The 245,568-nt window shown below is 48.8% G+C and overlaps 1 protein-coding gene across 1 annotated transcript; it reads left to right on the forward strand.

Moving 5' to 3' along the window:
- Nucleotides 1-13,448: 13,448 nt before the first annotated feature.
- Nucleotides 13,449-165,955, forward strand: ADAMTS16 (ADAM metallopeptidase with thrombospondin type 1 motif 16). Its single transcript, XM_047730242.1, is given in 24 exon segments — nucleotides 13,449-14,189; nucleotides 14,274-14,376; nucleotides 20,930-21,255; nucleotides 57,068-57,326; nucleotides 60,094-60,293; nucleotides 61,102-61,185; nucleotides 63,287-63,446; nucleotides 64,891-64,996; nucleotides 72,407-72,544; nucleotides 81,307-81,460; nucleotides 90,828-90,923; nucleotides 95,818-95,966; nucleotides 97,302-97,474; nucleotides 99,248-99,378; nucleotides 101,303-101,426; nucleotides 101,839-102,083; nucleotides 103,915-104,053; nucleotides 122,824-122,950; nucleotides 155,650-155,692; nucleotides 155,694-155,852; nucleotides 156,013-156,210; nucleotides 157,573-157,797; nucleotides 164,131-164,278; nucleotides 164,658-165,955. Coding segments are annotated over 24 exon segments (4,344 nt in total). The 3' UTR covers nucleotides 164,774-165,955.
- The last annotated feature ends 79,613 nt before the right edge of the window (nucleotides 165,956-245,568 follow it).

Raw genomic sequence — 245,568 nt, forward strand, 5'->3', positions numbered from 1 at the left:
GCAGGGGCCACCCCTTGCCACCGACCAGCAACACCACAGGGCTCCCTAGGGAGCAGGTGTCAAGACTTTGGGGGTGCACCCAACCCTCCCTAGCTGGCCACCTCCTTTCCCAACCTCTTGCCTCTCAGATCCCTCCCTCACTGCACACTACTGAGGGCAGCCCTGCTTTCCTGCAGCAGAAGGAACGTCCATCCATGGGGCCCCCACCTGCCTCCATATCCTCTCATCCCCGGCAAGCAGGGGTGGCCTGAGTGCTGTTGGGGTACAGGGAGCAAACTGGGCTTCTCTGTGCACCCTGTGGAGCTCCCTTTTCTATAGAGTGCACGAGTCCTCTGTTTCTGTGAGAGGTGGGCTCTGTCCCTGTCAGGGAGACCCGCAGTTTGCAGTTTTCCAGACAATCTATGAGACTGGGTGTGAGTGTATAAAGTCAGTCCTTCCAGAAAAGGATGAGTAAAACCTGATTGTGGCCCCCCATTGGCGCCCACCCAGGCACTGCTTGAATAAAACTAACTTCTGATCTCTTTCATCTGGTGCTTTCTAAGACCTGAGCTTGGGTGGAGAAGGAAGATCTGGGGGATGTTCTGCGGAAACTCCAGGTTCTGTGCACAGCCTGGCAACACTCATAGGGATGGGCTTTGGGGAGCAGCAGTGTTTGGGGTCACAGATCTTAGTGGGCACAGCCCAGCAGGCTAGTGACCTCGTGGGAGCTGTGTGGAGAGATGTCTCCAGGGGGCACTGGCTTCACAGTGATGCCCTTGGCTTAAAACCAATGTGGGTCCCATGTAGTCACATCAGAGGGCCACACGGGCAGCTGACCTTGGCCTGAGTGAGGCAGGCACGCTACACCTACGGAGACAGGTGCTGGGACAGGAATGACATCATTTGAAAACTATTTGTGTCCCAGCAGAAGCTCTCCTGGACACGGGAAATATTCAGATCACTCTTCAAGATTTACTGTGGGTGCACTTTGCTCTCCCAGCCAGGAAAGACAGGTAATACGAAGAACAGGGAACACACATTCAGCACCTACTGTTTGTGATAACCATATAATGGCCTTGGAGACATCAGGTCCTGTCTCCTAGATCTCGTGACTGTTACCTTCTATGGAAAGGAGGTCTCTGCAGATGTGCTTCAGCGAAGGACCCTGGCCTGGGAAGACTCGCCGGGATGGTTCAGATGGGTCTGCATGCAAACACGGCTATATGTAGAGGTGGGGCTTTGACCAAACCGGGAGAGGGAAGGACGTGACCACAGAGGCAGAGAAGGGATGGATCTCGGTCCATCGACACTGACTTCGGCCCCTGGCCTCCAGCGCTGTGAGAGTGAATGTGTGTTAAGTGCAGTGGGTGGTTGTCGCTGTGACAACAGGGAAGGATTGTCCCACTCCGAATGTCTACACATTGAAACCCAGGTAATCACTGCAAGTTACAGGCTGGTCCCGTGATCATGTCTGGCTGCTCCTTGGGGAAGACACTGAGGCACAGAGGCACCAGCTGCTTCCATGTAGCCCCAGGTCTAAGGGAGCGCAGCATCAGGACAGTGCCCTGGCTATCTGGTCCTCGAGCTTCACGTGGCCCAGGGTTTGGCGCAGGCATCAGGAAGGCATAGGCTGGTGGCCCCAGTGCTGCTCTGAAGGGCACTCGGGGTTCCAGGAGCAAACTGGGTTGGTGGCAGCCTCTTGTGGGGCCATGACCTGTCTGTGGGCTCCAGAGACAGGCACGCTGCTCCCCCAAGCCTGGTCTCCCCCAGGCACTGGATTCAATTATTGCTTCTGCACGGAGAAAGCTTGGTACACACTAGGTGCTCAGGAGACGTTTGGTGAATGAATTACCTACAAATGAAGTGATCCATTATGGCTTCGGTTTGCAGAGCCCCCGAGGGTGGCTTCGCCGATGGGAGATTTTGTGGATCCACAGGACAGAGGAGCCCATGCAGTTGCAGGGGGAGAGCTGTGACCCGGGCGACAGAGCCAACTCCCTGCTTCCCAGGGGCTGAAACGCTCCCCCACAGAGGCAGGAACCCCAGCCTTGGGGGACCCTTCCATGTTGGGTCCTCGGTGGCAGGCTCCAGCCCTGCTGCTCCCGGTCACAGCTCCATCAGTCCTGACACTACACCGCCCTGCTCAGCTAACCGCGTGGCCTCTTGCCTCCTGACCAGGTGTCGACAAACAAGGAGGGGACTTAGCTAATGGGCGGGTCTGACAGGTGCCACAGCCCCTGAGGGCAGCGGTCTCCCTCTGCCGGGGGCCTGAGTGAGACAGGAAGGCCAGTGGCCCTTCCTGCAGTGGATGCAGAAGCAGAAATGGTCATCCAGGACGGAAACATCCTGGGGACCACAAACCTTCACAGCAAGGAACGGAGAAAGGGGAACCGTGCTGAGCTAGCCCACGCGTAAACACAGCAGCCTGACTGCTAGTCTTCTCCCCGAAGAGGGTGCGCGCAAACACTCCGGCTTGTCTCCATTCTGTCTCCTCTCATCCCAGGGAGGAGGATCGGCTCATCTGAACCGTGGCCTTGGGAGGAAGGGCTGGCACGGTGGACCCGGCTGCCCCAGGCTCTGCCCTGGGAAGCTGCTTTTCGGCTCCTCCTGCCACCGGCTTGCTACCGGAGGCCTTTCAGGCTGGGTCGTGTCCCAGCCGATTCCTGAACTTGGCCTGTGGCTGCGTCCACAGCCTCTGACCCACTCCCAGTATCTGCCTCCCACAAGATCCCAGAGACAAGGCAGCTCTCCCACCTCCAAGGCATGGGAAGGTTCAAGGTCGTGCTTCCTGAGGCCCACAGGCAGGTCAGTGGAAGAACAGAAATCTGCCCCCAGGAAGGCTGGGCCATGCACGGACGCAGCACAATGCCAGGGCTGATGAGGGCTGGATGATACAGGTCTGGAGCGAGTTCCAGGCCTGGGACTGGGCTGGGCCTTCCAGGCTGGGGTTCATCCAAGAGGCATGCCCGCAGATCCTGCTGGGCCACCTGCTACCACTGCAGAGGGCGGCAGAAGCCTGGCCACACTTACCCCAAGAAAGTGGCCGGGATGAAACCACTGCGACTTGCTACGTTCTCTGTGGACTTCGGCGAAGTCCCCGAGAAGCAGGTGTTGCCGCTGTCCAGAGTGCGTATGAAGATGGCACGTCCTGCAAGGCTCTCCCTGAGACCCTCCCGGAATCCAGGCTGAGCCGTCTACTCTGCTGGGGGGCCAGGCAGCTGCCTGCCGTGCTCGCTCCTGCCCGGCTCAAGTGAGCCGAACCAGACCACCAGACAGGCAGCGGGTGGGAGAGCGCGGGCCCACCCCAGGACGGAAACAGGTGCCCAGGGCACAGGGCAGGCCTCCACATATGGGCTGCGCCACATAACCAGGGAGGTCTGTTCAGGGGGCTAGAGAGGACAAGCAGGGGATGAAGAGGGCCAAGGCCAGTGCCCTGGGAGGCCAGGTCCGATGCTGTCAGATGGGTCCCTGGGTCAGGGACAACGGGAACTGACCGAGGCTGAGGCGTGCTGAGAAAAGACCTAAAGCAGTTGGCATTTAGTATACGAACTTGACTTTCAACTGAAGAAGTAATCAAAAAGAAACATCAAGGAATGCAGAGAAAAAGAAGCACATTAAAGAAAAAAAAACTATTGTGAATATGTAAATATTATTACTCTATGAAATGAAGCAGTTTTCTTTTTCGGTAGGTTCCTCCCCAGTGAAGACTAGCTCCTCTATTTTACTGCCTCTCTCTTAACCCCAAGCTCATGGCCCACACATTTCTTTCTTCTTATTTTTTTTAAGATTTTATTTATATGAGAGAGAGAGAGAGAGCAGGGGCAGGGGCACAGGGAGAGGGAGAAGCAGTCTCCCCGCTGAGCAGGGAGCCTCATGTGGGACTGGATCCCAGAACCCTGAGATCATGACCTGAGCCGAAGGCAGAGGCTTCACCCACTGAGCCCCTCAGGTGCCCAATTTCTTTCACTTTAGAGCAGAGTCCAGGATGCACGGAGGCCCCCACCAGATTCTTCATCCCACGCATCCATGAGGAAGCAGGTGACTGCGTGGCGGCCGAGAAAGCTCTCCCATCAACACTCAGACCCTTACAAACACCATTCTGTGGAGCTGGGCAGGGTTTGCGTTGCCTGCATCGGTGCTGTTCTGGCTCTGATTTGGATCTGCGTCTACAGACCCATCCAGTAGGAAGCTTTTGTTAGCACAGATCTACAAACCCACCCTATGGCAGGACTCAGAGCCCCACGCATGTTGGCACTAGACGAGACACCCACAGAGTGGGAAGCTGACAAGAGGACGGGTTGCTGAGGTGCGGGAGCAGCTCATACGCCCGGTCCTCCAAATCAAGCAGCATCTCGAAGGGCAGACTCCTCCTTCCGACAGGGACATCTGCAAGGCTGCCGGACTCTCCTCTGTTAAATCTGCCCCAGGTCTGTTGGGCCTTTGCTCTTAGCATTTGCCTCTATGCCAGAGGGCAGCGCCCCAGCCCTGGAGCCACTCCGTCTTCCTCCTCCGCGGGGCCACTCTGCCCCAGCTCTGCACACTGGCCTCCCTCCCTGGTTTGGACCTTTTCCTGGACCTGAGCCACCTTTCCTCCTTTGTATCCTGACTCTGCCCTGAAGCAGGGCAAAGGAGAAGCCTACATCATTTCAAATGTGTGGGCAGACCTTGAAAGCCTAGAACCTGCTTTGTGTTCTGAAGTACAAACTTTCAAACTGTCTTCTCTGTGTAAGGGGCCCAGGATCTGGACAGGAAGAAGGACCCAGAGATTGAATGTCAAAATTCTGCTAACTGTCTAAAAAGACATGCTGAAGGGTCGGAGTGCGAGGTTTTTCAGGACAGGCTGGAAGATACAAGCTCCTCCGTTACCGCTCAGGACAGTGCGAGAAGCAAGGACTTCTTCGAGCCTCCTGAACGGTGTAAGACGGCTGAAGGGAGACCTGCTCGATCCTGGGGGCAGCTAGCAGGGATGCGGGGCTGCCCCGTGCTGGGCCGCTGAGAGGGAGAGACCAGAGCAAGCAGATGTCACGGGGCGAACAAGCAATGAGCCAGGCACTCTGGGGAACAGAAGCTGCAAGGCCAGGTGACAGGGAGGGAGAGAAGAAAGCTGGGTCAGTGGATAGGACAGGATCATCTGCTCTAGAAAGGGGCATGTGATGAGTCTTAAGACGTGAAAAGATGGAGAAAATCATGGTGTTGCCAAGACTGTCTGATCAGCTGTGCTTTCTTCTGCAAATCGACTCCTTACGTGTGCGTTGACCTCCAGGGAGTGTCTCTCCCTGCTAAGAGGGGCCGGCCCAACGTCTGAGGCAGCTAGAGTTCAAAGATTTAATTTGTCTTACTTATTATACATTCAGTTTAATTTCAAATTCCACATTGTGCTGAAGGATGCGATCCCGTCTGTACACTCTCCAAGTTTCAGAAACACCAGCCAAACCCACTGGTTCTTTGGAGGGAACAGGCGGAGAACACAGGAGACGGAGACGCTGCTACTTGCGCTCTGCAGCAGAAATCGTGAATTCAGATTCCCCCAAAAATGAGGACTCGCTTATCGGGAGTCAACGGGATCATTTGTATCCTGGGGATTTCACACACCCACAGCTAGTTTTGCCCATAAAAGCAATACTAACTACACCAAAAACTAATGAGGGACTCTATGTTGGTGAATTAAATTTAAATTAAAAACAAAAAAGTCGCATTACAAAGGTGGTGATAAATGCTCTCTGGTCCTAGTCTGTAAAATAGTTATCATGTGGTTACCGATTTGGAATTTCATAATCTGGGAACTTGGATTTTTTTTCTCATGAAGATAGAAGGAGACAGCTGAACAGAAATTGCTCAATAATGGAGTCATGAAATTAATTAGTTGTACATGGCAGGGTTTTCCACTTGAATCTGTCCCAGGGCATTAAGCACAGTACAAACTGGTGTTTATAACAGTGTAGACGAGATGCTTTATCTCTGGAAATTATCCAGACTTTTCCCAGATTCTTTTGCAAAGAGCAAGACTGGGTTCTCCTCTCCCATGAGCTTTTCGAGGCTGATGAGCAGTTTTTCTGGTTATTCAAGGTACTTACAAATGAGATGCGATATGGGAAAAAGGAATCAGATTGGTCACAACAGATTTACTGTGCAGTTTTTGGCCTTCAGTCTGCAGAAATGCTAAATTCTGTTCAAGAGATGCAATCTTTCTTCTGGAAGGATCACTAGAATAATTTCCCATGCAAATCGACTGGATTTGGAAGCAAACTTTGGAGCAAGGGAAACACTGATGTTCATGCTGGATTTGGTCTTTACTGACCTGATACTGCCAACTCCACTTTTCCATTTTTTTTTTTCATTTAATATGTATTATTTTTCATTTAAATGCATTAAATTCCATTCATATTGAAAATTTCCTAAACTTACAGAGCAATCTCTACATCCTGGGCATTGTTCTAGGTCCTTAATAAATAGTAACTTCTCTCATCCTCCTATCCACCTGGAGTAGGTTTTTACCTTTATCGTGTCCACTAGAATGACGGGAAAATGAAGTCTCCTTCAAGTTAGGAGACATGCCCAGGGTCCTATCCTGGCATTCTCCACCTTACATTTACCTGACAAAGATTTTAATTTAATTCAATGTTGATCAAATGGTTAATTTAATATTTAAGTTTTCTTTTGAAGTATATGTGTACTTTTAAGTGCATATTGTTGAATTTTACTTCCATAACAGAATTTAAGACTTTGGTTTTTGGTATTTTTCCTTTATGTATACTTGACACTTAGTTTCAAGGGTTAAGATTTTGTTTCGTAATAAACAAATTTTATCTATTTGAGGGATTTATATTTTTTATGTCTTCTCTCGTCACTCCTGTGCCTTCTCATTTTCATTTTTCTGTTGTTATCCTCTGTTTTTTTTCTATATATTCAAAATCTCATTATTTTTCTCTCCTCATATATTCTTCTTATCTTTGCCACTAGTATTATAAAAGGATTTTAGCTTCATTCTCTGATATTCAAAGTTACGAATAAAGGAGTACATATGTATAAAGCAGATCCTTTCATCCGTAGGATAGAATTTCAAAAGAATTTCATTTTGCTTTTTTCTGCCCCTTCTTCCCTTTTCCTTGAAAATATTATGTGGAATATGAAACCCAGTACTTTTATTAGCCTCATTTAGTTATACATACATAGGCATATATGCTGACTTTTTCCATAATTGCCTTTGTAGTTCTGTAATGTCAAAAGTTATCCAAACTCCATTTACCTATTTTAAACACTCCTCATGTAATACCATATCTTCCGAATAATAAACACATTAGTATCTAGATCTCTCCAAAGCTGGAAGAACAAAACAAACAAAACATACCTACGATATTCCAGGCAAACGTATCAACAAAATGCAAGACAGACCCATCCTGAGAAAATGCCAAGACGCGGGTTACTCCTAAGAGGATCCAGGCTGAAGAGCAAAACAGGTTACCGTGAACATAAAACCAAACTAGCTTGCAGACTTGCTCTCCTCTGCAAAAGCAAATACCAGATCACAACAGTGATACGTTTGAAAGAAAAAAAAAAAAAGTGCTGTGGTTTGGGCATTTAATTCCAAGTCCCCCTTGTCATGACTCAGGGAACAGAGACACATTGTACGGTTTGTTGCTGTCCCTCCCCAGTGACAGTCACACTTGCTCCAACCCTTCCATCCTCTTCTTCGAGGACACTCTGCTCCACAGTGACCTCCAGTCCTGTGGTTGCAGGGGGAGGAAGGGAGGTGCAGCCCAGAGAGATCGGTTTAGCTGGAAAGGTCCTGATGGCCTGGCTGGACACAACAGAAAGGACACCAGGTGACCTTAAGTATAGAAGCTGGAGTTGTCATTCAGGAATTCACTGAAGGATTCTCTGTGTGGTTAAATTTGGGGGGAAAAAAAAGGAACTGGGCGGAAAGGAAGGAAGGAAAATGGAAAAGAAGAAAACTGATGATTATAAAAGGGAAACAAGGGAAACAGTAGGGGTGGTGGATGCGCTCTGGAGGGCCCCAGGCCAGCCCCAGGTGGCAGGTGCCAGCCCATAGGTGGACCTCAGACTCCCTGCCCGGCGGGACTACACCGGCTTCCCAGACCAGGCAGCAGAGGTGGACGGACGCTCACTGCTATGTGCCGGGGAAAATGCAGAGAGCAGCAGCTAGAAGCTGTCCAAGGAATTTGACCGTCACTTAATATCACTTGAATCCATTAATTTAAAAAATGAGGACCATGTATTATATGTCTCCTTCATTTCCTTGTTCTAGTAATTCATTCCTAATTCATTAAAAAATGTGTCTCCTCCAGTTGGGGAAGAAGAGCATGGCTCTTCCCCACGTGCTGTCTGAAAAGCAACGTTCTGGGTATTTTCTTCTCTGATGGTGCCTTCTCCAGACTCGCACTGTTCCTGTTTTTCCTTAAATTTACCAGGAACAGCTTCCCTGTTCCTACACGAGTGACAGCCCCGAGCGATGTTTTCTGTCTCTGCCCCGCTGTTGTCATGACACGGTCCATGAATGTGCTGGGACAGGATGCATTCCAGGAAAGGGACATGTTGAACAAGAAACTCCTTCCAATAAGAGTGTTTTTGAACTTTTTTCCATACTGTTAAAGGACATGCTCCCTCCTCTCTCTCTTCTCTGAGGGGAGCTCTGGGAAGTGGACTTCTGGGGCTCATCTTCATCCCCTCTGCCACTCAGTGTCCCCAGGAAGGAGGTCACTCATTCAGCTGGGGAGTTTGGAAGAAGAAACCGGGCCTGATGACCCCTACTAGCCCCCTTCCCTCTTGGGAGCTTGTGTCCCTCATTTGGTGGGTCCCTGTGGTAGTGCCTAGATGGGGGCCTTCAAAACTGGAGGTGGGGGGGACTGGAAAGCCTGAGGTTTGGGGGAGGAGTACACTGAAAGTCCAGGAACCTTGATATCATCAAGGGCAGCAATAAGTACATGTGGAGAACGTCTGGGGTGGGCTTTGGGGTGTTTGTTGTAGTATTGGAGGCCTCACAGGCTATGCAAATGTTTGGTTTGGCCAAACATTTCCTTCAGGGGGAGCAGGTCCCAGAGAGCACGACCAGGCCCACAAGCAGCTCCTCTGCGTCTTTATCAATGATTTCTCTTCCAACCGCTCTCCCCGCTTGCTTCCCAGATCCTCCCTGAGGCCTATGGCTTCCATCAGGTCAAGACACTGTGGAGAGGCAAGCTGAGTACTCACTGCTCATCGTGAATTCATTTTTCTGTTTATAGACGCGGCGTGTTTAGTGGTGAATAAGGACAATAAGGGCAACACAAGGAGTGTTTCATTAAGTTAAAAGCATTCAACGCAAAAAGCCTTCTTAATTTCAAGTTAATGCATTTACCATATTTTTCTTACCTTAGGAAAGTGGAAGCCTGGACACTGGAGATTGGTTTTCTTCACGAGTTTTCCTTTGAGAATTTTACGAGGCTGTAAAACCTGGAACTCTGCTCCACATTCACTGCTGTCTGTCTTGGCAGTGTGTTGGTACTTTAAATATCTTGATTATTCTTAAATTGTTCTCATTTGTGCAATCATCTACTTTGCAACTTCTGCAAATTCTATCTCTTAAATAAACTTAGTGTTGTTCATTTGTCCACAAAGCCATCGTCACATGCTGTCCAAGCCACTATCATTTCTCACCTGTTTTCTGAACAATTGTCCACATTGGTTGCCCATCTCTAGCCTGACCATGTAGAGTCCCTTCCCTACTCTGATTCTACAACCCCCCCCCCCAAGGAAACCCTGGCCATCCTGTGCCATGATGTTCCTGGTCCATTCAGGAAAATCGGATGAGCGTCCCACAGGAGGCAGAGGCAAAGAAGGAGCTGGCCGTGAATAAGGTGTGTATGAGTTGAGATCCTTCAAATCCGTTGGCAAAACCAAAGGCAGAAATGGGAGAAACACTGGCAGCTGTGGCCACAGAGAATGACAATTTTTATGTTCTAGAGAGATACAGAGACCACAAGAGAGCAGACGGTTGCTTGGCAAAGGCATGTTGGAGAGGGACCTGACCCAGAAGAAGCAAGTGAGGCCCCAGGAACCGGATCACGCCCGCCATGCTGGCTGCTCCAAGAGAATGCACAGGGTCCACTGAGGCAGGCTGCAGACAGCCGTCAGTGTGGACAGCTCCTGCCTGAGATCCCAGGGCAGTCAAGCCTCCTGAGTCAGAAGGATGGGGCAGTGGGGGGGGTTCCTGAAACAAAAGGCTAGGAAGGGAGGAGAGGAGGGCTGGGAAGAGAGGAAATAGGTTACTTAGTTTGAAATCCTCTTCCCTGAAACATTCCTGCAGCCATTTTGATTTTGGGGCAACTTTAAGGTTTTGAGCTGTTTCAACGTGGCCTTCTTCAGGAGGCGGAGTTAAGCTTCTTGAAACTGCTGGTACTTCCTGTCTAGAAAAGGACTTGCCTTCCATGAAACAAGAACATGGAATCCTGCAGTAGAGGAGACAGAATGGGAGGCAAACACACAGAGAGTAATTTACTCACTTTCAAATACTCGCCACACTGGATTTCCGACTCTTGATTTCAGGTCATGTCATGCTCTCAGGATCGTGAGTTCGAGCCCTGCACTGGGCTCACACACTGGGCATGGAGCCGACCTCAGATTCTCTCTCCCTCTGCTCTTCTCTGTCTATAAAATAAAAAACAAAAGAGAAAAAAATCTATGTATAATAATGACTATAAACCTATCATAAATAATAACACTAAATAATTATATTTTATATAAAATCTAAACTAATATTTGAGCTAAATTTCTAAGTGTTCAATGATAAAGGGAAAGGGGCTTATTAAAGCCACGCTTTGCGCGTAGGAATCTGACCTTGTCTGTTGCATTGCTTGCCAGTTTCCCGTTGGCTTCTTGCTAAGAGTCAAGTCTCAAAGTAAGGAGGAGACCAGCTTCTGGAGTGTAGCCAGTAGCAGACTCAGCCTCGGAATGTGACACTGAGGCTCTGGGGCTTTTGACGGATCCTTGGGCTCACAGACCAAAGCTGTGATAGCCTCTTAGCCTTAGGAGGCGGCTCGGATCCAGCCCGGACTCCCGTGGGTCTCCAGAGGAAACACAGGGCCTGCATCCCACCTGTGGCCCGCTCTGGAAAAGTGGTTTTTCTGGCAGCTCCTGATTTCCTAAATTGTACTAAGTCAGACTTCAAGGTCAGCTCTAAATGTCAGATCATCCACAAGACACAGGGTCTGCCCTCATCTTTCACTTCGGGAATTTAAGTCTTCTGACATCAAACACGGCCTTTTCTTGTTTCTGAATATGCTATTGTCTCACACTGTGGAGATACTCTTTCCACTTTTAAGCCTATAAAGCCTCTTTTAGAAAAGGACTGTGGGGCCAGACCCTGCTGACCCCACCGCAAGTCAGGTCAGAGAGCAGAGATCTCAACCCACCCCCACTTCTGATGCCAATTTCAAATCTGGTTGTCACCTGTCAAATGGCTGTGGATTGGAAGGGCCCACTCTGCAGGTTCAACTAATTTGCTAGAGTGGCTCACAGAACTTAGAGAAACATTTTACTCCCCAGGTCACTGGTTTATTATAATAGAATGCAAGTCAGAAAGAGCCAGATGGAAGAAAGGCATTGGGCAAGGTCGCAGGGAAGGTCACGGGGCGTCTGTCCACACTCTTCGACGCTCTCTGTTCCTGCTTCTCTACCTATTCACCCTGGGAAGCTCTCTGAACCCTGTTCCTTGGGGGTTTTCATGGACCTTCATTATATAGTCAGGATTGATGAAATCACTGGCCATTGGTGATGGAACTAAGCCCCAGACAGAGTCTTCCCCTTCCGGGAGAGAGAGGGGGTCAGGAAGGGGGACTGAAAGTTCCACCCTTCTACACACAAGGCTGGCACTCCAGGCCACCAGCCCCCTGAGCCAATGTGAAGTCACCTTGTTAGGATAACAAAAAGCCCCTTTGGGGGTCTCTCTTCTTAGCAAATTCCAAGGATTTTAGGAGCTTCATGGCAGAAATGGAAACACCAACTATATGTATTTTATTGGAAATCACAACTCCCATCCCCTCCACCTTGTTTCAAGGCCTTTCTCATACCCAGGTCAGCAGGCTCCCTCTGCTCAGGTCCCTGCCTGGCCCCAGGCTGGAGTTTGCTCAGTGTCATAGAAGACACATCCCTGGTCTGGGATGAGCACAGAATTCAGTGAACGGCTAAAAGAACTGGAAAACACTCGTCACTGTAAGGGATACGGTTTCTTCCAATGGAAAGAGACTCATTGGGTATTATTCAAGAAGGAAAAAAAAAGTCCTAAAACTGAATCCTTTTACACCAGCCATTCTTCTTTCATTCCATCTTTTTAAACACATAAAAAAGAACCCCTGGGTCTCTTCATGTGATCTTAGCTAGACTTGGAAAACCTGATCCCTGTGCAAGTTACATTCAACATAATTAGCAGTAGTTCGAGATCTGTATTTCTCAAGCACGTGAGGCCCTGGACTAGGGACAGAAGGAACAGCAGCCACCTGCCTAACCCAAGCCAGACCCTGAGGCTCTGCCCAGCCACACCAGCCTCTGGTTCCCCTCGGGTGAGCTCCTTGTCTGGAGCTGCAGGAGGGGGAGGTGATAGGTGTTTTGAAGACCGCCCCCAATGCAGCCCTTTTCATAAAACTGTTTTCATTTAAGGAGCGTTTTCAAATAAATGAATATGAGAGAAAGGGAGAGAGCCTGCGAGCCAGTCACTGCTCAGCCTGGGGGTTCATCTATCCAAGCCCCAGATATCTGGCACTTCCAGACTGCCAGAGGTAAGAAACCCCCAACAGGCTCAAAGCTGGCTGGGCAACGGAAACCAGAGACGCCAGTCACTCTTTCCCTCTCCACTTTCCTCTCCAAAATGTGCAAAATCCACAAATCGGGGATAAAGTGAATGTGAGGGACACTGGAACCACAGAAATAGGAGCCCAGCCCTCCGGGACCTGCAGGAGGTATGTGGTCAGGGAGGAAAGGGGCAATCAGTGGAGCACAGCGGCCACAGGCAATGCATGTGGGGAGAACACGCACTGGCACAGATGTGCATGCACGCACACACACATGTGCATGCACAGGTACTGGGGCACATCCGCACTCACATTCAAACACACACACATGCGTTCACACACACCATCACAGGACACTGGGCTTACTGCCAGATCAGGGCTCAAGCCCCTGGGGCTCCCTGGGCCCTTGCAGCCCTGCCCCCCAGCGAGGCCCACAGCCCAACCCCAAGGCCTCCTAATGGATTGGCTACACTCGGATTCTCAGCAGCGGGGGCACACAGGCTCTCCAGGGCAGGTGGCCCGGGGCCCGGAGCGCCTGGACATCCCAGGACTGACCAGGAGACAGACATGGCTTCTTCGACCTCCCTGCCCTCCCATCACCCCAGGAGCCCAGAGCTACACACGTTTGTGCATACCCAGAAGACACACCAAGCTCTGGGCGCCGCCGCTGTCCCGCACTTGATCTCCCACATGGAGCGGGAGGGACAGACCAGTGGGGCCCAGGCGCCGCCCGGCCCGCTCAGCCGCGGCAGGTGTCTGGCCCTGGGGGTGCGGGCCAGGCAGCTCCCTGCGCCATGCAGCGCGACTGCAGGTTCGCGGGCACCTGGAGGGTGGCTTCTGCCGCTCACATTCCGAGCCTCGGGGCCACCGCCCAGCCGCAGGGATCCTCCCCAGGCCCCCTCCCGTCGGTCTCACCCCGCCGCCCGCTTTCCTCGGCCTCTTCCCTCCCCTTTCGGTCTCCCCTCCTGCCCTCTTCCTCCCGCTCCACACCCCACCGCCCCCGCCGACTCCTCCTGCTCCCTCCTCTCCTCCCCTTGCCGATCCTCTCCGCCTCCCCTGCGCTCCCCTCCTCCGCCCGCCGCTCTCCCACGGTGCGGGCTGGGGCTCCGCCACCGCCCCCGCCGCCGTGGCCGCCCCTCCGCCCCCCGCGCCGCCCCGAGCCTCAGTGATAACCCCGCGCGGGCGGCGGAGGCGCCGCGGGGAAGCTGCTGCGCGCCGGCCGGCCCGGGTCCTCGGTGCCCACTTGCAGCCGCCGGGCCGGGGCCATCCCGCGGCCCCCGCCACCTGGAGCGCCCCTGGATGGAGCGACGCGTTCTCCTCGCCGGGACGCCGCGCGGGCGCAGGGCGTGGGGCGCGAGGGGCGGCCCGTCCCTGCGGGTGCCCGGCTGCGGGGCGCTGTGCGTGCTGCTGCTGGCGCAGGTGGCGGTGCAGGTGAGTCCCCGACGGCGGGGGCGGGGTGCCGCGGCTCCCCGGCTGCAGTCGGTCTCACCGAGGGTGGCCGCTGTTTTCCGGCAGGCACCTGCGTGCTCCGTGGGACCCGCGCTGACCTCGCCGGGGAGCCCGAGCGTCTGGCGCCCTCCAGGCTCCGCGGCGCGGCCGGACTGGATGGAAAAAGGCGGTAAGTCTGCGGGGAAGGGGGGGTTCCAAGTCCTCCGCAGGTAGCGCTGGCTTACAAGGTGCAGCGTGTGTCCCTAACTCCGGAACCGCCCCGGGACGCTGCCTCGCTTTCCCGCCTTCCAGCGAGCTCCTGCGAGTCGACTCCCACCTAGGCGGGTGTGGTATTCCCTTGTGAATCACTACCGCGCACCGGCGTTACTGCCGCGAGCCTACGCGAAAAAGCCAGGAATACACGCTTAGTAAGAACATTCAAACAGCCAGGGAGACCTCCAGGGGTTTTGCTAATTCATGCATTCTGGAAATTAGAAAGCTCCGACTCCTCCTCTCCCCACCCCTCCGCCCCCTCCTGATCCTCCTCGGGCTTTTATATTTTATTTTAAGATCATTTATGTTTTTATTTACTTGACTCAGAGAGACAGAGATCACAAGCAGGCAGAGAGGCTGCAGAGAGAGGAGGAAGCAGGCTCCGTGCTGAGCAGAGAGCCTGATGCGGGCTCGATCCCAGCCCCCAGCCGAAGGCAGAGGCTCAGCACACTGAGCCACCCAGGCGCCCCCTCCTCAGGCTTTTTAAATCAAGGGTCTGTATACCCTTGACCACAGAGCAGGAGATGGGAGAAAGCCGTTTTTGCTCAGTACTGACGGTGTTAGCATGAAAGTGGGTATTCTTGGGGAGTTGGGACATAATTGAAATATAGTGCATAGGACAGGTCATTAGCGTTTGGGGACATGCTAGGCAATCCCCATACCTTCCGCTGTGATTTGTCACGCAAGTCTGATCCGTTTGCAATGTGTGGTTGGACTCGTGCTGTTGGCAGGCGGCATTTGCCAATTGCACTTGTCCTGGGGATGGTTGTCTCTGCCCTCAGCCGCCTTAGGTGAAAGGGAAGGCAGGTGTGGGATGTCAGCTGCTGAGCTCAGTCGTTGCAGTTGTTTCATATGAGCACTTTGCAACATTTCCAACAAGTGTTAGTATTTTAGAGGAAGAACAAGATTTGATTATCCTAATGTATTTTCAGAAAATCTAGAAAAATGAATAACGCAAAGTTTTTAATATAGTTGTATAAAGACAGGAATCTGACACATGCGTTAGCTGTTTGAATAAAGTCGGGCTGTAGGAGGGCGTGGAGGGCTGTAAACACCGCGGGAGGCGGTGGTCGCGGAGCAGAACACCTCAGGGACCAGCAGAGGGCGCTGGCTGTAAGTGATAGGAAACACTTAGAACTCACTTCTGCTCTGTAACTGCTGGAGGAAGGTAATTACCAGTCTATGTAAGGGTCATCTTCTTGGGCTTGCCCTTGTCTTCTTTCATGTTTCCCTCAGGGTGCATTCCACAATATAATTATCCATATTGGATTTGTCCCTCTACACGCACTTCTGAAAGAAGACATTTTTTGTAAGAATTCTAGTTCTCTAAAATCATGAAAATTCCTGAAGTTCTCAGGAGATTTCTCAGAGGACTGTGCGGCATTTTATAGAAAATACGTTTTCTTTAAGGTAGAAGCAATATAGACAGAGAACCTTTTCCAGAAGGAGAAGGCAGAGCCTTCCTGCCCAAGTGAGCTTCCCCTGCTCCTCGCCAGGACAGACTCCTGTGAGCTGGACTCCAGCCTGGCTGGCATGGTGCTCAGATCACCTGGCATCTAGGCTGCTGTCACACGCCAAGTGTTGCCATGACAACTACAATCCTCACTTGGTCAGAAATTGGAGGGGAAGGTGTGAGCCATCATCAGTGAAGTCCTAGCTTAGTGGACACACCCCAGCCCCCTACCCACCTTCTGTGTGATGGAGGGCTTTATTTATTTATTTTTTTATTTTTTAAAGATTTTATTTTTTCAGTGTTCTAAGATGCATTGTCTATGGACCACACCCAGTGCTCCATGCAATACATGCCCTCCTTAATACCCACCACAGGCTCACCCAACCCCCCACCCCTGCCCCTCCAAAACCCTCAGTTTGTTTCTCAGAGTCCACAGTCTCTCATGGTTTGTCTCCCCCTCCAATTTCCCCCAATTCACTTTTCCTTTCCTTCTCCTAATGTCCTCCATGGTATTCCTTATGTTCCACAAGTGAGTGAAACCATATGATAACTGACTCTCTCGCTTGACTTACTTCACTCAGCATGATCTCCTCCAGTCCTGTCCATGTTGATACAAAAATTGGGTATTCATCCTTTCTGATGGAGGCGATTGGAGGTCTTTAATGATAAATGGCCAAGTGGAGAAAGTGGGTTTCACTAAAGGGCTTTCATCGATCTTACCGGGAGAAGAGAGTCAGCTCAGTAGGTTCCTTGTCTCCCTGTAGAACAGTAGAGCCCAGGTGCACTTTATGTGACTGCTGGATATCTAGGTATCTTTCAAATGGACTTTGGAATTGCTCTTTTTGGCCAGAAGGTTATTTCACGCATAATTCGGACTGTGATCGCCAGTTTTCCTGTGTCTGAAGCAGCTCAGCAGCGGGAAAGAGAATGCCCTCTATTCCTTTTCTTTTTTTCTTTTTCTTTTCTGCCCTCTATGCTTGATGCCACAACAGATAACTAAACTGTTTTCAGACATGAAGTACGCCCATTTCATTTTGGCTGATTCAGAATTGTTTTTCCTTAGTGGGAGATTTTAATGCCTTTCTTCCAGATTTGCCTTTAAAAAGAAAAATAGTGGCTCTTGTTGAGAGCCAAGAGATATCACATATTCATTAGCTTTCGATTCTAGACTAAGTTACACTTCCAAGGCAAGGTTTAGAAGTTCTCTAGGAAGGAGTTTCGTCGTACATAATAGACCTGTTGTTTCTGTGTGTGCATTGGAAAATTGTATTGATTTGCTCTCAGACATTCGGGGAATGTGAGACAGGGTCATGTCTCTCAGGTTCACCCGTGGGGTGCTTGTCAATCTTTAATGACAGGCTTTTTGGAGCCGGGATTGAGGACTTTCCTGGTTCCCATGGGGTAAACACTCACAAGGTGGCTGCTTCCAAGCTATGGATGTGATGTCACTGAGTGCTGGGGTAGGAGGCAAGGTGCAGATCCGCTCTCTGCAGCTGCTGTGAACCAGCCCTGCATGCTCAGGTGGTCTACACCTCATGCATTCCCTGTGAAACCAGAGTATTCTTGGACTTGAGGCTATGGTCAGAAAACCTCTTGAAATCAAGGAGTTTGGACCACCGACTGGAGCAGCCATATGTGAAGTTTTCCTCCTTAACCAAGGGTGTAAAGGCCATAGGTCTTACCTAAAGGATTCTCAAACAGGAGTGCCTGGGAGGCTCAGTCCCTTAGGCGTCCAACTCTTGACTTCAGCTCAGCTCATGATCTCAGGGTCCTGGGATTGAGCCCTGCACCTGAGGCCATGCTCATCAGGGAGCTGGCTTGAGATTGATCCTCCTTTCCTCCCTCCCTCTGCCCTTCCCTCCTTCCCTCTACCCCTCCCCCAGCTCATTCTTTGGAGCATGCTCCCTCTAGTTTTCTCTCTTCAAAATAAGTAAATAAAACCTTTAAGAAAAAGGTTAAAAAAATAAAGGATTCTCAAAGATTAGGACTCACACTATTTTTTTCTTGAAATCACAAGCCAATTTTTGTGGGGATTATAATATGAAAATATAAGCTCAAAAATTAATGTTTTCAGTCTATTACAGTTATGTATTGATTTATTTCCAGATAGCAACAGGAGTATGATGAAATGTTATGCTTATTTTGTTCATTCATTGAATTCTTCAGTGATGACCTTTTTCACATTCATTTATACATAACTAAGAATACACATTTGATAGAAAGGACTGTTGTGGGACTAAATCCAGACCCTCTCGCCTTGGCGGTATTACCGTTTTTGTCCCTGGAGTCTGTCCCGTGCACTGAAGACTCTTTAGCAGCATCTCTGGATGGGGTCCGTAGATCCCAAGAACACCACTGTCCCCCTCCCACTCCGTGGCAGAGGGAGATGTCTCTAGACATTTGTCTCTCTGGGTGTGGGAGGGGAATCACTCTGGTTGAGAATCAGTAGACTAAATTGAAAAAACGGGTCTTCTTCCATCACACGTTCGCTTCCTCATTCTTCAGAACCAATTGTCATTGGTCACAAAGTGTGGCTTTGCTGTTTATGGAGCTGGTGGCCCAGGGCCAGCCTCTACCAGTCCTCCGGAGCTGATTGTTACTTTCCTTTAAGTTTGGCAGAGCTGGTCACTGAAAAATGAGGTATATAAAGTTACAGGGAAACAAGTCCTTTTAAAAACAAAATTAAAACATGCAAATCTCATCCCTTACATTTTTTGGCTCTTATCTGTGCAGTTAAGGTTCTTTGCATGCATTCTGTCTGGTGAGGGAGACGCTGCATATGTCCAGGTGTGCTACTGGGCAGCTCTTCCACACTCCGTGTTGAGTGATGTCACGTTGGTGCTGGAGATCAGCCACGGTGAGGAATGGGCAAATGCGGGAAAGCAGGCCCTTTATTTTTTTCCCCTGAGATAACAGGTCGTCTAGCGTTTATCAGCAGGACCCTGTATGTGTTTATGTAAAAGAGCCTTATCAGTCACTATTTTGAGAGTAGATACTCTATGTCCCCTCCAGATAAAGGATGCATGTTATATGTTTTGCAAAACAAGGTCCTAAGAATATGGCTTATATCATCTGGAAACAATTTGATTTTTTTAAGTGGTAATCATCTTTTTATGTTTTAATTTGCTGATTAGCCAGTATTTGGAAGACTCCACAGCCCCTGTTGGAATGGACACAGACTTGGAGTGAGGGGAGAGGTTTCCCCTTAGAACCCTGGGCGGCATGGTGACTGGGCAACATGGCCACGTGTACCGGCCTCCCCCTCGGCCCAGGAAGCTGGGGACAGAGAAGGCAATGGGAGGGTCCATCCCAAGGTGGAAAGGCACGCATGCTTCCCCCGTCCCTCAGCGCGGCCCAGGACAGGCTGCAATCCTAGGCTTACCCCAGACGAGCAAATCCCGACTTGCTTCCCCCTTTCTCCTGTTGCTGCACACAGCTTAAGCAGGTGTGTTTCATTTTCTTGGTTTCCCAAGTAAAACAGGAAAGAGGTCCAATGCATTTTGTCCTCTGGGACACAAATGCCCTGCTTCGCTGTAGATTTTGATGGTTGGCTGTCAAGTGGTCTGTCCCAACATGCTGCCCGTGGCCCTTAGAGTACCTGTTGATCCCTGCATGGCAGGACCAGGCCCCTGGGGTCGGAAGTCGAAGCTCTTGCCCAGAGGACACAGCCTCCCTGGAAGTGCCGAGGCCAAAGCTGAGCCTTTGGTTATCCTGCCACTGGACTGGTTTTGCTGCTGGGCCTGGACAGCACCCACCACCGGCTTCAGCGTGGGGGGCTCCAGACAGGACCTCACCACCCGAGGCCTGCTCTGCCTCTCCCAACCCACCACGGCCATTTCTGACTGGCACTGGCTGCCCGCTCTGTTCCAGCGTGAACTTTCCCTGTCCCTGACGGCACAAGGACCTATGGACAGACACTGCACTGAAATAGATTGGTTGTAGAGAAAACCTCATTTCTCCAGAAAAAAATAATTACCCAAATACTGCTTATTTCTGACCAAAAGTCATCTCTGTGTTTTATCTTATGACTCCCAGAATAATGTACAACTCGCCCTGACGCAGGAAAGGGCCCCTGTTATGAGCCTCTCACAGGCTCCTGACCACACAGTTTGTAATGAAAGGAGCTGTAAAGCATCCTTCTGTGCTTTCCACAAAGAGGGAGACAACGTGGATGTGTGCCAATGCCACACTGGGACATCATCAGCCCCTGATGCCCTGCAAGCCTGTGGGTGCCCTGATCAGACAGCCCCTTATTGACGTTTGAAAAAAAATATATGCATTTGAATGTGTTTTGGGCTAGCATACTATGAACTGGAGTGGGCAGGAGACCATGGTGCACAGTGAGGAAGACCTTGAGTGGTGAACTCCAATGACGTGCCGGAAACTCCGGCCAGGAAGAGGGTGGGCAGTGGTGTTCAGTGGGAGCAGACTGTGTAGGAAGCATTAGCATCTGGAATATGTCTGCATACGGTTTGTAGGATTCCTTGATTTAACAATTAACTATTAAAATATTAAACATCAAGGAATGCCCATCATAGTTGTCTTTTTAACTGCTTTCTGAGAAATGGTTGGTATTTTGAAGCTAAAATTTCTTGTCAGCACAATGAAGATTTTTGTAAAAAACCCAAAAAACGACTAAAAGAGTATCTAGAACCATCAATGATTTCATGTTATCATGAGTACAAAGTAAAATTTATGAGATATAATCCTAAAGGTCTGTTTCCAGTTTTCTTTGGCCTATGATCCAGTTTTCTTTTGGAGTGCCTAGATATTGCCGGATTGGAAATAACACATTCTGAGTCAGTGAGACTTCCCTAAAGGCCACTTGGAAGATTTTCACTCCTGACTCTGGTTGTTTTCATCCTACAGTGTGGATCTGAGGTCAGCTTGAAGCTTAAATTTCCTACCATCTTTCTTACCAGGCGGAAGTGTCATCTGGCAGTAAATTACATTCCATGACTCCCTGAGTCTTTCCAGAACCCCACACTTACTCAGCCTTACTCTCTTTGTCTTTCAGAATATGACCTGGTGTCTCCCTATGAGGTTGACCACAATGGAGACTATGTGTCCCATGAAATCACGCACTCTCGGAGGAGGAAGAGGGGGCTGGCCCCGCTCAGGGTGGAGTCTCTCCACCTTCGGCTGAAGGGCTTCAGGCACGACTTCCACGTGGACCTGAAAGCTTCCAGCAACCTGGTGGCTCCCGGATTTATCGTGCAGACACTGGGAAAGGGAGGCACTAAGTCCGTGCACACCTTCCCACCTGAGGATTTCTGTTTCTATCAAGGCTCCTTACGATCCCACAAAAACTCCTCGGTGGCTCTCTCAACGTGCAGAGGTTTGGTGAGTACGGCTTGGGTGCCCATGGTGTGTGAAAGGGGAGGGGTGCAGTTTCCCTTGAGGGATTGTAGCTGGTTCTGTTATTATGGCAGGACAAATCTCTTTGGTCTGTAAAAGCAGGAGGAAATCGCCAAATAATACTGTCTAAAATACCGTCAGTCTGCCTCTTTTGGTGCATTTGGCGGCAGCGCACACGCCCAGACTTAACGTTGTTGTTTGTACAAGAACCTGGGAAGAGCCCAGCGTGAAGACTGCTCTTCGAACTCATGGCCAGGTCTGATGTCACGAACTCCCCAGGGGACGGTTCCACCATAACTTACCGGCCCATTGCTAGTGCTGCAGGGATGTCTTCATTCCAAATGGAACAACACTGGGAAACTGACTGGCCAGATGGATTATTTGATCAGGTGTTTGGAAGCACTTTGGAAGGATGTGTTGAGGATCACATACTTACAGATCAGGGTGTTTGCCCAAATGCGGTGATGAATCCATAGCCGGGCAGTCCAAATCTTGTGGGACCAATGATTCTTTGGTACTTCCCCATTTTCTTAGTATCTGATGTAGACACTGAACATCACTTGAATGCTTCCAGTGATCCCATTTGTTGGGACCATATAGTGAGCAGTATCTGGCCCCATTGAGAAGATGCCTGCATTCCTCAGGCTACCCCAAGCCAAAATCTCAATGCCTTGTCTTTTAATTTTCTTAAAATATTTCCATATTTTTAGGGAAGAAAACCTTAGTGGACACTTAGAGTCTTGAGTACATAAATCGGTCATACACAGATGAGTGAGGCATGATTTAGTTAGCTAAGCAAATGTGTGTGGCCAAAATCCTTTAAGGTCTTGACCATAGTAAAGTTTTGGCAAATAAGTTTTTGAACATTTATTACATTTCTAGAAGATGCTTTCAGTCTGTCTTAAGTGTCTTTCTCTCTTTGGAAAGAGGGAATTCAGACTCTGCATCTTAGAAGGATTTTGTGCACAGGTGTGTGGATTTTGGATGCTGAAGAGGCATTCATAACCAGACCCTTCAAATACTATGTATGTGCAAATGCTAAATCTCATTAAAATTTTTCAAGAAAATATTAACACCTGCTTTTCAAGGGAATTTGGAGTGGGTTGATTCCACATCTACTCTAATTTGTAAAGGGCTTTTGATTGGAGAATGGTTATAACAGGGTTTTGCCAATGACACGGTGGTGGTTATTTGGCATAAATTTTAGGATTGAAGACAATGTGGCTGATTTCTTCCATGTTCTCCCAAGAAAAACAGATCTTCCTTAATGAAAGAGCTAGAACTCTTCATATAATGCACTAAAGGAAGCGATCTCTTCCTTGGCTTTCTTTCATAAAGGCTCGGACTGGAAATGGAAGCCATCTGTGCTGTAGGGAGGTGTGCCATGCCTTCAGAGCTCATAGACTTGGATTTATTTGTGAGATTGGGCGAGGTGCTTCCCGTTAACCCAGCAGGGGTCCAGGCTTACTGAAGCTGGGGTCTCTGTGAGCCAAGGCTCTCCCTCCCGATGGCTGAGCCCTGCCCTGAACTCTGTCCCATGAGCAGCAGCTTGAGATTTCTGGTTCTCTTTGATCTCCATGGGAGTTAATGGCACAAGTCATACATGACAACTACACGTGAGATAAAGAAGTGAAAAAGAACAGAAAAAAAAAAAACTTCTCTGGATAATGAACCCTGGAATTTAATATTCTGGTCACTGGACTAGAAATCTGTATGCTTTCCCCGTTAATCTTCCAAAGGCATTTAATCCGCTTTCACTGATGCTTTGTCTGTAGACGACACAACAGAAATGACTGCAACCAGACTTATGACTGTGGGGTTCAGGGGCATTTGCTATATGATAGGACAAATCAGAGGCATTTTAAAGGAGAAAAAGGGAGGATGAGAAGTCCCCTTTCATTAGCCAGATAATAAAAAATATTGAATGGGATCGTCCTTCAAGTAGCTGTCAGGTCCTTTATTTCTTTCTTGATTGATGGCTCCCCAGTTGCTCATCTATCAAATCTCTTAAGGTATGAAGAGAAATGACATGTTTTTACATTAGAGGATGGCTCCATCTTTGTTCTTGTTGTTCTTGGGTTTTTCTGTTTTTTGTTTTTTTTGTTTTTGCTTTTGGGTTTTATTTATTTATTTTTTTGGTTCTAATTAAAGTCCCAGGTTCATCTCAATTAAGCTTTTTTCTTCTCCTCCTCCTCCTCCCCCTCTCCCTTCCCCTCCCTCTCCTTCTCCCTCTGCTTTCCCTCCCCCTCCCCTTCCCTCCACCTCCTCCTCCTCCTTCTTCTTCTCTCCCTCTCAATGTTTCTGGTTGACCCAGCTATTTGCTGGAAGTCAGGTGCCCATAGAATTCTCTTTGGTTTGACCTGTTGTCTCTCACACACCTTTGTAGATCCTAGCAGAGAAAGCATTTGGAATACAAGATCCTTGGGAGGGGAGAAAAATAAAAATAGATATCCTAGTCTCCTGGTTTTATCTGCAGTATGGAAGTCGTAAGCTAAACTATATTGCTTAACTACGAGTTTAATACCTTCAGGTAGAGAACATGGCTGACTGTTGTGAGACAATGTGATTTCTGATGGACAGATAGGTACTAATTTTTAAAAATATTTTCTGATGGACAGTTTTCTCCCATGGTTCTCAGCTTTTGCATTTGGAAGCACTTTGCTGTAGTTCTTTAAAAATGAATATGAGGAACACCATCAAAGTTAAGAGCTGATGGCTTTATTTATAGTAAACAAATATTCTTGAAAACTAAAATGAGTGCTTCCCTAAGGGTCTTGCGAATAATGAACGTGCTTCAGACCTGTGTTGTCTGATGAGAGAGGCAGGGAATGGGCAGTGTCACTACAGGGATGAAATAGGACACATCTGGATGCCACGAGGGACAGAGAGAGTTGGCACGCTGCCTTGCTGGGAGTGGGCAGCATCTCTGTAAGGTTCTGGAGTAGTTTTGTCCAAGCTGAACCCTCACAGTAGAATCAGGGTGTGACGCCTGGCGGAGGAGGCATAGACAGTCCCAGGAAAGCCTGCTAATATCTGTCAAGGTCATGGACTTCTCCACTGTACCATCCGTAAACCCTAGAAAGACCTCTAACATCATCCTGATAATTGCCACCAAGTACCTTGACTCAAAGTATTTCATATTTCACTAAATAAGATTATTTTTAAAAGAAGGCAGTAGGTATAATTCTTATGTCTTTACCTAATTGACATCACAGGTCTGTTGTGATCACTAGGCACAGGCACGTGAAGTGTGACACACGGCAGGTGCCTTTCCGAAATGACTGCATTAGTGACAGCGCAGGAAACAGCGATGCCCGGGACAGTAGCAGAAGGTGCGACCTTAATTCACTGAGGACTTTGTGCCACGTGTTTGGCTAACCGCCTCACATTTGTTATGTCACTTAGCCTAATGACGTGCCAACAAATAGGTTCTATTTTTTAAAAAGACAGTGTTTTTGATATGTAATTCATAGATCATAGAGAATCCCCCCGCCCTTTGGAAATGTGTAATTCAGTGGTTTGTGGTCTATTTGTACAGAATTCTAGAAGCCTCACCACACCTAATCTGAGACTCTGCATCACCCCAGAAAGAAACCCCTGACAGTCCCCATCCCCTCAACCCCCATCAGTCCTAGACCCCACTAATCTCACTTTCTATCTCTATAGATTTGCCCAATATGGTAATTTCTCATAAAAGGAAGCGTACAACATGTGGTCTTTTGTGACTGTCTTCATTCACTTAGTATAATGTGTTCATGTTTCATCCACATTGTAATACGTATCAAAACTTCATTATTTTGGGGCTCCTGGTGGCTCAGTGGGTTAAGCCTCTGCCTTCTGCTCGGGTCATGGTCCCAGGGTCTTGGGATCGAGCCCCACATCGGGCTCTCTGCTCAGCAGGGAGCCTGCTTCCCTCTCTCTCTGCCTGCCTCTCTGCCTGCTTGTGATCTCTCTCTGTCAAATAAATAAATAAATCTTTTATTTTTATTTTTTTATTTTTTTTATTTTTTTTAAAGATTTTATTTATTTATTTGACAGAGAGATAGATCACAAGTAGGCAGAGAGGCAGGCAGAGAGAGAGGAGGAAGCAGACTCCCTGCTGAGCAGAGAGCCCAATGCGGGCCTCGATCCCAGGACTCTGGGACCATGACCTGAGCCGAAGGCAGAGGCTTTAACCCACTGAGCCACCCAGGCGCCCCTAAATAAATCTTTTTTAAAAATTCATTATTTTTAATGCTTCATAACAACCTGTTACACATATATAGCACATTTTTTATTTATCTTTGTGGCAGTTGACGGATATTATCATTCGTGCTCTTTTTGTTTGTTGTGACTCGTGCTGCTGCTTGTGCACAGGTTCTCTTGGAGACACGCGTTTCCTTGCTCCCGTGTTTATACCTAGGAATGTAATTGCTGGGTCCTCTGGAAATCCTGTGTTTAACATTTAGAGGAATTTCTAGACTGTTCCACTTAGCTTTCCCATTCTGTATCCTCCCAGCAATGTATGCGGATTCCAACTTCTCATCCTGGCCAGCTCTTGTCCCCTCTTTCTATCCCAGCTGTCCCGGTGAAGTGAACGCAAATACATATGAAGCGGCAGCTCGTTGTGGCTCTGAGTGGTGGATGCAGCTCATTGGGAGGCAGCTTGGAGATACTCATTCTTGGTATTGTTTAGTTGCTGGTTTTTCCTTGCAGCACTTTGACGATGCCCTCCTACTGCATCTTCACCTGTTGTTCCTCAGGAGAAGTCCGCTGTTAATCGCACTGCAGTTCTGTCGCACATAGGAGTTAGGTGTTTTTGTTTTTGTTTTACGATTGTTTCAGGATTTTATTTTTGTCTTTGTCTTTCTACATTTTTACCGTGGTGTGTACGCGTGTGGGTATCTTTGTGTTCATCCTGCGGTAATCCCGTTATTCATACATCAGTATGCTTAATGCTGTACTCATTTCCCTTCATTTGTTTTTCCCTCTGTGAGCTTCAAATTACAATATCTTTGGTAATTTATCTTCAGATTCACTGTTCTCTGCTGGCAGTTCGAACCTATTATGTTTCTGTAGTAACATCATTTGGGATGTTGTACTTTTTGACTCCAGAATTCCCATTTGGTTATTTTTTATAATTTTGCTTATTCTGTAATCCTTTAGGTGCAGTTCCCTTTGGCTCTGTGGACACATTTATAATAGTTGCTTTGACGTATTTGTCTGCTAAGCCCCACATCCGCGTCCTCTCAAAAGCAGTTACGGTGCTTGTCTGTTTTCATGTGGAAGGGTCACACTTTTCTGTTTCTGTGCATGTTTCATAATTTTCTGCTTAAAAAAAATATATATAATATATAATATAATAAAATAAATATATATAATTTATATATTATATTATATAAATAAAAATAAAACATGTTCTCTGCTAGAGAACATGTTACAGGAACTCTGGAGATACTAGCCACACTCTGCCCCTCCAGGGCTTGCCTTTCCCTATCGGTGGCGCTCTGGATGAAGATGTTGGTGCCTGGTCTTCTCTGCCCCGCTTCCCGGCCTGCAGCCTGTATGTCACAGGAGAGCTGGTGCAGGGCTGTTAGGGCTTCATTATTCTCAGCCTGCTGGGCTTCCATCCTAAGGGTAGGGCCTGCCTGTAGAAGACAGACTGGTTCTCATGGCCATGCCTGCCTCATACAGCGCTTCTACAATATAGACCTAAGGAGAGGAGAGATGCTGGTGGCTTGTTCCTGTTTATATGAAAACGTAGTTCTAGAATGAACGTTCGCAGAGCAGGGAGCCTTTGTCTTCTTGGTGGCACAGGCCTGGCATAGAACTCTGTCACACTGACTGGGGGCAGGGTGAGTATGTGACTAGACTGTGGCTGAGATGTCACCAAATATCACCATTCTTTCTGAGATTAAATTAAATTCAGTAGCTGATTCTCCACTCTTTATGCCTATAAGAAAATTTACAGAGACTTTAAGTGGCTTCGCTGTGTGGGGCGTGTGTGTGTGTGTGTGTGTGTGTGTGTGTGTGTGTGATTTTCAGGAATTAAATGATCATTTCACTAGAGAGCAGATGACCTCACCCCTCACACTTCCATCCAGGAAGTCAGTCTCTACTGGATGCTATTGTTAACACATTTTACAGTTATTGCCCAAGACCACTTTATTTTCCCCATTTTACAGATGACTCCCAAGATAAGTCTTTGAAGAGTGGGTTTGAGCCTAGGTAGCCTGAGTCAAGAACCAGCACTGCAAACCACAGAATTCTTGGGCTTTCCAGCATCACCAGGCTATTGCTGCCATACAGGGACCTGCAAGGTCATTTACATGAATTTTCATGGCATCACCTTTGAACACTCCCCTAAGCGGTCATGATTTTCTCCTTCAGTTTCCATCTCAGGGCTACCTTCCTCAGCATGTAGTCCTCTCAGAGCTTAGGATCCCCATTTATACTGTAGCAGGGGCTTCTCTTAAATATATGTGGATTCATTCCATAATTATTTATTTACAGGTTTGTTTGTGAGCTCTTCTAAAAACCTTGTTTCATTTGTCTTTGTATCCCCAAGTTCTTGTTAACATAAACTGATTTTTTTTTTGCTTGCAGTGAACCCTTACATTTCAAATTTACAAAAACATATTATATTTTCTCAACCTCTGTTTCTAGGTACAAATAACTACGCAATTAATTTTAGAATTCATTTCATCTGATTTGTTTCCATGGCTATTTCCAAACACCTTGAATTTTCTGTTGAAGCTCATACTTTACTCAGAATTTTTTTTAAAGATTTATTTATGTATTTGTGAGAGAGAGAAAGAGTAGGGGACAGGGGCAGAGAGGGAGAGAGACAGAAGCAGACTCCCTGTTGGGCAGAGAGGCTAATGTGGGACTCGATTCCAGGGCCTAGAAATCATGATCTGAGCTGAAAGCAGATGTTTGCTTCACCGACTGAGCCACCCAGGTGCCCCTGGGTGAGAAATGGTTTCCTCAGTAAGGTTTCTGAGGAACTATTTTTAAAAACTCCCATTAGTCAGTACCGTTAATGAGTCTCCTTTAGATAAGTATGCTGCTGCATATGAGAGGATTAGATTTTCTTAAAGGATTTTATGCAAGTTCCATACTTGGATTTTCACTTTAGCTCCCCCCTCCATAGAGTATCAAGTCTGTCAATTACCCTTGGCCCAAAATCTGTGTGAAATTTTGCTCCTCCTACTTACAGCATCATATCTGTTAAAGCTTAATGCACAGGCTATATATCACTTCTCCTAAAATCTAATTATTCTCTTGTTTTCAACAATGTTGGAAAACTTGTAAATGCCACAGTTCTCACGTGTGTTTAAGAATTCCCTGCCTTGGTTGGGGACTTACTCAGGGCCCTGGTTTCAACTGTCCTAGGTTTGATTCCCAACCTCAGACTCCAGGGAGTCTCTGGAAACTCCAGTCATTGAGAGTTTTTCTACAGCACCCAATAAATCCTAGGAAACTGTCTGAAATATTGCCAGACTTTTAACTGACTTTGAAAAATGTCCTGGAACCAGGGAAATAAAGCAGGAGCAGAAGCGGGAAACCAACACAGGAATGGTTAGAAGAGATCATAGGAGTTTTTAAGAGCAGCGTCCTCATCCGGGAAGCCTGGTGATGGCATAACCAGGTTGAAGATATGTCGGTCTGCGGAGGTATGTAATACAATTATAGAAAAGCTAAGGTTTTAGAGGAAGCAGGGCTAGAGTTGGTAGTTATTAGGAAATTGAAACGTGAGTGTGGGGAACCAAAAGAAAGCTCTGGATAATTACATATGTTTCTGCTAGTTCCTTAATAAGTACAGTAAGAGGCACCTGAGTGGCTCAGTTGGTTCAGCATCCGATTTCAGCTCAGGTCGTGATCTCAGGATCGTGAGATCGAACCCCGTGTTGTGCTCTGCACCTAGTGAGGAGTCTGGTCAAGGCAACATTTAGATAATCTTTCACACTCGAGGTGACCACAGATTTTTTTTCTCTTAGCTTGCCATACATTGTAAGCTAAAATGAGATGATTAAAAGATTTTAATTATAAGATCCATCATTTTGTTCCACTTCCCTTTTTTCCAGGTGTCAACCCTGGGCTTCAGGGCTGTGCAACTGATGTGGCCAGTGTTCAAAACCAGGTGGATTTTTTTTTTTTTTTAAGATTTTTTTGGACCCTTTACCGTGACTTCATGCCAAACACAGATAATGATCCTAATATGGATCAAGGAGCCAAATGGAATACTTCAAACAGTGAAACTTCTAGAATAAATCATAAAAGAAGATATTTGTGACCCCCCCCCGATAGGCAACGTTTTCTTAAATAAGACTTTATTTATTTATTTGACAGAGAGAGTGTGCAAACACAAGCTCCCTGTGAGCAGGGAGCCTGCTGCAGGGCTCAGTCCCAGAACTCTGGGATCGTGACCTGAGCCAAAGGCAGATGCTTCACCGACTGAGCCCCCCAGGCACCCCAAGGCCAGGCGGATTGAGAGGTGTAGGACCCATGTGTTCAGATTCTCCATCTGATGATGTTTTCACTAAACACACTGGATGTCATTACTTGTTCACATACTGAAGAACCAGTTGAAGGAGTGTGAATGTTGGAATCTGTGCCAGAGATTTTACGGATATAGTAACTGTGTCTTTGGTCTGCGATCTGGGCCAGGTAGCGGTGGGGAGAGGACAGATGGCAGCCTTCCCTTGTGACTAGAGTTCAGTACTCCAGATGTCCCTAATCAGGAGGTGGGTGCTTCCCCGTCACCCCAAGAACAGCCCTGATACAGCACTCATGGTCAGTAGAATATTTGCTGAAAGGATCAGCAGAAGGTGGTCATGTCCACAACCACCGGAGCAGGATTTTCTTCATGGGCAAGATCTCCCGAGCCAACCAGATGGTTCTCTCTGGAGAAGAAGGAACGTGATCCCTGTGGTCATTTCCTCTGGGGGATGCTCCAAGTCTGGCATTTTCTGGAGAACAGGGATATCCAAAGTCTGCTTTTGCAGGGGATGACTATTCAAGAGAAAGCCCAGCCCCGTCTGGAGAATAAAAGAGGAGGCCAGATGAAATCATGCTCTTTAAAGTAAGATCCTGCTGCCTGAGGTTCAGCCAGAGCTGGAGGGTCTTTTTCTCCTTAAATGTCATTTTCCCTGACCCACACCTCTAAAATTGCCCACTCTTCCCCCTCCCATATCCTTCCTATCCTCTTCCCTGCTGTGTTTTTCTTCGTATTTATTGTTATCTGTATCATTGTCGAGCTAGCACACAGACACCACACAACTTGAAAAGAGAGAATTAAGGCAATGCATTAAGTAGATATTAACTGAAAAATTACAAAGAGAACAGGAAAGCTTTGCAAGATAACAAAGGTAAGAAGCAGCTACTGCTCCTGGGGCTGAGGAAACTGAGCAAAGAAGTTATGGTTATTACAGTTCTTCAGCGAGGCCCAAACTCCTGAGCAGGAGCGGGCCGGCTGGTGCCGGACTCTTGGGGGGTGTGCTCGGCCTTCAAGTAAACTGGAAACTGGAGCGGCTACTGCCTGGTGAGCGGGCTGACAGACTCAGGAAGCACTGTGGAGGTCCCCATGGGGCAGGCAGGAAGTCCACGGGGCGGGTGGGGGGTCAGGCAGGACGTCCACGGGGAGAGGCAGCAGGCAGGAAGTCCATGGTGGGGGGCAGGCAGGAGGTCAGATAGGAGGTCCACAGGGTACAGGTAGAAATCCCATGGGGGACAGACAGGAGGTCCACCACAGGGCAGGCAGGAAGTCCATGGAGGGAGGCAGGAAGTCCATGGGGGAGCAGGGAGGAAGTCCATAGGGTGGCAGACAGGAGGAAGTCCATGGCGGGGGAAGCAGGAAGTCCATGGGGGACAGGCAGGAGGTCCAGTGGGAGACAGACAGGAAATCCATAGGGAGGAAGACAGGAGGAAGTCCATGGAGGGGGGCAGGGAGGAAGTCCATGGGGGACAGGCAGGAGGTCCAGTGGGAGAAAGATAGGAAGTCCATAGGGGGGCAGACAGGAGTTCCACCGCGGGACAGACAGGAGGTCCGTAGGGAGCAGGCAGGAAGTCCACGGGGTGGGGGGACAGGCAGGAAGTCCATGAGTAGGGGCAGACAGGCGGTCCATGGGGATGGTGGGCAGAAAGGAGGTCCACAGGGGCCGGACAGAAGGAACAAGTTTTTCCACCTTGTTTGGTCTGTCTGGTCCTTCTCTGTATGGTCTATGATCCGAGGTGAAGAGTGAGCAGGTGGCGAAGCAGAAGTGGGGTTTATAGAGCTCCATCCTCAATGTCACAAAGCAGAGTTTAGGAGGGGAGCTGGAGCCAAGGATGATTTCTACAAACTATCGAGCTACTGTGCCAATGTTGAGCATGTAGCAGGAGTTTATGTCTCTTTCTTGCTTTATCCCCAGCATTGTCAGAATGCATGGCACACAGTAAAGCCCTCAAAATTTTATTTGATGAATGAGAGATTTGGGGGGGACAAAATAGTTCTGGTGTTTTACAGAAATCATTGCATAGCCACTGGTCTGGGGGAGAGAAAAATGGAGACTCAGAAGTAGAACGGTAGAGACACATGGCAGCCCTGTCTAGGGAAAGACTGGACCTTAAGAGCTCGACGTCCCCGGGCCTGGGAGCAGGCTTGTTGCTGGGCGGGAAGGGGGAGATGTGTGGCCCAGTGCATGCACACGTTCCCTCCCTGCACTGGCCTGTGCTAGCCTGGCTCACCGATGTGACGAAAGTGAAGTCTCTTGTGCTGTTTGCCTGGTGGCTGAAGAAGCACATCTCCTCGGTAGGTTTGACGCTTGTCTTTCAGGACTTCTTACACAGGGGTAAGCGGGTACTCAGGGGCTTGTGTGTGCACGTGGGGGCTTGTGTTTCTGGCGTCCATGTAAATTACTCTGGAAGGGGAGATTAAATATCCTCACTAAGGGCTGAGGCCAGACTCTGTAGCAAAGTGAGTTTATACACTGTGGAGTCCTGTCCTTGCTTACCTGGGACAGTAGCTATCCTCAGGATCCTGACCCCACTCTCAGGTTCCTTGAGTCTCAGAACCCCACTGAAAGCCACTGGAAACATTTGCTGTTCTGTTGATACTCCATTCTCCTCTTCTTCCAGGATGTATCATTTTTGCTGATTTGGATTCCTCTGTCTAATGACAGTGATCATCCTTTGTCCTTTTTTTTTTTTTAAGATTTTATTTATTTATTTGACAGAGATCACAAGTAGGCAGAGAGGCAGGCAGAGAGAGAGGGGAAAGTAGGCTCCCTGCTGAGCAGAGAGCCTGATGCGGGGCTCGATCCAAGGACCCTGAGATCATGACCTAAGTCGAAAGCAGAGGCTCAACCCACTAAGCCACCCAGGTGCTCCTAAAAGTTACCAGTTTTAAAACAAAAATTAAATTAAACTAGGACAAAAGTAAAAAAAGGATCCATATGCTGTTACTCACCAGATTTACAGTAATGCTAAAATGGTTGGCTGCCTTTAGTTTAAGAATGGTATTAAAATGATAGAGAACTTCAATATGCAATGATGTGATATCAACCATCCCGATTTTCTGTCATTGAGTAATTGTATCTTCAACCCTTAAGACATTAGAAATTTGGAGCGAAACAAAACATGTAAAATAAAATGTAGTGTAAGCCATTGGTGATTTATTTTAGTATGCAAAGTCTGGGAAAAATATTTGCCTTGAAGATCTTATGGTCATTTCATTCTATCATATGTTACATTTCCATTTGAGTATGTTGTACATTGCATCTTTTTTCCCTGAGAGAAAAAATAAGCGCCTCTTTCTTTCCTTCTTTCTTTCTTCTTCTTCTTCTTTTTTCCTGTGATAAGCCACATTTAAGTTCACGGTTGTTGGGCATTCTTTCAGGACCTCCAGCACCCAGGAGTGTCCTTGGCCCATGGAAGGAGTTGGATGGATGGGCAGAGGGATGGGTGGACGGGTGGATGTATGAAAATGATGGATGGACGAATGGATGATGGACAGATGGATTGATGGATAGATGGATGGATGCTGGATGATGGACGGTAGATGAACAGATGGATGGAGAAATGGATGGATATTTGGATGGATGGGTGGACAGACAGATGATGGATGGACAGATGGATGAAAAGACCTTAAATAGACTCTTAGATAGTAGTTCCATCTGTGCTGGCAAGAGTTCCTGTATCCAGAGAGAGGGTGCAGTCACTGTGAAAAGCTCTATCTGCCAATGGTTCTAAGTTGAGTTTGGAAGACATATGTTTCCTGTACAATCACCACATGGACCCACTCCTGTCTCTTGGGTTCCTGGGAACATGCTTCCACAGAAAGGAAGAGTAATGCCAGTGCTGTTCACATTCACATAGTCTCGGGAAAGACCCCCTGTCAGAGAGCACTTTTCCAGGTCTACCCATAGAGTAACTTCTCTCGTGACAGAGAGGATTTCTAAACAAATTTTAAATGTGAAACATTGCAGTACATTTGGGTGATGGGATATGATATAACTTATATAAAGTACAATTTGGAAAACAGTGGGTTTGTCCCCCTCTTCACTTTTTTTTTTTTTTACCTTTTGCTTGAACATAGGGAGATAATTCTGTCTCTGTGTCTTGGACACACGTCTGCGTTAGTTTTCAGGTGTAGGACGAGTGGGGCTGCCATTGCACCTGAGGATTTCTGAGGAACGGTGTTCTTCCACCACCTTGAATCCTTCACAAAAACGGAGGCAGTGAATTTATTCTGTATGAACTTTTAGGGATGAAAACCTGGCACTTACCGTAAAATAAGGGGGAAAAAAGTTTCCATTTCTACTCCGTTAAGTGAGTCAAAGTAAATTAAATATTAAACATTTAAATATTAAGCATTCAAACCATTAAAGCCCTGGACAAAGCTAGTGAGCTCGCACCGGGGCTCCCACAGTTTCAGGCGGGGGGGAATTACCCTGGGAAACAAATGGGCGTAAAACACAAACTCTACATGTGAGGCAAAATCTCTGCTTAGACAGACATTCAGGAAAGAAGCAGAATAACATGATTGCTGAGGAGAACCAGATGGGAAACGTAGTGAACAGACATAGCCATTGGAGTCACACAAGAGCTGCTCGCTCGGAATTCCTCCCATTTACAAGACTAAGGCTCAGGACTGTGCCCTTCTTTAATCAGTGACTAACACTGTGTCACCAGGTTGCAGGAAGATGGGGTAAGATGCCCTATGGGTGAGAGTCCACAGCCTGCAGCTCGGAGCGTGGTGCGCAGTAGGAGCTGAGGGATCTTTCCTCCTCAGCCTCCCCTGTGACTCAGCGGGGAAATGTGGTTACAAAACGAACCAGCAACTACCTGCCCACATTGCTGTGTACGCAGGTTCAAGTCCAGTTGAGGAACTAGGAGGTGGAATCACACTGACGCTCAGCAAAGCCCCACAGATGAGACTTGAATAGAATCAGAATAGATTTCATTTATGCAGAACCTTGTGAGTGATTTATTGAAAGCACTTGATAGAATCAAAGGACACATCATTTGAGAAATGATTTAAAATGCAACAGTGTTGTTTATGCCATTTTTCAGAAGCGTGGGTTATGCGCATGCATTTCATTGTCCTTTCTCAATACCTGCGAGTTGCTTTGTGCTTAATAAGGTCTCATAAATGAGATAGCTGACATTTTGACTCTGCATTCCCCGTGCAGCAGCCAAAGGAGCCGTAAACCTCGTTTTATTTGTAGAGATTCTCTCTAGCTGAAGCAGGGCGAGTTTTTATACTCCCATTGCTGGTCCTCATTCGGTAATAAAACGGAGAGGCATGGATTGCTGCATAAGAAGCCAGAAGAGAAGCTAGGTGACTTTACAGGCCAGTGCTGTGACCAGCTGAGATGTGCACGTGTGTGTGCAAGATTTGGGAGAGTAAGTAGCCAGTACTTAAATATGTAAGTGCTGTCCCGGGTAACTGAGCCATATGCAGAAACGGAGGTCATCCTGTGTTCCTTCCAAGGGTCAATAATGTACGTCAGCCTGTCCTTCACCGTTCAGTATCATTCTGAATTTCGAATATCGCTTTGGTACATAACATAATTACGTTTGCTACACAGAAACTTTTCTGGGTCTAATGTCAATCATAGTTTCCTGCCTCTGCCTCCCATAGTCCAGTCTGTTATCCCCTGGGAAGCAGTTCACGGGCTTACTCATTCAGATACAATTGAACCTACCGATCCCCAACACTTTCAAATTCCCTGTTTTCAACCCTTGGAAAGGAGAGTGATGTGGGTGTCACATCTTTCTCTACCAGAGGAACTAGAGTTGCTAGGTTTATGAGATTTTTCAGAAGATAGCTAGTGCCCACAAATTTGAAATGGGTCCCAGTCTAGAGTCTTGGAAGAACTGAATCCCCAAGTTATGGGGGTTGCAGGGGCTTCATGCGGCAACAGTTTTCTCTGCGTGTTAGTTCTAAGTAAGGGCACATCATGCAGAAGTTTACCTTTCTATAGACTGATGAAAGCACTTCTTACGTTTATGTAAAATTTCAAAAACTTAAAACCCAGCTTCACCGCAGGCTGGAGTCCTATATGTGCACCTGAGGCTGAGAACTGAAGTCCGCTTCAGCCTCGCAGGAAGGCTCCACGTCCCTGGGATGTCTGTGCTTCTAGGTGTATAGGGAACACACGGGGTGATGTGGGCACTAATGTCTTAAAGTGTGAAGCGTATTAGTAGGAATAATTGGACGATGTCCCAGACTGCAATTTATAAATGTAAGTTTCTTAAAGGCCCATAACCTAAAATCAAGTTGCTGAGTGGCAGTCCTCGGCTACATGTAAACTGTGAATTACATTCGAGTTGTATACGTTCACTGTAAAGAAAGTGCTGTTTATGCAGTAACAAGATCAGGAGGGAATATTCATTTGATCCAACATCGATATCAAACCGGGATGGCAAAACATAGGGCATTCTGAGACAGTACCACGCTCCGTTGTACCAGGATGGTGAAACATGGGGCATTCTGAGACGGTACCTCGTTCCATTGTATCCTTTGCAAATGAATCCTCCCATCTGGCAATTACTCACAGCTCAGATTTCATTGTCAGCCCGGGTGCTGTGAAGTGGATTCGATTCAGTGACTTGCAAGAGGTCATTTTGGTTTCGTCTTGGTTTCAAAGTCAACGCCAACCAACTTCTGCTTTCTCTGGCTTTGGCCCTGTTATCTGTCCTTTGTCAAAGCTGTGGTCTTCAGGTTCTTCCAGGCGGTGGCTTGGCCCAGACTCTCCTGTTGTGAACACAGGGGACACGTGGGGAGCCTTGTAGAGTCCCTCGGCGTAACCCACAGTTTATTCTTACATGGGGGAAGACAGAGAGACATAGAAGTATCAGAAGAGTCTGGCTGCCATGGCCATCATGTTCCTGCTGTGATGAGCACAGTTACCCAGTGCGTATGGTGCCGTAATTCACCTTCCTCCACACCTTCTTCCCACTCGTTGTCAAGTTAGTCATCTTCTTACAGCCCAGATCTTCAGCTCGCGCCAACAGTGGCCTCTGGTAATATTTTTTGCACATAGAGGAAGCAGACACATCCTTAGGCTTTGACTTGCTTGGTGGTTCTTAGGATACGGTGGTTCCTTGATTCCTGGTGAGTGGAGAGCATGGGCCCTCAGATGCTCTCATGCAAACATGGTTGATCGCTGTTTTTTTCTTCTGGCCCACCCATCGCTTTTCTCCAACTCCTAGCCAGAGCTTAGGGAAAAATTGGAACCTGTCTTTCCTCTAAAACTCTGTGTACCCTGGTGCCAATATGTCATCATTTTGAAAAGGCCTGCTTGCAACCTCTGTTCCGTGTTGTTATGGAGCAAACCCGCGGCAAATTCTGCTTTCCCATAGGAACATGTAGGTTAAAGTACGTGCCAGTGATGTAATTTCATGGTTTTATGTGAAACGTGAAAATGGACCCATTATAGATAGGGAAGGTAGCGGATAAGCGCAGACTGTACGCCAGGAATTTTTGCACACAGATTCACTGCATGCAGTACTACTGCATTTCACCGTGTTAGCATCTTGGGAAGAGCTTTTATTCTCGTTTTGTGTAAGGGGAGACTGAGGATCCGCAAGGGTCAGAGCCTGGATTCTGAGACAAGCTCGTTGGAGGGCACAATGGATGAGGGCCTTCCACCGCACCCGTGTTGCCACCCAGAGCCTTACCTTTCTGTCCTCTGAGGTTAATTAATTGGGCAGCACTGGATCTTGTCAGGGCAAGAAGACCTTAGATATACAGCACTTAGGTTTAATCACTTGGGTTCCTGCGTCGGGGGCAGCTTACAGTTCTCCACATCCTCGCTCAGAAGGTCATGATTCCTTCTAAGGGTTCTGGAGGGCTTGTGTGTCTGTTACAGCTCGTGGTTATTAGCTCCCAAGACTATATAATTTAGCAGTAAAAAAACAGAAAGACAGACAGACAGAGAGATGTAGAACATATGTCAGAAACATTTTTTAATCCAAAATTAGTCAAGGAAGGCTACAGAAGTCACAGATCATATGTCGTGTCTGGCCCCTTTCATGCAGCCCAGTTCAAAGCTGTTGGGCCCCATGCATTCCTTGTGGACACGACAACAGTATCTCTGACAGCATCATTTCCGTTCATTGTGTTTGAGCCAAAGCTGCACATGGAGAATTGATAGGAAGGCAACGTCAGGAGCATTGTAATAATTTTTCTTCTCCAAGCAAGAGAAGTGATGACTTACCTGGAAGGAACTTAGAGAACTGGTCCTGGGACATTCTCTTCTTACAGTTCCTTTTGTGAAGAAAAAATATGTCTTGTCTTTGCCAATGAAACACACACATAAACACACATTCACATATACTGATCAAAACAAAACAAAACAAAACAAAAAACCTGGGACACCTGGGTGGCTCAGTCGGTTAAATGTCTTCCTTAGGCACAGGTCATGATCCCAGGACCTGGGATCGAGTCCCCTATTGGGCTTCTTCTCCCTCTGCTCCTCTCCCCGACTTGCACATGTCCTCTCTCTCTCCGTCAAATATAAAAATCTTAAAAAAAAAAAAAAAAAAACCTCCTTTTAGAAATGTTTCAATCTGCTAGATTTTTAGGGGGAGGGAGGTGGTAAGCCGAACATGGAGTAACTGTGGAGTAACTCCACAGGCCCAGGAGCTGCTTCTAATGACTAGGTCTGTGATCTGAGCAGGGATTTCGAGAGTTTATTTTTTAGGCTGATTTTTTAATGTTTATTAATTAATTTATTTATATAAATAAATTTATTTGAGAGAGGGAAAACTCAAACAGGGGGAGGGCCAGGGGGAGAAAATCTCCAGCACACTCACTGCTGCGTGGGGAGCCCAACACCTTGCTCGATGCCACCACCCTGAGATCGTGACCTGAGCTGAAATCAAGAGTCAGTCGCTTAGCCGCCTGAGGCACCCAGGCACCCCAAGGAGATCTAGTGTATTGACCTACTGTGTTTTCAGTTATTATCTGTATTTTAATCATATTGAAGCAATAGCATACATTTATGCATGTGGAGTTTGGCTGTTGGCATGGAAACCATGCCCACAAGCTTCGGCACCTGGATGGATGCCCGTTGGGTCGGGGATGTGCAGGGGGGTCATGCGGTCTTCAGCCGTCATTGCTTTAAGTGTACGAGTTATGGTGAAAGTGGCCGGGGTAAATGAGTCGGCTCTTGTCATGGGGATCCCGGATGACTCAGATTATTTCCTGTGTAGGGCAGTGGCACCGCCCCGTCCTCTATTACCTGAAGCTCAGTTTCCTTGTCCCGAGTAGTAATTCATCTGTTTGAGAAATTCTTTGGGCAGAAACCTATTTCTAAAAGTATAACTTCCAAGTATGTGAAGGTCAAACTGAATCATGATATGTCGCTGCTGAGTTTTCGGAAGGCATTGGCCCTGCAACATTAGCATCAAGGTTATGTGAAGGTCAGACTGAACCATGGTACATCTCTAATGCGTTTATGGAAGGCGTTGGCCCTGCAACATTACCCTCAAGGTCACAGGTCCTTGTGAGCACAGTTATGGAAGCGATAACATAGGTGAGCTTCCCTGTCTCTGGGGATATTTGGTGCAGAGAACGGAAGTGAATCAAAGCAATGGAGGAGGCTAGATTAAAAGTAACATCCACTCAGTTCACAAGAACGTAAGGTGTGATTCAGAATTGCTGGGTGACCGGCATTAAGGAGGGCACATGAGGTGATGAGTGTTCCGCCCAACTGATAAATTCTTTTTTTTTTTTAATGATTTTTTTAAAATATTTTATTTGTTTATTTGACAGAGATCACAAGTAGGCAGAGAGGCAGGCAGAGAGAGAGAGAAACAGGCTCCCCGCTGAGCAGAGAACCCAATGCGGGGCTCGATCCCAGGACCCCGAGATCATGACCTGAGCTAAAGGCAGAGGCTTAACCCCCTAAGCCACCCAGGCGCCCCCTGATGAATTCTTGAACTCAACCTCTGAGACTAATGATGTACTACTATATGTTGGCTAATTGAATTTAAATTAAAAAAAAAAAAAAAAAAAAGCTGGGTGCCACTCCCAGGGTCCCACGCTTAGCCAGTTGCTTGGGCTATTTCCGTGGCCACAGGAGAGGAGGGGAGAGATCTGCCTGAGCCCACGTGGACTTGCTGTCCCTGAGCCACAGTGGAGAGCGACTCCTCTGCTCCCTGGTTGGCAAAGGTGACAGCGGGCCGCCGGGTGAGTTTGAGAGAAGCCCACTGTGGTCCCGTGAAGGAACAGACCTGGGCCTGGTCTCTACATAATTTGTTGCTTTCTGTTTGCTTTGTTCCATTCTGTTCCCCTGGAAGTGATGGATCCTCCTGAGTTTTCTGGGAGTGGGTTCCTTGCGATCGTGTGATCGTGTGATGATGCTGTTGGAAGACCCTTAGAGCAGTTTCCTCCATTTTCATGACCGCTTTTGCCATGGTGTTGCCAATGCTTTCGTACTAAAAAAGAAAAGAAAAAAAAGATGGTATTTGTTTCCTAATAAGTTCTTGATGACCGCGTAATAAGAAGGCATCTAAAAAAGACCATCGGAATATGCAGTGCACATTCTGTGATGATTATCTAGAGTTTGAGCCTGGAACGGGATCGGCCACAACCTAGTGGTCCCCTCGCGGCTCTGACATGTACAAGAGTATGCATTTTGGCCGTGTTACAGCGACAGTCTGAATGCTCAGATCTGGACTCTGCTGTCATGGGCGTTTACAGGAACTGCCCGGAATGTCATGTGTCTGGTAGAGGTGGTGTCAAACGTTCAACATGGGCACAGGGGACTGCCTCAAGCCCTGCGTCAGGACAGCTGTTTCCTACACTGGGGAACTCGATGGACATGGTCGTACTCGGGATTCCTTTGGATGTTACCATTTTGCCACCAGAAAATACGGTTATCAAAGGCAAACTGACTTGAAAATGAGGAAATTCAGGTACAACAAATTCTACACAAAATCCAAAGGATCCTGGGGTGCCTGGGTGCCTCAGTAGGTTAAAGCCTCTGCCTTCGGCTCAGGTCATGATCACAGGGTCCTGGGATCGAGCCCCGCATCAGGCTCTCTGCTCAGTGGGGAGCCTGCTTCCCCCTCTCTCTGCCGGCTTCTTCCCTCCTTGGGATCTCTCTGTCAAATAAATAAATAAAATCTTAAAAAAAATTAAAAAAAGAAAGAAAGAAAAGGATCCTAGCAAATGGTTTCTTGTACGGCAGACTTCCCGCCACCTCATTATCCCGCAGTGACAAGTGTGTTCGGCTCCCCGAGAACAGGGCTGCAAGTCGGAGATGACGGACGAGCACGGGGCATCCTAGCTCCCGGCACAAGCCGTGTGTGTGAATCTTCTTAAACACATGAAGCCCCTCCCTGAGACCTGCTGACTCAGAGCTTGGCGAGGGGGCAAGGGTTTCAGGGAATCACTCAGATGATTCTCAGTGACAGAAGGTTTTGAGGATCATGGCTGGATATGTGGATAAACGACTCCCCAGCCTGTAGACCGTGTTGTCAGGGGGAGTCGGGTCTGGTTCTGTCGTGGGCCCGCAGGTGGACGGCTCCCAGTCCCTCCCTTGCAGATGCCCTCCTGGCGGTAGTGGGGAGGAGACAGGTGAACCGCTGGTTTCATCTCTGCCTCCTTTCTGAGTGGTCTTGGTGAGATGTGGTCCCTGGCCTCATCCCTTGCTCCGTGTTCTGGGTTTCAGAGCCGTGCTGCCCTGCCTATGGGGTCAGGGCTCCCCAAGGCCTCGTTCCCCCAGAGCTGACCCCCCCAGAGCCTCACCCTCATGGCTGGGAAGAACTAGGGAGTGGCCTGGCCACCTACTCCCACAGCCTGGTGTCCCATCCCATTCCTCGCTCAAGACAGGCTCGTGGAGCTCAGTTTGTGGTATTTCTAAAAACTCTCCTGAGGTCCAGTTTGCATAACAAACATGGCCATGGTGGGTGTGCAGGTCAGCCACTGTTTAGCAGATGGACAGTGGTGCAGCCCTTCCACAGCATGACCCGGCTGTGAGTGCTGCCACTGCCCCCTGGGGACGCAGGGGCCACCTGCAGCCCCTCCTGTGCCCACCCCACCCGCAGCCTGACTGACTTCCCAAATCACATCTGTGCCCATCCTGCATGTTCTCAGAAAAGGACTCACACAACATGGGGCGTTTGCTTGTGCCCCACGTGATGTGTGTAGAGCCACCGTGTGTATCAGCACCCCGGCCCTGCGGTGAGCCCGCACTGCACTCTCTTTCTCCGTTTGCCCATAGACGGACACTCTGGGTGTTCAAGTTCTATTTCTTTATCTCCCAAACCCCTTCTTACAAATCCGTTCTGAGGGTTATTGGCAATGAGATGGCATCTGGTTCTTGGAACAAAAGCAGGGCCATGGTGGGTGATCAATAATTAATAGAACCGATTTTATTGTGATTTAACAGAAATAAGATGTGACTAGCCTGGAATCTGGAGCTGCAGGGGCACCATCAAGAGGGACTAGATGTCCGTTTGGAGAGAAAGATCCTTCCAGAGGCAGAGTGAAACAGGGAAACAGCTGATGCATAGGCTCAGGGTCCGCTTGATAAGCTCCTATCAGGATTTGCCCCCGAGCCGGCAGCCCATTGGAGGGGGAGCACCATCGCCTTGGGCACTGGGAGGGACTGAATGTGTGCAGAAAGTGTGGCTTTTAGACCCAGGTGATGACATCCCAGGTCCCATGGTGTTTAATGAGAAACACGTTGCCCACCCCACGCCATGACTGTGACCCACTTCTCTGCCCTGACGACCCCAGCAGTGGCTGTCCAGCTCTGCTCTGACTTCCCCTCCTTGCTCTTGACCTATTGCTCTTTCCTTCCCAGGGAGCACAGAGGTCTGCACACTGCCTCCTCACTTCTGCAGCGTCCCACACGCTCCCCCATTCTTTAGAAGTACGTACTGCCATCTTGGTTGACGGCGCTAAAATCTCTCTCTCTCCCTTTCTCTCTCTCTCTCTTTTTTTTTTCCCTCGTTCATGGATCATGTCTTTGGTGTCATACCTAAAAAGTTATTGCATACCCAAGGTCATCTAGATTTTCTCCTGGGTCAACTTCTAGCAGTTTTACAGTTTTGCATTTTATAGTAAGGTCTGTAATCCATTCTGAGTTAATTTTTACGAGAGGTTTATAGTCTGTGTCTTTGCATGGGGCTGTCCAGTGTTCCAGCACCATTTGTTGAAAGAACGAGAATGGTCTTTGTTCCATTGTGTTTCCTTTGCTTCTTTGCCAGATGAGTTAACTGCACTCGCGTGGGTCTGTTTCTGGGCTCTCTAGGCTGTTCCACGGATGTGTCTGTCTCTGCTTCCTCTAGGGCCTGGCTTGATTAGTGCAGCTTTACAGGAAGCTGTGGGTCAGGCCCAAGGTGTCATGCGTCCCCCTCAATACTGACTCAGGTGGTCTGGGACTTTTGCCATTCTAGATAAACTAAACACTTGGTTTGTTGATATTTGCAAAATAATTTGCCGGAATTTTTATTGAAATTGCATTAAATTGATAGGAGTTGGACAGAATTGACACATGGCATTTTAACTCCTTATGATTTTGTGTGTCTACATTTATGTCTCCCCGCATCCCTACACTAGGGTTTAAGCTCCAAGGAGGCCATTGTATCTGTCTGTCTTGTTCTTAGTTGTATCTATATTATCCAGAAGAGTTTCTGGTTCCTAAGAGGCAATCGACAGATACTCTTTGAATTAATGAAATGAGTGGCTGAGTGAACAAACCTGCTACACACACTTGGATGAGAAAGACTACAAGCTTCTCCCCCTGTGAGATTTAATTCATGTCTAAATGTCACACAGCTCTGTAGGGGAATCTAGTACAATGTTTAACCCGTGGTATTTTGGTCATATTGAGTAGCAGCAATATATTAATGCCTCGACTTGATGATTTTGCTTAACTATTCCTTTGTGTCTTGGGAATGTACAGAAACAGAACCTGAGAATTTTCATTGGAGTTGTTCTTAGCTCAGATATTTTTGTATCAACCAAAAGTAAGCTTACTAAGCAATCAATCTAACATAATGTGTTTTGAATATTACAGCTGGGACAGTTTTATAAAGATGTTACTGGATGTGATTTCTAAGATTGTTCCTAACTGCATGTTATACACTACGATAGAGAAATGTTGTAGCAACCTCTCATGTATCCGGCAAACTTGTCATAAAAAGTAAGCTCATGAAGATTTGCTTATTTCCAGCTGTCATAGAGTAGTTCTTTCCAATCTTTGTGCCATGGTAGAAATATGTGTAGTCACATGTGTCTACTGAGTAATTGCAAGACTAAAATTTTAACTTTTTTGAATTTATATTTGAATACCTATGTGTGGCTGTTGAGCAATCAGAGAAGTGAATTTTAAATTTTATTCCATTTTAATCAAAATTTAGGGGCCACCATTTTAGACAGTGTGTGTATCGTTTAACCCCTCTAATAGAAACTTAAATTCTTGTACTATATTTTTTTCTTTTTGTTTTATTTTATTTCAATTTTTTATTATGTTCCATTAGCCGATTTATGATACATCATTTGTTTTTGATGTAGCATTCAACGATTCATTAGTTGCTTGTAATAGATTAATCTGAAATATCTCATAAAATTGAAAAACACACAAAAAACAGTAACAACAAATTCAATAATGAAATCTGAGGATACATACTCCAGTGACATTTAATCTCCAAAAGAAGTTTGATCCCCTACTATAAATATGTGCTATGCCCTGTACTGTTATGTACGTTCCTGACCTTTAGCATCCTCATTGCATTTTCATGAGATGTTCTCGTTTTGTTCTAAAACCCAGGTTTTGGATTTACTAGACTTCTTTGGTTTAATAATCACATTGTTCTACTGTTTACAATGCATACATTCTGGGTTTATTTATTTGCTTTTAGTTAGCTTTCTAGTTTCTAGTTGGTCATTCATGGTTTTTAAAAACCTTTTGAGGGAGTCCTTAGTTTGCTCATCTTCTTTATTTCTTTTAAAGATTTTATATAGTTATTTACTTGAGAGAAAGAGCACATGTGAGCTGGGGGAGACATCCTCAAGCAGACTATGCTGAGTGTGGAACCCGACTCAGGGCTCAAACCCACAAACCTGAGATCATGACCTGAGCCAAAAAAGAGTTGGAAGCTTAACCAGCTGGGCCACCCAGGCTCCCTTCATTGTCTTTGTTTTTAAATAGGAAAGCATTCAGGACTTAGAATTTCTCTAAGTGCAGCATGATTGTATCTCACCATTTCTAAAAGAACCAGGCTTGGGTTTGATTGATATTCTCTATAGATTTCCAGTTTTTAATTTCATTGATTTCTGCTCTAATTCTTATTACTTCTTTTCTTCTAATTACTTTGGGTTTAATTTTATTTTATTTTTCTTGTTTCCTAAAGTCACATTTTAGATTATTGACTTTAGATCTTTCTTCTTTTCTAATATACACACTCAGTGTTATAAATTTCCTGCTAAGCCCTGCTTCCATTGTATCACACAAATTTGGATCGGTTGTGTTTCATTTTAGTGTAGTTCAGAACTTTTTTTAACTTCTCTTGAATTTCTTCTTTGATTCATGTATTATTTAGAAGTGTGTTGTTTGATCTTCACATACTCTGAGTTTTCTAATTATCTTTTTGTTATTGATTTCTACTTTGATTCTACTGTGGTCTGAGAGTGGACATAGTATGATTTCTAATCTTTTAAGTATTTTAAAGTATGTTTTATGGCTCAGAATGTGGTCTGTCTTGGTGAATGTTCCATGGGAGCTTGAGAAAATACGTTCTGCTGCTGTTGAAGTCATGACAAAGGTCTTATATGCAGGTGCTAGATGGTGTTGCAGAGTTCACGGCTTCCTTACTGATTTTCTGCCAGCCGGATCTCATCATTTCTGGAAGTGGGGTGCTGAATTCCCAACCATGAGAGTGGATTCATGTCTTTCTCTCTGCAGTCCTGTCAGTTTCTGCCACACATAGTTTGATGCTCTGTTGTTAGGGGCCTGCATGTTGAGAATTGCTATCTTCCCAGAGAGCTGACCCTTTTATCATTACGTATTGTCCCTCTTTATCCCTGATCCATTTCTTTACTTTGAAGTCTGCTCTGTCCGAAATTCATGTAGCTATTCCTGCTTTTCTTGATTACTGCTAGGATGGTATATTTTTCCCATCCATTAATTTTAACTCTATGTGCCTTTCTAGGTAAAGGGGATTCCTTGTAGGCAACACGTAGTCGGATCTTGTGTTTTGATACATCCTGACAGTCTCTGTCTTTTAATTAATGCACTCAGACCATTGACACTCAAAGTAATTATTGATGTAGTTGGATTAGTACTGACTGGATTAGTGACTGTTTTCTATTTGTTGCCCTTCTCCTTTGTTCCTATTCTTGTTTTCTCTTCCTTTTCTGCCTTTTCTGGATTTAAATGGGCATAATATAGGATTCCATTTTCGTCTTTTTTAGCATAACTTGTGTTTCTTTTTTTTTTTTTTTTTACATTGTTAGTTGTTGTGCTAGAGTTTACAGTATACATTTACAACGACTCCAAGTTTACTCTCAACTACCACCATCACTAATGTTATTCTCTGAGGGCCATACTATGCCCTCTGGAGAATATAGTGGTAGAGAGGACACACTGATGTGTTGGCTAGGGTATATATATATGTATGTGTATATATATATATATATATATATATATATAGAGAGAGAGAGAGAGAGAGAGAGGACTCATTCAGACTGAATATTAATCTTAGCCAGCCCATTTACTATATCTACAGTGTTGAGCTATTTTTTTTAATTGGATGCCCTTTCCTTTAAATGGGAATATTAATTTCCATTTTATATGTTTGTTACTACAACAGGAATAAAAAATACAGCAAAACACATAGCACATTACCTGCCACATAGGTGAAGCTCAAGACAAAGTAACTATTACTTTATATCCATTTATGTACATAAGAGTATACACAATAGTGTTCTGCTAATTAATGAGCCACCTGAGAGCAAATAAAGTATACTGGGTTTTGAGGTGATCCAATAAGTAATTCTCTATTTCCTTACCTCTTACTCTCCCTTTTCCCTTTTCCATACATTCTAGTGAATGTATTATATGGAATCCATACATTCCATATAATTCTAGTGAATTATAAAATACGAACAAAAAGAGAAACTCAAATGGTAACACCTATGTATCCTTTTTTAAAAAATTACCAATAAAATCATTTTTGGAGAAAGTGGAATATTTGTTCAGGTGAGTGGAATTCCTAAAAGTGGGCCCCAGCATAGACCCATACACTGAGTTGCTAGAGATGCTGGGCTCCTGACCGCCAACCGCCGGGGGGCAGGCAGCTCAGCTTCCCCTATGACCAAGACCTAAGAGGATACCTGATTCCAGTGGGGGGTGGTGTCCTGAGTAGAAAGGGCTGTACCACACATGCCCCGTTTTGAGTCCAGATTCACGGACAGTTATTCCCTCCCTGGAGTGGAACAAGTGAGGGGCAAGGAGCTCCATGCTCCTGAGTACCGCTGTGCTGATGAAACCATAAGAAGTGGGTGAGGAACCATATGATAATTGACTCTCTCTGCTTGACTTATTTCACTCAGCATAATCTCTTCCAGTCCCGTCCATGTTGCTACAAAACTTGGGGATTCATCCTTTCTTTCTTTTTCTTTTTTTTTTTTTTTTACAGCTTTATAAACATATATTTTTATCCCCAGGGGTACAGGTCTGCGAATCGCCAGGTTTACACACTTCACAACACTCACCATAGCACATACCCTCCCCAAGATGGAGAGGAGAAGGGAGTTGAGGGAAATTGGAAGGGGAGGTGAACCATGAGAGACTATGGACTCTGAAAAACGATCTGAGAATTTTGAAGGGGTGGGGGGTGGGAGGTTGGGGGCACCAGGTGGTGGGTATTGTAGAGGGCACGGATTGCATGGAGCACTGGGTGTGGTGCAAAAATAATGAATACTGTTATGCTGAAAAAAATAAAAAAATTTAAAAAAAAAAAAAAAGAAGTGGGTGAGGAGCACTTATCCACCGACACTTCCGGGTCAGTCTGTGAGCAGGGGTGCTACTGGGGGAAAGAACATCATTTCCGTCTGAGCTCTAATCGTCAGTTATGTCACCACTAAGATTCTGTTGTATAGGAAGCAGGAAATATTGATAATTTAATGTTGGGGTGAATTAAAATTAGTGTAAAACACAAAAATATGAGCATTCTTCACATTTCTAAGATAAGGGCTGATAGGTGGGCATTTGTATTATTGAACCCTTAAAACTTCTGTGATAAGGTTTCAAAACAAAAAGATCTTCTGATTCTATAGTGGACAAGAAGCATAAAGACTCAGAAATGGTCTTAAATAAACCCATTGTCATCGATCATTTGGAATAGCCAGGGATAATCACAGTGCATTCTTAAATTGCCCTCTGAAAGCATACCCCTGCTTCCTCCTGCTATAAAATTCACCCAAAGCTAGGGCCACCTGGGTTGCTCAGTCAGTTAAGCACCTGCCTTCAGCTCAGGTCATGATCCCAGTGCCCTGGGATTGAGCCCCATGTGGAGCTCCCTACTCAGCGGGGGTGTCTGCTTCTCCCTCTGCTGGCAGCTCCCCCTTGCTTGCGCTCTCTCTCTCTTTCTGTGTCAAATAAATACACAGATAGATAGACCTTTAAAAATTAATTAATTAAAAAATTAATTAGCCCAAAGCCTGATTGGCTCAAGGCACAGGTGTGCACAGTGGTGCTCACCCTTCCTGTGAGGGGTGAGATGTGTCGGCAGTGTAGGTGGTTGGCACTTTACCAAGTAGCACTTGCCCTGCTCTGCTAGTTGTCACACTGGCCCAGTTTCTCCAGGTCACAAGATCCAGAGAGAAGTCAACCAAGGATGTGTTTGTTCGCATCATGCAACTGGGGAAAGACAGAAGAGTTCTCCTCCTTGGAAGACCACCCTACTGTGTTTAATCTAGTCAGCCTCCACCAGCCTCCATCAGCCTCCAGTGAGCCTCCATCAGCCCCCACCATCCTCTAGTCAGCCTCCATCAACCTCCAGTCAGCCTCCATCAACCTCCAGTCAGCCTCCAGTCAGCCTCCACAGCCTCCATCGCCCTCCATTAGCCTCCACCGTCCTCTAATCAGCCTCCACCAGCCTCTAGTCCACCTCCATCAGCCCCCACCATCCTCTAGTCAGCCTCCATCAACCTCCAGTTAGCCTCCAGTGAGCCTCCATCAGCCTCCACCATCCTCTAATCAGCCTCCAGTCAGCCTCCATCAGCCTCCACCAGCCTCCAGTCAGCCTCCAGTGAGCCTCCATCAGCCTCCACCATCCTCTAATCAGCCTCCAGTCAGCCTCCATCAGCCTCCACCAGTCTCCAGTCAGCCTCCAGTCAGCCTCCATCAGCCTCCACCAGTCTCCAATCAGCCTCTAGTCTGCCTCCGTTAGCTTGCATCAGTTTCCTTCAGCCTCCAGTCAGTGCCCAGTCTGCTCCACTCAGCTTCCAGCTGATGACGTCGGCAGTCTTTCCTTTCCTCCCACCCACAGACAGCAAGAGCTCAGGGGACAGGGATGTGATCTGACAGCACTGTGGTAGGAATTGGGGTTTGGGAGAAACCTGGGCTCAGTCCTCTTGGTGGATTGTGATGACTGGGACCAATAGCATAACTAATAAGACTAGTGGTATGTAGCTTTAACGTTAGCAAAGTGCCAAGTGTCGAAATGTTAGTCTTCTGAAATGACAGATGAGCAAACAGAAGGTGACCAGGGACCAGTTTTATGGCTGAGTGAGTAGCTACATTTTGAAGCCTGGACCTATGTGCGTTTAGGATGATGGGTGATTCCTGTGATCAGTGCATCAGACGCCTTGTCCCTGCAGGCAAGCAGATTGAAGAAGCCCGGGGCCCAAGCCTGGTGTATCAGGCATAGGGATAAGAAGACACAGGTATAACATCTCATGGAGAAAGAGCCTCCTGGTTTGTTTAGGTTTTCAGAAGATTTGGGGTGAATTTCAGTTTTTAGAACATCACAAGTAATCATGCAGCAAGACTTCCTGTGGTCTTGGGCACATGACAGTAGACTGACCTGGTGAGAGTTCATGTTTGATCTCGGGGCTAAAAGGAAATAAAAAGCAGAGTTTGGCATCTATAAAAGTTGCAACTGACTTGTGTGTCTGAAACATCACTAAGAAAACTAAGATGTATAGAGTAGTTCCCCCAAACAAATGCCGTTTTTGGAAAAAAAAAAAAAAAACACGGAGGAGAGTAAGTTAAATTAGTTGGGAAATGAAATGCCTTTTCTCCTATATGCACTGACTCACGTTCTTACCAGTTGGTTGGTAGCTAGCTCTCTTGCAAAGGGCTCATAGAGTCACCTGGGGTACTTTTAGAGCTAGTTCAATCGGGATCTGTCACATTGGAGGAGAAACAGTCTCTGTGCCCGGACATTTATGGATCTCTTCTTAATTTCCATTTTTTTTTAAGATTTTATTTATTTGACAGACAGAGATCACAAGTAGGCAGAGAGGCAGGCAGAGAGAGAGAGAGAGATAGGGAAGCAGGTTCCCTGCTGAGCAGAGAGCCTGATGCGGGGCTCCATCCCAGGACCCTGAGATCATGACCTGAGCTGAAGGCAGAGGCTTTAACCCACTGAGCAAGCCAGGCGCCCCTTCTTAATTTCCATTTGATTTTTTTTTTAATTCAAGCAACTTTTATGGACAGCTCCTACTTTTATTTTAATATTTATTTATTTATTTATTTATTTATTTATTTATTTATAGAAATGGAGATGGGTGGAGGGGCAGAGGGAGAGGGAGAGAGAGAATCCTAGGCAGGCTCTGCACTGGGCAGACATGGGGCTCCATCTCACAACCCCAAGATCATGACCTGAGCAGAAGCTTAATGCACTGAGCTACAGGTGCCCTTAATCTTTATGTATTGAAGTATGGTTGGCACACAATGATACATTAGTATCAGGTGTACAACATAGTGATTCTACATTTCAGTAATTTACTGGGTGCTCACCACAAGTATAGCCAGCACTTGTCACCATACAACACTGTTACAATGTGACCAGATTCTGTAAGCTGTGCCTTTCATCCTTGTGACTCACTCATTCCATATCTGGAAACCTGGATCTCCCACTCCCCTTCACCCATTTGCCCATCACCCCATATGCTGTCTCTCTCAAAACCATCAGTGTGTTCTCTGTATTTATGGGTCTGTCTGTACTTTTTATTTGTTCTTTTTGTTTGTTTGTTTCTTAGAGTCCACATGAGTGAAATCATATGATCTTTGTCTTTCTTTCCTGGCTAACTTCATTCATCATGATACCCTCTAGGTTCATCCATGTTGCAAATGGCAAGATTTAATTCTCTTTTATAGTTGACTAATATTCCATATTATGGACAGCTTTTATAAATAGATACATATTGATATAAACCTACCAACTGTTGTTTTCTTTTTTTACAGAAAGCATTGATGAATATCACTATAGTTCTGCACTTTATTTTTCTCACTATATAAATGTGGATATAATTCTAGATCAGTAACTGTGTGTTTTCAAATGTTGACATTGATTTCCAATACATACAGTTTCATTTAGTAAACCTGTCTTTCTTCAGGGGCATTTTAAGTATTTCTAATTTGGAGGGTTATTTTATTTATTTTTACTATGATAAATATCTTTTTCCATATCTTTGGTGTCTATGTTTTAGAATTTTCTTGGGGCATCTTCCTCGCTTCAGAATTATTAGGTCAAAAGCACATGTATTTACCATTTTGAGAGACACTGCCAATTCTTCCCAAACGCACTTCACTGACTTACTAATTTCCTCACATCTTTGTTGTAGCTGGTACGCACTGCTTTTTCGGCAACCCAGTCAGATGGAGGAGACACTGCATCTCATTATGGTTTTCTGGAAAAATTGGAAGTAAAATCAAACACTGTTTTTATAAACCTCTCCCCACCTGTGATTTGCCTTTTTTTTTTCTTTTTTTTTTCTTTTTTTGTCCTATTTTGAAATCAGGTAACGTGATGCCGCCAGTTTTATTTTTGTTTTTCAATATTTCCTTAGTGATTCAGGGTCTCTTCTGATTCCATGCAAATTTTAAGATTATTTGCCCCAGCTCTTTGAAAAATACCAGTGGAATTTTGATCAGAATGGCATTAAAAGCATAGATTGCTCCAAGCAGTATAGACATTTTAACAATGTTTATTCTTCCGATCCGAGAGCATGGAATGGTCTTCCATCTTTTGTGTCTTCTTCAATCTCTTTCATGAGTGTTCTGTAGTTCCTCGAGTACAGATCCTTTACCTCCTTGGTTAGGTTTATTCCCAGGTATCTTGTGGTTCTTGGTGCTATAGTAAATGGAATCGATTCTCTAATTTCCCTTTCTGTATTTTCATTGTTAGTGTATAAGAAAGCCACTGATTTCTGTACATTGACTTTGTATCCTGCCACGTTACTGAATTGCTGTATGAGTTCTAGTAGTTTGGGGGTGGAGTCTTTTGGGTTTTCCATATAAAGAATCATGTCATCTGCGAAGAGAGAGAGTTTGACTTCTTCATTGCCAATTTGGATACCTTTTATTTCTCTTTGTTGTCTGACTGCTGTTGCTAGGACTTCTAGTACTATGTTGAAGAAGAGTGGTGAGAGTGGGCATCCTTGTCGTGTTCCTGATCTCAACGGGAAGGCTGCAAGCTTTTCCCCATTGAGGATGATATTTGCTGTGGGTCTTTCATAGATAGATTTTCCCTCTATCCCTATACTTTGAAGAGTTTTAATCAGGAACGGATGCTGGATTTTGTCAAATGCTTTTTCTGCATCAATTGAGAGGACCATGTGTTTCTTCTCTCTTCTCTTATTGATTTGCTCTATCACATTGATTGATTTGCAAATGTTGAACCATCCTTGTAGCCCAGGAATGAATCCCACCTGGTCATGGTGGATAATCTTTTTAATGTGCCTATATTGTTTCTTTTCCTCTCCTTTTTTTTTTTTTAAGTTGAATTACTTCCTCATTTTTTGTTAGCATTTATGGATCGTTTTTAAGGATCCTAATTTTTGTCATTTGCATTCAAGAATTTCCCCTAACTTATCATTTGACTCCATGGTACTTTTCACCATACTCAATGTTGAATTTAACCAACATTATCCATCTATTTCTTCACAGGTTCCTGATTTTGTTCTCTGTTTGCATGTGTCTACTCTACACCAAAATTACAAAAACATATTTTATTGAATCGTTTCATTTTTTGTGATTCTTTGCTGCTTTTGGCCATTATTTTGGTGAATGGAATGAAGAGGAAATCTAGATTTGTTTTTTCCCAAAGAGCTGACCAGTTTTCTCAAGATCATTCATTGGATGATTCCTTTTCTTCCTCCTAACAGAAGAAACCTCCTCAGTGTCGATTACATTTTCATACAGTTGTAGGCTTGATTCTGTTTGATTTGTCTGTGGAAGTCCACCAAGTCGGAATTGTGAATAAAATGATCTAGAGCCTCAACGTTTCCTTCACATACCTCGTTGAGCGAGAAACAGCGTTTTCTCAGCCGTAGCCTAGCACGTGTTCTTTCCTCCCTTGCAAATGCAATACAAGTGTTAGATGAATTTCCCAATGCACAATGATTTACAGAGCTGGCTAGCAGAGTTCCAGGCCCCAGGAGAGCTCCTTTGCAAAGTTTGGAGGACACTGGCCTTTTCTAAAAGCCTGGTTAATCATCCACCCAGCTGACACCCCTGTGGTTACTGTGGGCAGGTGCACCGGACATTTGATGAGTGTCCAAATAAATATTCTTGGTTCAATAAAGGGCAGCTTTAATAAGCAGACAACATTAATCTTCCATGATTTAGCCAACCTTTTAAGTAAGCTTACAAACTAATGATGCAGCAAGATGATAGTTACTTTTTCTGTATTTTTGAGTATCTGTTGAATGTAAGGGAAATCAAAACATCAGTCTTAATAAGTTCTTATAGTCTCTGCATTTAATGAAATTGGGGATTGACTATTTTGTTAATGGAGACTAGGAAGCCCTCCAGCCGCAGCAGGTCTCTTACCCGAAGATCCGGTCCTCTCAGCCCCAGACACCCACAATGGAGGCTTGACCTGGGTGGGGGTGGGGGTGGGGGGATGGAGGATTCACTTTCGGGATTGGAACAGCTGTCAGAGGTCACAAGTGTTTTCGGTGCAGCAAATCTTTTCTGCATATCTTCTATGGGTCATGCATTTAAAATACATTCATTGTTAAGTGCTATAAACTCAAGACAAGCAGCGAGCCTTATCTCCACTTCCTCCAGCACAGCACAGCCCAGAGAGGCTGAATAAAGGTCACACAGGTAGCCTTGCTGGGGTTGGATGTGCCTGCCAGGGCATCAGCTGCTCTCTGAGTCAGAGGGGGCTCCCTGAGCTGAATGACACCGACTCTGCGTTCTCAAGGAGCTGATGGTCTTCCCAGGGGTGATTAGAAAGCCAAGGAGTAGTATATATATCAGGAAAGGAAAGGTGTTTTTTTTTGTTTTTTTTTTTAAGGTGAAATGAATTCTTTTTTTTTTTTTTTTTTTTTTTTTTTTTTTAATTTACTACTTGAACTGCTTACTTTCAAAGGTGTGGAAAACCTCTTGGGTCATGTTACTTCCTGAGGGTGAGTGTATCCGTGACCACTCATGCTACTCCAGGGTTAGTTTACATGCAGGAAGGATGAGACCTCCGTGGATGTAGCCGTTACGTCCTTCCACACTTGTCTGTTCCTTGATAGAACTGTGAAGTTTCAAGCGAGGTCCTATAGGAGTTTATAGGGGACACGGAGATTCCTAGGCTGCCCTGGGAGGCAGGTGCCTCCTACCCCTCCATGATGCCGGGTGTAAAGCCCAGGTACTCAGCCTGCCCACTGCCAGGTGGTATTGGGCCTTGGGAGGTCTATCTCCCAGGGTGCTGATGGCTTCCTTGATAGCTGGCCGTGTTTACCTCCTGCCCCCCCAGCAGGAACTCCAGGGCCAATGCTTAGTCTCTGAATGTCTGAAAAACTTCTCTCCCACCCCAACCTTCCTGTTCCTGAGAGTTGTGTTTTTCTGTGTTGCGAGATCTAAGAAGTGTTTTCCCAAGCCTGTCATGCCCCTGCATGCAGACATTCAGACTCACACGGGGTGACCCAGCCCAATAAGGAGCTTCATCTGGTGGGCAGGGACACACAGCACTCCCCGAGCGAGAGTCAGACTCAGGCTCTGAAATCAGAGGCACACTTAGAACAGGGTCTCATGGATCAGCCTCTGCGAGTCACTAAGTGTCTCGCTCATTGTCGTCAACTATCAAAGTGACTTTGGGGAAAATCAGCAGGACGGTAAGACTAGTATTTCAGTACCAGAGAGTTCTAAGCGGCCACTGGACAGCTGTGCAGAAGCAACTAATTATATTCCCCAATTATGCCAATATGGAGTAACATTTACAAAAAGTTTTAAAAGTCTGTAATCCCATGATCCAGCGATGCCCTGACATTACTGATGTGAGAGCATGAAGGAGTCTGAAAGTCTGAGAAGGATGCAAGCTCGTCCCTCGTGCAGCCTTTGCCCCAAAGACCGCTGCCACCACCATCAGCGACTTCTCTCACTTACCGCAGGAAAGTTCTCTAAGGGCGCACAGATCATGCTTTCTAAAATGGGAACAGTTGAGCTCACACTATTACACACTTTAAAAAATAATCCCTTTTGGAAACTCTTACAATAAAAATGGTCAATGTGCAGATTCTGAGCCTATCCTGATTGTGCTGCAATCCCTATGCTCCACTCCTGAGCCAGGTTTCCTTGGAAACAGAAGTGGATCCTTGCATCTCTCTATTTCCTCATCCTTGGGAGGAGTGTGAGTGGGTACCCACCTCACAGAGTTGCAGTCCCTGATTTCAGTCTTTCTCCAGAAGATGTTGGTCTCAGTCACAGGAAATTGAGGCAAAATATTTAATTATGGTTATCAGGAGCACATAATTATCTGATCTCATTAAATGTTTTGTACTCTTCAAATACATATGGATACTTTAAAAACAAACATTACCCTGAATGAATTGGTAAACATTAATTTTTATTACTTTGTTTTGTTTGTACGTCTATGCTGCCACACACTACGCTGCAGTGCACAGTCAGACGCACTGCTCAGTGCTGGAGAAGTGCCTAAAAGAAGCACCTGGTAAGATTCCAGGAGGCTCATCCTGAGAACTCATCACACTTTTAGAGTCGTGGACCTGGCGGGAGCCGTGGTGGCCCCTATCCTGGCTCTGCCCCAGGGCACACTTTTCCAGAGTGTCACACTGGAATAACCAACAGTGGTTATTACTGAGTCTTAAAAAAATATTTGTTGGAGGGTGCCTGGGTGGCTCAGTGGGTTAAGCCTCTGCCTTCGGCTCAGGTCATGATCTCAGGGTCCTGGGATCAAGGCCCGCATCGGGCTCTCTGCTCAGCAGGGAGCCTGCTTTCTCCTCTCTCTCTCTGTGCCTGCCTCTCTGCATACTTGTGATCTCTCTCTCTGTTTCAAATAAATAAATAAAATCTTTAAAAAAAAAATATTTGTTGGGGTGTCTGGGTGACTCAGTGGGTTAAGCCTCTGCCTTCAGCTCCGGTTATGATCCCAGGGTCCTGGGATCGAGCCCCACATTGGGCTCTCTGCTCAGCAGGGAGCCTGCTTCCTCCTCTCTCTGCCTGCCTCTCTGCCTGCTCATGATCTCTGTCAAATAAATAAAATCTTAAAAAATAAATAAAAATAAAAAAATATTTGTCACTCTAAAAGGTAAAAAGCAGTCCCTTAATGTTGCCTCTTTTAAGACTTTTTTTAAAGTGTTCTTTATGCCACATTTGCTTTGCAGGCATTTTTAGTGTTTTTATGTGTTAGTTTTTTCCTGTTTCCATGATACCTTGCTGAGAAAGACTTTCCTGATATCCTCAGTGAATTCTCTTGTGCTTTCTTCTGGATTAATCTTAAATTACACTTTCATATCAAGCATCACAAACTATTCAAGTTTGAAAGGGGTTACATAAATGACTCTGTTAGGATTGAGATCTTCTCTCCCTGTGTGGGACCTCCTGTGCACCCCTGCTAACATCAGAGCCTGTGTATGTGAGCTTTCTCCTCCATCACGTGGTCTGAGTCCCCCCATTAGGAGCCACCCTGCTCCTGGCGTCACATCCTGGAACGTCTGCACGCTGGTCTCCCTGAGCGGGGGAAGATGGGAAGGCTCAGTGATGGGTCTTCCCGTTCCTCATCCTCAGCGCAGGTGTTGGAGGGAACAGCACGCTTGTGGAGGGGTCATAAAGAGGGATGCTGGGAGAAGGGTGTCCTCTGGCCAGAAGGCATAACCGCACTTTCTCTCTTCCTCTGTTTCCAGTCTGGCATGATAAGAACACAAGAAGCAGATTACTTCCTAAAACCACTTCCTTCCCACCTGGCGGGGAGACTGCAGGACCCTGCCCAGGCTGGGTCTCCCTCCCACATACTGTACAAGAGATCGGCAGACGTGCGGACTCCAGGGGCTGCCCAGGCCATCGTGACTGAGAGGGATCGGGAGCTGGGGAATCCGGCCCTGCATGGCAGCTCCGACCTCCGGCACCCACCAAAGCAGCATTTCTGTGGAAGGCGCAAGAAATGTACGTAAGAGCGATTCCTGTGCACATTTACCCCCGGGACCGTCGTGTCCACGTGTGGAATGTTTCAAATGCCCTTTGGAGCAGTGTCTCCACAAGGTGGAATGAACAGACCGTCTTTGCTACGTCTGCGTGATGATTCTGTGGTCTGCATGTTCACTGTGCACCATCTTTCACGGTGGATGGACAGATCATGGGAGGTTTTTTGTTTAAAAGAACCATTCCCTGGGCAGATGAAATGACATACTGCCCAGAAATGCAGAATCCACTGGTTGTCTTCAAAGGAACCTGGCAGGTCTGCTCAGTAATTCTATCGTTTTGAGGTCTAGATTTATGGAAGCCCACATAGTTTTCTGCGAGGTAATTTATCTCCATACATATTTCTGTTCTCTACTTCACCACATCAAAAGGACAGGCTAGGCATGACCTAATTTACCCACAATTTATCACCAGCACTTTGTGGCAGTCCTTTGTTGTGTGAACACTCAGGAGGCGATGTGATAGTCCCATCTTACGTGGGAGCCTCTCACAGCTCAGGAATGGGAGTTCAGGCTTTTTTTTGCAATTTTTCTCATGTCCCTCAGCTTCCCCTCCAGCACCACTGTAAGGGCTAAACTTACCCTCTGCCCTGTGAGCCCACCTTCTGCCAGCCCTTCCTTCCCTGCTGGTTTTGTTGGCCGCTGGACCCAGCACCCTAGAACAGAGGTGGTCGTGTTGCAGGCGGACTGGGGTGAATGACGGTGATCACTCTGCACTTAGAGCGGAGCAGTGAGCGCCACAGCCGTCAGCACCTGGGTGTCGACTGACTCGCACACCTGTAAACAAAATCCAGGAGCTACGCTCACGGGAGAAGCTCAAACCCAGATCGACTAAGTCAGGGGCTCAGTCAGCTGCCGGAAGAACGGGGTGGGAACAAAGGGAGGAGGAGACTTAGAGTCCGAGAAAGTCAGGGAGACTGAGGCGGAAGGGTATCAGAAGAGGGTGTCAGCCTCGGCGGCCTGGGGCTGCCTGGACAGGGAGCAGGAGAGGGATGGCTGCAGGGGCTGGCCAGTCGTAATCAGACGTCAGAAGGAAAGGGCCATGTAGTGCTTCTGGGAGGACATTAGTGACCCACACGGTGCAGTTTGGTTTGCCAGAGGTTTCTGTCCCTTCCCTGCTGGGCGCACGGCCATCCCGTGCATGCTCGGGGGCCATCACACTGGCAGAAGTGATGGCCGATGCTTCCAGGCTGAAGCCTGTCTTTCCTGAGACCACCGCTCTCTGGGCAAGGACGTTTCCATGTTATTTATGGGGCTTGGCACTTCCCTGCAGGACGGCCTGCCTTCTGGTTCGTGGGGCTCACACATACGAGGAACCTTCCCACTGGAGTCTCTGGTTCAGAAAATGGGCATTTTTTGGTGTATGTTTTGGCACCTGTGTGAAGGGGCCGTTGAAAGCAGAATGATTTGCTTGAAGTCAAGGGTGAAGATGACCAGACAGCTCCGAGACCGTTCAGTCAGCTGGGGCCCCCATTTCTGACCCTTTCTAGGGAGGGGCTGTGAGCAAATGACCTTCCCTCCCTGTGCCTCGGTGGCCCCAACTGTACCCGGAGTGGGCATAGAGACAGCTCTTAGAGTGCAGTCGTGTCTCTGCAGCAGCATCGACGTCCTTGGCATAGGATGCGTGCTGTGATGACGTGGCCAGAGTCATTACTGTCCTCCACAGGGTTCATTCAGGTTTGAGAGCATTTTAGCAAAGAGACAAAATGCACCAGTGGTGGGTACCTGTGAAATAAAATAGCGACTTTGAGCAGCGCAGTCCGTGAATAGAGCTGGCGTCGCTCTGAATGAGTGCCACCCAGATGTGTGGGTGATCTGAAGTCTACTTTCACTTGAAAAGCTTTTCAGAAACACCTTAACCCGATTGCCGGTGGTGCTGTGTTAACATACCAATTGTAAATGCCCAGACTTTGTTGTTGTTGTTTTTAATATTTTATTTATTTATTTGACAGAGAGGGAGAGAGATCACAAGTAAGCAGAAAGGCAGACAGAGAGAGAGGGGGAAGCAGGCTCCCCACTGAGCAGAGAGCCCGATGTGGGGCTCGATCGCAGGACCCTGAGATCATGACCTGAGCTGAAGGCAGAGGCTTAACCCACTGAGCCACCCAGGCGCCCGCCCAGACAGTTTATAAATGGCTCTAAGAGGACGGAGTATGTTTTTTCTTGTGATTAAATGAGGTAAATATTTAGGGCACTTCCTAGGAAATTCAGCCCTGCCGTGAAGTGGCACACAGTTTGTAACCCATTTGAAGTACGATAGACAAACTGGTTATGTGTCCAGACGTGGGCATCAGCTTTAAGAAGAATCAGACCACTAAAATCGTTCAAATAAGCAAATGAGGCAAGATGGTGCCATCGTAACTGTTGGTTCTACTGCTTTGTTAGTTGGTGTTCCTCAGAGGCCTGGCCCACAGATCCTTATGCCGGTTGTCACTGGGCTTTGTGCTTCTGTGGCTAGAACACGAGACCCCAGCGGTCCCCACTCCTTGCTTTAAACCAGGACAGAACTACACAGAGGGAGACGCAGTGATGGCTTCCATCCCATCGAGGTTGCGTGAGCTTGAATTGCATTTCAAGCTCCACTTTGGTGCGAGTTCTGAATCAGAGTCTCAAGGGGTCTATGGTTCACACATGAACGTTCATTTTGAAAAGCCGGTTTCTACATAACGAGTTCCACCGCTGGTTTGGTGATGACTTTGCTTTCGTTTGTTCTCGGAACACCCGCTGCACAGACATGCCCAGGCCTCCCAGGGGGGACCTCTTCATCCTGCCGGATGAGTACACGCCTCGCTGGCGGCACAAGCGCTCGCTCCTGAAGTCCCACAGGAACGAAGAGCTGAACGTGGAGACGCTGGTGGTGGTCGACAGGAAGATGATGCAGAACCACGGGCATGAGAACGTCACCACCTACGTGCTGACCATACTCAACATGGTAGGCGAGTCCTTCTTGTTGAAGCCACGTGTGGGATCCCTGGATGGGGTGCGCGTCTTCACGACTCGCTCGCAAGAAGTATCTTATCTGTGGGGACTCCTTCACTCTTACTGTGCCCCGGCCAAAAGGGCCGTGTTCACAACTTCAGAGAACACCATAAGGAGGGGGGAGCCGTCCGGCCCGCTCCATGAGCCGGGGGCACAGTTTGGGTGGCTCAGTGTCTTCATTTACCAGAAATCTGTGAGAGGATGCTGAGATGCCTTAGTCAGCAAATCTGCTTATGTGTGACCTTAGATGGCTATACAGAAATGCCCACCTCTTCAGGAATGCTAAGGTTTAAATACTGAATATGCGTTATTTTATCTACAAAATCAGAAAAGCCTACAACCCTGTAGGCTGCCATCTCGGGTAAAACATCCTGTGTCCCAGATCGGCAGTTGCTATGATGAGGAGGAGTGATGAGAAACGTGATATGTGATATGTAGTGATATGTAGGTAACGGAAGACAAGATCCCAGGTCATATAAGTGTGGTTTAAGAGCAAGTTGGGATGACGATGTTGTGAACGCACTTTGCATTCTATCCCCTGAATGTGGTTGGCTGGCATCCCGTCTGGTTGCCTGCCCAGTGATAAGGACTCAACACTTACTCCACCCGGACTGTCGACGTCTGTGCCTGTCCATCTAGCAGTGTAAGAAAGGCAGCACTGCCGTGTCACGAGAGCAAGAGACCCGCCGTCACTGGCAGGATGTGGGGAACAGGGAAATGGCACCACGTGTGGGGCTGACATGACTGCCTGTCTTTTTCAGGTATCTGCTTTGTTCAAGGACGGAACGATAGGAGGAAACATTAACATTGCAATTGTAGGTCTGATCCTTCTGGAGGAAGAACAGGTAATCTGTCTTTGAAACAGACAGCTGCTTTTCCCCAGAAAAATACAGGCAAAGTGAGGCTTTTTTTTTTTTTTCTCTTAGTGTGATTGGCTGTGGATTCTTGACTTTTCCCTCCTTGGGAGCAAAAAGTGTGTAATATTTTCTTTCTAATGCCAGGAGTCTTTTATCAGTTCCTTTAATGATGACTTGAATTGTGTGTGTGTGCTTGTGTACGTGTGTGCATGTGTGCGTGCAAATGGGCAGAGGTGGGGAGGAATTCTCTCTTAGGAGGCGTAGGAGAAGGTAGAATGGAAGACCTGCCTTAACCATATGGATGGGAGCCTGTTGAAAATAGAGATGCACAGTGTGTCTTCAGCCCCCTCCCCACCATGAGCTTTTAGGCTCCCAGGCGGAAAGGAGCCGTTTTTGCTCTTTGCAAGTAGACAAAAATGATATTGGAATCATACTGTGTGGCACTGTTGTTTTCCTCTGTCACTTCCTAACTCCTAAGATGGACCGCACCAACCCCTGCCACCTCCACTCACAGTGCTATGTTTTGATAGAGATTCTGGAATGTCAAGTCTATGTCTCTCATTGCTTCCAAACCCCCCATCATGCCAGATCTTGGTCACAGTGGATAAAAACATCCCCTTGCCTCCATCCCAGCGTCCCTGCATAAATGCCGGGGCGTGCACTCAGTTCACAGGGAGGCTGTAGACGCACATTCTGCAGCACAGGTAACGGGGGCATCTCCGCCATGAAGGACTCTCGCTTCTGCTTGGCCCCACACTCATCGCTGGCTCTGCACTGGGGACAGAGCCGCCCTTGCTGATATCTTAGCAAGGTCTTTCATTCGCCACGGTTCTCTTGTTTATAAAACAGAGCATTTTTTAAAATGAAACCCGAGATCCCTCAGAACGTCTAAGATGTGTCCAGTTGGGGAGCTTCTGTGATGTTGGTCTTTTTCTGGGCAGGGTGAGGGCCTGCGGGGGCAAGCCTGTTTCTAGCCCCAATGGTCCGGAAGATACAGCTTCGTTGCCTTTGTGTGAGTGAGCGTCTGGGCAGGGGGTGCCCCACTGGCAGGGCATCTCAGGTGACAGGTTAATTATTCCTTGTATTAAATCGTTTTCACCTTGGAATTCATCCAAGCTGCAAAGAATAAGCAAGGTTATCTTTTGATCGTACACCTGTGTTAACTTTGATTAATGCGGTGTTCCTGGAAGTCACCTGCTCAGGAATGTGAGGCACGCCCCGGAGTGGAGGCCCGGCATTAGGCTGAGGTGCATTTGACTTTGTGCAAAGACGAAATCAGCCCTGGAGGAGAAAACCTCGCCAGGGAGCCAGAAACGCACATTTCAACCCGACATCTAGTCGTGAGGGCTACACTCAAGTCGTCCTGGAATCGAGTCGTTCGACCTGGCTTTCTCGGATGGAGCCACAGTAAGAAAGAGCAGCAAAGTTCAAATAACTCATTGCAGCCGGTGCTGGGGGTGTTCCTGACCCCCCACTTCTGAATGCCCCAGGCGTGCGGGCGGCCTTCACGCTGACATTTCGCTGTTGCTCTGTTAGAACGCAGTCTATAGGCATCTGGTGGGATGTGTCCTGCATAGTTGCCTGCTGGCTCCAGTCTGTTTTCTAGAAAAAGAGCTTTCCCGGTTGACCTGCCCCTTCTCATAACCGTGTTGCTTCTAGAGGAAAGTGACTTAGTCTAACACTGTCATGATAAATGGTTAGACTTATAAATCGGAAATCCCACTTGCCCAGCTTGGTTATGAAATCAACCATCTAGGTGTGTTTTCGTGCACGCGTGGAATCCCGTAGCAAGGGTCCTGTTGCCCAACATAAGTTCACAAAGTGTTTTACAAAGATGTCGATGGCAGCCCACACATGCACAAGGACTCGATCTTCTGGGGGCATTGAAAATGCCTTCAGGGTCAGCTAACGGCATCCCAGCTGTCTTCATACAGAACCACAGAAACGAAAGGAAGTGCCCACCCTGAATCTGTACCCGTTTTTGGATTTTAGTCCGTGAAATGGGTAGCTCCGCTTGTAGACCATTGGGACCCCTCTGTGTAGTGGAGACCGGACTTGCTGACGTGTTTTCTCTGTTGGTCTCGCACAGCCGGGACTCGTGATAAGCCATCACGCCGACCACACCTTAAGCAGCTTCTGCCAGTGGCAGTCTGGGTTGATGGGCAGAGACGGCACGCGCCACGACCATGCCATCTTGCTGACGGGTCTGGACATATGTTCCTGGAAGAATGAGCCATGTGACACCTTGGGTAAGACCCTCCCTCGGAGTTTTGAGGATGGTGTTTGGGCTGTGTGCCCTTGGGGACCCAGGACATTGAGAAACTGCCCCCCAGGGCAGATCCATGGTGGTGGACGCTGCTGAACAGGGCTGCCAGCAGAGATGGGCTTCCCTGGACGGACTTAGGCCAAACATAGACGTGTGTTTATTCACCCAAAGTGACGACTTCCCGGGGAACAGTCCCTCGCTCAAGACGCACATTCAAAGCAATTTTTTAAAGATTCTTACTTATTTATTTAAGAGGGTGCAAGTGAAGGGGAAGAGCAGAGAAAGAGGGAGAAGCAGGCTCCCCATGGAACAGGGAGCCCAACTCAGAGTTGGATCCCAGGACCAATCAAGGACCCCGGAATCAAGACCTAAGCTGAAGGCAGATACCTAACTGACTGAGCCACCCAGTTGCCCCAACCCTAGCAAGTTTTTTAACATATTTATGAGGCTGGATTTATCTTGGAGGCAGTACTCTGATATTTTTTTCCAAATCGTGTGAAGCACAGTATGCAAATAGCAGGGCTCTCTTGGACATTTTTCCTGACTCTGCATTTCTTTCTGGGATCTTAGACAGCTGAGTCGAATAGAGGTTAATCGTAGCTGCTTGTTCCTGGAAAGTCCTGCTTCCAAGGTGGGCCCTGGCCGGCCTCTGAGACCCAGACTCCAGGGGGCTTCCCAGCACCCTGCTTGACGAGCTGGCTCATTGTGCCTACGCCGTTTGCTTGTACAGATAGTAGGGCTTCCACAGGACGCCTGCTTCCCTTCTGGGAGTCTAGAATTTGGGTCCACACTAGGCAGGGCTGCTAAGGGATTAGCTCTGGATAAAACTCCTGGGTCCTGAGTGCCTGAGGTTCCTCCTTTGTGGGCCCACTGGGAGAGAGTTCTAGAAACTCCTGCATGGTTTCCTCCAGATCTCTCCCTGTGCTTGTGTTCCTGTTGCTGATTTTGTCCTGCCTCCTCTGTATGTGTATGGAACTATACGTGGGAGTATAACAAAGGCTAAGTCCCATGAATCCCTCTGGTGAATCCTTGGACTGGGCTAGTCTTGGGGACCTCCTGATGCACACATTCACCACAGTACTCTCCTATTCAGGCTTCTGAGAACATATATTTTTATATCTAAAGGTAGAGAATCTTTTCCATGCACAGGGAATTCCCTTTTCTACACTGCCCCAATTATAAATGTAACATGAATGCCACGCAGAGCCATGAATCATTTTCCAGGTGGAGAGCAGATCCCCTCCACGAACCTTGCAAAGAGCCTTTATGTGCTTGTCCGAGAGTTTCCCATTCAGATTTCCCCCGTGGAGATGAGAAACACACTTCTCCGAAGGACAGAGGATAAAGATGCTTGTGTAGTACACCTTCTTTCTCTATTTTATCACAACAACACTGCTCTATAATCTTTTGATCTCTGCACCCTGTAGGATTTGCGCCCATAAGTGGAATGTGCAGTAAATACCGCAGCTGCACAGTTAATGAAGACACAGGTCTTGGACTGGCCTTCACCATCGCCCACGAGTCTGGACACAAGTGAGTGATTTCGTGGAAGGGTGGATCCTGGGGTGCTCTCCCTGCTGGGTGATTCCCACAGAGACACTGGTTCATTAGGTCAGGTCTGTAAGGGGCATCACATGTGTCCAAGGAGAACGTCATGGACAAGGAGAATGTCACGGACAAGGAGGCTGTGGATCCCTTAGGTCCTTATGGTTTTTCTTTGTTTGTTTTTATTTTTTTTAGCAGGCTCCACGTGCAGCATGGAACCCAACATGGGGCTTGAACTCACAACCCTGAGATCAAGAGTCAGATGCTTAACCTACTGAGCCACACAGGCATCCCTTCTTACGTTTTTATTTTAGTGCCGAGCCGTGCACAGTCTAAAGCCGTGGTGATTTCCACATTCACGCTTTCCTTCCTCTGCTCGTCCTTCCGTCCCGGCTCGGGCATGACTGTGTGATTGCACAGTTGTCTCAGCCTCCACTCCTTCCTTCTGTTCTGAACGTGGGTCCTGTGCGCCGATCTCGCTCCATGGTTAGTTCCCATCGGGGATGAGAGAGAGAAGGCCTCCTCTTGTCCACTAGTTACTCTGGAGTTTGACCTTCTTGTATCACTTTTGTAATTTGTAGAGATGTCTTTTGATTGGTGTGTCAAGCTGTTCAGGGAGTGCAGATTAGACTAGGGGTGGGAGCTGGTAGGAGCTGGTCTGCAGCCCACGTGTCCAGATGTGCAGCGTAACAGGGCAGCATCAGGGTAGGTGGCGAGCCTGGGGTTGGCACAGACAGATGTCCGTGCTGGATGGGCAGCACTCAGCCAGCAGCTGGTCTCTGGTGGCATCTTTTTACATGAAAGTTTTCCATTTGTTTCTGTAGAATGAACACTGTCTATCAATTACCAGGCACTATCAGTCTTAAATAAGGTTTCCTGGGCTAATCATTCTATAAGCTGCCTTAGGTCAAGCATTTTCCTTGCTGTGCCCGCCTGCTGGCTGCTGGCTTCCTGGACTTGGCCAGGTCAGTGGGAGCTGGAGCAGTGGGAGTACAGCTGTCTTCTTGCTACACAGCAGCTTGGACTGGGGTTTCTCCCAGAAAATGCACAACTGGGAATTACCATTTTTCTGTTTTTTGTTTTTTGTTTGTTTGTTTTGTTTTGTTTTGTTTTGTTTTTTACTTTCACCCTGAATTTACTTGCAAATCACAAAACCTGCAAAACGCAATGTTTGCCATTCCTGTTTTGCAGAGTTGACTTCTCCATCCCCTGGTAGAAATGGAATGAGGCCATGTGTGTGCTCTCATCCCGTTCACAGCATCTGTGTGTGTGTGTGTGTGTGTGTGTGTGTGTGCATGCATATGCGTGTGTCCCCACATGTCTGAGTGTGTGTTGTGTACGTGCACCTGCCTGTAGCGCGGCCCCGTGAGCCCTTGCAGACTTGGCTGTATGAACCGATGACCTGACAATGAAGCTTATACTCAGCTTCTGACCCCATCATCGTTATAGCTAATGATTGACTCTCTCGGTGCCTAGAACATTGTCCTACCCTTCATGAAACTTCCAGCTAAATCATAATTGTATTTCTAAAAGGCCGCCACAGCTAAAACTTCAAAAACTCTCATTATGTTAATGACATGAGGCTCTGGCTGTCCCCTGACCCATACCTGAATTTAATTAAACAATCCAGGTAAGAAATGTTCAAGGCACCGAGGACTGAGCAGCTCAGTATTAAGAGAACGGATGATGGCCAGGACTGGCAGTGTGCACAGCTGCAGCCGGCTGGTCTACCTGGAGTTAAACCGGCCGCGTCAGACACAGGTCATCAGTGTCAGCGGGGATCAGTGCCTCCTTTTACTTTGTCCTAGGCCATCAATTAATATTCTTTCATCACCAGGGCTGGGTCTAGATGGAAAGAGCATTTTCCAAAGAAGATAAGACTGTTATTCCAAGTGGGACAGTGGATGGGAGGAAGGAAATGGGCTGTAGGCTTGGATGAAGGGGCATCCCTCTCCTCATGGACTTCATCTCCAGAAAATTACCAGCTCCTTCTTGAGCACCCAGGAACAGGACATTATGCAATGGTCAGGAACTGGGAGCTCTGAACACACCCCGTCGCCGGTGAGGTCACTTCCTGTCCTGTTGAGGAAACAGGAAGTACGCGGGGGCAATGGGCCAATGAGTTGCATGAGTCCAACGGCAAACTGAGCGACCGTAGTACTTACTGATAGTAGCAATGGCCATTGTCATATATCACCTGCGCTTTGTCGAGCGCTTTGCGGGATTTGCAGGACGATTTCACACGCACCTCCAGCCGGGGAGACCTCCGGGGATGCCCCTCTCCCTGCTCCACCAGGCTGGAGGGTAGACAGTGCTGAGTGTTCGGTGAGTGTGAACGAATGGAACAGACAGAGTGAGTCAGGGACAAGCAGGCAGATGAGCCAAGAGTGTTTCAAGTGAGTCGTTTGCTGTGGCAACTACATCAGATGAGAAAAGTGTGCAAGGCTCGGGGACCGAACCCATGGATTTTTGTTGAATTGAAAATGAACACACTTATTCGGTTCACTGATTTAGTAACTGTCACTTCTTGGAGGAGAGCTGTCCTTGTGCATGGATCAGACGTCGTAATGTCAACAGCGTGCCTGGCAATGAACTCCAGGTGGGGCCAATTTCTCGAGTTCTGTGAACGAATCAGAAAGTAATCCCACATCTGTTAGGGCTTTGTGAAACATCCCGTTTTAGGGGTCCGTTTTCCTTTCTCAGGTTTGTTTACATTCAGAGGGTATCTCTGAGGTCAGAGGCATGCTTTTCTCCAGGCCTTTCAGCCAGAGATTTTCTGACCTTTACCTCTGAGAGGATCTTCCTGAACGTGCGGCCTGTTTCTCCTAATGAGTCAAGTTATTTTCGCGTCAGGACATCTGTGGTTTCTGTGGAGAAATCAGACCTGCGCACAGAAATCGCTAAGAACAGGGGTTTGGATTTGTGTTGGAGAGGGAGGGAGATGGGACTAGACGTGAGGATGTGTATTGCCCTGTAGGAAGTGGGATCCAGTTAGGCTGGTTCTTAAGTCAGTGGTGTAGGGTAACCTTCCTAGTTGCATTTGATCACTTGGCGTGGGACGTGTGGTTTGCTAGAGGCAGTTCTAGAGAACTGACGCAGACATACTGAGCGCTGAACTACAGGTTTTGGGGACTCTGTCCCCTAAAAGGCATGAATCCATTTGAAAAATCCCCATGTACTAAGGAAGTCATGCCATTTGGGCAGTAGGACCATAGGCCTGGGGTCCCGGATGCATGCAGTTCCCGCAGCCTGGCAGCCATCTGCCTGTGTTGCCTTTTCTTCTCTTACCTAGGCTCCCATCTGCCAAACCAAGGGAGCCCGAGACCCTCGGCGTGAGTGTGCAGGGACAATGGAAGGTGCACGAGGTAAGCTGAGGGTGCCAGCGTACGACACAGGATTATGTGCTGAACTTGCATTATCATTTCAGACCATCAAGACAATATTAAAGCATATTTGCTGTGCTTAGAAGTACTCATGACCCATCGTTCTGCCACTTGTCTTCTCCCGGACGTATCGACCCGTGCACTGGGTGCAATTTCTATTCTCCCAGCAAAGCATTGTGCGGGGTTCTATGAAGAGACTAGGGATTCACCCCCTCCAAGAGCGTTCACGGAAGGACAAGATAGATAGCGCGTGCACCGATCAGGCTGTGTGGGCTGTGGGCGTTGCAAGGGACTTTATCACAGATGTCCCAGAAAGTCTCAAAAGAAGCAGAAGTGACTTGCTAATATACTTAGCTCCAGCGGGTTTGGCTGGTGAGGTTAGAGGCCCTTCCGAGCGTTTGATGGTGAGGTGTAAACCTCCCTGAGATGCGGCTGTGCACTGATACCAACCTGAGCCCTGCAGTGGGGTCAGGGAGGTACCATGATGCTGGGGTCTTGTGCAAAATCAAGGCAGCAGCCCCTTAGACATCGTCTGGCCAGTGATCGTCAGACTGCCCTCTAGGGAGCCCTAGCAGGTCGGAGGCTCATTTCTTCCCAATTTTATTTATTGTTTCTCCTAAGAGTTTTTGTTTCTGTATCCAAAAAGCACTTGAAACCTATTGGCCTTCATTTGAACATGTGTACATGTGCGTGCACCCACATGCACCATACATATACAAGTAACAGCTAGGTAGTGAGTAATTGGAGTAAGACCATTTGAATCAGGAACTGGATAGAAATTCTGAATTTTCCTTTGTGATATGCGTGGTGTCAGGTCTTTTGTGTGATTTTAGGGTAAGGTTTTACCGCCCCATTATACAGGTAAGGAAACTGAGGTGACTCAATCCAACAGTTTGTGAAGGCGCTCCTTCAGTCTCCTCTCTTCTGGTTAATTGACCTGCTCCAGCCCCTGAGACCCACCTGAGGCTGTGTCCACACCAGCTTTCTCCCTCTCGAGGGGGCTGCATTGTGCTCCTTGGAAAGTCCACATCGGAGGCCGACACCTAGGCCCTCCTGTGGCACCATCATGGCACCAAGGGTGGATGTATCCCTCCACATGACACTGGCCCGTGGTTGCTTCGAAGGGTTTCTTGTTTCCTTAACTACCGCTGTCTGCATGGTCTGAAATAGTTGGTACAACCTCCAACAAGGCATGGCCACTCATCATTCCGGGTGCATCGTTAGTAATGGCAGAATGCGTGCTGATGGAATTGAGTCCCTCAGAACATGCTGGAGAGGCGCTGGAAGCATCGCATGCTGAATGTAATTCTCAAGTCTGGTTTAATCTGAAATTATGCTTCCATTTGGGTATTTGGGTGGGTGTTCTCACTGGAAGGTTGGGCTTTGTTTATTCAACCGACGTCACTGAAGCACCTGTTAGGGCTCGTGAGTGCCCTGGCCTGGGGCTGAGCATGGACAGGAAAGGTCTCTGTCCTTTCGAAACTTAAAAGCTAGTAGAGAGGAAAGAAAACAGTATATTTACTGTTCCAACCTATGGGATGACCGAAACTTTGAATAGAATACTCTGGCTCACGGAAACAAAGAACACGCCTGGTATCGTGCAGGTTGGGTCGTAACTATATTTCTTGGTTCCGCCGACCAACCTTATCTTCAAAATGAGCTCTGTCTGTCCTTCCCTGACTTTGTTAATGTTGCACTCAAATGTGACCACTGTCGGGTACTTCCATGCTAACGTCTGGCGTCCATCACAGCACAATGTATATGGGCATCACACTACTTGGAGAGACAGCTCACTGCCATGTGGTCGTGCCGAGATTTGGGCAGGCATCAGGATCACCTTACTGTGTTAGAATGCACCCAGATACCAGAACCTAACTCCCAAGCTACTAAATATAAAAACCTATAAGATGGGCTTCGGGGAACCACACCGTGTGGTGTGTTTCTCAGATATTCGGACGCACAGCAGAGTTTGAGAATCAATTCTAGAAAGAATCATGGAAGACACCTTAGATGAAAAAGTTTAAGACCCACGTGTTTCCGGAACTGGGCTATCACGGCTTTCACGTCTTTAGAAACGTGGGCGGAGCAGTAGCACATTTGTTGGGGCACCTATGGAACCACAGTGTGCGTGTTGTCTGCAGAGTCCAGGGCCAGGCGTGGGAGTGTACTTTGGTTGTTCGTTTTCCTAACTTTCTCCCCAAGGCAGCCACCCATATGAGATTACAGTCTGAATCTTTTCACGGCCGTGACACATTTCCTCTGCTGTATGCTTACCCCAGCCTTGATTGATTGCTTTTAATAGAACTTCAGAGGATGGGTGGAGACCGAAATGAGTCCATCTGCGTCACCCTTGGTACCAAGCAGGAATTTTGCAGAAATTCAACAGTGTTTGCATGCCAGATTTCCCTGGATACGTCCTCCAATGGTGCTCGTGTTACGCTCTTGCCCGGGTCCCGCCTGGGCTCCGATGTCGGAGTGTCAGGTCACAGCTCTGACTCTGAGACCGTGGTCACGGCTCTCTCCAATCCTCAGTCTTGCTGTTGTGATATTCTCCCTGCCTTATCGGCTTTTAGGGAGGCTTAAGTTAGAAAATACAGATAATGTGTTTAATAGCCTGTTTGAACACTAGTGGGTGCCTACAAGTGTGAATTGTTATTTTTACTGATACTATTAGATCTCCATAAGCTAGCCAGTGCAGTGGGGAAAATGGGTTTTCAGCCTCAGCAGCAAATACAGATTCCCTGGCCCATGGTTGGAGCTCCCTTCCCCAGTGTTCAGAGCCTTCTGTCCCTGCCGCCCTGCCTCTTCTCATGGGATTCTTGGTGGCAGATTGTCCCCAAACCCAGTAACCCTCCTGCCCTTCTTTGTTTTGCCCCTTGCCTTCCCCCTTTGCTCTGTACCCACTCATGTGGAACCCCATTATCTAAGAATCCACCCAGTGTGATTGGGCAGGTACCAGATACTAGTGGCCAACAATGGCTCAACTCTCTAAGAATATGTTTGCCCCCATGGGAAGTCTTCAGGTCACAGAGAACTCCCAGACCCCCCAGGCGTTCTTCCCAATCCATTAATTGTGTTCTTCTGGGGTAGATGAAGACAGTGGTGTGAGACGCTCCTACAGCCAAAGCTCTGGGCAGTCAAGAAGAAGAAGCTGACTTGGCAGAAAGACGTAGCAACTCACTTTGTGGCATGCTTACCGGTGTAGGGCTAGAGTTTTCTCTAGTGATGGTGAGGGGGTTACCAATTGGAACATCTATAAAGGACACTAGTAAGTACCTCAAGAGCCATTGCGGCTTGAGATGGCCCCATTTTCTCAGCTAGGGCTGGAACGCAGAGTGGTCTGGTTTGGAGGAAGGAGGAACAGGTGAACCTTCAAATGCTTCTTGCAGTGAAAGGGAGCAAGAACGCCCTCTGGGCTTCATGGAGCTTCTTCCTCCACAGGGACATAGGGAATGTGGTCAAGCACTGTCCAGCTGGGACAGCCCCGAACAGTGCAGGCCTGGCAGGAGGTGGGGCAGCCCTTGGTGGGAGTGGGGACAGAGAGTCAGCCCCACAGGGAGCTGTAACAGGTGGTCAGTTCTCCAGCTGTGGGAGGCATCAGATGTACCTGAGGAGCCTGCATTTGTGTTTCTGACAAACATCTGGAAATTCTGAAAATCCCTGGTGAGCAGAGAAGAGTCTAGAGAGATGAGAGCAGACGGAGCATTGGTCAGCTTCATCAACCAAGATCAAGAGACCTGCCCTCCACACCCCACTTGAAATGTCTTTCTGTAATTAAAACATGGGCCCTTAGCAGACATTTGGATGCACGCTCCAAGTGACCAAATGGTAGTTTTTCAGGAAAGCTCTGTGAATGTATGCCTCTGCTCCACAGCCTGGCTGGGCAGACATTTTCCTTCTGTCTGACTGGCACATGGACATGGAGAAGTTCACCATGCTGACACCTGTCGGCTGGGGTCTCTTAGGTCATTGATACTGTTCTTGGTTTTGAAAGAGCCATTTCTCTCTCGTGCAGCTTTGGCATGGTCCACGATGGAGAAGGGAACGTGTGCAAAAAGTCTGAGGGCAACATCATGTCCCCCACATTGGCAGGACGTAACGGGATCTTCTCCTGGTCACCCTGCAGCCGCCAGTACCTGCAGAAATTCTTAAGGTATGAACTCCCGGAACTGGCTGTGTGTCTCTGAATGTCTCTGCTGCTCCCTGACTGGGCAGCCTGATTCTGTCCAAGCAACCCTGGCTTGGCTGTGACTTCCCAACATGGTTCCCATTTGAAGGTGTCTTGAGACATTCCCTTGGCCAAGAAGTTTGCCAAACACTTCCTTAGGGCACCAAGTCTTGCAGGCTAAATCCAACATCGTCTGACCTTCAGACTCAAAGGAAACCCAAGATACATCCCAAATCAAAGTATCTGTCACTAACATTTAGTTGTTTTAAATTCTCACTTTTGTGACTAACGTTTTTTATTCATGAGTAGGAAGACCTACCGTGCACACAGTGGGGAAGCACATGTAACTCACGGATTTTTTTCTTTTCTTTTCCACAAAGTGCATTTCTTATTAGGAGGGGAAACTTTAGCCTGGTTTATTTTTTAAATTTTCATTATAGCACTAATTCATTTAGAATCTAGGACACTGTGGAGAGATAGGGTTTGACCCCCTGAAAAAGACAGACAGTGGATTTTGAACTTTTTAGAGAAAGAAGGGACTTTACAAAGTGGCCTGAGTTCTATTGGTAAGGAGGACTGTCCGCCAAGTCTCAAGGATGCTGAGTTTGGAGTTTGGTTTTAGCTGCTGACCCTAACCTTATTTCTGACAGGTATCGCGCTCCCCCATGGGTCAGCAAGCCTGATGCGTGTGGTCACACAGAGCCCCAGTCCTTCCGTCCTGCAGCCACTTCCTCTTGTACGAGCTGGTCATGCAGAGCAGCCCACGGGTCCCAGGGGAGGAGAGGGCCGGGGAGGGCATGTAGGACAGGACTGTGTTCCTGGCAACAAGGACTCCGCTGACAGCCTACGCTGCAAGGGCTGGGTCAGGAACGTTGTCTACCATGTGCTCTGAAGGAAAAAGACATGTGGGGTGAAGAGAGGCCCCTGTGTGCCCGTGGGCAGCCCCTGGCTGCCACAGGGGATGTCACTGGCACGCGGGTCCCCTGAATCAGAGAGAGTGCAGTCTAGGCTTCCAGGAGCCTGGCTCTGGCTTCTCCCAGCTGGTCCCAAGAAGCCTAGATGCAAACAGCCCAGGAAAAGCAGTTCTGTTGAAATCACAGCCTGTAATTTTGTTTTTATCTTAACTGACTTGCTCTGAATATGAAAAAGATGAGAAACAGCCTTTGTTTAGAAAGTAGCTTTAACTCTGTGAAGGCAACTTCTCTCTGAGATCCAGCACAGGTGACTGGGGCACGGTCAGACACCGTGGGTACGTGCCCACTGGAGCTCCCCACGTTCCTTCTCTTCGCTCCTGAGTGGGCTCTCCTGGGTCCCAGCCGTGGCTCCTGTGACGCACTATGCCCTATAGAGGACACACCCCTTTCCACCTTTCTCCCCTTGGGAACGTTCTGGTTTCCCCGGCCGTGGGAAGGAGAACTGCTTTCACTCAAAAGGGAGGACACCCATCTCGGTGATGCAGAAATGTACCTTGCCAGACACCTAGAAGGCCTGTACTCGCTCTCTGACAGACACGCTGCCTCTCCATAATCCACTGATCCTTGCCAAGGAGATACAAAGCATATGCTTCCTTCTTCCCAAAACGTGTCAGTGCTGGCATGAAGCGGGCCGCCGCGGCTCGTTCTCCATGCAGTGCACTCACGCTTCTGGGATTCGTCGAGGAGAGCATGAGAGGTAGCACTATTGTGGCAGTGACATATTCTTGGACAAAGCTGACAAACCAAACCACCTTACTTTAAGAGTTTGGAGAGATTATGACAAGAAAACAAAAAATAATTAGGGGAGCCTGGGTGGCTCATTTGGTTACGGGTGGGACTCTTGACTGTGCCCAATTCATTCTCTCAGGATCCCGAGACTGGGCCCCGCTGGGCTCTGCGCTGGGCGTGGAGCCTGCTTGGGACTCTGTCTCTCCCTCTGCCCTGCCCTCTGTGAAGGGACCTGCTCTCCCTCTTTAAAAACAAAACAAAACACAACACAACAGCTAGAGTTGACAGTGGGATGAAGACGAAAACCAAGTGAAAATAGAAAATGAAGAACAAGGAAAAAACATACAAGTGTATCAATCTTAGAATACAGGCTTTGGCTGTGATATTGAAGCTTGAAATTGGGCAAAGGTCTTTCTAGAAAGAAAGCAAGAAAGGAGATCAAATCCATTCATATTAACATTTCCAATATTTCAAGGAAAGTGAGGCTTTTGCCAGCATAGAATTACTGAAAACAAATGAAACTGAATCTGTATATATCTAAACAGAACTATAGGGGCGCCTGGGTGGTTTCAGTGGGTTAGTCATCCACCTTCAGCTCTGGTTATGATCCCAGGGTCCTGGGATTGAGTCCCGAATCGGGCTCCCTGCTCAGCGGAGAGCCTGTTTCCCCCTCTCACTCTCCCTCTGTGCATGCGCTTTCTCCCTCTCTCTCAAATAAATAAAATCTTTTAAAAAGGAAGCAGAACTGTAGGTTCATCCAAGAGCATGCGCTGATAGACATGTTTCTCTATATTTTATATGCATCCTGTATTTTTACAGAACGCTCTGCTGTCCGTCTGCTACATGAACTGTGCCTACATGTCTGTAACCAATCACGCGTCATACAGCAAGTGCTTATGAGTATTGATAGACACGCGAAGTAAAAACATGGGTAGAAAAAAAAAAACATGGGTAGAAAGTATCTGTGTTCTAGTTATCTGTGTGCACGCTAACCCATGTCTCCTGACGCCTCCCCCGCCAACCTCCTCTGGCCCCCGCGCTAGAGTGAGTCCGGCCCAGGCCAGCCCCAGACACCAGGAGCACATGCTTGTCTCTCTCCTGCTTTTGCCTTGGTGCGAAGCCAGCAACTGTACAGGGAGCGTGGGTGGAGGTGTAGCGGCAAGGTCTGTGACTCCCGCTGGCCCCGCCTAGCGCTGGCGGAGGGAAGACAGACTGGCAGCCCCCATGGACCACCAGCTTAGCAGCCGGAGATCTGCCTTCCAAGTCTGTGCAACGGAACCCAGAACCCGTTATTCCAAGGTAGGAATTAAAGGGACAAGTACCCCACTCCTGGAAACACTGTTCAGGCTTCTGCTGCCCTCGCTGGCTTGCCCCACGGAGCTTGTTATCATGGCTGGGTTCTAGGTTTCCCTCCTTTTTTCTGTCTCTCCTTCTCTCTTTATTATTTTGTCAGTAAGCTATTTCTTCCCTTTCTTCTGTTGCACAAATTACAAACCTCTTGTCCATAGGGCACCACAGGGCAGCATCACGTGGGTACTTCTGTTGGTTCCAGTCCCTGTCTGTCCACTGTCTGTGGCTGCTGCCCGTACCCTCGTGGAGCCCTGAGCCCATGGCTGGTTTCCTTCTCTTGCTGCCTGTCCCTTCCATCCTCCAGACAAGCTGTTGGCAAGTCTCCCGAGCCACCATCCTGACCACTCACCTTCAGCCTGGGTGAAGTCTTCCCCTGTGTTTTTACCATGAGACTTCCCAGCAGTCAAGGTATTTTACCACCTAAAGTCATGATGGGCTGCCTTCCAGAAGGGAGAAAATTTTATGGACAGTATCTGTCTCCTGATAATACCAATCTGTATTCTAGTAACATACACTTGGTCGTTTTTCTTTTATGTCCATTGCCCAAAAAGGCAGTGTTAACATTATTCTGCAAGTGGCATCCCACATCGAGGTCCTTTCAACATATACTGTCCCCTGTGTGGGGCCCCCGTGGAGTCAAGCTGGGGATTGTTAGCATTGTTTGTAGTGGTTTCAGTTTTGTTTGGGGTGTGTGTGTGCATGTCTTGTGTATGCAGGTGCATGAAGACTTCTGCTTTCTGAATTAAAAAAGAGCATAAACTTAAGTTTGCATAGGAGTTTTCTATATCAATCCTCTCTAAAATTTTCTAGATCATTTTAAAAAAAATCTTTTAAAGATTTTATTTATTTCCTTGAGAGAGAGACAGCATGCATGCACAAGCAGGGAGAGGGGCAGAGGGGTAAGCAGACTCCCTGTGGAGAAGGGAATCCGGTGTGGGACTTGATCTCAGGACTCTGAGATCGTGACCTGAGCAGAAGGCAGATGCTTAACTGGCTGAGTCACCCAGGCGCCCCTCAAAATTTTTACTGCTTTTTCATCTTCATGGTTTTTGTGAAGAGAAACACTTTCAACATTTTTGAAATGTGCCCAGATGATGTGGAGAGCAGGGGATGCAGCGTGTGGGTGTACAGTGCAAATCAGCATCATGAGAGTCCAGATCGTTTCTCAGCTGCCAAGGACTATGGGAGAACTTGTGGAAAGAAAATAGTTATATGCTTAGAGAGCACTTGTTTTGATGACATTAGATATGGGCTGTGATCTCCGAATCAGACCATGGCCCTAGGAGGGTTTGCCAAGAGTGTGGTTCAGAGATGTATTTGCTCTGGGATCCCAGGATGGTTCAATGTCAGCTCAAGTGCACTCATTTGTTTTTGTGTCAGTCAGGCCATGGCCACGAAACCCTTGTGTGGCCATTCGATCATAAATTTTTATTTTCAAGAACTTTGATAATTTTGCTGGACCACGTGGCTATAAACAGAAATGCAAGATTATCCATGCTCACAAATTTGTTCCTTGAAATATTAACTTTTCCAGGAGAACCTCCTGTTGTCAAAGTCACTCAAGCTTTTGTTCCCTTGGGATGACCAGTCACGAATCAGCCATGTCTGTACTGTGTCAGCAGGGACATCTCCTCGGTTTAATGAGCTGGAGACTGTCTTCTTGGACACGTTTGCAGACTTTCCGAGCTCCACATAGTCACAATCCCGTTATGTTCTCCACCAATCAGGCTGCTCTTTGGATGCAATCCCAACAATGAGTAAGGATAAGTGGCTCACCTCTACAGATGAACCCACTTTCTTTTATGAGCAGTCCCGCCTTTGGTACGTGGAAAAAATATATTTAAAGAAGGAGCTCAGTTGGTCTGAAGTTGTCAGCACAACATTTCTCCATAGTTGGTAGTCAAGAAGGACAGATACGTGTTTGGAGTAAATTCATGAACCGAGTCAGTGAAGTCATGTGTCATTTCCAAGGAACTGACACAGACCTCATCCTGTTTACTCATGTCTGTGTCCCGGAGGCCTAGGACTAGGGAAAGTTTAGCTCATTATTTTAATTTAATGACAACAGGGACTCATCCTCAATTTACTTTTTATAAAAATTTGAATCATGGCATTCACAGACCAGTGAGTGTGCCTTCCCTCTGACTACATGAATCTGTGTCAGTCCATGGGAAAAGGGACCATCGCTGGAGACCAGGAGTTTGAGGGGTGCCTGGATCACCTGCCCCAGCCCATACTACCTCTGTGAATGAGAAAATCTGACCTGACCTGAGAGCCCATGAAGCATGTTTTGGGGTGTAACAGGAAGAACACATTTCATTTCATTCATACACATGCATACACACACGCACGCACACATACACACTGAATATTTTTCAGCCATGTGAAAGAAGGAAATCCTGCCATTTTTGGTAGTGCAGATGGACCTTGAGGGCGTGATACTAAGTGAGATAAGTCAGAGAAAGACACGCTGTGTGTTCCCACTTATATGTGAAATCTGAATCAAGCTCATAGCAGCAGTAGTAGGTGCCACAGTGGGGCCATGGGGGTGCTGGTGAAGCCAGTCACATGTACAGTCCTGCAGTTCTAAGATGAGTGGCTCCTGGGGGCTCTCACGTACAGCACGGTGACTGTGAACAGTGTTGTATTCTGTGTTTGAAGGTTGCTAGGAGAGTAGATCTCACAAGTTCTCTTGGAGCACCTGGGTGGCTCAGTCAGTTAAGCTTCTGACTCTTGATCTCAGCTCAGGTCTTGATGTCAGCGCTGTGAGTTCGAGCCTCACACTGGGCTCCTTAAAAAAAAAAAAAATGTTCTCACGACACAACGTTCACAAATCTAGGGATCTGAGGTGATAGATAGGATAACTACGTTTATAAAGAGCTACAGAGCAGTGAATAGCTCAGAATCCGCTCCCACTCATCAGCATCTCCCTCCTCCCCAGAGATGACCTTGCTCTTGACACAGGGCACCATAGGCTAGTTTTGCCTGTTTCTGAACTTCCTATGAACAGAATCATGAGTTACATACTACTCTGTGTCTGTGGTCTTTGGCTAAGTATCATGATTATGAGATTCAGCCTTATTGCCGCATACAAATATAACATCAATTACTTATTTTTAATTGCATGAATATGCTACAGCTCATGAATCCATTCTGTTGGTGATAGGCATTTGAGATTCCAACTTGGGGCTATTTAAGAAATGTCTGCATATTATTTTGGTCTCTGATTATCTGTAGGACTGGAACTCTAGGGTCGTGGTTACGGAGTCTGCAGTGTCAGGAGACACCCCAGACAGCTTCCCTGAGTGGTTGCGCAAAGTCACATGCGAGTGCCCCCACTGCTCTGATCCCTCGCCAACACTTGGGTCTTGTCGGTCTTTTCCATTTTAGCCATTTCGCTGGTGTGTAGTAGCATACCAAGGTGGCCATTAAAGAGAACGAATGTCCTTTTACATGTTAAAGGTCACTGAAATAATCTTGAGTGAAGTTAGTTTTTGAATCTCCTGTGAATTTTTAAGAATCAGGCTTTTTATTTTTTTTTTTCTTGTCTCTTGATGGACATTTGTATTCTGAATACTTTGTCCCATATGGAAAATACATATCATGCAAGTATCTTCTGTCACTCTATGACTTGGTGTCACCACTTCTAATGGTGTCTTTGGTTAAGAGAACTTCCCCTTTTTGTAATGGAGTCCAAATTAATCCATATTTTTGGCTTTAGGGTTAGTACTTTTTGTGGGCTGTTGATTAAAAAAAAAAAAAAAAAATCTCTGCTTACCTCAGAGTCACAAATACATTCTTCCATGTGATCTCCTACGAGCGTTATCGCTTGGCTTCCCACATCCAGGCCACCTGGCTTTCATCTGGGGCACGCCACACAATCCAAACATGCTTTGCCCATGTGGATGCTAGTGGATTCTTTGTCCAGTGGCTTTTCCTTTCTCTATCCACACCATGGGGTTTTCTCACACCTGCCCCATTGGTGCTGCGCTTGGCCGTGAGCCTGCTGGGGCAGAGGGGGAAGGAGCAGACATGCTCAAGCAGGAACCTAACCTGGAGCACCAGGCTAAGACCCACATGGGGAGTTGCTGCCCTTCAAAGGTGAAGCCCGATGGGGACGACCCGCTCGTCCCAGCAGCGGTGTGTGCTCCTGCATCTCCTGGTGGGCTCCGAGCTTTTTCCAGGTTCCCAGTCAGTGCAGGCATTTTTCTTGGCTGGATGAAAACCTTGTCCTCGTGCCCTGTGCTTCTACATTTACACAAACTATAAAAATTCCTGAACCCGTGAGCCTGTTTTAGTTTTCAGTCTCCTGCTGGGCCAGTTTGGCCGACTTTTCCTGGCTTCTTGTCCAGAGGGTGGGGGTCATTGCCATCCTGATGTAGCCTTGGGGACACAATGGGGAACACCGAACGCTATGAAGACATCATTTGCGATCCATCAGAGAAAGGTCCTATGGAATTCCAAAATTGCCAGATCGTGTCTTGACATGCTAATTATGCTTTTCGTCATTTTTTTCTTTACTTAAAAATATCCCTTTGCGGTATGATCACAGTGGCCGTGACAGACAGGTCATCTGTTGGACATCCACAGTGGCCCGGTCCCTGCTCTTCATACTTTCCCATCAGTTGATTTAATCTCTACTTCCCAGTGTGCTCTGAAAAGCTTCTGACCTCCTTTTACATAGAACTGATGTCCCATCTACTGTAGCCGGGGCCACTCTTGTGTTTGTGGGTGACTGTGAATTGAAGTCATGCCTGAGCAAACCCAAAGGCAGTGGAGTCTGAGACGGGACTGTGCAGACTGAGGCCAGAGTGTTGCCAGTCAAGGCGGGCAGCCACACAGAGAAAAGTGCAGGGGTCCATGGCAGGTCTGCTGTCATTCACTCTTTTGCAAACTTAAAGGGGATTTTTCTGGCTTATTGAAATTTGCAAGCAAGATTTAGTTGCTATGTGCAAACGCTCTTTGCCCTCCCTGTGAATGCAAAAATTATAACTCTGCCTGTCTCTGCTGGGGAAGGGAATGACTTATTTGTGGAAGGAAGGCATCATTATTTGGTCTTTAGTCATCATCGAGTGAACTTCAGCAGAGTTAATTTCCTTCTTGACTTGGGAACCTCGTCAGAAATTAGCCTCAGTGTGGAGTGTTGCTGGTGGGAACTGTTGCTGTGTTCCAGGGGGACCCTCTGGAGGCTGTGAGCTGATGTGCAGGTGGCCCCTGGCCCAGGGAAGGAAAGTGGAGGCGGGAAGAGGAGAGAAGAAGGACAGAGGAGGAAAAGAAAGAAAGAAAACCTTTGTCTTTGAGATAGGTGGGTTGGGCTAGTCTCACAGTTCCCACTTCCAACCTTTGATTGTCCATGGCAAGGAACGGACCCAACATTGGCGGCTGGTGCTTCTCACGCTGAACGTCTGCTGAGCTAGTCCGTCTCACTTTTCCCCATGATAAGCTTGAGGAATCTCGTGAAGAACAAATCACCTTCCTGGAAGAGGTGAAATGCATTCTGAGCAGTCGCGGGAAATGTGGCCCCTGTATTTAAATAGAGTGGGGGTAAATGTCCTGTGGGACCCTGGGGGAAGAAGGCCCCTCCTCTCTGTGCGGGGAGTGTTGTCACATTGCAGAACAGCCTGGCCTTGCAGAAGGTGCCTCTCCGGTAAGTCTTGCAGTGTCACCAGCCGCCCTGCGTCCTGTGCGTTTCAGCACTGCCCAAGCGCTGTGCCTCGCTGATCAGCCGAAGCCGGTGAAGGAGTACAAGTACCCCGAGAAGTTGCCGGGAGAGTTATACGACGCCAACACTCAGTGCAAGTGGCAGTTTGGAGAGAAAGCCAAGCTCTGCATGCTGGATTTTAAAAAGGCAAGTGATTATTGGCAAGTGCTCAGTGCAATACGATTCACAAAACCGTTTTATGCAGCGTGACGGACATTGATGTATTCTGCGTTTATTGGGTACCTACCAAATGTCAAATCCTGTGAGCTAGGGCTGGTCGTAGATAACAGGAAACACATGTTCTCCTGGCAAAGAGGATGCTGGTGGATACTGGTGCGGGTATCGGTTTTCGTTGGAGAACTGACTTGGCCTGTGAGGTCGCTCTTGCCTTCTGATTTATCACGTGGGACTTCAGCAATAACCTCTTGGTGTAAGTTGGCAAATTAATGCTCTGCATTTTTTTCAAATGCTGTTAAGAAAACAGCACCGCCCTGCTTTACCTACCTCAGATAGAGGCAGAATTTACTGTGGAGCAGCAGTCTGTCTAGAGAATCGTGATTGTTAAATTTCCCAAAAACAGGATTTCTAGAGAAGTTTCTCGTAGAAGTTGTCATCTATGCCGCTGAGCCCAGGGACATGACTGATACAAATTATGTGTGTGACACAGAGACACGCACCCATGCCAGAAGGGCTGGTTGGGATCTGGGAGCTTGTCGGACTGAACCCCGAAGAAAGCTAGCCATAAAGTAAATGAAAGTAACTACTTCTGAGATTTCTTTTATTCTAGGTTGTAATGAAATCAAGAGGAAAGTAGATAAAAATATGATCCTCGGGAAACCTCCAACATTTCATAATGTACAAGGAATATTCCCAATTTAAATCTGATGGCATAATCTATTTTCTTCTAAACTCAAGATTTCCCCCTAAGGCCAATCACAACCGTGTTCCAGGACAGGATCCTTATCTCTTGAGCTGGGTAATGTCAGCTTGGAGCAGGAGCAATAAATCAGTTACCATCAGCGCGTATTCCTAATGTTTCCTTTTCCATGGGAGACCCCTAGGTAGTTCTTGAATGTTACTCTTCTGTCTGTTAAGGACAGGGAACATAGGACTAATTTTTTTTTCAAAGATGGGATTTCCTACAGCATACCTCTGGTTTCACGTTATTTTGCTCTGTGACTGTGGCCCGTATCACCCATGGTACCCTGGCACCATTGGGAAAAAATAGGAAGTAAGAAGCTAAACGAAGTACCTCTTTTGTAACTGAGGAAATATATGCACGCAGTGAAATGGATTATTTTAGGTGTACAACTGGAACTTTAACAACTGTGTTTACCCATGTAACCAGTATGCTGACCAAGACATTCCTTACTTCCATAAGGCCAAAAAGTTCCCTTATGCCCTCTTCCATTCAGTCCCTTCCCCACCCCGGTAAGGGACCATCATTCTGATTTCTATCACTATTGATACAGTTTGCTTATTATGGAACTTCATAAATGCCAAGTAAAATATTTGTAATGACAGGGATGGAGCTAGAAGGGACAATGCTAAGTGAAGTAAGTCAGAGAAGTACAAATACCATATAATTTCATTCATATGTGAAATTTAAGGAAAAAAAACAAATAAAGGAAAAAGAAACAACGCAAGAAACAGATTTTTAACTATAGAGAACAACCAGGGTTACTGGAGGGGACGAGGGTGGGGGAATTGGGGACAGGATGGCGATTAAGGGCGCACTTACCGTGACGAACACAGAGTCACGTGGGGACTTGCTGAGCACTATATTATACATCTGAAACTAATAGAACACTGCATGTTAAGTTAATTAAAACTTAACTTAAAAAAACAAATATGGGGGCTCCTGGGTGCCTCAGTGGTTTAAGCCTCTGCCTTCGGCTCGGGTCATGATCCCAGGGTCCTGGGGTCAAGCCCCGCATCGGGCTCTCTGCTCAGCGAGAAGCCTGCTTCCTCCTCTCTCCCTGCCTGTCTCTCTGCCTGCTTGTGATCTCTGTCTGTCAAATAGGTAAATAAAATACTTAAAAACAAACAAACCAACAAAAATATGATGTTGGCCGTTGGTTTTTACAGTCACCCTTTATCAAAATGAGAAAGTTCTTTCTGGTCCTAGATCATTGAGCGATTTTATCACAAAAGTGGGTTGACTTTTGTGAAATGCATTTTCTGCTTCTAGGGATGTAGTTTTTTATTTTTTTATGGTATTAACGTGGGGAATTGTGTCAATAGGTTTTATCTTTAGTCTCCCATTGGTCACACTTCTTTTTATTCCTCTATTTCCTTTTGCATTAAACTTCTAACAATTCTGTTTTTTGCCTCAATTTGCATCTTAGCTATACTTCCTCCTCTTGATTTCTAGTGGTTGCTCCAGAGAATGCAGGTGCCTCTTTCACCTACAGCCGATGTAGAATTAACATTGTGCCGCTCTATGTAAAATGCAAGGTCCTCACAACAAATAAGCGCACGTGACCCCACACTGTACTGTCCTTATCGTGAATGTTACCTCTGTGCCCATTACAAGCTACAAGACACAATGTTAAAATTTTTGTTTTAACAGAGGGAGTTGCTTTTAAATAAAATAGTGTCACCTTTTATATTCACTCACTGAGGTACCGTGTAGATCAACTCTCATGGATCAACTCCAGTTCCTTCATTTGCTTTGGCCTGAAGATCTTTCCTTGTGCTCCCTGTGACCTGTATCCACCAGGCACAGAGTAGGTCAGATTTTCTTTTATCTGAAAATATCAGTAAATTCACCCTCCATTTTGAAGCATCATTTTTTTCTGATTCTAGAATTCTAAACAGTTCTTTTTGTTTGTTTTCCTATACACATTCTCAGGCTACATTTCCATGTTCACCTGGTCTCAGTAGTTTCTGATTAAAAAGCCGATCATCATCTGTGTCTACTGGCATTCCTTACCATTTGTTCAGACAATTCAGCAAACTCCACATTTAGGTTATTTTAAGGTTTGGTTCCAAAAACACAATCTGATTTGTTCTATTTTCTATTCTCCACTGAAATTTCCCATTCTTTACCACTAATTCTATCTGCTTTTTCCTTCATAGCCTTGAGTCTATTTGTAATGTATTGTAATGCAGTATCACTTCATGTTATATAAATTTTGTATAGTATTATTATAACAAGTGATCCCTTCATCCTTTGAGGCTTGGTTTGGCTCTTCCTTAGGGCTCCTCTCATTCAAATTTTCCTTAGCTGGAGGGCAAATCCTGTGCTCTGGGCTGGGGGCGTGGACTTCGGGCCCTCCACTGAGGTTTCTCTGTCACGTGCCCCCAGAACTCCACTGTCTCCCGACACGGCATGGCCTCTGTCGTCCAGCCGGTCAGCGCTCAGCCCAGACCTGCTGCCTGCGCTAGGCCACTGACGTGTCAGTGTATCACCCGTTCACCCCACAGGTGAGGAAGGACCTACGGGAAATCCTTAGACAGGCATCTGGAGCTTCCTACTTAACGTGGCTTTTTCCTCTCCGGTCCCACAGAGTCCCGCAGGTTCTAGCTCCTTCTGCAGGCTCCAACTCTGTTCTCGGTGTCCTCCACACAGGGAGACTGTTGGTGTGTGTTGGGGCCCACCTCACTGCACCACGTCAGGAAATTCTTACCAACCAGATGGTTGGAGCGAAGTTGGCGCTCACTTGGCAAACTTCCCTGTCTCCAGGGACAAGGACTGTGTTGCCTGGTCCAAAGCCTGTAAGAGCTGGCCCATATATTTTGTCAAGTTTCATACAGTTTTTGTGTGCAGAAAAGTAAGCCTGGTACCAGTTACGTCATCATGGGAGAGGAAATATCTTTTCAGTTAAAAAAAATTGCATCCTTTAAAATCTGTTGTGTCAGCTCATTCCCTATGATATAAAATCGTTCTTCAACTGGAATAAACTTGATGGATTTTCTAAGTTAAATATGACTTCTGTGGCCAGAATCTCTAGGGCCCTGAATCTCAAATTTGGGGCACTTAGATTATTTTCCTTGAGAATTAAGCATCTTAGAACATTTTCAGTTATAACATTGAATTTTTTTCAATGAACTCCTTCTGATGTTTTATGAAAATGGGTCTGTTTTGCTGGTTGAAGTATAAAGATCCAGAAACTTACTGACGGGAGAAGTTAAATTAATAAATAACAAGCCTGGGTGGCTCAGTCGGTTAAGTGTCTGCCTTCAGCTCAGGTCACGATCTCAGGGTCTTGGGATTGAGTCCCACATCTGGCTCCCTGCTCAGTGGTGAGTCCGCTTCTCCCTCTGTCGCTCCCCCAAGCTCATGCTCTCTCTCTCAGATAAATAAATAAAGATCTTTGAAAAATAAATAAATAAATAACAGGAAACTACCTGATGACTAAACCTAAGGGCTCCTCAGTGAACATTTGCTGAGCAGGTGATAGGTACGTGGGACTCTTTCAAGTCCATATGCTGTTTAGTTGGAAAAGTTCTTAGATAATGCAAATTCATGTGCATCTGTCTCTTGGAAAGACAGGTGTGTGGTGTGTGTGTGTTTGCATACTCGTGTGTAAATTCACACACCCATATGGCCACGGCTTTCTCTGTCCACTGATGCCTTTGGAGTGATCATTGGAACTCGTGATAAAGCACCCCACTTCTTGAAAAACAAATACTTGTGATAAATTATAGATCCCATTATAACATCACTTCTGATGGCATTTTCAGTTGGTACTTTGGAGAGTCTAGTAGTGACAGATTGAGAATATGGATCTGGGGTTAGTGCACTCACTGTTGGGAAATCTCCCAATAAATTTACAACAGGATCATTGGGAAATGTTGGTTTTATTTGGGGTGTTCGGTGGTGACACCTAACTCAACCAAGTCACTATGCCTGAAATCGTCTTCGTGAGCACAGCTCTTAAATTACAGGACAGACTCCAAAGCGAGCGCCTCTGTTAAGGATCAGATTCCATCACTGCGAGGATGAAAGCAAGCATGGGCTGTCCATGTGGACTTCAGCATTTTTCTCCCGAAGTATTAGTTATTACAAACACTGTGTCTTCGTCTAGTGCCAGCATCATCTGCGCTTGGCGGTCTGACCCCACAGTCAGTAATGCAGGCTGCTAGAATTACTTTGAAATTTGATCACCTTAGTGTCCTGGGCACTGTTGTGAAATTGGGAGCTTCCCCCCACACCCAGCATGTCTTACATTCCAGCTCCTTGGCCCTAGACGTATGATTTAATAGGGTCTTTGTTCCAAGAGGACCCTGAAATTTAATTAAGAGTGTAATGACATACAACAATAATGTTTAATTTAATACGATCATTGCACGTTATTGTCTAGAAGTTAGCAGGTCAGTCGAAGTATGATAAGAGAGGGTAAAACTGGATTTTGGTTCTTTGGTCATTCCATGGTCATTTTATTATCTGATTTTTTGAGGAACTGGATTTTCTATTTGTTTTCTGGAGTAGAGTGTCACATTTTTATGAAATGTCAGTTTTATCTGTAGGGTACCAACGTCTTAAATACTTTTCGATATGTTGAATAACAGTAACACGGATTATATGACATTTCGAGGCTCTTCTAACTCTTGTCATTTGTTTCTGCCTGAAGAACTGAACTGGGGATTGAACAGGTTCCAGCATGGGCTGAAGTGTGCTGGGGGGCGTGCGGTAGGTGGAGACTGTGCAGGTCACGTGTTGTCAGGGCACGCTATCGCCTGCATCCTGTGCTCGAGAGCTTTGTCCTCAGTAAAGTTAAAAACCCTCACCTGTGGGGCACCTGGGTGGCTCAGTCGCTAAGCGCCTGCCTTCGGCTCAGGTCGTGATCCCAGGGTCCTAGGATCAAGCCCCACAATGGGCTCTTTTCTCAGCAGGGAGCCTGCTTCTCCCTCTGTCGAATAAATAAGTAAAATCTTAAAAAAAAAAAAAGCCACCTTTAATAGTATCTCCCATTCATCTCCATTCTGCAGAATATTCCAGAAAACTACAATGTAAGAATATTATGAAAATACTTAAGGGCCACACAGGCTCTGAGCTCTGTGGGGAGTCTGCTTGGGATTCTCTCTCCCTCTACCTCCTCCCTCTTCCCTTCCTGCTCGTGCTTGCTCTCTCTCTCTCTCTCTCTGAAATAAATAAATAAATCTTCAAAAAAGAAAAAAAGAAAGGAAATACTTTAAATAGTAGGATCTAGATCTATATTTTCAAACATAAGGTGGCCACCTGTATCATCTTAGATGTTCTTTTTTTTTTTTTTTTTTGACCTTTTGGTAATGATTCTCTTTATTTTTTTTAATTTTATATTTATTTTCAGCGTAACAGTATTCATTGTTTTTGCACCACACCCAGTGCTCCATGCAGTCCGTGCCCTCTCCAATACCCACCACCAGGTGCCCCCAACCTCCCACCCCCCACCCCTTCAAAATTCTCAGATCGTTTTTCAGAGTCCATAGTCTCTCATGGTTCACCTCCCCTTCCAATTTCCCTCAACTCCCTTCTCCTCTCCATCTCCCCTTGTCCTCCATGCTATTTGTTATGCTCCACAAATAAGTGAAACCATATGATAATTGACTCTCTCTGCTTGACTTACTTCACTCAGCACAATCTCTTCCAGTCCCGTCCATGTTGCTACAAAAGTTGGGGATTCATCCTTTCTGATGAAGGCATCATACTCCATAGTGTATATGGACCATATCTTCCTTATCCATTTTTAAGATTTTATTTATTTATTTGACAGAGATCACAAGTAGGCAGAGAGGCAGGCAGAGAGAGAGAGAGGAGGAAGCAGGCTCCCCGCTGAAAAGGGAGCCTGATGCGGGGCTCGATCCGAGGACCCTGAGATCACGACCTGAGCCAAAGGCAGAGGCTTAACCCATTGAGCCACCCAGGTGCCCTCATCTTCGATGTTCTTATGGTAACATTTCACTTACCATTACTAATTTCCTTTTACATGAAAAATGTCCCCACTCATCCTGTTCAAGGTTTCCATGGGAACAAATGAACAGATGTTCAGCTCACTCCGAAAAAGTGTTGAACGCCAGCTAGGTACCAAACACTGAGCCAGCTATCTATGACAAATACATAAAAATAATCTCACATTTTAAAACACCATTTAAAACACTCTCAGATGATCTTTGAAACTGTCCCATGAATCGGTACCACTGGCTTCTTAAGGGCATAGCCCTGAAGCCCGGCGGGTAGTGGCCTGAGGGCTGGAATCACCTTACCTCTTGGAGTGGGGAAGGAAGTGGGTGCTGGCTCGGTGCCTCTCAGGTACCAGGCCTGAGCTGGGCACGTTACCTACAACCACTTCATTTAGCTCCCAGGACAAGTCAATGAGCAGGTGTTGCCATCCTCAAACACACAAGGAGGACACGAGACTCTGCCCCCAGACCTGCCCTTCCAGTCCACACCAATATGCCTATCTGCTCGGAAGCCCGGTCCCTCTACTGGACCACTGTGTCCGTCTCCCAGCTGGCCTGACCACAGGAAGGGGCCCCTCTTTCATTCTCATCCATTCATCCATTCGTGCCTTCCCTTGTTCTGTGTGCATACCCAGCCTCCTGAATGGGTCTCTGCAGGCCCTCTGGCCAGCTGCTCTCCGTGGGCCACCACCCAAGGATAGGCAGTCCTACCCGGCAGTGCCATACAGACTCTGGTTCTGATCTGCCATGCTTCCACCCAGACGCTGAGCCTGGGTCCATGAGCTCCAATTTCAAGGAATCTTTATTTATATCCTGGTAATCTATCAAGTTGTGGCCCTACAAGCCAACAGAGCTTTCCAGTTGCCTTTTCAGAGAGTTACAGACACTCGGGCCCCTGCTTTTACAGATTCCTTGAGGTCTTCTTATGGCTCTGATCCCTAAACGTGGTTCTGGCTGGGAGCAGAGGCCCCAAGTCAGCATGCCAATTAACGTGACAAGAGGCTTGACACGTTTGCCCCAGTATCACCCAGTGATCTTGGAGGACTCACAGGGAAATGAGACGGAGTGTTACAGCAGTCGTAACCGTAGGCCGTTCTCTGGGGTCTTCAAAATAAACACAGTTGATACACAAAGTAAAACATCGAAAGCTTCCTTCTTGCCATTCCAAGTTCCCCAAAGCTGATTTGTTAATGAGAAAGATACAGGCTGAAAATGCATGTATAGCCTCAGTTTCTAATATGTACTTAGGAAGCATAGGGAGGAGATTTGAGAATAGTTTGAAGACAATAAAATGAATATTGATTATTAGCAAAAAAAAAACCCTTCCACAGATCACTCACAATGATACAGAGCAGCTCTGCGTGAGCACATCTTTCAACACCATGAAATGGGGAGTGGAAGCTCAAAGGCAGTGGAAGGCCATTTTTGAAGCAAAACGATGTTGACGTGTGGCTGTGTTGGTTTTCTTTACAAGACAGATCACGCAGGAGATACAGCCAGTAAATGTCCTGGGAAATAATGTAGTGCTTGTTCAAATATTCAGAACAGTTGTGCAGATAATTTACAAAACGTTTTTCTCCCGTGCAGTCGAAGCTGCCACCAGCATTCTTGAAGTTTCCATCCTGTTCTGAGTGCTGCTGCTTGCCGTTCAGTAAGACGTTCCTTTGGGCTCAGAAGGGAAGGAAAGGGAAGCTCATTCTTTGCACTTGGAGAGACTTTCATGGTGTATAACCCTCAGATCATGTTTCATTTTACTGCTCTGCCAACTGTGTGGGTCTTCCTTACTCTGCACACAGCTTTCTTCCTTCACATCTTCTTTCCTTTGCACAAATCCTTTGCTCCCTCTCCCTGGAATCCCATCCCGTCTCCCCCAGTAAACCCCTCAAGCTCAGGGGTTGGCTCAGAGATCTCATTTTGCCATGAGTCCTTCCCTAGGTGTCCCTGCCTTGCCTTCTGACAAGCTCACCCAGCCTTGTGCTTTCCTCCTATAGCAGCATCTCTTCCCACAGGCAACATATGGTGACTTACAGCAATTTTACCTCTCCCTTAGACCATGCCCCAGAGGGTAGATCTGGGTCGTATTCCTTAGGGAACCACCCTCCTAGCAAGGCAACTGGCATGTTCTAGGTCTTCATCAAAGGTTACAGATAGTGGGTGAGTGGGTGGGTGGACAGATGGACGGACAGACGGACGGATGGATGAATGGATGGATGGACAAACCAGAAACTTCATTAATCCTCTTTAATCTGAAAATGAGCATTCAGACTTGGAGAGCTTAGTGAATGGTGGGTCAAGAATGAATTATAAAATGTTGGGTTTTATCAGTTTTTTTAATTTTAATTTTTATTTTCTGCAACCTCTGGATTAAGCATATTTTACTTTTTAATTTAGAAATTATAATTTTGTTAAATTTATGATAAAATACATATGAATAAATAAAGTTTCAGGGGTGGAATTAAGTTGGATCAAGTCTAGAACATGAGTCTCTGGGTCTTCTTTCTATATACTGCTAAGTTATTATCAGCTTTTAATTTATATCAGCTGTTTTCCCCTTAAATTTTTCAGTGATATTTTATTATAGATTTGTGAACCATCTGTGATAGTGATGACCTTTTCTCCCCGGTAGGATATCTGTAAAGCCCTGTGGTGCCACCGGATTGGAAGGAAATGTGAGACTAAGTTTATGCCCGCAGCAGAAGGCACTATTTGTGGACATGACATGGTAAGGAGCTAATCTTAGGTCAAGAGTCATGTTCAGATGTCAGAGCTGTTCCACCCATGCATCTCCCCTCCTCCTGCATTGGTATTTTGTCAGTCCATGTTCCTCATTTCTATGTGCAAATCTACCCCCAGGACAGAAGATGGTGTTTAATTTACATTCATACTGTGAAGGCGGCTCCTTCTTCCTTTTGCCCTTTCCCGATGGTGTAATTGATGGGCTATCTGCAATTAGTAGATGTATATGTCAGGTGACAGGTGGTGACTACCTCTATTTAATAAGGAGAAACATTCAACTCTTGCCCATATTTCAACCATGTACAGAATCCGAGTTAGATAGTATTGTTAAAGACACAGAGGCTTTGGTGGGGGAACAAAATATATTAAGAAGAAATACATTAAGAGCATTTATTACTCAGTGGGAGAGAATAATTTTGTTGCTGAAATTAAAAAATAAATTACCTTAACCTCCAAGAGTAGTATTCTGGTTCCTTTCACATTACTTTTTAAAATACAAGACCATTGATAAAGATAGAGTTATACTGGACCCAAATGATCCCTGAACCCATTTCTGTGTCACTTAGCGTGTGACCTTTTTTTTTTTTAAGATTTTTATTTTTTTGTCTATTTGTCAGAGAGAGAGAGAGAGAGCACACACAAGCAGGCAGAGGAAGAGAGAGAAGCAGGCTCCCTGCCGAGCAAGGAGCCTGATGTGGGACTCGATCCCAGGACTCTGGGATCATGGCCTAATCCGAAGGCAGATGCTTAAGTGACTGAGCTACCGAGGCGTCCCAATGTGTGACCTTTTTAGTGACACTAATGCACATGAAAGAGATAAATGTCTAAATAGCTTTGATTCTAAATAGCTTTGATCCCAAACCAAATATATCACAGCTTCAATCTATTTAAATGTGAGCACAGGCAGCAAGTGTTAAAATGTTAGCAGACAGTACTATCTCATGCTTTCAGGTTAAATTATTGCAACACTGACTGGGCATGTGAAGAGAGCTGCTCGTGCTTATGAGAAAAGAACGCCCAGAGATTGCTTCTCCTGCGTACCTCTCGAGCTTTATTTGAAATCCCCCAGAGAGGGTGGGGGTGGGTTATTAAATCCTTCCACAGATATAGCAACAGTACTTACATAACTCATAACCTCCCAAAATTGAATAAAGATGCTTTTAGACTCTCAGAATAAGAAAGGGATGTGGGGATGCACCATGGTGTGGAAATGCCCATTGTCGCAGGATGCCAGGGAATGTGCCTCAGTATTAAGTTGCCCATGATCACCACTTTCTACACATAATTATCTAAAATTTACTCTTCAGGTGATAATTTACAAAATTATCCTCATTTCCCAAGAGATCAGCCACCCTCCCACTGTTGCCCCTGAGTTTCAGCTCACATGGGCACAGGGTGCTTCTCTGATCACCTGCTTCCTGTAGGACAGATTTCAGAACTGTGGGCCTTCCTCAGAATAACCTATATATTCTGCTTAAATTTTATTTACCCTGAAAGCACAGTTAAATTGATGGTCATTGGTATTGTTAAACCATTTTTCCCTTGTATTTCCAAAGATGGGTCTTTCCTTATTATAAAAAAGAATTAGTGCATCTTAAGCCAGAATATATGCCTAAAATTACCCAGGAATGATGTATTCTGCCCTGGGGCTGCACGGTGGCCATGGTGGGACAGCATTGGAGGCTCCTGTGAAAGGTCCCTTTGCTGTTAGTTGTGCATTTTCCTGTATTATGGGTTCTTGTGTGTCCCTATGGCTCTTCAGTTTAGACGTGCATATTACCAGCAGTCAGTATCTCAGTACTTTGGGATATCCCAGAACAGTTGGTGTGTACTGGGAGTAACCATACTGTTTCTGTGCACCTTTCTCCTGCGTGGGAGCCTATTTCTCTCTACACTGTGTTGCCTCTGAGGCTTGTGCATGGTGGTAAATGGGACTACCTTGCATCTTGTAGTATCAGATCTCATCCTTAGTACATGACATACTTTCAGTCCTCACAATCTCCCTGTGAGGGTGAGCCCCTTGCAGCACCCCCTAGTGCACTCAGGAACCTTCCAGGGAAAGGATACTTAGGTCCTTTGTGACCACACCATGGGAAATCCAGGACGAGGGGTTCGGACTACAGCCTAATACATATGAAAGCTGATTCGAGCTCTCTAACAATTGTGGGTCCCACATTGTATTAAACCACTCCACATTATGCTTATACTTGGTGCGAGGTACTTGCTGTGTTATTGCACTGCATTTTGAGAACAATTCAGTCTGGTAGTTTGCACCATCCCTAATGTTCTCAGGGGGACGTGCAGACTCAGAGCCCCCGAGTAACTTGCCCCAGGCCACACAGCCTCAGAACTAATACAGAGGCTCCTTTCTCCCCATCTCCCCAAGTCCACTGTTGTATTTTATCAGGGTGCTTCCTGTGTGTGCTGGGTGTGACATGCAGACTGTGGGGATAATATCATAGCAGAAGCACGCATTCATCAGACCATCTTGCATGCTAAAGTACAGCCTTCTCTCAAAAGCCAGTGTCCATCAATAACATATAAAAGGGTGAGAAACATGGGATGGTCCTCAAAAACTTAACTGGTGTTTCGGTGGAACACAGGCTCTTCCCCTGACCTGCTCACAATGGGCTTTATGGGTCTGTGACCTGTGTGGAATTCTACTCCAGGTCATGTGTGTGTATGAGTTCACATGTTTGTGTGTCTGTGTCTGCCCGATCCCATGCATCCCCCAACCTCCATGGGAGAAGGGACAGTGCTTTCTCCTCAGATTTTCAGAAAGTTTTTTTTAATAATATTTAAAAGAATAGCCATTTGAGGATACTCTGGTACAAAGAGAAGAAATTGCCTTGGCAAGTCGGCTCACGGCAGAAACAATTGTGACAGTCGGAGACACGGAATCATGCAGATGTCCATGAAGAGAGCAGAACCCCAAATACAGAATGAGAGACCTGTCTACACACTTCCAAGGGGTGATCTCCAGACACACTGTGAGGTGGAGACACAGAATGGAAGAATGTGTGTCGTGTGCTATCACTTACAAAGTTAAGAGTATACTCATCTGTATAATTATTTTCCTACATTAAAAATAAAACGAATAAACTGTAAATTTTTAAGAAGTAAATATTTTGTGTCACTTTAAAACAAAATTAAACCAAATTACCTTAAAGTAATCCTTAAATACCAAAAGCAAAATCCACTTAACAAGCTTGTTGGCTTAATAATAACCAGAGAGGAGGAATTATGTCAAGTGACTTTAAAACCTGAAACATTTTCTGAGTTTTCGTCTTGTGGGTTCCTGCGTTCCCATTTTCTGTCTTTGTATCGGAAAGCTCTGACCAGATGATTCTTTTAAAATGGGACAAAACAATCACAACAGACACCGTCCTTGTCCCTCTATGTCCCTCATATGTCCCTACTTGTCCTTCTGTGTCCCTACTTGTCCCTCCATGTCCCTCCTTGTCCCTCTGTGTCCCTCCTTGTCTGTCTGTGCCCCTCCTTGTCCCTCTCTGTTCCTCCCTGCCTAAGTCCACAGGAGCTGGCCCCTACTTTTTCCAGATCCAGCTCTCTCTCTGGACTCATGAGGCCATCAGGGAGCAGATGCCTTGCTGACAGCTGCATTCCCCCCATTGAGTTGAGGGTGTCAGGGGGACTCCAGGACTTTATCACCTGGGGTGTGGCCAGGAGGTAAAAAAAAGAGAAACATATTTATTTATTTATTTATTTGCTTTTCAGAAAGAATCAAAAAATTGAATGGACAAGGTTTTAGTCCTCATTACTTGTGTTTAGTTTTTCTTCCTTAAATGATATTTAATCAAACTATTTGTAACTGCCATTTCTGTGTAACACCAATGGTCAGACACCAGCAACTTGGTGTGTTTTCACTGAACAAAATTAATAATGGAAGTGTTATTTTCCTTTTGTAAAGCCCCATTTTTTTCACCCAAAACAAATCTGGTGGCCCTAATCTTGGAGACAGACAGGAGGAGGCCTCACCCCATCCTCCAGCCCAGTGCTAAGGCTGGTTCTGCTGCTCCACGCAGGCCAGCAGCAAGGGACAAGCAAGTTCGTTTTCTCCTCTCAATAGATGGCCTGAAGATCCTTGAAATCTACACCAAGCCATGGGTAGAAAACCAGCACTGCTGAACAATGTTAGATGTTGTGTGTCCTTTATGTGTGATAGTAATGAAGAAAACCCACGGCTTTTAGCATGAACTAACATTGATGGGCACTCCTCTTGAGAAAGGAGAGCTGATAGCATCTCCAGCTTCGTAGGGACAGATGGAGCTCCTGTGCGGGTTGTTTTATCTCCACGGGAAGCCGTCTGACCTCTGACATGCATCCGCTAACAACCTACAGGCTCCAGGCTCTGAGCCCAGGTGCTGGGGAGTGAAGGCACAGAGTACTGGCCAGAAATGACAAGGTGTTGAATCACATGGAACCTCCAGCTGGACTTTTCTGCCTGAGACTCTGTCGGTTCTCAAAGAACTATGAAAAGCATGTTGTTCCAGGAAAGGTTGGAGTTCACTCAGTGGAGAGCTCAACCATGGGGCTGAATGTCTGTGCAACACCCCTTAATTAAATGTGCTGAATTCCAGCAGCTCAGACGTTAGACAAGGATTCTTCTCTAGATCTTCCCTCTGTGGGGATTTATAAAACCACGTTAGGTTTGGAAAGAAAAAAGAAGTTACATTAACTGTATCTGTATTATGTGCTGCCTGAAGGTGGGATGTTGGTGTCTGCATGTCCTACAGAACTCCCAGGGCTGAGTGTCACGGCAGCCATGGACCCACCAGTCCATGAATCATGTCAACCTTTCTTTTTTCTTTCTTTCTTTTCTTTTCTTTCTTTTTTTTTTTTTTTTTTTTTTTGACTTTTAGTGGTGCCGTGGAGGACAGTGTGTCAAATATGGTGATGAAGGCCCCAAGCCCACCCATGGCCACTGGTCGGACTGGTCTTCCTGGTCCCCTTGCTCCAGGACCTGCGGAGGAGGGGTGTCTCACAGAGACCGCCTGTGCACAAATCCCAAGTGAGCACGTCTGCATTTCCTTCTCACGAGTGATTTCTAAGCTGTGAACCTTCCCAACAGCGTCCATATGGTAATACTGATCTGTACATCACATAGTATTGTAGGAATCAGTGAGAAGGTACAACCTCCTGGATGGAGCTGGAGGGCATTATGCTAAGTAGAAGTCATATCATATGATTTCACTCTTATTGGAACTTAAGAAACAAACAGCAAAGGGGAAAAAATAAGAGAAGTAAGGAGACAAAGCAAGAAACAGATTCTTAACACGCCAATGGTCACCAGAGGGGAGGTGTATGGGGGACAAGTGAAACAGGTGATGGGGAGAAAGAGTGCTCCTGTCATGACGAGCCCCAGGTGATGTGTAGAAGTGTTGAATCACTCTATTGTACATCTGAATATTACACTATATGTTAATTGTATTAAAATTATTTAAAAAAAAAAGAATTGCAAAATAAGGAAGTCATTTTAGTCAAGTATTTCTCAAACAATGCTGTCTCTTCTGTATAACTTAAGATGCTAAAAAGTACTTGACCACAGCACAGGGAGACAGACCCTGCAGTGATACTCGGGAAATGGATTTTTACCACATTTATGTGCAATTCCAAGAGTCTCCCTTAAATAAGCAAATCAGTCATGAAAACATAGAGAAAACAAATGAATAAGAAATTGGTAAGAACAATTTTTTATGTGAAAAAAGGCCAAATGTTTGGTTTTTCATCCAATATATTTACTTTTGCAACCATCAGAGGTGGTCCCCAGAGCAGTGGGGTAGGGGACTGTCCCAGTCCTCCTTTCACACCTCAATTGGTTTAAAACATGAGTCCTGTTGCAACCTCGTGGTGGTGTCTTTAATGTGTGAGGCCCAGTGCATCGCTTGCACTGAGAGGAGGCCGTGTCTGTGCTGGGTCCACATGGATTCTAGGGGTGAGCAGAGCCTCTTTGCTGTTAGCATCAGCCAGTGGGAGGTGACTGTTCCTGAGCCGATCTGCTGTCCTGGTCTGGCCGCAGGGAAGATGATGCAGACGAGGCTGCCATCCCGAAAGTGATGGATTTGAATGTCAGTCTCAGCTCTGCCTTCTGTCCACTGTGCTGGGGTGCTGGGCACCAGCAGTGAAGAGGTGGCAAGCAGACCCACTTCCACATTGTAACTTGCCCTAGTGACATCAGGAACATGGCTCATGCTGTTCATGGTAAAAAAGTCATGGTCCCATTGGGGTGCAGACTTCTTCCTTCGTCACTGTGAGCCATTTAACTGGATCTGCTCATCTCTCCAATAAGCCTAGTTTCCAGCAAGGGGAGAGTGGCTATTAAACGCAAGGTTTCTTCCTGTTGCAGACCATCGCACGGAGGCAAGTTTTGTGAGGGCTCGACTCGTACGCTGAGGCTTTGCAACAGTCAGCAATGTCCGCACAACAGCGTTGACTTCCGTGCGCTGCAGTGTGCCGAGTACAATGGCAAGCACTTCCGAGGATGGCGCTACACGTGGAAGCCATACACCCAAGTGGAAGGTGAATCCTAAATCCCTCCTCTACTAACGACCCCGTGCTTTGTTACCTGTACTCTTTAGAGGGGTGTGATCTTAAGTGCGCTGTTTGGATAGACCATACCGCTGTGTGAGGTCACTGACCCAGGCTTTTCGCCTGCCCCACGGCCACCAGCTTCTGGTCTAAACTAGACCAGCTGTGTGGTCAGAAATTAACAAGAGACTAGAGGTGTGCACCATACAGTGAGATCTTCAAAGAAGTGACGAAGCGTTCAAAATAGATGGTGTAGTGATCATGGATCAGTGTTTTCCTCATTACACAGCCCAGCAGATGATGGTGGTATTTCTCTAAGCGTGTTACCCACTGAGCAGGTATCATGGCCAATGAATCAGAGCAAAAGTTTAGCATCTTTTGGAAAATTAGGTAGTTTTCAAGCCTACTGTTTTCAAAAGTCTTGATTTAAACCAAGAAGGTTATTTGCACCATATGTCTGATTTTACTCTCCAGGTTGAGAGAAAGATGTATTATTCTTAAGATTACAGTAACTTGAACCTGGTAGCTCAATTGGCATAATTTAAGGAGAAATTCAAAGAATAGTTAGTCATCTTGCTCTTTGAAACTGGGAATACTGTCCAAGCAACACTTAAGAAATACATGAATCTCCCCAATCTTACCCTTCTCCAGCCCAACAGACATAGTGTTTTCATGGTGAGAGCTTTACGAAGGCAGTACAGCCTCAAAGGAAAACTTTAAGCAGTTTCACACAAAGCATTTTTGGTTGTGTTTTGAACTCTTAAACTCAGTAAAATTTGATCCAGTGAGAAATAAGTAGGCAGGAGAAAAAAAAGAAAGAACTTTGAAATTGAGGTCAACATATGTGTATTATTCCTGACTTCACGGTCTCAGGAAATAAATACATTAATCATGGAGGCACATACTCAACTCCATTCTTAGGGTTATTCCATTGGTTTCATCTTGTACGGTGAAGAAAATATTTGTAGATGAGTCTGAGCCCATGAAAATTCCTAAGGCAGACTGTATTTTCATCATCAACTCTTCCGTTCTTTACCAAGAAGAAAGAAGGGAAAAAAGTTTCTATGAAAGTTCATATTAATTATGTAAATCATAAAATCTTTGAAACAGATTATCAAGAGAGGAAGTGAACCTGATCCACCATGCTTAAGTGTACAATGATACCTATATTTTCCATGTATCCATGTGTTTCGACAATCATTGTATTTATAGGAAACATTATCCTCTGGATATCTTCTGGAGATTTCATCTAAAAGTTATCCCTTTTATTGGTTCAAAAATATGTATTTCATAAAATGCACTATTAAGAAATTTGGTGATAATTTGATTCTTTTATTATGTTGTTGAGAATTTTATATATTGCTACTAAATTGTAATGACCTTTTTGCATTTCTACAAGAGAGTAGTTAAGTATACTAGTAAAATAGTGAATAGTTATGTTGTATGTTGTATTCAAGTCAACAAATATTTATTGAATGCCTACTATGTGCCAATAATTGGGTAAAGAACAAGGATAGGAAAAGACAAACAGAATAAAAAATTAATAGTGAATCCTTATACAAATTAAAAATTAAAGGGAAAAAACCCAAGTCTCATGAGACCACCACCACAAAAAAAAAAATGTATCTGCAATGAATGTTGTGTGGGAGTTATTTTATGGGGGAAAAAAGAAAACTTTAAAAAGTCTATCTAAAATTTAGAGCGAAAATGATCAGAGCTTAAGTCTCTTTCTTATTTGTGTTTGTGTGTGTATTTCTTTTTAAGATCAGCACTTATGCAAACTCTACTGTATCGCAGAAGGATTTGATTTCTTCTTTTCTTTGTCAAATAAAGTCAAAGATGGGACTCCATGCTCGGAGGATAGCCGTAATGTTTGTATAGATGGGATATGTGAGGTAATAATGATCGTTCATTCATTCAACACACGTGTCCAGACAGTCTGCTCTGTGCCGGGCATCCTCTGAGGGGCTAAAGACACCAGGCATCTAAACCCCGTCCTTTCTTTCCAACCCACAGCCTGGGAGGGGGAGGGGGATGCCAGATGAACACACACTGAGACACATGGGATTGGTTGCAGTCAAGGTGCATGCAGAGGACGGGGAATGGGGAAGAAGGAATTCCTTCCTAGATACAGATCTGGAGAATTTGTGGGGCTCCTTGGAGAAGGGAGCTTCTGAGCTCAATCTGGAAGGGTGAGTTGGAGGGGTTTGGGGGAGCAGTTTGGGAACAGGGTCCTGCGAGAAGGAGTGGGTTGGTAGGACCCGACTCAGGTGTCAGAGTACCCGAGAGCAGGCAGGGCCCAGGGGGCCGAGGGAGGTGACAAACGGGAAGGGGTGCTCAGAGGGTTTGTATCCTCGGATCAAGAAGGAACAGGCCCCAGGAATGAGGAAGAGCAGAGTGAGGTCAGCCTGCAGCAGTATGGGCAGCAACACAGATGGGGGCAGCGTTGAGCCCCAGGGCCACTTTGCATCCTGTAGGTGTCTCTTTTGTGGAGGGACTTGGAAGAGAGGCTGTGAAAGATTTGGTGGCAAAGTGACCATAGAGCCCTGAGCTCTCTGCCCCATGCCGAGTTGAGATGGGGAAGGAATTCTGTTATACGCAGAAATTTAAAGCCTTACCTGATCAAATACACTGCATGTGAAGGATGGGTTTTTCCTTGAACTGATTCAGTATGTGCACCCACCAGTCCAAGACCATGGTCTTCATTTTAGATTTCTCTAAGTTGGATGACCTGGTAAAGCTGGGTCCGCCACTGAGACACACATTGCCATCCTTTTTACTGGGTGAAGATCGACTCCATTCTATCAAGATTTCTTTCAGCATTAATGTTCAGATCTCTGTCCATTTGGTCCAATCACTAGTTGACTTGTTAAATATTTCATTATTTTCAGGTATTCTTAATGATACAGTGTCACAATCCCTTATGTGTGTTCTGAAACCCCAAAAGCTATCAAGCAGAAAGTATACTGGGCTGCACAATGTAAGCGTCCCTGAATTTGTTTGCTGGCCAAAACCCGCCCTCAACTGATGTGAGAATATTTGTCAGTTTTATTTAGTTTGCTTAAAGTGAAGTGACCATGTTCACATTTTGCTATAGAAACATCATTTATGTGTTTTATTATGGGCACTGCCCTGGGTCCTGCTGAGACTTGCATGTTATGTGCATAATATGTTAATTACCTTCCTAAAATCCAAAAACACTGAGTTCTGAAATGCATCTGGCCCTAAGGATTTCAAACAAAGAATTGCTGGCTATAGTTACTTCATCTCTGAATTTTTTACTTGTATATACTAAATTCTTTGTTAGGAAGTGTAACATTGGCAGGTACCATAGACATTATAAAGAGCCCCTTAAGTTCTAAGATAGTAAACAAACACCGCCCGTTACATAATTTACTGCTGGGAATAATCCCACGTGGCATGTGTTACTTCTCTGCATTACACACGGCACTATAGAGACATGGCGGCAGAGTCCAGTGGACCCTCCTGTGGACACATTGCTTGTCATTTACTAAGAGCTTTGTGTCAGTCTGAAATGCACTGTTATCTCCAGCATGACAATCTGAGAGATTTCGCTGAGGGCTCCAGATACTGAGGTCATGTAGCAGTACTGAAGAGAACAGATGTCAGGGTCTCTTCCTTTGGACCCGAGAGTCGAGTTACAGTCTCGCTGTGCACATATTTGGTATCCAATAAGTATTTGTTAACTACCCTGTGTGGGTGAAACATTCTGCTCTTACGGGGAGGTTTCTCACTGGAGGTTGGTGACTTCGCTCTTGTCTTCTCTTGCATGGATGACGTGTGACCCCGGTCCCCCAGAGAGTTGGATGTGACAATGTCCTTGGGTCTGATGCTGTGGAAGACTCCTGCGGTGTGTGCAGGGGCAATAATTCAGACTGCACGACTCACAAGGGGCTGTACGCCAAGCCCCAAGGCGCCAACCGTGAGTACGCGGAGCTGCGGGCAGGTGTTGAGCGGAGAAGATGGCGAGTGGAACTTCCTGGCAGGAAACCCTTGAGGTGCAATGGAAACAGCAGCCTTAAGGGTCCTGCAAAGATCTACACACTCTCCGTCCCTGCTTTGCTTGTCAAGCCTTTCCTTTGGATGGGAAGTAGTTGCTAGGTTACTACTAGCGAAAATAATAATAGCTCTGCTCCAGTTTAAAAAAAAAAAAAAAAAAAGGAAAGAAGTCACTTAAAGAACTAATGGAACTGACTGCCACACCAGAGTTTCTCCTGGTTCCCAATGTGGATCCTCAGGTTTTCGTGGTGGGGAACCCCAGGTGTGTAGGGATTTCGGCTCGGTGTGTTGAGTGAGACAGCACATTGTCTCCGCTCCTGTTTCCTTCCCTGTAGAATATTACCAGATGGTCACCATTCCTCCTGGAGCCCGGAGTATCCGCATCCGCGAAATGAATGTGTCTACCTCCTACATCTCTGTGCGCAACACCTTCCAAAAATACTACCTTAACGGACACTGGACGGTCGACTGGCCTGGCCGGTACAAGTTTTCAGGCACCACGTTCGACTACAGACGGTCCTCCCATGAGCCGGAGAGCTTAACCTCGTCTGGGCCAACCAACGAAACCCTGGTTGTGGAGGTAGACTCCAGCCTCTCACCTTTGGGCTGGGGTGTGGGGGTCCTTCTGGCGCTGGTGGGGACTGAGGCCATTGGTATAATTTTAAATGCACAGAATGAGGTTTATAATTTGAGGACGTCTCAGAAACAGCACTGATGGATTCACTGGGGCCGTGCACTCATTCTCTTTCTGGGGCCTCCTCACGTTTGTACTTATGTCCATCAGGCAGCTCCTGTTCAGGGTTCCTTATTAGTGGGTTTTTACAGAAGTCTGCCCCGGTCCTGCAAGCTCTCTGGCTGTGAGAAGCTGGCACACTCAGGGGACTCTGCCTGCGCCTCTCTTTGGGGTGGGATCAGCATTCCACCGAATCCTATGGAATGGGAGCAAGATGAGCAAAGCCCCCACTGTGCCCTCACATGGGCCCGGTGTTCAGGGAGGGGGTCTCGCAACAGCCTCCTGACCCACTGCCCTCCTGTTCTCGACCCATGGCGGCAGAGGCTCACAAACTGCAAATAGGCTCTTCCTGCACCATGAGCAGACGGAGGTGGTAGGGGGTCGGCCCTGCAGAACCCCTTAACTTTTTGTACTCCTGTGCAAGATGAAAGCACTTGGCTCAAAAGTAGCCCCCTCAGCCCACAACTGGGTATGCAGACATGAGCCAACCAGATGCCCCCCCACTTGCTCTGGGGGCCAGGCAGCCCCCTCCTGTCCTCTCATATCTTCCTGGGAGATGCTTCCCTGGACGATCTGGGGGCGGCCACCCCATCCGCACATGTCCCATCTCTGTCTCATGTCCCATCCCTTCTGACCCTCAGCTCTTCTCTTCACCCTGAATTCCTGCTCTGGCTTTTTCTCTCGCCATCTCAGACTTCAGCTGGAATAACCACAGAGGAGAGATAGGTCAAATGTGAAGAGGAACATGGCTTATTAGGAGCTGCTCTGGATGGGAGAAGAGTGGCAAAGGCTCAGGATATCAGGCAGGAGAGCAGCTCAGTACCTGGCCATGTAGCCACCTCTCCAGGGCTCGCCCCTGTCCTCCAACAACTTCAGCAACTAGGACTTGAGCTGTGTTGTCAGGGAGGGACCAGTGTCTTTACCCACGGGCACATCACATGAGGACCAATAAAGGCTCTAAGACTCAGAGATGGGATTTCTATCAACGGATTAATGGTGAGGTTCCAAAATAAGAAGGCTTCTCACTGAGATCAGTGGATCTGAGGCATTCGTGAGTGAGAATGGGCGGTCCATATACGATTGGGTTTCAAGCTAAGAAGGGAAGAGTTCAAATGGGAGATGCTAAACTATAGGTCACGGACAGGTGCAACCTGAGAGATCTTTACTGATAAGATCATTTTCTCCTGGAACTGCACGGTACATGCCAGTCGGCGAAAGACCTTGGCAGCCAGTCTCACTGATACCCACTCAGGAGGCCTGGGTTGCTTGAAACTCACTAGGCAGTGGGACAGTGATCTATAGGCAGTGCTTTCTGATTCGCTCAGGTGGACGGTACTGTGGGGGATTCCACGGAAACCCCGGGGGAAGTGACCAAATACTTCAGCTGGGCCGCACAGGTGTCTGAAGGCTTGCATGGGGGCATATACTACATGTGAGGTCAGAGAGTGAAATGTCCACATTTTTCCTAATGTGCTTGGTCCCTGCTGACAGTTCACTTCTGCTTAGAAAGTTCATACAGATTTTGGAGGACGGACAGGGCTTCTCATTATAACGCACTTACTGTTGATACTGTTGTTTTTGTATTATTTACAAATTAGCTTTTATTTGTCAGTTCCATTTTAACTTGTTCTACCCCCCCTTTTTCTTTCTTTCTTTTGTTTTTGTTTTTGTTTTCCAGCTCCTGTTTCAGGGAAGGAACCCGGGCATTGCCTGGGAGTACTCTGTGCCTCGGCTGCGGAGGGAGAAGAAGCCCGGCAGCCAGCCTCGCTACACGTGGGCCATCATTCGGTCCGAGTGCTCTGTGTCCTGTGGTGGGGGTAGGTCACTTCTCACACTTTCCCTGGTGATGGGCACTGAGGGGCCCTGGTGCATCTAGGCCATGGGCATGCCGGACTCACGGGTCCACCCTGTGTCCCGGCAGGTAACTCGGAGCTTCTGCCTGAGGTGGGCAACCTGTCCCCGAGGGGGAGCAGAGAACAGGGGCTCTGGATGTCCCTGAAAGGCCTGGCCTGCCTTCTCCCACCCATCTACCGCAGCGTGGGGCTCTGAGGAACTCATGCACTGAACTGGTTTCTCCTTTACATCTAAGTGAAGATTTGATAAAGTATAGTTTTGTTGTTTGAGATTATTGAAATGAAAATCACTCAAATTATTGTATGGATTGTGCTGGTGACGAGAAATAGAAGATTACGTGAAAATACCATGATACAGTTGGAGGTTTGGTCAAATGGTCTCACTCAAAAGATTTGTTATGAAGTCATATACTGAAATTCACCCAGAAAGCATAAGAATTTTATGCAAGTTGCACTGGAAATGACTAGAAACAGCACATCAAAAGGAGAATTTCACATGACAGTCGATGGCTTTGTCATTTTAATGCCATAAGAACTAGACCATAGGCATGACTCAAGTGATAAAGTTAGTTCACTGCAAGAACATTCTCAGCTAGAGCCAGAGATACCATAGTCTGATAAAGAGTGACAGGTGAAGTTTTCAAATGTAGAAATACAATATTCAATTTTATCCGATATTTAGAAAACAAGTTTTCAAAAAGATATACAGATTTCAGCTTTGTGAATTCCTGGTTTAATAATTAAGCAATTAGACAATTGTATATTTAAGTAAAAAAAAACAGTACACAGAATGGGCACTCGCATAAAGTAAGAATCTAATGAATAAAGAAAATGTAAAAATGGGATGGCATTGAAAGTATAGATTGCTCTGGGCAGTATAGACATGTTAACAATGTTTATTCTTCTGATCCGAGAGCATGGAATGGTCTCCCATCTTTTTGTGTCTTCCTCAATCTCTTTCATGAGTGTTCTGTAGTTCCTCGAGTACAGATCCTTTACCTCTTTGATTAGGTTTATTCGCAGGTACCTTATGGTTCTTGGTGCTATAGTAAATGGAATCGATTCTCTAATTTCCCTTTCTGTGTTTTCGTTGTTAGTGTATAAGAAAGCCACTGATTTCTGTACATTGACTTTGTATCCTGCCACGTTACTGAATTGCTGTATGAGTTCTTGTAGTTTGGGGGTGGAGTCTTTTGGGTTTTCCATATAAAGAATCATGTCATCTGCGAAGAGAGAGAGTTTGACTTCTTCATTGCCAATTTGGATACCTTTTCTTTCTCTTTGTTGTCTGATTGCTGTTGCCAGGACTTCTACTACTCTGTTGAACAAGAGTGGTGAGAGTGGGCATCCTTGTTGTAATCCTGATCTCCAAGGGAAGGCTGTCAGCTTTTCTCTACTGAGAATGATATTTGCTGTGGGTTTTTCATAGATAGATTTTATGAAGTTAAGGAATGTTCCCTCTATCCCTATACTTTGAAGCGTTTTAATCAGGAACAGATGTTGTATCTTGTCAAATGCTTTTTCTGCATCAATTGAGAGGACCATGTGGTTCTTCTCTCCTCTTATTGATTTGTTCTATCACATTGATTGATTTGCAAATGTTGAACCACCCTTGCATCCCATGGATAAATCCCACCTGGTCATGGTGGATAATCTTTAATGTACTGTTGGATCCTATTAGCTAGGATCTTGTGGAGAATCTTAGCATCCATAATCATCAGGGATATAGGCCTGAAATTCTCCTTTTTGGTGGGGATTTTGCCTGGTTTAGGGATCAGGGTAATGCTGGCTTCATAGAAAGTGTCTGGAAGTTTTCTTTCTGTTTCTGTTTTTGAAACAGCTTCAGGAGAACAGGTATTATTTCTTCTTTGAATGTTTGGTAGAATTCCCCAGGGAATCCGTCAGGTCCCGGACTCTTGTTTTGAGGTTTTTGATCACTGCTTCAATCTCGTTACTAGATATTGGTCCATTCAGGTTGTCAGTTTCTTCCTGATTCAGTCTTGGAAGTTTATAGATTTCCAGGAATGTATTTTGAGCACTGAAAAAAAAAATTAAATTAAATTAAGATTTTTTTAAAGTAAAAATGAATTCAAATATTCTTAATAGTTGCTCTAATAAAAGACATGGAAGAAATAGAGAAAAACAAAGATTAACAAAAAAAAGTAAGTCTGGACAGTTAACACTAATGTGCTTGACCCACACGAACTCTTCCCATCATTAACTAAGAATAAAATAATGAAATCATATTTAAATTCTGACATTAAGAGCTTTCTAAGGAAAAATAGGATTCTCTTCTGTGCACACGGAGAGCAGACAAGTGGCTCTAATTAGAAAACAGAGAGAAGTATACGGACCCCTCGCTGGGGATGGGGCCAGACAAGATGCCATGGTTCCCACTCGGGACACAGAGGGACAAAACTATGTTCATAGCCATCCCCTGTGTGTGACGCGGGAAAATTAATTTCTAATTGTATTTACTCCTCTTCCCTTTCCCTTCTGATCTTAATACCACCCCTCATGCTTTCACAGATTGTACTGAATATACTGGAGGTTGTCCATCCCTGTTTAGGGATAGCTGATAGTGTTTGATTACATTGATGACGGGATCACAAAGCCTCGTATTTGTGCAAGGACATTGTGATTTTCAGAACGCGGCTTCGTATTTTTCATTTGGTGGAAAAGTGTAAGGAATTGCATGGGAACGTCTGGAGGGTGGTGGGTCCACACCTGTTTCTTCACGGCCGCTTCACTCATGTCCCCTGTTTGCACGTCAGGCATTCCGAAGCTCACTTGGTTTTCTCCGCTCTTACTGAGTTACTTGTCCCAGGATCCGGAAAGTGCTGAATGTGTGATTAGCCGTACTTGTAAATCAACGAATTAGTCCTCAGGAATAATCCGCACATTGAGGTTTCTGGAAGAAATCAACCCAGAACCTATTCCAAAATCATTTGTTTGAAGAATTGCATTATAGAGTCAGTGGGTGTGTTGTGTATTTTCAGTCTGGGTGGAAAAATTGATGGGAAATTAGGGTTTGTCCGTCCAACAACTTGATCGAGCATAGGATGCCTGGCTTTCAGCACCTCCTGTGGTGCGGGGCTCCTCTGACAGTCTTCTTGCTAGAAACCCCACCTGCCTGGGTCTCAAGTCTCAGCGCTTGCTCCAAGTACCCCTCCGTGGCCACAGGGGAAAGTTCAGGAAGGGTTAAACCAGACCTACCCCTGTATCCTTGAACGGATACAGCATGCCATCTTCACTCTCCTGCTATGTCAGTGCCCCCAGGATTCATTCTCCAGAGAAGCCAGAGGACAGTGAGAGCAGCGTGTTGCTGTTTACTGAGCACCTGCCGTGTGTTTTCACCTACGCCGACTTGCACAAACTCGCAGTGGGGGTGAGAGTGGAAACAGGACATGTTTGATGGGACAGTTCTGGGCTGCAGGAGGGCACCATCCACAAAACCTTGGCAACAGACTTTCATGTCCTTGAAGCTGTAAGGTTCTATGAGTGTCAGTGCCTGGAAGTAATCATTATTCCTGTCTCAGGGGTCTCAGTATTGTTTTCCCTCATTCTATAGAAACCAGAGGTTTAGGACGTTCAGGAATTGCACCAGCAGGCAGTGTGGGTTCAAAAGCTCCACTGACCCTGTGTGCTTCCAAGCATGGCCGAACTCCCAGGGGTCCCCGTTGCTCATGGCCTCGTGTCCGTTCACGTTCTTTAACAAAGATGATTCTACCAGGAAGCACAGTAGCTTCATCCTGTGTCTTCCCTTCACAATAGAGCATTTGCTGATCGACGGGAACAGCGGTTCCCTGAACAGTAGCCTGAAGGGCGGCTAGTAAGGGGCCCCTCATGGACCAACAGCCCTTCGTGTCGTGACCACTTGAAGGTCAAGGCTTTGTCCTGTTTAGTCCTAACATGCGCTCTTTTTTGATCCACGTTTGATGGACTTGTCAGCCCTCCCCAGTAGTCTGAGATCACGCGGTTAATTGTCAAGGATTAACCACAGAGCATCGTCTTCAGCTGGGGGCAGTTAGTTCCCCGGCTTACAAGTGCCTGTGTTGAGGAAACAGTTGACCAGAATTCACTGCCTACGTCTTTCCGAACGTTGGTGTTTCAGGATTCGGTGGAGATAAATCCTGAGTTCCTTTAAGTATATAGAATGTTTCCTTAATTCTATGCCCCTGGAGACTCGCACTTCTAAAAGGTGGGCCAGGTTCTGTAAGTTCTGCATTATCTGAGAAGAGCACATTTAACTGTCTGAATGAATAACATTGGAGGCTGACCCTTCAAAATGAATCTGTTATCATGTTTTCAGTTCTGTGAGGGAATAACTAACCTCACCAGCGAATCTGATGGAAAGAACTCTAGATCCCTGTCTTCCTTTCTTGGGGGCCTCAGTTAGCATGTCACCCAACAGTCTCAACCTGAGCCCCCAGGGCAAAGGGATGGCATGGCACGATTTTCATTTTATCTGTGCATGTCATGTTTTCAAGATCTCTAGTTGCACAGACCTTCCGAAATCCTGGGTTGTGAACCTTTTAAAGCATACTTTTTGTAGCTATCTCCCTGCGAACTTACTGTCTACAAGGAGACCTTTCAATGACCCAGTTAGGGAATTAATGAACTGGGAAAGACACTTGGAAACTCCCCCACCTCTTGTTCATTCAAGAAACATACATTTCCTGGTATCAATGGAAGATACAGAATGCTTTTGTTTTGTTTTATTTTATTTTATTTTATTTTAAAGAGGTCACGTTTCCTTCTCTATTCTAATGGTCTCACCTCTCTCTGGAAAATAAGATTTCCTGACAGACACAGGGCAAATGCAGCCTTTTGTCTTCTTTTCAAACATCAAGCTTCCCCCACTCCTTTTTCCTTTCCGCTCACTTTTATGATATAACCTCATTTTTTATTTCAATGGTCCAGCTAAGCTGCGCGTTGACTGGACTCTCAGCCAGTGTCTGGGTGTCAGAGAGGGGTCTGGGCTTACGCGGAGAGACAGGAAGCCACGAGGATAGTTAGCATAGGAACTGCCTTAGCTGATGACGTCTGTCTCTAAGGTGGACGTGGTTTTCACATGGTAGTGACACACGGTAATGACTCTCACTTCCAGTGGAGAGGCATCAGCCATTTCTCAAGATTGCATATGCTGTAATCTTTAAAAAATCAGCCTCTGATTCAGTTGGTTTAATGCATTTCAAATAACTTACCTCAAACTGCTGATTTACTTCCAAGTGAAATGCTTATTAAAATTTGGCTTAGAGGGACGCCTGTGTGGCTCAGTGGGTTAAGCCTCTGCCTTTGGCTCAGGTCATGATTCCCAGGGTCCTGGGATCGAGCCCTGCATCGGGCTCTCTGCTCAGCAGGGAGCCTGCTTCCCCCTCTCTCTCTGCCTGCCCCTCTGCCTACTTGTGATCTCCGTCTGTCAAATAAATAAAATCTTTTTAAAAAATTGGCTTAGAGCTATGTTCTAAGCTCTCCACTATGCACCAGGCAATGTCTGGGGATAATGCTTTTTGCTTCAGTGGAAACATTGATCTGATTCACAATTAGCATTTCTCAGACAAATCTTAGGGGTGCCTGGGTGGCTCAGTTGGTTAAGGGTCCACCTCTTGGGTTCGGCTCAGGTCACGGTCTCAGGGGTGCGAGGTTGAGCCCCACACTGGGCTCCAGGCTCAGCAAGGGGCTGTTTGAGATTCCATCCCTCTCCCTCCGCTCCTCCCCCAGCTCGTGTACGTGTTCCCTCTCTCTCTCTCTCTCTCTCTCTCTCAATTAAATAAAATCTTTTAAAAATTCTCAGACAAATCTTAAAATTGACTGTGAACCAGCCTGTCATACTTTTCCAGTACTATTGTCTCCGCCATCTACCAATAGTCTAAGGCATGAACTTTATTAGTTAACCGATCAAGTTCAGAAAATGGAATGGGACCATGAGCAGCCTTGCCCTTACCCAGCTGATACCAAACCATTCTTTCTCTCCTTCACTTTTTCTGTCAACAAGCTGTTTGTGGGCACATGTCGATCCTCAGACTTCTCAAAGTCAGGAGGACATGCAGAGACCTTTGCTTCACTTCCAGTCTGTGGACTGAACAGTGAAATAGTAACCTGTTCCCTCACATGGAGAGTGTCTGGTGCCTTTCTAGTGTCATAGCCAGTGAAACAAGGCACATCAGCCCATCTCAGCCTCGGGAGGGAGGCCTTCAGGCCTGCAGTCCTGCGTGAGGCACAGTGGTGAGCCTGTAAGGGAAATGACATCCACTGGCTCTGTCCTCAGAAACATGAGTGTTCTCCAGAGAGGAAGCAGACAGGGGTGCACAGGGCTGAGAATGCGCGGGGGACCTGGGAGCGTGGCGCAGGGGACGAGGTTCGGCTGACCTTGCATTGTCTGCCACAGCACAGTTACTCTCCTCATTGGCCAATATCACCCTCTCTCCTCATAGCCACTGCTGGATCAGATCTTTCCCACCTTTGCTTGCTAGAATGCTCCGAATCCTGCAGAAAGTGTCCCTTCTTCTTTTTTTTACACTGTAACAAAAGGGCTGAACTTGTCCTTTTTGGTCCCTGAGACCAAATTGAAATAGGTCTTGCTCTCTCCTCCCTGCATTGGGTTACCTTTGAGCCAAGTTCATGAAAATGCCTACTGTGTCTTTATCCAAGACCCTGCTAAGTTACAAAAGGCATTACCCCCTTGCTGACATCTTTGTTCCCGAAAAGTGGAGGAGAAATCGAGGAAAGGGTCATCTACTGGAGAGGGAGCACCTTTCTCGGGGCCTGGGCTGTGATGTCCACCCCTGCCCATCTCCACAGGCATGCTCAGAGGACCAGGGTGAAACAGGGAAGCTCGACTCTTCCCAGGGATCAGGGATCCTTCACCATGCCCAGAGCCTCCTGAGTTGGGACATACCTCCCCGACCAGGGGCAGTCGGTTTGAGTGTCCATCTGAGGTCAGCCCCATCACTGAGTCACACCAGGCTCCTCTCACCATGCTCCTGCTGTGGAGAGAGTGCACATGTGCCTAGGTTCCCGGTCTCTAGTACCCAACTTGGAACTGGAAGGACGGGTGCTGGGGACCCACAGCGAGACTAGTGGCTCCATGGTCTGCCATTTTGGACAGGTCGTCGCATCAAGGGAATCAGATTTGGGCCAGTTCCTTGTTGCAGCAGAACATCACGGGACATCCATAGATGACTGTTGTCACCACCCTCCAGGCTCTGGGACACGTTAGGACACCAGAGGCTCAGTGTGATCATGCCAGGCAGAGCTGTCCCTTGCATGCAGCTGGGAGTCCCTGAGACTCGGAGAAGCTCCCGGGACATCACCCACTCTGGTTTCCTGGCCTTCTCCTCACCCCTCCAATTCCGAGGGTCCTCAGTGCTCACTCATGACACACCCATGAATACCTAGCCCCAGAGATAGAAATGATGTTTCTCAAAAGATGGTGTGCATTCATTTGTGGAATATTTTCTAGTTTTCCGTGTAGTTTTGCTTCCATGATTGGTTTCTTTCTCTTTATAAAAGAAGGATAAGGCTTTGACAACAGCTGGTTTTCATTCTCCAGTTAGAATCAGTGAGAACTTAGAGACAGGTAAAACCATCGTCTTCAAGACGGAATAGTCCCCTTCCAGGAACTTCAGCGAAGTATGAAGATTTAAAAGTGGTTTCTGAAGAACAGGCCAGGGCTGGTTCCCACAAGACGGTAACAGTGGCCTGAGCACTTGGCTCACGAACACCCCATCTTCCACAGGCGGGCTCCGCTCTGGGCTGTCCCCAGTTACAGGATCGCCTTCTTCAGCTTCCTTACATCAGCCCTCAGATGCTACGCCGTTCCTCTCTGCTCTGCTACCACAGGTCGCGTTAGACTCCGGCCCGTCTGATTCTGGCATTCCTGGGTGCTCGGTGACTCCTGCTTCTGACAAGTAGTTGAGCGATGGCAAGCCCTGCTGAGATCTTGCTTCTCAGATGTGTTCTCAGTCTGAGAAACGAGACCTGAGTCTTAGTAGCCCTCCAGCTAGGTGGTGGAGGAGACCCCGTTTCACAGGAAACTCATCTGAAGCACCATTATCCATACCCTGCTGTGAAAAAGGAGCCCTGGGACCCTCCATGCTGTGGGGCATATGGCTATCTCTGTGTTTTTATTTTCTCAGAATATTCAGAAATTTGAAAACACTCAAAGCCAGAAATATTTAAATTCACTTTTCTATCTCTCCTTGTTGATATGGGCTGGGGAAATCCATTTCAAATGAAGATCTCGAGCATCCCACCATGTACAAACAGATGTGATGTGCTCTGGGCCTCGCCACGCCAGTCTTTGTTACCTGGGAGATTGGTATCCCTGGTCCCCGCCATGGGCGCCCGGGCCGTAAGCCTGTCTGTTGCGCATGTGGATGGCGAGGCCCTGCGGCCTGCGGGCTGTGGCGTGTGACTACTACCGTGCTTAGCCAGCACTCCCCCAGCCTGTCTGTGCCTTGCTCCTGTACGTGTGATCTGATTTCATCCAAGTGAAAAAGCCTGGGGATATCAGGTGTAGTTCTCCTTCTGAAAATGCAGAAATGAAAGTAAATGCCATAGTAGGACTTGAAAAGGTAATTTTATGGAAGCTCTCAAGCCCATCTGTGCGGAATGCCCAGGGTCTGGGCCCATCAGCTACACGGAAATAAATCATTCCAACACTCGATCCAACACTGTGGGATCGAGCATCACTCAGATTTATTTTGCTTTTGTTTTGAGTCTCTTCCATACCAGTTTCCTATCTGTAAGTTTTCTTATGGTCCTGAACTTTTCACTAGGTCTGAGACAAGGACTTGGTGCCCCGGGTTTGGTGCAGCCTGGGTTCTGAGCGTGTCTCCACCGTGCTCACTGGTACTGAGCTCCAGAATGCCCCTGGGCCACAGGCCATGCTCCCCCCGACCCCAGATCAGCAGCGCTCTCAGTTTCCTGGCCTGGATGTCTGTGGTCCCATTTACACTTACACTTTTATACGTCTGTCTTTGCTTATCTGCTGCGCTCTCTCTGTGTTTACGTTCTATGACAGCCTGGAACAGGCTTGGATCATGGCTGGTCATGGCCTTTGCTGCTTTTCATTAGCTGCTGAGCCCTCAGGGTCTAGCATCGTGCCTGGCCCTCACCAGCCACCAACGAACTATTTGTCAAAAGGACAAATGCAGGATCCCAACAACTTTTTGATTCAAAAATACCTGAAGGCCGTGTTTGGAAAGGGTGATGTGGACTCATCCCGCTGTTACCCAGAAACACGTGCCCCTCCATGGGGGCGGCTTCTGCAGGGCTCCCGTGCCCCCCTCACTCCTGCCCCCAGCTGCGAAGCAGGGAGCAGGGCCTGGAAGTCACGTCCATCGTTCAGAACTCGAGTTCCCTTGCTTCAGCTCCCAGGGAATAGAGTTTAGAAAATTGTCCGCCAGCGTATGAAGTTCTGAAATAGAGAGCGGTACGCATCTCTTTCTGTCTCAGACACGAATCAAACAAGAGGTTACAGTTTCTCCCTGCATATGTCATGTTGGATGGATGGAAAGACTGTGCTGGGAAGTGACGGGCTGTGCCTCGCTGAGCTGGAGGAGACCGCGTGACGTTTGTGCCCGGCCTGCCAGGCCTCACGGCAAGGCCCTGCCTCTTAAAATCTCGTGACCTTAGGAGCTACTTAAGTCTTTTATGCCTTGGTGAGTCCATCTATAAAATGAACATAATAATGTAAGCTGCCCTATAGGGTTCCTTTAAGGATTAAATGACAGACTACCTGTAAAGCTCCTAACACTCTGTCCAGCCAAATAAATGTCAGCCCCAATTCCCTTCTGTTAACGCTACAGCTTTGCCTCAGAAACTGGACAGTTTAGGTTCTGAAACTCTTGAAGTAGGAGGGATCCTGTCATGATCTTATTCTCCACAAGGCCCTCTGGCAGGGGCGAGGAGCACATTCCTCCTTATTTGGGATTATGTCGTCACCTTCAAAGGAGTGTGCTTTTGTGCACACATGTGTGTCGACCTGTGCGTGCACACGCACACCTGGAGAAATGTATGCACGGGTGTGCAGGTTTGTAGCTGCTGTGGCTGGGGGGGTCAAAGCGTGGCCCCCATCTTCCCGCCACACTGTGACAGAGGCCAGCGAGCAGGACGTGAAGGCAGCTGAAGGCACTGGGGTGAACGGAGGGCAGGAGGGAGGGCGTGGAAGCTTCAGTCTGGGGGACAGATGACTGGGGGTCTCTGCTGCAGAGAGGCGTTCCTGTGACCCGAGTCCTGACTTTTCCACTTCCTTGGATGGAGCCTACCTCCCCTCTGGTGACTCAGGCCATCTGTCCCTGCTCTGTCCCGACAGCTGGGATGACATGGCGGCTCGTCTTCCTGTGGCTGTTGCCAGACAAGCCTCCTGATGTGCTGGACCCACTTGCCCCACACTGGGGGCCCCAGTTATCTCTCTGTTTGGTACTCTGAAACCTCTTTTGTAGAATTCTGTCTTCCCTTGGTCCCCCCGGGCTGGTGTCTCAGTGTCCATCCTAACAGTATGTCAGCCCGTCTGCCCTTCCTTACCCAAAGAGCAGATGCCCCAAGATGCTGAGTATGAAATCCTTATACTTGTGGTGAGCAGAAGTCTCCGATGAAGGACCCAAGGGAGCCCTTTGAACGGGGACCATAGACGGGGGTGCCTGGCGGGCTCAGCTGGCGAAGCCTCTGCCTTCTGCTCAGGTTGTGATTCTGGGGTCCTGGGATTGAGCCCAGTGTGGGGCTTCCTGCTCAGCGGCAAGCCCACTTCTCCTCTCTCTCTGCCCCTCCCCTCACTAGGACTTTCACTCTCCCTCAAATAAATAAGTAAAACCTTAAAAAAAAAAAAAAAAGAAACAGCACTGCACATAGACATGAGGGTTGTTTATGTTGTTTAACACTTAACACTTGCCATATTACCTGTGGATGGTGGACGGACTGATGAGCCAAATGTGGGGAGTGGACCCCAGGAGCACAGGTCTGCGAGAGCATATGGGAGGGAAATGTTCAAAGATCTGATAGGCACCACACAGAAATCAAGGCTCACAGTCAAGGCTGAGAGAGAAGCACTGTGATTGTTCTTAGCCAAGCCCATGGGCACAGATTTTCTGGTCCTCGATCAAAGCAAAGACCTGATCTCACATGATTCTGTAGCTCTGGCTTAGTGGTGAAAATCTTTTTTTTTTTTTTTCAAGATTTTATTTATTTGACAGAGAGACACAATGAGAGAGGGAACACAGGCAGGGGAGTGGGAGAGGGAGAAGCAGGCTTCCCAGGGAGCAGGGAGCTCGATGCGGGGCTCGATCCCAGGACCCTGGGATCATGACCTGAGCCGAAGGCAGACGCTTAACAACTGAGCCACCCAGGCGCCCTGAAGAATCATTTCTTACAGCATCGCCCAAACCTGTTCCCAAGTAGTCGGGCCACATGACACGACGCTCCCCCGGGGCTCAGGTGCCCAGTCTGGGCTCCACCCACAGAGCTGTGATGCGGAGGGAACAGACGGGGAATCAGCCTCCCCAGCTGCCCTCTGCTGCGGAGGGCAGTTCAGTGTGCGTGTGTGTGTGTGTGTGTGTGCGCGCGCACCGGTACACAGGTGTGCGTTTTATGGGGCCTCTGCCGTGCTCTCTGGTCGGGCTCTCTGTGTCACAGCGGTGGCCGGCTGGGCCGGAGAGAAACCGCAACGTCAGCTCCTCGGGCAGCCCTTGGGGCTCTCGATGCTGAGCCTTCCAGCGAGAAGGGGCGAGAGGGCGGGGGAGGTCAGGGCAGGGGGCGGGACAGGCTGCGGGCAGGTAGAAGGTCCCGTGGGGGTCGCCTGGGCAGTCGGCCCCTCCTGCCCCACCCCTCACTGCCCAGTGTCCACGATGTCAGAAGACAGATGTGCATTTTCATGAGGACCCATGTTTGCAGATGTCGTCATTAGTTTTTGTTAAAATGCCGTAAACAGATAGAAAAGAAGACGAACTGCTCTCCGACCCAAGGTCACTGTGAGCGTTTTCACACATTCCACCCCATGTCTCTCCCACGTGCAGCCCTTCCTGGGCGTCCCCTCCTCTGGGCTGGACGGTGACCCCGCGCACACTAGTATGCTATTTGTATCCACCGCTGGCGGACAGTCCCTTCTTAGGCATGGAGGGAACAGCCCCTTAATGTGATGGTTCAGATTCTTGAGGGAGTACAAGCGTTACTGATCATGCTCGTCACAGTGATTTCAACAAACTGTTACGATGACCCTACCCAGACCCCCCAGATTCCTTAGTGATTACAAGTTTAGGCTCCACATTTAGGTGGGTATTCTGAGGGCATCGTTCCTTAAAGTCTTGGGCAGAGAACATGTGTGCCCGTGCGCGTGCACACGCACGCACACGCACACACAGCCTTGTTTGCTTGTGGGCACAGATCTGGAGCCGTGGCATGAGATCTGATGTACGGGATTGTAAAGAATCCGATTTCACCCCCTGGAGCCTGGCCGCCCACCCACATGAGATCACGGTGTGGGGAATCTCGTGGAGGGGAACAGAGACGCGGTGGGGGGCATGACTGGCCCCCAGCCAGCAGCAGCTACCTCGTGCAAGACCCTGTTGGAAATGCAGATTCTTGGGCTCACTCTGGCCCTGGAGAATCCGAAGGCCTCCAGGCTGAGAGCCCATCCAGGGAGTGGCTGCGATCGGGTTCCTGTGAGGGCCCTTCCCTCCTAACACACTGTGTGGAAAGCCCACTTGGCAGGCCCCTGCCCAGAGCCCGAGGCAGCCCTCACAGGCACGTCTGCGGTCCTGGTGTTCAGGAACCCGGAGGACCCACTTCCCGGGAAGAGCTGGCCGGAGGCGAACAGGAAGTTGAGCGAACACCGCTCGCTCGAGAACGGCAGCCTCGAGATTGCCCACCAGGGACCGCGGTGGTCCAAGGGCAGCTCGGTGCTCTCTGGGACGGGAGCTAAGACAGGTTAAGTGGACGGCAGGGAGGAGAGTTACAGATGAGAACTTGCCTGGAAAACACCCAGGGCCCGAGTCAGGCTGTTAGCATCTCCTCCCCATATGATTTTAATCAGTCATTTTGAAAAAGGAGGAAACAGCTCCTGCTAACAGGATCCCAGACCTACTTGCCGATCCTGGTGGATGGCTGAGAGCAGCTCTTTAACTGGCCTCGGAAGCCGCTGGGAAGCCGGGCCGGAGGTGGAGGTGGGCGTGACGCGCTCCCCCCGTGGGTGTCCCTGCAGGTCCCTGTGGGCAGCTCACATCCCCTCTACGGGGAGGATCCTGCCAAGTGCCAGCCCCACGAGCCCCCCCAAGCCAGAGCTCCCTATTCCTCACCCCTGCCTTTGCTCCAGAGGACCTTCTCCTCCTTTCCAAAGCTGAGGCTCTGCAGGTGCCCTGCACCGTGTCCCTGAGGTTCCTCACCTGCAGACTGGCTCTTCGTCTCCTGCTCCCTAAAGTGCTCAGTCCTCCTCAGCCTTGGACGAACACCTCCTTCCTTCTCCCACGCCCTCACTTTGTCTCTCACTTCGCCGCACTCTCGTCCATGAGGATGACCCTTCTCTCCTTCCACCCGCCCGCCCGCCCTCCTGCCCCTCGCTCTCACGTTGAGCTTTGCAGTAATTTAGCTAGCACCGGCATTATTTCTTCTCTGACGTGTGGTGGGATCTGTTGGCACCATTTAACTTGCATTTTCAGGAATTAGGTCTTCGAGACGGTTTTGTATTCTGTCTGATAACGAAACCGCATAGATTGTTTCTGTCTTCTGGAGTTTTGCTAATTCAGAAAACCACCTGTTTGGTAAGACTTTAAATATTATGCTTATAAATTTGATCAAAGCTCCCTCATTAAATTCTCTTCATTTCTTCTGTGTAGGATATTTTCTTGTTCTCATTTTGTATCTTGCATATTTGTGCTCATTCCTTATTTTCTTCATTAAGTGGGTGTGGCAGCGGCAGGTTAGCCAGGAAAACACAAGTCCGTCTAGGTGTGTCAGGAAAGAACTCAATGTAAAGGATCATTTGCTTGCAAAATAGTTGGGGGGCGGGGAGTAAAGGTCAGAGAGAGCTGCCATTCACTCTCAGAGTCACTCTGGCTATTTAAGAACCAGGAGGCTGTAGAACAGTCCAGAAATCATCTGTTAGGAGGAGAGCCAAGCCAGCCTTGGCACAGATGGTTCCCAGGAAAACGGCTGCATTACCACAAAGGTGATGCTCGCCACAGTGCACGCTCAGACCCGCTGCATCCATGGAGGTGGCGGTGCAGCCCTGACCCTCTTCTGCTCCCCGCATTCTGGGCTGTGGCCCCTCCTTGGTGGGATCTGAGCCTAAGTCTCAAGAACAAGAGGTCACCACCCCTTTCCCAAAGTCAGCTCTTGGATTTTCTACTTTCCCTTTTGTAACATATTTGCTTCTTTACGTTTTTGTCTGGAACCATACACTGGCATCTGTTCGTTTTCTAATACACGGATTTCTGTTTTATCTAGATCAGCTCTTTCTACTTCCGTGAGCTCTTTTTTCTCAGACCCCATTCGCTCTTACATTCATTGATGTCCATCCTTATTTACCGGTGTATTTCTGATCACGAACTGTCCTCCAAGTATTACTTTTAGCCACGTGCCACAAATTCTACATGTTCACCACTGTCACTTTCTTAAATGCACTTATTTGCACCTACTAATCACCCTCCTGTTTTGTCCTATTTCTATTGCTAAAATTTTCAGGACAATGCTGCATTCCCCCTTTCTTCTCTTCCCCATAAATATTCTTCCTTATCCGCTGGTGTCCTACAGGGTTGTCAACCCAAGAGAGCACCGCCCGTGTGTGCAGACATTTTAGTTGCCATGATGACTGGGGGCGACCGCCACTGGCATTGGGTGGGCAGGACCCAGGGATCCTGCCAGAAGCCTTGCACTTTGTACCGCTGTGCTTCCCCGCAAACAGTGCTATTGCCCACATGCTGCTGGTGTCCCGCTAAGAAAAAGGAAAGATCTCCAAAATCACCAGCTAAGAAAAGCACTGGCAGAACCAGAACAGGCACGTGTGTCAGACAAACCCCGTTTTCCTTTGGGTTATAGATATTTGTATATTTAGCAATTGTTACTAAATTATTTCAAGAATTACTAGCTCCAGATTTCCCTCTTATCCAGTTAAAGGTAAGAGGTCTGGGACTTGGCTGACACGGAGGCAGTCAGGAGGGGAGCCAAACAAATGTCTCCAATTGAGAAGAAAAACAAGCACTTTAATAAAGTAAACTCTTTTTGCCATTTCAAAGCAAAACCAAATTTCATATTTGCTTAATGGAGAGCCTGCTAATTGCTCGGAACCCCCAGCGACCATTAAGTCCGGGTTGTTTGTTGGGACCGGAGCTGAAGGGTTGGCTCTCACACATCTTTAATTTCCAAACAGGAAACCAAGCTGAAGCCAGTATTTATAGAGTCACACATCCTAAAAAGTCAAGCCAGTTTGGTTACAGAATAAAAAGAACAGACTTTTTAATTGACACATAAGTGGAGACAGAAGATCATCTTTCCTTCTCTTCTCATTAGGACGTACACACTCTTAGCAATTTTAGGAAATTGTGCTGCTGCTCGATATCAGCCTCACCTAAATTAGTTCAGTGTGGTTAACTAGCTTAATTTAGGGAGGCCCCATGATTCTTTGCCGAACAGCTTAAGCAGACATGTATTTCTTTTTTTTTTTCTTCTAATTTTATAGTCTCTCATTCCTTGTTAGCTAAGTGGAAAAGTGGGCTCATAAAACACTGAGGTCGATTTCCTCTCCACATTGATACATGGGCCCTGCTCATCGGAGGTAACGTGTAAACAAGGGGACGTACCCCTACCTACTTCGATGACTTTTTGGCTAGGCGTCAGCTCCCCCGACTATTAACTTGTTAGAACTTAGAAGTTCCTGAATATAATGAAATTGGCCAGTGGCTTAAAAACTCTTTAATAAGTGAGGGGACGCAGTGACCCACGCACACTGGGGCAATTGTGGAGAGAGTCGGGGTATGCTTTCTGTCACCCAGAAACGCGCTCCAAGGGGTGACACGTCGATCTTCACTGAATCTTGTCCTTAGACTCATCCTGTGTCTTGCCAGTGCCCACGTGCTTTGAGAAGGAGCAGGGGCCTCAGGGCTGTTGGACAGGTGAGCACAAACCCGAGCCAGCCTTGTCTGAAACTGTCTTTATTCACAGCACTTCTGACCGCAAGTGTGGGGTGCTTGCTACGCCCACAGCCCCCGACTGTCCAGTGGCCAAGGGGGTGTCTGTAGATCAATTCAGACGTGAAATGCCTGGAGTTCTTCAGACTCTCCAGGTTTCAGGGCTCAGCCCCAGAGGACTGTTCCTGTTTAAAACACCAGTCACAAGTGCTGGGTGCCCCACATACCCACATTTTGATCTGATGTCGCTACAAAGTTGGGCATTCTTACCGTTTGATAGTCTGTTAGATCAGCTCACAGAACCCAGGAAGGCTCAGTACTTGCAAATTCCAGTTTATTCTAAGTCAGAGGAATGAAGAGCCAGAGGAAGGGGTACCTGGGGAGGATTCTCCAAGGGTCCCTACTGCAGGAGGCTCTGTCCCTGTGGAGCTGGGGTGTGCTGTCTGTTCAGCACAGGGATGTGCCCCCCCCAACCCAGAAGCTCTCTGAACCCTGTGGGTTAGGTTTTCTAGGGAGATTTTGGAACTTAGTCCTGGTTGAGTAAATCCTTGGCCTTTGGAGGTGAACTCCATCTCCAGTCCCTTTCCCATCCCTGGAGGGTTGTGCAGAGCGCAACATGGGGCTCTGTCTCTCAATCCAGAGACCATGACCTGAGCTGAAATGAAGAGCTGAATGCCTAACCGACTGAGCCCCCAGGTGCCTCTCAGTCATTTTTAGTAAACTATTTCTCATCAGATCTCATTGAAATTGGGCAGAAATAATTGCAAAATTTCCATTAAGGAGCATAAAATAAAAACTTCATAGCTTGGTTAAAATATAATTATGTCAAGTCAGCAGAGAACTGAAAAATTTTATGAAACGGCAAAAATCCTAACCACCACTCCCTTGTCCTTCATCAGCACCCATGGGGCTTGATCCCTCCAAGTGGGCAGTTTGGGGCCCAGACACCTGAGCTGCCACGCCAGTCCCCTTTTGGAACCAGGGAGGACTCTTCTCTTCTGACTACTTAAAAAAACCAATTTCCAGGGTGCCTGGGTAGCTCTGTGGGTTAAAGCCACTGCCTTCTGCTCAGATCATGGTCCCAGGGTCCTGGGATCGAGCTCAGCATCAGGCTGTCTGCTCAGCGGGGAGCCTGCTTCCTCCTCCGTCTCTGCCTGCCTCTCTGCCTGCTTGTGATCTCTGTCAAATAAATAAAATCTTTAAAAAAATTTCATAGAGAATGTAACTTTCCCCAGTTAAGGCATTGACTTGTCTTATTCGTTCTGACATAGCTTAGTCACTCTGTCCCATATGTATTTTAGAGACTTTTGTTTTTCCTTGAGTAAAGAAGAATTTGTCTTCGCATGGACCCTACTCTTAGAGATGGTCGTGCCTGGGGTCTACACCGTTCTGTTCTTTCCTCCGAAACTGTATCTTTGGTCTGTCCCTTGCTCTGACATCTGCCAGAATCCAGTTGGGTGCTGGAGGCTGTGCTGGGTTGTGCCCTGGCTTGGGCTGTAGACGAGGGGGACGGCGGGACCACACAAGCAGCCGGACTCCCTCAAGCTTTCCAAGGGCAGCAATGAAATCATGTGTAGCTCTTAGTATATTTTGTGTTCATTTTAAATCAATACCAGTTGAGTTCTTTTTCTTTATTTTTCTCTCAATTGGTTGAACTCTTGAATATTGTCCTGCAAAACGTGTATGTAGTTAGAGTTCCCTTAGTAAAGCATACAGGGCAGAATGTTTCTGAGCAACTTAGGGGTGTTAAGTCCGTTCACTCTGTTGTGCGAACGTACCCATCGTCCATCTCCAGCTCTCGTGCATCTTCCCAGACTGAAGCCCTGGGTCCGCAGAATAGTGACTCCCTGTTCCCCCTCCTTCTAGCCCCTGGCAAACCAACATTCTACTTTCTGCCTGTTTGACTCAGTTCTAGGAACCTCATGTAAAGAATAACGCCCTTTATGGGAAATATAATGAATTAAGATACCACACAAATTCGGGCATGTTTGCAAAGCTGTAAACATTAGGGACATGAATGGGGGCTGAGGATAGGACCAGCTTTCATTCTAGGCATTTCCACTGACGTCATTCCATAGGACACCTAAGTCATTATTGGGAGAAGGCCTCTGTTCAGCTTAAAACCGTGGCAGAATTTAACTCTCAATTCTCTGGTGACAAACTGCTTTATGTTTTTTGTCTGTATTTCTTTCTGGCTTATTATTGATTGCTTCCGATTGCTACTTCTCCAGTGGAAACACAAATCAGGTTATTGTGTCTCTTTTGAGAAGTGGGTTGTGTTCCCAACTCTGGAAACAATAGGAAAGAACAATGTGTCATCAAATGTATGTTAGCACCGATTCCAAGACAAAGACACATGTTGACTTTAAAGATGCAAAGATCTGGGAGGGAAGTGCGCACGTCGTAGAGCAGATGAAATCCTCTGATAAGCAATCGAGAAGACAGGTCAGACAAGGACTAGTCCATCAAGAGCTGTCCAGCTGGTCATTAGCATAAAGATGCTACCAATATGCTAAATCCTTTTTAAATAGGGATTTTTTTTGCTCTTCATCTGCCTTTCCCCAGGGAGTCCATTTCTGAGTCTTCATAATTATTTTCCACCCTTTCCTGCAGGGCAGATGACCACGAGGGTGGGCTGTTACCAAGACCTGAGGTTTCAAGTCAACACATCATTCTGCAGTCCCAGCACCCGACCTGTCACCGGGGTGGTGTCTTGCAAAGTGTCTGCCTGTCCTCCCAGGTAAGAGCTGTCACGTTCATTCAGACAGGTGTCATAGTTTTGCAAATACATCTGGTGCGTCTTGGGAGCTCCAGAATCTGGAGAAAGGTGGTGCTGATTGCTGTCGTGTGATCTGGAAACGGGAAGAGGCAAGAAGAACCAGAACGACCTGTATGGGTGTGTCTGAACTACCTTGGGACTGTAAGTGCCAATTCTCCTCAAAGCATCCTCTTTGCCGTATTTTCACTTTGATCACCGTAGGCTGGCAGGGGTGATAATGTACTGGGGTGACATTCGCGTTTTCCTTCTCAGCCTCCAGTTCCTTTCGCTCTGGTTTGTTTGCCTCCTGAATGAAACATGTCAGAAGGATCCATTCCTGGACAGGACCGGTGGGGCAGGTTGTGTGGATTGCTGCAGTGTACCCGCACGCACATGCACACTCCTGCACACTCACATGTGAGATTGAGCCAAGAAAGCCTGTGCTCTGGCATCCCATTCTGCCTGTGGTACTGCCGTCCCGAGAGAGTTCTCAGGAAGGTGCCAGTGCCCCAAGTTGATAGGCTGGGCAGGGCCCTGAGGAGCAGCCACGCCAGCCCTGCTCCCAGCTGTGATGACCCAGGCACGCCCATCCCCTCCCTGGGGTTCAAGGGCTTCAGCTTCACGGGGGACACGTCCCAGAGGGATTGGGAGAATCATGTGAGTAACATCCATGTGGAATGAAAGTCTGACTCCTGAGTCTTCAGACAGCAAACACACTAAAAACTGTACAAGATGATCTCAAACTTCTTGATCCTAAAAATCCCCAGGAGCTGGTGAACTGATTCTAGGTTTGCAGAAATGGGCCTCAGCAGCGTGATGCTTTTCCAGGAGTCAGTGACACACGGAAGGGCACGTGACCCTCTTGCTTTGTCTCTGTGCTGTTGGGTCTGTGGTCACTGGCTTAGGATAGAGGCAGAGGCCACTTATCTCAGAGATCAGGATCTTTCCTTCCACCATTTCCACGGAACCTCCTGACATGGAAACGTGGCTATCCAGGGGTGCTGCTTGCTGCTCTTCTCTTCCGACACTGCGCTGAGTGCTCATGAGGGCCCACTAACCTGGGGCACTCCAAAACAGCCAGTTAACTGTGCCGTAGAGAGACCTTCCTCACAAAGACTAAGAGATGTGTGTGCATGTCACTTTCCTGTGCAGGAGGAACCAGGTAGATCTGCTTAAGCTCCGGATAGTTAGGCACAGTTGGTGTTTGCATGAAATCAGCTCACATACCCTGTGAGGGGCTCCCACCCTCACAGTCCAACCTGCCCATCCGCTCGGTGAGGCTTCCCTAGAGGGGAGGTAGAGACAACAGCCAGAACTAAGTCCGCAGCTCCTAGCTGCCAGCTTTAGCTGCCATCACCTAAGTCAGCTGTGACCTGAGAGGGGGAGCCCCAGAACAGGCCTCTTGGTGTCTATAACCCACGCAGGCTCAGACCTAGAAGCAGGAGAGACCAGAGCCACAGGCAGGAGCAGCTGGTGCTTTCCTGGGGGGGAGGGTACTGCAGGCCCCCACCTTGCGGGAGAAAGCTGGGGCTCCGCTGCCCCCTCTCTGCTGCCTCCATGTTGGCTGCCTGACTTTCTTCTTCTAAGAAGCCTTAGTTAAGGTGTTCGAGAGGTCACATGGCTGCTGCCAGCTCAGGATGCTCCCAACAGCGTGCTGCTCCTGTGTGGTCGGGTCCTGCTGTCACTGTGTCCAAATACGCCTCCCAGGAGGTGCCCCTCCACATGCGTTTTCTCCTTCTTGTCTTTGTTGGTAGGACCCCCGACACGCACGTGCAGTCACACACACTCACAGACACGTATGTGAGTGCACACTCACGCACACGCATTCCTTCACTCCCACACAGAGGTCCCTCTAGGTGTTCCCTGTCCCCTCCCAGCTCACCCTCTGGGCGGAGGGAAGCGAGCAGCAGTGAGGCAGGTGCCTTCCGTGGGTGCCCCGCAAAGGCTCTGCTTCCCCCTCTTCCTCTCCCGCCCCTGCCTCTCCTTCCTTGATGCCCCGGTGCCAGCCCTGTGGGCAAGGCAGCCTCGGGCATGTGGAGTCACAGGATAGAGGGGCATCCGACTCCCTGGTGACCTCCACAGGCAGAGTTGCCCTCACCCGGCACCCGGCTGCCTACCACCTCAGACTGGCAGGAAAGGAGGTCTGGTCTCCCATGTTGGAGCCCTGGCCTTGCGGTCTCTGTTGGTGGTGGAAGCCAGAGTCCTAACTTTGGCATGTCTTGGCTATGAAACTGTGGCCTGAGCCACCCCACACTGGCCACGGTTGCCTCATGTCGCTGCAGCTCATGCAGTCCTGGACCCACACTCCCATTGTCCTTTCTCACTGGGACAGTTCCCTTTCCACCCCTCGTTGTCCAGACTTGCCCTGGCCCATCCTCAGCCCACAGACCAGGGATGCCACTGTAACCCTTGTCCTGCCAGCCCGCTGGAACCCTCTTGCCCAGCTCTTCCTCCATTCTCCTCCCCCGAGACCCACACTGGCTACCCCCAACATGTCACCCACGCTGAATGCGGCGCTCAGGAGCTACAGGCTGTCAGGAAATTCAAAGCCCATATTCTCAGTGGAAAAGTACGGCCTCTCTCTTAGGTGGCCCCCCAGGATGGCAGGCCATCCCACCACCCCTCCTTGGTCATTTGCTCCGTCCCAGGACTAGGATTCTGTGTCATCTCCAGGGTCCTCTAGAATTCCTCCTCCTCCCCATCCACACTCAGCTCAGGACCTCGGACCTCAGACACAAGAATCAGGTGAAGACCATCTCTGTTTCCTGCTAACAGCTACCCGTGACTACCCAACTCACTCCGGCCCTCCTTCCCAGTGAGCCAACAGTCTCACTTCTTCTGGAAAAGTCCTCATGTGTTATGTCTCTGATTCGCCTTTTCCTTCATGCTTATCGATTCCTTCCAAGAAAGATTAAGTGGATGTTGCATTTTCCACAAGCTCTCTTGTCAACACACGCATATTAGGAAGTCACTCATTTTTCCTGCAAGTCACCTGCGTGGCCCATTGTTTTTCTTACCAAGCCTCCTCTGCTCCCCTGAAGTTTGTCCTTCTGGTGTTGAGGGATCTGTACTTAAAACATCTCTGTGTTCTTTGATGTATTCCAAACTTGGGTAAAATTTTACAAGTGAATTCTGTCGAGAGCTTTGTGTGCTGAGAGAAAAGGAACAGTTCAGAGCCGAAGGACTAGTCCAGGGGAAACTGCACTGATGCCTGGGAACAGCGTTGTTGAAACATAGTGAGGACACCCTAAGTTCATCCAGGAAGCATCCAGAGGCCCCATCCTTCTGCTCTTTGACTTATGTCTAAGGTTTTCGAATATTTGTATTCTTACTGAAGAAGAAAGCTTTTGGAGGTAGTCCTAAGCTTGGCTGTAACCTACTACCATGCTTTCCTGCTGGGGGATCCCTAGCGAGGTTCCCGCTACATCCCCAGTAAACAGCAGAGCCTGATGACCAGCAGGACCCCCCAGGTTTGTACCGAACAGGTGGGACAGGATGTCCCAGCCTCTGGCCCCAACTGTGTACGTCAGAGTCCTTTTGATGGAGTGGACCGTGTCGGCCAGAATTGTGGAAATGGTGGAAAGCAAGGATGGTGTGAGCTCGGCAGCTGGTTTAAAGTGTGGTTCAGATAACCCCTTATGAGTCCAGCTGGTATGTAATCAGGGTGACAGAGAGTGAGGGTGTGTTGAGGGAATTCATGTGAGATCCCCGGACTCTGACTGCAGCACACAGACTAAGTAGTCGATAACTCTCGGCTGTTTTTATTTGTGGTATAAAAGGAGAAACAAATTCACATCCGACTGTGAAGCAAAACACAGAAGAATGAGCTTGTATCACACATATTAATCCTTGGGCATTATTATTTTATTTAAACAATTGAGTTGGGAAAATAGATCTTAATTTAAGAAGTTGTTTTGTTTTCATCAGTGAAAACTGGCCATTTTCTGCTCCTGATTCAATGGGATCTGGGAGTGGAGACTCTAAAACAACTTAATCCCTACCCTTCTCGTCTTTAACTGAAATGAAAATGAAACCTGCTACACTGATTGCAACTCCCGGCCTCCCCATCAGCGTCTGCACGCTCGCCTGGGCCGAGCACTGAGCCGGTGCAGCGAGTGTGCTGTGGGGCCCCAGCCTCGGGGGCCACGTGGGCTCCCCCAGCTGGGAAATGCCAGCAGGGGCTTGGGCTGGGAGTCAGGGGTCTCCTCACTGGAGGAAGAGGATCTTGAAGTTTCTGAGAGGCTGCGGCCGGCAGGAGCATCATGGCTGAAGAACGAGGCATCAGCCGTTCCCAGCGGCTCCTCGGGGCTGGAGTGCAGCCAGCGGGCAGCTTCTCGTGGCTTCTGCTGGCTCCGGGCTGGCCTTGGAACAGACGGCAGTGCACGCACCCAAGTCCACACCACCTCTGTCTGCACTGGAGCATGAATCAGGCTCTTTTATCACTTGCCTTTGAAACAAGAACCGTAAATCACACAGATGCTTATTTCCTTTATTTTTCTGCGTTTATCTCAATGGAGTGGCTCTTCATGTCATTTATCTTAACTACTCTCTGGTTTTGGAAGCACGAACACTAACAGCGTGCCTTCCTGGACAATAGCAGAAAGATGCAAGAGGAAATATTTTCCAGATGGGACACGGGCCCTTTTCCTCCCTCTTCACAATTCTCCTAGGAAAGCAGAGGAAGAGTTTAGGTCAAACAGATCGTGATCGAGTAGACTTTGTTTTCTTGTTTTAGAGGGTCACCCCAAGGCTGTCCCCTCTGTAATCCTTTCCACCGAGTGGGTTATTTCTGCCCACACTTCGGTGACTCCTTCCCGACCCATTAGCAGAATTATTTGCTTTCAGCCGAAGGGCCTGGGTTGTGACAGGAAGCATTTGGTTGTACGTTGTAGAAATGCAAGATGAGGTGTAGCAGGTAACTCTGTTACAGAAGCTCTCCTGCAACCTCGTTTTCAGTGACAGGAGAGGGGCTGTGATTTTTTTGTTTCTTAGCTCTTTCAGATACAAGCCGCATGAGCATGAACTGGGTTCCCAAGGGAAGGAGAAGAACCCTCCTCCTCAGGCAGTTCCCACATTCGAAAGGGTCTAACTCATGGGAATCCCAAAGAAGTGAGCAGGGTCACTGATTTGACTATCCCAGTGACTGAGAAGGAACTAGCAGCGGGACTGGCATCAGGGGGTGTGACCTGCGTCCAGGGCCTGGCGGGCAGAAGGGTCCCTGCTTGCTCTCATTCTCTGCCGTTCCAACTTGACATTCTTAATGACCTCTCCTGCTGCCCTGGTTTCCACAAATTATAGAGCCAGCCCTGCCTAGCAGCCACTTCCCTTCAGCCGTGTTACCTGGGACAGGGCCAGGAAAGTAATTTCCTGGGGACTGTGGGTCCCATGTGTCTCCTGGGCGCCACAGCGGCAGATGTGAGGGAGGGAGGTTCCTTGGTGCATTTCTCTTCTGTAGTTCTCCACTTCACTTACGAGGTGCATGCCAATGTGGCTGGACAGAAAGCTGTTCCCAGGGTCACAGTCTGAAGTTGTGTCCTCTGGGCCCCATGCTCCCCCGTCCTCTTCATCTAGCCATGGACCCAGCTCCGCTGGGGAGCCTCACACTGTGGCTCATGCCCAGAGACGCCCCCTCCCAGAGAGCGGCGGACCCTGCTCTTCTTTCTGTGCCTTGCCCCACCCCATGTGCCCATAGTGAGAAGGTGTCTGACCTTCTCTGTTTGGTCGGGAAACCAGAAGTATCTGGAATTGACACTATCTTTGGGTGCATGTTTGGCTAAAGTATGACATCACTGGTTCAGGGGTGAGCATCAGGACAGAGTCACTGGGGTGACTATACCTTAGTATAGAAGATGATATCTGCCGCATTCCCCAGGAAGGACGTCACTTGACACCAAAACAATGAATTTCAGATGCATTCAAGGGACCCTGGCTAGCTTAGTTGGTAGAGCGTGCGGATCTTGACCTCGGGGTTGTGGGTTCGAACGCCATGTTGAATGTAGAGATTACTTAAAAATAAAGTCTTTAAAATGTGTTTCAGCTGGTATGGACATTTGGTAGGATGTATTGCCAAGGAAAGTCAGGTTACAAATGTGAACAAACAGAATTCCTCACAGGTGAGGTTGATTTTTTTTTTTTTTAAAGATTTTACTCATTTGAGAGAGGGACAGCACAAACGGGAAGGAACAGAGGGAGGGGGAGAAGCAGCCTCCCCAGTGAGCAGGGACCCCCACACTGGGCTCGATCCCAGGACTCTGAGATCATGACCTGAGCCAAAGACAGAGGCTTAACCCACTGAGCCACCCAGGGGCCCCGGCTGGGCTGATTTAATTTACCTCCTCAGTCACTTAGATATTAATGTAGAAACCATTGCAAAAGGAGTATAAAAAATAAGTAGCTTTCTAGATTTGAATTTGTTATTTGACACTTAAAAATCCGCCTTAAGTAGTTCTGTAAAATATTTTGTATTGCAGGGTTTTATGTCTGCTTGTTTTTGTTTTGTTTGTTTTAGTTTAGTTCCTCTTATTTTGTATTTATATACATATCTCTTTATTTATCCACATGAACAAAAGCAGAAAGTCACTTTGGGAATATGTCTATTTTTCAGGGAACTTAAGTGGTTTTATACATTAAACAGTATCTACCTTTTTCTTAATATTTTTATTATTTTTAATAATAATTAAGTTTTATTATTTTTAATATTTTTATTATTTTGGTTTCCAGGCCTTGGTATGATGGACTCTAAACTTCACCAAATGCCCATGTATTCAACATCACTGTCCCCTAAGTAATGACCACTATGACATACCCATCAAATATTTTGGAATAAAAATTATAAGCTAACTTACAGATAGACAGATATAGATGGTTGTTGAATGGGTGATGGATCCAGGACAGATAGACACATGATAGATAGTAGGTAGAGAGAACAGATCTGACTACAAGTCCTCACCTACAACCGCACATTCACTGTGTATACTAATCCATGTTTCTGGAAGTATTTGTTGAAAACTGAATCTTCACACGTCATGATTTCTTCTCTCTCTCTTTTTTTTTTTTTTTTTTTTGCAAGGGGGGATATAGGATACTGTTTTTAGTTAAGAGGTAACATTGCTTTTACTCTCAAACCTGTGAGTTATTTAGAATTATTGCAGTTTAATATTTCCAACTCTATGGAGGCTTTACAGTAATTTGTTATTTCAGATGTTATTACATTCTGATCAAAGAAAGAGTTAAAAATTATATCATTTTTCTCATTTTTGAGACTGCCCTGATGGCTTGGGCATGGGAGTGTTTATAGCTGTTTCCTGTGGGAACGAAGGAATGTGTGCTCTGTGTTGAAGCAGAGTTATTTATATGGCAATTAGATCACGGTCCTTATTTATCTATTCAAATATATTCTGACTTTTTGCCTATTTCATGCATCTGTTTCTGAGAGAAATATTTTAAAATCTCACTTCATAATTATGTATTTTTCCATTTCTCCTGTTACTTTTGTAATTAACATTAAAGTTCCACATTATGTGGGTAACGTTATCGCTTCCTCACGTGTTGTCCTGTGAAATGAGGACCATCTTTGCCCCAAATATTGCTTTCCAACTTTAGCCATTTTTCCCTGAAGTTAACAATACAACCCTCACTTCCATTCTCTGTTGCCTGACATTTGTTCATTCTCTGTGTTTTTTTTTTTTAAGATTTTTTTATTTATTCATTTGACAGACAGAGATCACAAGTAGGTAGAGAGACAGGCAGAGAGAGGAGGAAGCAGGCTCCCCGCTGAGCAGAGAGCCCGATGCGGGGCTCCATCCCAGGACCCTGGGATCATGACCTGAGCCGAAGGCAGAGGCTTTAACCCACTGAGCCACCCAGGCGCCCCCATTCTCTGTGTTTTTAAATGTCGGCATTATGAGGTCTCGATGGATCTTGAAAAGATCTTCCTTTGTGATGGATTTGATTTTTATCAAATCAATGCTATATATTTTGGGGGTGCCTGGGTGGCTCAGTGGGTTAAGCCTCTGCCTTTGGCTCAGGTCATGATCCCAGGGTCCTGGGATCGAGCCCCGCATCGGGCTCTCTGCTCAGTGGGGAGTCTGCTTCTCCCTCTCCCTCTGTCCCTGCTTGTGCACACTCTCTCGTGCACTCGCTCTCTATCTTCTCTCTCTCTCTCTCAAATAAATTTAAAAAAAAAAAAAACATATCTTCTCACACACATGCTTGGTCGCTTTTATGAGCTGTAATTGCTCCCGTTTTCAGATTCTGCTCCAGTTTCTTGGGTGTCTTCCATCTGCTGGACATTTTCTTTGCATCATGTTGTTTCATATCTCTGCTGATTCCTTATGAATTTGTAGGATTGTGTTTATTCTCTTTTATTCCCACTCTTACCAGAAGGTCTGTATTCTCTTTTTCTTCACATCATGTGCTTTTGATAAAAAAAAATAAGTAGACAGCTGAATAAATGAGTGTAACTTTAAAAACACCCAGGATTATTCACACACAATTATCATAAAACCCTTACAGATAAATGATTTCTGGAAAAAGCTGAGTGAACTGTGGCAGAGCCTAAACTTGGGTACATCCACTCATGGATGGTGCCACATCTTGGAATGTTCTGGATGCATCTTTTGGGAGTATTAGGAATCCCTGGGTCAGGAACCAGACTGGGCGGAAGCACCCCAGGACGGGGTCTGGGGAAGTGGGCCCCCAGCTCAGGAAAGGATTCCTCAATAGCACTGTGGGCCATTTGCCCCTGGAGTGAGGTCAGCTAACAGAGTGGAGCCCCAGAGATAGGACCAGCACCTAGAAACACAACACTCTCTCCCCCTCGCACCCCCAAGAAAGGCCACTAGCCTAATTTCGCTTTTTTCCTTGCCAGAAATAAAAAAAAAAAAAACAATAAACAGTAGTATTATAAAAAAGAGAAGAAAACTACTCCATGAACCCTGGGTTCAGTAAGAATGACTATTAGTGCCACTTGTGCTTTCAAGATACGGAGGCCTCATGCTAAGTGGCATTGCCCTTAGAAGAAAACATATTGATAGAAGAAAACATATTGATAGAAGCAAACACTGCTGAATTTGGGGGTCCCATGGATAGTGCTTTGGTTCTGATCCTGGACAAGCAAGTCCAGCACGCTTTCACCTACGATGACATGAAATCATTAAGATGTTACTTAGTTAGACTTTGTGACTTTCTAAAGCTGAGTTGAGCTGAAATGTACCTTTAGACTGCCTCCAGACGTGCAGGTCACTGATGTCATTAGCGAGCTCAGTGACCATGGGACGGTGAGCATCTGCCCACTATCACAGGAAGAAGTCACACTCCTTCACCCTTTACAGCAACGTTCAGTCTGAGAGACGTCACATACTACAATGTCTGTTCAGTTACCTGTCAGATCCTTGCATGACGACCTCATACGTGCCACCATTCTAGATGGCTTGTGCCTGGGCCCTGATCCATGGGCCTCACGGGGCCAGGCCATCAGTGGACACCCGGGGACGGACAAGCGCGTTTTGATGTGTGCACACTGATTCAGAGCATGGCAGATCCGCGAAGTATGCATTACTTCCCGTAGAGGATGACAGTAGACTTCTCTGAGCTCTTAGACTGGGTACCTAGTGGCAATGGAGGATAGGCATGCTCCAACCAAGACGAGGGCAAGTGCAAAGGCCCTGAGGCAGAGGTAGACTGGCTGTTGGCAGAGGGCTGGGAAGACTGGGGAGGGGAGGTGCTGGCAGGGGAAGGAGAGCGCTCGGTCGGACAGAAACCACACCAGGGATGTGCGTCTCTGACACGTGGCCGAGGCCCGAGTGGCCTGCAGGCCCTACGCTGAGCGCCATCACCCTGGTCATGGGTGCAGACGTGGCGGGCGTAGTTGGCTTAACCAGGATTAGGATGAAAAGTAAATAAACCAAATAGGTTATAATTCATCTCAATTCAGTGATTCACCAGGAAAAGTACATCTATCCAAGTGCGGCCCAACCCCAAAGAGGGCTTAGGTTTTGGTTGCCCGGGTCTGCAGAGCACATGGCCGGCGCTTGTCAGCTGCTGACGGCTGATCAGTGAAATGAGGGAGAAGGGCGAGTTCAGTTTCAGAAAGGGGGCCGTCCCTGTCCCTGTGTTCTCAGGTGACTTTGGTTTTTGGTCCCCATGTGACGGGACTTAGTTGTTCTTTAGTGTTGAAAGATGTGCCTTCTTTCCCCAGCCCGGATACCTAGTATGGGCGCCCTAGTGTTGGTTTGCAGCTCAACCCGGGAGGCCGGAGTGCCAGCTGCTGGAGGCCACTCACATGGCGTCCTGGGGATCCTTGTGTCCAGCACCGTGGTGTTCTCGAGGCTCCTGGAAGCAGGTGGCTCTGCCCCTCACAGAGTTTCTCAGGCCCATTTGCGTGCACTCCTAGGACCATTGGAGGAGGGTGTCCTCGGTCGGTGTTCAAAGCCAAGCCATCCTTAAGTACTGTGTTTCGAGAGACACAGCTTTAAAGACCAAAGAACCAGGGCTTTGTTCGGTGGACAGACATGGAGGACAGTTTGTCATTTCAGGCTGGGCTTGTGTCCCCTGCTGTACTTTTGGGGGTGGGGGGCGAGCCCAAGGGAGGAGCAGTTTGGGTTCAGAGTCAGTCATTCAAGCCCGTCTTTCGGCCTCCCCCGGAGGCGCGTGTTTGCGGCGGTGTCTCCCGTGTCCACACGCACAGGGAAGCACGGCTCATGCCACCCCGTGAGCTTTCAGAGTAGCCGGTGCCCGAGCCAGGCCCAGTGAGTCACATGCCCTGAGCCTCAGCGCTGGCAGGACCGCATGTCTGCCCCACAGGCAGCTGGAGAAGCTGAAACCACGTGGCTTAGCAAAGGTCGAGCCAGAGAGAAGGAGGCCTCTCATGCTGTCAACACTCCCTCCGCTCCCAGTGAGATTCCGCCCCGAGCACAGTGCAACGAGGGCCTCCCGAGTTCCGGCGTATCTGTCAGTCATTGCGTCCTGCTTAACAAAAGCCAGCGACTCGGTGTCATTGGAGTGCGCTACGCGGAGACCGTGTTGGGAGCTGGTGAGAAAACTGGCAAACTGCGCTGTCCGTGAACCTGGCGCCTTTCCCGTGATCAGCCCGAGTGGATGCTCAGGGGCCAAGCACGGTCCTTTCATGTTGAAAGCGGTTGACGCTTGTCCAGCCTGGTTCCTGGTATTTGACATGATACGACATTGTCATAAACCAGGTTTGTTAAAGGCAGACACTCTAAGACTCTCTCCTTTAAAAAAAGTAAAGCATCTGTGGCATCCAAGGCCATAGCATCAGACAAAACTTGTGGATCGTCACTTCAAAGGAAGCGTGCTGTGTCCCCGAATTCCCGAGACTCCAAAGCCAGCGTGCATGGGGAAAGGCAGGGAGGAGACCTGCTCCTTATTTCCCCCGCTAAGGGTGAGCACACCCGTCTACACCAGAGGAAGGGGAGCAGATGGGAAGCTGGGGGTGGCTCTTCCTTTTCTGCATCACCAGGTAGTCTCATAAGGGCTGCCTTGCTCAGGCACCACGGAAATCCTACACCCTGGTGCCCCCGGGACGGCTCGGCCAGACCTCTGTCTCCACAGCAGCCACAGCAAAGGGGGTTCCGGCTTGTTGAACCGTCAGAGGGTTCTGTAAGGTTCTCAGTTTTAGAAAGTTATTTTTTTCCCCAGAATCTGGGTTAGCCTCCCCACTTCAGTCCACTGCCACCACTATAAAAAAGTTTCAATGAGGGGCGCCTGGGTGGCTCAGTGGGTTAAGCCGCTGCCTTCGGCTCAGGTCATGGTCTCAGGGTCCTGGGATGGAGCCCCAGGTCAGGCCCTCAGCTCAGCGGGGAGCCTGCTTCCTCCTCTCTCTCTCTGTCTGCCTCTCTGCCTGCTTGTGATCTCTGTCTGTCAAAGAAATAAATAAAATCTTAAAAAAAAAAAGTTTCAATGAAAAAGGAAAGAAAGGAAAAGAAATCATGGACATCGCAGAGCAAGAAGAACTGAGCCAATGAGTCCAGTGAGCTCCTGTAACCTCCTGATAGCTTCAGCTTAAGCGGGAAACCAAGCTGCCCTTGGTCCTCGAGGCTCCGCGGGTTGGGGTGTGGCATGTCCCGAACCTCACCCAGAGCCCACTGTTGACTGGAAGCTCACCCATCACGCAAACAGTTGACTAGCACGTATTTTGCAGGTCCTTTGTATTACGTGTTCTTGGGAAATGTTAAAGAAAATCGCAAAATGTTAAGAAAATGTAAGGATCGGAAAATAGTCCTCTCCTGTGTTTGTGAAAAAATGTGTGGAAATGGACCCGCGCAACTCAAATCTATGTTCTTTGAGGGTCAACGGTGATTGCCTTTAGAATGTGATACGGAGATTTTATGGTTTATTTTGCATCATGTTAACATTTGCTTAAAGAGTCAAGTAAGTTTTGGTTGACTTGTTGATGTCATTCCAAAGTCATTCCAAAGTCACCTGTAAACCGCGATTTTTCCCAAGCCTATTACCAGCTGTAGGGACCTGATAGAGTTTTCCAGGTGGAGAAGGAAAAGAAGACTTAGCATTTTTGTCATGTGGCTACAAGATTTTCTGTCAATATTAATACAGTTACCAAATGTTAGATTTTTTCCTCATCCCTCTTTTTTTTTTTTTTGGTTGGGTTTCTGCTTTTAAGCAGTCCTTATTTTATTCACAAAGTTTTCAGTAGGCATTATGTATGTTATTGTTAGAGGCATGCATAGATGTTTAAATAATATTCCCACAACCAAAGAGATCCTCAAATTCATCTGTTCAGACAAGTCTCTTTTCCTCTGAAACTCCACCTTGGGACACTCACTCACCCCACACTGAAGAACAGAGCCGCAGACTGAAACACAGGATCGCGTGAGAGCTTAAGACATTTCCACGTGGCTCTTCCCCTACAGCTCCCATGGAAGTTCAGGTCAAAGAGAGCTGAAACAGGAAACAAATTCCCAGTGGACTGTGGTGGGCAGGAATATAATTGGCAGAAAGGGAAGACCACAGTCCCCCGGAACGTTTAGATTTGTCTAGACCCAGTGCAAGACGCGAGCCCACTCGGGCAGTCTGCCTCCTTCTCCAGCTGCAGCATGGTTGCAGCCTTGTTTTACTTTTATGTCAAACAAGATCCTAACAGGTGGTTTTTAATTATTTTGATGCATTTATTACATATTTCATCAATAAAAGGAAAACTAAAGAGAAGAATCCTTTCAAATTCTCTAGGATGTTGTTTTCTATGCTCTTATCTTAGCTGATTTTTATTCTACCTAAGAACCAAATACAGACGGCATAAAAAGTCATCTTGTACTTGGGAAGCTCACCGTGAGAAACCGCACTCCCGCCCACCACTCCATCCCCGTCCCATGGACCAGGGGCAAAAATCTCTTACTCTGGCTCTCTCTCCTGGTGTCTTCCCCCATATTCCTAAATAACAGGCACGATCACCATGTCCCAGGTATTTGTTCTCGCAGTTACCGTCCTCTCCTTCACAGGGGATGGTGTGGTCTGCTGCATCTCCTTTATCTCCCTCCCATGGCTGGGCAATGTGGGCACCACCTCCTTGTCCTGCGTCCTACCATGTGGCTACCACCCAGCAGTTGGAATTGTTCACATCATTATCGATTAGTCCTTGCTGGCTAAATAGAATACCTTGATACTGCGTCCTTTCATATGTGAGAACTTTATGTTTTCTAGGAGTTAATAATTGCTTGAAATTTGCCTGATTAGATTTCTTTACATAAACCCCAAGGGATATAAGGTCATCAATTCATTTCACCAACATAATAATTGGAGCATCTGCTATGTGCCAGACACTGGGGATTCGTTGGTGAGTTGAAAGAGTCCCTGTTTGGGGGAGCTCATCTGGGGAAAGACACAGTCAATAATAAACAAAAGATATTATTTTAAGGGATGGAACATTTAAAGGAAGGCGATGAGAACCAAGAATGAATAGAACAAGGCAGAGGAGGGGGGAGTGGTGTGAGCAGGTGGTGCAGGGTGTCCAGGGCACCTCACAAAGCAAGACAGAACTTCTGTCTTTCTCTTTGTTTCTCTTATGTTTCCTTTGTTTCTCTCTCTTTCTCTCTCTCCCCCTCCACACAGATTATTCCCTCCATATTCCTTTCTTCTAGCAGCGAGGGGGTGGGTTTCCCTGTGCCCTGCTGTTGTCTTCCGCCAGTTCCTCATAATCCTCATTTTCCCAGGCACATTGAGACAGAGACCCTGAGACGTGCAGTAGACACTCCCAGTGCTGAGACAGGCTCATCAGCTGCTCTGTCATCGCCAGTGTCTTTGGGCTGGGACCATCAGTTTCTCCAGGAAAGGGTCCTGTCATCAGACTTCGGCATGTTGAGGGGGTGGAGGGAGGTGGCAGGTGCGTCCAGCCCTCCAGCACGGTGGGGAAGGGGATGGGCTGGGGTCTCAGTCTTCCATTCCCACACCTCTCCTGGTCTTCTGGAGATATGTCTCCAGCCGAAGCTTCCTCCTTGGCCTCCGTTAAAACTGGGGAACACAGCCAGTTCTCTGTCCATAACGTGTTACCAAAGACCTCTCTTGTTGACGCTTGAAGTGACAGCACAGTAGTCCGAAGGTCCCGAGAACATGTGAGCCATTGGTGCATTCACTGTAATAACTAGAAGTAACAAGTCCACATAAAGGCGGTTGAAATACAGAGGAAAATTATTGGAAATCTTTACACAAGTCTAGGGTTAAATCCATTTTGTATTGAGCAGGGAGGAAAACAAATTACCCGTAGGGTGAGTAATGTGCCTCGAATGATCTAGGATTCCCCTCAGGCCCAGGCCACCTGAGGGCTGGGCCATCCTGCCCTCGCTTTCCATGTGTGACAGGAAAATGAACTGAATTACGATAGAAAGTGCTCACAGCGGTTTCTTTCATCGCCAGTGATCGGCGCCCGCGGGCCCTCAGCAGTGACTCTGAGAAGTCGAGCTTCCGGAGACACACGTGCTGTGTCCGTGCAGGGATGTTGGTGATCAGGGGACACGGAGCCTCCAGAGCACACACAGGCTCCTCTCCTTTCACACTCCCAGCTTTGTTTTCACTCCTCTTAGCGGAGAGTGTCCTAAATCCTGGAAGCTCCAGGCCCTACACACCTGGGTCCACCCCAGCCGTGGTGGTGGTGACACTGACGGACTCACCCCTGCTAAAATGAGGGCTCGACGCACATGATGCTCACAGAACTCCAGTCAGTACTGTCACCGTCCACAGTAGAGACGTGGTCACTCTGACAGACGGCCACGGGAGGTTGTACGGGGAGGGGCTCATCACAGGCACGTTGTAGCCGCCCATCAGAGAGTCATGTACGTTTTGAGTGTAAATGAATCAGTATGAATATATATTTGACACCTCTTATTTGTACTTGGTTCTTCTCCTTGTGTGTGCACACATGTGTGCCTGTTAGGAAACTACGTGTGATCAAAGCAAATAATGTGTCAATAGATGTTAACTCATGTGTGTTCATACACACGTGTCTGTGTGTGTGTGTCTACATGTGTATATGGAATAAAGAAAACAAAAGTCCCGTAAGCAGGGTCACGGGACATCCCAGTGTGCTCAGGGCAGTTCCAGCTGATTCTGTGTCCCTCTCTATGCAGTCGTGTCCTTCTGCCCTCCAGGGATGTGGGCGGAACACTATTTGGTCACTCAACACATCATCCTGGCTCTCGGGATAACCCTATAGAAATTTGTTGAGTGCCTTCTTAGGCACATTTTTGTTATTATTACATAATTTTTAAATTACTATGCAATGGAGTTTTTATTTACTTCCATAGTTTCTTGTTTATATAAAGTAACTTGAAGGTTTTCTGTATACTAATATTATAAAATATTTACTCATATTCCCTTCAGACTTTTGGTTACATTAAATATTTAACTTTGATGAAAATGGGTTGTATTTTGGCAGGAAGAATGAAGTCCACGTCCCACAGCTTTTCTTCCATAGCCCAGCGATCGGCCCCAACGCCACTTAGTGAAAAATTCGTCTCCTGTGCACTGATTCGGAAGGCCAGCTCCTTTCCAATTAGTCCATATATGTAATTGCTTCCCTGGCCTTAACCTCCCTTCCCAGTTTATTTTTCTATTCCAGAATTTCACTGTTTGATGACTAGCATTTAATGAACCATGTGGGGTTTTTTTTTAATTTTTAGAATTTTTCTGGGTCTTCTTGAATATTTTTTTCCCAAATGAACTTTATATTTAGGTTGCCAAGTTTAAAAATTAAAAAAAAAAAAGAATCCTTCTGAAATTTTGATTAGGATTCCATTGCCTTAGTAGAGTAATTTAGACAAAATTAAAATCTTTAACATAATGGAAGTCACCTACTGAGAACCAATTTTTTTTCTTTGTCATTCAATTTTGGTCATTAGGTTCTTCAGGGAAAGTTCATAGATTTATTTACTTAAGAGACTGAGCATTTATATTTTCCTAAATATTCCATATTTTTATTACTGCTGTGAACAAAATCTTTATTCCATTATACTTTAGTCATGATTTTATAAAGTCACACTAATTTTGTCACCAGACACTGAAATTTTGTATTTTCCATTTTTTTTCAGTCAGTAATCTTATATTTTTAATATCACTGTGTGCCTCTGTCTCTCTGTCTCTGTCTCTGTCTCTCTCTCTCTCTAAAATTACAAATCTTAAGCAGAAAAAAGAAATGACATTGATGAATCTGTTTTTGAGAGTGTGTGGTTCTGAGCAGAGCACAGGGGATTCCTGGTCCCTATCCCCATCCCACGTGCCCCAAGATACAGAGCTGCAGAGCCTCAGGGCTAGTCTGTTGACCTGGATCACAGACCTTTGTACACACTCAGGTCCACGGGCTTTACAGGTCAACGATGGAAACTCTCGGGAGCCGAGAGGCAGCACAGACACCACTGAATGTGCTCTGAAGGCTCTGAGTGTATATGTAATGGCCATAGTGTCAGCCCCCAAGTCACTGGAACACATTGAACTGGGACATGTTCCCATGATTCGGGCAAGTGAGCTCTTGGGGCATTAAAAGGGTGAAGAGAAGGAAAGCACCTGTCATTCTACACCTGAGGTGAGTGATTAATGGCTCTGTGCAGCATTCCTACCATGACCCCGTCAGTCACTGCATTCTGGAGTGTATGACTGCCTTTAATTTGGTAGTTTGCCTTTATAATCCATGTACATTTCTAGAAGAGTGATCTGTAGGTTTGTGTATGATCTCTCAGTAGATATGTCTTATATTAATTCTTCCATCTGTGGTGGCTTCCTGTTTGTGATTTTTAAATAGCTCCCTACTGTTTGCTGACTTTGGATTAATGGTCTTCTTCTCTAGTTTGCCTCTCAGGTTATTTAGGAAACATACAACCTTTTTTCGAATCCTAGTATAGTTACCTGTATGACTTAAAATGATATGCTTTAGCCACTGTCCCCCTCCTCTCCCTGCCCATCCCCCTCTCCCTCTTCTTCCTCCTTTTTCATCAATGTCACAAAGCAAACTAAAACTGTAAGAATATTGTTGGACAAGGTAAGGCCATTGGTATATTTCTACTTCTTTTGTTTTCCACTCATCAGACTTTGGCTCAGGCCCTAATCTTTGTGAAATTGTCCAACTTTGATTTAGTTTTAATTTTATTATGATTTTCATACCATGGAGCCTATTCTTTCAATAAAGAGGACGTGTTCATTTTGTGTTACAATCTTACTGGTCTACTTAAGTGGAAACAGTGGCCTTGCCAGTCCCTGCGTCCCATAACTTTCTCATTCTTCAGTTGAGTAGTGTAAATGTTTTCCTGGCCGGCAGGAGTATATCTCAAGGAGACTGTTCAAGGAGGATCCTTAAACCACAGATCGCCTTACCCCTTGTTGACCTTGGAACATCTTCCTGGTGCTTCTCCTCTTGCTCCCCGTAATGTCATCCTGTCGTCTTAGCTTTTCCTTGAGGTCTTCCTTCATACAATTATTTCTCTCTTAAATTTCCTGACAGAGTTAGGCTATTTTGCAGAATTCTATTCGATACAGTGAGTCTTCTTTCACAATAGTTTTATCTTCTTAATCTTTTCTTTTTCCCATGTACATCTTGTTGGATGCATTCCTCTATGATCTTTACTAGGCTCCACTAGGATCCCTGCTCCCAGCTCAGTGGGAAGCAGGACATTTCCAGATGGCTCTTTCACCACCCAGAGTGAAGCTGGTCTCCATCTTCCTGGCCTTGCTCCTGTAGTCCATTTTTCCCCCAAGTGCCTTCTGGAACAATGTCGGTAGCTTGTAAGGTGGTTCGTCTTTTTGTTTGGGTTCTTCGCACAGGTCACAGCCTCTCAGCCACATGTTTGGCTTTGGTGAAGGAGTCTCGTGCAGCATCATGAGTGCCTCCTTTCCCAAAATGCCCGCCGTGATTTTTAAATTAAAAAAAAAAAAGTGTCAGAAATAAGTGCTTTCTTTATCAAGCTACTGAAGAGTGGTCCACACCCATTAAATAATTATGTGGCCCATCTGTGGTGACCAAAGACATTAACTCAGAATCTGCTCAGTTGATCCACCACAGCATGAACTGTCCCCCAGACAGTGGGGACAACTGCAGACAGCGGAGCCTGTGGAGGGTTCCTCCAGAACTGGCAATTCCTGGGGTGCCTGGGGAGCTCAGTGGGTTAAAGACTCAGCCTTCAGCTCAGGTCATGATCCCAGGGTCCTGGGATTGAACCCCACATCGGGCTCTCTGTTTGGCAGGGAGGCTGATTCCCCCCCTCTCTCTGCCTACTTGTGATCTCTGTCAAGTAAATAAACAAATCTTAAAAAAAAGTATTGGCAATTCCACACACAGCCCTAGGGCCACTGTGACCCATTGTGACCCATATCTGTGACATGTCTCCAGGTAGCCTGAAAGTGGTGGGCCTCACAGGGGCCAGAGCGCAGATGCTGGGACCAGGCTACCTGCACTGAAATCCTGGCTGCATCCCAAGCTCCTGCAGATCCAAGAGTGTGTTCCTCAGTGTTCAGCCCTCCAGCTTCCCATCTCTGAAATGGATATATAATTGCTGTACCTCCCATACAGATTTCCTGTGAGATTTAATGCGGTAATACAGATGACACATCTCAGTGATGCTTAGCTGTCCTTACCAGTACTGGAACTACACAGGCTAGAGGGATTTGGGCATCAGATTCATTGTCTGACTATAGGTTTTTTGGGCTTGGGACACATAATGGATTCTCTGGGACAGTAAGATTTTGCAGACCATCCAATGTCATTTCATGCTACGTGAGGAGCCACACATGAAACCTCTTTTCCGTATTTTCAGGCGCCTTCACTGGTTCTTCCTTTGGAGACCCTTTTATTTAGTTCACAGAGTTGAATTTCCCACAGATTTCTCTCCCGTGTCCCTGAATGCTAATGCAGTTCCCTCACGGCTGCTTGTATGTGTATAGACTTGACATCATACGGGCAGCTGAGGAAAGACATCACAGGGCTGTCCGAACTACCCAGACAGCGTTTCTCTGCTCTGCATATGGTATTTTAGGATGAATGATCAGAAATGCTATACTGGTTGGCTGCTGTTCCAATCTGAGTCACCCAAACCAGCTGAGCTAGAAAATGTGGTCTTTAAATATGGGGCTTCCCTCAATCCTGACTCACTGTAAAAGTCCTGAGCTTTTGTGAATGTATTCAAACACACAGTACAACAATTTCTCATGTCCCTGTACATGATGTAAATACCTTCAGATGACTAGGCTGTTCTGTGATATAGGCTAATAAGTTATAGCAATTATAATACAGTAAATGTCATTAATGAGATTGTGGTGTGCACACCCCTGCTCACCTTCCAGTGTTTCTAAGAGCAGTAGATGACATTTACAACATGAATCATCTGCTAAGTTTTCTGATGGAGTATCTGAAGCTTTATACCAGGATGTTGACTCCAAAGACGTAACGGTATTTGACCAAATAATTATTTAATTAAATAACTATCCTAACAGGTACCAATATTATTTAATTATTATTATTTTTTTTTTAATGTGTAACAAGCTTGCGGTATTTGGTAACATATAAGACCTCCCTGATGGGGATAAAAGGCCATCAGTGGGTTCCTAAGACTTGGTAGGAAAAGGAGACCGGTCTGCATGGGTCTTGAGGAAGAGTGAATGCAACTGGAGAAGGGGCTTCCCAGAGGTGGGAGACACGAGTTTACGTGAATATTATTCTCCATACTCTGTGCATTCATTTCCTGGATCCTATTAATCTTAAGGTGCCACATTGAGAAATCCTCCCTGTGGAAAATGAGATTGCTCTGACCTTATGGAGAAAGAGGACTCTGCCATCCAGTGTTCACCCTCTGTTTTTGGTGGGCACCTGCCTGTGGCGTCTCCTGGCCAGGAAATTCTTCCGCAGCCTGTGCTGCCTTCACCCCTGGACCTCCGTGTGGGAGCCGTTTGACAGTTTAGCAGATAAAATGTAGGGATTCCTAGCAATCATTGCAAAAAATCCCATCTTGCCGTCATTTTGTTGTAGCTGCGGAATTTGTGTCTGCCATCATTTCTCTCCTTCACTCTTGAATGCTTGCTTCGACCCCTCTCTGCAGGTTTAGGCCTCCTATTCCCCACCATACAGCTGTCATCACTGCTTTCATAAATTAAACTACAAGAAGCCAGGAAATGAGATGACCGGTTTTATTTCAATTTCATGGGCTAAGTCCTCGGAGACCAATGAGGACAGCTCATGGACCTGATGTTGCCGTGTGACCTCAGTGTTCTTATTATCTCCGCTAACTGACAGCAAACACTGTGCCAGAGGCTCTGTGCAGGATACCGATCGCATCCCAGGCATTGGTTTGCTTGCAGGTTCCATCTCTGTCAAACATGGGTTCCATATGCTTCTTCGCCTTCTCTCTTAAAGCACCCTGGGTGACGGTCTCCGGCAACTCCGTACAGAAACCCTCTGTTACCAGCCCTCGCTGATCGATGCCCCCAGCCCAGACCTTATGGGCTGGGTGGCTGCTATCCAGGCCCAGACTCTGGACGAGGCCACCTGGAAAGCATTCTTAGAAAATTGACTCATGAGTCTGGAAAGATCATTCCAAAGTATTTATCTAGGAGTGAGCATCTAAGAAACCCTGAAGCAGAAATACCAGAAAACCCTGAAACCGTCAGAGGAATGAGGCCATCAGCTTAAATCCTTCTCATGAAAGGAAAAAGCCACAGTGGAGAGAGTTCACCTTCTGTAACAGAAGGGAGAACTAATGCTCCTTCCCCAGAAAACAAGAATCCAAAAAAAGGGAGTCGGAATGCAGCTACTAGTGACTCTTCTGTGATTTATGTCCCACTTTGCACCTCAACGTATGAATTAAACCTTCTCCTCTGGGAAGGTCATTCATTTTTAAAAGAAAGAACAATGAACCCAGACCAATTGATGAATAGTTAAGTTTATGTGTGATACACAGGCTTTCCCAGAGCCCCACCAAATAGGCTCTCTTGAGAGGCAGGAAGAGATCTTTCAGGTGTTAGAGGAAACCTGACATTGTGACAAGGAAGGAAAAACTGTTTGGAAAGGGCTCAGCCTTAAGTATGTGGACACCGATTCAATACCGAATCATTAAGGACTTTTCCAAATACTGCCCTGTGTGCATAATTAGCTAGAAGAAGAAAGAATAGGGATTTGCTTTGGATTCATTGTCTGACTATAGGTTTTTTGGGCTTGGAACAAAACTAGGGGAGCAAGCTCGCATCTGTGATGATGAAATAGACGCACATCACACCATTTGCAACTGAAATAGGTCATGGCTAGCAAATGCATAACTGCCTGCATTGTTCCTGGGACCTCTTAGGGCCGGGTCACTTTGGAGAATGGCCTCCCATTAGAATCTCCAGTCCTGTTCTGGGAGCAGCACACAGCAGAGTGGGTGAGAATGCGGGCTCACAGGCTGTTACCTCTGGCTGTTACCTCTGCATGCCAGCTGCATGACCTTGACCATCCAGAGCCTTAGGGGCTGCCACAAAGCCTCCCTCCGTCCCTGGGCCTCAGTTTCCTCATCTGTAAGATGAGAATTTCACTGGTGACGTTAATGGCAGTGTGTGTGAGAATGGATGGATCGGCGTAAACACCGAGAACAGCGCGGGGCCCAGAGTAGGCAGGACAGTGAGAGCCGGGCCGGGGAGCTGGACTCGCTGCTTCCAGTTCCGGCCCACAGGATTCCGTAGCTCTCAGCAGCTCGGGGCCGCAGCCTGGCTTTGACTCATCAGACTCCCAGCTTGCGGGTTCCCCCTGCTTGCTGTGTGCAGCCTCCCACTTCGGTCTGAGCAGGCCTCACGGTCTCTTGCAGATTCCCCAGGATTTGGCTAGAGCTTCGAGAGTGAGTGTGCAGGGTGTGTTGCTTTGGGAGCTGCGGTGTTATGGCCAACATCTGTCTCCCACAAGGGGGCCGTGTGTGCCCGTCATCTGCTCTGGCCACACTCAGAGCATCCGCCTTCTAAGAGCATCCTGGCTACCACAAAAATGCCCATTGCTTCTTGGGTCTGCACACGAGTTCAATCCTGGTATTTGTAATTGAATTTAAGCCCGGGCTCTGCAAACTCTGGCCTACCGGCCCAGTGCCGCCGGCCGTCTGATGACCGTCAGTGAGGTCTGGTGGGAGCCACGGGTACACCCACGTGCTTCCCAGTTGTCCAGCTGCTCTCTCCCTGCTGTGGCTTGCTTGAATTGTGACAATGGAGACCCTGTGGCCCACAAGCCGAGAACATTCGCCATCTGGCCCTCTGGCCTGTTGTTTGCCAGCTGCTGGGCTAGATAACGTCGTCCCAGCCAAATTAGCATCTTGATAGAAAATGCCTCCCCTTGGGGCACCTGGGTGGCTCAGTGGGTTAAGCTGCTGCCTTCGGCTCGGGTCATGATCTCAGGGTCCTGGGATTGAGCCCCACATCGGGCTCTCTGCTCAGCAGGGAGCCTGCTTCCTCCTCTCTCTCTGTCTGCCTCTCTGCCTGCTTGTGATCTCTCTGTCAAATAAATAAATAAAATCTTTAAAAAAAAAAAAAAAGAAAGAAAAGAAAATGCCTCCCCTGAACCTGGCCAAGGCCCATAGACCTCCTCCCATCAGTATGTAGGTGTCTCGTAGGGGGATTTGGATGACAGATGTATTCTTACATCTGTCTTCTCAGCAATTTGGATGACATGTTTTATTCTCCTCCCTCAATTAGAAAAGTGGCATATCTTCAGGATAAGAGAGTTTCTCTAAAGAAAGAAGTAAGTTAGATTTAAGGTCAATAAACAGGCAGGCTTATATTCATACATCTGGCTTTTGCCTAAATTGTATAATGTCCTCGCCAGCGGCCCACATGTCTAAGCATGGTGGGTGGCCTCACGCGCGCATTCTCTGAAAAAGGTGGGAGACAAACCACCTCCCTTTGGGGTTTTCCAAGAGCAGCTTATGGGGCCCCATGGTCCTCCTCCTCCCATGACTCAGTGGGTGTTGGTGGTGACTCTCAGGACTTCTGTGAGGATCCACCTCCCTCTCTTTCTGAAAGATAGGGTTTGGGGAAGGGACTCGCAATAGCTTCGTCCCTTATCAACCTTCACCCTGTGGCTCCTGATGGCCACACTCTTCCCTCAGAGGTCTTAACTTTTGTTCTGTTCTCAACTGAGATGAGGACCTGTCCAGGGCCATCTCTAGTTTAGTTTATGTAATTGAGGTCGCGTCCACTTGCCTTTCTTTAGATTATGAATAAATGTATTCAGTTACCTTTCCTTGGGGACATTTTTTCCCATATTCCTTCATCCCCCACCCACCCCTGTTTTTAGAAAGTAATTCTGAACTATCTCAATAATTCTTATAATCATGAATATCCTAAAATGGCATACTTTCAGTATCATGATCCCTTTATCGCATCACTTTCACTCATGTCCGAGAATCACTTACAGGTAACATAACAAGATAAATGTGCGTGTCTTTAACTGATCGGGCGAGGCCCACCCACACTGTGGAGGACAATCTGCTACTGATTAAAAGTCTACGGTCTTCAGTGTTAACATCATCTAAAACACATCTTCACAGAGTCATCTAGAATAGTGTTTCACCAAATATCTGGGCTGCGTGGCCCAGCCAAGTGGCACATAAAATGAACCAGCACAAACCTGGATTCAGCCACATGGACCGAAGGCAGCAGCTTTGCTGGGCAATCAGAAGCAGATCTGGTGAGACCAGGGAGGAGCTGGAGGGAGGAAGCCAGAAGGGTTCCCCTGCCTGAAATGGGCACACAGGACAGCAAGGGCCGAGGTAGCATGGCTGGCTCTGGGTTCCAATCTCTTGTCACCAGGAGATGCTCTGTGAGCAGGGGTTCGTGTGGGTGAAGAGCTCCCTAGGCAGGATTCAGGGGCTCTCACCAGACAGAAGAGGAGCTTTTATCTGTCCCACTGCTGAAAAGAGTAGAGCCAGGGAAAAATCATTTAAAAATAGACACACACACACACACACACACACACACACACACTGAATCTTTATTTGCACTTAAGCTATAAAAACATGCATCCATCTTCAGATTCTTTTAGTTATCGCCAAAGGATCCCTAGGAGGAGGACTGCCCAGGGAAGGTCCAAGTTGATTATTTGCAATCACGTGCCTGTTACTGATGCTGTCCAGCTTGGGTTTGTTTTGTTTTTGTTTTGTTTTAAAGATTTTTTATTTATTTATTTGACAGAGAGATCACAAGGAGACAGAGAGGCAGGTAGAGAGAGAGGAGGAAGCAGGTTCTCCGCTGAGCAGAGAGCCTGATGTGGGGCTCGATCCCAGGACCCTGAGATCATGACCTGAGCCGAAGGCAGTGGCTTAACCCACTGAGCCACCCAGGCGCCCCAGCTTGGGTTTGTTTTTAAGAGAAGAGTGAAACGTGTCCCCCTCATCTGAGTGCAGAATCATTTTACATTTTTTATTTTCTCCATATTTCGCTTTGTCCTCAGGCTCGGCTAAGCTCTGCTTAAGTGACTGGTCTCTACTGAGTCATTCCAGACGTTCTACTCCGTTTTCTTAGAAATAAGCTTCTCAGTTCCACATTCACGTTTCATCGAGCTACACCAAATTTAACGGTATTTCTTAATTCCGATAGCAAATTCCGCCGACAGCCCCAGACGGCGTGCGCAGGCGCGGCCGGTCCCACGCGCACTGCTGTGTCGCCGGACGGCGGCGGAAGGATGCTGACAGCTCCGGCAGGCGCTGGCGCGCGGCTCGGTGCGGGCAGGCCGGGTTCTTCTGCCAGGAGAACAGAAAGGCCTGTTGGGTCTGACGGGTCCATTCAGAGCAGGTAGAAGAGGGGCATTTCCTGAGGTTGGCAGTGGCTGGGAGGCGGCAAGGAGCCTGTGCGGACAGCATGTCTGGTGTCCGGAGAAGGGTAGAACCGATGGAGAGAGCCCCCGGGACAGAGACTCACCCTGGAGTACCAGCCGCTTTGTCCTCCGGATGGCAGATCCGAGGCATGTGACGTAGGAGGTTACATTGGCCCTGCCCAGCAGAGAACCAGCTGGGGTCCCCAGTTAGGAATATATCCATTATCACAGCCTGTCATGTCCAAGCAAAATGTGAGTTTGTAAGACCGTGCATCACAGAGCGGTGCTAGGACAGGAATGGATCCGCAGTCCTCCAGGTGCGTTGTCTGGGAGCCTTGGCAGGGTAGCAGGACTGGGCTGTTCCCTTTACTTCTCAGAGCTCTTCATCTCAAGGTCGGAAGTGGTCCATCCCAGATCCTCATGTATTGGCTCTGGGATCATCTTCCTTGGGGAAGGAGCCTAAGCTGGCATGACACTGTACCCCCAGCAGCCCAGCCATGGGTTTGGGGCCAGAGCCTGCTTTAGGGCCCCGTCTGACAAACCAGGAACCCTCCACCAAACCAGGGCTCTGGTCCCCAGGGGAACCTCGGCAGCTCTTCTAACTCGTCAGTGTTAGGGAATGAAAGTACCTGCAAAGAATCCATTCACCAGGCTCATCAGCCCTGGGTTCTGTGGGCGCATCCTAAATCTCTTAATAGTGAAGTAATGACATGAGTTCCCCAGGAATGCAGGGACGGAGGCAGTGTTGAACTCTGGAGCCAGTCCCCTGAACTGTTCTGAAGAAGAGCGGGGGTTGCATTTCTTAGAGTCGTGTTTCTCACCCCACTGGTCACCCAGGCCACCAGGTTAGGAAAGGAAGGGCTTGGTAAAAATCCACATTCCTGGCTCCCACCCCTGATTTGTGGTTCCTGTGGAACAGAGAGACCGGGAACACAGAGGTGTTGGAGAACCTCACCAGCCGGCTGAGGTTTGGGACCCTCTGTCTTAGCTCAGGCTGGGCCACTGTCCAAGGTCCTGTCAGCCCCTTCGCTCACACTCCAGGAAGGAGAATTCGGGATGTTGGACCCAGTCAAGTGGAGGGAGGACCCCCTGTTCTGTCAGTGTGCAGTCTGCTGTAGACTGCTGGTTTGTCTGCTGTCCGTAGTTACCAACCACCCCAACATACCTCTCCATGCCAAAGTGCTTGTCAGCGAGGCAGCTGGGTGTTGAATGGGCATGGAGGAGGGCAGGAGGGAGGCGCCCCAGGGAGAAATCTGAGGGTGGAAAGGATGCTCTTGCTCTGAGCAGAGAATAGCCCAGGGGCCCCCATGCCTCCCTGTGGCCTTTGCAGATGCATCAGCGGCTGCCCTTGCTCCTTGGGGCTCAGGTTCCCCAGACCTGCGGCTGCTGGGTCTTCCCTGGCTCCAGTGCTCAGCCTCTTCTTCCTTGTCTGCCGTGGAAACCGGATGGAGGAGCGCAGTGAGTGAGCCCCTCATCATCATCGAGAACCTAAAGATCTCCCTCTGCCTTTTACGATCCGAAGTTTTGCACCTGAGCTGACAGAATGCACACACGTTCCGTGGTCTGTGGGGAGAACACCTCCAGATGAAGGATTTTTGCTGGAACAGAATTCAGAAGGCTGTCCAGGGGGGCAGCCCCTGTGTCTCTGGCCCATGTGTCCCTCTGATTTTCTGCATGTACACGAAAGCCCAGCAGATCTATGGGTTCTTCTCAAGGCAACTTCTGATGATGGGATGGTGAGACTGGAATATCTGGTACAAGTAGCATGTTGGCCCCCGGATAATAATAACTCACATACACTTGGCTCCACACAGTCCATAGAAGGTACACTTGCAGCGTCCTGTGTGGAGGGAGCTTTTGATGTCCTTCGGCGCGGCTTTGTGGGGCTGGACCAAGAAGCCGCGAGCATGCGTGGGGATGAACACAGTTCGTGGCTGGGGTCCGGTTCATTCCAGATCTCTCCATCACCGTCACAGGCAGGGCAGAGTGGCTTGACTTTTGAGGCCGAACCCAGTGAAGTAGCTGTCAAATCACATGCATCCTGGCCTCCACGACAGGGGCCCACGATCCCTGTTCAGGCCTCCTGGTGGCAGAGCTCTGGCTTCTGTCCTTGCCAGCCAGCTTAGTGACGGACTTCCAGTTCTGGGGTGAAATGCAGGGCAGTCTCAGCGCTGCCACTGGAAGACTGCATCCAGGACCTGCTGCACAGAGACCGTGACGGTAGCAGAGGAGTGATACGTGTCCGGCCTGCTGCCGTCATTTCTGACGGACTCACTCCTCCAGCCTGGATGCAAGGGGACGAGCGCATTGTTCCGGATGCTGGAGTGTGAGCAGAACACAAGCAGGCGGCTCTGGCTACAGCGACACCGCTCACATACGCATTTGGGCACCCAGATCATCAGATGCTGCAGAGCCGGAGGCCTGGCTCTGATCCTGTCAGGGAGTAGCAGGCACCGTTGCATCCTGTTGAAACGCCTTGGCACGGACTGTAACAAATCCCCGGAGCAGCACATGGGGCAGGTGCACTCAGGGCCCGTGGTGTCCTGCAGGCTAGGCTCGGGATGGCAGTTCTCCCCGATCTCCACTGTCGTGCCTTTGGCGTCCAGCCTACCTGTGCTCTTTAACTTGTGGCTGATGTTTTTCCTATGAAAAAGGCAGAATTTTCAAGCTAGCATCTGTGTATTGTCAGATGCACATTGTTGTCTTTGAAACGTGTCATTTTAGGAGAAAAGTGGGGTAGGCCTTGAATTCCCTGCACATGAAGACACGCCTATCTCTGCCCCCAAGTCACGCAGTCCCCATCTTGTCAGACCACAGCAGAAGCCACCTCACCCCTGAGCCCTGAAGCCTGAGCTTGGGGGTGCCCACGCTTATGGCAGCAGAGGTCATGGCGGAGCTATGGGAAGGTCAGAGCGGCCGGCTGGACTCACAGTGGCCTGCTGGAATGTGGCAGGTGCACTGCCAGGAGCCCGAGCCGGCCTGAGCAGGTTGGCCACCCTGTGGTCACAGCTGAATTTCTTATGCTCATCTTCACCGTGTCCCATGCTCACATCCCATCTACCTGCAGCTAAATTTGGCCGTGGGTGCCTCACATTTACCATGGCCATCCGGCAGGTGCTGCCTTTCTGACTACTACCTAGAAGGTCAAGAGTTCTCCCTGAAAATGGAACGGCAGAGTGCTGGGCCTTGAAATTTCAGAGAGTGAACAGAAAAAAGAAACAAGAACTAAGTTCTAAAATGAAGCCAGCAGTTACACGCTGTCTGCGAGACTTCTGGTCTCTCCGTCCACAAGACCCCTGGGTGGCCCCAGGTGGGGCTCAGCCTTAATTCAGCAGCAGCCCTGGTCCCTGCCACAGTGGCCGTGGCATCAGAGTGGCAGCGGTGACCCAGGGCTGCCCGGGTGCTGCTTCAAATACCCTTGCTGGGGATTTGCCTTTTCAGAGGAAACCTTAAATAATCAAAACCAAAATGTTGCAATTATTTTCCTAATGGAGAAGTGAAAGTCATGTCATTGAGAAACAGCTGATGACTGGTGACAACAGGAGATCCTGACGACTGAACACCGGGTTTGCAGGAAACCCTGCCTGGGCTGTCGAGAGGCAGCCGTAAGTCCCCCCACTTCCTTCTGCAGCTCCGGGAGACGGGGACAGGGAGCCCTCGACGGGAACCTACAAGTCCCCCAGGTCCTGCCCAGGAAGCTTCGCCGACTCGGGTGATAGCAGCTATCTGCTTCCTTCTAGTTGGCGGATTGTGGGGAGACAGACCCCAGCGGGGCGAGTGCCACCACCAGAAAATGAGCAGGCATGTCTGGCTTCTGCTCCAGGACCCTCAGACACCAGCCCAAGGCCGCCGGGAGTTTGACTCTTTCCTGAGTGAAATCAAGACGTTTCTCAGAGTTCTGCCTGTGAAACCAAACAGAGTTGGTGTTTGCAGACGCCGTGTGGATGATCTTTGCTTGGGAGGATTTCTTAATGACGTGTAGCTAAGAGAAGGGCAGAGAATGGACCAACCCAGTTGGAACTGCTTAAGATGGTGGAGACAGAAGACTTCACGAGCGCGTGTGAAACGCCCGAGAGCAGCCAAGATGTCTTTGCAACCCCAGTGTGGACACACCAGTTAGAATTTATAAGGCTGCGGGGTTGAGAGAGCAAACGTGGGAAACGGGGGGCACAATGGAAGAGCCGCCCGAGGCCTCCGAGGCGGAACCCTCGCAGCCACGAGGCCGGGACAGACCGGGCCTACGAGGGTGCGTCACGTCCGTGGCTGACCGTGAACGAGAGAGAAATCACTGATCTCCTCGACTCTGAAGAGTGAAACCGTTTCCACAGCTGATCTAGATCAGTCCCTACAAAGCCAACACTTCCTTTTTAGGTGGCTAACACTTGGCGTTACCGTTTTTATAGTTTTCGTAGAGGCACAGTCGTATGCGTCTGGGAGGAACCTCGGTGTGCAGCAGGCCGAGTGCTCCCTGGACCAGTGTCAGGAGAAATGTGGAGCCTAAGCCAGCTCCCGGCGCCAGGTGGGGACACAGCGCGGGGACACAGCATGGGGACACAGAGCGGGGATGGCCCCTCCGTCGCCGCCAGCCCCCGCCCTGCCCTCATCACCGCGCTGGTCACAGATTTCACGAGAGGCCAGGTATCGGTTCTGCAGCGGCTTGAGTCCCGGCCCCTTTGAGAGCATGAGGGAAAGTGTGGGTGTTCTGGTCAGACCTGTGGCAGGCACGGCGTACCCAGACTCGGGCAGCGTCGTGATGCCTGGGGGCCTCCCGAGGCATGGAGCTCTCGTTCCCGTCTGTGCATTCCCAAAACTCAATCCCCCGGTGCTCCCGGCTCTGCCTTAGTCACAGGTGCTCCGACCCATACCTCAGTCCACACCAACTCAGAAATACACTTACGAAGGCTTTGCTGTGTAAGAAAAATGCGTGCTTTAGACACTGATTTTTTTTACCTCCTCTTTATTACTTGAGCACAGAAATATAATTAACTCAAAATAATTAATAGACTTAATTTTTTAGAAGAGTTTCAGGTTTCTAGAAAAACTGAGCAGACAGTCCCATATCACATAGTCCCAATGCCCTCCCCCCATACACACTGAATTGACTCATTATTAGCATCTTACATTAGCATGGTGGAATTTGTTAGAATTAATAAACCAGTATTGATACATTATTAACTAAAGTTCACAGGTTATTCCGGTTTTCTTAGTTTTTACATAATGTCCTTTCTCCGTTTCAGGAACCTATCTAAGACACTCATACCTGCTTGTGTCTTCTTGGGCTCGTCTTGGCTCTAATAGTTTCTCAGACGTGTTTGGTTTTGTTGGGTTTTTCTATTTCAAGCAGGCCCCACACCCAAATTGTAAAACCTCGAATTCAGGAGTTGCATATACTGCCCGCCCTCACTTCTGTTTAAAACAGTGCGCACACGTGCTCAGAGAGAGACTAACAGAAGTGAAGGAGAGGCGCGATCCAGCAGTCCTCTGGGCCTTCTCCGCCTTCCGCTCTGTGTCCCTCTCTGCACAAGTTGGCTCCCCTGCTTCGGTCCTCATGGACCCTCTCATTGGCGTGGGATGCTTCTCAGAGGCGTCTGGTGAGCTCTCCACCAGGCCATCCTGGCTGCTGCTTGACCTGAGTGTGACTCTCAGGGGACAGCATGCACATGGGAGGGAGGGTCACAAAGCCAAAGGACAAAACAGGGCACCTTCCCAGATCCCCTGTTTTACTCCCAAGATTCAGGAGAAAATCACTGTTGGATTAACTCATACTCAGGGATGGCTGCTAGGCAGACAGAAGCCCCTTGTGGGTCCAGCTGGGAACAGGCTCACAGGTGTTTCCCGGGCACTGCTGTTCCAGGATGTCCCTCATCACGACCCATGGCATGGGCTGGGAATGTGCACCAGGAGAGCGTGGCAGGCCCTCTGTGCCCCTCACTACAGGATGGGCTCGTCGCGCCACCTGAGACATGAGGACCGTGTTGTTCCTTAGCGTTCACAGCAGATTTTCCACAACCAGCACTGTGGAGCCCCTTGGAGCCCAAAGTTACCTGCAGAATTTCCAGTTTTCGCTTGAACGGTCTGAATGGGAAGACAAGTAAGAGTGAGAATTGTCACATCCTCTTGGAGACTAGGAGGAGCCCAAGGTCTTCTCACCACAAGATCCCTCTTGCCTGGGCCACATTTCAACTCTGCCCCTCCTGCCTCTCATGACCTCACACCCAAGAGTGTGCACCGTAGGGCCTCCTGCGATGGATTTGTACAAAACCAGTGGGTGCTTTGTAGACCATTTCAGGCTTATCTGACACCCAACGGTGGTGCCTCTGGCTAAGCCTGGATGGGTCCATCCCTCCGCCATCAGATGCTGATATGCGTGTCAACAAAAAATACTTTCATACTCAGAAAAGAAAAAAGAAAAGGTCACTTTGAGAGAGAATATTCTCTATAGCTTCTAATAAATTCAAAGATGGACAACCAGACGTCACAGGCCTCCAGTTGGAAGTTATCACAGCCGAGGTCATCCTACAAGAAATATATATGTAAATAGTAGAACCTAACTGTGACCCAGCCCCTGGAGCCAGCTGCCAAGTTATAGGACGTGCCCAGGACAGAGGAACATGCGAAGCAAAACCACAGAGATGTAACTGGGCAGCTCCTGTGACCATCAGAAAGGGCTGTGGAGACTCAGCATGGTGTGCAGTATCATTTCTGGAACCAATTAATGGAATAGAAAAACAGATAAAGAAAGAACCTATAGAGTAAAGAGAAGAAAGACCCGCTAAGGGTCATGAACAGCGGACTCTGTGGATTCTGGGCTCCCAACCAGCAGACAAACTCCGGTCAGGACATTCACAACCCAGCTGGGGACAAAGCACTGAACATTGCGGTAGTCATGAATAATAACGACATTGAGGAGTATGATATGAAGTGATATAATATGAAATCTATGAATAGAACAAGAATACGAGTAATACGACATTAAGGGATCATGGTTTATTTTTTTTTTTAGATATCACGATGGTATTACGGTTGTTTTAAAAACCAGAGAAGCCTCATCTTCCGGAGATGTGTGCTGGAACACGTCTATGTCTGGAATTTGCTTCACGTGCTGCAGGGTTGGGGACACACGGGGCCTTCCTTTTGCACATGTGTAAAATTTCCCACCTAGAAACAAGCCAGAGAGGAGAACAGGTCATGGTGTTGAGGGGAGTCATTTCCAAGTGCAGGTGGATGAAGCAGGGGAGGGGAGAATGAGCACAGGGCAGCTCATCAAGGAGGTGAGGAGCCACCGGACCAGACAGGCTTGGAGAACGACTGGAAATAACCCGGTGCCCGTGGGCTGTTGGTGAGGTTAGCCTGCTGTGTCTGCGGGAGAGGTGGCGCCCCTCACTGAGGTGTCTTTTTCTCCTCCCAGTTGGTCGGTGGGGAACTGGAGCTCCTGCAGCCAGACATGCGGTGGGGGGCACTCAGAGCCGGCACATCCAGTGCACACGACGGGCCAACTACGTGTTGGAGCAGGTGGCAGCCAGCCTGTGTCCGCAGCCTGTGCCCTCCAGCCGACAGGCCTGCCACTCTCAGAGCTGCCCGCCCACCTGGAGCACCGGGCCCTGGGCAGAGGTAAGTGGGACAGGGTCGCATGGGGGTACCACGGGGCCCCCTCTGGCAGGTGGCAGAGCTGGGTTCTAGGACCCTTGCAGGGCCTGCGGGGGTTCTCCCTCCACCCCTGGCTAGGTCTGACAGACTCCTTGCGGGTTTCTGCCCCTTTCTTCCTGGGCAGTGCTCTCGAACCTGCGGGAAGGGACGGCGGAAGAGGTCCGTGGCCTGTAAGAGCACCAGCCCTTCCGCCAGGGCGCCGCTGCTGCTGCCGGACGCCGCCTGTGGCGTGGAGCCCAAGCCCAGGACTCACGAGGTCTGTCTGCTCAAGCAGTGCCACAAGCACAAGAAGCTGCAGTGGCTTGTGTCTGCCTGGTCGCAGGTGCGTGCTCCCGGGCCCGGATGGTGCTCCCGATCATGGTCGCAGGTGGGCACTCCTGGTCCTAGTCCCCTAGTGCTCTAGGTCCTGGGTACACGTAGGTCCCGGGTACACGTATCCAGACGGAACCTTGACCAGTTCTCGCCTGGGGGCCTCCTCCCCTTTCCGGGCTCCCTGCTTCCCTCTCTCTCCCTCCACACCTTCTTCCTCTGAGTCTGGTTCCCATGCTCAGGCCACTCTTCTGGGCTTCGGCCCTTCACGGCGCTCTGCTGGGCATGCTCGAGGCTTTCCAGCCCCGTCTTTCAAGCACGTCACCCAGCAACATCCACAAGGCCGGCGCTCACTCAGTGTTGAGGCCAGGACGAGTGGGGGACAGCCGTCACGCTGACAGGGGTCCGAGCCCATAGGGAGGAAGCCGCCACGCTGTACAATCTGTGGGTGGCCTCCCGGTGGAAGGTGGTGACCCTGAGTATCTCACGCACGAGCACACACCAGAGCTCTTCCCGCACCCAGAGAGGGGAGCCTCCCATTCCCTCTCCTCCGTGGGGCAGGAGATGCTCCAAGCACCTGGAAGCCACACACCAGGACATGAGGCTGGAACCTGAGCAGGTGTCGCCCCTGGGGTCCCCCGTGTGCGGAATCTGCAGACACCGAGCCAGAGGGACTCACGCACGGGGCTCAGCGTCGCCCGTGCCACAAGCTCAAGGCAGCAGTGCCTGAAGCCAGGACCTCTCTCTCGAGACCCTCGGGGCCCGGCCTCGCGGTGCCACAGTGCACGTTGCCCTCCTCTGTGCTCTGGGGGCCTCCACGGCCCAGCTCACTGTCCGCAGTTTACCCGGGAGCCGCGTGAGCCACAGCCCCGGCCGCGAGCACTCCCCGGTGGGGAAGGAATGGATTTGTGCCCCAAGCATGCCTGCCGCCTTGGCTGGGCGCTCCAGGGGAGGATTGGGAGCCCTGGGTGTCCTCCACCTGCCCCTGCTCTGGGGGCCAGCATCTTGCCACAGCTGGGGGGTGCAGCTCCGGGGGTGCCCAGGGGTCTGGTCTCCTGCTCGTGTTATTATTTTTGCACTTTCCAGCAGGAGCAGCAGCGACACCGCATTTTAACTTCTCCGTCCATTTCAGAGCTGCACCTTTCCTGGTTTTCGTTTGCTCTCCCCCTCCGAAGGCCCACAAAGCTGCACCTTAAGATACTGCTTTTTAAAAGATGGATACATAATGCCTTTTGAAAATGCAAAGGCCGAGTAAATCTCATTGCCTTTTTGCACTTCCGTTAGCATTCAAGCAGACGTTGACTCGGGGGTGAGGTCAAAGACAGCCACCAGCAAAGAGATACTTTTCCCTCACGTCTTTTGTTTCCATTTGTAGTGCTCGGTTACATGTGAAAGAGGAACACAGAAAAGAGTCTTAAGGTGTGCTGAAAAGCACGTCTCTGGGAAATACCGAGAGCTGGCCTCCAAGAAGTGCTTGCACCTGCCGCAGCCCGGCGTGGAGCTGGAGCGGGCCTGCGCCCTGTTTCCCTGCCCCCGGCACCCCCTGCAGGCCGCTGCTGGCCCCCCTCGAGCCGGCTGGTTTGCCGCACCCTGGTCTCAGGTAGGGTGACACTCAGTTCCCGCACAGTGGCGGGCAGAGCCTCCTGCCCAGGGAGCTGGCTGCTGGTTTAGGTGGGGAACTTTCTGCGAGGGTGTACCCCAAACCCACCGAGCCAGGTCCCGACCCTTCTCTCCGGAGTGGGTGCAGGGCCCGTGTTCCTGGGTGTGGGTGCAGCTCTCCAAGGCTGGTGTGCAGGGCCCATGTGCCGTGTTCTCAATTAAGTGTAGGAAAACGTGTGTTGTTTTCTGTAAAAGCTGGGAAGACACCCCCAGAGATGCGTGTGATCAGGGAGGAAGTACAAGATCTGGAACAAGTCAGTGACTGCGCGTTCTGCCCCAGCACCCCTGAGGCTGTGCTCATGGGGAGGGGGTGGAGCACCCCAGACCGCCCAGGCCTGCCCGGGCTCTTGTATGCCCCCAGCCCCTCCTCTGTCCACACCACCTTCCACTCGAAGGAAGAATCCCGTTAGCTTTGTTAACCATTTCTTACCTTGTCCCATTTCCCTGCTTTGGGTTCCTGGCGGTCCTCATCCTGGGGCCTGGCTCCCCGCCCCGCCTGTTCTACTCCTCTGGCCATGCGCCCTGGGTCCTGCCTTCCCTGGGTCCCCGCGCTGCTCCTGTTCCCGCTGCTCTTTCTGTTGACCAGGGGTGCGCCCAGGCCCCGCCGGAGGGCTGCATGGGGCTCAGACATCCTGAGCCATCCTCATTGGCCAGAGCCCAAGGAGTCTGGTCTCTGCAGTCTGCCCAGGACAGACAGGGGCTCCCCTCAGTCCGGCCCCATGAGCAGGGATGGGGGATGCTTTCTGACTCTCTGCTCTGTTGGTCTGGCCAGAGGAGCAGAACCACGGAAAGGACCTCTTTCTCGTTTACACATGGTGGCCGGTCTCGGACTCCCTCTTTGTGAAAGATGAAGGTAGAGGAGACGGAGGGAGGGAGTACACGGGCTGAGTGGCAGCCAGTCTCTAGGTGCCGCCCCCGCCCCCGCTTCTGCGGCTCGTCCAACCTGACGGAACGCGCGCATTAGAAGCGCAGGAGCCCATCTCCTGAGAGCATCTAAATGAGAAACGTGCATTAAGGAAGTCATGCGTTGTAGTGAGCACTGGGTGTTGCACACAAGCAATGACTCATGGCGCAGGACATCAAAAACTAATGATGTACTCTATGTGACTCACGTAGCACAAGGAAAAAAGAAATTGTTCCGCTTTAATGATCGGAGCAGGGGGCGTATGAGCTGTAGCCTTCTCGGGCATTTTCTATTTTAAGCAGACAAATTGTATCAATGACTGCGTTTTCCCAAGTGGGAAACCCCTTTTGTTTTCTTGTGCGCTCAAGTCTTTGCTGTGAGATGAAGCTAGAGACGAGTGAGGAAGTCGGGTCACATTTTCGCCCTGGGCGGAGGCCGCGCTTTCCCTGCCGCTCGGGAAGCATGGGTCGGAGGCACGTAGAGTATCTCCCGAGACCATTACACGGAGACTCCCGAGGCCGAGGCACCTCCCGTTCCCCAGCTGGGCCGGTGGTCAGCCCGCTGGGCTTCATCTGAGACCTTGGGAAAATTCAGAAAAACAGAGATTTATCATCGTTTTATTTAACCCTAAACCTAAAATATATCTTGCATAGTTTTCTCTGGTCTGAAATATTCAGTGTGTGTTTGTCTCAGAAATCATTTTATCATAAGCCGCCTGAAGTTTTCATCCAGTGTGACTCATCGGTTTGGGGGTAATAACTCAAAGGGTCATGGGTGCTCTAAGCGCTGGTACCCGAGACTCTGTGCGCCCGAACTGTGGGACATTGTCGCGCTGTGGTGGATGGCCGGTGGCCGGCTGAGCTCTGCCCCCAGACAGGTTTATTCCTGTCACAGTTGGAAGATGGTGGCTCCCATCATGGGATCTTTAGGACTTCTATGATTTGGACAGCTGTGCTTATCATCACGTTTCTTGGTGGGCTGCCGGGTAGGTGTGACTTAAATCATGTCAGTCCCTGGGGCTTCGAGTCAGGTGGTTCACATGCTAATCTGTTCCGGGGATGGCTTACGTGAGAACACCAGTTGGACCGTCTAATTCTACATGACGGAGATGGGAGTGTGTCCTCACTGCAGGAGTGCGGGGACCCTGGCTTATTCTGGGGGTTCTGCCCCAGGATCGGGCACTATTGACCTGGAAATCCAGGGGCTCTGAGGTGCAAGGAGCTGTGTCACTGATGATCGATATGGCAGCTCTGCCCAACAGTCGTACTGAGGTTGTATCAACCACACACGTACACGGACGTACACGTGTACACAAACAGGCAGGCACACACATGGGCACGCGCCCACAGGGGCATGCACATGCACAAGCATGCACAGGCATGGCCACACACACACACACGGGCATGCCCACACAAGCAGACACAGAATGCACAGGCTCCCTTCACCCTTCTGTCACATGCCCGTCCACCTCTGAGAATTTGCTGCTGATATGCCATGTTCATCTTGCAGTTAGGGGTGGCACTCAAGGAGACAAGAATCATCTCGTGTCATTGCTGGATAAGGTCACAGCACTTGCCACCTGAGTTGGAGGGAGTCTTTGTTTGGAAGCCAAACTAAACTCCCAGCTGTGCTGGAGTTTATTTAGGGGAGGGGGTGGTAATGATGAGGCCTCCAGGGCTGTACGTGCTCATCCTGACCTAAGGAGACCTTGGTCTCTGGGACAGTGGGGAGCGCTCTGGTGGGCAGCAGCTACAGACAGTACCCCCCGGGGCCCAGGAAGGAGACAAATGAAGAGAGAAGCATTCATAGATCTCCCAGGAGGGGACAGAGGTCATCACAGTGGAGAAGGAAGGTGTGAGACCTCTGACTCTCAGGAATGAGAGTGGATTTGCTTACCAGCTGCTTCTGAGTGTGGGAGCTGAGCCCGCCCTAGAAGAAGCCCTTGGCACTCGTGGGCCCCGTGACTGTGGAGTGGGGGGAGTTTCCCTTTGAATAAAGCCAACCAGAGCGTCAGCCAGGAGCTACAGGGCCGAGGCATGTCAGGGCTTCTTACTTTTTGCTGTCAGGGCCAGTGACACACAGAGTCATCCCTGTAATTTCAAGCAAACCCAGAGGCAGACGTTATTTTAAAAATGTACCTCTTTGGATGTCTGATAACGACTAAGTGATGATCAGGGTTCCCAGCTCATCTCTTCAGGCCGTATGTAGCATCTCTGGTGTAGGATGTCCCAGAGAACACAGGACCATTCCTGAAACAGAAGGAATCCAGAAGGGAGAAGGTTTTTCAGGATTTCAGTGTTCTGGAAAATGTGCGCTTAGCAGGTCGTTGTTCACAGCCCCGGGAAGTCTGAGCCTGACACACCCACAGGGACCCTCTCTGAGCGCCGTCAGCACGGAGGTCCCAGGAGGTGCCGTCACATTCGACAAGGTTGTTTAACCCTGGAATGCCAAGAAGACCCCATTTGCCGACCTTGGGGTGGGGAGCCCTCCCCCTGGACCGCAGCTGATCCCCCTCGAAGAGCCCTGGTTCAGTCTGCATGGCCTCAGGCCTTGGATGAGGTAGGCAGGCATGAGGAGTTGAAGGACGAGAGGCAAAGGAGGGCTTCGAGGACCTGGAAGAGGATGGTGGCCAGGGAGGGAACAGTCCAGGGGCAATCTTCAGAGGGTGACGCTCCTGTCTCACATTCTGCGCCCACCTGCACGGGGCCTGCCTCACTGCCCCCCCCAACGGACAGACCCAGAATTGCCCACCCGGAGACTGGGTCCCTGCCCCTGGGGAGTCTGGCATCAGCAGGAGACACAGACCGTGAAGAAACACGTGCACAAGTGCTGCAGACTCCAGTGATGGCCCCACCAGGGTTGAAGGCAACAAGAGGCCGCCCTAGAGTCGGGGTAGCGGGTCCTCCCACGTCTGCAGCAGGGACACCGGGAGGCGGGCAGAAGTAAGCCAGGTGGGCTGGGGGTCTGGGGGTGGGAAGCAGTGCACACAGCTGCCAGCTGACAGTGACCGCCCGGGCCACACACAGGAAGTCCCAGCCCCTTTATGAGACGTCCAGCTCCCCTGATGGCACACTGGCTCCGTGCACATGCTCGTCAGACTCAGATGTGGCCGAGTTGGCTCTGAAAACAAAAAGAGGAGAGGAGGGGGCGTTTGCTGATACAGCTCTGGTCAACTAGAGCCGCGGTTCTGGGAGTGTGGCCCGGCCTGTGGCTACAGCACCATGTGTAGAAATGCAGGTTCTCAGGTCCTGCCCAGTCTGCTCACGTTGTGAGGTGGGTTCAGCCGGTGGCCAGCCTGCACATCGGCAGCCTCAGGGTCTGGACGCATGGCCGTGGCTGTTGTCACCATGTGTAGGTCCGTGGACAAGGGCAGGTCCCTGTCTCTGCAGCACATTGGCCACCTGCATCCTGCTATCTGCAGGACCTGAAATGCTCACATTAAACCCCATCAAGTTAAGGAAGGCACCATCAGCTTTGACTTCCAGATCCAAGTCCTGGAGTCTCTCTGCACACAGTGGGAAGGATCACAGTTTGAGGAGGGATGGTAGATCCCAGGGATGGGCGACTCTCTTGTGTCCAGCACTCGGTATCCAGCATCTGGATCGGTGCCTGGTGCGTGGGAGGTGCGTGATTCCTGTTCTGAATAAATAAATCCGTGACAAAAAGAATCAAATCACTTCCTCATGATTTTAAGTGGTGCAAAATGATGGCTGGATCTCTGGTTTTTCAACTGAGACACATCGTTGGCAAGGCTGGAATTCTGCCCCCACTGCTGCTGATGACGGGAGCTCCACCATCAGCAGAGAGGTTGTGGACACGTAGAGATGCACATGTGACCTAGGGTTCCTGAGCCCTAGGCCACTGCAACCGGCATTCCTCAAGGTGTCGGTTGGGCTGCAGCCGGGAGGGGCTCGGAGGCAGAGTGCAGAGCCAGAACGGTGCTGCTGCCAGATGTTCAGACGGATGCAGTAGGCAGTGGGAACGTCTGGCTCCGTTGTGGATAAGCCTGCTAATTCCAGAGCCAGACACAAATCTGCCCACACCTTCCTTTTTTTTTTTTTTTTTTTTTTTTTCTGATTGCTACAGTCATATATTGAGCCTGAGTTACTGATGACTCCAACTAAAGTTGGTTTTGAAGAAAAGGGGTATGTCTCCTAGAAATGTTCCAGACCCACATGCTTATGAGCTGGAGCCCTGCATCTACACCTCTGGGGGCCCAGCAATCCTCTACCGAAAGAGGAGAGAAGAAAGAACAATGTCTTCAGCTTGTGACTTTCCTGGACTCCGACTCAAAAGATGCTTAACTGCTCTGCTAGAGCCCCTTCCCTGCGGGGGTTTGGAAAACTGCTTCTCAAGGTTCTGCTCGCAGGGGGTCCTGGGAAGAAGCAGGAGGGCAGCTGGCTGCCCGCTGGTAGCTGACTTCAGCCCCGGAGCTTGCTGAGTGCCCTTATTCGAACGGGGTTCTGCCGTGCTGTCCCGTACATTTTGGCAAGTGCCCGTGCCGTGCAGCTGCCTGTCCTGCACAGATCTGCCCTTGTGTTTCACTGGATTCAGCGTCCCCACCACAGCCCAAATGTCCGCAATGGGATCTGACCCCCTCTTCTTGCAGGTGTTCCTTAATTGCCTACAGTCTTGACATTTTTGAATGAAGAGCCTTGTTGGAGCACAATTTCCATAGTTCAGTCTGGACAGATTCAGTGCTTGCTGGTTTGGGTTCGTCTGTCTCTCTGGTCACCCATCCCCCGGTGTCTTGCCCTCCGTTGAGCTCATATGTACCCGTGCACAGGGTCTGGAGGCTGTGAGCCTGGCAGCTGGCGGACGACAACCTCACCCTGTGGCTCCTCCACGCCCTGGCTCCTCTGTGCCGTGTTGCCTTCGAGTGCCAGGGTCCATGTGCTCCCGAGCGTGCCTGCGGGAGGACGCCAGCCAGCCCACACTGCTGGTGTTGTCACTTCCAGGCAGCATCTGGAGTCTGGAACTTGGGGTCTAGAAGGGACGTCACTTTATCGTGCCTCTGTGGAAGTTGGCTTGTTGAGGTTTTCCCCGGCAAGAGCCCCAGAAAGGGTGCCTGGGTGACGGCTTCCACAAAGGGCATTGTTTCTAGTGCCAGACCCAGAGCCTGGGTAGGTCTGGGGAATGATCCGGCTATCTCCAGACATGCTCTGGTTCCCTTGTGTTCATCAGACATCGACCACGCAGGAGCGTGCTACATCTCCAGTACTGGCCCCCTCTGTCCACAGCTGGGATGAATCCAGAGTCTGGTCATCTTCCCAACAATCACCCAGAGTCTGGGTGGAGGGGAGGTTTGGAAGAGAGGACGCCCTGGGACCCAGCGGCCCCGGATGACAGCTGTGCCTCTGTTTCTCGCAGTGCACGGCCAGCTGTGGGGGCGGCGTGCAGACCAGGGCCGTGCAGTGCCTGGCAGGGGGCCGGCCAGCCCTGGGCTGCTTCGTGCACCAGAAGCCCACCGCCTCCATGGCCTGTAACACCCACTTCTGCCCCATTGCAGAGAAGAAAGGTGAGTGCCTGGACCCCCTCGGCCTGGCCTTGGCATCTCGGGGTGAGGCTGTAACATGTCTGGAGAGTTCCTTAGTGGGCTGGAGGGCGTGGGGTGCCCGGGGTTAGAGAGCCCTGGCGCTGGGGTCTCGCTCTTTCAGGGAACGAACTGAAGTTCCGCAGCCGGCGGCCGGGCCTTTGTCCCCAGGGTCGCTCAGTGGGCGGGTGCCACACAGCAGGGAGGACATGTCAGTCCTGAGGGACCTTCCAAGGAGGGGCTTGTGGGAATGTCCCCTCACACTGGGCCACACCTTCCCTGACAGGCTGCCCTCCGCAGTCCCCGAGCTGGCCCCCACCCCTGCCCCAGGACCCTGGCTAACGCGGCACTTGCTGCTTTTCAGATGGCGTCTGCAGAGACCACTTCCCCTGGTGCTCGCTGGTGCCCCGGCACGGGATGTGCAGTCACCAGTTTTATGGGGAGCGCTGCTGCAAGACGTGCTCCGGCTCCAACCTGTGAGGCCCGGCCACGGTGGGGGTGCTGTGCCTTCAGCCTGCATCAGCCGTGCACTGGACATCGGACAGCGGCCAGGGGGAAGCAGGCTGGGGGAAGAAGGGCTGCGCCTGGCCTTCTGATGGGACAGAGTGTGTGTGTGTGTGTGCACGTGCGTGTGTGGGTGTGTGTGTGTGCACGTGTGCACATCCTGGGTCTGAGGGCACGCCTGGGCACGCATGCACACACGTGTCCAGGAGAAGCGTGGAGGCGGGCAGGAGGCCCATGCCGCAGACCCAGGGTCTCATCTCTGTGCTTCAGCTGAACCAAGTCAGAAGCACAGAAGGAGCCAAGCTTGCTAACCGCTAAACACTGTGGTGCTTTGGAGAAAGAAGGAAAGGAAGCATAAGTCCAGAAGATCTGCCGCTCAGTACGCCGGCCTTCCCCCAACCTCGAGGCCACTGCCCCAGTTCTGAGCTAACCAGCCTCCCTCCAGAGAAGCCGCGGGCTGGGACAGCTCCAGACCAGCCTCCCCAGGGCCCCCTTCCTGCGCCAACAGCCCAGTTTCTCTCTGCTGGGACAAGAGCCGGTGGCCCCTGGAAGGGGAGTCTGCCCTGTGGCGGCAGCGGGGGGCAGGGGGGGAAAGTGCTCCGGACTCCATGTCTCGATTGGAGACTTTGCCTCTGGAAACGGGAAACACGAAATCCTGCTGTGGTGCTTGGTTCCCTTTCAGACTCACGCGCTGGAGGAGAGAACTTTATATCCTACGTCTTATCCTTCTCTGTGATTGACAAGCGAGCCTTTCTATTCCAACCCGTTCCTTATGCTTTTCCCTGAAATGACAGAATTACAGGTTATGCCAGAGCCAGAGAGCGACCAGCTACGCCGCACCCCAGCTGTCTCGATGAGGGGCTGGCTGTCCTGCCCGGGTGGACGTCCGCGGACATGGGGACCCTCAGAACCCTACGTTTCCTTTCCGTGCATTGTGCTGTTTTGAATTTTTTTGTTTTCTGTGAATTTTGATTGTTTTGTAAGAGCCCTTCAGAAAGAAGGCCAGCATTTCCGGACGAAGCCGCGCACAGGCCCCCGGCCCCCGACCCCCTGCGCAGCGTCGGGGCTGCTCTGCATTGTCCTTTCTACCATGTGGCTCCATTCTGAATGGGCACCTGGATATTATATTTGCTGAAGTTTTATAATAAATTTTATATTGTACCACTTGCTTCTGACCTGCCCCAATTCCTCACAAGTTTTGCTCCTGAGATCCAGGGGCTGGCATGGAGGTGGGGGACTGGTCCAGGGACAGAGCTGGGGCCCTGAAATCCAGGAGAAAGTGCTGAAACTGGTCTGAAGACGAATGCCCCTAAATGAGGAGGCAACAGGGAAGACAACTGGTGACCAGGGATGGTGGTGGCCAGTGTGGGGATGGGCAGGATGCTGGGTCCACCCAGCCCAGGGACCAAGGTTTTTGCAAATTCCACTGGAACCTGAGTGGGGATAGCCTCCCTGGACAGGGCCATAGTTAATTCAGGGTGACCCCTGACCCTGTGATTCTTGCTTTATCAGACAGGGTTCTCTACAGAAACAGAAGGAACAGGTGTTCCATAGAGAGAGAAGGGAGCTTTATTTTAGGGATTTGGCTCACATGATTTAGGGATTTGGCTCACAAATCCAAATTCTGCAGGGCAGAAGTCTGGAAAGAGGCAGGGTTTCTGTGTTGCAGTCTTGAGGTCAAATGCCTCCTTCTCAGGGAAACCTCAGTCTTCGTGCTCAAGGTCTTCAACTGATTGGGCGAGGCCCACCCACATTATGGAGGATCATCTGCTTTGTTCAAAGTCTACTGATTTGGCCCTTAAATGTTAATCACATACAGTATATATCTTCATGGCAACTTCGAGTCTAGTGCTTGACCAAACATGTGGGCACCATAGCTGAGGCACATCACTGTGAGTCATCAAAAATCACACCACTCCCCTCGGGCTGGATTAAACCAGCCCTCACAGGGCATCATGAAATGTCCCACTCACCCGAACCTCCCAGGCCTGCAGACACCCCAGCTGCTGATGCCACTCAGCAAATCTGCACCGCCTCCTCGAGCACACGGCCCCACCCTCGGGGGACAGAATCCTCATCCCGACTCACAGACAGGAAGCTGAGCCTGAACGTGGATGCCATGCCTGCTGGTGTCACAGCCAGAGGAGGCTGAGCTGGGGGTCTGCCGGAATCAGGCAGCGGTTCTAACACACGAGGGTCTTGTTGATCTACTGAGCCAACACAGCCCTTCCCCAGACCTCTGTCCTTCTAACAGATTGCCAGTTACCCCTCACTGCTGTTTCCAGTGACCCTTCACTGGACGCCTGCTGTCTGGTGGTGGGAAGAGGGCAAAACGGGCAGATATGGTTCTGCCTTCGAGGACTCCATGTTCCATTGGAAGACAGCAAAGCGATGTACTGCAGGGACAGAGACAGGCAGAGGAGGGGGTCATCAAGGGAAGAGGTAGGACAGGAGCAAGGCAGCCTTCCATCTGGCCACTTATGCCCAGCACTTGGTCAGCCTTTTGCCCTGGGTGTGTCCCGCTCCAGGTCTGCCCCCAGCCTGGGCTGGCATGAGCCCTGTAAGGGTGGGTGCACCCCGCTCTGGCGTCTGTGTCTGTCCCTGACAAGAACTTTCCTCCGCTCCTTGCTGCCAATATGGGAGCCTCAAAATAGCACCGGCTGTGTGTTCCTCTATGTTTACTGAGCATCATTGCAGGCCAAGCACAGAGATGGGTGCTCTGTGTGTGTGAAACCCCACGTGGCCCTCCACCATGGGGACAAGCGCTGGCTTCCCCCTCACATGCAGCCGGGCCCCTGGAAGCCCCCCTTCATCCATGCTAGTCGTGGGACTTCTCTCTTTAACACGACTGTCTTCAAGCCTCTGCAGCCTGGGTCAACACACCTTCATCTACTGCTGGTGGCCCAGAGTCCCAGGAGCTCGGCAGAGGCAGGAGACATGGGCAGTGACAGGAATATTCTACCCCGTGTCTGGAGCCCTGCTCTGCCCACCCCCCAGTGCCCTGTGAAAATCTGGCCCATGGAGACTCTCTGTCCTTAGGGGTGATGGAAGGTGGGATTTTTCCCAACAACGTGACTTGGTTTCTCTTGAAATGTGTGTTCCTGATATAATCTCAGGACTTAGAACTGGAAGAATGTTCTAGGTATGAAGCTTCCAGGTCCCACGGGGATGAAGTCAGAATCCTTGCAGAGGCAGAGCCCCCAGCGACGCTGCGTAGGAAATGCCGGAATTCGAGGCATGAGTGGCTCCTCGGCCGGCCCCCCCACTCACTGTCTCCCTTCCTGGGGCCGCACTGTGGACAGAGTAAGGAAGAGCCGACCCTGGGACCCACAGCTCACGGGGCCTCGCTCTGGGCTCTGGGCTCTGGGGGTCTCGATGACCCCACTGCTGAGGAATCCCCGTGTGATCCACGCTGCTGTGGTACAGGGGCGAGAGCAGACGTAGGAAAGGATCGGGGTGACAGGAATCCCGGGGTACGTGGTGACAATCTGGGGAACGTGGATTGTGTAGTTGCCCTGATGCTGTGCAGGCTGCTCTGAGGAGACTAGACCTCTTCTGTCCCGGCGGCTGTAGCGGCCTTTCTCCTTGTTTCCCAGCTCCCTGCAGAGGTCACGACCGAGCCACGACCTTCCTTCCCCGGCTTGTTTCTCGGGAGACCCCCAGACGCAGAATGACACCCAGGGGTGACATCACCAAGCCCCGGGAGCCACACAACTTGAACCAGAAACAGCCCCAGGAATTCCAGGCTGAGCCCAGCCGTGGGGAGGAGGAGCCCCCACCAGATAAGCCAGGCACACAGTGGTCACGCAGTCTGTCTCCTCCATCCGTCCATCCAGTGTCACCTGACTCTCCCACACTCCTGGAGATGAAGACCCTCCAGCTCCCAGCTCGGCAGCCCCAGCAACAAAGCTCTGCAGAGAGACTCTAGGCAGTGAAGGGCACCTCCCCAGCACCTGAGAGCTGTGTCTGTACCTTCCTGGGACGTTCCCTGCCCCCTCCCCAAACATTCTGCTTGTCACTCATCTCTGCAGTGTGGCAGCTGCAAGGTGTGGTCATGAGGCTGTGCCTCCGGGGACTAGCAGTAGGCTTCCTCGAATCTGCTCTTGTCCTGCAAAGGAGGCTGGCCTGCCCCCCGCCGGGCCCCCTCCGCAATCCCAGACCTGTCCCCCAGCCCACTGGAGTTCGGTGCTGCTTCCTGGCTTCCTACCCACAACCTTCACAAATGCCAGACATCGGGCTCGATCCTCCAAAGGCAGAGCTCCTTGCCCCTTCCCCCACATGCAAGACTGTTATGTCCTATTCCCTGGATCCGCTGTGCTGTGGGCTAGCTCACCAGGACTTGCGTATCTACTAGTTGCGAGTGTGGACCCTTACATAACAACTCCCTCTTGCCCCCAGCCCCCAGGCCCTTGTAACCACTAGTCTACTCAAAAAAATAGATCTACTGTATGACCCAGCAATTCCCCAATGGGTGTTTACCTAGAGGAAAACGGAAGCAGGATCTCGAAAAGATGCCCACACGCCCATGTTCATTGCAGCATCATTCACAATAGCTAGGACATGCAAACAACCTGCATGCCCATGCATGGATGAATGGAGAAAGATGAGATGCTTTTATACAATGGAGCACTATTTAGTCACGAGAAAGAAAGAAATCCTGCTATTTGCAACAATGTGTCTGGACCCAAAGAGAATTATGCTACGTAAGATGAGTCAGACAAAGACAAATGCTGTATGACCTCACTGATCGGTGGAATCTAAGAAAGCATAGCTCCCTTTTTAATGCTGGTGGCAACCAGGAATGGTTTCCAGCCCTTAGTCTGGGAGGGAGGGCCATCCTACAGCCGCTGAGCCCTCTGGGCCATCAGACAGACTCAGTCCTTCTGTCCTCGCTTTTCGGATGACGACTTTACATCTCAGAAGGGAGAGTGGCTATCAGGTAGACAGAAGAGAAACACCCCACTCTGTAATGTTTGCAGAATCCTTTACAAGGAAATGTTGTAGCAAGAGACTGGGATGGATGGCCACATAGAAAGCAGCCTGACATAGAATAGTGTTAATTTCAGTATAAAAATTACAGTTGAAACATGAAAAATAATCGCCCTGTTTTCTACATATATGTTTTATTCATAGACTTTAAAGAGCATCCTGACAAGCTCTCTTTTCCCCTGCCGGATCCCAGAACTGACTATGACACACACAAATTCACCATCCCCTTCCCCTGCAGAGGATCCTGCCCTGATGTGCTGGACAGTGAAACTCACTTCAGCTGGGCGGACGTTCAGATGCTTGAACACCAGCTCCTCTGGGCTTGGCAGCCTGGCGCCTGGTGGAGCAGTGAGACAACAGCTCTGGAACACTGTGGGTCAGTACCAACAGCCTTAGCCGGGTCGCAGGCAGGTGGGCTGGTCACGGAGGGCCAGGGCCCGGCCCACCAGGATGGTTTTCTGTCTTGGGTCAGCATTGCAAGCTCTTTCCCTCTGTCACTGTGATCGTACCCTTGACCCCGGCTGGAGACCCCTGGCTTACTGCCACAGAGAATGAAGCCCGAGGGCTGTGGCAGGGACGGTGGGCCATACCTGCCCAGTTGCCACTGCTTTCCAGTGAGCAGAATCACAGGATGAAGCAGAGGCGACTCCTGGCCCCAGAACCCAAACCCAGCTTTGCAGGGCCACCTAGACAGGAGAACGGGTGCTGGGTGAGGGGCTGGGTCACAGGCCTCTGTTTAATTTCCACATGTGAGTCCCCCCATACAAACCCAGTATGTAAGGGATAGACGGGCTTTTGAAGTGAGTTTTTTATACCAGTTACTTTTGATTTGATTTTTCTTTTCAACTCAGAAGTATCAAAGGCTTTTGCTGACACTTCAGCAAGTCCTATTTGCTGATTTCCAGAAGGTGAACGAGGGCAGGAATGATGCGCAAGCCGGGGCAGCAGGGTGAGGCCCGTGAGTCTCCTTGCACACTCCGCACACGACTTCTCTGAAACTGCTTTCCTTCTCCTCCAGGTGAGAAAACGGCTTCCCTGACGTCCTGACCAGGTGTGCGGCCCTGCCAGAAGGGACGGTCGCAGGACCCCGGCCCTCATGCGTCCACGTCCTTGCATTGGCCCCAGGCTAGATGCCGATGCCGCTCTGGCACCTGAACCCCTCATCCGGGCCAGACTCCTCTGCAGAGCGTCGGTGAGCACCCTGGAGGCGTCGGAGGTGCCGAAAAGACCCGGATGCTGGCCCCCAGCACTCACCCCTCCGTTAACTCGACGTCAGCCCCTCACGTCCCTGAATCCGTCCGCTTGACGGCAGAGTGACAACCCTGAGATTTCAGGGCCTCACAACGCCGGTTTTGCCCCCGACCCCACTGCACGCTGGCCGCACGCCGTCTGTGGGTGTGTCCTGGAGGGACAACAGCCTCGCCCGGGCGCATGCTGTCCTTAGGGCAGCGGGAAACCAATCAAAAGCCACCAGAAGTGGCAGCAGCCTCTGACTGCTTCTTCCCAGGACAGCCACGGCACCCTTGTGCTCACGCCCCACTGTCCACATGGAGCGAGCCTCATGGGGAAGTTCCTGTGACTTGGGCAGGGACGCCTCACATGGCCCAGGACAGCCGTGGGGCGGCCCCTGCGCTCGGTGAGAAGGAAGTGAGTAATTCGGTAGAGCCACACCCCCTCACACCTGCTGTGTGCCAGGCCCGGGGCTTGCTCCTGCGTCCTAAACAGCGTAGGACCCCTTCCCTCAAGATCCCCCTTTGTGGCCTGGGACAAGTCATTTCCCCGCTCTTGCTGTCGGCCTCATTATCCATAAAAAAGTACTTAGATTGGGCGCCTGGGTGGCTCAGTGGGTTAAGCTGCTGCCTTCGGCTCAGGTCATGATCTCAGGGTCCTGGGATCGAGTCCCGCATCGGGCTCTCTGCTCAGCAGGGAGCCTGCTTCCCTTCCTCCTTCTGCCTGCCTCTCTGTCTACTTGTGATCTCTGTCTGTCAAATAAATAAATAAAATCTTTAAAAAAATGTACTTAGATTTTTCAGGTTTCTCAGAAATTCTAAGACACTGGCCTTTCCCCTTCACTTATGATTAAATTAATCCTTTATTGGAGGTCATGAATCAGCCCAAATAACAGGATCTCAGCCCATGTCATCTGGCTGGAAGGGAAGGAGGTCCTCCTGCCCTGCATTAAAAGACAGAAAAGAGGGCCCTGGGGAGTTTATAAGGATCATTTTGGCTATGCCTATTGAAATCCTTACACCTGCACCCAGACACTCATAGGCTAGGCAGTGAGCACAGCAGAACTCCCCTGCAATTCTCTGAGAGGCCAGGCGGTGAGTCCAGACCCAGGTGGCCAGGGCCACCAGCCTGCCTGCAAGGGGGAGACCAAAGGCAGGACTGAGGGCCTTCCTGTTGGGGGTCTCCCACAGGAGCTGTACCCAGGCCCATGTGCCTGCCAGACTCACCCTACAGCCCCCTGGCTCCCTCCCACGGTCGCTGGCCTGGACAGCATCCCGCCCGTGACTCACAGTGACAGAGACTTCTTCTTCTGAACTCTGGGGTTTGGATGTCTGGCTCAGGCAGCTGACTCCCCAGCTGGGGTCTGAAAACACCCCAGTGTTTCTGGTGAGTTTGTAAATTGTGAGAACTTTCATCTGAAGTCTAGACAGAGACTCCACAACACCTGGGTGTCCCGTGGCTAAGAGGTGAGTGGGCACGGAGCCGTGGCAGGAGCTCAGGCCCCAGGGAGCCCCCCGGGGGGGCCTGCCTGCAGCGGGAGGAGCCGGAGACCATGAGCCTGCCTGCCTTGCCTGCACTTCTGGTAGTCACCTTGTGTTCAGGGCCTGAGCAGAGCACGCCAGTGTCCCCCGGGAAAATCAGGTGCAAAACTATCCCTATCGGTGTTCACACCACGTTTGTCTCCGTGATCAGCCTGACACAGCTCAGCCTCTGGCTCCTGCCACCACAGACTGTGCACCACCCAGTGCCCTCGGCCCCCGTGTGTCCTTCAAGTGGGAAACCAGGCCTTCCCGCCAGACTTCGGAGGTCACAGAGCTGCCTGCCCTGGAGGACGCCTCTTACGAGCGCGGACAGGGTCTTGTAGGTCTGTTTGTGTTCTGCAGCTGGGGCACACCTACGCAGCCCAGTACTCCGCCTGCGCTCATGCCTGAGGGGAAACGGACCAAATATTTGTTCAGCTTTGACTCGCTCTCATTTCTGAGTGAGCTCAGTAGCTCTGGAACGTGCTGTACTTCGTCATTCTTCTGTGCCCTTCAAGACTACTCCCGGACCCGGGACACCAGGAAGTCTTCTCCACCAGCACACGGCACTCTAGGGACTGAATCGTGCCGCTCCAGATTCGTAGGTTAAAGCCCTAACCCCCATGTGGAGATGGGGTCCCTGGGGAGGGAATTAAGATTAAATGAGGTCGTAGATGAAAGCTTCATCCCACAGGACTTTGATGTCCTCATCAGGAGAGGATGAGAAGCACAGGACCCCGGCGGATTCTTCCTCCTGCGTTTGGGGCAGGACCCTGAGCGGTGCCCCAGCAGGAGCTGAGGCCAGGTCCCCTCACCACCATGGCCCTCACCACCTGCCTCCCTGTCTTGGGCTCTTTGAGCAGCGCGTGCGCGCGCGCGCACACACACACACACACACACACACACATGCAAGGTTTGTACCTGTCCAGGTGAGGAGAAGAGTGGACACTGTAAGATTTGCAAGGAACCAACCAAGTTTTTTCCATTCTCTTTTGCTAATCTCAAAAATTGATACTAGAGAATGGTCTTGTTCTTTCTTCCGTTGTTTAGAACGGGTGTTACATGGTCACCTCTGCCTTGAATCAGCTCCTGGCAAATTTAAATGAAGGAAGGAGTGATAGTAAGAATGAAGAAAAAAAAAAAAAACAGAAAAATTATATGCTCTCATTCTCTAAACAAAGTTTGTTGACAAATAGGTGTTGAGGTTCTGGGCATAACCATTCATTACTGGAGGGTCCATCCAGACAAACCATCGTACACAGACAATCTGAATGCAAACACACAGTTATTTTACTTTTGCTAACTTATTTTTTTTTAAGATTGATTATTATTCCTTCCTTCGAGAGAGAGAGAGAGAGTGAGCACTCCAAGCAAGGGGGCAGGCAGAGAGAGAGGGACAAGCAGACTCCATGATGAGTGCAGAGCCTGACACGGGGCTCGATCTCATGACCCTGAGATCATGACCTGAGCTGAAGTCACAAGTCGGACATTCAACTGACTGAGCCCCCCAGGGACCCCTTGGTTTTGCTATTATCTTAACCCAGGAGGCCACATGTCAAGATTGTCTATGACAGGTAGCATCTTTGTTCAATTTGAACAAGAAGGAAGATGGTAACTAAATGGGAAGGATAATGTCAGCATCAGGGCTTCTCTTGTGCAGCTCACGGCAGGAGAGAGTTCCCGAGGCGATGTCGTTACTGTTCACATCTGTCACTCTCTTCCGAATGCACACAGAGGTTAACAGCCCCACTGACCCATGGCATGGGGACATTACATCCTGGGTTTTCTGATGAGTCCCAATCTCAGACATGGTTTTACTTGTCAACTGTTTTTCTATGCTCCCAGCTCTCTCAGCTCAGGGAAGAAGTATTTTTTCAAATACTTTCAAATACAGAGGATTGAGATGCAGATATTGGGAACGAGGGTAAGAAGACTGTGTACGAAAATGTCACCGTTTGTGTTCGGTTGGTCATGGGTTGAAAGGGCCTCAGTGTATGAGCCCATCCTAGGGCTGCCACATGCATGTATCAGGGACCTGGTGGGTTTTGAGGTCTTTGAAGAGAATGAGATCCTTCTTAGGCTCTGAGTTAGACAGATGATCTCTCTAAAATGTCCCCTAAATAATTTTTAAACTGTTGTCCAAGTTTTCACCATGGTGTTTTTGGAACTTGAACTCACCTTAAAATTTTTTGCTGTTTCAAATCCAACTGAGTCAAAGGTGTAGAAAAACCACAACCCCCATTCTGGTTCTGTGGGCTCCTTCTGAAAGATTCTAGGCCACCTCCTTTGCTCAGCCAAGTCCTCGTGCCCTGCCTTCTGAGAACATCCTGGCCCCATCGGCAGGCTCCCTGCGCGTCCTCTCCTTGGTCTCTTCCTCCAGGAGCTTCTTCTCAGCTGACCCTGCCTGAGCATGTCCGGCTGCCGTCCCAGAACACCACAGTTCGGAGCCCACCACCCACGTTGCTGAGAGCTCTCTGCTGGCCTGCAGATGGCCTCCTCCTCGCTGGGCCCTCCCAGGGTAGAGAGAGGGCTCTGGTTTTAGGGCAGCAGTCCCACCTTGGGGGCCCACCCTCAGGATCTCATTTTCCCTTGATCACCTCCCAAAGGTCCTGTCCCTGGTGCCATTTCATTACGGATTTGAACTTCACCGTGAGAGTTTGGGGGGCACAGCATTCAGTCCACAGCAGCCCCCGGAACCATCTCCCCTGCGTGTCCCAGCAGAACTACGGCTCCAGCCCAGTTGTGAACACAAGGCCTCTGCCCCGCCCTCCCAGCTCCCCACCAGCCCCACACCTTGACCACCTGTTCCTCCCACTCTAGCCACACTGTGGTGCATCCAAGCCCCCCCACCCCGCCGCAACACACTCTCTCCCTCCCCCTCTCACTACAACACTCTAACCTTCAGCCGGAACATCCTGAGATGGGCTCAGGCTGACCTCAAAAGCACATCTGTTTAACAAAGGAAGTGGTTTTAATGCAGACCGAACCCCCTGGGTCAGTAGAGGCATTCTTGGCCAAAACAAAAGGGCATAAACTGTCTTCCTGACTATCCTGAATGGCCAAGAAAAGTACAGAATGGAAGAACAAAGCTGTTTTCCGAATAGATCCAGACTTTCTAGCAAGCTGGTTTGGTGGAGGAGGGGATTATTCTGCAGCTAGGAAATGGGTCTGTCTGAATGATATTTCTCCATCAGTGAAATAGCAAATATAAAAGTGGCTAACACATACTGAGTATTTAATAAGATTTCATGAAAACAAGTGGAATTTCCCAAGTTACAGATGTGTGCACACGCAGCCACGGAAGGAGAAGGGAGCAGGGAAGGTGTGGGTCCGGGAGGCCAGGCACTGGATCTGGCTCCCTCCTGTAAGGCAGATACAGGACAAGCCTGAAATGCTTTGTAGCTGGGAAGCCCTATATAGTGTGGGGCCTGGCTCTGAGAGTGGTCACCGCTCAGCGGTGATGACGTACCACTCTGAAAACTCATCTTTTTTCTACACGTCTCAGATCTCCTGAAGTCACCTCGCAGTCGCTGTCTCCTGACAAAGGAAAACACAACTAACCTCTGAAGGTACCTTCTGTTTCTCCTCCTCAGCTCTAATGTGTTACCAACTGAGGCTCAGCGAGTAGCCGGCATGGCCAGGAGACACCGGGTAAGCACCTTCTTAACATGCAACTCTAACTAAAGAGAACCTGCTTTCCTGGCATTTTCTCTTAGCTGCTGTGTGCCAGGAACCCAGATTCCAGGGGCCAGGGAAGGTGGCCTCTTTCCTCGTTCCCTCTGCTTTCCTCTTTCAGCTGGTTCTACCCATCCTGAGACACTGAGACGATCAAGGAACGCCATGAGGCGAGACAAGGTTGCCCCCAGGATCACAAAGGCTAAAAATACCAGACACTGAGTAAGCCCGTAGATCCTTTCCTTCAACCCAGTTCGTCAGTAACCGTCTGGGCTCCCGCTGTGTGCACCCCGTGGGCTATCGCTTGAAGAACTAGTGTAAGTGTGTGGTCCACTTCCCCGTCCAGAGCCACTTTCCAGTTATTGTGGAAATCGGTCTCTCAGGTGTGAAGCAGTGAGCATCCCACATGGGAGCACATATGAATAAAACGGTCGTGTGGGCTTGGGTTTGGGGGAGGGGAGGACGAGGGCCTCTTGACACATGGGGTGGAACATGCCAGGTTCTGGTGGCAGAGGATGAGGACTTTCCAGGTTGCTGCCCCAAGAGAAGCAAAAGGAGTTCAGTGTCAGAAGTGCGTGGAACCGTGTGAATCGCAAGGTTGGGCTCGTGCACGGCTGGAACTGAGGAGGAGAGGCCGGGTGGGAAGGGCCCCTCTCTCGCCAGTCCTGTGTGGCTGGAGGCAGGACTGGGAGCAGCTCAAGGAGGAGCTGAGACACCTTCAGTCACTGAGCCAGGCTGGTGGGTCAGGAAGCTGAGTCATGTGACTTGAGACAGACAGGGAGAGTAAATCCAGGGGTCCCTCCTCCGTGACGTGACAAAGGACTGAGGAAGGAATGATCACCAGCAAGAGAGTGAAGGAGTAAGTTTCTAGAAGCAGAGAACCCACTGGGGACATGATGAACTCACTGAGCACCTGGGAAAATGCTACCCAAGAAGCGGCCCCTCATCAGAGGACGGAGGGCCTTGATGGACTTGGGGAAGTGCGACTTTTTTCCTCCGGGAACCCTAACTCTCCTGTGTTGATTAAATGACATGGTTTCTCAACAAGCATTAAATGAAATTTCCAGGGTGTTTTGTTTTGTTTTGTTTTGTTTTGTTTTTCTAAACTGCTGATGAGGTATCCTTGAGGAGAGAGGGTTTCCCCAAGTAGGCACGCCTACATTCTAGGAGGATAATTCTGACCCATAAGTGTGGGTTCTGCCCATTGTGGAACCGTGAGCACCTTATCCCACAGAATGCTGGTGCTGCCACCCATCAGCTGTGACAAACAAGGACACACCATGCACTCTCAGTGCCCTCAGAGGGTGGGGATGTTACCCCAGGGAGAGTCCCCACCAGGTCATGCTAAGTGATCTTTTCTGACATAAGTTTGGCCTAAGCTCGGGTGCCCATTTCCAGCCCAAGTGGCTTAGCTGGTGTCTTTTCTGAGGCAAACGTGAGAGAAGAACAGGAATATAAATAAGTAATTACCCTTCAGTAATGAAAGCACATAAAACATCGCATCTAGAAGCTGCTGGGTGTACAGAGAAGGCCTGGGAGGGCTTCATCCTGACAGGGGAGATGGGAATTGAGTCCCAAAGAGGAGACCAGAGCACGGTGAGCGGTGCAACTTGCAGAAAGGCATGGGGTCATGGAACATGTGTCCACTCACTGCAGACATGCAAGAATGCTTAAACACCAAGCAGGTAAACCCATTCTCAGATCATTTTGAACATGACAATTAAAATCAATGATAATTTTAAGAGATACTGTTCAGTGACAACCACCCAGAAATGACTCGAATGGGACTCTGAAATTAGAAAAAAAAAATAAGTCAGATAATAATTTCAATTTTTGTTTACCGTTGAATTTCAACCAAGACAATTCAATAGGGAAAAGATAGTCTTCTCAACAAACGGTTCTGGGATAAGTGGATACCCACATATGAAAGAATGAAGCTGGACCCCTACCTCACACCATACATAAAAAAACTGCCTCAAAGTGGGTAAAACACATAAAGAAAGGAGCTAAAACTATAAAACTGTTAGAAGATGTTAACCTGCATGATCTTGGTTCTGGGGTTAGTTTCTTGGATATGGTACAACGAGCACAAACAATCAAAGGAAAAAATAGACATATTGGATGTCATCAAAATGATAAACATCCATATCAAAGAGCACTGTCAAAGTGAAAAGACAAGCCAACAAATGGGAGAAAATATTGTCAATCCATATACTGATACTGGCCTAATATTCAGAATCTATCAAGAACTCTTAACTAGTTAACAATAAAAACACAAATTGCCAAGTTAAAAATTGGCAAAGGATTTGAATATAACCGAAAGAAAGTATAAAAATGGCCAATAAGCACATAAAAAATATTAATCATCAGTAGTCTTTAGGGAGATGAACATTAACACTGCAATGAGATAGTACTTCACAGTTTCTAGGTTGGCTCTGATACACACACACACACACACACACACACACGTGTTGGTGAGGGTGTGGAGAAATTATCACCCTTGCTGGTGGGAATGTCAAGTGTTGCAGCCAATATGAAAACAGTTTGGAGTTTCTTCAACAGATTAAACATAGAATTATCATAGAATCCAGAAACTCCACCTCTAGGTAGATATCCAAGAAAATTGAAAACTTGATCACACAGAAACGTGTACACCAATTCTGGCGGCGTTGTTCATGGTAGCCAAGTCCAGCCTGGAGGGTCACCTACACAACAGAATTTGTGAGAATCAGTGATAGTTCTCTCTCCTCATGGAAGCTTCTATTAAGAGCCTAATAATCATCACACTTTTAAGAAATCAAGGAAGCCCCAGTTTTGTCAGGAGCCCACGCAGCACCACCTGCCTTAGCCTCTGGTCACCATGTTTGAGGCTGCCCTGGTGAGCTGGGTTCTGCCCCTCTGCCTCCACCCTCCGAGATTCTGGTTGTTGTGATTCCCCCTTGGCATGGATCTCAGCAACAGAACAAGGTCTCACAGAGCCCAGGGTGGCATGGTGCACCCATAGTCCCTCTTTGATTTTGGCAAACCCAGGACCTGCAGGAAACTGGTCCAGATTTCCCCTCCCCCCGGGACACCTCCATCAGTCACTACCCAGAGTCGAGTTTAGAACTCAAAGACAAACCTACTAACTTGTGGATTTCCTTTCTTCTCAAAGATATTAAACCATATCTAGGCCAGGCCTCCTTTTGTTTTAATGACTATATTTTATGATCGATCCCAAATTTAGAGACTTAATGTCCAAATTCAAGAAACAGATTTCATTCTGCCTCTTCGATTTGTACTCATACAATTTGCAGTGGAGTTTATGAAGTTTGGCAGCTTCATTGTGAGGCCTCCCTCTCTCCTAAAGATTGGAGGCCAGAAGAAAAATGCGTGGGTCTCCAGAGAGCCAGATCCTTGGCCAGGGAGGGGAGGATCTCAAAGCAAATAACTGAGGAAAGCCATTCATCGAGCAATCCCGTTATGGAAATTTGGATGTGGCTTTGCAAGGAGATTGTAATTAGTGATGGGGGATCCTAGGAAAGCTAAACTTGAACACCAGTGCCCCTTTCCAAGACCCCCCCACTGATTCCTGCCCCACTGGGATCTGATGGGCCTCCCTGTTTGTGGAAGCCTCCATACGCTGTTTCCTCTTCGCATTACTCATCATTCTACTATCGCTCAACTGTTCCTCACGCCCCCAGATGGCTAGCAGAGCACCCACACCTCTCTTTTTCTTGTAATGGCTTCTGACAGATTTATCTTCAAGTACCTGAAGAACTGGTTGCAGATGGAACTCTGTAGTCTGGGCCACTTCCCCGGGGATCTTTCCTATGACCTGTGTGGGGGTTCCTCAGACACCAATGCCCTCAGGGGGTCCAGTACAGTGCTCATGGACATCTTTGTCCTGGACCAGCATACTGAGCCCTTCAAACTGACCAGGGAGTTGATTTTGAGGAAAGCTAGCTATTCTGCAGAACTGAAACCTGAATCTCAGAGCAACTCCAGGAATGAACAGACCACTGAGTCACTCTGTGACCAAGGACCCCATTAGGGAAAGAAATGGCACAGCCACCCAGACACCTTCACAAGAGGAGCCAATCACGACCTACTAATGGAAGTGATCTGTAGCATGGAAGGGCACAGGGTTCCCTTCCTGATTGAAACTCCCCTGTTTGCTACCCCATTGGTCAGAGGCTGGGACTGAGCATTAGTGGGTCCAGGACCCTGTCCTGGGTCTGGATCCAGAGCTCACGGCCATGTCTCAGACTTCAACCCACCCCTCTGTGCCCTGTCTCACTGAATTACTCATTATCCAGCTCAGCCACACACCTCCACCATCTCCCGTGATAGCCCCAAAACGTTCATATATTGTTTGGCTAAAATGTTTGGTAATCCAAAGCTCTGGTCTTTAAACAAAGCTCCCACTGTCTTTTTTACAGATCACTTATGTATGAACTATGTCTTTTTCTTCTTTGATTTTTTAAAAATTAAAACATAAATCACATACAATAAAATTCATGCCTTTAAAGAGAACTGTTCGGTAGTTTTTAGTCTACTCACAAACCCGTGGAACCAGTACCACCTCCTACGTCCAGAACATTTCCACCATCTCAGAAAGAAACTCTGTGCTGTCTGCAGGTGCTCAGTCCCTGGCAACCCCAGTTTACCTTCTGTCTTTACGACTGTGGCTGCTCTGGACTTCTCATTCTGAAGGAATGGCACAGCGGATGGCCCTGCAGTGGGCTTCCTTTGCCGAGCATGCTCTCCGCTTTCATCCATGTTGTAGCCTGTGTCAGTGCGTCAGTCCCTGTTACTGTGGGTAATAGAAGTTCCACATTCTGTGGATCCATTCTTCAGCACGTGGATATGAGGGTGGTTTCTGCCTTTTTGTTTGTTGAACGATTGTGCACATGTTTTTGTATGGACTGATGTTTTGTTTTCTCTTGGATGTTTACCTAGGGCAAGAGTTAGCAGGCTGCTATGGTGATTCCCTGTTTAACATTTTGAGGAGCTGCCACACTGATTCCCAAAGAAGCTACACCATCTTGTGTGTCCAGCAGCAAGGTGGGAGGGGTCCACTGCCTCCATGTCTTCTTTATCGTTGTGTTTATGTGTCCTTATGTGTTGTTGATGGAGGGACAAGTCTCTTATCAGGTATGTGATCTGCAAACAGGTTCTCCTACTCTGTGGGTTATCTTATCATGTTCTTGAGTGTTTTTCTTGAGAACAAGTTACTTTTGATAAAGTCCAATGTATCTATTTACTTTATTGTTTTTGCTTTTGGTATTGTATCTCTAAAATGGAGGTCTCATCCAAGGTCATAGAGATTTACATCTATATTTTCTTCCAAGGGTTTAATCCTTTTTCTGTTTTTGATGAGTCCAGTGATGATCTACACTTTTCAAGGAGTACCAGTATGGGAAGGTGAGGGGGAAGAATTACAGAGGAAATGAGTCATTCATTTTATTGTTTTCTAAGTAACCCTAAGAGATTATAGCCTGGCACGATAGAGAAGACCAGTACTTAAGATAACACGGCCATGGTTTCACCGTGTATTTTGGGGAGACTTCTGCTCGCTCCTCCAGTATCTGGTCCTGACACACCACGAAGGCTCTCACCGTTTCCATTTCTTGTGTGACTTGGTTGAGCCGGTTCATGGCCAGACAGGTGGAGGCCTCAGCTTTTTGATCGATGACATCTGTCTTTCTCTGGCCAAGATTCTGCAGATGAACTTCCTACTTGTCACCCTTTCCAGCAGCGTCACCTGCTACCGCTGAATCCCCAGCAACATGGCCCTGGTGACTGGCCCCTGTCCAGCCTCTGGACCAGGACATCCAGGGTGTGCTTCTCAGGGTCAAAGCAGAATGTAGCTATCGTTTCTATGCTGCATATTACACGATGAACCTGAAACCTCTTAGGAGGATGAATCAATCTTTTGTCAGGGCCTCCTGAAATCGCTCATCCACACCTCGGCCTCTCAAGGCCCCTTCTTCCAAATAGAAGCCTCACAAATCATCCTGTGGAACAAAAGGTCCAGGCCTGGCTGCAGACTGCACGCCTTTTCCATCTGCTTGAACACGTGTTGGATGTCCTAGGCCTTCAGCCCGCAGTGCATAGTCTTGACCTGCTCTCCCCTCTCTCGCTGACACAGAGCCCAGCTGAGTTCCACAAAATGGCCTCCCCAAACCCTTCCCTCTTCTCCATCTGTGGAAGGGGGAAGGCTGCCACTCAACGCCCACCCCAGGCCTTTGGGACCCACAATGATTGCCTGCATATCCAGGAAATTAAGAAAAAATAGTACAAAAGACCATTCAACCCACACATCCTGCCCTGGAAAACCCAGGCATTGTTCCTTCCAGGGCAATATTGTTCATGCCCCAAATTTTCACAGATTTTATCACATGTGCCCCTGGAGGCAGGAGTTTTTCATGAATACAGAATGATTCCTGGAGTGTGTGTGGGTTGGTTTTCTGTTGCTGTCCTGGGAGGAGGGGGACAGTTCAAGCCAAATTCCCACATCTTCATGCTCTGCCTCTCCCCCATCCATCCTCCCCAACTTGCTTACTAACTTTTGAGAGGAGGGAGAAGGAGCTAATTTTAAACACCGACATACCCCCGCATGGTGGTAACAGCGTCTCAAATACACTCTGTCATCAGATCAGACACATAACCCTGGCACCTGTTAGTCTGCAATCACTGCACCTCTCAGCATGGTTATTTAATGTCAGAGGACACTCCTACCACACACCCTTCCCTACCCGGATGCTTCCTTCTGGCTTGCATTCTCAGGCTTCGCTCCGGAGCCTTGGATCTCAACGGACCCACCACTCCCTGCATGCTCGTGTTTGTCCAAATTCTCCACACTTGGACTGGAATTATGGCCAAAATCAATCAAATAATTTAAACGTGAAATGTACTAAGTGAGCTTTGGCTAAGATAGGTAGTAATCACAAGGTCTGCTCAGAATATGTGAGGATAAGATGGCAAAAATCTCTAAACATCTGAAGAAAAAGTGTTTCTGGTCCCTTTGGGGAAAAAAGAACTAACAGAACTTATCATGAAAATATTCTTCTCTGGTTTGGAAACAGTCTTTATTTTGAGTTGATACTTAGGACACATACCTTATCAGAGCAATATTAAATTACTAATAATGTGTATTAGTAACTGAACTCTAACTATGAACCAGGCAAGATGCCAGGTGTTTATGAACAGGGATCCAAAATGTGTAAAATACTACTAGTGTCTTAATTCATAACACAATAACATATACACATGTAATTTATATTCGAAGAGGTAAAAGAAAGTGTGTGGGGCATGCGTGGGTGTGTATGTGTGTGTTCCTGTGTATACATTTATGTGTGTGTGAGTGTGTGTGCATATGTGTACATGTGTGAATGTCTTTGGTGTGGTGCGTGTGTGCATGTGTAAGTGTATTATGCACAGCGGTGTGAGTGTGTGGCTATTCTGCATGGTGTATGTCTGTGTGCATATGTGTGCGTGTATGCACGTGCAAGTATATTGGGTGTGTAGTGTGTGTGAGTGTGCAGCACATAATAAATGAAGGATTCTGAGGGCTTATGTCTGGAGGCATATGGTAATGGTGGACAGGAATCTCTGTGGTTTAGGCTGATACTCCCATGTAGCTTACGTCTTTCCCAGCAAAAACTGATCCCCATATCACATGTATAGCTTTTCAAAAAGAGGACTCTCAGAATGAATGGCTGGCAGCCCCAGTAGGCAGCGTCTGTCAGAGCTGACCCCAGAAGGAGGGAGCAGGAGAAACCAGGTGCAGGGTGGGGAGCAGGGGGATGGGGGAGGGGGGCTGGGGTCTCAGTGTCATGGTCTTCACCCCCTCATGGGCCCTACCTTCCATGCCTTCCCCCGGGGAACATGTTGCTTACCACCACAACCTTGCTGGGCTTCTCAGCCCTCAGGGGTCCTTGCCCCCCTGCGCAGAGGCAGCCTGATGGAGTTTACCTTAGTAAATTAGAGAGGCCTCCCTCCAGACATCTAAGAGCACCTTTGAGCTCTCTGCTGCTCAAGGGCTTCTCAGAAGCTCAACCAACAAAAGCCATATTTAGGGAAGATTTCCTCCTGGAGGTTGGTCCATGTCCTAGGCTCTCCTCACGTCCTACGCACACACACACACACACACACAAATGTACACACACACACCCAATCCGATGCACTCCCAACACACACAAGAATACACACATATACACAATTAAATGTCTCCTCAGCACACACACACACACATGCGTCTCTGACACACTGCAACACACACGTATACAAACATACACACAGACACACAGACACATACACACACAAGTTGTACATTTAGAAAATGCGAATTACTGGCTTGGTATAAATTATTTGACTTCGTAAAGAGCAATTTAATTTATTTAAAGTTATAATCAACCATTGTGTTTGGGAAGAACCTGGGTTTTGTGGCAGGATCTTAAAAGGGACAGTGCATAGAAGACAACCCCCTTCCTCTATCTGTAGGAGACTGAGAACCAAGGGATCTAAGAGGTTCCTCCAGGGGTCCAGCAAGTGGAATGGCAAAGCAGGCTGGACGCCTACAGTCCTGCATCTCCATCCATGGTTCCAGAGAGCAACCTCTGTCTTCCTTGCCAGACGCTTTATCTGTCCCTCCTGTAAAATTTTACGGACTCCAATTCTCGTCTAAAGTTTATGACAGCTAAGCAATCTAAAGATCTACCAAGAACCTCCTAGAGGAGAAGAGCTATAATTTGGAGGTAATTTGGGGCACAGGCTCCAGAATCAAGGAACCTTCCCATCAGCCACCCCTGAGAGCTGACTCTCTTGTGTCCATGGTCCCTTATTCACAGATCTGCACATGTGCCCCCTGGGGCCGACCTAGTGGGCTCCCTTGCAGCCCCAGCCCTTTGAAAGGGCAGCTGGAAAAGGACTATAAGACAATTAGAAGGGAAGCATCGTACAGGACAGGTCTGGCCTCAGTAGGAATTTCAAAGAGGAGAACATCAGAGAGCAGGGGAACGAGGAACACCGTATTTCAACGTGGAGTCTCTCCTGGACCTACTGGGTGTCTTGAGGGGAGTGAGCTCTAGAGTTTGGGGGCGTGGGGTGACAGATGAGTGGACGACAGGATGAGGAGAAGGAAATGCTACCGGACTCCAGTACATCCAAGATCAAGAGTCTTTGAGGTTTCCCGGCATCTCCAAGGAACAATCCGTTTTTCCCAAGCTTTACTTGATGGTGGCCTTTTGAGTTTCCAGGGGAAATACTGCCCGAGTCACGGTGCCAGAGCAGCCGCAGCTGTCTTCAAGGGTTTGTTGGTTTTCTTTTTTTTTCTATTTGTGCCCATGATTCAGTTCCCTGATCTTGTAAACTTTCTCAGGCACCTTGTTCTGAGATCCTAGCGACAAGCTATGGCAACTGTCAAGATGACTGATAAATGGACTCTCTGGGCTGACCTGATATTTATAAATCAGCATTAAATATCTCTGTCTGGGCTATAAACGTCTTAGGTCTCCTTCATCCCGCCGAGACTCATGTAAATATTATCTGTGTGCTTGTCTGACCTCCCCTCCGTTACGCTGCTTGCAGGTTACCGGCGACGGGGACAGGGGACCGGGGCAGGCAATGGAGCCATGAATGCCTTGGCTGCAGTTCTTCTCTGTGACCCATGAGGCACATTCAGACTCATCTCACATGGGAGTCCAGGGAGATCTTTCACCCTGGATGGAGAGCTGCCGTTCTCCTGGGGATTATGCCTGCCTCCCACTCCAACAGACCAACGGAGGAGGGCGCACAGTGCAGAGCTCCCAGGGAGGGTGGGCAATCGGACCACATGCTTTTGGCCACACACTCGCAGATCATCCCTTCGTGCTGCCCATTTCTCTCCTATGTCTCCAAATGGAATCACTGACTAATTACCTTTTCCTATAGAACTGACCTGCTTTTCTCCCCAAAGCAATTCAGATTCCTTTCCTTCCTAGGATCAGGACAACCTATACAGCAGGGTCACCTGTCTCAGAACAGAGGCTACCTGAGAGTCACCAGAGGGTCCTGGGGCCATTCCCCACCCTGTAACCATTTCCCCTGTCTCTGCCATTCTAGGGAAGGTGGGTGGGACCTCCAGGGACACTTTCCAAGTGTGGACTTTAACTCAAGAGCTAGGCTCACCCTTGCACAACCTGGTGACCTGGTCAGGGGGGATGCTTTTTTGTCTGTGAAGACTTTCCCCAGGCCTGGATGCCACACCATGAGAAAGGAAGGGGTTCTCCAAGCAAAAATCAGTTCATTGCGTGGCAGAAGCAGAGAGTAAATGCTAAAGGCAGAGGAGGCACCGACAAAGGGCTCACACTTCCACCGTCACAAATCCACCAATCAGTACTTCTGGGAAAAGATGATGTGAACGTCCCCCCTGTAGAATCTTCTCCCACTAAGCTGATAGATCCCTATCAGCTGCCCAGCAGCCTTGATAGCCCACCCTCAAGGTCTTACTGAGACCTCTTAGTGATTCACACTCTCTGCTTTCTCTGCTTCTTTAACTTTATCCCGTTCTTCTTAGAGCTCAGAAAGGGGTTCTTCTCTCCATTCCCCCTCAATCCGCACCCCAGTCTGGATCAAATGCATTACTATTAATCACTGCTACTAATGTCAGCCCTTGGTGGGTCTAGGAAGTTGACATCATTTCAAAACTTCCTCTGATGCTTTCTTTCCTTTTGTCTGAGACTAAATTTTAAATACTTGGGTAATCTAATTTTTAAGTAGAGTTATGGTACTGTGATTTATAATAAGAAATGCATATCTGGTCTTCATGGCATTCCTGGCACAGAGCTCCTAAAACCCTTGGAATTTCCTAGGTGTTGTGAGCAATAAAGGTGCCTTTCATATGTCAGTGAGATGACTTTTGGAAAGGTCTTAGGTAACCTAAGGATTGGGCTTGAGAGCCAACTGTGTGATTAAATATTTGGGACTTTCAGCCCTATCCCCAGACCTCCCGGGAGCAGAGAGGGACTGGAGATAGAGTGTAATCGCCAATGGCCAGTGATTTAATCAGTCATGACTATGTTACGCAATGTCCACGAAAACCCCAAAGGTTGAGATTCAGAGAGCTTCTGCTTGGGGAACGTGTGGAGGTTCTGGAAAATAGCCCCGTAGGAGAAGACATGGAAGCTCAGGGCCCTCCCACAAATCTCACCCTGAGCCTCTCTTCCATCAGGCTCTTCCTGAGCTGTATCTTTTTATAATAATCTGGGGATCACTAAGAAGTAAACTGTTTCTCTGAGTTCTGTGAGTTGCTCTAGCAAATTAAATTGAACCCAAGGTGGAGGCCCTAGAAATCTCTGATCTGTAGTGGTTGGTCAGAAGCACAGGTCAACCTGGACTTGGCATGGGTGTCTGAAGTGGCGGGGGTGGGTGCATTCTTGTAGGATCGTGTCCTTCACCTGTGGGCTCTGGCACTATCTCCAGGTAGTGTCTGAATTGAGATGAACTGTAGGACATCCACCTGGTGTTGCAGAATTGCTCGGTGGGAAAAATTTCCCCAACCCCCAGCGCCACTGGAACTGGAAGCAGAACGATAACACTCAACACAAAACCAACAACAGTGTGTTAGGCTATAGTTGTGGCCTAACTGGTGAAATAGCAGATGTGGCTACAGGATTTAACCTTTTCTCTTCGAGTCGTGTGGGTTCTCATGCCCTCTTCTGAGATATTCCTAACTATTAAAGGATCCTGATTTCCCAGGATACCACAGTGGCCACCGCCATCATGATGGTCTTCCAACCACAGCTACCTACTTATCCACAGTCCAGCAGTTCCATGTGGGGGCAGTTGAGAAAAAGAACCAGGGGCCCTGTGCCCCAATAGCGAAGGAACATTCCATCTAATATTTTCTGACCACAGAGAATCTAATAATTGCTTTGTTTGGGTCAGTTTCAACAGAATTGGGAACTGGCTCTTCCAAGTGGCTCTGGCTTCTACTTAACGGTCCATCTAGGCACATGACATAGGTCTCCCCCAGTTTCTGGTAAGAAAGGAGGAGGCAGTGGCGTGGTCCCTGGTTGGACTGGAAAGAGGCTGGCATCAGTTACTGTCATCACTGTGTTGATCACATCACACTGCAGAAGGCAGATCAGATGTGATCTGTCCTCCCGGGAGCCCGGGCCAGCCAGGGGAACAGCCCTCACTGCACTCCACTGTGTGGAGGCAGCGGGGGGAACTGAAGACCACTCCGCTAACTGAAAAAGCAGAGTGGACAGGCCCTGTTGTGGGTGGGGCTTTGTGTGCAGTTTTGTGTGTACGAAAGTGGCTGTGTGTGTGTGTGTGAAAGTATAGACAGTGAGTTCTGTTATGATGTGACACGGGTATTCCTAAAAGTCACCAAGCTATGTAGAACTGTTATAAAGACAACACGGCTCACAGGCCAGTGGGGCGGCGATAAGACTCTGAAAATCTTCATTATGAACACACTAAGAAAAAAGGTAGAAACGCAGCAAACCCAGCTGTACAGTTTCAGCCACGTTAACTGGCCAAGAAGTGCGTAAATACTATAGAATACCTTGGCCAAGACTCGAACCGTGTCTGATGTGGAGCGTACCCCAGCTCCCCCCGCCTCCGCGCACCCCGCCGGCCTCCCACCCCCATGCCAGCAGCCTAAGTGACGGAAGAACAGAGATGGGAGCAGAGGACCCAGGTGGAAACCACAGTCACAGGCTGGGGAGGGAAGTGAAGGGAGGGTCCTGCGCTGCGGGGCCATGTGGCCTTGGATGCAAAGGGCTTTGAGCCACAGTGAGGACCGGAAGCAGGTTAACAACAGACGTGACAGGGGAGGGGGGGTGTGCTCACCGCCCTGGGGAGGCGTTCTGTGGGTACCAACATGGCAAGGTTCACCTGGATTCACGTTCCTTTGTTCATCCCACGTTCCTCTCCGACAACCGCACACGAGCCAACAGAGGACCCACGCCACATATGACCTGAGCCCGCGCTCTGATGTAGAACCTGGCTCGGCTGCGTCCCAGCTTTGTGACCTTGGGCAGCTCACTTGATCTCTCTGGGCCTAGGCTGCTGTTGTGACTCAGACGGGGTCCTACCCAGAAACCATGCTGAGTGTTTAAAGACAAAGGGGCTGTGAGGCAAGGATTGGGTTAATCAGGAGGTGGGTTAGGATGAGGCAAGCTGAAGGCAAAGCAGAAGCTGACACCCCACAACCCCCAGGTGGGACATGTGTGACATTCCTCAGGCCCTCCCGGCTGCTGGAGAACAAAAGAAAAGGGGAAACAAGCATTAGCTCATAGACACCTACAGACCTACAGCTCCGCAGTCTCCATCAGTTTGCAACTGTCTTAATGATTTACAAGAAAAAGGCCATGTCCAGAAGCCTGGACTCCGTTTCCTGGATCCCTAACATCCCTCTCCGCTCCCTGGGAGAGACGACCTCATGTAATCGGTCACTGCTCAGGGCCACAGGCAGCCCGTCCTGCCCCGTGTCCTGCCCCACTTTAATAAAACTGCCTTTTTGCACCAAAGACATCTCAGGAATTCTTTCCTGGCGATCGGCTCCGAACCCCGACCTTCAACCCACATCAGTAAGCAACCCGGAGATCGGCAACAGGAACCTGGGCCACCTGAGGGCACTTGACATGGACAAGGTCAATGTCTTCAGCTCAGATTCTCTGGTGATGGGGAGGGCGTTCTGTGCTGACTCGGACTTTTGTTCGTTGTTGTTCTGACCTAAAACTTCCTTGCCGGCTGCACCAGCACATCTAAACTGCTTGTGCTTAAATCAGGGTCCTTTCGGTCCTTCAAACGCCAAGAAAATCAGTTTTTATTGCTATCTAGTGGTTTGGGCATTAGGGAGATAGAGTCACAGAAACATGAGCCGTGCTGGCACTTGAGGAACTCCCACCGCTGGGATTCGGAGGAAATCAAGACAGTGTCCTGGAGGGAGAGCGGCGGTCGACATGCCGCCCGCACTCACGGCAAAGGCCACTCCGAGAAACACACAGCAGAGTCCCCAAGAACCGACGATGGGTTCTGGGAGACAGCTGGGCTGGAACGACCCCCGATACCCCGTGAGGTCCCTCCAAGTTGCACCAGAAATCAAGCCCCAGGGTAATGGGGCAGAAAGGGACACAGGGTTTCAGCAGCTGCAACTCTTTTCAGCCACGCGTTGGCCGCTGCCGGCACGTCCGTGGTCCAGCACAGAGCAAGGCTGCTTCCCCGCATCGGCTCGTTTGACCCTCAGAGAAAGCAGGTGACGTGGGTGGCACGCAGTGCCCCTTTGGACAAAGGAGGGGACAGAGGCTTGGGCTGGGGTGCCCAGCACGTGGGCCTGGGCCAGTGGGGGGCGGGGAGCTGAGTGCGGCCTCCCGACTCCAGAGGAAGTCTGCCCCATACCACCCTGGTCACAGGAAGAACTCTCAGCTTGGAGGAAGCACCAGCTTTCCTGAGTACTTACCTTTAGGCCCGTCCTCCTATCACACGCTCGCACAGAGTCACACAGACACGTGTGCACACAACCGTGCAACGATAACCATAATAAAAACAAAGTCTCCCTGAGGAGTGATTGTTACCAAAACCTCTGAATTGTGTCCCTGAGATGTGAACAGCAATGAGCACGGAGGCAGAATTCCCATTTCACTCAACAGAAAAAGGCCACAGAAAAACTGTTTTTCCTGAAGACAGTTTCATTGGTTACCAATTAGGAAAATGGCCCCTTGGAGGATCTTTAATGTAAAATCCCCATTTGCTGGGAGCAAAGCTGAGCCATCACTGCCAGCCACAATCCCTGGGGGAGCCCTTGTTGCCGGCAGCGCCGGTTCGCAGCGGTCGAGGCTCTCCCGCTGGTGCTTGCCTACACCCGGGACCTCCTGCCAAATAATGCAGCCCACTCCACTTTTCCCCTCATTATGGAATTATCACATACTCACTGTAGGTGAATTTGGAAAGCACTGGGGAAAAAAGAAAAGAAAGAAATATCCTCACTATCCCATCAGCTGGAAATAATCATTCCTAAACTTTTTGTATATTTCCTCCCAACTTTTGGAAAAGTATTTTGTGATTACAAAGTTGTGGATGTTAAGAGTCTTACTCCATTCAAAAAGTGAACTCCCCAATTGCTATTGGATGCAAAGAATTTCCTGGGGAGGGAGACTGAAGAGGTCCCCCGGCTGTGAAGTTGTTGGAGGAGGACTTGGGAATTGTGATTATGCCCTCTCTGTCTCCCCTATCTGTTGGGGTTCCGTGCAGGCTTATATCTGGGGAAAAAAAAAGGATTTTAGGGCCTAATTCTTCTAAAGCCCATTACAGTAGCATCATTTAGAATGCCCTCTGCTTTAGTGAGCCAAAGACTCACACTTTGTCCTGATACCTCCATGGTGGACCCACGGTCACAGAGTACAGCCCACCTCCGCTCAGGACCAGCCTGCCACACACCTATGAGCTGGGTCTTGAAGTCACACATTTGACAGCAGGAGACAGAAAGATTTTAGCTTCCTGGAAATTTAATTTTGTGGAGAGAATTTGCTTTTGAATTTTTTGGATGCACTCAAAGGTGTTAAATCAGCATTTGCATGAGTATGCAGGGGCAAGATGTAGAAACAGCGCAGGTCTTCTTGCTAAGGGAGTAGATCCCCACCCTACCCCCCCACACACACAGACATGGAGCACCAGCTGGAGAGGCAGGGAGAGAATCCTAAGCAGACGTGACCCTCAGCACGGAGTCTGATGTGGAGCCTGACTTGGGGCTTGATCTCACAACCCTGAAATCATGACCTGATCTAAAATCAAGAGTCTGAGGCTTAACCGACTGGGCCACCCAGGCGCTTCATAAAAGAGTATGTCTTAAAGGTTGTCATCACAAGAAAAAAACTTACCATTATGTGCAGTGACAGATAATAACCAGATGCATTGTGGGGAGCGGTTCACAATACACACAAATACCAAATCATTACGCTGGTTGCCTGAAAGGAATAGAACCTTACCTGTGAATCACCTCTCAGTGCAGCAGAGGTGGCCCCTACATTTCTTTGTAGCCAACCCAAACTCCTCCAAACGTCCATCGTGCTGCTGATGGCAGAAACCCTCGCTCAGACCGCACTTGCCACCGCTTTCCCCGAGAGGTCGCTTCAGGTGATCAGGGACCAGACCGCCCCACGTCCTAATCTTACAGAGATGCCACAGGGAGCCTGGGACTCTGCGGCGCCCAAGCCCTCCTATGCTTCCCGCTGCCTTCCTCCGTCCCCAGAGCTGGGGGCCTCAGGGCCCGAGGATGTTCCACCAGCCAGCCCAACAGGGACGTAGGGCATCTCATCCCGGCTTCTGGTGTTCCCCGCGCCGGAGCGTGTGGAGCCCTGTAAGCCGTGTACTTATTTGCTGTCTGCACATCTTTCTGGCAAAACATCTTCTCAAATCTTTCTCCCAGTTTTATCAGATCGTTTTCTTGCTTTGAGTTTTGATGATTTCATAGAGAAGCCCTTTATCCGACGTGGGTTTGGCAAGTATCTTCTATCTCTGGCCTGTTTTTCTTCCCCCCTATCATTTTCTTAACAGCATCTCCCACAGAACAAAAACTTACCATTTGATGAATTAATTCGTTTTTCATTTTTTATGAATTACACTTTCAGAGTTCTATCTGAGAGGCCTTTGCCTAATCCAAGGTAACAGATACTCTTTCTTGCGCTTTCATCCAGAAGCGTTCTAGAACTAGGTTTTCTCTTTAGGTCCATGGCCCACTCCAATTCTCCTTCTATGAGATGCGAGGTTTGTTTTCGGCGGAAGGACGTCAATGGCTGCAGCACCAGTTGTTGGAATAGCTTTCGTTTTTCACAGCACCTATTACGGCTACACAGTGCACACCAAGCGTTCACGCCAGCTTCCTCCTGGTCTTCAAACCAGTGAGCCGGGGGTGGGGTTACCGGTAGCTTCCAGAGGGAAACCAAGGCCGACTTGGGATCACCCAGCAGTGAGAGGTAGAACTGGGGTCCATGCAGCCCTCACCGGCCCCCCATCCTCTCGTGCTCCACATTGGGTGGAGTGAGGAAGTAGTCAGGCTAAGGCACTCTCTTTGGCCTTGGGCAGCACAGTGTTCTGGGACCCCCAACGCTTCAGTGCTGGGGAATGCCCCGGAGGCTCATCCCACTGCCAGCTCACTGTAGAGCTAAACGTGACTCAACGTTTCAGCCTATGCTTCACCTGTACACCCTGCCGCCATCAGGACTGGCATTGGCTCACTTTTCCTCCACCCAGGGACGGGGGTAAGGAGAGGCAGGAGAGAGAAAGGGGAGGAGAGAAGGGGTAGGAGAGGGAAGGGAAGCAGGGGAGGGAGGGAGAGGAAGGGAATGCTGGGGATGGAGGGAGGAGGGACACAGAGGAGGCAGTGGAGAGGGGTGTGAGGGGGAGGCAGGGGCGGGATGGTGGGGAGTGGAGGGCAGGGCAGGAGCCAGGGCTCCCTCTAGAGGCCAACCAACACCTCAGATGAAGAGGCGTTGCTTTAGACCAAAAGAGAGAGAGCCTCCTCTGATGCCAAGGCTTTACTCTCAGAAGAAAGGAAACATGATCCGACCCGGGATAAACATCTTAATGAAAAAACTCAGGGACTTGTATTTTGTTGCATTTTGGGGCTTCCTTTATCCTAAACCAACCAAAAACGTTGGTTTTGGACCGTGTGCTGAAGCCCCACTCCTATTTGATCTTACCCTTTGTAAAATCATGAGCGTCCCAATGGTCTTGTACTTCTTTTAAGTTTTCCATAAATAAACACAGTCCGGCACTGTTGCCCCCTGTGGAGTGACATGTCCGTGCCCCAAACGTAGCTCATCAAACATAGGATGGTGAAACCCCAGTGATTTTTTTATAAGTCCTGTAATTGTACATGTTTGTGATATTCTTTATTTAAGAAAATCATGGGCTCAGCTATTTAAAAATGACTTTTCATCTTAAATCACTCAAGAGAAATACTTGCCCATGAAGCCCAGAAATATGCGATCCCTTTCGTTTTAGATCTTTGATTCAATGAGAAGGGCTCTAGCCAAACATGAACCACTGATCTTTCTCCCTGGAGGACTGAAGTGTGCGTTTGACACTCGACTTAGCCTATAGACAGCTTTGTTCCTTCTTCTTGAGAAAATGCGTGGCTTCATCTGACTGTCGGAGTCCGATCGTGATGTCCATGTGGACTTTGTGCAATCAGTCATTTGTTACGCTACCGGTACCCGTGCTGATTGCCGCCACGATCAGCAGCAGTCCAGTCCTGCACGACTTTCTCAGAGGCTCTGGTTGTGGACAAGCACTGGTTCCTCACGGCCAACCTCAATACTTGCCCCAGCAACTCTTCCTGAGCCGCCGCAGGCCCCAGGGAGGGGGTCCTCGGTGCCCCAAGCACAGTGAGAAACAGCCTTTATTTCCAGGCAGACATGCACCTGCTCTCCAGACCGCGCTCGGGAGACTCCAACAGTCAGATGAGGAAGCTCTGGGAAGACACCCTGCTTGGATACCTGGGCCTTAGTCGCTCAGCCGGCTCAAACAAATTATTACAGCCAGGCAGCTCACACAACCGGCAACTCCCCGCAGCTCTGGAGGCTGGCAGTGGGAAAGCAGGAGGCCAGCAGGGGCTCGCTTCCTGGTTCACAGAGGGCCTTCCTCCTGCTGTGTCCTCGAATGACACAGAGAGCGTGAGAAGCCCTTTCCTCTCCTTATCAGGGCACCAAACCTGCTATGGGAGCCCCACCTTTATGACCTCAACTAACTCTTCTCACCTCTCAAAGGCCCCCCTCTCAGATACCATCACCCTGGGAATAGGGCTTCAATGTATAAACTGAGAGGGGACACAAAAAGGTAGTCCTTGGTACCCCACATCCATGTCAGTCCTCAACACCCCGCCCATAAGCACATGGGTAGCTTCAGATCACCTCCAAGCTCCCCATTTTGTATTTCTGTTATGTTCCTCTAACTCCTGAAATTGAATGAATTTTGACCTCAGAGAAGGAATGGAAGGAATGAGCTGTGTCTTGGGATCCATAATTCCCATAATGTTTCCCACAACAGAAGGAAAACCCAACTTCCTACATTTTCAGAATCAATGATCGGATGGCGGGTGAACGAAAGGGTGGGTGGGCGGTTGTAGCCACAGAACTTGACACCGCTGGCAAATCGACTGTATTTGGTTTAATAGGGCCAAAATATTTGGAAGTAAGGTCGCAGAGGTTTCAATTACTCAATTATCAGAAATTTGAGGACAAAATTATAGTTTACTTTTCTGTGAAAATCATTTCACCAAATTCCACAGTCATTCCTATAGGGATAAATGGAAGTTCAATTTTTTTTTTGAAGATTTTATTTCTTCATTTGACAGAGAGAGAGAGATGGCAAGAGAGGGAACACAAGCAGGGGGAGTGGGAAAGGGAGAAGCAGGCTCCCCGCTGAGCAGGGAGCCCGATGCGGGGCTCCATCCCAGGACCCTGGGATCACGACCTGAGCTTAACATCTGAGCCACCAGGTGCCCCTAAATTTCAATGTTGCTAAATTCTGGAAAACTTGCTACTCCTTACGGAAGCATCGTAAACTATCTATAAAGTGCCTGAGTTCAATGCTCCTTTTAAATGTTTATTTAAAAATGAACACCCATTTTTCAACAATGAAGTAAGAATCATAGTTATGAATATACTTGTAAATGTGTGTATGTGTTTCTATAGTCTCAGAAAGAAACTCTGGCCATAACATTTAATATTCAGTTCTTTACAAAATACAAAACCCAATCAGCCATCTTACAGGTCAAGTCCACACACTTCAAACATTTACCTTCAGGAACTTGTGATTTTTGTTACCCTAAGTTTGCCACCTCCTGAGAATGCTTACAACAGAACACTTTGGTCTTTTCTCAGAGGGCAAAGAGGGCATTTTTGAAAAACTGGAGTGAACGCTGCTCAGGGAAATGGTTTAAAATGTAAATATGTAAATATGTAAAATATTTACATATGTAAAATATGTAAAATATTTACATATGTAAATATGTAAATAGTCTATGATCACGAAACAGAGACTCACTTTGGACACGGACTATTCCTACATCCAAAAGCAAAATAGATCAGCCTCAGATATGCAAACAAAGCGCGATGTCACCAAGGAGGCACTAAGAGATTCTCATCTTGCTGTGGGTCATGAAAGACGTAGACATGTGGTCAGAACCTTATCTGCAGTTAGGGCAGCTCCCTGCAGGCTCGTTCATCCTTGGTAGCCCCGCGCAGCCCCGCGCAGCCCCGCGCAGCCTGAGTAACTGAAGAATCTGGTCTTGTGGTCCATGTGGGTCCATCTTGGTCCATGTGGGAGTAAAGACATAGATGGCGCAGAGAGTCAAGCCGCCCTGTCAACACAAAACGTTTTGATTACCCTAACGCAACGATTCCTTTCAAGTCACATCATGATGAAATGGCCACATTCTCTGATATTCCAAGGAGAGATTTTTTAAAAGGACGTGTATGCCGTGATTGTGATTATTTTGGGTTCTTAATGTTTCCGGCTGCCTTTTAGAAAACGTTGATTTGGCTCGTCAGGTCAGTTCGAGCAGCTGAATCACCATGTGTGATTAGACAGCCTGGCTGCCGTCCTTTCTACTAACGACTGGCAGGTTCACGGCCATACTTAAGAGGGAATTAAGATAACTGGTGGGGGAAAACTCTGGCACACTGCTTAACTCCATGGCCAAGGGGGCTAGGGAACTCACTGGGGTCCCTTTTCTAAGGACGTGAATCCCACTCGTTAGGCTGCACTCTCATGACCTAATCACCCCCCAAGCAGCACAGTGGGACGGAGCTTTCAGCATATGAATTTGAGAAGACAAAAACATTCAGTCCACAACACCATGGGATTTTCCTTCTACGTGCTTGGCTCTTCACAGGGAAAAACAAAGGTTAAGTTGTGAGCTATAACTACTAGGATGTAAAGGCTGGGAGCCTACTCAGGAGGCCTGTTAGCCCCGACGCTCTCACTTCGCTTCCGTTCTCCTCCCTGTTCCGCCGTCTGGGCGCAGGATCCAGACCCAGGGTTCCGGACTTGCCAAGACCACATAAATTCTCAGCAGGCATCTCGCCCACCATCATACCCTGTGTGCCTCTCGCAGAACTGATTTTGATCCTGTGGCCTAAGTGTTGGGAACCAGTGAAGACAGTAGAGAGGCTGGGAGTAGAAGGGACTTCACAGGGCCAAGTCAAGGAGAGTGAAAGGAAGGGAGAGCAAAGGAAGGGTAGGAAGGCCCACCCAGGGGTGACCCAGTGCCCCCTCCCCTGGGCACCTCCCCTGGGGAAGGAGAGGGGCTGGGCTTTACCATGTGGCAGCCACACCCCCCAGGTCCACAGTGGAAAGCTGGAGGTGGGCAGGATAGAGGCTGTGGGTGGCCTGAGGACCACCAGAGAGGAGAGAGGTGGCTGCGGGTGTGGGCCTGAGGGGGGTGGGTGGCTCTGGAGTGTGTCAAGGGTGCCTGCTCAAGGCCACAGAAACAATGACCCTGCTGGATCTGTCAGGCTACTGGGTGGAATTGCACTAAGAACTCCGCATCTCTAAGTTCCACTCATTCTTGCCTCCTGAATCCCGCTTTCGTGAGCCTGCCTTGCTGACAGCAGGCCTCCGTGGGGGCTTCACTACTCCCAACACAGTGGACACAGTGGGGTCGTTGGGCTTGCGGAGGGCTCTTGTCCCACCGGGGACCATCTGGACTTTTCAGATCAAGCTGAGACCCACTGTCGCATTTGATAGAAAATGCCCAACAGAAGAAAGAATTACCTGGCCGCCGTTCCCCGGACACCCGACGTCCTTGTAAGACGTCTCCACAAACCTCATATCCACAGTTAGACGTTTCAAACACCAACTTTTAAATGACACGTTCTTGTAGTTTCGCCTACGTAAAGGGGTAAGTGAGCGCATTCAGAGAGCCCATTGTGTGTGTGCAGGAGACAAAAGCCTCACCGGGGGGCCAGGCACGGTCGGCAGGCGGAGCTGGCCCGGCACAGAAGGTGTGGTCCCACAGACCTTAGTCTCCCTTCCTCTGCCCAGAGAGGCAGAGGTCTCTGTCAGGGACAGTCACCTGGAACTCGGGGACAGAGGCGGGGCTGGGGGTCCGAGAGTTGACACCTGACATTGGGTCGGCTTGGGATGTCCGCAGCTAAGGCAGGGGCGGGGTGCACCTTCGGTCCCTCTGCTCCTGCCACGCCCTGCTCACCACACATTCGGTGGCATTCTGCTCACATTCCTGCTCACTCACTCCCGGCGAGTCCAGGGCCTCTGTCAAGGGGGGATTTACTTACTGTGGAGGACACCAAAGGCAGAGAGTGAGACCATCGGAGGCACTCTCAGCCAATGAGAAGCCCTGAGGCTGGAGATTCCATGTCCAAAATGTCATTTTAAAAATGGTAAATAACCACATCCCAACTGAATGGGGAACTGGCTTCTTTTTAGCGTCTTGTGGGTTGGTTTTGCTCTAAAACCATTGCTCTCCTATGACCATCTCGGATGGTGGTTATTTGCAGCATTAAAGGAAAAAAAATCTTAAGATTTCCTTCAAGTAGAAATAATAACAATAATAATAACAATAATAATTAATAATAATAAAAAGATAGCAACGGCAGCTCTATCAGAACTCCTGTCTTTATCTCCACAGCTTAGTCCGGTTTTACCTGGAAAAGTGTATAGTTTACAACCAACGTATACACTCGAGCCACGTGACCCATCTAAAGGAGTTCACAGATAGAATAGAGTAGAGGGAGTGAAGTCAAGCCACAGGAACCTGGGCACAGACTCGGGACTTGCTGCCCTGCCTGAGTTGGGCTCACTGTAAGTTTCTTCCGAGGTGTCAACAGTATCATCCATTAACGTGCCCGGAATGATGAAAAAGCCTCCTTTGCAAAATGGGTTCACAGGTTTATTACGTGCTTTGCATTAGGAGGAAGTTAGGTCGCTGCGATTCCTCCGCCTCGTGCAAGTACTCCCCATCCCTAGCAGAAGCTTGAGTAGCTTTTTGATCATTGCAAACAAATTTGTTTTATGTGACACATGATGTTTGAGGAGTGCTCAACTGAATACAGTCCCATTTCTGTGCCATCTTTTCTGTGTTCTCATTAATTCATGCCCGAGAGGACCTGACGGCAACGGTGACAGGGCTGAGGGTCGAGATCCCTGTATGTCAGAGCCCTCTGTGGGAGTTTAGTCGTGGTCTGTGTAACTTCTGCCTGACCTCAGGAACAAGCCTTCCATTTTCTCCAGAGGAAAAGAAGGGGTTTGGGATTGCTGCTCCCTGGGGTCCCTTTGAGCACGAAGTGACCTAAAGGTATGATGCTAACCTCTTCAGTGTCTTGTCCATGGACACCTGCAGGCTGTAAGTGACCCAGATGGTCACCTAGATGGTCAGTTCTTCATTCCTAGGTCCACAAGCCTCTGGGTTTTTTGTTTTGTTTTTTAAAAGATTTTTATTTATTTTTTTATTTGAGTGAGTGAGAGAGAAGGAGCATGCATGGGGGTGGACAGAAGGAGAAGCAGATCCCCGCTGAGCAGGGAGCCCGATGCGGGGCTCCATCCCAGGACCCTGAGATCACGACCTGAGTCGACGGAAGATGCTTAAGCACCTGAGCCACCCAGGCGCCCCCATAAAATCTCTGCTTCTGGATCCTGAGTTGGAGGTGAGTCTACGGGGCTGTGACTCTCCAGAAGGCTATCTGGCTAGAGCTCTCGACACACCCATGTTTTCAGGCTGCCTCAGTGCCCATGTAGGCTCTGCCAGCCCTACTGGGGGATTTAGGGTCCCAAGTCCCTCCATCTTGAAGCCAGCATGGTCCTGGGGCCTCCCTCCCCCTGGGGTTGGGCCCACCAGTCCCCTCCCCGTTCCCACAGAGGAAAGGATTTGAAGAAAAGATGGAGGTGGAATTGAAGCTCCAGGATGGAAACTAGAGAGAATACTCTGGGGCTAGCGTCGGTTTGGAAGGCAGGGGCGGAGGCTGCCTGGAGAAGGTCAGGGGCTTCCGGAAGCTTCCAACGCTGTCCACAGAGCGAGGAGCTGCTTCTTCCAGCCACGGCCCAGCCTGCAGGAGACCCCTAGAGCTACTGCTATGGTGGTATAGTGTACTGTGTGTTATTTTCTAAATTTCTGGTAAAGTTCATAGAGCCAAACAGTCACCATTTTACTGAGTGTCAAATATGCGAATCAGTGGCGTCCATTTCATTCACCTTTTATTTTAGTGTATGAGCCTGTTCCTATGTAATAATTTGATGTTCTATTTTTAATTCAACTCTTAAATCTGAATGTCAGCACAAGGTTTGACTTCATGTTCTGATCAGAAAGGACGTGAAAGTCAAAAAATGAGCAGAAGACATGAACAGATACTTCTGCAATGAAGACATACAAATGGCTACCAGACACATGAAAAAATGTTCATCATCACTGGCCATCAGGGAGATTCAAATCAAAACCACATTGAGATACCACCTTACACCAGTTAGAATGGCCAAAATCGGGGGAGGAGTCAAGATGGCGGAGAAGTAGCAGGCTGAGACTACTTCGGGTAGCGGGAGATCAGCTAAATAGCTTATCTAAAGATTGCAAACACCTACAAATCCAACGGGAGATTGAAGAGAAGAAGAACAGCAATTCCAGAAACAGAAAATCAACCACTTTCTGCAAGGTAGGACTGGCGGAGAAGTGAATCCAAAGCGACGGGAAGATAGACCGCGGGGGGAGGGGCCGGCTCCCGGCGAGCGGCAGAGCAACGGAGCAAAATCAGGACTTTTAAAAGTCTGTTCCGCTGAGGGACATCGCTCCAGAGGCTTAACTGGGGTGAAGCCCAGGCGGGGTCAGCGCGGCCTCAGCTCCCGCAGGGTCGCAGAAGGATCGGGGGTGTCTGAGTGTCGCAGAGCTTACCGGTATTGGAGCAGGGAAGCCGGCTGCAGAGACAGAGCCGAGGAGTGACTCTCAGCTCGGGGTTGCCTTGGACCGGTCGCAGGCTCGGTCAGCTCGGAGCGCGGCCGGAGGCCGGGGTGACGGGTGTCATTGGGCGCTGTTCTCTGAGGGCGCACTGAGGAGTGGGGCCCCGGGCTCTTGGCTCCTCCGGGCCGGAGACCGGGAGGCCGCCATCTTCATTCCCGTCCTCCGGACTCTACGGAAAGCGCTCAGGGAACAAAAGCTCCCGAAAGCGAACCCGAGCGGATGACTCAGCGAGGCCCCGGGTAAGGGCGGTGCAACTCCGCCTGGGGCAGAGACGCTTGAGAATCACTACAACGGGCCCCTCCCCCAGAAGATCTACGGGAAACCCAGCCAGGACCAAGTTCACCTACCAAGGAGAACGGCAGAATTCCAGAGGAGAAGAAAGCAAAGCACGGAACTCATGGCTTTCTCCCCATGATTTTTTAGCCTTGCAGTTAATTTAATTTTTTTTTCTTTTTCAATTTTTTTTCTTTTTCTCTTCTTCTGCTAAATTTTTTTTAACTTTTACCGTTTTCTTTTTTTTAACGTTTTTTAAATAGTTTATCTAATATATATATATTTTTTTTCCTCTTTTTATATTTTTTCTTTATCGGCTTTCTTTTTTTTAATAGTTTTTTTTTTCTTTCTTTCTCAACCCCTTTTTATCCCCTTTCTCCCCCCTCACAATTCGGGATCTCTTCTGATTTGGCTAAAGCATATTTTCCTGGGGTTGTTGCGACCCTTTTAGTATTTTACTTGCTCCTTCATAAACTCTTATCTGGACAAAATGACAAGGCGGAAAAATTCACAACAAAAAAAAGAACAAGAGGCAATACCAAAGGCTAGGGACCTAATCAATACAGACATTGGTAATATGTCAGATATAGAGTTCAGAATGATGATTCTCAAGGTTCTAGCCGGCCTCGAAAAAGGCATGGAAGATATTAAAGCAACCCTCTCGGGAGATATAAAAGCCCTTTCGGGAGAAATAAAAGAACTAAAATCTAACCAAGTTGAAATCAAAAAAGCTATTAATGAGGTGCAATCAAAAATGGAGGCTCTCACTGCTAGGATAAATGAGGCAGAAGAAAGAATTAGCGATATAGAAGACCAAATGACAGAGAATAAAGAAGCTGAGCAAAAGAGGGACAAACAGCTACTGGACCACGAGGGGAGAATTCGAGAGATAAGTGACACCATAAGATGAAACAACATTAGAATAATTGGGATTCCAGAAGAAGAGGAAACAGAGAGGGGAGCAGAAGGTATATTGGAGAGAATTATTGGAGAGAATTTCCCCAATATGGCAAAGGGAACAAGCATCAAAATCCAGGAGGTTCAGAGAACCCCCCTCAAAATCAATAAGAATAGGTCTACACCCCGTCACCTAATAGTAAAATTGACAAGTCTTAGTGACAAAGAAAAGATCCTGAAAGCAGCCCGGGAAAAGAAGTCTGTAACGTACAATGGTAAAAATATTAGATTGGCAGCAGACTTATCCACAGAGACCTGGCAGGCCAGAAAGAGCTGGCATGATATATTCAGAGTACTAAATGAGAAAAACATGCAGCCAAGAATACTATATCCAGCTAGGCTATCATTGAAAATAGACGGAGAGATTAAAAGCTTCCAGGACAAACAAAAACTGAAAGAATTTGCAAATACCAAACCAGCTCTACAGGAAATATTGAAAGGGGTCCTCTAAGCAAAGAGAGACCCTCAAAGTAGTAGATCAGAAAGAAACAGAGACAATATACAATAACAGTCACCTTACAGGCAATACAATGGCACTAAATTCATATCTCTCAATACTTACCCTGAATGTTAATGGGCTAAATGCCCCAATCAAAAGACACAGGGTATCAGAATGGATAAAAAAACAAAAACCATCTATATGTTGCCTACAAGAAACTCATCTTACACCCGAAGACACCTCCAGGTTTAAAGTGAGGGGGTGGAAAAGAATTTACCATGCTAATGGACATCAGAAGAAAGCAGGAGTGGCAATCCTTATATCAGATCAATTAGATTTTAAGCCAAAGATTATAATAAGAGATGAGGAAGGACACTATATCATACTCAAAGGAACTGTCCAACAAGAAGATCTAACAATTTTAAATATCTATGCCCCTAACGTGGGAGCAGCCAACTATATAAACCAATTAATAACAAAATCAAAGAAACACATCGACAAGAATACAATAATAGTAGGGGATTTTAACACTCCCCTCACTGAAATGGACAGATCATCCAAGCAAAAGATCAACAAGGAAATCAAGGCCTTAAATGACACACTGGACCAGATGGACATCACAGATATATTCAGAACATTTCATCCCAAAGCAACAGAATACACATTCTTCTCTAGTGCACATGGAACATTCTCCAGAATAGATCACATTCTTGGTCCTAAATCAAGGCTCAACTGGTATCAAAAGATTGGGATCATTCCCTGCATATTTTCAGACCACAATGCTCTAAAGCTAGAACTCAATAACAAGAGGAAATTTGGAAAGAACCCAAATACATGGAGACTAAATAGCATCCTTCTAAAGAATGAATGGGTCAACCAGGAAATCAAAGAAGAATTGAAAAAATTTATGGAAACAAATGATAATGAAAACACAACAGTTCAGAATCTGTGGGACACAACAAAGGCAGTCCTGAGAGGAAAATATATAGCAGTACAAGCCTTTCTCAAGAAACAAGAAAGGTCTCAGGTACACAACCTAACCCTACACCTAAAGGAGCTGGAGAAAGAACAAGAAAGAAACCCTAAACCCAGCAGGAGAAGAGAAATCATAAAGATCAGAGCAGAAATCAATGAAATAGAAACCAAAAAAAACAATAGAACAAATCAACGAAACGAGGAGCTGGTTCTTTGAAAGAATTAATAAGATTGATAAACCCCTGGCCAGACTTATCAAAAAGAAAAGAGAGAGGACCCAAATAAATAAAATCATGAATGAAAGAGGAGAGATCACAACGAACACCAAAGAAATACAGACAATTATAAGAACATACTATGAGCAACTCTACGCCAACAAATTGGACAATCTGGAAGAAATGGATGCATTCCTAGAGACATATAAACTACCACAACTGAACCAGGAAGAAATAGAAAGCCTGAACAGACCCATAACCAGTAAGGAGATTGAAACAGTCATCAAAAATCTCCAAACAAACAAAAGCCCAGGGCCAGACGGCTTCCCGGGGGAATTCTACCAAACATTTAAAGAAGAACTAATTCCTATTCTCCTGAAACTGTTCCAAAAAATAGCAATAGAAGGAAAACTTCCAAACTCATTTTATGAGGCCAGCATCACCTTGATCCCAAAACCAGACAAGGATCCCAACAAAAAAGAGAACTACAGACCAATATCCTTGATGAACACAGATGCGAAAATTCTCGCCAAAATACTAGCCAATAGGATTCAACAGTACATTAAAAGGATTATTCACCACGACCAAGTGGGATTTATTCCAGGGCTGCAAGGCTGGTTCAACATCCGCAAATCAATCAATGTGATACAAAACATTAATAAAAGAAAGAACAAGAACCATATGATACTCTCCATAGATGCTGAAAAAGCATTTGACAAAGTACAGCATCCCTTCCTGATCAAAACTCTTCAAAGTGTAGGGATAGACGGCACATACCTCAATATTATCAAAGCCATCTATGAAAAACCCACCGCAAATATCATTCTCAATGGAGAAAAACTGAAAGCTTTTCCGCTAAGGTCAGGAACACGGCAGGGATGTCCGTTATCACCACTGCTATTCAACATAGTACTAGAAGTCCTAGCCTCAGCAATCAGACAACAAAAGGAAATTAAAGGCATCCAAATCGGCAAAGAAGAAGTCAAACTATCACTCTTCGCAGATGATATGATACTCTATGTGGAAAACCCAAAAGACTCCACTCCAAAACTGCTAGAACTTGTACAGGAATTCAGTAAAGTGTCAGGATATAAAATCAATGCACAGAAATCAGTTGCATTTCTCTACACCAACAACAAGACAGAAGAAAGAGAAATTAAGGAGTCCATCCCATTTACAATTGCACCCAAAACTATAAGATACCTAGGAATAAACCTAACCAAAGAAACTAAGAATCTATACTCAGAAAACTATAAAGTACTCATGAAAGAAATTGAGGAAGACACAAAGAAATGGAAAAATGTTCCATGCTCCTGGATTGGAAGAATAAATATTGTGAAAATGTCTATGCTACCTAAAGCAATCTACACATTTAATGCAATTCCTATCAAAGTACCATCCATTTTTTTCAAAGAAATGGAACAAATAATCCTAAAATTTATATGGAACCAGAAAAGACCTCGAATAGCCAAAGGAATATTGAAAAAGAAAGCCAAAGTTGGTGGCATCACAATTCCGGACTTCAAGCTCTATTACAAAGCTGTCATCATCAAGACAGCATGGTACTGGCACAAAAACAGACACATAGATCAATGGAACAGAATAGAGAGCCCAGAAATGGACCCTCAACTCTATGGTCAACTCATCTTCAACAAAGCAGGAAAGAATGTCCAATGGAACAAAGACAGCCTCTTCAATAAATGGTGTTGGGAACATTGGACAGCCACATGCAGAAAAATGAAATTGGATCATTTCCTTACACCACACACGAAAATAGACTCAAAATGGATGAAGGATCTCAATGTGAGAAAGGAATCCATCAAAATCCTCGAGGAGAACACAGGCAGCAACCTCTTCGACGTCAGCCGCAGCAACATCTTCCTAGGAACATCACCAAAGGCAAGGGAAGCAAGGGCAAAAATGAACTTTTGGGATTTTATCAAGATCAAAAGCTTTTGCACAGCAAAGGAAACAGTGAACAAAACCAAAAGACAACTGACAGAATGGGAGAAGATATTTGCAAATGACATATCAGATAAAGGGCTAGTGTCCAAAATCTATAAAGAACTTAGCAAACTCAACACCCAAAGAACAAATAATCCAATCAAGAAATGGGCAGAGGACATGAACAGACATTTCTGCAAAGAAGACATCCAGATGGCCAACAGACACATGAAAAAGTGCTCCATATCACTCGGCATCAGGGAAATACAAATCAAAACCACCATGAGATATCACCTCACACCAGTCAGAATGGCTAAAATTAACAAGTCAGAAAATGACAGATGCTGGCGAGGATGCGGAGAAAGGGGAACCCTCCTACACTGTTGGTGGGAATGCAAGCTGGTGCAACCACTCTGGAAAACAGCATGGAGGTTCCTCAAAATGTTGAAAATAGAACTACCCTATGACCCTGCAATTGCACTGCTGGGTATTTACCCTAAAGATACAAACATAGTGATCCGAAGGGGCACGTGCACCCGAATGTTTATAGCAGCAATGTCTACAATAGCCAAACTATGGAAAGAACCTAGATGTCCATCTACAGACGAATGGATAAAGAAGATGTGGTATATATACACAATGGAATACTATGCAGCCATCAAAAGAAATGAAATCTTGCCATTTGCGACGACGTGGATGGAACTAGAGGGTATCATGCTTAGCGAAATAAGTCAATCGGAGAAAGACAACTATCATATGATCTCCCTGATATGAGGGAGAGGAGATGCAACATGGGGGGTCGAGGGGGTAGGAGAAGAGTAAATGAAACAAGATGGGATTGGGAGGGAGACAAACCATAAGTGACTCTTAATCTCACAAAACAAACTGCGGGTTGATGGGTGGAGGGGGTTGGGAGAGGGGGTGGGGTTATGGATATCGGGGAGGGTATGTGCTATGGTGAGTGTTGTGAAGTGTGTAAACCTGGCGATTCGCAGACCTGTACCCCTGGGGATAAAAATATATGTTTATAAAGCTGTAAAAAAAAAAAAAAAAAAAAAAAAAAAAAAAGAAAGGATGAATCCCCAAGTTTTGTAGCAACATGGATGGGACTGGAAGAGATGATGCTGAGTGAAATAAGTCAAGCAGAGAGAGTCAATTATCATATGGTTTCACTTATTTGTGGAGCATAACAAATAGCATGGAGGACAAGGGGAGATGGAGAGGAGAAGGGAGTTGAGGGAAATTGGAAGGGGAGGTGAACCATGAGAGACTATGGACTCTGAAAAATGATCTGAGAATTTTGAAGGGGTGGGGGGTGGGAGGTTGGGGGCACCAGGTGGTGGGTATTGTAGAGGGCACGGATTGCATGGAGCACTGGGTGTGGTGCAAAAATAATGAATACTGTTATGCTGAAAAAAATAAAAAATTTAAAAAAAAAAAAAAAAAAGAATGGCCAAAATCAACAAGACAGGAAACAACATGTGTTGGAGAGGATGTGGAGAAAGGGGAACCCTCTTACACTGTTGGTGGGAATGCAAGTTGGTACAGCCTCTTTGGAGAACAGTGTGGAGATTCCTCAAGAAATTAAAAATAGAGCTTCCCTATGACCCTGCCATTGCACTACTGGGTATTTACCCCAAAGATATGGGTGTAGTGAAAAGAAGGGCCATCTGTACCCCAGTGTTCATAGCATCGATGGCCATGGTCATCAAACTGTGGAAAGAACCAAGATGCCCTAAAACGGACGAATGGATAAGGAAGATGTGGTCCATATACACTAGGGAGTATGATGCCTCCATCAGAAAGGATGAACACCCAACTTTTGTATCAACATGGACGGGACTGGAAGAGATTGTGCTGAGTGAAATAAGTCAAGCGGAGAGAGTCAGTTATCATATGGTTTCACTTACTTGTGGAGCATAAGGAATAACACAGAGGACACTGGGAGATGGAGAGGAGAAGGGAGTTGGGGAAAATCGGAGGGAGACAAATCATGAGAGACTATGGACTCTGAGAAACAAACTGAGGTTTTTGGAGGGGTGGGGGTGGGTGAGACTGGTGTTGGGTATTATGGAGGGCACGGATTGCATGGAGCACTGGGTGTGGTGCATAAACAATGAATCTTGGACCACTGAACACATAAAATTAATTTTTTTTTAAAAAGCAGTAGCTAATTCCAGGGATGTGTGCCTCAAACTTTCTGTGTGTGGGGGGGGTTGAGTGAGGAAATATATTTCCACATCATCTATGTGTGTTTATGACATATAATAGTACCAATAACATCTTATTAATAGCCACACGGCCTGATGAAGAACTGACCCAGAAAGGGGGAGTGAGGTGCCCTGCTGGCTTCCAGCAAGAGTGGCTTCAGAATTCTGGGTCCCAGTTGCTCCTACTGTCCCTCCCTACAAGCATAAATAAATGTTTTCTTTCTTCCCTGACAATATCTGTCCAATTACGGTGTCCATCCTCTACAAAAGTAGAAGAGAACAAAGTCAAAGAGACAGGCAAACATTGTACCCCGGCCATTGACCTCGGACAGCATTCCTACTTGGGCAGCCTGATCAGTCATCACAGAGGGCCGGTGCCTGGGGGCTGTCCTGCCATACCCCCTCCTCTTGCCCACCTCACTGCCCTCTTGCTTCCTATTTGAAAGCAACCACTAAGGCTGTGTGTGTAAAAAAAAAAAAAAAAGACTGTGTGTGTGTGTGTTTGACAGTTGCAAGGAGAGTGCGCACACATTCACACATGTACATACATGCACACTCATGTGCACTCACACACACACCACACATGTTCTATGTCGTATGCTTGCATGTGCCACATACACATTCCCTATGTCACAGGCACACAGTGTACCCACACATGCATGCACACACATACACATGCACACACATCACGAGCACACACATGTACACACTCTTAACCATGCGCATGCATACATATGTGCACACATCATGTACACACGCACATCCACACATGCACACTCTCACCCATGCACACACATACACATCCACACACATGTATACACACACACAATCTCTTCTATGCACAACTGGCTTTCACTCCCACCTTTTTCAGAGCCGGGATAAGTCCAAGATTCTTCTTCTCGAGGCCCATGACCCATTTCCCTCCTGTTTCTTTTTTTATGAATATGTATTTTTCCATCAGTAAACTTGTTAGTTTTGAGGGACGGAGAGCAGCCTGAGGTTAACTCTAGGTATAGAAAGATCTCGTGTTCTGTTGTGCGGCTCTGGAGCTGGCCTCGTGTGTCAGCCGACAACGTGCCATCCTCTCCCATGGGAGCCGCTTCCTGAGCGCATCTGCCTGCTCTGTTCCCTGGAACCGCCATGAGTGGATCATTTTCCCCGCTCTCCTGCTGCTGACCTGTTCCTCTCTTGGAGAGAGGAACCACATAAATTTAGGGTGGAAGAAAACCAAAGGTGACAACTGAGGGGTGAAGAAACACGTGTTTTATAAGGAGTGTGTGACACCGGTGTTACCTCCAACCAGCTGGAGTGGAGATCTGCATAAACCCACAGACTTCTAATTTCTGACCTTGATTCTGGCCTTTGCTCCTTAGGCCGTGCAAATCCCCCTGCTGACGTCTGCCACCAGGCTCTGTAGGTGTGTGCATCTGATGGCAGGTGTGGCCCGTCTGGAGCCACCATGTGGGCGTGTACCTGCCTGCTCCCACCACTCTACTGTGTCCTCCTCATTCCCTGTTGGCTGTGACTTTGGGGAGGGGTGGGGCATCCCAAGGAAGGTCAAGGGCTCTGAAAATGTCTATACCTTAAGTTCTACCTCTTTTCCCACTTAAGTGCTCCTCTCCCCATGGAAGCAGGAGAATGACACCTTATCTCTAGTGCCCGGATTCATGCACGTGTATTTATTGAGCACCTACTGTGTGCCCTTCTCACTGGGGTACGAAACAAGGTGGCAAGCTGGCGTGCATGGGAGCCCATCATCCCGGGGAGAAGGACGTGTGGGCAAGAGGACATGCTGCCAGGAAGAACCAGACGCATCTCCTGTTTTGTTAAGTATAAACCAGGGGCTATCGCTTCCCTCAGCTTATCCTACAAGTTGTCTTGGTCCCGAGTGAAACAAAATATACGATTAACTCAAGCCAGAGTGGGTGGAAGGAAGCCTCATTCACAAGGCCATAAACAGAGAAACCGAGAGGCACAGGGCACGTTTGTGTCCCAACTCCCAGCTCCACTCAGCTGAGTCCTTCCTGCCACAGTCAGAAATGTCCCAACTAGCGGCCCCCAGCCACAACGGGGTCCTGTTTTGTGGGGGGCGGGGGGTGCAGAATCGGAGAGGGAGCAAAGTCAGAGGAGGAGGAGGGAAGTCAGAGAAGCTTACGTGTTTCTTACAGCCGAGTTATGGGGTGTTTCACGTCTGTTTCCCTGTTTTGAAGGTGAGCTTATGTAGAGCGTCATGGAATGCACGAAACGGCAGACGAGATGCTCGCTGGTGCTGACACAGCCAGACTACGGACACGGGCTCCCCGTCTGAGGGGTCCCCCAGTCTGAGGCTCACGCTGGAAGAAGGGGGGTTGGACCCAGGCAGACACCGGCAGAACTTCCCCGGGGAGGGGTGGGGCCGCCAGATGAGCAGAGGCTGTAGGGGGAGGAGAAGCGTGCATCTGGGGTGATGGGGTGCAGCCCCGGTCTCTTCCTCACGGGGAGCAGAGAGACACTGCACAAGGCTGTTCCAGCTAATCCTCCCCTCCCTGAGCTCCTCCACGTGTGCTGGCAGGGCCCTGCCTCGGGGGCTACTTTGTAAAGAGCTTTCTATTGCCATCACGGCCTGAGCAGGTGTGTTGTTCCTGAGGAGGGGTCAGAGGTGCAGCTCTGGGCAGAGGAGAGGAGGGGGTACATTGGGGAGAGGATGAGGGAACTCCTTAGCCTTGTGCCTTTTCTCCCAGTTGAGTGAGGAAGTCTCCACCTCCCTAGATGGGCCACAGGGAGCTCCGTCATGGGTCATTGTGGCCCCTGTGATCCCACAGGCACCCAAAGACAAAAGATAGATGGGACCTGATCCCAAATTCCCCCGTGGCTCTGTACCTTCCCAAAGGGCACCCTTTATGGAGGGAAGCATGTCCCTGTACATGCGAGCACAAGACTGTGGCCCACATTCCCACCCCAGACCCCCGTGTGTGCAGAGGTCCCGCCCACTGTGGTCTGCAGGTGGACACCCTGCTTCAGGCCGGGCTCTCCTGGATGCCCGTGTGCCCCTGAATTGTGGGTGTGGATGACCCCACTCGGGGCTGGGTCATGGTCTCAGCCCTCCGCCAGACAGCTCCCTGTCCTAGCATGGTCCCTGCCAGACCCTGGGGGGCAAGGCTGTCTGGGGCTTTCACACATTTGCCAGCCTCTGCATGTGTCTGTCAAAGAGAAATCTGACATGCCCCATGACTGCGGGTCTGTTGAGACGTCAATAAAAGAACACGTTTTTCGCCTGGCATGTTGCAGGAAGGTTGAAAATGCCTTTGCATTAGGTTAAGTCCAGTGTGATATAATTGTGAATGAATAAAGTAAGAACAAAGAGGAAAACAAAAGCCATCTGAACAAATTCCCCGAATTCACAGTAAGCCCAATGATTTAGCTTGATGGACCCAGGGTTCCAGGCAGCAATAGGGGCTAGATGAAAGCCTATCTCCTCGAGCAGGTGACATTCCCACAAAAGTAAACACTAGGGAAAGTAGCCCAGTGATTACCAACCTTAGTGGCCTCGGAAGGGTCCCAAGGGCTTGTTAAAATCTACCCAAAGCTCAGATCGGGCAGGTCTGTTTGGGGCCCAATCATACACTTTTCTCCAATTCCCCCAGCGATGCCGATGTCACTAGTCCAGGGAACCCCTCCTTGCGAACCCCCAATGTCGTCCCTTCAGCCCGACCACACGATTCCACAGCCCTCTAGACTCCAGATGTCGTGGTGACAAGGGAAGTAATGTGTGCAGAACACGCTGATGAGTCACATGGATGCGGGCAGGAGAGGCTGATGAGGCACATGGGCTCAACAGTGTTTGCAGAGGTTGATCCTAAGAATGTTCCTAAACCCAAGGATCCCTGAAGCTTTGGGGCTAAAGACGCCGGCTTCTTTAATTCTTCCTCTGACATCTGGGATTTTAGTTTTTAGCTATGGTTTACTCCCAATTAATGTCAGCTAATATCGGGCAGAATTACATCCTTTAAATTACTCCTGAACGCCCTGTGGTATTTAAAATATTTTTTGTTTCCAACATCCTGGAGTAGTTAACTAACCCTTTTCCAGATCAAATGACATCCCCTGCATTCTGATTTCTTTACAGGTTTTCTGAGGCTGCAGGAAAGCCAAGCCTTATTGTTGGCGCACAGCTGGGTGTTTTCCACCCTCTGCTACCTGCAGGGTAACTGAAGCAAACGTCCTAGAAAGGAGAAAGTCCCCAGACACGTGGCAGAAAAACAAGGGGACTGCTGCCCCATTACTAAGTTTGAACAGCGTAAGTCTCAAACGCGGGTGCCCCAGTGTGGGTGTGACCCCCAGGCAGGGCTGAGGACCCTTCTCTGGGAATAGATCGCTCTGCTTCTGCTGTTGTCTTTAGCAGTTTATTTTGAAATAACTACAAAACTGGAGACAACATTTAGGAATCTGGCCCAACTTGTTCTCACAGAATGTGTTCTCAGAGGTGTTGCTCACGTAGGACTGGTGTCTGGTCGTGCCCGGAGCACAGGCTGTGGTCCCATTTCTCCGCTCTGCACAGACTACTTTTTCCCTTGCATCTAATAAGGAATCTGGGCAGAGGCGATCTAAGATACGCCCACGTCCTCCTCTGCACAGAAACCCAGCCCCGCTCCCTAGTAGACTGGGGGTTCCCTGAGGGCTCTTGCCTGAGGCTCTCTGTACCGTGATGGCTGCCCAGGGAAGTTTTCTACCCAGCACACCTGGCACAGCTACCAGCCTGACCTAGCATTCTGCCGCAAGCCAGAGGGCATCTCCTTATTACTGACCTGGACTCACGGATACCTTGCAGAAACTCAATGTCATCCTTAAATACACTGGAATGCAAATAGTCCCAGGTTGGTTACCTGGGGCTCCTTTTAGCAGCTCCTCTGTCCTTGTCATAAGGCCCCTCCCCCTTTCTAGTGTTTCTTATTTTCTGACACAATGAGATGTTCCATGTTCATCTTCTGCTCTCTCTGTCCCATATCCAGCATCTGCCAATTTTATGACTCAAATAAGGCGTTTGATATACCTACCAGGTTTACCTCAGTGCTATAAGAGTTTTCTTTAAAAAGCAATTAGACTGTAGAGTGCAATGCTACTAGTCCAAAAGGACCCCTTTGGTGGGGAAAAAAAAAAATAGAAAACCTGATGTGAATGAGCACTAGGAAAAAATTGATTAATTGGCTGGCAGAATCCAAGGAAAGGGTAAGCATCCAGCCCCCAGAATTGAGCAGCGCTTCTCAACCCGTGGGCGCTCACTCCGGACATAGGTGCCATCAGTCTTCCCTCCATGGGAAGCGCAAGCCCGGACCCCTTCCTCTAAACAGCAGGACCAGGATACATCAAGGGGACCTGGCGATAAGCTCATAAAAGAACAGGACAGGGGCGCCTGGGTGGCTCAGTGGGTTAAGCCTCTGCCTTTGGCTCAGGTCATGATCCCAGGGTCCTGGGATCGAGCCCCGCATCGGGCTCTCTGCTCAGCAGGGAGCCTGCTTCCCTTCCTCTCTCTCTCTGCCTGCCTCTCTGCCTACTTGTGATCTCTCTCTGTCAAATAAAAAAAAAAAAATCTTTATAAAAAAAAAAATCTTAAAAAAAAAAAAAAAGAACAGGACAGCTTCTGAGTGAAGGCGGCGGACAAGGAGGCAGGGAGCATTGGGCAGACACGAGAATGGTTGGTTGAATTTCGGCTCATGACTCTCCAGTGATGCAGATGAATTATCTTCTTTCTTCTAAGTGATGTTGGAATGTAAAGTTTCCAGTGACTACAAAACCGTATACCAACCCTGACCATTCCTGTGTTATAGCGGTGATGGCATCAAAGTAGAAGCCCACATCACCTCCTTGTGTTACATTCTCTGTCTGCACTGTGGCATTGATCTATTTTTTTTTTAATTTTTCAATTTCAAGATGGGGAGGAAGCGGGGGAGGGAGAAAGAAACTCACTCAGACTCTGTGTTGAGTGTAGAGCGGGGCTCAACCTCACGACCCTGAGATCATGACCTGTGCCAAAACCAAGAGTAGGACACTTGACTAACTGTGCCACCCAGGTGTCCCTGCACTGTGGTGTTTAAACAAATGGTGGAAAGGTCACTGGGAGGGAGGGAATTTGGTGACTCGGGCAACTGCCCTCGTGGGTCGTAGACTAGCTTGAAAGTAGACTAGCTTGAAAGTCACTTCCACCTCTAGGGGGGATTGTGTGGTCTGTGTGTGACCAGAGTCATCGTTTTGATGACGGTGGCCTTGCCTTCACATAGACCTCAGCCAGCCATGACTGCTGGTAATGGGAGATGCACAGAGAGTCCTGTCACGGACTAGCCCCTTTCCCACCCTATTACTTAATTCCCAACTCCCTTCTGGCATGCCATTCACATTCTTCTGGTTTGGACCCAATCTACGGGTCCTGTTTCACCCATCAAATTCTGAACTAGGTGTGCCTGGGGCCATTACAAGGAGTGGCCGGTGTGAGGCCAGCATGCCAGGCCTCTTCCATACTGAAACAGCAGCCACTGCTTTTATCATCTCAAGAAGAGCCCGCCCCATGTCCTCAGACCACACAATCACCAGCCACCGTAGTCCTAACAGCAGCCACTCCACCAGCAACTGGGAGGGTCTCCCTGCGTCCAGAGCTCCCACCCGGGTCACAGAAGCTGCAGGAAGATATCTGGAAATGGAGCTGGGTTACAGGGCTGGGTGACTCGTGTTTTGACCTTATTATGAATGTGTCATATTTCCAGGAGTATGAGCACCCTGAGACTAAACCACGGGCTCCAACATGAGAGATGTGATCAGCGGTTCCCGGGCCCTGCCAGAAGCACAGCTGTATAGACAAGCCACATTGACCTAATCTCCCAAACTATGAGCTGGTCCCGTCCAGCTGTCATGGGGAGTGGGAGAGGGATTGGGAGAAGCGTGGAAAGGCATGCAAGTGTGTTTGTGGATATGGGATGGGAGGGAAATGGCTGCGTCAGGCAGAAGTGGAGAGACGTAGACTTAATGACTCCAGGGAAGGGCGATGTGAGCAGACGCTGAGCACCCCTGTGCCCGGGAAGAAGAGAAAACTAGTAGAGACGGGGATGGGCTGCTTGTGTCCAAAGGAAGTGAGTTATATTTCATTTCCAGAAAAGTGGCTAATAAAAAGAAATCCCTAGTAAAATGAGTAAGTTTTAAAATCTTTGGTTGTTGGGACACCTGGTCAGCGGAAGGGCATGCGACTCTTAATCTCAGAGTCATGCGTTCGAGCCCCAAGTTGGAGGTAGAGATGACTTCAATTAAAAAGTATATGTTATGGGGCACCTGGGTGGCTCAGTGGGTCAAGCCTCTGCCTTCGGCTCAGGTCATGATCTCAGGGTCCTGGGATCGAGCCCCGCATCAGGCTCTCTGCTCAGCGGGGAGCCTGCTTCCACCCTCCCTCTCTGCCTGCCTCTCTGCCTACTTGTGATCTCTGTCTGTCAAGTAAATAAAGAAAATCTTTTAAAAAATGTATATGTTAAAAATAAAATACTGGGTTATTTTAATGAAGGGGTGCTGGGATACTGAGATGTTGAGTCCTCATCTTGACAAGGTTTTCCTTTCCTGGGACAAGGGTGGACAAACTCCCATCTCTTCCCCACCCCTTGAGACTTAATGAGAGGCGGTCTGGTGGGTTTCTTCTGCTCACTCAGTTGACATCTGCTAAGCACCTGCTAGAGGCTAAACTCTGGTGAATGTAGAGGACGCTGCATGGGGAAGACATTGAAACTCAGTGTGGAAGAAGAGAGACATGACCAGATGACAGGCTGGCAGGGTTCACACTGCCAACGGCATGTGGTGAGAGCAGGTGTGCCAGCGGGCGATGGGGAGACCAAGGAGAGGGGCAGCCACATCTTCTGGGAGATCAGGGAGTGTGTGGAATGATGCCAGCCCACAGCATCCCTGCAGCCGGCTCACAGGGCGGTGGCTCAGGGTGTTTGAGGACATGGCCAGACCCCAGTTATTTCCTAGATGGAGGGTTACAAACTTGGGTCCAAGGTAAAGTAGATCCAAACACAAATGCTGTCTCTGGCCTGGGATGCTCATCTCAACCACCTTCCCCTGTTGATTCTTCTTCTCCTCTGCCATCAGCCCCCTCCTACCTGCTCAGAGAAGAGGGACCCACCCTGCTCAAGCCCAAGCCCCTGCAAGCCCCGTCCCAGGACCCGAAGCCCTTCTCAGTTATCACAGTGGTCGTTCTGTCTGTCGTTGTGGATCTGTTGGTGGTCTAGTGTTCCCTCCTCCCTGCCCTTCCTCAGTCCCTCCTGATAGCCCTCTCTCCCCAGACACATTTCCAGAAGCAACAGCCCCTGAAGGCAGAAAAGCCTCATCAACAATTTTCCTACTTACTGATCTTTTCCGTTCATTGCTGGACAGTCATAAAATCATTAAGGTATTATTGAAAGCATGGCTGGCCAGCCCTTTTGAGTCAGGAATTAAGAACAAGGTCTCAAGGAAAAGAAACCACCGAAACTTCTGGACAACTAGCTTCAAAGATTCACATTTTCAAATATTTCTTTATCTCAAAGCAAAATACTTAAACTAGAAATACAGCACCTGTGAGTTCACTGGGCTGGTTGTCAGTCACTCCAACTCTACACGTAACTGATTTGATGAAAAGGGGATATTTTGGGAGGAAATGGCGTGAACAATAATGTCTTGAATGACTCCAGTTAATTGGTTTAAAACATTCAAAATTTAGTCCAAATGCTAGAAACAGACTCCTGTAAAATTGGAATCTATCATGCAAATGAGTAAGGTTAGTAAATAGCTCGTGGGGTTCCCCTTTTGTCTTTGTGCCAATACTGCATCGTCGGCAAGGTTGTTGGGGGAGACACCGAAGAGCCCGGGGGACTTTGGCTGGATGTGTGGTCTCGCCTCTTCCTGCTTCCTTTTGGGAGCTTCGGAACAGGTGAGCAGCCCAGCGGGAGGTCGGGGCCTGGTGTAGATTTGACTCAAAAGAAACTTGTTTCAAGGAGAAAGTGCCACACTGACCTGTTGGGCTTCTGTGGACTTCAACAGTAGGAGGGTCACTGCTCAAACCTGTTAGCAATGAATCGTATTTTCAAAACCAAGGGATTTGGAAATAGTAGTGTGCTAAATGGACAGTGGGTGCAGGTGCCCAAGACTCTGATCTTCTGAGAGCCCAGGAAGGGGTGGGGAGGGAGGTGGGGCTTTGAACCACAGTGTAGCTTCACAATCATCCTGTCCTTAGGCACATCCTGAAGGCGGCTGCAGTCTGGTGCTGTCCGCCAGCTACCTTGCAATAGAGTCACAAACACACCCGTGGAGAGGAGTGTGACGGACCTGGAGGGGGCATGATGAAATTGCTCAGAAAACAGGAAGCGCTTCCGTCTTCGTGAAACGCTTTCGAGCACCTGAACATCCTCTCCAGCTAGGTTTTGCCCCCTTGCCGATCTGGTGCTGATGCATCAGTCTGCTTCCATGAAGACGTATTGCACCGAGCTTCTGCTCAGCACTTGAATTCCCAGGCAGGAGTGCAGGGCTCGGGGCCATCGGTGATGTTGGCCTTTGGACCAGAGGTCAGGGTTCACTTAACCTCGAAACACGCACTGTCTCCCAGCCTCCTGACTGGGCAATCTTGAAACAAAAGAAAACCCAATCTTCTCACCTGTCCGCTTTCGACTTGTTGGTGAAGGTTGATAAAAGGTTTTCCTGGTTAAATTGGCAGAAACCAGGATAATATGAGGGTTTTTAATGAACTCAAGTTGGGGAAAACCCAGAGGGCCAGATGAAAGCTCTATGATGTCGGGACAGCTGATCACGATGCCACAGATGCAATGACTTCGGTCACAGCCAGCGTGTTCTCGGAGCGCGCCAGAACAGTCTGGAAAGAGACTGGCGAGCCTCACAGCGTTCACCTGGCTGTGTCTGGGCTGCGGTCCCCAGTTGTGCTGCAGGGTGACCTGCCTCCTCGGTCAACAAAACGGCAAACTGCAGGAAATGAAAAGACAAGCCTGCTTGTTCAGAGTGAGATCAAATCTGAAACAGGGTTCCATCCAGCTGGCGTGATTAATTCAAAGAACCTGCTGGAATCAGGGACTTAAGTATGTCAGGCTGCTCTATTTCCATCACTCACACCTCGGTACCGCCGTTCAGGGGCTTACGAAGAAGCCAAATTCAATAGGGACAGACATTGAAGAAAAACAAAAAAACCCTCATTTTATTTAAGACTTCATTTTATTAAACTCAAGGAATTTGTCTCTAGGTTTAGAGAGTTGATCCCGTGACTCAAAGGTTTCGTGCTGGCCTCCTCTGAGGGCTTGGGAAAGCCTCGAGTGCCCACAGAGGATGCAGCTGATAAAACAGAGACGAGGCTTAGCTGCACATCCATGGGCACTTCCCGTGGGCTCTGATGGGGTAGAAATGCCCCATCTGCACTGAGCCCTCTGGGTGCAGGAAAACACAAAAGCAGAGCCTCGCCCTGGCTAGGAACAGCGTGCTGGCTCTTCATCGGCCACATCTATGACTCTCTCTAAATTGAGAAGCTGATGCAGCTGCCGCATGTGGACAGATCTCACTTCCTCCCCGTGTCCCTTCCTCTGTGTCCACTCTGCAGAAGGGCGACACGAACGGACGTCACGGAGGAGCAGAGTCGACGGCAGCCCAGCACACCCCACCCCCGGAGGCAAAGCCAAGGGCAGAACAGGAGACACCCCTCCCCTGCCGTATAGCCCACCCGAGCCCCGCCATCCCCCCCAGGACAGCAAGTGTGTTTGGTCTGCAGCTGCGTGTTTGCAATCACCAGGAGACACGTGTTCCCCACAGCAAACCCCGAGCCGGGCGCTGTGTGTGCACAACGGTAAAGCACAGATGTTGACTCTTGGAGATGTTTCACAGTGGATCCAATTATCGACATTCTTCGGTCATCCTTAATCACATAAACCAAACTTGACGAGCACATACGTCCTTTTATCAACCCCGAAAGTGCTGAGTGATGCCTGGTTTGGGGGGTGGGGTGAGACAACACGCCTCTGTCTCATGCAGAGAAGGAAATGGCTTTCTTCCTGAGATGTCTCCCTAGGATGACTGCAGGTCCTCTTCTTAGAAAGTCTAGTGCGAGGCCAGGCAAATGGGTTTTGCCTGATACACACTCACACACCCCCTTGCAAATATCTGTGCCTTTAATTGTTATAGTTAATTAGGAGAGGCGATTTCACTCAGAAGAGTTTAGCAGAGACACTTATTTGTGATCCACACTTCCCCTCTAACTAGAAATATCATCGTAAATGTGGTGATTAACATCCCACTGTCCAGCTCAGAAGTGTTGACACAGATGTTTGGCTGACCATTCAGAGCAAACAGCTATTCCCATAAAGGCTAAGATTAGTCGGGATTGGCATGCATTTCTTTCTTCTGTGAGCCTCGTTTGATTATAGATGATGTTTTGTTAGAGTGTATCCATGCAACCTCATAAATGATGTAAAACCCAAGAAAAACAGGGACTCTGTGCCAAGACCAAATTAAATACACATCAGAAAAATGTGGGCTTGATGGGGTTCAGGTACCGTGAGCTTGCCTTGGTCTATTGTTGCTAAAGCCTTTAGGAAAACTATAAAAAGCAACCCTGACATTCACGTCCATTTAAAGCTGGTGTGGCTTCCAGCATTTATTCAACACCACACTCACACCATAGAGCGGAGCCATCACAGCCTCCAGAAGCTCTGCCGAATGGCCCGCGCAGAGCAGGCAGGGAGAAGTCTGGGTCAGCACACGGAGACGGCCACCATCCTCCCAGCGCAGCACAGACATCCCTGGGAGTCGGACACAGATCTCGCGCTCTGGGTGAGCGGCCTCAGAGTCCGTGCCGTGTGCCCTCTCCTCCCATCCACCAACCCCAAGACACACGGCATCCAGCTTGCCGCCCCTTCCCCCCTGGGCTGGCTCTCCTCTCACGGATCCCTGGAGATCCTTGCTGAATTACCACAGGTTCCCTCGGGAGCTTCTCAGGGAATCTCAAGTCCTCGGTCTTATTTCCCTGCTCCCCACAGTCCTGGTGGATGGGGTTCAGGAGGACCAGAGCAAGGCCAGCCCCCAGCGGAGAGCGGGTGCAGAGCCGGGAAGGCTGGCGTCCGCTTACCCTCCGAAGAGGGGTGGGTTCCCACGGCAGATGTCTGCCACCAGGAAGTATCTGGGAAGGAAGGAAGTGCTGGGCAGGCAGGGGTGGGGGAGACCAAGGCGGGAGATGGTTGCCTACACTTTGCCGGCACTTGGACAGCACGGAAGCGAAGTCACAGCAGGAAAGCACATGCACAGTTGAAACTCCTGGTTGTTGGGCAAGCTGGTATCCAACTTCCCCGGCAAAAAGGAGCTGTACCGTGCGAGCAGAGAGAAGGCTGAATGAGCTTCCTCCAGGGGGAAGGCTCTGTGAGTGGGGGGCCCCCCTTGTGGATGGACCCCGCTCCCCAGCAGCGGTCACTGCTCCCACGAGGTGCTTGGTCTGAGGGAGGTGTGGACTCCCATGGCCCTGATGGTCTTACCTCGAGGCGTTTTGTCCGCATGACATTCTGCACCTCCCGTGATCTCACGCTAGCTCTTCTATCTCACGGACACTAGTTACGCTCCTTCCACATGAGCAACATGTCTCAACACCCCCAGCATTTGGGCTGGGCTGGGCCTCTCTCTATATATTAATCTTGCCAGGGAACACTAGAGACACGCTCTTGTCTTGGAAGGAAGTGGTGGGCTAACGGGTAAGTGGACGCATGCTTGAGGTTTTACACCTGGGAACATTTATATCTATTTTCAGGAGACCTGGTAGGGTCGACCCCTGATGGGTCACACTCTGCTCTTCCTGGTGACTGCTGCTTCTCCTTGAGAACTGGGCCCAGGGTCAGCACCTGCTGGGCCCTCTGCTGTCTTGGTGCTGAGTGCTCAGCACCTGTGTGTTCCTCTCCAGGGACTCACCGGATACCATCTCCCCATCCGTCCTCCTGCAGCAGACTCTGAGCTCCTTCTGAGAGCAGGACGGAGTCCTTCCTGCCATGTGGCATGGGCGCCCTGGGCAGGAGGACTTCGGCAGAGATGCGGGAGCTCCACATCTGTCCCTGGGAGCGGCACAAACGTGTCTGGGAGCTGGATATCCAATATCTTAGGTGGCTCAGGCTGTCATGACCAAGCATTGCAGACGAGGTTGCTCAAAACACAAGCACCGTTCACAGTTCTGGGGGTGGGAAGCAGGTGCCATCCACTTTAGCGTCTGGTGAGAGCCCACCTCCTGTGTGTGCCCGCATGGCACTCCTTATGAGGGTGCTAACCACATCTTGGGAACCCCACCCCCATGACTTTATGTAACCCTACTCACCTCCCAAAGGCCCTGCCCCCAAATGCCATCTCCCTGGGGACAGGGTCTCAACATGAAACCAGAGGGCATTTAGTCCACGAGCCATGTGTGGCTTCAGAGCTCAACATGTGGAGTGTGACTGAGGGACTGAATGCTTCATGTCAGTTACCCCAAATCGATTAAATGTATATTTCCACAGTCACATGCAGCTGACAACTCCCAGACTGGACATCTCAACTGCGGAAGTGGCCACACTGCTTGGAATAGAGTATTTAGTCCTGAACTGAACTCAGCTTAGGAGGAGAAGCCATCTTGGCTCTTGCTTTAAGGGGTTAAACCTTCCAAGATATCAGGGAAGTGACGCATCATCATTTCTTCCTTTTCTAGGCGTTAGTGGGACTGCCCTGCCCAAGCAGGTTCGCTCTGGCCTTGGGCACTCCTGCCCCGCGCGGCTCCCATCCTACGGTGGGAAGGCGGGAGCTCTCCGGAGAGGGGACGTCTGAGCAGAGGCCTGGGTGCTCCAGGTAGATGGATGGGACCCAAATGGGCAGAAAGGAGCAGCCCCTCTTGGAGGCCAGGGGAGAAGAGGCGGCACAGAGAAAGCCGACTGTGCGCGGTCGTATTTGAATTTCATTTTAAACAAGATGGGCAGCTGTCGGAGGGCTTCGAGCAGGCCGGGGCACGAAGCAATGTTATTTGGGTTTGGAACTCATTCCCCTGGCTCGGTGAGGACACGAGGTACCTGGGTGGGATCCCTCCCAGTGGTCTGTGGCTGAGATGTAACCTGACTGCAGCGGGGAAGCAGAGGGACGCAGGATAGGAGGGTGTCCAGGAGGATATCCTGTCATGGGATCTGAGCTACAAGAACACAGGAGAAAGCCAGGACCACCTTCCAAGTGAGGAATGAGGGGCCGTGGGGCTGCAGATGAGGAAGGGGGCTGGGGCCTGCCGAGGGGGATGCGGGGAGGGGTGTGCACTACCCACACCCACGGGGCACCTCTGTGGGCACGTGGAAGGGAGGAGGTGTCTAGAGTAACTGATTTCACCCAGCCACCGCCCCTGTTCTCAGCCAGGACAGGGCACGGCCTGTGGAGTGGAGCTACAGCGAGGTTGTGCTGTGCTCCAGGGAAGGGGGCTCTGCAGGCTCAGGGGCCAGCCAGCTCCTCTCGACAGCACACTCGCTGCGGGCTGAGCACCAAGGAAGGCTCTGAGGTCCACCCCCCTCCTGCCCACATGCTGAACCGTTAGATAAAGTTGTTGAGAAATTCTGGAACGCCCTCCAGATTTCCGTACCGTTTTATTTCTCACAGTGGACTATCAGCAGTGAGATAAATTTAGACTCCCTGCTAAGCGTGACACACCACGGTAATTGTACAAGTATGATGTCTTAAATTACACTTTTATTATTTTGCATTTCTCTTCCAGCTTATAATTCTTCTTTCTCATCACTCTCGGCCTGTGCCTGATCTGTGTCCCTTCCTCCTCCTCACAAGACAATCATTAAACTTCTCCAATCACCAGTAAATGGTGGAAAGAATGAAAGTTTGGCTTTAAACACTTCTAAGTAGACAGTTGGGAAGTGGTTGCAAATTAAAACCAGGCGGCTTAATGATACTAGCGTTGCCTGCTTGAGAAACCCAGCCCGCCCCACTCCCTGGGTCCGTGGTACCTATGACATCAGAGCTCGGAGGGGACAGAGCAGGGGGACCCTGTGGCAGGGCTCGCGTACTCAGCCCCCAGGGGAGGCTTACTAGTGTTGTAACAGGAAATCCATGGCAGCTTCCTCCAGTAGGTGGGAGGTCGGGGGGAGGGGGGAAAGCTGAAGGTTCCGCAGGGGGACTGTGGCAAGGGAGCAGAGGGGGCTGTCCCTTCGGCAGTCCCCAGGCCCTCCCACCCCCCAACACTGGCTGTAGTGGGGAGCTGTGACCAACGGATCAAGGTTCCCCCGTGGAGTCTGGTTTGGCTAAATGTTTTCACTGCTAAATTTCACCGAACATGTAGAGTGATGTTTACAAACTTCCGATGAGGAACTCAGCAGGTGAGGGCAGGTGCGCCGAGGAAAGCCAGGAGGGCAAGGATCTGACACTCCTGTCACACAGGCTCAGCGTGGGGACTTGCAAAGGACAAGAGGATCTCTATCGACTGACAGCTGACGGTCAAGGACAAACAAAACCAGGATGATGTTAACATCCTATAAAGAACAACAGTGCCATTAACTGGGAATGATTTAATTGTCCCCAAAACACTGAGCATTATTTCAGCCACAGACAACAAATGGAGCTTAAAATAGAGTCTTTTTAAAATATTCATTAAAAGGTGACCAATGAAGCGCTGCGCAGATGCTCTCCATCCCTAGGGCGGAAGGGGCAGGCAGCATGGAGGGAAGTGGTTTTGCCAGACGCGGGAAGAACGTGGCCTGGTTGTCAGCCTCAGCTTCCTGGGAGCCTCTCTGGACGTCACACGTGTTCTATTAAGTCTAAGTGAGATCAAATCTCTTCTGGCTCATTTCTTATTTCCCCAAACACACATGGACCATCTTAGCAGCATAGAAACTTTCTAAAGTGGGTGCAGTCCTGGTGCCCCACACTGTAGGAAGGGGAGGCAGCAGGCAGAATTCTCACAGGCCTCCCCAAACTCCCACCGCTTGCCCCAACCCTACTGTGTTTACAGATTGCCTCCCAGATACGCGATCAACGCTAATCTATGTACTGCTGTGCCTGGATCTTGTAGATGGGATTAAGATCCAAAACAAACTGACTTCAAGACAGGAGATTCTCCTGGGTGAGCCTGACCTAATCAGGTGAGCCCATAAAAGGGATGGAATTCTTCCTGAAGCAGGGACTTGAAGGAAGCATGGGGGGATCAACATGAGGGAGATTCCCTGTTGCTGCCTCGGGAGATGAGGGATCCCACAGCCAGGAGAGTGCACGGCCCCTCGGGCCTGGAGTCCTCAGTCCTACGACCACGAGGAAATGAATTCTGCCAACAGCCCACATGAGCTGGAAGCCGAGTCTTCCCTTGAGTCTCCAGAAAGGAAGGAAGTGCAGCCAACCCTGATTTCACTGCGTGAGCCCCTGAGCAGAGGACCCAGCGGGCTGTGCTGAATTTCTCACCCGGAGGACTGTAAGCTAACACGTGGCCATTGGCCTATGCCATTAAGTTCTGTTCCTTTACACAGCAAAGGAAAACGAACAAAATCTGCTGTGCAATCAACAGATGCAGGTTCTTACATGGGATCCACTGTCCCATGGCCACGGGACATCAGCCTTCTGGGCAAAGAGGGACGATAAATTGTATCCTGCACTCCTCACTGGGGCGCGGGGAGGGCTGCCAAGAACACGTACAGAACTCACTTGGGAAGACGGAAACCGCCACCAAAGATAGAGTGGATCGTGTACTTTTGTCCACGATTACCATTAATTATAGCTGTTTTCTTTCATTCTGCTGGTGACATTTTGTCTTTTTCAGCTTTGCCTGAAAAATAATAGTATCTGGGAAATGGTGCTCGCCAGGCTACGGAGTACAGACAGCCTAGAGTTGACTGAGACCTCGGAGAAAGATGCCAAAGTCTAATAACCGTCACAGGCCTGGAGAGTCCCAGGATATGAACAGATTAAAGGTCTTGAGAAGTCCTGCTGCAGAGAACCTTGCTCCACATGGTGTAACAGAGAATTTTTTTAACCCTCCCTTTCTGAAAGAACTTTTCTCCAGCCACTCTGATAAATGTCATGGGCCTGGAGGAGCCCTGTTTGAGAAAACTGCTTCAGAGGTTAATGAAAACAAGCAAGCAAATGCATAGAGGGCTGCTGACTCCTCCTTGCAAACCCCATGGCCACGTGTGTCACGAGCACAGGAGCGTCTGCGCGCTCTCATTCCCAGATGCCGATTTCTGCACATCCCACTATGATCCTGGGCCGAAACCTTCCCAGACACACAGGCATGGGGAAAGCATGCCTGGTAAAAACATGAAGACAAATGACACGGTATTTCACTCCACACAGGGAAATTCCATGCCCTCCACGGGTTCACAGAGGAGTGAAATACCTCTTTAATTGGAGAATGGTTGGTTTGGTGAGAGAACGAAGACCCACTGTCCATAATAAAAAACAAAAAGAACACCTTTTTACGTATCTAAATTCTATACAAAGACTCACTCTACCATTTGCAAATAAAACTGGGACATTTGGAATGAGACCTGCTCTGGCAGAAAAGAAGTGTATGATGTGTCAGTCCTGAGTTACATGTTGCCGCCTGGGGCCAAGACGGCAGGCGGATCGAGAGAGTAGAACAGGCCGTCCAGGAACAGATTCTTCGCACAGGGCCTTCGCATCTGAGCAATCGGACTTGAAAACATGAATAATTCAACAGAGCCAGGAAAACTGGGGGAAAAAATTGTCGTATCCAACTCTCATCGTTTAGAAAGGGGCTTCATGTGGAACACAAACTTAAGTATAAAATAATAATTTCTAAATATATTAGAGGGAAAAGCACAGGTGAAGACTTAATTCCAGGGCTGAGAAAGGGCTTCTCAACCTAAAATCTCAGACGGGAACCCATGAAAGCAGATACGGGGGAGCCGCATTCTGTATCAACTTCTCTATTCAAGGGAAATTTGGAAAGAAGAGTTCTAGTATTTCTAAGAGACAAAGGATGCATAGATCATTGGGTTGCGAGTACAGGAGGAGAAGTGGGGCTCTCCGTGAGGAAAACTGACAAAGAACACACAGGCAGAGTGAATCAGAGCAGAAATGGCCCATGATGTGTGAGGAATCCTGGAGCTCACAGCAGTGAGGGAGAGGGAGTGAGGACGGGAGGCACCTGCCCCGTGGTGATGGGTGCCGAGGGAAAGGAATGCCCCTCTCCCCTGCTGGTGGCTGGGGGGGGGGGACCTTGCAATCAGAGGAAGAGGAGCATTTGCACAATGTCAGGAAGGTGATGGTAAGACAGAAAAAGATCAAAACGCAGAAATAGGCAAGAGGATGGCTCTGTCTTTGCAAGGACACACGGGGTGTGCGTAAAGCTCCCAGGAGCCATCTGAGTGGTCAGGAGTAGCCATGTTTGCTTTGACTTGTCCTTTGCACTGATTAGCGTGTTTCAGGCCCCCGTGAGAGTCCGCGCTGACACAAGGAGGTCCGAGCGCCACACAGACGACCCGTGTTCCGGAGCCTCGCAGAGGACACAGCCCACAGTTAGACCCTCCGTGTGCCTGTGATTGAACAACTCCCTGCAGACTCTTCACCACGCTTCTGGGCACCTTCTCTGCGCTTCCTCCCAAACCAGCCTCCAAAGCCACGGGGTGTCTCACTGAACGAGACAAAGAATTCTTTGACATAGGCTCCCTAGATATGGGACCGAGTCTGTGCTTTTAACTTTTTGAAAATGACACTTGTATCAAAATTTGGTAAAAAATGGGCTAGAGTTCTCCATGGTTGCTTCTTCTCTGCAATAGTAATTCAGCCTCAAGGATGGTTCCCTCCAGGTGTGCTTGGATGGAAGCAGAAAGAGGGCTATAAAGAGATTTCGGGCAGCTTTGTGCAATGAATGTCAAAGCAAAAACAAAATTAAACAACTTATGCTCTTCCTAAAAAATAAACAAAATCTTAAAGAAAAAAAAATTTAAATGGGGGCGCCTGGGTGGTTCATCAGTTAAGGGTCTGACTCTTGGTTTCAGCTCAGGTCATGGTCCCAGGGTCGTGGGATCGAGCCCCGTGTTGGGCTCCAGGCTCAGCACTGTTTGCTTCTCCCTCTTTCTCTGCTCCTCCCCCTCCCCTAAAAAATAAATAAAATCTTTATTTTTTAATTTTTTATAATTTTCTATTATGTTAGTCACCATATAGTACACCATTAGTTTTTGATGTCGTGTTCCATGATTCATTGTTTGTGTATAACACCCAGTGCTCCATGTAATACGTGCCCTCCTTAATACCCATCACTGGGCTCAAAAAAATTAAAACAAGCAAAAAACAACTGACATCTGTGGTTCTCAAACTTGGGTGATTCTGCTCTTGGGGGACATTCAGCCATGGTTACAGACAGCTGTGATGGTCCCACTGGAAAGGGATGCTCCCAGCGTCCAGGGGACAGAGGTCAAAGATGCTTCCTGATGCTGGGCACGGGACCGCCCACCACACACGGTGATCCAGACCCGAGAGCCCCAAGTGGCCTCTGTCCAAAGTCCTCAGCTGTAGAGACAAGGTCGAGTGGTTGAAGTGGGATGTTTTACAACCATCAGGAAAAATTTATTCATGCTGATGCTTAGAGCTCTGCATTAAGTGAAAAAATGATTCTTAAATGATATTTGTGACAGTCACATGGCTAGAAAATATAAATATATTAATATAATATATGCATATTTATAGAATATTATTTCACATTTTTCATAGAATGTATTTTTATAGATCTCTATAGAAAGTATGAAAGAAAAAATATATATAATATACACATATAATAGTATTTATTCTTCTATACCTTTTCCAATTTCTCTCTCTCTCTCTCTCTCTCTCTCTACTTGAGCTTTCTTCTATGGTGTGTTGATGCCTGGGGTCCCGCCATCAAGGGGTCTTCTCTCTAAGGGAAGACACCATTAAGTCTGTAATAATCCGAGTGTCAGTGGGAGATGGACCACTGACTCTTATCAGCTGGGTGCACTCCCTATGTAACACCTGATTGGATCGGCTGGCCTGCCCATCACTCAGCACCGCCCTGAGGGGCAGACGGTGTGGCCATGAGCTAGGACAGGCCCTCCGCGTGGCTCCCAAAAAGGGTCCAGCTCTGAGCAGCACGGGAAGAGATGAGGCCATCCTGCCGCCTTCCTGGAGGCCAGCCATGTGTGTGCACTCACTGACACACAGTCAGTGGCATGGAGAGGTGGGAGACACAGGACCATCTCTCCCAGATCTGGCCTCCAGCACTGGCTCTGCCTCTGATCCAGGCTCCTCATTTGCAGAACAAGTGCCGCTACCCGGCTGGCTCCAGGGTGTTCTCAGTGCCCTGATTCTGAGTTCTTCATCTTGCGTCTGTCCTCCGGTTTCGCAATGAACGAATGGTTTACGTCCTTGCTGCTGACGGGCCTGTTGAAATCATCCCCTCGGCTTGACAGTTTTCTCCTGTTACTTTTGAATGATCACAGACACCAGGGCGGAGAATTGAGGTAAATCTCTGTCCAAGTGCTGGGCCCCAGATGTCCCAAAGAAATGTCTTCCTACAAAGCATTTTCAAGGTCTGGGATGTGAGCGTAGCAATCCAGAGGGCCAGCCAGCCCTCGGGCTCCCTGGGGAAGCAGGCAGTGGAGGAAGCTGGCTCTCTTGTGCATTTTCCAGTTTGGGGTTGGTTCTGATCGATCATTCGGTAACCTAATTTTCCTTTTATTCCTTCAGGCCCAATAAATCTTTTCCCACTCTGCAGCACTTAAAATTTTTGCCTCATCGGCTAGTGAGTGTGAATGTCTACCTCAGATTGCTGTGGGATTTAAAACGTGCGGAGCTCGCAAGGTGCTTTGTAGCCAGCTGCCGGTCACTCTTCTTTCCATCGGGTTGTGCTACGAGGAGGCGTGATGGAGAGAGAAAGGACCATCTCTGTCTGTAAACACCCTCCCTGCCCAGAAGCATGGCCTGCTTCATGCTCTCATGGAAGGATTGAGACCAGGCCTTCTTAGCCTGGGCACCACGGATGTGTGAGGTGGGACAATGCTGTGTGTTGTGCATTTTCCTCGGCATCCCTGGGCTCCAACTCCTCGATGCCAGGAGCCCTCCCTCCACCCGAACAGTGTGACAATCAGAAATTCAAAAATGTCATCGCCTGGAGCTCTACTGACGCAGTTGGCCAAAGGCTTCCACTAGCAGGTGGAGAAGGAGCTCCAGAAGCTTCTCTGCCCAGTGAAGATGGACCTGTCCTCTCTGTACCCTGCAGGGGCTGGCCCCTGACTGTATTTGTGAAGAGTCCTTAGTCACACTGAGCGGTAAGTCATGACTGAAGGAAGCCATGACACTCAAGTGTCATAAGGGACTATCTCTTCATGGTAGAAATAGTAATAACTAGGAATGATTTTATTTCCTTCTTTGGATTTATTCATGTCATCTACATTTTCTATGTTCATTCCTTTTGTAATTTTTCAGTGCTTAAGAAATGGAAAGGTTCACCTAGCTATTTAATAGACTCTTAGGTGATGTGGTAGACATACCATGAGGTGACCCTCCCCAGTGATTGATGTCTTGTATAATCCCCACCCCTTGAAAACGAGCGGGGTTTGTGAATTGCTTTGGATGATAGAATATGGCAGAGGTGATCGGCAGTCACATCCGTGTTATAGGTTTTATAAGACTTTGAGGAAGAGAGACCCTCCTTTGCTGCCTTTGAGAAAATGAGCTGCCATTTTGTGCGGACACCTGCGAGAAGGCCATGTGACTGAGAGTCCTCCAGGAGCTGAGAGTGGTCTCCCAGTGACAGCCAGCCACAAGATGGGGACTTCTGTCCTGCAAGCCCAGCCAACCACCTGAGACAGCTTGGAAGCTGCTCTTTCCCCACCTGGGCCTCTGATGAGACCCTGCCCCTGCTCAAGGCCTGCCTGCAGCCTGAAGAGACCCAAACCAGAGAACCCAGCTGGGCTGTGCCCGGATGTCTGACCAGCACAGAGTAGGAGATGATTAACGAGTGTTGTTTTAAGTCACTAAGTCTGTGGTGATTCATTATGCAGCAAGAGATTAGAAAAGTGTGGGACACTTCCTTCTCCTTTGAAAACACATGAGCCAAAAACACCCTTAAGTATTACAGCTGTCTCTATGTAGAGGGAATAGTGAGCCCTTAATTATCCGATTCCGATGGATCAGAACCTACGAATACATCGGAAGAGAAGAGCGGCCTCCAGGCGCTGGCAGTCTCCTGGCACCCTCGGCCATGCTCGTGCCCCTGCTGAGGTTAAACAGTGTCTCAGAGCACCAGCGCCACAGAAGGCCACTCTGTGGGCACAGTTGTGTGGAGCAAAATGAAGACCCCTGTGAAATCAGTCTGGACGCAGGCAAAGAGCCCTGTCAAACCACACACCTGACTAAATGCCCCTCTGCCCTGGCGAATGGGAGTGGCTGTGGCTTTTAAATCAGAGAACATTAGCCTCACTCTGTTCTTCCCACCTTCTAGCGGAGAGTTATTGTGACATGCAGTCCCAGAACGATGTGAGCTGATTCCTCAAAATCTCTCTCTGTCCTGCCCTTCCTCCCAATAGTATGTATGTGTGCATGTATGTATGCGTGTATGCAGGTATGTATGTATGTGTGAACCCACCCAACCCTCTATCAATCTATCCATCACTCTGTCCATCTATCCCTCTGTCCATCATCTCCTCTTGGTTCTGTTTTTCTGGAGAACCCTATATTACTCAGACTTCCAGGACCACAGGTGGGACAGCTGAATTACTCCTCCATCACCATCAGCTAAGTGTCCACATCTGGCCCCTTCCCTTCCTCGCTTCTTCAGGACCCTTCCACTCAGTGCCAACCCAGACCATTTCTTCTGTCACTGGGTTACATGTCCAGGGAAAATCAGTTCTGGAAGACCAAGACAAATTGAAGGACATCGTTCTGTGGCCACTACCACTCTGTAACTAACTCGGAAACCACCGAGAGCCTCGGAGTGTTTGGAATCGTCTGTGCCGTCGCTTTCTTTCACCAACCGAGCATCTTAAGTGCTGAACATCTGGAACGAGAGAGAAAGTAGAACACCATTCAGTGATCTGACGGTCAGCGAATAGTTACAGCGGCTCTGCCAGCCTTTGTGTCCCAGAGCTGGAACGCACAGACGTCCTACCCACAGGCAGCTTCGCAGATGTAACAGGATACGGGGTTTTAGGTAGAGACACAATAGATGCGGAATTTACTGTCTGACACTGACTTAGGTCCTTTGTAGGAACTGACTCCGTGAACCCTGTACAAGCCCCCGGAGACAGGTTCAGCTCTAACGCCCTTTAAACGCAAGAAAACTGGGTGCGTTCATTCGTTTCCCGCGGCTGCTGTGATGAATAACCACAACTCGGTGGCTCAAAACAGCATAAATTTACCCCCTTACAGCCTGGAAGCACATGCCCACAGGCAGGCTGACAGTGAGGGGGCAGCGGACGGCTGCTGCCTGAGGCGCCAGAAACTTTCCTTTCCTGTGTTTTCAGCCTCAGGCCACCTGTACTCCCCCGCTCCCGGCCCCTCCCCCTGTCTTCACAGCACCTGACTCTGCCCTTGGCCCCTTCACAGGGCGGCTCCTCTTTGCCGGACTACCCGGTAGTGTTAGATTTGTCTACGAGGGGTTTGGAAAAAAATGACACGTTTATGAAGTTTCTAATGTTTGGTTCGAGGCCAGTCCTCCAAATGGAAGTAGGTTCAGATTGCGACTGGTTAAGATCCACAATATAATCTAGCTAGCCCTTGAACAACATGGGTTTGACCCATATAAGTTCACTTATACATGGATTTTTTTCAATAAATACAATAGGGGCACCTGGAGGGCTCAGTCGGTTAAGCATCTGACTTCAGCTCAGGTCATGATCCAGGGGTCCTGGGATCGAGCTCGGCCTTGGGCTCCCTGCTCGGCGGGAGCCTGCTTCTCCCTCTCCCTCTGCCCCTCCTCCTACTTGTGCTCTCTCTCTTTCCCAAAAATAAAATCTTTAAAAATAAATAAATAGAGTAGAGTGTTTTAAATGTATTTTCTCTTCCTTAACATTTTTTCTCTGGCTAACTTTATTGTAATAACGAAGCACATAATACCTGTAACACACAAACTACGCGTCAGTTCACTATTTACGTTATCGGCAAGGCTTCCAGTCAGCAGCGGGCTACGAGGAGCGAGGTTTTGCAGGAGTCCGAGTTATACAGGGGATTTCCCCCTGTGCGGGGCGTCGGCACCCTGACCGCTGTGTTGTCCAAGGGTCACCTGCAGTTTAGGAGAAACAGATTCAGAGAACCATGAGAGCATATCGCCATGCCCTGTTGTTCATTGTAGATTGAGGGGCCTGGCACCCATTTAAATTAATATTGGGGAAGTCCCTGAAATTAGCAATAAAGTTATTTGCAAATTTTATCCTCCTGGGCAAGAGCTATCTGGAGTAGTGTGGTCAGATCGATTAAGACATGGGGTAGGTAATAGACGTTACTGTTGATGGCCAGTGACATGGGTATAGATACTTTGGTTCTCGATACTCAGCCCACCAAAAATTCCTGAATCAAATTAAGCAGAGCACGCCTCTGGAGGCCCGTACTGCACAGAAAACCCTGAAGTTACCCCTGAACACCGAGGAAGTTCAATGGTGAGGACAGGAAGGTGTCACCCGGGTAGTCACAAGGAAGGCAGCTGTCAGAGCAGAACGTTTTCTCTGCATGACTTCCAAAACCCACACCCTGAATAACTTCCAAGGGTGAGTTCAAATGACAGAAAGCGTGGAGCTGAGACAGAAGGGGGACAAATTCTGTAAGGGACAAGGGCATCTGTGGCAGCCCGGCCACAGACCTGTGCCGCCCACCACCTAACCATGGAGGATGCTTTCTGCACCAGGGAGAAGGGGTGCCAGAGGTCAAATGTTGTGGTGAGTTCGAATGTCGACAAAGTGCGAGCCCTTCTCATCATGTAGAAGAACACAGGGAGCATTTCTGCAGGCATGCAGACCTGTTTGCAGGGAGATGGCAGCCCGGAGCAAAGGGGTGGAGAGAGATTTTACAAGTACTGAACTTAAGACGAACATGATGTGTCCTCATAGCTCAGCATCTGTCACTTCCTAAGTACCTACTTGCTGACCAGGCACATTACACACGCAACTGAGTCAGCACACAGAAGTGTGCTGTTGCCCCATCTTACAGCTTCTCGAAGAAACCCTCCCCGAGGCTGTCTGGTGAGGCCACATGGTGAGCTGAACCTGAAACTCTTAGCTCCTGCACAATGCCGTACTGTCCCCTGGCATTTCCAGAAAGCCACGGTGATGCTTGCTGCCGTCCTCTCTGTACCGTAAATGTTGGCATGAATCATCCTTCGTATTCCATGCGCATGTTTCTTTCTGTCCCATAGAAAAGAGGAGTCTCTTCCAAAGACCCCTTCTTCCTTAGAAGTCCGGATTGTCCTTCAAAACCCTTCTCCTCCTCTACTCCCCACAGAGTGCAGTGTCTTTGGTACCCGACTTCTGTTTCTGGGACTCAGGGAACCCTGCGGCCCATCTTTGTGGAGCCCGTCGTCTCTGCTGCAGCACAACCTTCTTCCTAGCTTCGTGCTACCATTCAGTGCCCCTCCTGAAGCTAACATCTCTTCCAAAGCCATCCCTCCGCCAGGAATGCCCTAGACCTTGTGGATCTGTTCTTAACAAAATCCTTTCTTTGAGTCCACCTCAAAATCCTGGGCTCGTCTCCTCCATGAGGCATTCCTGGATATCCAGGGAGATACCTCTCAGACCGTGCGGAACCTCTCTGTTTCTCTACGTTATGCTTGAGCTGAGTTTCTCAGCTCGAGAGTGCTTAGCAGGCCAGGAGCACAGTGCCAGCACCTCCACAGCCCAGAGCAGTGCCCCACCTGAGCACACGCTCAGTCTGCACGACTCAGGAGCAAACAAACGCAGGGCAGACAGAGGTTCTAACGTGAGCTCTGGGTGTTGGGGGAGCTGTTTGCAGGAGGAAAGCGTGCCTCCTACTCCTATAACATATGGAGGCATCATCAACCCCCGTGCAAAGTAGGAATTCCCCTCCCGAAAGAGAGGAAAGACTCTCAGATAAGTGAATTAAAAACATAAACTCTGGCAGAAACAAGGATTTTTTGGTCTTCTTTGATAAATTAGTACCACTTGGGTTCAAAGACAATAGATCATGTTTGTCAAGTCTAAGATTTATTAAATTCCTTTTGCTTTCCCCAAATTTTAGATCTGTGACTTAAACATACTTCATAAAGCAAATTACACTGTCCTCTCCGTGTGGCTATTTATCAGCGGGAAACAAGGTACTTCATAAACAACTCTGCGCTTTACAGGATTCCTATTAAGTGAGTCAGTATACAGCCCCTGCTTTGGGGGCAGAAAATCTGAAACACGAGCAAAAAAACAAAAAAAAAAAACAAAACAAAAAAAAACAAACCAAAAAAAAACCACACACAGAAGAAACGCACAGCCAAGTTGATGGTAGACACAAGCTATTTACCACCAGCACCTAGATTTGGTCACATGAGATGTACTTGCCGTCTGTCCCTCTCAAGTGCCCATACCCCTTGCGCGGTTACAGGTTAAAGCCTGCTTATGAGCTAATCTGCCCTAGGCATTGTGGAGGACAGTGACACTACAGGGTTCCAAGGACCTGCGCCCTCCTCACTGACGAGTGCTAGGCTGCCCAAGAGGAAGTCTCGACGCAAGGCAGTGCACTATTTAGCGCAGGGCTCAGACGGACGGGGTAGAGTGCTGTTCGGGACTAGATGAATTAGGGAGGCAGCCCCCCGCCCCCATCCCACGGGACTGGGGCAGGAAGCCAAAGGCAGCAGCACTTGGATGAAGTTATGGGTGGGAGGGAGAGGTTTGGAACGAAAGGTGAGATCATCCAAGGCGTGACTGGGAGTCTGAGGGTTGATTTAATGTTCTAATTGATAACTAAGCTTCAAAGAACTTCCGGAAGGCCGGGGGAGGGCGAGAACTGGTGAAGTTAACCTCCTTCCCTGGAAGCAAGCCGTTCTCTTGCGGGTTACTTTAGTGACAGTGTTTAGGACAAGAGAGTAACTTTCTTTAAAAAGAAAGAAAGAAAGAAAGAAAAAGGAAGGAAGGAAGGAAAAGGAAGGAAGGAAGGAAGGAAGGAAGGAAATCCTTTGAGAGAACTAGTATGTGAAGTAGTAAGAGGGGCATGGAAGGAGTCGAGTGTGGCGCTGAGAGTCAGCAGACACACGGGTGCGCACTTGGCTGTGGTGAGAGGCAAGGCAGGGAAGCAGACACGGGAACAAGGGAGCAGGTGAGGTACAGGCTGACGGCGAGAAATCATGAAGGTGAGCAGGGAACCAACCAGCTTGGGCCTGGGGCTCGGGAGTAGCTGCGCTCCTGCCTCCAGAGCCCCGTCGCGTTAACAAGCAATCGGCGGGAATCCTCAGCTATTTTAAACAGATTCAGTGCAGAAAACTGTGCGCTTCCATTAGGGTCGGAAGGAGGAGTGGTCTGTACCGCAGGCTGCAGAGGAAGGCGAGGCAGGGTGAGGCCGCCCCCGGATGCCTGCTTCAGGAACACGCAGCCCTAGTGCACCCAGACACCAGAAAGCTGCCCTGACGGCGCAGCAGCTGAGGCCCAAGACAGGGGCTGCCGAAACCCGGCATCTCGGCCTTGCATGGGTCAGCCGTGATGGCCAAGGTGGCCGTGAGCTGGGTGCCCCGTCTCCAGCCTGACAGTGTGCCTGTGACGGCGGCTCCTTCCCGGAAGCTAGAGCACATGCAGAAGGCAGCTAGAATGGGAGGATAGAAATGCAGTGCCATGGACCTCCGGGTAGGCACTTTAGAAAGAGTCTTGAATGGACTTTGCCTGCCCTCCTGCCAACGCAGCCCGAATCAGAATCTGCACACACCAGCCAGCGCTCCTGGCCGACGTAACGGATTTGTCCTTCATACAAGTGAGAAGTAATTCCATCTTCTCTGCAGGATGGAAGAACGAAGCAAGCCTGTGCTTAAATATTTGATTCTTTTTCCCACCATCAACCATAAAATGCCCCACTGGATAGAAAGTCTCTTCTCTAACAGAAATTCCAAATATAACAACGAATTCAGCAGGATACAACCAAGAGATATTTGGGGGTCATACTTCCCTATCTTTTTTTCAGTGAAGAACGTTATGCTAAGCTCTGTTTGTTTTCATTCTAGTATAAGTTGAATGATGGTCTCCAATTCTTGGAGCACCCGCCACAGATCTGGAATGTCCTGTTCAAGCGTAACACTGTTTTTCTTTATGGCAGGGTTTGAAGATGAGCCCAAAGGAAAAAATCTGGCCAAAAGATGCTTGGTATCTTTTTGTCTAGAAATTCAAACAACTGCTAGATGCTTATTTTAAATGAAAGACACCCCCCCACCACCACCACTTGGCAATAATTTTCTGCCTGGATAAATTACAGAATGTACTATATTCTCATGATCTTAGAATAAAACCTTTCCAACTCACAATCTGAAACATCAATTTCAGAAATAAGGAAGTTCTAAGAATCACAACTCCTTAAGACCAGTAAGAAACGCAAAACATTGCTTTTCAAAAACTTCAGGACACTGGGGTCCAGGTGATTTTATTGTGTGCTTTTTCCCAGAAAAAAGGTCAACAGCCTCTTTTAAGTTACATATATGTATGAATGGACACATCCTTGACTTCCCTACCCAGTGCTGATTCTTCCTTCCCTAGTGGGGAGATGACAGCCAGTATCCCACTCTATTTCCATATGACAGCCAAAACAAAAGGTTTTAATGCAAATCAGATAATTCCTTTCCATTTCTTAGAACTCCTTAATGGCTGCTTTGAGCACCTAAAAACTAAAACATTTCTACTCTAGCTTAGGAGACCCTGTGCTATAGGTCTGTGCCAGCTCAGCCCCTGGAGTAACTCGCTAGACTCGAGACCCAGAGCTGATTTCTTTTTTTTTTATAGATTTTATTTATTTATTTGGCGGAGAGAGGTGGGGGGGAAGCAGGCTCCCTGCAGAGCAGAGAGCCGGATGTGGGGCTCGATCCCAGGACCCTGAGATCATGACCTGAGCCAAAGGCAGAGGCTTAATCCACTGAGCCACCCAGGTGCCCCTGAGATGATTTCTGATGCTTTGATGGGCTAAATTCACCCCTGACTTGGAGACTTTCTATTGTTATCCCCACTGCCTGCAACTTTTTTATCTTTTTTTTTTTTTTTTTAAATAGACTTTATTTTTTAGAGCAGTTTTAGGTTCACAGCAAAATAGAGTGGAAGGTCCAGAGTCTCTACATGGCCCTGCCCCCACACGGTGCGTAACCTTTGTCACTGTCAGCACTGGGCGGGGTACATTTGTTACTGCGGACAAACCTATGCTGACACGTCGTCATCACTCAAGTCCATGGTTTGCATTATGGGTCACCCTTGGTGCTGGACAGTCCATGGATTTGAGCAAACATACACTGATATGTCTGTGTGATTACCGTACCATACAGAACAGTTTCACTGCCCTAAACGTCCTCTCTGCACCACCCGTTCATCCCTCTTCCCTCCCCCAACACCTGACAACCCGATTGTCTTACTGTCTTCATGGTTTTGCCTTTTCCAGAATGACACAGAGTTGGAATCCTACAATATGGAGTCTTGTCAGACTGGCTTCTGTCCATTAAGAATATGCATTTCAGCTTCCTCTGTGTCTTTTCATGGCTTCATAGCTCATTTCGTTTTAGGCCTGAATCATATCCCACCGTCTGGATGGACCCCGAGTTATCTGTTACCTACTGAAGGACATCTTGGTTGCCTCCAAGTTTTGGGCATTTTTTTTTAAAGATTTTGTTTATGACAGAAAGAGACACACCAAGAGAGGGAACACAAGCACGAGGGAGCTAGAGAGGGAGAAGCAGGCTTCCCACTGAGCAGGAAGCCCAATATGGGGCTCGATTCCAGGACCCTGGGATCATGAGCTGAGCTGAAGGCAGATGGTTAAAGACAAGCGCCCATGTTTTGGCCATTTTAATAAAGCTGCTATAAATGTGTGTGCAGGCTTTCATGTGGAGAAAAGTTTTCAACTCATTTGGTTAAATACCAAAGTGTGTGACTGCTGGAGCTCTTGGTTCTGAATCTCACTAGCTTTACACTTTTATTTAGATGACCATCCATTTATTTATCCTCTCAGTGATCCTTTCAGCAACTGTTTGTCCACTACCTGGCACACATGAGGCAGGATCTAGGTACTGGCGTGGGACAGAGGGAGAAGGAAATTAGCTAAGGTTGTGTATCTCTTCCACAGAAGTGTGGGTTTCCGTGGAGGAAAGCCCTCTGCAAATGGGTGATGGCAGATGCTACTGAGAGCTCAGAAGACAAGGGGCCAGGGAAAGGGACAGAGACTGCCCAAATTCACTGCTTTGGGTAGATCTGTGGTCACATGACCTTGCAACAGAGACAAGAACGGGGTAAGGAGAGAGGCCTGCAGATTCTGGGCAGAAGAGCATTCTGTGAGAAGGAAGAGCAACACAAAGAGGCAGGGAGTGTCTGGTGACCCTCTCCAGCCCAGAGACCCCGGGCCATGATGGGGGTACATGGAGAAGTGGGGTGGGAAGGAGGACAGGTCTTCCAGGAGGGCTGAGACTTTCCCCTCTCTTGGTCCACAGAGGAACCTACTCTGGTTTACGTCTGGAAGCATCATCTGCATGAGTATGTGGGACAGATGTGATGCAGAGGGGTGGAGCTCTGGGGACCCCAGGTGATTTGATGGCCCAGCTGGTAGAGAGCCGGACAAGGGGCGAGGGAGTCTCCCCAGCTCTGGACTCTGCACGTGCGGAATGTGCTGCCCTGCAACGCAGCGAGTGGGGGATTCCTGCCACACATTGCGGGAGAGAGCACACGGGCCCCTGAGCACCTGCCTCTAGTGCCTAGGCCAGAGGCCAAGGCTAAAACTGGTCACTCTGAATCACATGGCTGGAGGAAACTGCCCGGGGTTGGGTGGGAAGGGGTAGAGGGAGTCAAGGGCTGAGCTCCGGAGCACTCCCTCATCAGGGCTGGAGATGCAGAAGGGGCAGAGCGACCATCGAGAGAGCTGGGAGGTAGCAGCATGTGGCCGGGGGGTGGGGGAGGGCGTCCAGCCAGAGGGTCCGAGGCCCTGAGCTCATGGGGTCAGGAGGAAGAGTGACAGGGCTGTGACAAAGGCTACTGAGTCATGCCGGACAGCAGCTTGAGGCCAGCATGTGTGCCCCCAGCCTTATCAATCTGTCCCTTGGGGCTAGGGACAACTCTTGCAGGGCCTTCTGGGTCCCTGGAAAGGGTCTGTTTTATTCCGAGGAGGAGATCCAACATTCGGAATGAGAAAAGAGGAGTTCCATAGGCTTACACTGTGGTCAAGCTCACAGACAAGTTTCCTCTCTCCTCCTTTTCCAGGGAAAGTAAATAAATAAATAAAATAAATAGTCTCTCCCTTGACTCCACATTCCTCCTTCCAGCCACCAGAAAAACTTCAAAAGCAACTGCTAAGATGGAGAGCAGTGTTCTTCTGCCCCCTGCCACCACCCCCCCGCCACCAACAAGGACATGGGGCAAAGTCAAGAGTGTCCATGATCTCGGTGGTGCTGGGCCAGGGCGCTCCTGACCTTGCATCTAGTGGGAGGTGCGGAAGGACACGGCTGCACGGGGCACAGGACAGCCCCCCGGCCCGACCCCCAGTTCCTGAGAGCCCCAGGAGACCCACCAGGAGTAGCCACCAACTCCAGGCCCTGCTGGCAGAGCCCGGGCTAATGGCCTAGGCCAAGCTCACAAATCCACGAAAGTATGTCCCTGCATGTGACTGGGGACACCAAGGGGCCGGCTTGTGTCAAGCCTCAAAGGGGGTTCCCCAGACCTCAATGTCTAATCATAAAAAGATGATGGCAAACCACTGTTTAGTGCTGACTTCTGGGGAGATGTTTTAGTCAAATGGACAAGCAGGCGGCACTTCCAGGTGGGGGCCCCGGCCCGGGACAGTTTCCCTGGTCCTGGAGCGGCTGCTTCTCTGCGGTGGTTGTGACTCACATGGAAGAAAACAGGGGAGCCCGTCTTAAAGGAGCACCACCGGCCTCAGACCGTGCCCATTAGAGAGCCCTCCTTCAGACCCTCCTACAAGGATTGGGGGGTCACATGTAACCTGTGGACAGGTGCCAGGAGACGGCCTGCAGGTCAGGGCAGCTCTTAGCGTGGATCTCTCGTGCCGTCTGCCTTACTCCCATCACTGGGTACAGGAACCCACTCTCTAGGTCTTGAGGTGGTCATACTGGAAGGTTCTTTACAAGGCATCTGATCTGGAAATGTCCTGGTGGACTCCTAGGAGGAGAGCCCCGCTCACCTGGCCCCAGCTCCAACTCTGACAGAGGACGCCATTTCTTCTGGGAGTGAAATCTCTCCTTGAGAGGGCATATTGGAGGAAGCCCAGCGGCTGATTTGCTCCGGGAAAAGTGGGCATGAGGGGACAGTAGCTGTCCCTGGCTCTGACGGTCTTTCCTGACCCAATGCTGGCGATGCTCTGAGCTCTCTTCTCAACAAGGCGCCGACTCCTGGGCTTCTGTGCTCATCTCTGCATCATCCAGTCTTACCCAGAGTCCCACTGAGTCAGAGTAACCAGAACCCCACACCCTCAATATCTGACCCTCCTTAATCTAATCCACTGTTCCCCAGAGACATCTGGCCTTCTGGTCGGGCTGGCTGCCTCCAGCAAAAATCCTGTGAGGTCAGTTTTGTCCGAAGCCCTATCCCCCTGATGTTCGCTCTTAGAAATGTTCCATTCTTTACATCATGAGCACTGGGTGTTATATACAACACACGAATCACTGAATTCTACCTCTAAAACTAATTGCATGTTCTGTGTCCACTAATTGAATGTAAATAAAATTAAATTTAAAAGAAAAAGCGTCCCCTGCTTGAGCTTCTCCCTGGGTCACCCAGCAGCTGTCCCAGAGCCCCCTGGAATCTTTAGTCAGGCCCCAGGAGAGAGGAGTAACATACAGCATGGGCAGGAGGGGTCCTGTGTAGTCAGAATTATGAAGGGCCTGGACAGTTAGAAAGGAGAAGCATGAGACCTGGAACCAGAGCTTGGTGATGGTGAGAAATCAGTCAATGCTCTTGGACTGGCCATACGGCGGTGGCTAGAATGGGGAGCAGGGCTGCAGAGATAGGGGCAAAGCTCCCTTACAGTGCACTGATTCTGAAATCCAGCGTGGGTTGGCCGTGACTGTGGCCAGGGAGGAAGTGGGATCTCGTGGGGGCTGGGAGCAGGTCGGGCTGTGGGGGGGGCCACGGCCCAGGTGTGCCATGCGTTCTCACCGGGGAACTCTTGGTCTCACGCTTTGCTGCTGGCATCTTAAAAGCTTTCATAAGTTTTGAACGAAGGGCCTGGCTTTTACCTCTTGCACTGGGCCCCACAAATTGTGTAGTCAGGCTTGGTGCTGGAAGGAGCTAGAAGCTAGCTGGGCCTGCAGCACAGGTGCTTTTAAGAAGCAAGCCTGGTGAGGTTGGTCCAAACAGACAAAGTGGCCGGAGACAGGGGAGGACAAGCTGCAGGGTGGCAGCAATGTGCATCCCACGTCCCCTCGCTGAGGCTTCCCATGTTCCCGCGACAGTCGCCGGAACACGTTCTTACCCAGCAGCGTCTGCTGCACCATGAATGAGTGCTGGGGAAGACACGAGGAGGTGAATGAAATGTGGCCTCTGTGTCTGGTCCCGGTGAGCACACGGGTGAGCAGGGAAGCAGGCCCACGTTACCACATAATTGCAATACAAAGATCCTACTGGAAAGACCCTAGTGGATCCCAGGTGGACCTGGGGATATGCAGGAGAGCCCCGGGGAGCCTGCGGCAGGGGGTGATGGGATACTCTGGCCAAGTCCAGAGAAGAGCCAGGCAGGCCAACATGGGTCATGGAGGCAGGCATTGGTGGCTGTGTGACCCCGAGGAGGCCCCTGTGTCACCTCCTCCCAGTGACATGGGAGACAAGCCACTTCACGGCTCTGAGTCTCACTCTGTAAACTAACATGCCCGTGCAGCTGCTGAGGGAGCGCACTTGTCCCCTTGAGGGTCAGGTGCTCCAGGCGTCCACGCTCCTTTTGGCTCCAAGTCTGGGAAACACAAGCTGCGCCGGGTGGCCGCTGCCCCGCTCCCATCCGGGGAGGACAGGAGACAAGGCGAGGCCTGCATCAAGTGTGGCCCCCTCACACTGTCACATTTACCTTCTTCCCGGGAGAAGCAGGGAATTGTTGAGAAGCAAATGCAAGAGCCATATGTGAGGGGCATGTGGGCTGAGATCCAGAGCAGGGGAGCAAGCCGGTCCCCCGGAAGTCTGGAGGACAGTGGGGTGCATGTACGAAGCGGGGCACGAACCAGATCCAGGGGAGCCTTGCTGGCCGTGGAAGGAGGTCCCAACCTTGTTTCTACAGCAGTGCAGGCGAAGCAGCGAATCCGGAGCCTGTCCCCCGCTCTTCTCTTGGCTGTGTTGCCGTCATGAGCTCCTGGACACCACTCACGCTGGTGGCAAAGGGCTGGAGCTCATTGTGAGGGGCTCCCAGGCCATCCAGGAGCTGGTGTTCCTGGAGGGTAGTGGCGGCTGCAGGCACGGGGCGGGTGGACGGCTAGAGACCCAGTCCCCACAGGGTCTGAGGATGCTCAGCTGTGCAGAGTGGAGAGGGGAAAAGGAAGAGCAGGAATGATATCAAGACAAGACAATAAAATGAGATGTGTGGGGGTGCCCAGATGGCACGGTTGGTTGAGCGTCTGACTTCTGCTCAGGTCATCATCTCAGGGTCAAGGGATGGAGCCCCCTGCATCAGGCTCTGCGCTCAGTGTGAAACTCGCTTAAGATTCTCACTGCCTCTCCCTCTGTCCCTTCCCCGACCCCAAATAAGTAGGTAAGTCTTTAAAACAATGAGACCTGTAGAGCAATACCAGGAGACACCCACAGGAGGTGTGCGGGCACGAGCCTTGACCTGGAGGTTGTGCCACCTGGGATGCCGACTGCCACCGCTCCAAGCGGGGGCCTAGAGTGGCGAGGTGTGCAGGCCATGGAGCTGGGCCTTGCCAGATGCTCGGTGCCCACGGCGAGGCACAGCAAGGCGGGTGGGAAGGACGGCCACACAGCGCACACACCCGTAACGCACAGCCCTCGTGAAGCCACTCCACTGATTTTTCAGTCAGCGTCCCTGCGCCTGGCTCTCTAGGGTCTCTCTTACTCTAGACCATGTCTGGGGCCTGGGGCCTCACAGATATCCTCCTGCAACACAAAGTCCAGTACGACTTAGGGCCCCTCATCTCCTGTCTTTAGCTTGGAGCTTCTCCCATCTTGGAGGTCTCTGGTCTGGTATCTGATGCCAGCAGGAGGGGTGGGGAAGAGAGAAGGCATTCAGGCTTTGCTCCAACATCCCCAGGCAGTATGCAGCCCCTCCAGGTGGGGCTGGGAGGAGAGGGGACCAGGAGATAAAGACACCCTCTCTCAAGGCTACTTTGCTGTGACTTGAGTTCACGACCTGCTTGGACCAGAGTGTGAGCCTGATGAACTTGCTGTTGGGGTGAGACCCTCCTTGTATTGGTGCAGGGGACCTTCTGTGTAGGGAAAAGGATGGGATGAGCAGAACAAGGATACTTGAAGGTCATGCCTGCTGGAGCTCAAATTGACATCCCAGCAGCGGTCCAAGCGACACGGACAGGACGTGGAATCTGATGGGAGGAAAATTGAGGCCCTTCCCCCTCCTCCATCATTGTGAACAAAGAGCACTGCCTGTTAGCAGAGTCTGTGGGACCCCAGTAGGCAAGGTGGACGCGAGACCCTACGGTCCCAGTATCGCAAGGCAGGATACACAAGGGGAGGTTTGGGGCTGAGGCAGTAGCTTCATCTCCAACTGTGTCCTGGGGTTCATGTCTGCTCTCATGGGCAGACACTAAAGAGCATGAAAGGGCCTTATAAGCTGGGACCCTGCTGCTGACATTCAACCAGGAGAACATAGCTACATGCCTGTTGTGAGGAGGGCCGGGGAGTTCTTGAATGCCTTGGAGAAACGGAAAGACTTTGCTGAGCACCTGACATGATCTGCAGCTGGTAGCTCACCTAGGAGGTGACCGGAGCTGGCCCTTTCCAGCTGCACTGGAAGCCACACCCAGTGTGGCTTTCCACATTTACTTCCAGCTGCATAGTTCCACTCTGCCTCGGCCCTGGGCATCTAGAACACTGGCCAGGCATCTTACCTGCCTCCTGGCTGAGCTCTTGGGTCCCTGGACTGCTTCCACCCAGAGGCCCACAGTACCTAGTGCACAGAAAACCCTTCCTTGGGCGCCTGGGTGGCTCAGTGGGTTAAAGCCTCTGCCTCTGCCTTTGGCTCAGGTCATGATCCCAGGGTCCTGGGATCCAGCCCCACATCGGGCTCTCTGCTCAGCAGGGAGCCTGCTTCCTCCTCTCTCTCTCCCAGCCTCTCTGCCTACTTGTGATCTTTCTCCGTCAAATAAATAAAATCTTAAAAAAACAAACAAACAAAAAAAAACCCTTCCTTTTGTCCCATGCCAAAGTGCCTCTTGCTCCCAGTGCTCCCTGCCCCATCCCCACAGCCTCAGGAATTTCCCACCACAATGGCCTTCCCAGTTCCCATGGAGTCATGCCGGGGCACAGGTCTAGCTTGGAGTGGTTCACCCCACATTCCCTCTCCCCCACCCCGCCTCTTCTTGGAGGTGATTGCCCTGCACCCTGACCACCAACCCGAACAGCATCTTCTCCCCCCTGCCCCTCTCTGAGACTGCCAGCCACCTTCCTCCTCCAAATCCCCGGAGCCACAGGAAGCGTCTTAGGAGACAAGCTGTTAGAGCTGCCTGGTGCTCACAAGATACCCCACAAAGGGAGTGATCCCCTATTCCCCTGAAGAGAGTCACTGTGAGAGTCCTTTAAAACTGTGCTTGTTAGTAACAGTCCTGTCGGTTCCGTGCTCTATTGCAAACGATGCTTGTTTTCGGAAATGGATTCTTCAGCTTGCTGAGTGAGCTTCTGCCAGGGAGCACCCTTCTTCCCCCCTAGCTCTGTATCACTTCCAGGGTGGAAGCTGGGCTCTAAGCGAGGGTCCAGGGCCTCTGCTGCCCACAGGAACAGATCACGGCCCAACCCAGGACAGTAAGAAACACTGGAGCAAAGGTAACTTAGGACCACGTATCAGGGACAGTGAAGGGGCACAGGCACCCTGAAGAGTGCCTCCCCCTGGGACTCCGCAGAAGAGAGCAGAAATCTGTTGGAAAGGGCCCTTTGTCTCTAGGACACAGGGAAAGACTGGCATCCTGTGGCCATTTGTCAGCATTACATCTCGGAGCGGAAAATGCATCGAACTTAATCTGATACTGTCACTGCATCAGCGTTAGAGCCGCCACGGACTCCAAAAAACACGTCTGGGGGTTTTTAAAGGAAATAATGTAACACGGTTTATTTTCATTAC

Source organism: Lutra lutra, chromosome 5 (genome assembly GCF_902655055.1).
Source record: "Lutra lutra chromosome 5, mLutLut1.2, whole genome shotgun sequence".
In the NCBI taxonomy this organism is placed as follows: domain Eukaryota; kingdom Metazoa; phylum Chordata; class Mammalia; order Carnivora; family Mustelidae; genus Lutra; species Lutra lutra.